Consider the following 276,040-nt stretch of genomic DNA (forward strand, 5'->3'; position numbering starts at 1 on the left):
TTGACAATTACAGGCCTCTCTAATCTTTTCAAGTAGGAGAACTTGCACAATTGGTGGTTGACGAAATACTTATTTGCCCCACTGTACATTTAATCAGTACAGCAGGCAAACTCTTAGCAAGCTCTTCATACTAAAACAGTTGTCTCTGCCCTTGCCTGTTGTTACAGGCACAACTCCTCTTGCTGCGTCTGGCTCAGCAGCCCTGTCTCCTGACCCCCTTTATGAGCCAGCCTCATCTTTACTCCCAGCTGAAGGAGGTGAGGAATTAATTTTAACACTGCCACACCACACATAAAATATCAGTGGTTAAGAGTAGACCCCATATCTACACAACTGTGAGAGAATATGTAGTATATTAAGAATAATGTATCATAGAATATATAGAATAATATTGAAGATATTGTTATGTGTGTCATTGTATGTACACTGCAGAGCCAGGACCATCTTCAGTTTTGTCAGGGAGGAGTGTCGAGAGCCAAAAAGACAGTGCTACTGGCACTGTCTCCACAGATGACAGACTTTAATGATTTGATTAGTGACTTTGCTAGCAAGACGGCTCGGCGCTGGGCTCTTGGTGAGTAAGGCTGGGCAAGGGACCATGGATCATGCAGTGACAGCTGTTAAATGTATGGCTACATTAGATCAATACACTTGCTACAAGTATGTATACAAGGTCAAAAAATCTGCTGCTCGCTTTGTTATATCATTCTAAGAATTATTTTATTTTAATTTGGGTTAATGAATACTGTAGTATAGTTAAGTTAAAACAAACAAACAAAATTCTAAGTCATTATCTGGGCCTTTGCCTAGACAAAAGTCAGCTAGTGTTGTTCTTCAACTTTATCGTTCTTCTTAAACATCTTATGCTCCGTGTTTTTTCGGCGCGCCGTCCTGAATTTTCACACGACGATGGCTTTTTTTCAAAAGGACCCGCAATTTTTTTTAGTTCGTCCGTAAACGGCAATTAAAAAAAAAAAATCCAAAATATATCTAGCCCTACAATTTTTGACCAAATAAATAATTTGGGCATCAAAAATTCCGAGACGGTAAGGGGCATAAAAGTTGTATACAGAATTTTGAAAAAATTTATGGTTCCCCGGAAATTTGCCAAAAACTTTTCATTTTTAATAGGAAATTTCCCATTCACTTCCTGTGGAATTTCCAATGGAGTTGAAATTGTATTGATGCAATTGACAGCCATGTATGTCGAATCTATTGATGCTACTGCACTTGGATTCCATTGACGCCTATGTAACTCAGTGCCACTGACGACCATGGACGTCCAAATTTTTTCCCATTCATTTTCAATGGGGGAAAAAAAACAGTGTCCCCAAATCAACAGGAAATGAGCAGATATCAATAGGACGTGTCCCCCAAACTTTCCCGATTCCATTGACGCTTATTAAGGGTGCTGCCATTGACGGCCATGAATGTCCAAATTTCCCATTCATTTCTAATGGTATTTGCTTTGTTTAATGCCATTGACGGCTATGTTTGTCCATTCTATTGATGCCAGTGTACTTGGATTTCATTGGCGCCTATGTAAATCGATGCCATTGATGGCCATGGACGTCCAAATTTTCCCCCTTTCATTTTCAATGGCAAAAAAAATGTCCTCAAATCAACAGGAAATGACCAGATATCAATGGGACCTGTCCCCCAAACGTCCCCAATTCCATCGATGCTATAATAATAATGCATTTTATAAATAAAATGCATTATTTTATAAATAAAATGCATTATTATTATTATTATTATTATTATGGAGGGTGCTGCCACTGACGGCCATGGACGTCCAAATGTCTGCATCATTTCTAATGGGATTTAATTTGTTTAATGCCATTGATTGGCATGTTTGTCCATTCTATTGATAGCCCTGGGCGGGGATAAGATCTGTATAGCCACACAGCAAAGACCCAGAGTAATTTCTCCAGAAATAGCTGTTTCTAGTTCAATATGGTATTTGCTTTGATAATTTTTCTCGTAAAAATATATTTAGATTGTAAAAGATGGCCTTCACTACATTTTTTATAGATGATATCAGTCTATTCATTATTGCTCTATACGCTGTGTGTTTACATAGGGCGGAAAACACTCAGGTGACTTGAATTTCCGCTCGAAGACTCCCAATTTGGCCAAATTTCAAAATTGTCCAATATGCATGAGTGATACATCATTGGAAAGCTTGAAATCTCAATTTTCTGGGGGAAGAAATTTTTTGAACAGGAAGGCACTTTTGAAAAAAAAACATTTTTTTAAACAGCAAAACCCTATCTGGAGGTGAGAGCACGCGAGAGCAGAAGTACAGACGCCATGACTTTAACGAGATATTATTGCGTACTTACCTTGCTTCGATCCAAAAACTTCATGTAGCATGTATCACTGAGTGTCAAGACACAGCTGTGAATGGCCACAGCTGGATTTTTTCGGGATTTTATGGGTGAAACATGGTAACATAATAAGGGTTGTGATGCAGAAATCGCAGACATCAAGGAGTGGTCGAGATTTTCTTTTTCATATATTTACCCTTTTAAACGTTTTTTTCTTTTTCAATTTTTCTTTGTTTGGATGGATTATTTATCATCTAACATATCGGAGAAAATGTGACAGTAACAAAAAAAATTACAATTAAGCGATAGTTAAGAGGTAGATATCCGTGACTTTTTTACAGACACCATTTTTTTCATTGTGACGTCATTTGTTTAAAAGTTTAAACTATGCGAGTGAATAATTTTTTTAAGTTTTTTTTTTTTTTTTTAAATGAAATATTAGACATCAATTAATGATTCTAAGCTAAAAATGACAGACGTTTTAAATAGGGCTGTCAAAATTATCGCGTTAACGCGCGGTAATTAATTTTTTTAATTAATCACGTTAAAATATTTGACGCAATTAACGCACATGTCCCGCTCAGACAGTATTCTGCCTTTTGGTAAGTTTTACAGCAAGCTTTTTTGTGCTAACAGCGAACTCTTGTGGTTGCTTTGCGACATGGTTTATTGCTTTCTTGCCAGTTCAATATGGCTGCACGACGTCTCGGGCTGACGCCTACGTTGTAATCTTGTGCTTATATGATCCTTGGACAAGATTTGTCCGTAAGTATGGTTGTTGTAAAGAATGTACATATTATGTTAGTAAGCGAAATGTTATATTTTCTGTATGAGACGCTTTTTGTTTATGTTTAGTGAACCTGTATAGCGTGCTAAGCTAACGTTGTTGCTAATGCAATGCTTGTGTACTTTTTTTTTTGTAGTTTCACTACGGTCTACGGTTTGAGGCCATTTTATTAATAAATCAGATGAAAAGGAAGAAGTCTGATTATTAAGGCGTCGTTCACTAGCTGTCTAGCTTTGGAAAAAGTAGATGCTTCGGAGTGAGGACAGCATAGACAGATTTAAATGACAGTAGAGTGAAATGCCCACTACAGTCCTTATGTACCGTATGTTATCTTTCCATTCCAACAAATTATTTTACAGAATATATATATAATTTACAGAAAAATATGGCATATTCTATAGATGGTTTGAATTGCGATTAATTGCGATTAATTACGATTAATTAATTTTTAAGCTGTAATTAACTCGATTAAAAATTTTAATCGTTTGACAGCCCTAGTTTTAAATAAGATATATAGTTATCTTCGTTTTATGGGTGGGTTGAAACAAAAGCGGTTGCGTGACGTCTGTAAACGGGGGTTTCCAGGGTAAAACAGACAAATTAAAAATAGTTCCGGGGCTTAAAGGGGAAATGTGAACTAAGGTTGACCAACCATGTTTTTGAATAATATCAATGGCTGAACAATTATAAGCATATTTTCATTATTTTTTTTAACGTAACCCTTCCAGATTCTTTGTTTAACCCATAGCAACGCCCTTGACAACGAAAATGCTTTTCTTCGGCAATCTTCGGAAATCTTCAGAAATTACGTCACACCGGGAAGTGCGAGGGAAGTCCGCCATAGAACGGTATTGTTTGTTGCATTGTTTCTCGGTAAGATGCCACGGCGGTGTGGCGATGTTTTGTTCTCACTCAAACGAAAAGTTGTATGAGTGGCCAAAGGATAGCAGGGCACGTAAATGGACATCTTTCGTTCGCACGAAGCGAATGAATTTCACGCCATTATCGAGTAGTCTTCTCTGCTGCAAACACTTCGAAGATACCTGCTTCCTTAACCGGTCTGCTTATGATCAAGTATTTGCCAAAAAGTAAGTGTGATTTTTGGATAGATGACGGATGACTTTGTCAAAGCAGAGCTGCCAACTGTTGTGGAATGTACAGTAGAAGCTAGCGACGTTAGCCGAAAGCCAACTCGTGGCTATAGTCGTGGCATAGTTGTTGTTGTGTTCGCTAGCGTTACGTCCCAAGGACGGCTCGCGAAGGGCGTAACATAAAACGAGCCACACAATTTCACAAGTGGCACAAATTTATTTACACAACAATCAAACTCGCAATGAATATGTACAAAATGTGGATGAAGCGCGGCTTCAGGGTAAGCCCAGGCCAAAACAACAAACAAAAGGAATCTACACTTGAACCCCACCCGCTAACTAAACCCTGATCATGAAAAAGAAGAAAGAAAAGACTGCCACTAACCTAGCTTCCTACGCAAAACAAAACAGGAGAAAACGGGTTGAACAGAAATGGCGACTTACACCTATTGCTTCAGTGCTCTTATTTACAGTGGTGAACAAAAACGATCCAATAACGAATAAACACAAAAGACCTCACCGTAAAAGCGGGAGTGTATCAGACTTCCACCTTCATGCTTCAAGCATTGCATTGCATTTGTAGCGGCGTTTCTTTCACGGTGATCGCTTGATAGCCTTCTAGTTTATGTTTCGCGAGAGCCGCTGACAGGTGATAGCGAGCGTGTTGGCATTGAGTCAATCTCGCAGCGAATCAGAGAGCGGCTGAAGTCACGCAGTGAATCATGGGAAATGTAGTCTCGGGACAACACTGAAGTGGTGCTTTGTAATCCGTTCGCTTGTGTGAAAAAATTACATTTCCTCACGCCATTAGACGCCACTTATTGCCGAAAGCCCCAGCTACTGTTAGCTCCATGTGTTAATAAAGAAACAAAGTTGTAAGCACGTTGTGTGTTCGATACCTTTGTCAACAAAATGCTCATAACAAGACACTATGCAAGATCCGTTTAAGAGACGCTGGGACTGGAAGTAGTAGTAGCTGGTAGTACGAGGTGAGGCGGAGATGAGCGAGAAGCAAAACTTCGCGGTCGAATGTGGCGGCAGTCCGCTATTATTTTGTTTTCTTATTGTTGCCACAATAAAGTGGAGAAAGCCATCAACGACTCATCCCCCCCCCCCCCCCCCAATGTTTTTATATTATTATTTTAGATGCATGAGCGCTGCCGGATCTGCCAAAATGAACATGCAGTCTGATTATTATTTTTTTAAACAATGTCATCAGATAGACAAAAACATAAAATGATGTGCAAATGCCTGCATCTTCAAATCATGAAAATAATAACAGCCTATATCTTACCAGTCTTATAATCTCGATGGGTCTTGTCTCCATTCCATGTCAGGTAGTCTGGGCACATTGTTTGCGTCCTGATTAGCGTTCCTCCAACTCTTCAAAAACTTGGGTCTCCTCACTTGCGCTTGATCTATCACTTATATCGCTGTTTGAAGCATTGTTTGAAGGGCTTTGTAGGGCGGCCGTATGGAGCACTCCCATCGCTGTTCTCGGTGTGACGTATCACTTCCGGGTTCGTCCCCTTTCAGGCTCGAACTTCGGAAACGCGATTATTTTGTCAAATATACAACATATAAATTATTTTTTCATGCTTTATTTGTTGGACAATGTTTAATTACTTTAATTGTGACCCTATTTGGCATGTTATGAAATTACTTCACATTACAGCTTTAATACGCCATGAATCTGCTATTGCAGCATATAGACATATTGTTCTATCAAACACAACAGTTCTTTTGGCTTAAAATACAGCAGTTTCTTTTAAAGAGGAGTGCAAGAGCTGAAACTGCTTTTTCAGTCTTGTCTGTGTTTTCCGCCATAAATATGGTTTCATCTCAAATTAATGCAGAAAATGCACAAATTAGTGTGTAAAGATTCACCAGAACGCAGGAAATTACTTAGTTGATACTCTAAATGTGTGTGTGTCCCCCCCGGCATTGGTGGTGGGGCCCAAAGTGATATCTTTTCATGGGGCCCAAAATCCCTGCATGCAGCGCCCCTGTGACGGTAGAGACGAGAGAAAGGGAGACATCTTCCATCCTATTGGCTGCGGCAACTTGTTGAAGCTTCTTTAAAAAAAAAGAAAAAAAAAAAAAAAAAAAAAAAAAAAAAAAAAAGAGGCTCCCAAGAACCTATCGTTGGTCCCGACTTGCCCCCATTAGCAGAGTGCTAACGTCGTCCTTCCTTGACACCGTGTCTGACACATGACGCAGTCCACGTGGGCCCACGCAGAATTCCGAGCCAACTTTCCACGCCCTTGAACGTTGCCGCATGCATCCTGCTTTCTTCAACACGCTGGACCTCTCAAAGTGGCTGCCACCTTTTGTTCGGCGGGGTCCCAATTGCTTCTCAGATCCGCGTTTAGTGCGTTTTTCTTGATTTTTTTTTTTAAGTAGCCGACAATGACGGCGTTACCGGGAACCGTACCGCGGATGATGCGCCCGGCCTCCGGACAAAACTACCCGAGAACTGGCTTCCCTCTGGAAGGTATTTGAACGCAACATTATTTATTCACAAAATCGTCAATGCTTTGGATATTGTTAAAATTTATGTAATGCATCAAGATATTTTAAAGAATCATTAAAAAGTGTCCATTTATTTCATAATTGTATTTTATTTTTGTGGAATTGTGGGGCGCAGAACAGCGCTGCATTATGACCTTATTTTCGTTTTAGTGCAAAAAACTGGCAATTATGAACAAACAAATGAGGGGAAATTAGTAGTTGAATAAAAATGACACTTAAGGGGTAAATTTTGTGGTTTTATCGCCATTTTATTTCGTCTTTTTAAAAAAACATGCTTTGACGAGAACGCAGCAAATAATCAGTTTTAAATGCCGACTTAACAGTTTGGTATATATATTATTTTAGATACTTATTTTAACGTTTAGTTAACGGCGGAATGAAATAAAAGGTTTAATGCATGCATTGTGAAGATAACAACAATGCAAAAAAACTCCAAATATTGTTCGATGTATACCAATAAAAAAAATGTTTCGTGCCTTTTTAACATTTTTATGCTTTTTTTTTTTTAATAAGACGTTGCCAATTTGATAATGCATGGGCTCTTCTTATTAAACCAATTGATTTATGACACAAAATAAAAATGCAATTTTACAAAAAATGTTCCCAACCGTTTATAGGGCACTCATTGAAAACCATTGACGGTGCTAGACGTCCAATCCATTTAGACTGGGAGATTCTAGCATGGAACAATAGCAGTCCAAATAGGCAATGGTACTGAAACATGAGTATTCACAACCAGTTCTCTCATTTTAACTGAATTTAAAATCTATCGATGGCAAGCAATGATTTAAATTCTATGAAAATAAAATCGACTTTAAAGTGTGAGTGAGGCCTTAAAGAGTGTATTGCTGTTTTTATTCATTTTAAGTGTATTTTGTTTTTAATTAGTCTGTAATTGTATTTATTCATTTTAAAAGATGCATACAAATATGATTCATAATAACAAAAAATATTAATTATAATCGAGACCTGGCAACGCTTGTATCAAATGTTAATATTGTGGCCTACATGACCCAAAATGTGATGAACGCCAAGCCTTTATGGGGTTAATTTGTTTTTAATGACCAAAAAACAGTCCCTTGCCCTATAAGGGTTAAAGCATCCGAACGAAAGTCCAAGAAAATCATTGTTTTAATGCATAATTTAAGTGTTTAAAGATGAATACATTTTCAAATCGGGCCTATATGGGCAGCTATTAACGCAATTTGCAAATAATAATCTTTAAAAATTTGGAGGAAGAAAATAATCCCGTGCACGCAACTGACCTTGACATTTTCCAATGAATGAAAACGATCGATTTGCACCATCCGTGTCCGTGGCCCACAGTGTCTACACCTTTAGGCCAAGGCCGGGTCAACCAACTGGGGGGTGTCTTTATTAACGGCCGACCCCTGCCCAACCACATTCGCCACAAGATCGTGGAGATGGCCCACCACGGCATCCGACCGTGCGTCATTTCTCGCCAGTTGCGGGTCTCCCACGGCTGCGTGTCCAAAATCCTGTGCCGTTATCAGGAGACGGGTTCCATCCGGCCCGGGGCCATCGGAGGCAGCAAGCCTAGGGTGAGTGACTGAGCCTGGCCGAGAAGAAAAAAAATCGGCTGCGATTTAATCCCATCGCTCCTAGTGACGTGTCCGTGCGTCCGGCCCGATGCAGCAGGTGGCGACGCCCGACGTGGAGAAGAGGATCGAGCAGTACAAGAGCGACAGTCCGGGAATATTCAGCTGGGAGATTCGAGATAAACTGCTCAAAGAAGGCGTATGCGACAGGAGCAGCGTCCCTTCAGGTGAGACACTCCCTGGTAAGACGCTTCCGCTATTTCTTATCATTTTCATTACGAGCTCATTCACTGCCATTGACGACGATAGACGTCCAATCCGGATCGGACGTCTGTCGTCGTCTTTAGTAGTGAATGAGATGTTATAACTGGACAATTTTGTTTCATTTTCTCTTACATGATTTTCTTTGAACGGATTCTGCATTAATTTTCGTTTTAATGCAAGGCATTTTTTGAGATTCTTTTCATACAAATTCCTCATATATTTTCACCCAGTGCCATGTTTAACTTTTCAGTCATTTGCATAGTTATATTCATTTTTATGAATTGTTGTCAACATTTGCTTGTAGTTGACTAATTTCACATTTTCACATATATAGGCAGATTATGGTTGGTCTCCTGTTTCTGCAGTTGTCTAAGACATTATTTTAGGGTTATTTTGGGCTATTTTTAAGTGCAGTTTTAAACCTACTTTTTAAAAATATCGCTTTGCAACAATTTTGCATTGAACAGAAATGTAAATATTTAATTTCCCAAAACAAAACAAATGAAAAGGAGTTTATAGAAAAATAACAAAGGTCAGATTTGCAGTCACCACCCAAAATTACATGTCAACACGTGTTTACAATACATCAATGCAACAAATTTGTTGACAGTGTCAGCCCTTAAATACCTGCAACAAGAAGCAATTATCAGAGAGTCCCAAAATTTGAAAAATAAGGTCCTAATGAAACCTTTTTATCAAATTTGTAAAAAGAAATGTCAAATGAATATGTGTAATAAACGCTCTAATATCTATAACCCTTGCTAAATCCAGTTTTTTTCTCACGGAACCTCGAGATGCATGTGTTGACTTGCATCCATCATTTTTTTCCCCAAAAAGAAATGTCAAAATTCTGAATTAGTCTCAAAATCATGAAATTTTAGGTGTACTAAATGAGATACATACGGCAATAAAAGGGTTAGCATTATTTATAATTTTTTTTTTTTTTTTACCATGACTTCATCTCTTTCATTTATTTATATATATAAAATGTTGTTAATACAACACTGCCATCAGGTAAAGTTGTCAACACTGTTTATAATGAATGTACTTTATGCTAATAACATTATATATATCTGTCCTGTTTTTATTATGATAAAGGGAAAAATATATTTAGCTGGTGGGATTTTTTTATGTTTTACATACACGCGCGCACTTCCATAGCTCAACCCCCCCCCCCCCCCACACACACACACACACACACAAACACACCCATCAATGCAACTGCACCCCGACACACCCCCACACACACTTATGTTGGCCTATAATGAGAGTTAAAATATAGGAATGCACGTAATAACATCTGATTTATAGTTGTGTTGGAAATGATTCAACCCTAACTGCAGTATAGTGTTGATGCATTACATTTATTTTCAATCTTATTCATAATCAGATCAAATTGGGATAGGTTAAATTCACAATTGCATTTATTTATCATAAAGTCCTTATTTGATCTATTCATGAATGAGATAAAAAAAAATGTCAGACTTAAATGTCTCATCACCATATGGCAGTGGGGCTTGATTTTCAACACAACTGCATAATCATGCTGTAATCAATGCTGAAATATTAAAAATATTGATATGCAAGTGAATCTGTAATCTTTCCGAATTTGAGGTATTATTACACAATGAGAACAATATGAAGAAAAAAATCTGTTGGGTTCAATTTTTATGCTGATTAAAACTAAAATGGCATGCTGAAAAATTGCTTTAAAAATTAAAAAAAATTTTTTTTATAAGCATTTTAATTTTTTTCTCTACATTTTACCAATTCCCTATGTTGTTACTATGAACACAGAATTATAATTACAGTTGCCATATCGTGTTAAAAAACACATTAATGTTCATTTAACATTGCAGTCTTGCCCTTTCTCTACATCTCTGCATTTAAAAAAAAAAACAACAACAAAAAAAGCCTATATTTTAAGTCCAGAATTTTTGTAGAAAACAGGGTCCTCCAGTTCAAAAAGCTGACGTCATAGGGAAACATTGAGATCAGTTTTTGATATTACACCCAAAAATTAGCTGAAAAGAATAGAGGTCAGACTTAACACAGCATAATTATCCACCATTTAATCATTAAAAAACGTACGACAGTGCTGCTCTATTACAACTACAACTACCATAAGAATCATAAATATCCCTATTAATTACAAATGACGATTTGCTTCTGCAGTGAGTTCCATCAGTCGAATCCTAAGAGCTCGCTTTGGCAAAAAGGACGACGAGGATGACGACGACGATGAAGAATGCTTTAAAAAAGATGACGAGGAGGACAAGAAAACCAAGCACAGCATCGATGGCATCTTAAGAGACAAAGGTAGGCCGCGGGGATTTCCTTACAAATTAGGCCCAAGTGGTGCTCGCTTTGTCGCTCGGTTCCCCCAGAGGACCCCTCTTTATTTCTGATGTGTTATTGATGAAGAGTCAGCCCCACTGGGAGCAGCCGTCGTTGTCAATTTGACATGGTCTTGAAAAAATAGACAGTAAAGTCATAATAATTCAAGCAAAACACATTGGAGCAAACAAAACAAGGGCAATGATGTGTTTTTATTGTATTTAACATCAAAACAGATAAAGTATCTCATTGTACCTTTAGGTGTTATGATGCAACGATAGAATTTTTTGGTTTCTGATACTGATTCCCACACGGCTGTGTGGTGTTGGCCAATGCCGATACTGTACTCAAACCACTTAAAAACAAAAATAAATAAATACTTTACAGCATACTCACTTGACTTAGATGTAACTACTATCATCGCTTGGTAAGACACTGCTTTACTCATTGTCTACCATTGACGGTGCTAAATGCTAAAAGAATGAATCATAGGTGGAGTTTGACTTTTGTGGCAGGGCAGGGGGCAAAAATGTTGATGACCCCGAAACGCAGTGTCAGCAATAATATTAATTTAGTTACAAGATATATGCTCGGATAGTAGCTTAGCCCATGCTCGTACATACAAAGGCATCCCAGCTGCGTGGGTGTGCGTGCGTGTGTGAGCGCACGTTTTTGTGTTTTACCTAGTGGGGAAGTAGACGCCGCATCCTTTTTGACTGAATATTCCAGCCAGCAACATTGATAATAATACGTTGAAAATGAGCGTTTTTTTTTTTTTTTTGTTCCCATCAAACTTTTGGTGGTGCTCATTAGTGTGTGCCATCTTAGGCACCTCACGATTCAATTCGATTACGATTCCGGGTGCTACGATTCGATTCTTGAACGATGATCACGGTATTGACGATCATCACGGTTATCACGATTATCACCGTTATCGATGCATCGTACATTACTAATTAATAAAGTAGACAAACAAAATGTTGTCCGTTATTTATTTAAAATATCCTAATGATTCAACAGGAATGATGGAAATATGCCCATCCAACAAAAAGCTGCCCTTAAGCTGCTTTTTAAAATTTATTTATTTTTACAAGACAGTGCAAAAACACTAACCATTTTAAAGGGAGTACTTATTTCTCTCAACAATACAATAAAATTTACACAGGTGGAATGAATTCCACATTTTCTGGAAACAAAGTGTCTCTAGAAATAAGACTTCTTTTAACCAATATACTTTGTTTTCACAGATTTCTGTACTATTTTGCATGTTTGTAGTGTTATCGCTGTACTTAATCATGGTTTTACAAGTTCTGCATATGAAATACACGTTAGCGAATTCGCTAATTATCTTAGCGCTCGGTGCTAACTATTAGCACCTCAAAAAACAACAACAATAAAGGCTAAACAGTACAAGAGGGTTTGTGTGCTCACCTCTTATAGACACAGACGGGTCATAGCAACACACTCTGGACATTTTTCAATTGACATGATTTGAAACTACAGTTGGACATCTGAAAGACGAGGAGCAACGAACCATCTCTCTTCCACTCTTGCTCTAAAAAATAACGGGCACAGAAGCGCAACTGCCTGTCTCATACACAAATTTATTTGCCAGTCTTTTGAAAAGGAGTAAATCTCTCGTTCAGTAACCGGCAACGTTGTGCGTGCGTCCGTTAAAGGCGTCCGGGCGGCAGACGTGTCTTGAATTTCATTCTGTTACGAGCGGCTGTCATAAAGTTATGAGGGAAAAATCATCGTTTTTTAACCTTTATGAATCGTAATCGAATCTTCACTTGTCGAATCGCGATGCATGTAATAATTGATTTTATGGAACTCCCTTAGTGCTCATAGTGTTTCTTGGTCTTCATCTTCAATCCTTGGTTCTTGCTCACTAGTTGTTGTCGCTTTTGAAAGCTTAGGTTTGAAAAAATTGCATATATCAATCTTGCTTTTTTCTGTCCTCTGGTGTTTTTTTGGGGGGGCTAAGCATAGCTAATGAACGTCTCTAAGGTGCTAGTCACATGATCTGTTTGAAAAATAATTTTGACTCATTATGAAAAACTATTTTTTTTGTTCATTTCATTCATTGATGTTGTTTTATTGTTTTACAACTTTGATAGACAACATTTTACCTGCAAAGTCTTAATTTTAAATTCATATCTTGGAAAGTCAATTACATGCAATGACATTTTCTGTCACCAGGGGAGGCTATGATTCCCCCCGGGCCCCCCTTGATCTCATCGTATGCTGATACTATGTTAAAAAAAAAAAAAAAAACTTTACTGCATACTCATTTGACTGTAAAGTAGCTACTATCATGGCTTGGCAAGACACTGCTTTACTCATTGTCTACCATTGATGGTGCTAAACGCATGAATCAGTTGACGGTAAACGGGGCGCGGGGCCGCTTAGCAGGGGGCCTATTTTCAAAAACTTAAAATTCAAATATTTTGAAAACCAAAGCTGCTAGCAACCTTAAAGCAAAACAGGCACCTCTCTTAGACATATACTGTATGTCTCCATGAGCAGCGGCATAAAAAAAAATTCATAGTTGTTCCCTAGTAAAATCTCGATTAATTATTTTTTTGTATAAGTATAACAATACTTAAAATGGCTATAAAATTCTTAGATTTTACGAGAGATGCACAAAAATCACCAAATGCGGATATAATCATCTATATTTTCAGGATCAACAGCAATATTTGAATTATTACATAGGTTTTTGCCCGAAATAGTGACTTATTTTTTTTATTTAGTGCAATTTTGACATACGTTTTCAACAGTTAATAAATCACACAATTTTCACATCAGAAACTTACAGTAATACTTGAGGATAGCATTCAGAATCATCTCAAAAGTAAAATTAGCATTTTTCTATATACAATCACTTATCTAGGTTGGATTCCGATGTCACTATTGCCTCAGCACGTCTTGCCGGCTATTTGCCCCGCGTCGTTTTTAGAGTAAAATGTTACATAAAATAAAACATGTAAAAGCCGATTTTTTTTTTTTTTTGTATGGATGCAGAAAAGTCTAAATTACTAGTTTTTGCCCCCCCCCCAAAAAAACGGGCTGTTGGCCGAAAATTTCCTGATTATTTGAATGTAAAGTTACGCTATTGTGTATGGATACAAAATCCATCATGGCGACCATCACAAAACAAAGAGCTTTTTAAGTTGAAAATTCTTGTAATTAAATGCATAAATCCCGGAATTTCTATAGATATGAACGTAAAACAGTCTAGATTCTTGGTTGAAAGCAAAAAAAAAATCCCGGAATTTCTATAGATATGAACGTAAAACAGTCTAGATTCTTGGTTGAAAGCAAAAAAAAAAAAAAAAACGGGCAGTAAGTAAATTATTTATTTAAATAAGTATTTCTAGCTAAAGTTAAGCTAATTTTTTCCATTCATTTCATTTTTTTCACAACTTTTCAAAGTGCATGCATGGTGCTATTATACTGTATATAATAATTACCTTGACTCCTCGGCCAAGTCACTCTTGAGACACTTTTGCCTGCTTGTATGCTATAAAACTTTCGTCCTTTTTCCACCTAAATCCGGCATTAGAACGCAGCGTGTTGGAGTTTATTACAGTGAAAGCCTCCACGATGCTCGGCCTGACCCGGCCCCCTATGAGAAGCTGTGGTGCAATGTCTATAGGAGCTGTCCCGTCAACTGATAGTGAAGTCTATGCATTTGCTGCCGTACTTCCACTTCAAATGGATTGGACGTCTACTAGTGATAAACTCATTGGTGGGACGGTGTACCTCATTGGCTGCCATTTGAAGTGTGAGGGCCAGCAGTGAATGAACATACAGTGTGCATAGCTGTCAGCCATTTTGGGTAGGGGGACCAACTTTGGAACTTGATCTGGAAAAGTACATATTGCACAAAATTGGCATGTTATTATATGGCAGAAAACACTTAGGTGACTTGAAGTTCCGTTCTGAGACCCCCAATTTGTCCAAATTTCAAAATTGTCCGATTTGCACGTGTGATACATCACTGGAAAGCTTAAATTATCGATTTTCTGGGGGAAGAAAAATTTTGAACAGGAGGGCATTTAAAAAAAAAAAAAAAAATTTTTTTTTAAACAGCAAAACTCTAACTGGAGGTGAGAGCACGCAAGAGCAGAATTAAAGACGCCACGATTTTGACGAGATACTATCGCGTGCTTACCTTGTTTCGATCCAAAAACTCCATTTAGCATGTATCATCGAGTGTCAAGACACAGATGTGAATGGCCCCAGCTGGATTTTTTCGGGATTTTATGGGTGAAACATGGTAATATAACATGGGTCGCGATGCAGAAATCGCAGACATCAAGGAGTAATCGTGATTTTCATTTTCATATATTTACTCTTTTAAACATTTTTTTCAATTTTTCTTTGTATGGATCGATTATTTTTCATCTAAAATATTGGAGAAACTGCGGCAGTAACGAAAAAAATACAATTAAGTGATAGTTATGAGGTAGATATCCGTGACTTTTTTACAGACGCCAATTTTTTCATTGTGAGGTAATTTGTTTAAAACTTTAAAATATAAGAGTAAATAATTTTTTAAAGTCTTTTTTAAAAATGTTTTTTAAACGAAATATTAGACATCAATTAATGATTCTAAGCTAAAAATGACAGACATTTTGAATAATAAATATAATTACTTACAGTACTTTCTTTTTATGGCTGGATTGAAACAAAAGTGGTTGCGCGACATCTGTAAACGGGGGTTTTCAGGGTAAAACGGACAAATTAAAACTAGTTTGGGGACTTAATGCGCCATGAATCTGCTATGGCAGCATATCGATATATTGTTCTATCAAATTCAACAGTTATTTTGGCTTAAAATACAGCAGTTAATTTTATAGAGGGGTGCGAGAGCAGACACTGCTTTTTCAGCCTTGTCTGTGTTTTCCGCCATACATATCATAATATCGATACCGATACCAACACTAATTTTCATGTGTGCTTTTTCTACCCGATTTTGAATAGTTTTACGTAAAAATAAACGAAATGAGCTCAGAGTAATCTTCAGTCCTCATTTCAAGTCACAAAAGATGCTGAGAAGATGAACCCGGTGTGCGTGTCTGTCATCTTCTAATCATCGTAAGATTTATAGGACTACAGATGCTAATGAAAGTGTTGTCCGCTGAATAGGCATCTGTGTTGGAGAGGGATGTAATAGCTCATAGGCATAGTCAGAAATATATTTATCCCCTATCAGCCCTCACTCTTACACTTCCAGGCACATGTGCTCCCTTGCAGGGCTCCAAAGCAGATTAAATAGAGCTTTTATTTCTTTTCACTTTCATCTTTTTGGGCAGCTCACTTCATGGTGACAAGCCCGCGGCGAAAAATTCATGAGGGTTTAAGGTTTCCTTCCGTGCATTTTCAAATATTAATTCCATTTATTTCACTCATGGTTTATTCCCGTGGGAGGAGAGTGCATTTTAATGGCGGCATGCTGTTTACATATAAGAAGATGCAATCCAAACTAAGATGATGTGATTTATAATAATTAGAAATACTAATTGTGAGTGACACTGCAATCAAATATTCAAGTTAAAACAATTAAATAATTGTTCAGTTTTTAACCTTCTGGATTGAAATGAGCAAACCACGAATGAAACACTCTTATTCTGTGGTTTTCAAACTGTCAAACCAAGTACTTTTTGAAAAAAAAAAAAAAAAAAAATATATATATATATATATATATATATATATATATATATATATATATTAAGGTTGTTGCGATCATGTTTTTTTGCTCCCGATCCGATCCCGATCGTTTTAGTTTGAGTATCTGCAGATCCCGATATTTCCTGATCCGATTGCTTTTTTTTTTTTTTTTGCTCCCGATTCAATTCCAATCATTCCCGATAATTTTTCCCGATCATATACATTTTGGCAATGCATTAATAAAAAAATGAATAAAACTCGGACGAATATATACGTTCAACATACAGCACAAAAGTACTGTATTTGTTTATTATGACAATAAGTCCTCAAGATGGCATTTACATTATTAACATTCTTTCTGTGAGAGGGATCCACGGATAGAAAAACTTGTGACTTTGTATATTGTGACTAAATATTGCCATCTAGTGTATTTGTTGAGCTTTTAGTAAATGATACTGTAGCCATCCCAAATGCATGATGGGAAGTGGAACCATGGGAAGTGGAACATGACTGTGCGTCGTGCTACCAATTGCTATATCTTCTCTGCGTTGGGAAATAACATTAGGTGTTAAGACAAAGATCAAATGCCACCTTGCTTTTCCACATTGTTTCCCATGATATTTTTAATCATAGAAAGAGGGATTATAAGGCTTTAGCCAATTAAAAAAAGGCTCCAAAGGCTGCCAAAATTCACTCTACTCATTTTACGCTGCCTTTTATCTCTATATAGGTAAAACGGCACCATTACAGATTGAGCGCGACAATGCGTGAGTGGGTCGTGCAACGCATGCATTAATTGCGTGATCGGACCCGATCGATCGGCATCGATCGGCATCGATCGGCATCGATCGGGACATCTCTAATAATAATAATCACTGACAATGATAAAACTGTACTATGAAAAGCTTAAATTTTAATTTTAAAAAATCATTTTTTGGGAATTGAGATAGTGGTTTTGTTTTATATTATTTTAGGCCATGGTAAATTTTGAACATTAACACCGCTGGTAAATATTAAAAAGTTATATTGTGGTTAAATAAATGTATGAAAGCAAACAGATAAATTAAGGACGTACTTTTAAGTTAAATACAATTGAAGCATAACTAATAAAAGAACTTCAGCGAATTAAAAAATAGTTTGATTCAGGGATTTTTTTTTTGCGTGTGTTGACTGACACCCCTTTTATATCTTGAAGGGGTCTGTATCACTTTCACTGGCACTAATTAACTTTGAAGAGGGTCGTTCATTATAAAGCTGGAAGTCGCGCGAATGCTGCAAAGATGGCAGAGCAACAAAACAGACAAAAAGTTTGGTCTAAGGAGGAAAAAAAGAAAGGCTAACAGGATATACAGAATAAACATTGGCCCAGCTTTAACTCGTTGGCAGGATTTACACAGCGACAGCCAATGATGCACTTTGACACCAACAACCTCCTCAGCCAGGAAGACAACATACCCGCCCACTCCAAGCAATGGCATTTTTCTTCGCTCCAAAGGCACAAAAATGGAAACATTAACAATTAAAGATATTATGAAAACAATAAATTAGGGCTGTCAAACGATTAACATTTAAATCACAATTCAAACTATCTCTAAAATATGCCAGATTTTTCTGTAAATTATTGTTGGAATGGAAAGATAAGACAAGACGGATATATACTGTACATTCAACATACTGTACATAAGTACTGTATTTGTTTATTATAACAATAAATCCACAAGATGGCATTAACATTATTAACAGTCTTTCTGTGAAAGGGATCCACGGATAGAGAGACTTGTAATTCTTAAAAGATAAGTGTGAGTACAAGTTACAGTAATTTTATATTCAAACCCCTCTGTATGTTATAGTTTTAATAAAATTTGTAAAATTTTCAGTCAAAAAATAAACTAATAGCTCGCCATTGTGGAAGATAGTGATTGAAATACACAACAAGGTGTCAAGGGCAAGTTTTAAATTAATTAGAGATCTAGCCAAGTTTTTCTAGCGCGTTTTGCCCCTCGACTGACGCCGTAGTGTCCGGGTTCATTGTACCTTACGTTCATTTGAGTGTTGACTTTACAACGTACGAGACCTCTGATAGTGTGTATATTGTGACTAAATATTGCCATCTAGTGTATTTGTTGAGCTAAACGAAAAGTTTGAATAGAGTTTGACCAAAGTCTGTATTAAGTATTATTTTGCATAGCTATTTTGATTGGAAATGTCAGTTCTCTTTGCATTGAGCGCTTTTCTTTTTGTGAACATTAATATTTTTGAGCGATAGGAATATTATTTTTGTTGTGCTTTCAGTAAATGATACTGTAGCGACTTAACTCTTCCGCTCAAATGCATGATGGGAAGCTGGGCAACCATGACTGCCAGTGGCGGCTGCAAATGGTATATCTTCTCTGCGTTATGTTCAATACAGGGTGTTAAGAAAAAGATTATCTTCTGTCATTCTTCCCCACGTCGCTCACTATAGTTATAATTGTTGTGGTACAGATGCCAAAGCTTATGACAATAAATAGCGCGGCCCCAATGAATGCTTGTGTCCACTCCACTTGCTTGTCTCTGCCTCTTAGCTCTCAATATACATAAAACGTCGCCATTGTAGTCTGTTTGCGGCAATGCATGAGTGAGTCGATCCGCACATGTGTTAAATGCGTTAAATATTTTAATGTTATTAATGTTTTAATGTTATTAAAGCCCCGCAATCGAATTCTTCCGCTTTGGAGCCCGGAATCAAAGGTTTGCATCTTTGCCTTCCATTTTAGCTGACAGCATTTAAAGGCGATGCCATTCCGCAACAAAATCATTGCGTCTTGGTGTCGCAAAGTCGCCATATAAACTCCCCCTAAGCAACATGTTTGCTAACCGTCATATGCTATTGTTTATCCACAACTGGATTCATTACCATATTACTTTAGAAATGTTGTTTAATACTTCTGCAGTTGACCAGTAGATTGATTGTTGATTCATTGATGATTTTTCGAAACTGTTCGGGTGTGCGCTAGTCCTCATGGAAAACGCAGCACTTTTCCTTATGGGAAACGCAGTCTTCCTTAAGGCAAAACACTACCGCTTTTGTCCACCAGCGTCGCTAAAATCGACTAAAACTGAAAAGTTACCTAGTGTTGCTTTAAGTACTAATGCTATTTTTTTTCAGAATCGTTTTTAAAATGTTTTTTTTTTTCAGAAAAGTGATTACATTTATTGTTCTATGTCTCATTTTACTTGCACACAGTATGATTAAATGTCAATTATTACAAACTTGACTGGTTTTTACCAGTAGTAGTTGTAGGTGTTTTTAGCGCCTCATGCAGTATAATTTGTGTATTGTCTTGTTAATCAAAACAAACACTGAACAAAGATGGCAACGACACTTGGCTCTTGAGGATTATATGGGGCCCCTTCTTGGCCCTTGTTTCAGAAAAATCCTAGAACCGCCACTGCCCATTCACAACAGTCGAGACAGTGATCTTTCCAGTTTGCTATCTTGATTATTTCTATGTTCTTTACATACTTCTAGCCAAACCTTACTTTGTCTTTTTGGTGAAGAAGAATAGTAATTGACGTTACGATTCTGTTTTACCCATAATTGTGAATCGCTTAAACACCGTTACATTACCACAACTCATGGAATGTCACGTATTTTAAGTGTTGAAGCTTGTTGAAGCCGATTGAATTCTTTCCTATTCTTGCTTGATGCATTATTTTAGTGTTTCTTGAAGTTTTCACTATTCTTGAATCCATGCCTCTGTTGTCGTATTTTTGGTTCTTAATATGCAACCCATTTTCAAAAATGAAATATATGTTGCTTGCATGGGAGAATTTTTTAAAATACTTTTCAGCATTATTGATGCCTTCAAAGATGTGCAAATTATGACCTGATGAACTGATGACCTGGTAAAAAATGCTTGTCTTTTTTAAATGCTTCATTGAGTGAGTCCACTAAAATCCACTCAAGCTCCTCATTTACACCCAGTGAGTTGCCACAGCAACTGTTTAACAGGTTAAACGATGATTGACGCATGCGGCACTTTGAAGCTTCGGGTTCCAGGCATCTGTGGCAAGATCAAACATTAAACGTCTGTCAATTATTGTTAACTTTAATAAGCAACTCCAGAGCACTTCATGAGCAACAAAGAGCAGGGAGAGGGAGGGAAGGAGAGTGAGAGTACGTGATTGGTTCGGGACAACTCATCTGTATTTTTTTTAATTGAAAAAAAAAAATCCGCGATGGACTGAGAGCACGAAGTTTAAAGCGGGAAGTAGCGAGGGATCACTGTATATTATTATCCCTAAAATTTTGAATGAGGACTCCTTATACCAGACCACACTTTGTTTATGCCATTTTCTCTCAATTTTTAACTACAATGGCCTGGGAGACCTGTTTCTTTCTTTACAATCACGTTATGATCTAGTAAATATAACACAAATACAAAGTAGGGCTGAACGATATTGGAAAAAACTCACATCGCAATTTTTTTTTGGGGGGGGGGGGGGGGTTGCAATATATTGCGATATTAAAACTCCAAGAATTTTCACCTATTTGGGAAGACTTTGGTTAACCCACTATGACCACATTGTATTCATTATAGATGTCCCGATCCGATCACATGATCGAAAATTGGACTGATCGTGCCATTTTTAATACGATCGGAATTGGGTGAAAAGGATCGAGTTTTTAATTAAGATATACCGTATTGGCCCGAATATAAGACGGTGATTATAAGACGACACCCTCTTTTTCAAGACTCAAGTTTGAAAAAAGACTTTTTGAGCACCAAATTAATTTTTAGACAGAAAATAATTACAGCACATCAATGATTATAACAATATATTTGAGAGAAAAAGCATGTTATTTTGCCTCATTCAAATCTTAATGTCAGAACATTTAAATATGTTAAGTAAAGTGCAATCACATTCGTAAATGAATGGCTTCTGGTTTTTGAAATGTTAATAAACCAATCTATTGTGGTAAAACAACAAAATTGCAATAACTGCATTAACCATCAAAGTGAAGTCTAACTGTAACTGTCTTGAAACAAATTTGAATAAGGAAAAAAATTGCAATAAAAAAATGCAAACTGGTTAAACTTGAGAGTAACTGAGATCTGTCTTGACAGAACATCGCTTAAATGATATCTGGCACCCAAGGCCGGCCCAGCCTATACGCAGACTATGTAGCTGCTTAGGGCCCCTGACCACTAGGGGGCCCCCAATCTGGCAACCTCATTTTATACGTTGTTAATAGAGCATCATGAATAATATGGCGCGCATTGCCGTTTATCTATGCAAACATCCATTTTCTTGTCATTACAATCTGGCAACCTGGGGAGTGACGTTGAAACTGCTTCACGATGATTGGTGCTCAAACTTGCTTGGAAAATAGATGGTAAATGGTGTTACACTTATATAGCGCTTTTCCACCTTTCTAGGCACTCAAAGCGCTTTACACTATCTCACCATCCACCTACTGGTGACGCAGCACCAGGAGCAATGTGGGGTTCAGTGTCTTGCTCAAGGACACTTAGACGTGTTCATCAGGGCGGAGAATCGAACCCACAACCTCTGGGTTGGGGGACAATTACTCTACCACTGAGCCACGCCACCCCAGAGATGCCCGAATATGTTGAAGAGAATTTATCCTTCTGGAGCAGAGAAACGAAAAATCGGATTAATATACAAAATATGGACGTATGGGTTGGATTGCATGTATGGGTTTCACAGTACACTGTGACGAAATGTTGGGCCAAAAATATGGGCCCCTTGGCATTATTTTGCTTAGGGCCCCCAAATGGCCTGGGCCGGCCCTGCTGGCACCATCTAGCGTCGCGAATGGGTATAACGTTTAGACCGCGAATATAAGACGACCCCCACTTTTTCAGTTTATTTCAATGCAAAAAACACCGTCTTATGGTCGGGCCAATACTTATTTATGTTTTTCTGCTTCATGCTCATACAGCCTCTAACGTTCCTTCCTGAAAAGCAGCACGAACAAACTGTTTTCCTGGGTCACCAGTGCAGCTGGCTTTTGCTAACAATGATTGACAGGTTTGTAGCTTTGATCTGGCCAGAGACACCTCGGTAGCTGTATAATCAAAGGCACACATGTGGGGAATCATCATTAAGCTTGGTACACAGTCAGAAGTGTGTTGTGGCCACTCCTCAGTTGTGTAAGTGAGAGGCTATTCTCAGCAGCGTGAGCGTCAGAGCAAAAAAACCTGCCGATACACATAACAGATTGAGACTTCCAATGCTGTATTGGCACATTCTCAAAATCAGGTGACTCGGACTCGGGTGAAAAAATATGCTATCGGGACATCCCTAGTATTCACATAATAAAGTTTAATCCAGGCTAAGGGGGTTTATCAGTGAATGATGAAGATTATATGTATATAAAATTGATCCAGGAAGTCATGTCTCTGCATAATTGCTGCTTTTATGAAGAAAAACAAAAGTTAACCTTACAAAAAAAAAAAAAAAAAAAACAATTGCACATCCTGCGATGGGACTATTGCGCATGCATACATTGCTATGGCGAAGTTCAAACGATATATTGTGCAGGCCTAGTACAAAGTGTTATACAAATTGTTTTTCCGTGAGAACAACAGAGATCACAGTTTTTCTGTCAAAGCGTGTTGGTTTCTGAGCAAGGGTCAATCGCCCGGTGTGCGGGCGTTAAATTCATTGAAGACTCTAAAGTATCCATTGTGGCGGCCGTCTGCAGTGACAGTCTAGAGGCCGTTGTACTGCAGCTATTGATAGCACGTTTCCCCGGGCATCTGCGCTTCCTCCACTCCATATGCACTCTCTCTCAGCTATTCTTCTGGTTTGGAATTGTGGGGGAACCCAAATGTTGGCTGGAGATAACACAATTGTCACAGGCTCGATCCTGGGCTGTGCGTCAGAGTATTGAACTAGGATTAACCTCCCCTTTCCCCCCTTGCTGTCTCACACCAAAGAAATAGGGACATTTAAATAAACACACGCGCACGCATGCATGTGCGCGCTTGAAGCTTTTTGCTTCACTATTCAAAAGTATATCAGAAATATCCAGCAGAGCGTTCCATTTGGACATGTTGAAATCTTACAATGACGCTAAAAAAAATTTAAGGGGAATTTTGATTATATCTCATTTTTGTTGAACTAGTTCCATTTAAAAGGCCTATCTGAAAGGACCTGTCCTTCAACATCATACACTTAATGTTTTCGAAATTTATCAATGCTTTTTCTTTTACTGTCAGAAGTGAGACTATTGAAATGTACTGTAAGCAGGGGTGAAAGTGGGCCAGAACGGTCAGGAACGCAGTTCCGGTATAAGATTCAGGGCAAGAACGCAGAGCCGGAATGCTGTTCCTGTAAACGCTGCTTTGATTCCGAGAATATAACAGCAACTGTCAAAAACAAACAAAAAAAAAGCTAAGATGCCACACATGCATTCCATCTCCAAGAAGAAAACAATCTACCAACATCAGATTTACATACACAGGTGTTAACAACAAGCGCAATGAAGTGCTTGTGTAGCGTAATCCGTTTCCACCAATATTTATTATTTATTGTATTCCACGGACGGCATGGAGGTTTCCCCAGCTGCTGCAGTTATCCGAGTCGGAAAATGATGAGTCACGTCAATGTGCGAATGCACGCAGCAAAGCAAAACGCCTGGACTCGTTTATCCGTTCAATTGGCTGACATACTGACATGTGATCAGCAGAGATAGTTAGCTCTTATTGGTTCAGGTTGTTGAATTGATGCGATAAAAAAAGGGCAATGCAACATAAAATGGATCAAATCTTTAAGAGCAACGAAAGAGTTGAGGAGGCTTATTTATCATAATTAGTTTTATTTGCTCTGATTGGGAAGTTCAGAACACCTTAGCTGTCAATGTGCACTTTAGACATATTTGTTCATTTATGTTAGGCTACTTATTCATTTCCTTATAATTTAAAAAAGTCAATGTTTGTGCGATCTTCAAAATACATTCCGTTGCACTCTGCATGATATAAGTCATTTGTACTTATTTTTCTGAATGTATGTTACTTATATCTTTATTATTAAAAAAAAAAAAAAGGAAATGTTTACATCACTTTACATTACTTCAATTTTAATGTACATCCTATGTTCTTAAGTAGTTAAAATTGAGATTTGGCAATTTGTGTGTGAGGAAATGAGGGAAAATAAAAATTTGGAGATGGAGGTTGGGGTTATTGCTGTTTTTGTTTGCTTTTATTTAGCAAATCATTGAAAAAAATACAATTTTGAACGAAAATCAGTTTTTGTATGTGTTGCAGAAGTAACTGTGCTAAAATAGTTTTCTTTGCATTTCAGTAGTTTAAGAGGTTTGATGCGACCCCCCCCCCCCCCCCCCCCCAAAAAAATGAAATAAATAAAATTTTTGACTCTGTGGTGACCTTCACGTTGGGGAGTTCCAGCAAGAAATTCTAGCCACTTTCACCCCTGACTGTAAGTATAGGACAGGAGGTGATATGTAAGTGTCGATTTGTAGTTGTTGCAGTCACATTTGTTTAGTTTATAGTGGTTGAAAGTAAATGAAATTCATGCTACAAGAGGCTAGCATTTATGATCAGGGCAGACATAAATGCTTGTTGTTTTATCACACACACTCCTACAGTCTATGTGCTTTTCTGTGTTCCTTCTTCTCCAATGAAAGGTCTCGTTTATGTTGAATTTTATACAGTGCCTTGCAAAAGTATTCGGCCCCCTTGAATCTTGCAACCTTTCGTCACATTTCAGGCTTCAAACATAAAGATATGAAATTTATTTTTTTTGTCAAGAATCAACAACAAGTGGGACACAATCGTGAAGTGGAACAACTTTTATTGGATAATTTAAACTTTTTTAACAAATAAAAAACTGAAAAGTGGGGCGTGCAATATTATTCGGCCCCTTTACTTTCAGTGCAGCAAACTCACTCCAGAAGTTCAGTGAGGATCTCCGAATGATCCAATGTTGTCCTAAATGACCGATGATGATAAATAGAATCCACCTGTGTGTAATCAAGTCTCCGTATAAATGCACCTGCTCTGTGATAGTCTCAGGGTTCTGTTTAAAGTGCAGAGAGCATTATCAAAACCAAGGAACACACCAGGCAGGTCCGAGATACTGTTGTGGAGAAGTTTAAAGCCGGATTTGGATACAAAAAGATTTCCCAAGCTTTAAACATCTCAAGGAGCACTGTGCAAGCCATCATATTGAAATGGAAGGAGCATCAGTCCACTGCAAATCTACCAAGACCCGGCCGTCCTTCCAAACTTTCTTCTCAAACAAGGAGAAAACTGATCAGAGATGCAGCCAAGAGGCCCATGATCGCTCTGGATGAACTGCAGAGATCTACAGCTGAGGTGGGAGAGTCTGTCCATAGGACAACAATCAGTCGTACACTGCACAAATCTGGCCTTTATGGAAGAGTGGCAAGAAGAAAGCCATTTCTCAAAGATATCCATAAAAAGTCTCGTTTAAAGTTTGCCACAAGCCACCTGGGAGACACACCAAACATGTGGAAGAAGGTGCTCTGGTCAGATGAAACCAAAATTGAACTTTTTGGCCACAATGCAAAACGATATGTTTGGCGTAAAAGCAACACAGCTCATTACCCTGAACACACCATCCCCACTGTCAAACATGGTGGTGGCAGCATCATGGTTTGGGCCTACTTTTTTTTCAGCAGGGACAGGGAAGATGGTTAAAATTGACGGGAAGATGGATGCAGCCAAATACAGGAACATTCTGGAAGAAAACCTGTTGGTATCTGCACAAGACCTGAGACTGGGACGGAGATTTATCTTCCAACAGGACAATGATCCAAAACATAACATAAAGCCAAATCTACAATGGAATGGTTGAAAAATAAACGTATCCAGGTGTTAGAATGGCCAAGAATCCAATCGAGAATCTGTGGAAAGAGCTGAAGACTGCTGTTCACAAACACTCTCCATCCAACCTCACTGAGCTCGAGCTGTTTTGCATGGAAGAATGGGCAAGAATGTCAGTCTCTCCATGTGCAAAACTGATAGAAACATACCCCAAGCGACTTGCAGCTGTAATTGGAGCAAAAGGTGGCGCTACAAAGTATTCACGCAAGGGGGCCGAATAATATTGCACGCCCCACTTTTCAGTTTTTTATTTGTTAAAAAAGTTTAAATTATCCAATAAATTTTGTTCCACTTCACGATTATGTCCCACTTGTTGTTGATTCTTGACAAAAAATGAAAATTTTATATCTTTATGTTTGAAGCCTGAAATGTGGCGAAAGGTTGCAAGGTTCAAGGGGGCCGAATACTTTTGCAAGGCACTGTATGTATGACTGAAGCTTCATTTCAGTGAATTAAGAGTGACAATATATTGCTACATCGTTATACTATGTATCTCAATAGGTTATCGATATATTCCCGTAATGAATCATTTTAAATAGGTTTCACTCTATAACAGTGGTTCTTTACCTTACTAAAGGTACCGAACCCTACAAGTTTTATAAGTGCATTTATAGAGCTCTTTGGAATTTTCATAATAAAGCCTTTTTTTAAACAAATTCAAAACCTAGCGGGCACTTCCGCCTTCGTTGAAGGCGGAAGTGCCCGCTGAAACATGTCAGGTAAATAAAACTACCTACTATTGCCTGGGATAAAAGAAAGGGTTTGACGAATATATAAGTGTAGGCAAAATGAACTCTATACAACTAATTAAATTCCTGTTCGAATTTCTTCGATTTCAAACGTACTACAAATAATGTTGCCTTTTGCTGTTGATTTTCATGTTGGAAAATGAAATGAAACTCATTTCACATTGTTCCTATTTTTGTTTTTTCTAGGGCTGTCAAACGATTAAAATTTTTAACCTAGTTAATCACAGCTTAAAAATTAATCGTAATTAATCGCAATTCAAAACATCGATAAAATATGCCATATTTTTCTGTATATTATTATTGGAATGGAAAGATAAGACACAAGTACATAAGTACTGTATTTGTTTATTATAACAATAAATCAAGATGGCATTAACATTAACATTCTGTTAAAGCGATCCATTGATAGAAAGACTTGTAGTTCTTAAAAGATAAATGTTAGTACAAGTTATCGAAATTTTATATTAAAACCCCTCTTAATGTTTTTGTTTTAATAAAATTTGTAAAATTTTCAATCAAAAAATAAACTAGTAGCTCACCATTGTTGATGTCAATAATTACACAATGCTCATTGTGCTTAAACTCATAAATTCAGTCACACCAAAGCGCCAGCAGAGGGAGACAAAAAACACAAGTAACAAGTGGGCATGAATTTGTGCTGTCATTTTAATCTGTTTGAGCGGGGCATGTGCGTTAATTGAGTCAAATATCTTATTAATTAATCAAAAAAATTAATTACTGCCCGTTAACGTGATAATTTTGACAGCCCGAGTTTTTTCATGTCTACATTCTCATTTTATTGTTGCATCCTTTCATCGCATCCTATTTTCATGGCGTAAAATGACGCAAAAGTTTTTTGTTTTTTTTAATTATTGAAGGAATCTGACCTTTTACCCAGATTGCCGGAATCACGCCAGCCGAACCGCTGGAACCGTGCTAGGGCAATTCCAACGACCCGGGCCGGCGGATACCCGACAACCCGGCCAAAAGGCCAAACTCCCTGCGCGTTCACCTTAGTCTTAACCCCTTGTACTGACTCCATTTTAAAAGCTAGTAAAAGGCTTCGAAACACAAGTTGACAATTTATTCAATTTATTCAGCAAACAAACAGCACAGAGAGACCCGGGCGAGGAGGCAACTGGATTCAGGGTCACCATATCACAAGTCAGCAAAAGATTCCCGAGAAAAATGACAACGATTACTTAAACATTCAGTCTTTTAAAGGCTTTGATGAGGACGGCTGTGGTCCGGTGGTCGGGAAGAAGCGTGTGTTTGGGCGTTGTTTAGGATTATTGTCTGTTGGACAGGAGAATTCGGGCGTTACTGTTGTCAGGGCAACGAGAGTTAAGGATTTTGCCATCCTCAGCGCCACGTGAGTGCTGAGTATTCACTTCCTGGTCGCGGGTGCAGATGTTCCTTGTGGCAAGACAAGATGTCCCATCATTTGTTCTGGACTGTCCAGAAGAGTTGGTTGCGGGATTTGGTGGTGCAGACGTGGGCTTGTAGATGTCTTACCTATCACCTGCTTCTCAGCGTCAATCTTGTTCAGTCAGCTGCATTCAGCTGGTCATAAGGCGTCCTGTATCTGTTGTGCCCTTATCTGCCCGTTGTCTTGGCGCTGCAAATTCTAATCATTTCAAGTCCAACTGCTAATAATAGGAAATATATTCTGCTTTTTTTTTTTAACTATTATATAAATGCTATTTTATATTGGGTTTGTTAGATTAATACAAACAGTGAAACAGTAAATATGAGAAAATATATTAATCCCTTCATTATCTACGCAGTTCACAATTTCTGTAGGTCTGTTATACTTCTTCATACCAAGTGGCAGTCAACCTTCCACTGAGCAAACAGATTTCTCCCCCCATTAGATAGAGGGCTAGCATTTGAAAGAAATGGAATAAAGCCTGTAAATTGAGGGCAAACCTGGTCCAAAATGCAACTTTGCTTAGATTTAGTCAGAGTACAAAATAGGGCTCTGCATTTTTTAACCTTCACCGAACCTCTGAGTCTTGCTTACCAAACTCCTAGGGTTCGATCGAACCCCAGTTTAGAACCACTGCTCTATAATAAAGGAATCAAGTGGTTGCTACTGGAAAATTTCCATGACAAAGTGTCTGTGTTAACTCATACATGTCCATCGACAGTGATAGATAAGCTGGCATGGAGTGATCATGTTTCACTGCTCGATCGTTCGATCACTGCCAGCACCCAGTCAAATTGGATTGGACGTCCATCACTGTTAATGGCAGCAAATGACATAAGAAAGACACTTATTTGTTTACAGGATAAACTTTACTGGCGGCTATTAAATTGGTATGACTTTTTGGTACCTCTCAACTGACAAAAAAGGGACCCATTCATATTCTCATGTTTGAATTATTATGTAATGAATGGAACACTATTTGGCAACCCTCAAAGGGATGACATGATATGATTAAAGCTGGGCCAATTAACTATTTAACTCAAAATTAACCCACTGATAGTTAATTATTTCAATTAATATTTAACGGATATTTAGCTACCAATAAAGACATTAAGCCTTTTGTCTGCTTCTTCTGAGTCTGAACAGATTCAATTGTGTAGAGTGTACCATAACACACAGCAGATGTGAATGGCCACAGCCAGATTTTGGGGGGATTTTATGGGTGAAACATGGTAATATAACAAGTGTGGCGATGCAGAATTCGCAGACATCAAGGAATGGTCGAGATGTTCTTTTCATATATTTACCCTTTTATACTTGTTTTTCTTTTCAATTTTTCTTTGTTTGGATTGAATGTCATCTAAAATATTGGGGGAAATGCGACGGTAATGAAAAAAATACAAGTAAGTGATAGTTATGAGGTAGATATCCGTAACTTATTTACAGACGCCATTTTTTTAAATAGTGACGTAATTTGTTTAAAAGTTTAAAATATGCAAGTGAATTATATTTTAAAGTCGTTTTTTTTCTTTTTAACAAATTTTTAGACATTAATTAATGATTCTAAGCTAAAAATGACAGACATTTTGAATAATAAATATAATTTCTTACCCTCTTTTTATGGCTGGGTTGAAACAAAAGCGGTCTGTAAACGGGGGTCTCCAGGTTAAAACAGACAAATTAAAAATAGTTTGTTGGCTTAATGCGTTATGGATCTGCTATGGCAGCATATAGACATATTGTTCTATCAAACACACGCTTTTTCAGCCTTGTCTGTGTTTTCCGCCCTATTTATTCTTAATTTAAAAAAATAAAAAATACCCTGAACCTTTCAGGCAAAATGGATTGGATGACTATCACAGTCAACGGCAATGAAACACAATCATTCTCTGCCAGCTCTCCTAATTTCTTAGGGACATTTCACAATAATATAACTGTTAATAATAAGATCCTTTCAGAATTGCGTGCGAAACATCCGAATTGACTATAAAAAGCTGAGCCACTTGTTGAAGACCTTTCATTGTTGTCTTCATTTGTCCTTATCTGGGATGTCTTTTAGTAAAACAAATATTTACAATCGGGAGCTGCAACGCTTGAGGAAAAAGGGGGCGTTCAGGCGAATCCACCCTGTTCACAAGCCATCCCGTAATCCTCCTTTCATTTGGCCGACAAATGCCATGAATCTTGTCCGGCGACCCGATGGGAGGCTGATCGGGCAACAAAAGGGCCGGCGAACAAAGAGTGAACAGGCAAAGTGGACTTGAGGGGTGTCACCGGCTTTGGGGATCCCATTAACAGCCTTGCAGCACAATGGCAATGAGAGAAAATCACACAACAATATAGCAAAGTGAATGAAAAGTTCACTCTTTATTAATTGAACCCTGGATAATTCTTCCATCCAAGAGCTCAAATCGTACATCTTCCCATATTTGTCCTCCTACAGGACATTGTTTTACATCTTTTGTAATATTCGCTCTTCGCTGCCAGTAAAACACCATGTTGGCTTTTAATAGCGAACACTTCAAAGAGGTGACTTGGCTTGAACGTGAGCTTCAAATACAGCAGGGGAGGAATCCACTTTCATCCAATGAAATTACCTTTAGTGAGCCCGCTAGACAACATTCGGGGACTTTTCTGTTCCGTCTCGTCTACTCTTTTGCCATCGCTGCGGGATAGGAGATGGAGAATAGACTTTCTGGCAAAAAAAAAATGATTTCAGTCTTTTCACCACTAAATTTATTTCCCATTTCTACATCATGTCATGAATTGCTAATGTAAAATATAGTAGCTTTGTTGTTTTACATACTTTATTTATTTTAGTGCCATTGATGCTGACAGAAGTCCAATTCACTTTGGTTAGGTTCATACCGCAGGTCTTAATGTACAATTCAGATTTTTTGCCATATGTGTTTTTTGGCATGCCCGTTCAGACTGACTTTGTCCATTGAGTCAGTGATGCGCTGAGCAAACTGACCCTCATGCGCAGGAGAATCAAAACGAATGCTGGCTCAACGTCATTCTAGAGCAGGGGTCCCCAACCGCCGGGCCGCGGATCGCTACCGGTCCGTGGCGCATTTGCTACCGGGCCGCACAGACATAATAATTTTTCAACGACTGCATTCTGGCCAAATTAACTTTGGCGTGTGCCCTAGAAAACCCAGCAGAGGCCGACTTGGCCTTTCCTCCGTGACTCATGTGATAGTTTGTGTCAGTTCAAGTCAAGCTACATTTATTTAATTACTTTTATTCATGAAGTTTGACACTTTTTACACATTTTTTAATTCACTTCTCCTACACTCCACACATAACGACAGAAAGAATGGCCCGAATGTGTACATTGTTTTAAAGAAGAAGAAAAAACGTTTTAAAACTGCAATTTGAGTGTAAAGCAGGAATTGTGTCTATAGTTTAGAAGGACTGAATCAGGGGCATGGAGTATGGATTGTGGTCATTGTGTCTGAAGTTAATACAGTTGTGGTCAAAAGTTTACATACACTTGTGAAGAACATAATGTCATGGCTCTCTTGAGTTTCCAGTTATTTCTACAACTCTGATTTTTCTCCGATAGTGTGATTGGAAAAGATACTTCTTTGTCACAAAAAACATTCATGAAGTTTGGTTCTTTTATGACTTTATTATGGGTTAACAGAAAAAGTGACCAAATCTGCTGGGTCAAAAATATACATACAGCAACAAGAATTAGCAATTTCTTGTGAGTGATTATTGACTTGAACAATCATTGACGTGAACAAGTCAGGAAAGTCACTTGGAGCTATTTCAAAGCAGCTGCAGGTCCCAAGAGCAACAGTGCAAACAATTGTTTGTAAGTATAAAGTGCATGGCACTGTTTTGTCACTGCCACGATCAGGAAGAAAACGCAAGCTATCACCTGCTGCTGAGAGAAAATTGGTCAGGAGGGTGAAGATTCAACCGAGAATCACCAAAAAGCAGATCTGCCAAGAATTAGAAGCTGCTGGAACACAGGTGTCAGTGTCCACAGTCAAGCGTGTTTTGCATCTCCATGGACTGAGAGGCTGCCATGCAAGAAGGAAGCCCTTGCTCCAAAAGCGGCACCTTAAGGCTCGACTGAAGTTTGCTGCTGATCACATGGACAAAGATAAGACCTTCTGGAGGAAAGTTCTGTGGTCAGACGAAACAAAAATCGAGCTGTTTGGCCACAATGCCCAGCAATATGTTTGGAGGAGAAAAGGTGAGGCCTTTAACCCGAAGTACACCATGCCTACCGTCAAGCACGGTGGTGGTAGTATTATGCTGTGGGGCTGTTTTGCTGCCAATGGAACTGGTGCTTTACAGAGAGTAAATGGGATAATGAAGAAGGAGGATTACCTTAAAATTCTTCAAGATAACCTAACGTCATCAGCCCGAAAATTGGGTCTTGGGCGCAGTTGGGTGTTCCAACAGAACAATGACCCCAAACATACATCAAAAGTGGTAATGGAATGGCTAAATCAGGCTAGAATTAAGGTTTTTGAATGACCTTCCCAAAGTCCTGACTTAAACCCCATTGAGAACTTGTGGACAATGCTGAAGAAACAAGTCCATGTCAGAAAGCCATCAAATTTAACTGAACTGCACCAATTCTGTCAAGAGGAGTGGTCAAAGATTCAACCAGAAGCTTGCCAGAAGCTTGTGGATGGCTACCAAAAGCACCTAATTGAAGCGAAAATGGCCAAGGGACATGTTACCAAATATTAGCGCTGCTGTATGTATATTTTTGACAGCAGATTTGATCACTTTTTTCTGTTCACCCATAATAAAGTCATAAAAGAACCAAACTTCATGAATGTTTTTTTGTGACAAAGAAGTATCTGTTCCAATCACTCTATCAGAGAAAAATCAGAGTTGTAGAAATAACTGGAAACTCAAGAGAGCCATGACATTATGTTCTTCACAAGTGTATGTAAACTTTTGACCACAACTGTATATGTCTAGTGGTTGCATTTCCATATGAACGGCTGTTGTCTGTCCAACAACGACTTGCCAATTCAAAAGCACTTGGGTCATTTTTACCACCTCTGGGTTTTCCGGGGAAGAGGCCATATTCCTTTCTTTAGTTCGTTGCTGTTGAATCGGGTTGCGGGTCTTACCAAATGCGCTACTGCCCTCCAGTGGCCAGTTTTATTGCTTTAAAATTGATTTTCAGCTTTGTGCATTGAGCTCAGTTGAATCAGAACCCAGAGATGTCGCTTATGAAAAAAAAAAAAACTAAAAGACGTATAAACACGTCTTTGGGACAATGAAATAATTAAAAATAGAACGTATTTATACATTTTTGGGAGCAGACGAGTTAACTTACGTTTGCCATGTTAGCTGCACAAAACAACTGCACGCAGCTCTCTTACTTAACGACTTCGCCGTGTCGTTAAGCATTAATTTGCACAATTTTCGAGTTGCACATGTATGTTTGTGATGTAAATAGTTTTTTTAGCACCGTTGGATAACATTGAGAGTCCAACTGAATATAAAAGAGGGCTTTTTTTCACCGCCACAAAAGCTTTGGGCGCAAAATTTTATAAGGGTGAAAATTTTAACAGAACACCGGTCCGTGAAAAAAGACCCAAATCACACTGGTCCGTGGTGCAAAAAGGGTGGGGACCCCTGTTCTAGAGAGATTATATTTTGATTTCCAAAAAGAGGACACAAATAACAGGCATAAATAATCCCCGTTTAGTCTTATATTCAAAGTTTGTATGGATTGATAGCATGCATGATAGCATGACGCACACACATACGGACAGTTTGCCTGACTCTCCGCCGTGTAAGCAATCTTGAAATATTGCTCAGAGAGAATACCGAGCAATCTCAGGTTTATACCCCCTCCCCTACATTTAAAAAATTTTTTTATGACAGTTGTCAAGCCCGCCTCTCCCCTATAAAACGCGTTCAAGCTAGGCGCTGACGCTAATGCATATGGTAAATGGTAAGGGTGTAACGGTAGACAAAAATCTTGTTTCGGTACGTACCTCGGTTTTGAGGTCACGGTTCGGTTCATTTTCGGTACAGTAAGAAAACAAAATGCAAAATATAAATGTGCTAGTTGCTTATTACAGACCTTTCAACAATAGGAACATTAGCCTATAAAAAGCTAGAATTCTGCTCAAAAAGTAGCGGGTATTTAAAAATAATCCAACAACAATTTGCCTTTCAGACCCCGCGTATTGGTCAGCCTTCTTTCTGAAAGAAAGAAGAAAAAAGAAGTCCTGTGCTATAGAGAAAAACAATCCCAATGACAAAGATTTTAACACGTATTTTACAAATGAAATGCCTCAATGAATATTTTTTTTTTCTTATGAAGGGTTTCAAAAGCTTTATTGGTGGATTTTCTCAAGTTAAAGCGCCACACAAAAATTAATAAATTTAATTGTGTAAGCAAGATCTGTGTATTATTCTTATTATTTAATTAAAGTTGTTTTAGCTCATTTCAATTTATCTTATTTAAATGGGCTATTATTTATTTTATTATGTGTTTATATTTTACAAATGTGATGTAGTATTCATTTATATTGTATATTTTATGTTGTATAACTTTAGTACCTATGTGAATATTAGTTCCTACTTGTTTTGTTGTGGTAGGAGGGTTTTGTATTGAACACATGTCACATGGCCGTGTTGGTTATTATTATTGCAGAGAAGACAGCAGTAAATCAACAAAGACAAGTCAACTGTACCCCGATCTACCACTCAAGAGATCTGATGGACTCAAAAAGTGGGTTACGATTGCATATTAGTTTGAAAATCGACCGGATCAACCGTATTTTTACTAAGCTTGAGAACGATAAACCGATACAACCGGATATCCGGTTTTACAGGTGAGAGATACAGATGTATCGATAGTAAAGTTACCATTCGACAACATTAAGCCATTAAATATTCAATGAACCGATAGTAGAAATAGAATTCGGCTATCGCGAGCACAAGAATCGGCTTCTAATGCCTAGTTCAATGCATTGCTTAATATGATAATAATTTAGCTTTTACTTCACATGCTGCGCTTGTGTCATTCACCACACAGCGCACTTAGATCGAGACCGCACGCATGATGTCATATGGACAAGCACTACTCACAGTCGTGTTGAGCCGCTTCTGGGACGCCTCTAACACGTGGCCGCACTGCGATTGGTGTGCATTGGCTGTTTGACTTTAACGCCCGCGTTTCACTGCGTTCTCGCGGCGGCCACCTTGTCACGCCGTTGACGTTTCTGGGTTATACTGTCCTACCGTGTTGGTCCTCATTATAGTAGAGAAGACGGAGTAAATATAACCTACGCAAAGAAACTGTAACCCAATCGACTCACAGCCTCGAAAAGTAAGGGTTACATTACGCCAGAAACTCGCCCGGTACGCCTCCGTTCCGAACCGAGCACCACGTACCGAAACGGTTTAATACAAATACACATACCGTAACACCCTTAGTAAATGGTGTTATACTTGCACTTCCACCTTTCAAGGTGCTCAAAGCGCTTTACACTACATCACCATCTACCTACTGGTGACGCAGCAATGTGGGGTTCAGTATCTTGTTCAAGGATACTTAGGTGAGTTCATCAGGGCAGAGAATCGAACCCACAACCTCTGGGTTGGGGGACAACTACTCTACCACTGCGCCCGTGGCGCCCTGCCTCTCTCGCTCTTTTGCTGACGTAATTGCTGCATGAATTCCGATTTGGGGGACTTGACAGTTCAGACCGCAGCCACATTCTGGGAAAATGTGGCTCAGATTGGATTTTAACCACAAACGAAAGTGACCTAGATCGGATTTGAAATGGTCCACTTATGTGTGACTTTTCCCATTCAAACTGTCAAGTTAATGCGTCACTCGAGTCGGAAAAACACGAAAAAATTGGATTCATGCATCAAGTCCTGCGGTATGAACCTAGCCTTTAACTAATAGACGCTCTTAGGGATCCTTCGCTGCCAGCCCTCTCATTTAAAGTGGGTTGGAAATCTGGAAATTTACCGAAATTTTCGGACTATTCCTCCTCTTTCATTTTGAATCCTGCGGTTTATTTGTTGATTTATTTGGATTAATAGGTAACACTTTATTTGACAGGGCCCTCCTAAGACTGTCATAAGACCATCATAATTACGACATGACACTATCATGGGTGTTAGTGAATGCTTATTACAGATGTAATTAAGTGTCATATAGCAAATTATGTCATTAACTCCATTTATGTCCAGCTTGGATCTTTTACATACATTTAAAAGTGAGATAATTTGCCTGATTATTTTTTGTTTTGCTTGTAGATTTTAAAAAAATGTATGACATATAAAATTCCGTCCAATTGTGGAACGACGGATGTATTGCACTGCACATATGAAGGACAGGTGTGGACGGGACAAACATTTTGTCCATCTCAACTTTTCTTTTTTGTGTGCGCTTCAGCTATCGGGGAGGGGGTGCGGACTTGATTCAAGAAAAGGAAACAATGTGAAGCAAATACTCGAGGCACGCAGGCTGACAGTTTATAAAGTGGCAAGCATTGTGGCCCGAAGGCAGATGCATGAATACCTCTGAAAAGACTCCCTCACATTGACACGATTGAAGTAGACAACAGCAAAACGCTGAAAGGAAAGCTTAGACCGTGTGCTGCCAAGCTGATCAGCATTTCTAATGCTCCCACTTGGAATTAATGTACATCTGCAGTGGGAGGGCTTGCTGTGTCCACTCGCTACTCTTTGTATTGTTTGCCTGGTAGTACAAGTACACAACGTGCAATAACTATTTTAATCAACATGCAATGAGTCCTTTAGGAAACTGTATGTGTTATAAAATCATGTTAATAATAGCAGCAACAACAATCATAATAACAATAGTAGGAATTCATCTTTTTGACTGCCACTCACGGCAAAAGATGTCCAATTTTTTTGGGGACTGGGAGGTCTAGCAGCGATTGAATACCCAATGCTAGCCCTCCCGGTCAAAATAGATTGGATGTCTATTGCCTTTAAATGGTGTTACAGTGAATTACCCCCCCCAAAAAAAATTAACTATCAGAGGACATACTCTGAATATGGCAAGCAAGAGGTGCCAAACTCAAGTCAAGGGGCCAGACCAGACCAGACCTACCACGTCATTTTGTGTGGCCTGCAAAAGTAAAACATGTGCATCGACTATGTTTCTTATTGAATTCGTTTTTTAAATTTAATGTTAAATGTAATTACCGTAATTCCCCAAATATAACGCACACTCCCCCCCCCCCCCCCCCCCCAAAATGCACTTGTAAAATCATGGGTGCACGTTATATACAGGTACAGGCATGGAGACTCATCATGATTCATGGTCCAATGCCAGCATGGACCAGCACAATATTACATGATCCGAACGACAGTGATATAATAATCAACTTTCATGTTGGAAATAATTGTTTTCATGATGATATTTTTCACATCTAATAAAATTAAAATGCTTTTGTTGTACTTTTCATATATATTTTTTTACCTTGTTATCGCAACATGCTGGCTTATTGACACGGCCATGTTGTCTTGAAGAGACCGTATATGGCGATTCATATAAATTGTTACCAATTTCCAGTTTTGCTAAGTTGTGGTGCTTTCAACTCTGGACCGTGGTCGGGACTGGGCCGGCGATTTACGTGCTTGTTCGTCGTCGGTTCGTCCGGTGCTTCCTTCAGGAAGGTGGTGAGGTGTGTAAAAACACTTAGGGTTGTTGGATGGCTTGGCTGGATACTTTAATTAACTCATTCACTCCCAGCCATTTTCAACGGACCAAGCCCTTTGTTCCCAGCCGTTTTACTGGATTTTGACTGATTTTGCAAGGCCCACCGAAAATTCTGTTCTATTGCTATATAAACATGGAACCCACCAAAAGAAAGATTAGACTCTTCTTTCAGCAGAAAAAAAGTAAGTTCATATCTTTTGGGGGATGGTGTGGCTCAGTGGTGGAGCAGTTGTCCCCCAACCCAGAGGTTGTGGGTTCGATTCTCCACGCTGATGAACTCGCCTAAGTATCCTTGAGCAAGATACTGAACCCCACATTGCTCCTGGTGCTGTGTCACCAGTAGGTAGATGGCAATGTAATGTAAAGCACTTTGAGTACCTTGAGAGGTAGAAAACCGCTATACAAGTATAGCACCATTTCCCATTTCCCCATTCTTTAGAAGTCAGCATTAGAAAATAGCTTAGTTTGAGCATTTTTCCTTCATTTCTGATGAAAAACCGGAGAAATTGAGCTTTTTGTGAACCCATACATTTCAAACATAACTTTGACTTTAACACAGCTATTTTTTGCTTTAGTTACATCCCAGACATCTGAATAATGTTTTCCTTTGACAAAAAAATAGAAACAACAAGACAAATAGAGCTTTTGATAGCAAAGTAACAATTTATTTAGACATAACTAACTGAAAGATGACCTTGTGTTGGCCGCGACAGCGGGTTAAACTTTTCCCTCATCGCCGCCTGTTTCAAAAAGATTTTTTTTGAGTCTCTGCGGGCTCTGCTCGCGAGCAGCACGGTCGTCCGGCGCCTGGAATCCCGGGCGTTTTACCGGTTGTTCTGCTCGGTTGTCCGCCGCCTGTCATCCATTCGGTCGTCTTCCGCCCTCTCCCCGGCTTGCGGCTTGGCCGTTGGTTGCCGTTGAATAGGGTTGAGGGTCTTACCAAATGCGTTACTGCCCTCCAGTGGCCAATTTTATTGCTTTGAAATGGGTTTTGAGCTTTGTGCATTCTAGCTGAGATACATGGGAACCTATAGATGCCGATTGTGAAAAAAAAAAAAAAAAAACGCAAAAGACATATAAATACGTTTTTGGGACACTGAAGCAATTAAAAATAGAAAATGAGTTAACAAAAAAATTGAACCATTAACACCGTGCTCTCCGCACAACTCTCTGCAACACCTGCTCTCTCTCGCCCCCTTCGCTCGCCCGCTTCTTCCACGCTAAATTGGCAATGCCGGTCATATTCAAACGAGACAGCGGCCCCTTGGGGATGCCGGTAACAAAATGTTGACTGCTTACTTTCTGAAAATTATTATACTGTGAGCAATTTTACCACAGAAAACGGTGCTAAAATTAGGGTGCGCTTTATAAACGAGTAAAAGAATTTTCCCAAGATTTTACAGGTAAATTTCGGGTGCGCGTTATACACGGGTGATATATTTGGGGAATTACGGTTAAAAAAAATTCCCTTTTCAAAAAAAATGTTTTTTAAAATAATTAAATATATACATTATGCATTCAAACAAATATTTTCAAATGAGAGAAATGAAAAAATATTTTAATGTTGTTTAATTTTTTTTGTGCTTTATGATGAAAAAACTCCAAAACAGAAAAAAAATATATTAAGTTTTTTATTTGAATCCTTTTTGTTTCCAATTGAAAATAAATAAATAACATTAAAAAGAAAACTTAGTAAAATAAAAAAGATAACATTAATAAATAAATAAAGAATTTTCAGTTTTTGATTTTTATATAAAAAAGAGGAAAAAAAGAAACAAAATAGAGATGATGAACTGCCCCATTTAAATGGAAAAATTAATAATTGAATATATATGCTACTAAGACAAAAAGAAGATTTGGACAAGTACGAGGTCAACAATCTCTCTCACCTTTTAATGTTAATTGCCGTCCATTGTTGTTTTAAAAATTACTTCTGCTATCTACCTCAAGACATGCTCTGTGAATACTATACACATACCTGGGTGGCAGTGAAGGAGTTAAAAGTAAAAAACATTTACACGGAAACTTTCGACGTTTATTGCAGGGGTATCCAACTCCAATCCTCGAGAGCCCCTATCCGGCTTGTTTTCCATGTATCCCTCCTCCAACACACCTGACTCAAATAATCAGGATCGTTATCAAGCTCCTGCAGAGCTTGCTGATGAGCTGATCATTTAATTCAGGTGCGTTGGATACCCCTGCCGGTGAAAATTCTTGTGAATTAATGCTTAAATCCCCGAATTCTTTATATATATGGACGTAAAACGGTCTCGATTCTTGGTTAAAAGCAAAAAAACGTGCAGTTGGCATTTATTTTACGTAAATATGTCGAAGTACAATGCTAGTCTGTTAGTGAATGTAGCTCGCGGCCGCCTTATGTAAACAGAGCATTGCCGGGGAAAATTCTTGTGAATAAATGCTTAAATCCCCGAATTCTATGTAGATATGGACATTAAAGGGTCTCGATTCTTGGTTACGAGCAAAAAAAAAAAACGTGCAGTTGGCATTTATTTTACGTAAATATGTTGAAGTATAATGCTAGTCTGTTAGTGAATGTAGCTAGCGGCTGCCTCTGTCTAAATACATATACCAGTATATTACCAAAGACTTCATAATGTATTGACGGGACATGGGGCACAGGGCCGATAAAGAGGTGGCCTGCAATTTTGGCGAGGCCGTCAAAGCTGACCGAGTGGAATCACAGACAAAGAGCTTCTCCGGTGAAAAACCTGACTCAAATAATCAGGATCGTTATCAAGCTCCTGCAGAGCTTGCTGATGAGCTGATCATTTAATTCAGGTGCGTTGGATACCCCTGCCGGTGAAAATTCTTGTGAATAAATGCTTTAATCCCCGAATTCTTTATAGATATGGACATAGTCTCAATTCTTGGTTGAAAGCAAAAACAAAAAACAAAAAAAAAGTGCAATTAGCATTTATTTTACGTAAATATTGCGAACTATGATACCAATGCAGTAGCGGCTAATTTCTCCCATTGATTTTTTTTTCACTGGTTTCAAAATGCACACATGGTACGAAAAAATATAATAATTACCTTGAATCCTCGAACTAATCACTCCTGAGACAATCCTTCCTGTTTCTATGTGGAACAGCTTTCGTACTTTTTCAACAGAAATCCGTGGATAGATCACTGCGTGCCTGTTTGGAAATAGCTCCTCTTGATGTGGGTGGCCCCCTACTTGAATGTCAGATGCAGTGCCTGACCCGCCAATACCATTATAAGGTCTATGATACAGTGTATCACTAAAGTGAGTACACCCCTCGCATTTGTGCAGATATTTAAGTTTTCTTTTCATGGGACAACACTGACAAAATGACACAATGAAAAGTAGTCTGTGTGCAGCTTATATGATAGTTAATTTATTTCCCCCTCAAAATAACTCAAAATATAGCCATTAATATCTAAACCCTTGGCAACAAAAGTGAGTACACCCTTGAGTGGCCACCACTATTATCCAGAACTGCCTTTACTCTCCTGGGCATGGAGCTGACCAGAGCTTCACAGGTTGCCACTGGAACCTCCATGACAACGTTGCGGAGCTGCCAGATATTTGAGACTACGCACCTCCACCATCCGCTTGAGGATCCCCCAAAGATGTTCTATTGGGTTCAAGTCTGGAGACATGCTTGGCCAGTCCATCACCTTTACCTTCAGCCTCCTCAGTAAAGCAGTGGTCATCTTGGAGGTGTGTTTGGGGTCATTGTCACGCTGGAACACTGCCCTACGGCCCAGTCTCTGTAGGGAGGGGATCATGCTCTGCTGCAGTATTTCACAGTACATGTTGGAGTTCAAGTTTCCCTCAATGGAATGTAATTCTCCAATACCTGCAGCACTCATGCAGCCTCAGACCATGACATCCCCACCACCATGCCTGACTGTAGGCATGACACACTTGTCTTTGTACTCCTCACATGGTCGCCGACACATATGCTTGAGACCATCAGAACCAAACAAATTAATCTTCGTCTCATCAGACCGTAGGACATGGTTCCAGTAATCCATGTGCTTTGTTGACATGTCTTCAGCAAACTATTTCCGGGCTGTCTTGTGTACCGTCTTCAGAAGAGGCTTCCTCCTGGGGTGACAGCCACGCACACCAATTTAATGTAGAGTGCGGCGTATGGTCTGAGCACTAACAGGCTGACCCCCCACCTCTTCAATCTCTGCAGCAATGCTGAAAGCACTCCTGCAATGATCTTTCAGAGAAAGCATTTGGACGTGACACTCAGCACGTGCGCTCAGCTTCTTTGGACGACCAACCCGAGGCCTGTTTGTACTGGACCCTGCTCTTTTAAAGCACTGGACGATCTTACCCACTGTGCTGCATCTCAGTTTCAGGGTGTTGGCAATCTTCCTGTAGCCTTGGCCATCTTCATTTAGCGCAACAAAACGTCTTTTAAGATCCTCAGAGAGTTATTTGCCATGTGGTGCCATGTTGGAACTTTCAGTGACCAGTATGAGAAAGTGTGAGAGCTGCACTACAAATTTGAACACACCTGCTCCCTATGCACACCTGGACCTAGTAACACTAACGAGTCACATGACATTTTGGAGGGAAAATGACAAGCAGTACTCAATTTGGACATTTAGGGATGTACGTAGTTTCTAAGGGGGTGTACTCACTTTTGTTGCCAGGGGTTTAGATATTAATGGCTGTATTTTGAGTTATTTTGAGGGGAAAATAAATTAACTCTATTATATAAGCTGTATACAGACTACTTTTCATTGTGTCAAAGTGTCATTTTGTCAGTGTTGTCCCATGAAAACATAAATAAATTATCTGCAGAAATGCGAGGGGTGTACTACTTTTGTGATACAATGTATAAGTGAAAAAACTTAGTCAGGGTATAACAAGAGTAAATAAAAATGGAGCCTTCCTTCAGGTAAAACACGACTGCCTTTGTCCAGAAGCACAGGTAAACGCAACAAAAAAATGAAAACTTTTTACCTTGACTATGATTAATGTCTGAAAAAAAAAAAATGTCTGCATAGGCTGAAAACAAAAATATTTTTTAATAAATAATGTAGAAAATAAATAAATACATTTCAAATAAATGCAACTCATCAGCCAATCAAACATGCGTTTTAGGGAAAAAAAATGGACCGGCACATTCAGCAGGGTGAGAAGGAGTACATGTAAGTCTGCACATAATCAAAATAATTCACTTAATAATGGTAGGGTCAATTCTATCCTTACAACATATGGGAAGACAATCTAAATTATATATAAAACTGAACTCATTATATCATGCAAATAAGGTTGCTTAAAAGTTGGTGGGGACAATTTGAGCATCCTGAAAAGTTGCTAGTGTTATATTCCTACTGTCCCGATGCAAACCTACTCCCTTGGTCTACTACTAACTACCACAGCACATTAATACTATAAACATACCTGGGTGGCAGTGAATGAGTTAATAGTCAATTATTTTTGCACAGTATATTTTTGCACAGTATCTTTCAACGTCTATCTTAGATTTCATAACTATCAGAGCACATATTCTATGAGTACTATAAACATACCTGGTATATGGAATAATATGAAAATAATGTGATTTTAAGATTTTTAAGCTGATCAAAACTAAAATTTGCATGCCGATTCCAAAAAGCAGTCACTTCTTTCGAGCACGTGCTCCCCCCCAAATTTACTGTATTGTTAAAACATGGCTGTTTCATGAACATTGAAGTCGTGCCTGTTTCGTTATTTTTATTTTATGTGAAAATTTGAACATTTTATAAAACACGCAAGTACTGTAAGTACTAAGGGTGTAACGGTACATGTTTTTGTATTGAACCGTTTCGGTACGTGGGGCTCGGTTCGGAACGGAGGCGTACCGAATGAGTTTCTGATGTAATGTAACCCTTACTTTTCGAGGCTGTGAATCGATCGGGTTACAGTTTCTTTGAGTAGATTATATTTACTCTGTCTTCTCTACTATAATGAGGACCAACACGGTAGGACAGTAAGAAACGTCAACGGTGCGACAACGTGGCTGCCGCGAGAACGCAGTGAAACGCGGGCGTTAAAGTCAATCAGCCAATGCACACCAGGCGTAGTGCGGCCACGTGTTAGACGCGTTCCAGAAGCGGCTCAACACGACGCACGCGAAAAGAACGGCAGAGTTTATTATTTGACGCGAGACGCGACCCTCCTGCGTCAATACTACTACCGGTAGCTAGGATCAGCAAACCGGAAGTCACTCATGTAAAAATACGGTGGATACGGTCGATTTTCAAACTAATATGCAATCGTAACCCACTTTTTGAGTCCATCAGATCTCTTGAGTGCTAGATCGGGGCACAGTTGACTTATCTTTGTTGATTTACTGCTGTCTTCTCTGCTATAATAATAACCAACACGGCCTCGTGTTCAATACAAAACCCTCCTACCACAACAAAACAAGTAGGAACTAATATTCACATAGGAACTAAAGTTATACAACATAAAATATACAATATAAATGATTACTACATCACATTTGTAAAATATAAACACATAATAAAATAAATAATAGCCCATTTAAATAAAATATATTGAAATAAGCTAAAACAACTGTAGTTAAATAATAATAATAATACACAGATCCTGCTTACACAATTAATTTTTTTTTTATTTCTGTGTGGCGCTTTAACTTGAGAAAATCCACCAATAAAGCTTTTGAAAACCGTTCATAAGAAAAAAAAATATTCATTGAGGCATTTCATTTGTAAAATACATGTTAAAATCTTTGTCATTGGGATGTTCTCTTTAGCACAGGACTTTTTTTTTCTTCTTTCTTTCAGAAAGAAAGCTGACCAATACGCGGGGTCTGAAAGGCAAATTGTTGTTGGATTATTATCTTTAAATACCCGCTACTTTTTGAGCAGAATTCTAGCGTTGCAAGGCTAATGTTCCTATATTTGAAAGCACAAAAGTGTGTAATATACAGCCAGCACATTTATATTTTGCAATTTGTTTTCTTACTGTACCGAAAATGAACCGAACCGTGACCTCAAAACCGAGGTACGTACCGAACCGAGATTTTTGTGTAACGTTACACCCCTAGTAATTACACTAGTGTTTTTATTAAGCTTTTTTATTTTTATTTTTAAAGCAAATGGGGAACCGATACTTCGAAAACCTGACGTGATAGAGAAAAACTGAGATCTCTTTTCGATTCTGCACCCAAAAATTGGTTAAAATCAACTGTCAGGCCTAACGAAACAAACAAATTCCCCAGTGTAATCACTTTAGGATTTGAAAAACAAAACATAACAGAAAAACAGAAACATGTCCAATATTCCATCTGGCCTTGAATCATTTTTTACATTTTGCAAAGAGGCCAGTGGGCTAGCAATCAATTTCCATGCAATACATCAGTAAGCGCGCCCCAAAGCGTTTTAGCCAGCAGGCACATATCATTGAATTCTCCATTCCCGATCTCTCACAATGAACCGATTTCATTTCTCTTAAAAACCTTCCGCTATTGCTTTTTTAAGCCCGCGGCTGTGTCAAGCATATCTTCAGAGGGCCTCTTCTTATCATATTTGCTCACAGCTGTAATACATATCACTGTTTATTAATAGTCTGCAATTTTTTTCCTTTTTTTTTTGTTTACGGCTATTTTTTTTATCTACTAAATAAAGACGTGAGCATGCCAGAGTCCAAGGAGGAAAGGAGATCAAGACTTTGCATTTACTAGCAGTTTGCTAAGACATAATGCCCACAACAAGCCAGCATCTTTGTGTGGGCCGGATTTAGTTCAATGCCACTTAAACATAATATACAGTATATCCTCAGTGCACACATCTTTTAAGGAAAGTCATGTGTTGTTTGAGCGAGGCCACAAAAGTTGGTATTTTCAAAATATTTTTCCGCCCTACCAAAGTTCCTAAATCTTTTGGCACGTATTAACTCATCACCGTAAATCTGCGCGGTAGTGCTTACGATAGAGTTTTGCTTCACGTGTCGGGTCTAAATAGAGGCGCGTTTATACAAAGGCAGGAACAATGGTGAAGTGAAACAATGAAAGCAACGCGGCACAGGTTTTGTTGATGGAGAGACTTTTAGTGCCAAGTAGAAAGGATGCTTTGTGTGAATAAATTACGACACTTTGGCCTCAATTGAAAGCTTGCAAGTTTGTGAGTCAAATATTGATAATGCCGAGTAGACAAAATCAAAAGAAGAGGAAGTTGCTTCACCTGATTAACCCATTCGGGGACGGTGGTCACTACAGTGGACGGCTATTCGAAAATTATCGTTAGCTTAACTCAATCACAAAGTATGTGTTGTGATTAGGGCTGTCAAATGATTAAAAATTTTAATCGAATTAATCACAGCTTAAAAATTAATTAATCGTAATTAATCGCGGTTCAAACCATCTCTAAAATATGCCATATTTTTCTGTAAATTATTGTTGGAATGGAAAGATAAGACAAGACCGATATATACATTCAGCATACTGTACATAAGTACTGTATTTGTTTATTACAACAATAAATCCACAAGATGGCATTAACATTATTAACATTCTTTCTGTGAAACGGATCCACTGACAGAAAGACTTGTAATTCTTACAGGATAAATGTGAGTTTGTATATTGTGACTAAATATTGCCATCTGGTGTATGTGTTGAGTTTTCAGTAAATGATACTGTAGCGACTTAACTGTTCTGCCCAAATGCATGATGGGAAGTGGTGCAACCATGACTGTGTGTGGTGGCCGCAAATAGTATATCTTCTCTGCGTTGGGAGCAACGCAGAGTGTGAAGAAAAAGAAACTCCTGTCAGTCATCCCCACCTCACTTCCTACAATAGTTGTAGTTGTTGTGGAAGAGATGTCAAAGCTTTTATCAATTAAAAGCACGCCCCAATGAATGCTTGTATCTACTCTATTCACTTGACGCTGCCTTTTAGATCTGTATATACACAAAATAGAGCCTTTGTAGTCTATTTGCAGCAATGCGTCAGTGGGTCGTTCCACGCATGCGTTAATTGCAGGGTTGTTCAGATCATGTTTTTTTGCTCCCGATCCGATCCTGATCGTTTTAGTTTGAGTATCTGCCGATCCCGATATTTCCCGATCCGATTCCTTTTTTTTTTTGCTCCCGATTCAATTCCAATCATTCCCGATCATTTTTCCTGATCATATACATTTTGGCAATGCATTAAGAAAAAAATGAATAAAACTCGGACGAATATATACATTCAACATACAGTACATAAGTACTGTATTTGTTTATTATGACAATAAATCCTTAAGATGGCATTTAACATTATTAACATTCTTTCTGTGAGAGGGATCCACGGATAGAAAGACTTGTGACTTTATATATTGTGACTAAATATTGCCATCTAGTGTATTTGTTGAGCTTTCAGTAAATGATACTGTAGCCATGCCCAAATGCATGATGGGAAGTGGAACCATGACTGTGCGTAGTGCTACCAATTGATATATCTTTTCTGCTTTGGGAAATAACATAAGGTGCTTCCCCACATTGCTTCCCATGATATTTCTAATCGTAAGGAGAGGAATTGTAAGGCCTTAGCCATTTTAAAAAAAGGCTCCAAAGGCTGCCAAAATTCACTCTACTCATTTTACGCTGCCTTTCATCTGTCTATATAGGTAAAACGGCGCCATTACAGATTGAGCGCGACAATGCGTGAGTGGGTCGTGCAGCGCATGCATTAATTGCGTTAAATATTTTAACGTGATACATTTTTTAAAAAATTAATTACCGCCATTATCAGGATAAATTTGATAACCCTAGCTAAAGCCTAAACTAAAGACTCTGGATGAGTGTAACATATTATGTCTGCAACGTTAAATACAATTAGAAAAAGATTTAGTTAAAAAAAATATATATATTAAAAAAAGGCATGGCTGATATTTTTTTGCCGATTCCGATACTTTGAAAATGACGTGATCGGACCCGATCGATCGGGATGCCGGTCGATCGGGTCCGATCACGTCATCTCTAGTTAATTGCGTTAATTGCGTTAAATATTTTAACTGTAACAACAAGTATTTGATACACTCACAATGGGAAAACCCATTATTTATATATATATATATATATATATATATTAGGGCTGTCAAAATTATCGCGTTAACGGGCGTTAATTAATTTTTAAAATTAATCACGTTAAAATATTTGACGCAATTAACGCACTAGGCCCGCTCAGACAGATTTAAATGTCAGTACAGTGAAAGGCCAACTTGTTAATTGTGTTTTATGGAGTTTTTCCGCCCTCTGCTGGCGCTTGGGTGTGACTTGCATATGTTATGTGGCGTAATGTCGCTCTCTGCTGGCGATTCAGTGCAGCTGATTATTTGGGTTTCGGCGCGCTTTTCTGAGGTGATTATATGTCGACGCGAACTCACACTAATAGACAGTGCTATAGACCCTACCCACGTGACTTCACAACTCCGCTCTCCTGAATGGTACCGCCCAATTGTCCGTCAAAACATAGTGTTAACCTGTTACGGCTACGTACATTCCTCCTATTTACGGCGTGTTTTTCTGCTCCTTAACATTAATAATCAAAATGGTGAAGGCGTGTGTGGCTGTTGGTTGCACTAACAGAGAAGATGGAAGGAGAGACTTGAAGTTTTACCGTATTCCGAGGGATCCAAAGAGGAGAGCGAAATGGACGGCTGCAATTCGACGTGAAAACTGGGCACCAAAAAAATCACCACAGACTATGTAGTAGTCATTTTATATCCGGTAAGATGCATTTAAGATATACTTAGAGGGTTTTGGGCTGACAAATAACCACAATTAAGATCATTGCTAGGCTAATCGCCGACAACATACACATATGTATGTAGTGAGAGTGCTATCGCTAAACCATATAAACATTAAAAGCCTTAACTCCATTGACAAACGACATGAAATACATTAGACTTGACAGTGGATGTTAGCAATAACAAAAGATTTTGAATTGAAAATTTCGTAACTCACCTTTCCAAGCACAAGGTACATTCCTGCCGAATTTTCGTGGACGAGGACCTGTTTCACCCAACCAGCAACGAAGTATTTATAAGCCTCCAAGCTCTTGAAGTTTTTCAAATTTTCGTGAGAATAGGCTGATTTTGTGTGGACAAGATAATATCAGCGTAGCAGATGTCAGGCAGACAGGGCGAAGACAGTGGGTCGAAAAACATTGATTTGGGCATCAAATATGGATCTGGCGACTGTATAGAACGAAGCTTTTCCACATAACGCCTTTTATGCAACACATCCAGTGAGTTTACGGCATCAGAAAGCACCGGGTCTTCCATGAAATGCATTTTAAATTCCTCGATCAATTGAAACCAATGCTAATACAGAGACAAAATGACGGACAAGTGGGCGGAACCATACAGCGAGCACGTGGTTTTGTGACGTCGGTGGGTAGGGTCTATTCAGACCAGCTAACGTCCGCATCCAGTATTCAGTGGCAGTTCTCATAGCCCCATCACACTGTTTGTGTCTAATACATGCATCACTTGTGAGTTATATTCCTCCTTTGTTTATATTCATGAGCATTAGATAGTTATTGATGATGTGTATTTGAATTTGTTCACATATATGTGAAATGCAGTTACATTGTTAGATGCTTGTGAGTTAATTGGCTAGTGCTACTGCTCAAATGGACACGTGTGTGTACATTTTATGTTATTTTGTGATTTATGCAAGTTATTGACACATTGCCTTGTTATTTTCAGTTTTACAAAAATACAAGAAACGTGCTCCTGTCAAAAAGAGATGACTTCAGTAAAGCCCATGCAACTTTGCCACACCGTCTGATTTCTTTTTGGAACTTATGTTCGCTATCTGTCAATTTGTGTACTCACACACATTGAGGACAGAATAGGGCTACTAGTTTATTTTTTGATTGAAAATTTTACAAATTTTATTAAAACAAAAACATTAAGAGGCGTTTTAATATAACATTTCTATAACTTGTACTAATATTCATCTTTTAAGAACTATAAGTCTTTCTATCCATGGGTCACTTTAACAGAATATTAATAATGTTAATGCCATCTTGTTGATTTATTGTTATAATAAACAAATACAGTCCTTATGTACCGTATGTTGAATGTATATATCCACCTTGTCTTATCTTTCCATTCCAACAATAATTTACAGAAAAATATGGCATATTTTATAGATGGTTTGAATTGCGATTAATTGCGATTAATTACGATTAATTAATTTTTAAGCTGTAATTAACTCGATTAAAAATTTTAATCGTTTGACAGCCCTAATATATATATATATATATATATATATATATATATATATATATATATATACACAGTGGGGAGAACAAGTATTTGATACACTGCCAATGGGTTTTCCCATTGTGAGTGTATCAAATACTTGTTCTCCCCACTGTATATATATATATATATATATATATTTATTTATTTATTTACACAGTATGTTGTTGCCCATTGCAAATGTTTGTGGGCAATGGCAATGCTACTAATACAATTGAATGTCAAATAACAGGGCCCCCAAAATATTGTCCCGTTGGCCGCAATTGGCCTCTGGGTCCGCATGTTTGAGACCCCTGTTGGATATGAATTGAATGAAAAATAGTTAAGAACAAAAAGAATCATATTTTGTGCATTAAACTCTTAAACAACAATAACAATCACACAGTATGAATCTTTTTAACCAGCCGATCTCAATTGCATTTACGTCAACTCCATTTCGATTTCATGTAATTCATTGTTATCACCTGACCCTATTCTTAAAACATGCCCTCTAGCACCATTAAATCTGTAGTCAAGAGTTTGCCGAGGTCCTGGCGAGTGTTTGCTTGAGGCCTTTGTGGCCGACAACCCCCTGAGGTGTGTCTTCTATTAATACTGAAAGCTTGGGGGACACTCCTGGCTCTCTTTTTAAGTGCAGCCGTGGCACCTGACGCCCAAGAGGCGTCCAAAGAGGCTCCAAAACCGTGACAGCTACTTCATTATATCCCCATCTATTCACTAGCCCATGACCCAGTCTTGTCGTGGATCTTCAAATAGAACCCCAAAGGGTTAAAAGGAGGCTGAATTGCCATTACATCTCCCGCTATTTCAATCGTTGATGTATGTTTCATCATATGAGACCAAATTTTTATTGCACTATTTTCTTTTAAAGGGTTTTTGCTATTCATGCAACAAAGAGTGAATCTGAAGTAACGCTAAAAAATGCAATTTATGGAGAAATTGCATGGCAATGCTTTCATACTGGTGGGTAAACTCCTATAGAGCACTTCCTGTTTATTTTTGAGCGTTTACAGGTCACTTCCTTTTGATTTTCGGCAATTCTGGATTACTCCTTGATGATTTTGGAACATTACTGGGTTATTTTCTATTAATTTTATGTCACTTCCTGTTGATTTTGGGGCAGCTCTCGATCATTTTATGTTTATTTTGGGTTGTTTTTTTATTATTTTGAAACAATGTTGGTTCACTTCATTTTAATTCTTAATTACTTTCCGACTTTAATGTTAGGGCAATTTTGGGTTACTTTCCATTGATTTTAAGGCGTTTCTGGGACACGTACCTTTAATTTCAGAGCATTTAAATGGTTGCTTCCGGTCGATCTCAAGTTATATTTGAGTCGCTGTTAATTTTAGGTCACTTCCTGTTGATTTTGGAGAATTCTGGGCCGCTTCATTTTGATTTTGGGCTACTTCAGGTCACCTCTTGTTCATTTTGTGTCACTTACTATTTACTTCGGGGCTCTTCCAGGTCACTTTTTGTTCATTTGTGTCACTTACTATCAATTTTGGGGCACTTCCAGGTCACTTCTTGTTTATTTTGGATACAAATAACAATATAGAGGTTGGCTGGAAGTTGGTTGTTGCCCAGTTGTCACATAACAATGTCATTTTTAATGTCATTTTAGAGAGCAGTTCTCTTAAAATATGAGCTTTAGGTGTTTCACATACAATTTTATTCTCGAAATGTTATGATAGGCTCGCAAATGAGGTAATTCAAGGGACTTGTGTACTGCTTCAAAATTGAGATTGAATATCAGAACTTTTTGATGGGTAAAAAATGGCAGCTTTCAAGGCCACAGAATCAAGCATACATACATTTGCATAGCAAAAGTAGGATTTATGTGTGAATACGGGGAGACACTCATTCACATTTGTTACGTTTCCAAAGGCAACAAACCCTTAGGTGGAGTCTCATATGTGTGGAAACTGACAAACAACAACACATAATCACAGACAAAAATTGAAAAAAGGATGGAAAACACAAAGACGCCAAAGGTAACAAACGATAGCGTCCACTGGACATAATATACAATAATTCTTGACACCCATAGCAATAAAAATGAGCAATCATAAAACTCAAAATGTGCTCTAAATATCTTAAAACATGTAAACACTTGCACAGTTGAAGGTTTTCCAACCTAAGAGCCGTATCTGATACTTCTCCTGCCCTTGCAAAGATAATAACGTTCAGTTTTCAATGTGAGGCATTAATCAATCATAAAAACAAAATTTTCTACTTATACCTACATGCTGAATTGTCGATCAACTGAATCAAATTCAGTGAAAATGAAAGAAGAAAAACAATTGCTTTGTTAAATTTTGAAGTTTTTTTGCAAGACAGCATCTTTTAGCTCTTTCCAAATAAGGAAAGATTAGCAGAAAAGCTGTTGCCACAGAGGAACAGAGCACTCTGTCCCATTCATTCTGCATCTCAATTACATAACTCTAAATTAATTTGACGATGTTAACTCTAACAGCAAAATTAAATTATTGTTATCATCATTTGCTAATCAGAGTATGCCATTTTAGAAAAACAATGAATAAGGGCTTTGGCTGGAATTTGCAGTTCTTCATAAATTACATTTTCTTCTTTTTTCTCCACTGCAAGTTGAGTCTATGCACACAATAGCAGGGATTTGAATAAAAATGAACGCTGTAATAATCATATTCTCAGTGTGCTTGTTCATACCATTGTTATTCTAGTGCAGCATATTTCACAACATGTGTGTGAAAGTGCATAGCGCTTCCTAATAAGACCTATCATAGGTTGAGCTCGTCGATCGGCTCTGAGCGTCATTCTCACGATAATCTCCGCTTCTTATTATAATTTGAAAAGAGTACCCCCACTCCCTTCTCCTACCCTTATCCACTAGGACTAGGGTGTCAAACTTTATGCTTTGTACTCTAGATGACAATAGAGAATGTAATAGCGAGTGGTACCAAAAGGATGATCTTGATGTTGACACAATTGCTGCCTGAACACTTCAATGTGCATCATGGAAAACTTGCATGAGGAAAACTATGGTGCGCTATTAATGATTGATGATCATATTCTCAGGGAAAAAAATGTGCAATTGCTGCCTGAACACTTCAATGTGCATCATGGAAAACTTGCATGAGGAAAACTATGGTGCGCTATTAATGATTGATGATCATATTCTCAGGGAAAAAAATGTGCAGACCTCACTAATATTACACTTTCATCTCATGTATGGGGCTGCAAAATAGTTTCCTGGCCTAAATTGGTCCGTGGTCTGCAGCTTTGAGACCCATGCCTTAAATTTACAGTAGAGACAAATAAGTACAGTGGGGCAAAGAAGTATTTAGTCAACCACTAATTGTGCAAGTTCTCCCACTTGAAAATATTAGAGAGGCCTGTAATTGTCAACATGGGTAAACCTCAACCACGAGAGACAGAATGTGGAAAAAAAAAAAACTGAAAATCACATTGTTTGATTTTTAAAGAATTTATTTGCAAATCATCATGGAAAATAAGTATTTGGTCAATACCAAAAGTTCATCTCGGTACTTTTTAATGTACCCTTTGCTGGCAATAACGGAGGCCAAACGTTTTCTGTAACTCTTCACAAGCTTTTCACACACTGTTGCTGGCATTTTGGCCCATTCCTCCATGCAGATCTCCTCTAGAGCAGTGATGTTTTGGGGCTGTCGTTGGGCAACAAGGACTTTCAACTCCCTCCACAGATTTTCTATGGGGTTGAGATCTGGAGACTGGCTAGGCCACTCCAGGACCTTGAAATGCGTCTTACGAAGCCACTCCTTTGTTGCCCTGTGTTTTTGGGATCATTGTCATGCTGAAAGACCCAGCCACGTCTTATCTTCAATGCCCTTGCTGATGGAGGGAGATTTTCTCCCAAAATCTCTCGATACATGGCCCCATTCATTCTTTCCTTTACACAGATCAGTTGTCCTGGTCCCTTTGCAGAAAAACAGCCCCAAAGCATGATGTTTCCACCCCCATGCTTCACAGTGGGTATGGTGTTCTTCGGATGCAATTCAGTATTGTTTCTCCTCCAAACACGCGGATCTGTGTTTCTACCAAAAAGTTCTATTTTGGTTTCATCTGACCATAATACGTTCTCCCAGTCCTCTTCTGGATCATCCAAATGCTCTGTAGTGAACTGCAGATGGGCCTGGACGTGTACTTTCTTCAGCAGGGGGACACGTCTGGCAGTGCAGGATTTGAGTCCCTGGCGGCGCATTGTGTTACTGATAGTAGCCTTTGTTACTCTGGTCCCAGCTCTCTGTAGGTCATTCACTAGGTCCCCCAGTGTGGTTCTGGGATTTTTGCTCATCGTTCTTGTTATCAGTTTGACGCCACGGGGTGAGATCTTGCTTGGAGCCCCAGATCGAGGGAGAGTCCCACAGTTGATTTCTTTACACCAAGCGTTTTATCTATTGCAGATTCAGTCTTCCCAGCCTGGTGCAGGTCTACAATTTTGTCTCTGGTGTCCTTCAACAGCTCTTTGGTCTTGGCCATAGTGGAGTTTGGAGTGTGACTGACTGAGATTTTGGACAGGTGTCTTTTATACCGATAATGAGTTAAAACAGGTGCCATTAATACAGGTAACGAGTGGAGCCTCGTTAGACCTCGTTAGAAGAAGTTAGACCTCTTTGACAGCAAGAAATCTTGCTTGTTTGTAGGTGACCAAATACTTATTTTCCACTCTAATTTGGAAATACCGGTAAATTCTTTAAAAATCAAACAATGTGATTTTCTGTTTTTTTCCCCCCATTCTGTCTCTCATGGTTGAGGTTTACCCATGTTACAATTACAGGCCTCGCTAATCTTTTCAAGTAGGAGAACTTGCACAATTGGTGGTCGACTAAATACTTATTTGCCCCACTGTATTTGAACACCCTGCTATTTTGCAAGTTCTACCACTTAGAAATCATGGAGGAGTCTGAAATTTTCATCGTAGGTGCATATCCACTGTGAGAGAGATAATCTAAAAAGAAAGATTTTTTAACAATTTTATTTGTGTGATACAGCTGCAAATAAGTATTTGAACACCTGTCTATCAGCTAGAATTCTGACCCTTAAAGACCTGTTAGTCCTTCTATTAAAAGTCCACCTCCACTCCATGTATTATCCAGAATCAGATGCACTTGTTTGAGGTCGAGAGCAGCATCAAGACACCTGGTTACCCCACACAATCAGTAAGACTCAAACGTCTAACATGGTCAAGACCAAAGAGTTGTCAAAAAACACGAGAGACAAAATTGTTGGCTGGAAAGGGCTACAGAGCAATTGCCCAACATGTTGGTGAAAAAAGGTCCAATGATGGAGCAATCATTAGAAAATGGAAGAAGCAAAACATGACGGTCAATCTCAATCGGAGTGGGGCCCCAGGTAAAATATTACCTCATGGGGTCTCAATGATACAAAGAAAGGTGAGGAATCAGCGCAGAACTACACGACAGGAGTTGGTCAATGACCTGAAAAGCGCTGGGACAACCATTTGCAAGGTCACTGTTGGTAATACACTAAGACGTCATGGTTTGAAATCATGCGTGACATTGTAGGTTCCCCTGCTTAAACTAGCACATGTCAAGGCCTGTATTAAGTTTGCCTGTGACCATTTGGATGATGCAGAGGAGTAATGGGAGCAGGTTTTGTGGTCAGATGAGAGTAAAATAGAACTTTTTGGTCGTATTTTCACTAACCCTGCTTGAAGGAAGAAGAATGATGAGTACTATCTCAAGAACACCATCCCTACTGTGAAGCATGTTGGTGGTCATCATGCTTTGGGGGTTTTTTCTACGAATGCGACAGGACGAGTGCACTGCATTAAACAGAGAAAGACTGGGGCCCTGTATTGTGAGATTTTGGGGAACAACCTCCTTCCTTCAGTCAGAGCATTGAAGATGACAATGACCCGAAGCACACAGCCAGGAAAACCAAGGCGTGACATGCTCCATAAGAAGCATAACAAGGTTCTAGCATGGCCTAGCCGGTCTCCAGACCTAAACCCAATAGTAAACCTTTAGAAGCGCAAACTCTGTGTTTCTCAGCAACAGCCCAGAAACCTGACTGATGGGTGGGCCAAGATCCCTCCTGCACTGTGTGCAAACCTGTTAAAACATTACAGGAAACGTTTGACTTCTGTAATTGCAAACAAAGTACCAAATATTAACATTCATTTTCTCAGGTGTTCAAATACTTATTTGCAGCTGTATCACACAAATAAATTGTTAAAAAAAAATCATACACTGTGATTTCTGGAGTTTTCTTTTTTTATTATCTCTCTCACAGAGGACATGCACCTACGATGAACATTTTAGACCCCTCCATGATTTCTAAGCGGGAGAACTTGCAAAATAGCAAGGGTGTTCAAATACTTATTTTCTTCACTGTGATCACCGAACACCCAGGGTTCAATCAAAGAAAGGTTCAAAACTACTGTTCTACTCATTATTTTTTTTAATTTTGTGAGGGATAATGAACAAATGGGGGCCTCTGGATGAGCCTTGAGGAACATCAGATGAGACGTGGGATGGCTGTGAAGTAAATGTATTAAATTGGATGAAATTAGCACACCCGGTGATGGCGATGTAAAGCAGTGTTGTGGTTTCTGTGGGATTCCATTAAGTAATTCATATAAAATACATTTAAAAATTGATGTGCAGCACATATAAAGACTCAAAGCCGAACCATGAACTCATATTCTCACTTCCTCACTCAGTTTCAGAATGTAATTCACAAATGAGGCACAAAGTGATCAGGATTATGGCTTTTCTGAACAGGCGCTCGTATGGATGTAGTGTCAGATGTGGAGTCAGAGCCAGATCTCCCCCTCAAGAGGAAGCAGCGTAGGAGTCGCACCACGTTTACAGCCGAGCAGCTGGAAGAATTGGAGAAGGCTTTTGAAAGAACACACTATCCTGACATTTACACGAGAGAGGAGTTGGCCCAGATGACCAAATTGACTGAGGCACGAGTGCAGGTAAAACACAGTGTGTCTGTCTCATAAGCTCAACGACATTGGTTCAAATCTATGCTAGGTAACACTGTTAATGTACTGTTATTGCATTTCATATTACAGGTGTGGTTTAGCAATCGCAGGGCCAGATGGCGAAAACAAGCAGGAGCCAATCAGCTAACAGCTTTCAACCATTTGTTGCCTAGCGGATTTCCCCCTACAGGGATGCCAACACTCCCAACATACCAACTGACGGACTCCAGCTACCCAAGCAATATTTTGTCACAAGGTAGAGCAGAAAATCTTATAATGGCTAGGAAATTGGACTGAATACTGACGTCATGATCTAGTAGTGTGTGGTGCAAACAAAAATGACTCTCATCCCACATCAGGCATACTGTATCTGAGAAATTTAACCTTTTCCAACATAGAACACGTACATTAACCGAAGTTTGCAAATTTATAGATAGTTGTAATTGAACATGAAAGTTGTTGTTGGGTTAGTATCCTGTTTTGTTAAGACTACACTAGTGATTGTGACTAGTGGAAAAACTCGCTGTAAAATATCACATTTCATTGTGGTAAGATATTCTATAATACAGTGATCCCTCGCTACTTCGCGCTTCAAACTTCCTGCCCTCAGTCCATCGCAGATTTTTTTTCAATGAAAAAAAAAAAAAAATACAGATGAGCTCTCCCGATCCAATCACGTAGTCCTCCTCTCACCCCTGCTGCTTTCCTTGGTCTGGCAGTGCACTGGAGTTGCTTATTAAAGCTAATGATGACTGACAGACGTTAAGGTTTGATCTTGCCAGACGCTTAGAAGTAAAAATTTCAAAGCGCTGCATGCGTCAGTCATCGTTTAGCTTGTTAAACAGTTGCTGTAGCAACTCATTCTGTGTAAGTGAGCAGCTTAAGCGGATTTGAGTGGACTCACTCAATGAAGCATTTAATAAAGACAAGCATTTTCTACTTTATTCTTGATTAAAAATAATTCGGTGGGACAGTGACATGTTTAAATCTTAACATAATTATTACATTTGAAGTGCTTAAAAACCATTTATTAAAATGCATATACATAAAAGCTTATTTTCTAAATTATATTTTGAAAAAACAAGAGAAAAAAACATGTCTTATATGTATGTCTTTCCAGTGCCAAATCTGAATAAATACATTGAAAAAAATTTGGGGGTGGGGGGGTCGCGCTACTTCGCCGTTTTTCACTTATCACGGCGGGTTCTGGTCCCCATTAACCGTGAAAAATGAGGGATCACTATATCACCATTTACAGCACAGATGTCAAACTCAAGCACCGGGGGCCAGATCCGACATACCAAATCAATTTGTACGGCCTGCGAAAGCAAGACATGTGCATCAAATTCATGTGTCTTGTTAAAATGCCCAAAATGGTTGTCACTTTTTAAAATGTTGATAAGTCGAAAACATTTTTTGTTACCGATCCCAATTCAAAATACATTATGTAATTTTTGTAGCAATTATTTTATACTGCCTTTTGATTTAATGTACATGCATCATTCAGTTTTTTGTGCATATTTGAGCTGTTGTCATTCTATTCAGATGGTGGCGGTACAGTTCACCGGCCCCAACCGCTACCTCCGTCCACTATGCACCAGAGTACTCTGTCCAGTAATGACAGCAGTTCCACCTACGGTCTAGCTGCAAATCGCCACAGCTTTTCTGGCTACTCTGACACCTTTATGACATCTGCACCGAGCAGCCACGTCAACCCGGTCAACACTGGGCTTCCGCCACAGGTATATCTTTCATTTCTCTTAACTTTTTTTTTTGTTTTTTTTTTTGTGGGAACTATTTGGGACGGGACATTTTTTTTTTTTTTTTAACCAAAAGCCCCACCCACTTCCAATGACACATATAACATGACTGTAACATAGATTAAATAGGTGCTTGGGGGTTGGTGGCTATGTCACTTTCCAATACATGAATTTAAAATTAAGACTTTGCCGGTAAAATGTTGTCTATATAAGCTGTAAAGCAATAAAACAAACAACAGAAATGAATGAAATGAACAAAAATAAATATTTTTGTAATGGGTCAAAAATTTATTTTGGAACAGATCATGTGACTAGCACCTTCGAGACGGTCATTTGCTTTGCTTAGCCAAAACTACCTGAGGACAGAAGAAACAAGATGTATACATGTAGTTTTTTTCTAACTTAAGCTTTGAAAAGTGACAACAACTACTGGTGAGCGGAGTTTCAATTTGTCCACTAAAGACGCTAATGGTACAACAGAGCCACAACAGGGGTACTATATTGAAGGTTGTGAGGGACTGGAAAACCTTGGCATTAATTGGATACCTTCGCGGAATGCAAAAATCGGCGTCTACTTCTGCACAGAAAAATGTGCGCGCTCACACATGTACGCACACCCACTCACGCATAAATGGGATGCCTGTATTTACGAGCATGGGCTACTAATCGAGCATATATCTTGTAAGTTAATTTCATTGCTGACACCGCGTTTCGCGGTCATCAAAATGTTTTGCCCCAGCCTCCACAAATGTCAAACTCCGCCTCTGCTTAAAATCAACGGGAAGTGATCTGAGTTGCCTGAAAATCAAAAGGAAGTGACCCAAAATTAACAGGAAGTAGCCCGGAAAATCTAAAAAAAAAAAAAAAAAAAAAAAAAAAGATCAACCGAATTGACTTGGGAATGCCTCAAAATCTACAGGAAATGACCTGATATCAACTTGTTCTAAATGAAAAATTCTCAAAATTAACAGGAAGTGACCCGAAATCATCAGCAAGTGACCCGGATTTGCCCCCAAATCATAATCATTGACTGCCATTCCCATGCAATTTTTACAGAAACGGCAATTTCAAGTGTTCTTATAATTAGTGCCGCAACTAACGATTATTTCATCATTGATTAATTGGACAAATAATTAAACGATTAATCGAATAAATGTCACTTTTTTTCAATTACCTTCACAATTAAAATTGAAGTTGTTTTAGGCATGTTGTAAGTAACTATGAAGACAAAATGGGTGACTATTTCCTTCAAATATAATAATTTATTTAAAGCCTCCTGGCCTAACTGCAGTCTCAAGGGCGTAGGTTTGCATAAGGACGGTAGGGGCATAACACTACCAACTTTTCAGGATGCTAAAATTGTCCCCACCAACTTTTAAGCAACCTTATTTGCATTTTATAATGAGTTCAGTTAAATAGGTATTCAGATTGCCTTCCCATATGTTGTAAGGATACAACTGACCCTACCATTATTAAGTGAATGATTTTCATGATGTTCAGACTTATATTTACCCCCTTTTTCACTTGCTGAATGTGCTAGTCCATCCCCCCCCCTCAAACTCACGTTTGATGGGCTGATGACTTGACCCCCCCACCCCCACACACGCACTGACCTGAAGAAAATACAACATATCGCCAACATGCCGCCTCATCCGCCCCCTTCAAAGAGGACTGATATTTGAAGTTTTTTTTTCAGCCAGCAGCAGCCACTTTAAGCAATATAAAAACATGTCAATGTTATGGAACACACCACTAATTCTGAAACGCGCCGCCCCCACCTCTCTGACCGGGCTGGAACGCGAACACAAGCCACGCTGCACGACGTGCTCCATGTCAACAGTGTAGGGACACTAACCACTGCGCCATAAAGGCTCGAGCCAACGGCACTGCTGTCAGCGTCCCTACTTGAAGGCATCGGAGGGAAGGTTTTCCACTCACCGCCTCACACACGCGGACCTGCGTGTACCCGTCACACTCACCCCCCCGAAAACCTTGACTGCCGATCCGGGTCACGGCACCAGTGTAACCCCTTTTTCTTTGTCTGCTGCGATTTGGAGCGTCGAACTCTTGGACTCTGCGTTGTGTTTAATATAGTTCCAGGAGACGTGGATGGTTTCGACTTTTTATTGTCTGCATAACACACGCACACGATGCGAGCTGGTCACTCTCACAGGCCTCGCCACAACATGCTTTGCTGATGACAAATTACAACTGGCCTGAACAAATAATAAACAATAATTGTAACTGCACAACACATGTACACAATGCAAGCTGGTCACTCTCACAGGCCTCGCCACAACATGGTAACATGCTTTACCCCCTTCTACCAAATTTTCATTTTTGTTTTGTTTTTGCGGTCTTAAAGCAACACTTGGTAACTTTTCAGTTTTGGTCGATTATAGCGACACTGGTGGACAAAAGCGGTAGTTTTTTGAAGACTGTGTGGCCCATGAGGACTAGCGCATGAGAGCACAGTGTCTTCCTATGAGGGGCGTATAGGAAAATAATTGAGAAGCACTGGTATAACTCATTACAGATTGATTTTGCAATGATCAGTTAGCCTATCAATTAATTAATTTATTTACTTATTTAATCTTTATTTTATCAGGTAGTCTCATTGAGATTGAGATTAATATCTGTTTTACAAGAGAGGTCTGAGTTAGGTTCATATAATATCATATTATACGTAATCAGGTTCATATTCGTGAAAAATGTAGCCCAGACTCCTGTATACCCATCTGTTTGGTCTTGTTAAGGTCCCGTCCCCAGCAAAAAGTGTACATGCTGTTATGTTGTCCCTACCAATGTTGAGCCCAAACATACACCCTTGTGCAGTCTATAACTGTACTGTTTTAAGTACATAAAAAGTCCTGTTAATTCAAATTAAATAAAGTACTGCTGATTGACATTTTTTTTCTTGTGGTGCAAAGTGCTGATGTAAAATGGCTCAGTGGTAGAGTAGTCGTCCCCCAACCCATAGGTTGTGGGTTCAATTCTCTGCCCTGATGAACTCGCCTAAGTATCCTTGAGCAAGATACTGAACCCCACATTGCTCCTGGTGCTGCGTCACCAGTAGGTAGTAGCGATGTCGTGTAAAGTGCTTTGAGCACCTTGAAAGGTGGAAAAGCACTATATAAGTATAACACCATTTACCACTGATTAGCATAATCGCTAACTAGCTTAGTGCTCCGTGATAAGTAGTAACGTCTCATCAACAAGGAATACAAACAATATAATTAGCTTGATTTACTCACATCTGACCGTGGCACACTGGATTTAACAACACAGAAGGCAATCTAACCCTCACATTACACAAAAACAAGGACCCAAACGGGACTGCTCATACACTGTAGCTGCCGGCAAAAATCGATTTAAGCGATTAGTTGTTGCAGCCTTACTTGTAATGTTTTTGCTCAACAGCATTTCAGTGATGTTTGGTGGTCACTATGCTATCAGGGTCTGTCTGCTGACAAAACCTTGACGCAGTCAGAAATCAGCCCAACAATACTGTAGTAATTACATCAACCATCCGCTTATTAGATGTGCAGTTTTTATCTGCGTTTTTTTTTTTTTACGTTTTCACTTGACAAGACAGGCGAGGTGAGGATTTCTGACAAAAAGGGATTTGCTGTTGTTGCGGGAGAGTTGAGGATAACAGAGGTGTCTCTACAGCATGTGTTTAATCGTTTTGTAAGGGCTTAATAGCACAAAAAGAACAGCGCATGTATATCAAGAGACGCGGCTCCCTTCATTTAGTCAAATCTCTATCCCTAAAGAACACAGCTTTGGTTTACACATGGGATTACCATACAGAGGGGGTGCATTATATACTGTATATTGTTATGGTTATTGGTTTACTTGCAAATAGATTTGACTCCTTGCATTAGACTTAGCTATTAGGTTTTTCAGACAATAAAATACAATTTATGCTTTAGAAGGCTTCTCTTCACTAGGAAATAATGCATAAAATTTATTAAAATTTACTGATTCATTGGCAATTATCGACAAAATGTTGAGATATTAAACAGTTATTTAACTCAGGGTTTCATAAGCTTTGGGTCAGCATACAAAATTACTCAAAGGCTGATTTTTTTTCATCATTAGAAATGTTCATGCCATGTTTTTTTTTCTTAAACTTTTTTGTTGTTATAAGCATTTAATTTTAAGAATGTCGGAAAGAACAGGGTTTGTTGTCCCATGGGCTGGTTGTCACTAGGGTTGTTCTGATCATGTTTTTTTTGCTCCCGATCCGATCCCGATCGTTTTAGTTTGAGTATCTGCCGATCCCGATATTTCCTGATCCGATTGCTTTTTTTTTTTTTGCTCCCGATTCAATTCCAATCATTCCTGATAATTTTTCCCGATCATATACATTTTGGCAATGCATTAAGAAAAAAGTGAATAAAACTCGGACGAATATATACCTTCAACATACAGTACATAAGTACTGTATTTGTTTATTATGACGATAAATCCTCAAGATGGCATTTACATTATTAACATTCTTTGAGAGGGATCCACGGATAGAAAGACTTGTGACTTTGTATATTGTGACTAAATATTGCCATCTAGTGTATTTGTTGAGCCTTCAGTAAATAATACTGCAGCCATGCCCCAATGCATGATGGGAAGTGGAACCATAATGGGAAGTGGAACCATGACTGTGCTTCGTGCTACCAATGGATATATCGTCTCTGCTTTGGGAAGGAACTCAAGGTGTTAAGACAAAGATCAATTGCCACCTTGCTTCCCCACGTTGCTTCCCATGATATTTCTAATCATAGGGACAGGGATTGCAAGGCTTTAGCCAATTGAAGAAAGGCTCCAAAGGCTGTCAAAATTCACTCTACTCATTTTGCGCTACCTTTTATCGCTCTATATAGGTAAATCGGCATCATTACAGATTGAGCGCGACAATGAGTGAGACGGTCATCCAGCGCATAAATTAATTGCGTTAAGTATTTAAACGTGACACATTTTTTAATAAGTTAATTGCCGCCGGTATCGGGATATTTTTGATAACCCTACCTTAAGCCTAAACTAAAGACTCTGAATGCGTGTAACATATTATGTCTGTAACGTTAAATACAATTAGAAAACGATTTAATAAAAAAAAAATATATATATTAGGGCCGTCAAACGATTAAAATTTTTAATCGAGTTAATTACAGCTTAAAAATTAATTAATCGTAATTAATCGCAATTGATCGCAATTCAAACCATCTCTAAAATATGCCATATTTTTATGTAAATTATTGTTGGAATGGAAAGATAAGACACACGACGGATATATACATACAACATACTATACATCAGTACTGTATTTGTTTATTGTAACAATAAATCCACAAATGGCATTAACATTCTTTCTGTTAAAGTGATCCACGGATAGAAAGACTTGTAGTTCTTAAACGATAAATGTTATAGTTACAAGTTATAGTAATTTTATATTAAAACCCCTCTTCATGTTTTCGTTTTAATAAAATTTGTAAAATTTTCAATCGAAAGTAGAGTTAATATAATAATAATAAGAATAAAAATAACAATAATAAAAATAGAGTGAAAAGTTTTACGTGTATTTTGCATAGCTAAATTGATATGGAATGCCAGTTTATTCAGCATTGTTGTTTAACTGTGTCAGAATAGGGCCTCATTACTATAGACTGAAGTGCTTTTCTTTTTGAGAACTTTTTTTTTTTTTTTTTTTTGAGAGATAGGAATATTATTCTTGTTGTGCTTTCACTAAACGATACCTATGTTTGTTGTGAAGGAGAAGCTTATGCCAATAAACGGCGCGCCTGTGTCCACTCGTCTTTACTGTATAACATATACAGTGGGGAGAACAAGTATTTGATACACTGCCAAAACCCATTGGCAGTGTATCAAATACTTGTTCTCCCCACTGTATCTGTACATATCTTACCCAAAATAAAACAAGAGACACATAATTGCCACTAAAAGAAAGAAAACTTACCGAAATATGTGTGGAGCACAAATAGCAATTTGCATTGCATTGTGAATACAGCATAAACGTCTCACAACTACTAATTCTCCCACGTTTAGAAGACATAAAATGAGTATGGAACGGCGCTGCCCCCAAGCGGCCGGTGGCATTCACTTCACTCTTAATGTCCATAAACGGCCTCATTGTAATGTTTGAGGCAATATGCCAGCGGGTGCGTTAATTGCGTCAAATATTTTAACGTGATTAATTTAAAAAATTAATTAACGCCCGTTAACGCGATAATTTTGACAGCCCTAATATATATTAAAAAAAGGTATGGCCGATATTTTTTTGCCGATTCCGATACTTTGAAAATGACGTGATCGGACATCTCTAGTTGTCACACTTGCTATAACTCGACCACAAGAGGGCGTTGTCGGTATTTAAAATGATCATAAAAAAAGAAAAAAAATTACGCTGTTTTTACTGTGAAGTCACACATCACTTTGCGATGAGAGGCAATTACATTTTTTCGGTTCATTTTCTACATTTTAAGGTCTTCATTATCCTTTTCACTATTTTTTTTTATTTTAATTTTTAAATGTATTTATTTATTTACAGATTATAGATGCATAGTTTGAAGGTGTTACCATTAAAAAGTACGAGGACAAAGCTACAATTTTTATTCACATTCTGTAGGTATCAAGTTAAATTAGCTGTTAGCTTAGCTTTTAGTCAAAGGAAAGAGTTGGTTTTTTTTTTTTTTTTTTTTTTAAACCTGTTCAGATTTTTTAGTTACAATGGTTACAATGTGTTCTCGTCAATGTGCCACACAATTACATTTCATTCAGTAGTCATTTTCGAGAAAAATCCCCATTTAAAGCCACACTAGGTTTAGTATCCACAACAAAAGGCCCTTCGGAATCCGACGCTCTCTTTCTTGCCCTCCTCACGCCTGCCGGTCAGCGGGGAATAAACACTCTTGATGTTATACCGTATTGGCCCGAATATAAGACCGTGTTTTTTGCATTGAAATAAGACTGAAAAAGTGGGGGCCATCGTATATTCGCGGTCTAGACGTTATACCCATTCATGACGCTAGATGGCGCCAGATATCATTTAAGTGATGTTCTGTCATGACAGATCTCAGCTACTCTCAAGTTTAACCAGTTTGCATTATTTTATTGCAACGTTTTTCCTTATTCAGATTTGTTTCAAGACTACAGTTACAGTTAGACTTCACTTTGATGGTTAATGCAGTTATTGCAATTTTGTTGTTTTATCACAATATATTGCTTTATTTAATTTAAAAAACCAGAAGCCATTCATTTACGAATGTGATTGCACTTTAGTTTACATATTTAAATGTTCATATTTGAATGAGGCAAAATAACATGCTTTTTCTCTCAAATATATGGTGATAATCATTTGTTTCGGATGTACTGTAATTATTTTCTGTATAAAAATTAATTTGGTGTTCAAAAAGAGTCTTGAAAAAGAGGGGATCGTCTTATAATCAGGGCCGTCTTATATTCGGGCCAATACGGTATATAATGAAGAAACAAAAATGTATTAACTTTAAACGTTATATCAACAAAACAAAGAAAATAGAGAGGTCGAAAATTGTTTCGGCTCTCGGCTTCCTGCCTGAGCGCATCTGTTCCACACAGCTCCTCCTGCACACATAGTTCTTCGCCAAAATGTGACGTCACAAGCCTGTTCCCCTGAAATCAAATAAACAAATCACCATGAACATGAATAATTAACTAAACATTATTTAGGCTCCTACACTAGTTTTTTTTTTCCAGTTTTCGAGTTGATTTTAGCGGCGCAGGTGGACAAAAGCGGTTTTACCTTAAAGAGTATGTCATGCCCTGGGAAAATCTTAATATTCCATCATTTATCTATAAACGCATGCCTTTTGTATTCATATCATGCCACTTCGTGTAATTACACACAAGAAAATGAGAGAAATTTGGCTTGATTGTTAAGCTAAAACGACCGGCGCCCGAGATCTGGCAGATTGTGTGTGTGACGTCATTTCAAGTGAAGAGAGTGCCCCGGCCACCAGGGGGGCAGCGCCTGTCTGCATCAATATAATTCCTTCTAGTGAGGGGAGAATTAGCGGTGTTTTGAGCTGTTTATGCTGTTGCATTGTGTTCGTCCTGCACATATTCCAGGTTCCCTCATGAAGAAACACCCCTCGTTGTCGATAAAAGAGAATTCAGAATTGACAGTGAGGGGTGTTTCTTCAACAAGAAAAAAGGCTCAGTGCTTTAATACTGAATGGCGGCGATGATGGCAGACAATTTCGTTTCTAGTTTCAGCGACGAATCCGACGTAGAAGGACGTAACGAATGTTCATCTAATGGTGACGAGGAGAGTTACGAAGCTTTAATTGGTGTTTTAGGTTACCAATTTCAGCCCAAACGAACGCCAATGCAGCGTAATGAAACGGTCATTGAGGGGAGCAATGACACTGATGAAACATCGGCAGCAGATCGTGTGGGAAACAACGAATGATATTTTTTGCATTTCTTTTTGTGAAGCTGATACACCGTGACCGCAAAATAATGTATAGAATAACTATCATTTATTGCGCTATCATAGTTTTTCGCTCTGCCAACAGACACAAATATGAATGGGATCAGAGGATTTGTTCTATATATTTTACGAGCGATAATTTATACATGTGTCCAGTCCAGTATCCAATGCGTGATATTTTTTTTATTATAAAAGAGTACTCACTCTGGCCATTTCGAGCTTGGCTGCTCCCCTCCTTTGCTTAGCCTTAGCCTCCTTTGCCAGTCATCGTCCTCTTTCTTGATATCTCGGGACATTTTGGTGGCTGGTGTATGGTGGGCACCGCATCTGCTTTGAGCAGCAATCTTGCAGCAAAACCCGATTTCACTTGTCCATAGTTCGAGAAGCTTTCAGGTGGAAAATAACAGAAAACCGTGCCAGAGGCTGGGTCTAGAAAATTAGCCCTCTTTGCACGGACGAACTTTACCCATTGTCTGCGTAGTCCAGCTATTTTTTTTCGCGTTCGGGAACTCATGGATACTATATTCCGATAAATAGCTATTTGTACACCACATAGCACAGCAGTTTTGAACCATTTTAGTGATGTTTTGGTCAAACAAACCCGAACGCTACTCTCTCGTCGATAAAAAACAATGGCACCTGGCTCCGCCTCGACTGTCAATCACTTGTTGTGACGTCCCCGCCCCATTCGGCTGTTTCCGTAACACTTTCGGAATTGTTCGTCATTTTCGATCTATTTTCGATAATTGTTCATTAATGTGATAGATTTTTTTGTTAACGTTATCAATATTTGTTATCTTGGCACATAACGGTTGTATTGATGTCTCACACACCCTTTGCCGTTACATACCCTTTAAGGAAGACCGCGTTTCCCACGAGGACCAACGCACAGTATCGTAAAATCCTAATCTCCTGGTCGCCTGCAGATGGATTATACAACATTTCTGTTTCCAGCGGCTATGTGAAGGATAAATAGTGATGAGATGATGAATCCAGTTGTGGCTAAAGAATAGCATATGATGATGTTGACAATAAGAACTGGATGCACAACACATTGTCTTGGCTAAAAGTTAAAGACAGATTTACGGCCTCATTGCTTACTTTTACTAGAAATATTGTTACGACTAAAATTCCAAAGGTACTTTTCCCAAAATTATATCGAAGTTCTGATGAACATCAACATGAAACCCGTCATGCCATGGGGGGTAGATTCATTTTACCTCATGTCATAACAAACCATGGAAAAAGTTCATTCATGTATAGAGCGATGTTGGGCTGGAACACTTTGCCAATTGAAATTATTTCTGCAAACAGTAAAAACCAGTTTAAGTTCCTTCTGAAGAGACATTTTATTAGTAATGAATTCTGAATCGAAATAACTAACCGCCATGAGCCAGATAATTTCAATGAACGTCAGGAATCCAACACAAAACGCCTGCTATCCGTCGCACTTGGTACTGTGTACTCAAGAAAACATTGAAAGCGAAAGTAAACTCAACCGCATCACTCCTCTCAGTGTCACGTCAGTCACGCTGTGCGTTCAGGTACAGATAAAAACATCTGCCACATTAGAACCCGATTCGTTGCATTATTACAGGAATTATTATTCCGATTTTTATTTATAATTGATGTGTTTTGCTATGTGTAATTGCCATTTGTAATTGTACTAGCAGTATTTATGAAGGATTTAGTGTAGGTTTTTGGACTGTGGAACGAATTAATGGAATTATAATGTATTCTTATGGGAAAATCCTGCTCGACATACGACCATTTCGACTTACAAACAAGGTCCTGGAACGAATTAACTTCGTATGTAGAGGTACCACTGTAGTAACTATGAAGGAACTACAGTATTCACAATTCAAACTAGAAACTATTTTCTCCACTACAAGGCAGGGCACTCACGCTCTTTGGACGAATAATGCTTTCTGTTTTTGGTTTTTTTCGTCTCTCTTGGCGGAATTCAATGACCCCCCCCCTTGGCTTAATGTGGTTATGTAATAGGTTTTTGCACAATATCATTATGACAACAGTTCATATAGATAAGTTTGTGCTGAGAAAAAATCCTATTGTTTAAAAAAAAAAAAAAGAATCAAACAAAAATAAGCAGTTACTCACAATGTTATTACTTGAGTATATGGCTGCAGCTATCGAATATTTTAGTTATCGATTAATCGATGGACTAGTTAGTTCGAATAATCCAGTAATGTGATTAGGAACATGAAAAATTAAAATACCTGAGCTGAGTCTCAAAAGGTATTGTTTTTTAAACGATGATCTATGTACAACAAAAGAACAATTGTCTAACTTACATAGAAAAAGTCCACTAGCTTAAATACTATAAAAGGCTAAAGTTTGAAAAAGTTTTTTTTTAAATTTTTATAATGCTCTTAACCAATGGTTCGGACACATATTCCCACAAAAAAACAGCTAAATATACCTATTAACTAAATTCCGAATGCATTAAAAAACATTAGCTCAAACAAAAACTTAGCTTACCATGGTCTTAACAGGGAGCAGTTGGATTCAGCCATGTGAAAAGAGGCAGACCAGAGGGCAGTGTATTCACCCTAATCCATAAAACAAAATGCAAAGACTTTCAAAATAAACCATTACAATGTCGCTTTAATTAAATGAATACTCGAAGCAACAAAATTTAATTCGAATATTTTTTTCTAATCGAATACTCGAGTTAATCGATTAATTGTTGCAGCACACTACTTGAGTATTCCTTTCACTGGATACTTTTTTACTTGTACTTGAGTACATTTTTGGATGACTACTTTTACGCTTACTTAAATAACATTATTTTTAAAGAGCATACGACAGGAGAAAAAAAGTCTTAAATGGCATTATTATGTGAATTAGAATCATATTTTGAGACGATTCAACTATATACAACAATTTAGCAAAGCACAGATGACGAGAAATTAGTCTTTTAATCTGCCGGTTAGCCACGCCTACCATTATAGGGCTTTAGCGTCTCCAACAGGTGGATGACGTCAGCGGGAGACTGGGATCATCGGTTTTACTATTCAGCCCATTGAGGGGGAATTATTCAGAACGAGGAAAACGCGACGAAGAGAGCCGCAAAATGTCATCGTTTCAGTCTCTCTACTCCAATATTTTTAAAAGATATTCTTTTTATCCAAGTATTTTCCCCAATTGCTAAATAAATGGCATGGTCATGACAAATAACAGTCTTGTGCTAAATGGAATATGAAATAATAAAAATGCATTTATTCAGGATGACATGGCAAAATTACTCCATAATGGTCAAAACTGTCGACTTCACCTTTACTGTCGCACCTCCCGAACGATATTTTATGACACCTAAATCGGACATATGTCATTTCCCTTCCCCCGGCCTCGGAGAATGTAACCAAACCAAAAGGCGTGACAGCTAGCCGACATGCTAACCCAAACCGAGTGATGTTTCAAAGTCTTCGAAGCAGAAAATCACACATAACTAGCCTGGATTATTTAACATGACAACTGGGTTGTCGATTGTCTTTGCGGATCGGCAAACCGCCCGGCGGAGAGCAATTTACAGTTCGTTCCCCGGAGGAGGGTGGCTGCAGTTGTTGTGCAGCTAACGTGCTGCTAATGTGCATGAGGAGAGCTTTTTACATGCCTATCAATGATCACACGTAAGTAGTCCTTTATTTAAAGAAAGTTTGTAGTGTTTACTTTGTAATAGCTGTATTAATATTTGACATAATACTAAACAAGATGTTTACGCACTTCCTCGCAAGTCCAATGGTCCCACAGTAGTCGGGCTTGTTTTGGCCAATATCCACGGTGAATGGGAACCTTTTGACACTCCAAAAAGGCGCATAACCCTCTCCCTCATACGGAATGATTTTTCTGCAGCCGTTTGGCTAGCGTGATGTGAAAAATAAATGTATTAATCTGCAAAATCAGCTGAATCCTTCGTCATCATACACAACAGTACCCTGTATGGTGAAGAGGACGCCTTCTCCCGTACACGTCACAGCGCCCTCCTCCTCAATGCAAGACCGAAGCCGGAAGTCACTCATTTTCATGGCGCGGGATTCAAAAAACTAAATAAATATAGCGATCGCTTCCACACACATCCAAGCGGTCCATATCATTCAGGAGCATAAAATACCGCGTGTATTATGAAATAAACATGCTTTTTCATGTCACATGCACTTTAAATAACGCTACTTTTACTTGAGTACCGTAAATTTTTTGCCTACTCTAACCACCTCTGAAAGTGACAACCAACCCGATATTGTGTGACACCCATCCCCCCGTGCCACAAAGTGTTTAGGATGTCTTTGATTGAGAATAAATCACACACACACAAAAATTGAAAAGCTAAAAATCCGAGCCAGGATATTAAGATTCCTTGTAATGAATGAATGATAATTCCAAGATGTGAAAGAGTTGTGACAACGAAACCTGTTCTTCCCTACCTGTAATCTTAAAATCATAAATTCCATGTTGTTCACATCTTGGGCATACTTGGAAGCTTAGTCCCTATGAATGAAGGCTTCAACATGCAAGTTTCATGTAGGGGGAATCAATAACACTCTTTCATTTGCATTCCCTGACTATTCATCTGTCAGTCGAGTTGAAGCAGCTCTTCATCCAACCACGCGTTCTTAAGCGTTTCAAGATAGTGTCACAGCACTGATTCCTTTTCAGAAACGTACAAAAGCTATGGACATCCTGCACACCTGACATGCAATAAACACAATTTGAAACACCCTCTTTGAATTTAAAGTATATATCACACTCCATTTGAGCCTCCTCTTCATAAATGTTGCGGAGACAGCTGCCAAATTGAAGCATAGCTGAGAAAAAAGATCCTCTGCGAGTAAACATTTCTTAAACCTTTACTATATTAGGATTGCTTTCCTTTCACAAAAAGACCGTATGATTGGAATCTACTGTTTTCAAACCGGGTCACCGAAGGTGACATGATCATTTCCTACACTGGCCTAAAAACGTCAATGCATTACACAAGGGGAAAAAAACTAGGGAAGAGCTCATTTTCTCTCTCGAGTTTGTTGTGAGAAAAAGATTTAGTAGCCTGCACTGGAATGGTGGAGAGAGAGGGAGAGAAAGAGTGAGAGAGAGAGGCTAGGTTTGAGTGTTGAGGGATCAGAGCTGCTTTGGTTCTGTGGTTGTGTCTCTTTGATCCATATCCCCAGGCCTGCCTGCCTCACTAGCTCAGGCCTCTGCTCATGTTTCCAGACAACTGTCGGCCTGAGATAAGGTGGGCTGGGGGGATGCGGGGGTGCCTCTTCGCCTCTTCACACATATTACCCCCGCCCCCAGCGTTCTCTTTCGCTCACACATATTTACAGCGTGGATGTAAAAAATGGCCAAACCTGCTGTCATTTAATAGGTTTTCATCATATAAAAAAGAAAGAAAGCACCATTTCAAATGTTTGCTAGCATAGAAAATACAAACAAATTTAACAGATGAGACAAACACAATGTTATATGGGGTGTAGAACTTTGAGATGAAACTCGTTAACTCATTTGCTCCGAAAAACGTATAAAAACGTTCTATTTTTAATTGCTTCAGTGTCCCAAAAACGTATTTATTAAGGATGTCCCGATCGATCGGGATGCTGATCACGTCATTTTCAAAGTATCGGAATTGGCAAAAAAATATCGGACATGCCGTTTAAAAAAATAAAATAAAAAAATCCATATATATATATATATATATGTATATATATTTTTTTAATTAAATCGTTTTCTAATTGTATTTAACATTACAGACAAAATGTCTTACACTTATCCAGAGTCTTTAGTTTTGGCTTAAAGTAGGGCTATCAAATTTATCGTGTTAACGACGGTAATTAATTTTTAAAAAAATTAATCATGTTAAAATATGTAATGCAATTAACGCATGCGCTGCACGACCCACTCACGCTTTGTCGTGTTCAATCTATGATGGGGCCGATTTACCTATATATAGAGCTGAAAGGCAGCATAAAATGAGCAGAGTGAATTTTAGCAGTCTTTGGAGCCTTTTTCTAATTGGCTAAAGCCTTAAAATCCCTCTCTCAACAATTAGAAATATCTTGGGAAAGCAATGTGGGGACGAAAGGTAGTAGTTGATCTTTTTCTTTACACCCTATGTTATTTCCCAACGCAGAGAAGATATATCAATTGGTGCCACTACGCACAGTAATGGGTGCACTTCCCATCATGCATTTGGGCAGAAGTTAAATGGCTACAGTATCATTTACTGAAAGCTCAACAAATACACTAGATGGCAATATTTAGTCACAATATACAAATTCACATTTATCCTTTAAGAATTATAAGTCTTTCTATCTGTGAATCCTTCTCACAGAAAGAATGTTAATAATGTAAATGCCATCTTGAGGATTTATTGTCATAATAAACAAATACAGTACATATGTACTGTATGTTTAATGTATATATTCGTCCGAGTTTTATTCATTTTTTTCTTAATGCATTGCCAAAATGTATATGATCGGGAAAAATGATCAGGAATGATTGGAAATGAATCTGGAGCAAAAAAAAAGAAATCGGATGGGGAAATATCGGGATGGGCAGATACTCAAACTAAAACGATCGGGATCGGATCGGGAGCAAAAAAACATGATCGGAACAACCCTAGTTCCGATGTATCTAAGATACAATGCACAAAGCTCAAAATCCATTTTAAAGCAATAAAACTGGCCACTGGAGGTCAGTAGCGCATTTGGGAAGAACTCATCTCGGGCCGAGAAAGGAAGTGAAGGAAAATAGTCAGGAAACAGAAGTGGGAGGGATCTTATGAAGACATGTGAGAATTTGAGAAAAATGTGGAGAACGATCGGGAAAAAAAAGGCAAACGAGTGTTTTGAAAAGAAAACGAAACCATCGTCAAAGAAGGATTCTAAAAAATATCTTGATGAAACAGACAGTGACGTCCACAACAGCGTCAGGTTCCACACGCGTTCTGCGGAGCTCACGTTGCGTTACTCATTAGCCCGAGGTTGAAACCAACTATGAAGATGATGAAAAAAGTAAGACCGATCTTGATCCGGAGTCATCAGATTACTGGGAGCCACCTCATTCAACCGGGAGCAGCCGAGAGCCTTCCCCGTTGCTATGTGCACAAATAGTTCGACAGTTCAATAGTTTAGTTACGTGTAAAAAAATTGTTACTTTACGACCAAAATCTCTATTTGTCTTGTTGTTTGTTATTTTGTGGAACGAAAACATTATTCAGATGTTTGGGATGTCACATAAGCGAAAAAGTTATGTTTGAAATGTAACTTTCACAAAAAGCTCAATTTCTCAGTTTTTTCATCAGAAGCTCAAACTAAGCTATTTTCTAATGCTGATTTTTAAAGAACGGAAAAAGATATGAACTAACTTTTTTTCTGCTGAAAGAAGAGAGTCTAATCTTTCTTTTGGTGGGTTCCATGTTTATATAGCAATAAAACAGAATTTTCTGTGGGCCTTGCAAAATCAGTCAAAATCCAGTAAAACGGCCGAGAGCGAAGGGCCTTGCTCTGGTGAAAATGGCTGGGAGTGAATGAGTTAAAGAATGATGACAGATAGTAACAAAAAATTGAACTCTGGAAACAGCTGTATTCACCACATTTTTGAATGCAGAATTAAATCTGATCCCTGTTTTTTTCTGTCATGTCGGTTTTTGAATTACAGTATTAGTATGATTAAAAACTATGGAAAAACACTGTTCTTAACTGGTGCTGCACTCATTGTAGTGTCGATATTGGGATCAGCGAGTTCTAAGAAGTAACGCGGCAATTCTGCGCAATATGTACTCTTCACGATCTATTTTCCAGCTGCAGGTGCCCCATGCAAGATGACCAGCAGCAATGGCAGCTACTGAGTAAAGAACAGATGGTTTGACATTGATCAAGTAATCTTTTAAAAATCGTTTGACAAATAAGCTAGTTATCATTTAATTTTAATGTCAATGCATCAACAACGTCGCCCCCACTAACATGGTTGCCCTGAGGCCATGTTGGTAGGGGCAATGAAATGTCTTTTGATGCTTCTGCTGTGAATTGAAATGAGTTTATCACTCGAAGATATCCAGTCCACTGAAAGTGGGAGGGTGGAAGTGTATGAACGTTTGTTCATTCCTTGCCCACCCTCCCACTTTAAATGGAATGTATTAGGGGTGTGACAAAATATCGAAATGGTGATATCGTGATACTTTGTTTCCCAAAAGGTTATCGATATGCTCCTGCCAAGAATCGAGATATCGTTTTAAAAAGGTGTCAATGTCTTATTTTTTTTTTTTTTAAAAAGGAACCAACAAGTTGCTACCAAAATCTTCCATCATAATAGTTTCTCAGTTAACTCTAAGGCTGCATTGACGGTGCTCGACGCCCCATTCCATTTAGACTGGGAACGTTCATTCTAGAGCTGAAACGAGTACTCGAGCAACTCGAGTAACTAGAGTTTAAAAACTGATCCGAGTAATTTTATTCACCTCGAGTAATCGTTTGTTTTGACAGCTCTAAGCATCACGTTTTGCTCGGACAACTTTTAATGCGGGACAACGCGCTGTCACGTGCGGAGTGGAAGAAGGAAAAAAAAACAAACTTACTGCAGCCGACAGCCGCCACAAACGACGCCGACGTTGCTAAATACTAGCCCGCACGATGCTACGTTGGTAACAGATACCGTCTGATGCGTCTCATAGAGATCACATGTATGTTGAAGTAGATGCGAAATGACAGACTCGGCCGCGTCTGGGTAGCGTTAGCAAACAGCCGCCATCTTAAAGCAGTAGAGCGCTAAACGCTAATAAAGAGCGCTAAACGCTAATAAATAAGATTAACGTTACTGTCGCTACTAGCTCACGTAACGTTAGCCCTGCGGAGAGCTAGGTTTCAATTAATTATGACCACTGTCGATGCGTGGCTAACGTGTCTTACATACAGGCTTTAACATAACATAGCATTGTGGAGTGATGAGGGTGTAAAATAAAAACATAATCATGCTAACTATCAATTTTAGCTCAGTAGTCATTGCTGGATAAAACACCAAGTAGCACTGGTCTCTAATGTGCTCCAATACAGCCTGTATCATACATTTATTTTGAACACTGCAAAAACTCAAAATCCTATCAGGACTTACAGTTTAGACTAACTTAAAACTTAACTAGAACTTAAAAATGGCTTGACACAAAGAGAAATTCAATTGAAACACGTGGGAAAAAATCCTAACTTTTAAGTGATGTGTGTTATCAAGCGTAACGGCATTTTTAGGTAATATATATATATATATATATATATATTTAATAAGATCTAAAAGTTTTTTGAGTGAAAGCAGTGACTTAGTCTTTTTTTAAAAATTCTAGTTACATCTGAGATGCAATAGTTGGCTGTTTTCAACAATATACATCGAAAATAAAGACATTGATTGACTGAAAATGGTTCAAGATTAGATGAAATGTCTTGTTTTCTCATGTATATTTATAATTGCTCTTCACCTAAAAATATTTGTTTTGTCCGATTACTCGATTAATCGATAGAATTTTCAGTCGATTACTCGATTACTAAAATATTCGATAGCTGCAGCCCTAGTTCATTCATTCGAAACCAGACCATTCACAGTCATTCCGTCCAATTTTCAGGGCATTTACAGGTCACTTGCTGTTCATTTTAGGGCATTTACGGGTCATTTCCTGTTGAGTTTGAGTCACTGCCTATTTGTTTGGGTATTTTTTGGGTCACTTCCTGTTTATTTCGAGTTACAGAACAGGAAGTGACCCATAAAATACCCCAAAATCAACAGGAAGTAACTGAAAATCAACAGGTAAATGACCTTAAATGGCCTAAAATTACCTCATTGCCTGGCGTTGGCTGCCACTGACGGTCATAGACGTTCAATCCGTTTGAAGTGGGAGGGATGGCAGCGAATGAACGAATGTTCATTCGCTGCCACCCTCCCAGTTCAAAAGGATTGGACGTCTACTAGTGATAAACTCATTCCAATTCACAGCAGAGCTTGTTTTTCTGTTTATTAGTTGTTTGTAGAATATCCTTGAATGATTTCCTGAGCAATGTATCGATATTCGTTGTATCGCCATATCGTCAGATCATCGTTGTCGTGAGCTTTGTATCACAAATCGTATCGTATCGTGTGGTACCAATAGGTTACCACTCCCAGATTGCATGTCTAGCGCCGTCAATGGCAACCACTGATTTAAACAGTGTCTGACAAAGCTATTATAGCAATTACAATACTTTACATTCACGTGAGTAGGCCTATACACTAATTTAGTATTAAATGGAACAAAAATTGTATATTTTTTCAAAAAACATGGTATCGGCATCGGACGATACTACAGAGTTAGGTATCAGAATCGGTATTGGGAACCCAAAAAAATGATATAGTTGCAACAATATGCTAAAGTCATGTTAAGTTTTATTTTTTTTCAGGGCTGTCAAAAGATTAAAAATTTTAATCGAGTTAATTACAGCTTCAAAATTAATTAATCGTAATTAATCGCAATTGAAACCATCTATAAAATATGCCATATTTTTTTGGAAATTATTGTTGGAATGGAAAGATAACACACAAGACGGATATATACATTCAACATACGGTACATAAGTACTGTATTTGTGTATTATAACAATAAATCAACAAGAAGGCATTAACATTATTAACATTCTCTTAAAGCGATCCATGGATAGAAAGACTTGTAGTTCTTAAAAGATAAATGTTAGTACAAGTTATAAAAATTTTATATTAAAACCCCTCTTAATGTTTTCGTTTTCTTAAAATTTGTAAAATTTTCAATCAAAAAATAATCTAGTAGCTCGCCATTGTTGATGTCAATAATTACACCATCCTCACTCATGGTACTAACTAAAGATGTCATCTTTAACATCTTTAGTTAGTACCATGATCCGATCACGTCATTTTCAAAGTATCAGAATCGGCAAAAAAATATCGGACATGCATTTTTTAAATATATATATTTTTTAATTAAATCGTTTTCTAATTGTATTAACGTTACAGACAAAATGTCTTACACTCATCCAGAGTCTTTAGTTTTGGCTTAAAGTAGGGTTATCAAATGTATCGCGTTAACGGCGTTAATTAATCTTTTTAAATTAATCACATTAAAGTATTTAACGCAATCAATGCATGTGCTGCATGACCCACTCACGCAATGTCGCATTCAATCTATAATGGCGCCGTTTTACCTATATATAGAGCTAAAAGGCAGCGTAAAATGAGTAGAGTGAATTTTGGCAGCCTTTAGAGCCTTTTTTTTTAATTGGCTAAAGCCTTACAATCCCTCTCTCAACAATTTGAAATATCGTAGGCAGCAATGTGGGGAAGAAAGGTAGTAGTTGATCTTTTTCTTAACACCCTATTTCATTTCCCAACACAGAGAAGATATATCAATTGGTGCCACTTTGCACAGTCATGGTTGCACTTCCCATCATGCATTTGGGCAGAACAGTTAAATGGCTACAGTATCATTTACTGAAAGCACAACAAATACACTAGATGGCAATATTTAGTCACAATATACAAAGTCACAAGTCTTTCTATCCGTGGATCACTCTCACAGAAAGAATGTTAATAATGTAAATGCCATATTGAGGATTTATTGTCATAATAAACAAATACAGTACTTATGTACTGTATGTTAAATGTATATAATCGTCCGAGTTTTATTCGTTTTTTTTCTTAATGCATTGCCAAAATGTATATGCTCGGGAAAAATTATCTGGAATGATTGGTATTGAATCAGGAGCAAAAAAAAAAAAGCAATTGGATCGGGAAATATCGGGATCGGCAGATACTCAAACTAAAACGATCGGGATTGGATCGGGAGCAAAAAAACATGATCGGAACAACCCTAGTACTAAGCCATAAAATCAGTTGGACCCAAGCGCCAGTGGAGGGCACCAAACACTAAAAAACAAGTAACAAGTGGACATTACACTGTACTGTCATTTTAATCTGTTTGAGCGGGGCATGTGCGTTAATTGTGTCAAATATTTTAAAGTGATTAATTAAAAACATTAATTACCGCCCGTTAATGCGATAATTTTGACAGCCCTAATTTTTTTGTCTCAGGGCTTGTACATTACATTGATAAATGGAGGACTTATTGTTGCCTAAGGATTCCGACTTAGCTAGTCAAGGGTATTCGCACTCTTCGGTTATGCTTTTAATGACTCTGGGCTAATACATGTTTTGGTGAGTCGGGCGGTCAGAGTTCATTTTGAACTTATCACAAAGCATGTGGCTAGTTGTGTGTATGTACTCACAACATTGTTAATAGGTAAAATTTGGAGGAAAAAAACTTGATGAATGTTTCTTTTATATTTCATTGTATGTCAATATTATAGTAAAGCATTTGAAAAAAAAAAAAAAAAAACATTTTTCAAAAAACGATGAGGTAGTGAAAAACTGAGATCTGTTTTAGATTCCAGAACCAAAGATTAGAAACATCTCAGAATCAAAACAACACCTAATTGTTTCCTAGTGAAATTGATATCACCAGTTCTGTCCAAAAAGGAACACTAAACTCAAAATTCACCATCTCAACATGTTGAAATATCAAATAAATCCATTAAAATAGACTTTTAACTCTTTCAGTGCCATTGATGATGACAGACATCCAATAGTTTGGCTCTTTTCATCCTTCTGCTTTGAATTTAAACTAGTTTTTCATAAGAAGACGTCCAATCCATTTGAACTGGGACGGTCAGCAGCAAATGAACATTAGTTTATTACACAAGATGGCCTCACATTCTGTCACACAATGGCATTTTTGCAAGGTCAACCCTCTACTGCTTAGCCATACGTCATACACAGAAAATAAACTTCTCCTCTTTAAAGAGTAGACTAAATAATTTTTTAAAAAAGTGCATACATAGTTTACAGTCATAAACAATTTAGGGCTACATTTCATCTTTTGCTCAGAGAGCACAGAAAATAGTAAATAAACAAACACAATCTTCCTTCCTATGCGTCCCACATTTTACAGCATGCGCTGGAAAGCTGAATGTCAATATTAGTCTCAGCTGCTATTAAAATTTGTGGCATAAGTACTTTGAATGGGCACACTGTCAAGTGGCAGACTCCAGTGTCAACCAATCAAAAAGGATGAGGGCATATATTTAGATATTCAGACTATCATACTGGAAGGTTGTGAGATGTTGACTGAAAAACACATGCTGCTTCACTTAAGATAAAAGCTTAGCTGCCACAAAGTAAAATAATCAGAACTACTTTAAACATGGGGAAAAAAAACACTTAAGAATTCAAGGAGGGCGCTCACCCCTCAGCAACAAAGCAACTGACTTTAAAACTGGCAATGAGTTTAAGTAACTGATCCAAAACTATGCAAAGGCATACAGTATGTATTTGTGGCAATGCATTTAATTTAGTCAAATTTTATCCCACATCTAAAATTTGTGTTTCCCTCCTGCATATAAACATTTTCAGCATGCCACATGGACAATAAAATAAATTAATAAATTTCCAATGGCAAAAACATAATTTTAAAAAAATTATTTGTACAGTATATGTAAATATGTATTATTTTTATTTACACACCAAATCAAGATGTACAGTTTTTTGCCAAAAATGATGTGTTCCACAAAAAAAACAAAAAACAAAAAAAAAAGAAACGTCCCAATAAATTTCCATTGGGGCAGTTACTCCTTTTGATATGCAGTTCGGAAGTGTTTTGTTAGCTGCTTTTTTTTTGGGGGGGGGGGGGGGGGGGGGGGGGTTGGGGGGGAATTCCACCAAAAAGTCACATGTTGGACCTGTTGGAGTACAGTAATTTGACTCCATGGTCAAAATTTTTGGATCCTCCCACACACACATAAAACAAAAAAAAATCCCCATTCACTCCCATTCAAATAGAACAACACACAAACACCTTTAGGCCCCATTGACATTGACACTAAATCAATACCTATCAGACCAACACAAAAAAAAGTCCATTACCAATGATTATTTTTTTACTCAAAACTTCCCATTCATTTCCAATGGCACATTCAAATACAAGACTCACATCTATTCTTAACCTGGGTTCGACTGAACCCTAGGGGGTTCGGTGAGTAATTCTACAGGGTTTAGTGAAAGTTAAGACCAGTGTTGTTAATAACGGCGTTAGAGTATAATGGCGTTACTAACAGCATTATTTTTTTTCAGTAGTGAGTTATCTAATTCATTATTTTTCTCATCTTGGCAACGCCATTACCGTTAACTGAGGATGTAAAAGTGTGCGTTACCATGGGTTACTACGTTGGTTGAATGACGCGAGAAAAGTCAGAGCGGGAGTGGGGGGGAGGGAAGGGAGTTGTGATGCCGTTGCAAACGCGATGCTAGGCGGCTCCAATAATACGTACCTGACTGTAGCAGGTAGCCTGAAAACTACGCACACGTAATGCTACGGTAGATATTACATGTAAATAAAACTAGATGCGAAATGACAGACACGGCGGCGTTAGCACATGTATAGAGAACTAGATGCAAAATGATAGACTCGCCGGCGTTAGTAATCAGCCGCCATCTTAAAGCAGTAGACTTCTCAGGAACGCTCTGTTGTAGAGAACCTTTCTCGCGAACCTAAATTTTTTTTTTTATCGAAAATACTCCTAAATCGGCAAACTCTTGACATGAATCTATGTTTAAATGAAGAAACAGTTTTAAAACTTTCACATATCAAAAGTAGACTGAAGGGAGCTAATGCAATAACGGGAGAAATTTTAACTTTAACGGTTGATTCACAACATTAAATGACTTCCAAACATAGTGAAGGTTACTATGTTTTGATTGTTTTTTGTTTTTTTCTTTGGAATGAAGAAAAAAAAACACCAGTTACTTTGCCAAGTAACTAATTACTCTTATATTCAGGTGTCTGAATTAGTAACTCAATTACTTTTTGGGAGAAGTAATTTGTAACTGTAATTAATTACATTTTTAAAGTAAGATTAACAACATTGGTTAAGACACACAGGGCCCTATTTTCATACTCTGACTAAAGGCCAAGTGTCATTTTAGACCAGGTTTTGGACTAGGTTGCCTCCAATTTACACGCTTAATTCCATTTCTTTCCACTCCTAGCCCTGTATCTAATGGAAGGAGAAACTGGTTTGCTCAGTGGAAGGTTGACTCACACTTGATATGAGGAAGTATGACAGACCTACAGGCAGCGTGCATTGCAGAGATAATTTTTTTTTTTTTTTAAATTGCGTCACCACATTTTACGCCATGAAAAAAGTATATGATACTAGGATGCGACCATAAAATGAGAATGTAGACATGATGAACAACCACAATGGGAGTATAGTAAACTCCCATGTGATACATTAAAGGTGTTCAGACCAGAAGGACACTCAGATTCCTATTCTCAGTGTCTAAGCAGCTGAACAGGATAGGTAAGTAAAATAAATAAATAAAAATAAATAAAAGAATGTAGACAAAAATTTCATTTTCCAACGTGAAAATGAACTGCAAAACACCAAATTTATTTGTAGTAAATTTGAACAAATTTCAACGGGAATTTTATTGTGCTAGGTTGGCTATATCTGTTTAGAATTTGGAAAAAAAAAGCTTCATTATTAAATTTCGAAGGGTTTGGTGAATACACATGTGAAACTCGTAGGATTTGGTACTTTCAGCAAGGTTAAAAACCACTTTCTATGCCTATTCACATTCAACATACAGTATTATGACAAAAATGGCCACTTTTACATATTTGACCAAATGGTCCATGTTTTTGACCAAAAATTCTCGATCAGTGTGAAAGGATTCTCACGCAGTTTCCCCAGAAAATGCTTCTTCTTGTTGTTTCTTAGTTTTATTGTGCTTGAAGTGTGTGAAAGTTGGCCAAAATGATTATTTTTGTGCATTAAGGTCTTATTCAGGCTCACATGAAGCTCTTCTGCTGTCTTTTTGCAGGTGATGAGCATCCTGAGCAACCCGAGCGGCGTTTCCTCCCAACCCCAACACGACTTTTCTGTGTCGCCGCTTCACAGCATGTTGGAAGCCCCTCCAGCTAACTCCGCGTCAGGCCCTGGCAGTCAACGTTCAGCGGAGGCCTCCATCAAGACGGCGGACAGCCTTCCATCTTCCCAGTCCTATTGTCCCCCAACGTACAGCACCACTAACTACAGTGTGGACCCGGCCGTGGCCGCCGTGGGCTACCAGTACACTCAGTACGGCCAGAGTAAGTATCCTATCTTAACGTGATATTTGTCATTTACTTCTCACTGTAAAGTGTGTTTACTGACAAGATTTCAAAAAGCATTAAAATCCCTGTAGCACGGTTGTGGTGATTGTTGGTCAAATACAGAGATGAGCTACGAGAACATCTTGTTGGTTAAGCTTCTTATATAGTCTGCGCTCTCTATGTGTTTATCTAATTTAGTCATCATCTGCTTGAAGTGTGATGTGTGACTGTACGAGCTTCTGATGAAAAACAAACCTGAAAAGTATCTGAAAGTGTAACCGTATACAGAACAAACTACATTGAAATTTGTTTACCAAAACATCGCTAAATGTCATTGGCTCCAGATCAAACTACACAATTGTAATGATTAATAATGATTCATCCAAAAGTACCATTTTAAAGGAGTTGGTTGATTTTCAGAGATAAACCAAACAATGCTGTCACCAAATAATTCTTTAATTTCACTGAGGGACATTGAAGAGGCTGCAGAAACAGCTCACACTGACATCTAGTGGACAAATTAGGAATCAGGCAAGAGAAAAAAATCCATTGCAGAAGTGACAAGACCGTGTCAAATTGTCAACGCGCTACTTTTGTCCGATTGACAGCTTAAAGGTGCTATTAAATAGTACAAGTGACTTTCTAATAATAATAGCTGACCATATCCTTTACACAAATCCATCACAAAAAAAAAAAAAAGGGACAGAAAGGATTAATAATGAAAGTAGATCCTGATCAATATATATATATATATATATATTTATATTAGGGCTGTCAAACAATTAAAATTTTTAATCGAGTTAATCACAGCTTAAAAATTAATTAATCGTAATTAATCGCAATTCAAACCATCTATAAAATATGCCATATTTTTCTGTAAATCATTGTTGGAATGGAAAGATAAGACACAAGACGGATATATACATTCAACATACTGTACATAAGTACTGTATTTGTTTATTATAACAATACATCAACAAGATGGCATTAACATTATTAACATTGTGTTAAAGTGATCCATGGATAGAAAGACTTGTAGTTCTTAAAAGATAAATGTTAGTACAAGTTGTAGAAATTTTATATTAAAACCCCTCTTAATGTTTTCGTTTTAATAAAATTTGTAAAATTTTTTATCAAAAAATAAACTAGTAGCTCACCATTGTTGATGTCAATAATTACACAATGCTCATGGTGCTGAAACCCATAAAATCAGTCGCACCCAAGCGCCAGCAGAGGGCGACAAAACACCCAAAAACACAAGTAACAAGTGGACATGACACTCTGCTGTCATTTTAATCTGTTTGAGTGGGGCATGTGCGTTAAATGCGGCAAATATTTTAACGTGATTAATTAAAAAAATTAATTACCGCCCGTTAATGCGATAATTTTGACAGTATTAATATATGTATATACACTCACCGGCCACTTTATTAGGTACACCTGTCCAACTGCTCGTTAACACTTAATTTCTAATCAGCCAATCACATGGCGGCAACTCAGTGCATTTAGGCGTGTAGACATGGTTTAAGACAATCTCCTGCAGTTCAAACCGGGTATCAGTATGGGGAAGAAAGGTGATTTGAGTGACTTTGAACGTGGCATGGTTGTTGGTGCCAGAAGGGTTGGTCTGAGTATTTCAGAAACTGCTGATCTACTGGGATTTTTACACACAACCATCTCCAGGGTTTACAAAGAATGGTCCGAAAAAGAAAAAATATCCAGTGAGCGGCAGTTCTGTGGGTGGAAATGCCTTGTTGATGCCAGAGGTCAGAGGAGAATGGCCAGACTGGTTCGAGCTGATAGAAAGGCAACAGTGACTCCAATAACCACCCGTTACAACCAAGGTAGGCAGAAGAGCATCTCTGAACGCACAGCTCATCAAACTTTAAGGCAGATGGGCTACAGCAGCACAAGACCACGCCGGGTGCCACTCCTTTCAGCTAAGAACAGGAAAATGAGGCTACATTTTGCACAAGCTCATCGAAATTGGACAGTAGAAGATTGGAAAAACATTGCCTGGTCTGATGAGTCTTGATTTCTGTTGCGACATTCGGATGGTAGGGTCAGAATTTGGCGTCAACAACGTGAAAGCATGGATCCATCCTGCCTTGTATCAACGGTTCAGGCTGGTGGTGGTGGTGTAATGGTGTGGGGAATATTTTCTTGGCACTCTCTGGGCCCCTTGGTACCAATTGAGCATCGTTGGAACGCCACAGCCTACCTGAGTATTGTTGCTGACCATGTCCATCCCTTTATGATCACAATGTACCCAACTTCTGATGGCTGCTTTCAGCAGGATAATGCTCATCTCAGATTGGTTTCTTGAACCTGACAATGAGTTCACTATACTCAAATGGCCGCCACAGTCACCACATCTCAATCCAATAGAGCATCTTTGGGATGTGGTGGAACGGGAGATTCGCATCATGGATGTGCAGCCGACAAATCTGCACCAACTGTGGGATGCCATCATGTCAATATGGACCAAACTCTCTGAGGAATGCTTCCAGCACCTTGTTGAATCTATGCCACGAAGAATTGAGGCAGTTCTGAAGGCAAAAGGGGGTCCGGTGAGTGTATATCACAATAAAAGATCTGCTAGCAAGCCACTAGTGAACGTAGGACGTCACACTTGGAATTGCTGAATCCCTGATGCCTTATTTTGGATGGAATAGCTATGAAATGGTAAAAGACAGTGAGATGTGACTGCCAAATTTGTTTTCCATACATAAAATTACGTTAGTGCAGTCATTTTCATTTTTTGACATGGACACAATTTCTTCGGACCTTTATTTTAATTCTGCCCCATTCAATGAGGTTCCTTTCCATAGCACCAAAATCCTGAACTAATCTGAAACCCTAGCTCTAGTTTAAAACCCGAATTTGAATTCCTCACCCTAGTTTGAAACTAAGCCTAGATTACAACCAAAATCTGAACGATAAACTGGGCTTTACGGTTTATACCCAAATTTGGAACCCTAACTCTAGTTTTAAACCATGATTTGAAACCCTTTAGAACCTTAGTTTGAAAACTTGATAATAATAAAACTTAATAAACCCTAACCCAGGTTTTAACCCTACTTTGGAACTAGGGTTGCCAACTCCCTGAAAAAAAAAAGGACACCTCATTGATAGAGCCAGCTGGCCCGATAATATAATTATAATTTTACTCAAAACTGAATTAATTAGGTACATACTGTATATATACGTGTGTGTATATATACATACAGTTCCAGGTGGGTGTAATTAATTGCAAATATTGTTCTGTTTTCCTGCTGAGTGGGTATTATCACCAAGTTGGTGTTGTCCTTGTGATGCTACAATATGCCAATGTTCATTCAAAATAGTTGTAAACCTTTATTTATTTATTTTTGGAGTAAAACTTCTTACTGATGACAACATTTTGAGGAAACGTCGAGTGAAACTACAGGAAATTAGTCTTGAGTTTTTGTCAACAAAAACAACACGATGACACATTTTGAAATGACTAAAATATGATTAAGACTAGTAAGTGTTATCGTCCAAAAGACTGAGACGAAGACGAAAATTAAAAGGGCTGCCAGAAACAACACTGGCACCGTACAAGTATTCAGTCGTTTTACAAATAGAACACTACTGTATTTCTATTGTCATGATAATACGGGACAAAGCACATTGCTTGTAAACTTAATACAGGACGCGTACTTTTGTTACTGAATACGGAACGATTCCATTTTTCAAGGGACTGTTGGCAACCCTATTTGGAATCCAAACCCTAGATTTAAACCCTTACCTTATTTTGAAACCTTACTTTCCACCCTGAAGCATAGTTCTAAAAGCTAATTTGGAACCCATACTCTAGTTTCAAACCCTAATTCCAAACCCCTACCCTAGTTTAAAACCTAAATTAAAAATCTAACTAGTTTGAGACCCCACTCCGCAACCAATTGGAACTTAGGATCAGATTCACTCACAGGCAGGGGTTAATTTATGCCAGATCCTGCCAGAACAAGATCCGGCACCTCTTGATTTTGGCCTCCCTGTGTTCCAGGACTTCATTGGGCAGATCTGGCACATCTCGTGTATAGAAAATAACAGTCATATAAAAACGTTTTTTAAATGTATTGTAATTGCTTTATTGTGTCAACAATAAGAAAACAATAAACAAAATAACAGCGGACTGCCGGCACATTCGACCACTAACTTTTGCTTCTCGCCCGTCTCCCCCTTGCTTCCTACTACCTCACAGCTCTCCAGTCCCAGCATCTCTTAAAGGGACCGTGCATAGTTACGGACATTACAGTATAAAATAAAATAATAATATGCATAAATTCATTGACAGAACTAATGCCAAGAATCCCAAGAAAAGCTCGACCAACAAATTACGCCCATGACATAAAAATTTGGGGCTGGGGTAACTCGCAAAAGAATGCGTTTGTGATATTTATTGTAATCTCTGATTTTTGTTTTGTTTTACAAGTTGGAATGTACGTTACTGTAAGTGCCACATGTGGTTATGTGGGCGATTTCCCATGCTGTGCAGAGTATAGCCTAAATATCTGTAATTCTTTTCATAACATTTACACAATGGATATTATCTGAAATTGAGGCTTGTATGTCCTACAGCAAGGCAAGTGGGCATTTGCATGTTGTTTTCAGCACCATTTTGCGTATGTTCCGGGACCTTTGCCTGTCTTGTCATCCCTGCGCTGTCATATGTACTTTGTGTTCCGGCACCTTATGATTTACAAATGAAGCACTGCTCACAGGGACACAATATTTGTTGCGTAAAGTATGACAGCTGATTTTCAACAAATATTTGGGACGGAATCTGAAACTGATCTCCGCTTTTCACTATCATGCTAAATTTTTTTTAAATTATGGGAACGTTGCGTTCTTTAAATATATGAAAAGTACAGAATGCTGTTGATTCCTTCTTCAATCACAAAGTTTTGCTCTGTATTTACGCTGTTTTTAAAGCCACACCATATTGTGGTAAGCTTATCGCAATGTTTTCCAGGTTGCCCAGGTTTTGTTTGAGGCCTTCTTGCTTCAAAACTAACTTTACTTCAGGCATTTCACTCTTGCTCTAATTCAAAGAGCACCTGACAGATTAAAGAAGACACTATACTGTCAAAATAGCGGCTGTGGGTGCGCGCGCGCCTGTTTGCGAGGCTTCACGTCGGACACGCGGGAGTCTCAGTATGACTGCTCGGCAGGGGTTTAAGGTGTAAATCTGTCTGACGGGGAAAGGAAAGCTTCACGCGGAAGGCCTCGCTAAACCTGCGAGGTTCCCAAAGTGCTCCTGGATGACAGACTTGCCCACCCATAGATGCTCTTCTTCCCCCAAGTGTGACACTTTCCCTTTTTTGTGTACTCTACGCACAGAAGCATCCTAACGGACACGCGCTCCTTATCCGCACACAAACACACCGCGTCGTGTCACGATGCTGTCAACACTGCTCTCCTTCTCGTCATTTTTTAAAAAGAGGAGCCATCAGCATCTCGACAGGGGAGGAGCCACACGGGAGAAATGTGGCGAGAATTAGTGCCAGCTTTCCCAAACCCTCCGCTGTCTGTTGTGACCTCTTTGCTGCTTTTTGTCTGTTTATTTGACATGCCGTCTGGCGGTGAATGCTCATATTTCGGTGCCATTGACGGCGGTAGATGTCCAATCCTTTCTGAGTGGGAGGAGGCGAATGAATGTTGGATGTCTAGCGCTGGCAGCTAGTGAGTTAACTGTGGCAGTCATTCACTGACTTATTATCAGCATATTACCAGTTACCACTTAAAACAATTAAATTTAAAGGAACAGATGGACAATGTTCCTTATGTTGTTACTGCTTAAATTTTTTTCATTGGCTGCCATTGAAGGTGATAGATGTCCAAACCATAATGACATGGAGGGTTGACAGTGATAATTCGATCATGTTTGCAAAAATTTAATTTTGATTCATCACAGAGATAATCATCGGCTTTCATTGAGGAGTACAATAAGAAGGATTTTTAATTTAAAGGGTTCCACGAATAGAAAAACTTGTAGTTCTTAAAAGATAAATGTTATTATGAGTTAAAATAATTTGACATCATCAAATTCCCTCAATCTTTTCGTTTTTATACAATTTGTTTTGTCATTGTTGTTGACGTCGCAGGGCACTACCGTGCTTCCACAGTATGACTCTGGCGACATAAACATGTCATGTTTCAATTTGAACCCGAGAGGAACATTAATGAGCATGACAGTACTGTCGATATTTCACAAAACGAGATGCAAAAGCAAACTGAACATGAAAGACGGGATGAGACGAGATGAGAGTGGGGGGGGGGTGTTCTGCCAAAATGTGCTACACCGGCGAAACGTTTACAAGAGGCGAATTTGTAGCCTGGTACTCCAGACTCACTGCTGTTCCAGCTATTGAGTCTGGCCACCATTAAGCAGATTAAATTTCCAGTGCGGAGCAAGCCACAGCAAACAGACAGCGGAGTGGACCAATCAGCGACGGGCAGGACGAGGGACTTGCGCGCGGAAGTAAACATACGAGGAGAGCGGAGTTTATTCAACATGGCTAGTGCGAGACAGACTGTTGTCAATGACTTGTGTCGATGTGTTTTTGGTAATTTAAAACCGATTTTACCGTGGATTGGAACATATTCTCGGCTCTCCTGTTCGCCATCTGTGTTGTTGTGGAGACGACTTCCGACGCGGAAGAGTGACGTTGCTCGTCAAGAACACGTCACACAAATAAACGAATCTGATTTGTCGATTGATTTTGTACTTGCTCGAGAGGCCGTTAATGGGCTGGGTCCCAGACTATTCTCTCAGTGTTTGAAAAACACTGGGAGAACAGTCTGGCCGTGCAAGGCAGGTGAATTTGACCTCTGAAGTACTACCCTGCGCTTTCAGCTTGTATTGTTCAGATGCATACAGACAGAACCCACTAAAGATGCCTGAAGAAAATACTTTAACGTAGTAATATCAAATAATGGCGGTTTATATATGCTACGTAACTAATGTGGTCAACAGATCAACAATCTGCTTTAAAGCTACCACAAGAAAACACATTGCTTAAAAGTATGAGAGGGAAACACATGAAAAAAAGTATTTTGAGGCAATGAATAGGTAATACAAGACTCAATAAAAACACAAATAGTAAGTACTCGCCGCTTTTAACAGATGAGCGCATGTGTTGGACATCTTGTGGCGTAGATGGAATTGCAGTAAATCGGTTGTATTCTTCGAGTGACAGTGACAATCTACGTCATCACCCCAAGCACCATAAAACATGGCGCCCTCCGTAGGTCAAAACATGTACTTAATATTATAGATTTTTAAATCAATGGCAATATTTTATGTGTTTCTAATAACATATTTTAGTAAAGAGAAAAATCGTGGCTTATTAGAGCCTACAAGTCTCAAAGTCCAAGGTTCCCTTTAAGAAACAAGAAAAATAATATTAACTAGGCCTGCAAGCAGGACTGAACGGGCCCTCGCGATCTAGCGCAACTCGGACGTCACGCAACTCGGACTGTGTGCAGGTCAGGGCGGTGGCAGATCCTCCTCTCTAATCATCTCATTAGAACCTAACATGCTCGAAAGTCGCCTATTTACATTCCCACACCCAAGAGATAAAAACCCCTATTGGAGAGAGTACTACAAAAAAGGAGCCACTACTGAGCTGTGCAGCCAAGCCCTTATTCAAAACTAAAATTAATCTTCTAACTGGGCCAATTCGACCAAGTGTGCCAACTATTGTGGCTCTATAAGCTGCCTGAGTCTCTGAAAAAAAATATTTCCTTTAAATGGCGAACAAAGGGTCGTCACGGCAACAGACAGAGACACGTGGACATGGGCCGTAAATAAGTATTTTAATAGGTCTTGAAACTACAATGACCAACCTGAAAAGAACTGGACATGTATTGGAAAAACGAGTGACTTTCTATTGCCACTAGTTGGCGCTGTAGGGTTGATGCAAATGACCCCTACAAGGCCCTTCAGGGTATGACTCTCAACAAGCACGGGAAGTTTGGCGCAGATATGTTGTATATCTGCCGAGTTATGACTGTTCAAAGTTTTTGGAGAGAAAAATTGTTGACAGTCATTTTCACTTTCCTGTTTGGACCCCTCCGCTTCAACGAAACTTCAATATTTTTCATCAGGCACCTGAACACAGGTCTTAAGGCTTCCCTTTTGCAGGTTTGAGGTAGATTGATTTTTTCCCTTTAGAGGAGGAGTGTGTCCCGTAAAAAAGGGCATTTCCTGTTCCCACTAGGAGGCGCCAGGCACAAATGGTAAATTTTCAATCCAGTCCTGCTCAGGCTAGTATACCTCACACACATGCCAGATTTAAAATAGATTGAACGTTGTATGAGGGAGTTATCAGTCATTTTCCGAATTCGGTGTTTTGGCGAAAAAATGGCCGACTTTGGCACCCCGCCCAGGTCAGGCCCGTGAATGAAAACACACCATTTTTATAACTTAAGATTTCATATGCCTCATGAACAGGCTCGCCAATTTTGAGAATGATCAAACTAATTCCCTAGGTGCCAAGGTGTAAAATGTGCACACTGTAAATCGATAAAAATTTCACATTCAATCCAAAATACCCGATTTCCTGTAGGATTTGGAATGTGTGTGCAAGAGACTTTTTGGAGCAGTTTTGCACAAAGTTTTGACTCTCCAAATTTCATCACTCTATGTTAGAAAAACCTAAATGGAGAGGCCTTTTTGAAAATTTCAAGGGGGCGCCACTGAGCCATTTTGTTAAATTTTTTCGTAACGTTGCAAGATTATCGAACGTTATCCAAAGCCGCATGTATGTGCAAATTTTGGTGAGTTTTTATGCATATTCAAGCCTCCAAATGTAAACTCTTACTGTGAACCCATGAAAATTTCACATTCGATCCAAAATACCCAATTTCCTGTTGGATTTGGAATATGGGTGCAAGAGACTTTTTGGAGCAGTTTTGCATAAGGTATCTACTCCCCAAATTTCCTTGCTCTATGTTGAAAAAACCCAATAGGAAAGGCCTTTTTTAAAACTTCTTTCTTTCGCCACTAGTTGGCACTGTAGAGTTGATGCAAATGACCCCTACAAGAACCTTCAGGGTATGACTCTCAACAAACACGGAAAGTTTGGCGCAGATATGTTGCATATCTGCCGAGTTATGACTGTTCAAAATTTTTGGCGAGACAAATTGTTGACGGTCATTTTCACTTCCAGTTTGGACCTCTCCGCTTCAACGAAACCTCAATATTTTTTATCAGGGACCTGAACACATGTCTTGAGGCTCCCCTGAAACAGGTTTGAGGTCAATAGTTTTTTTTCCCTTGGAGGAGGAGCCTGTCTCGTAAAGAAGGCCATTTCCTGTTCCCACTAGGGGGCGCCAGGCCTAATGGGTAATATTTCAATGCAGTCGTGTTCAGGCTGGGATATCTCATATACATGCTAGAAATGAAAAAGATTGAACGTTGTATCACGGAGTTTTTAATCATTTTCTGAATTTGGTATTTTGCCCAAAAATGGCCGACTTTGGGACCACGCCCAGGCCCGACCCTTGAGTGAAAACACACCATTTTGAAAACTTAAGATCTCATATGTCTCCTGAATACTCTGACCAATTTTGAAGACGATCCAACTATTTTCTTCAGCGACAAGGTCTCAAATGTAAATCGATAAAATTTCACATTTGATCCAAAATTTCCGACTTCCTGTTGGATTTGGAATATGGGTGCAAGAGACTTTTTGGAGCAGTTTTGCACAATGTATCGACTCGCCAAATTTCATCGTTCTACGTTGAAAAAACCTAATAGGAAAGGCCTTTTTGAAAATTTCAAGGGGGCGCCACTGAGCGATTTTGTTAAATTTTTTTGTAGATTATCAAAATTTACGCAAAGTTGCATGTATGTGCAAATTTTGGTGAGTTTTCGTGCATGTTCAGGCCTCCAAATGTAAACCCCAACTGTGAACCGATAAAAATTTCACATTTGATCCAAAATATCCGATTTCCTGTTGGATTTGGAATATGGGTGCAAGAGGCTTTTTTGAACAGTTAGGCATAAGGTATCTACTCCCCAAATTTCATTGCTCTACGTTGAAAACCTGAGAGGAGAGGCCTTTTTGAAAATTTTAAGGGTAAAGGGGGCGCCACTGAGCCATTTTTTGACATTTTTTCAAAACGACACAAGATTATCGAAATTTACGCGAAGCGGCACGTATGTGCAAATTTTGGTGACTTTTCGTGCATGTTCAGGCCTCCAAATTGGCCATTTTCATTTGCCCTGAAAAAAGAATAATAATAATAATAATAACTAGGCCTGCAAGCAGGACTAAACGGGCCCTCGCAATCTACCGCAACTCGGACGTCACGCAACTCGGACTGTGTGCAGGTCAGGCTGGTGGCAGATCCTCCTCTCTAATTATCTCATTAGAACCTAACATGCTCGAAAGTCGCCTATTTACATTCCCACACCCAAGAGATAAAAACCCCTATTGGAGAGAGTACTACAAAAAAGGAGCCACTACTGAGCTGTGCAGCCAAGCCCTTATTCAAAACCCAAAATTAATCTTCTAACTCGGCCAATTCGACCAAGTGTGCCAAATACTGTGGCTCTATAAGCTGCCTGAGTCTCTGAAAAAAAATATTTCCTTTAAATGGCGAACAAAGGGTCGTCACGGCAACAGACAGAGACACGTGGACATGGGCCGTAAATAAGTATTTTAATAGGTCTTGAAACTACAATGACCAACCTGAAAAGAACTGAACATGTATTGGAAAAACGAGTGACTTTCTATTGCCACTAGTTGGCGCTGTAGGTTTGATGCAAATGACCCCTACAAGGCCCTTCAGGGTATGACTCTCAACAAGCACGGGAAGTTTGCCGCAGATATGTTGTATATCTGCCGAGTTATGACTGTTCAAAATTTTTGGAGAGAAAAATTATTGACAGTCATTTTCACTTTCCTGTTTGGACCCCTCCGCTTCAACGAAACTTCAATATTTTTCATCAGGCACCTGAAGACAGGTCTTAAGGCTTCCCTTATGCAGGTTTGAGGTCGATTAATTTTTTCCCTTGGAGGAGGAGTGTGTCACCGTAAAAAAGGGCATTTCCTGTTCCCACTAGGAGGCGCCAGGCACAAATGGTAAATTTTCAATCCAGTCGTGCTCAGGCTGGTATACCTCACACACATGGCAGATTTAAAATAGATTGAACGTTGTATGAGGGAGTTATCAGTCATTTTCCGAATTCGGTGTTTTGGCGAAAAAATGGCCGACTTTGGCACCCCGCCCAGGTCAGGCCCGTGAATGAAAACACACCATTTTGATAACTTAAGATTTCATATGCCTCATGAACAGTCTCGCCAATTTTGAGAATGATCAAACTAATTCCCTAGGTGCCAAGGTGTAAAATGTGCACACTGTAAATCGATAAAAAATTCACATTCAATCCAAAATACCCGATTTCCTGTTGGGTTTGGAATACGCATGCAAGAGACTTTTTGGAGCAGTTTTGTACAAGGTATTGACTCTCCGAATTTCATCCATCTACGTTGAAAAAACCTAAATTGAGAGGCCTTTTTGAAAATTTCAAGGGGGCGCCACTGAGCCATTTTGTTACATTTTTTCGTAACGTTGCAAGATTATTGAACGTTATGCAAAGCCGCATGTATGTCGAAATTTTTGTGAGTTTTCGTGCATGTTCAAGCCTCCAAATGTAAACTCCTACTGTTAACCGATAAAAATTTCACATTTGATCCAAAATACCCGATTTCCTGTTGGATTTGGAAAATGGGTGCAAGAGACTTTTTGGAGCAGTTTTGCACAAGGTATCAACTCCCCAAATTTCCTCACTCTATGTTGGAAAAACCCAATAGGAAAGGCCTTTTTTAAAACTTCTTTCTGTCGCCACTAGTTGGCACTGTAGAGTTGATGCAAATGACCCCTACACGAACCTTCAGGGTATGACTCTCAACAAACACGGGAAGTTTGGCGCAGATATGTTGTATATCTGCCGAGTTATGACTGTTCAAAGTTTTTGGCGAGACAAATTGTTGACGGTCATTTTCACTTCCAGTTTGTACCTCTCCGCTTCTACAAAACCTCAATATTTTTCATTAGGCACCTGAACACATGTCTTGAGGCTCCCCTGAAACAGGTTTGAGGTCAATAGATTTTTTTCCCTTGGAGGAGGAGCCTGTCTCGTAAAGAAGGCCATTTCCTGTTCCCACTAGGGGGCGCCAAGCCTAATGGGTAAAATTTAAATGCAGTCGTGTTCAGGCTGGGATATCTCATATACTTGCTAGAAATGAAAAAGATTGAACGTTGTATCACGGAGTTTTTAATCATTTTCTGAATTTGGTGTTTTGCCCAAAAATGGCCAACTTTGGGACTACGCCCAGGCCAGACCCTTGGATGAAAACTCACCATTTTGAAAACTTAAGATCTCATATGTCTCCTGTATAGTCTGACCAATTTTGAAGACGATCCAACTATTTTCTTCAGCGACAAGGTCTCAAATGTAAATCGATAAAATTTCGCATTTGATCCAAAATTTCCGACTTCCTGTTGGATTTGGAATATAGGTGCAAGAGACTTTTTGGAGCAGTTTTACGCAATGTATCGACTCACCAAATTTCATCATTCTACGTTGAAAAAACCTAATAGGAAAGGCCTTTTTGAAAATTTCAAGGGGGCGCCACTGAGCGATTTTGTTAAATTTTTTTGTAGATTATCAAAATTTACGCAAAGTTGCATGTATGTGCAAATTTTGGTGAGTTTTCGTGCATGTTCAGGCCTCCAAACGTAAACTCCAACTGTGAACCGAAAAAATTTCACATTTGATCCAAAATATCCGATTTCCTGTCGGATTTGGAATATGGGTGCAAGAGGCTTTTTTGAACAGTTAGGCATAAGGTATCTACTCCCCAAATTTCATCGCTCTACGTTGAAAACCTGAGAGGAGAGGCCTTTTTGAAAATTTTAAGGGTCAAGGGGGCGCCACTGAGCCATTTTTTGAAATTTTTTCAAAACGACGCAAGATTATCAAATTTTACGCGAATCTGCACGTATGTGCAAATTTTGGTGACTTTTCGTGCATGTTCAGGCCTCCAAATTGGCCATTTTCATTTGCCATGAAGAAAGAAGAATAATAATAATAATAATAATAATAATAATCCTTTGCATTACAATAGGGCCTTCGCACGCCTAGTGCTCGGGCCCTAATAATAATAATAATAATAATAATAATAATAATAATAATAATAATAATAATCCTTTGCAAAACAATAGGGCCTTCGCACGTCTAGTGCTCGGGCCCTAATTAGGGCTGCAGCTATCGATTATTTTAGTAGTCGATTAATCGATAAACTAGTTAGTTCGAATAATCGAGTAATCGGATAAGGAACATAAAAAATTAAAATACCTGAGCTAAGCCTCAAATGGTACAAATAAATAAATAAATAAATGAGGATCTATGTACAACAAAAGAACAATTAGCTGACTTACATAGCAAAAGTTAGTTAGCTTAAATGCTATAAAATGCAAACTTTTTTTTTTTTTTTTTACATTGCTCCTAACAAATGGTTCAAACACATATTCCCACAATAAAAAGGCTAAATATACCTATAAACCAAATCACGAATGCATTAAAAAAACATTAGCTCAAATGAAAACTTAGCTTATGTTGGTCTTAACAGGGAGCAGCTGGATTCAGCCACGTGAAATGAGGCACACTAGAGGGCAGTGTATCCACCTAAATCAATAGAACTAAATACAAACACTTTTAAAACAAACCATTACAACGCCACTTTAACTAAACGAATACTCGAAGCAGCAAAAATCAATTTGAATCTTTTTTTGTAATCAAATACTCGGGTTAACCGATTATTCGTTGCAGCACTAATATTAATCAATTAATTATTAGAATTTCAATACAAAATGTTTTAACAAAGTAATACAACTTTCAAGAAAAAGTTGTCAATCAATTTGCTAATCAATTAGCTGTCGATCAATCGATAAATAATGTCAGTCCTTACTGCGGCCCTAACTGATTATTTCTTATGTATTTTCTTTTTTTGTTTGAATTTATTGGAATTTTTTTTTTTTAAAGTACAAACAAGGAAGGAAAATTTGCTTTAAATAAAATTATTAATATACTGTATATTATTTCTTTTATATTTTTGTCTGTTTTTTTTATATACATTTTTAATAGAAAACATCTTTTTGTATGTGTGTATGTATGTATAAATATTTCGTTTCATTTAGTCAAAAAAAAATTTTTTTGAATAAAAAGCAAAAATGGAAAAACAAAATAATTAAAAAAAATAATTGCCAGTCCTGCCCTGTGACTATTCAAAATGGATTTTACGTCTATCACCATTAATGAGCGGACTGTAATTCCAGGTTCCATGTTTAATAGCTTGTGTTTTCTTTTCTAGCTGCTATGAATTGTCTGGCCAAGAACGTTGGCCTGTCCAGCCAGCGCAGGGTGAAGCTCTCCGACCACTCAGGTGTTTTGGGACTGCTGCAGGTGGAGACTGGTCAGGCATACTAGTCAGTCCTAATGTAACCTCATCAGCACCTACATCTGTGTGCGGTCAAAAGGTTTGCGACTCTTCTCGTCCAGGGTCTTTTTTTTAAATTTAAAAAAAAAAATTTTTTTTTATAAGGGGCCATTTTCACTTAAGTTGGACAAATACTCATTGAACTTTTTTTGTGTGTGTATTATCAATTGTCATCTCTAATTAATTCAAGTGTACAGGCTCCGAAATTCTTTTTTTTTTTTTTTTTAATTTAATTTACTTTTGGTAAGAGGTTGTATGGTATATTGCTATGCCCTCAGTGTATTTCAAATTCAGTCTATACACTACCGTAGTTTTCGGACTTTAAGCCGCTACTTTTTTCCCTCTTTTTGAATCCTGCGTTTTATGGTCCAGTAGGCTTATTTGTTGATTTCTTGGATTATTAGGTAACACTTTATTTAACAGGGGTGTCATAAGACTGCCATAAGACCATCATAGTTATGACATGACACTATCGTGGGCATGAATGAATGCATATGACAGATGCCTTTAGGTGTCATCTGCCAAATTATGTCATTAACTCCATTTATGTTAATCTCAGATCTTTTACATCTATTCAAAAGTAAGATAATTTGCCAGATGACACAAAATAATATCTTTAATAAGCATTTATTAATGCTCATGACAGTGTCATGTCATAATTATGACAGTCTTATGATAGTCTTATGGCACCACAGTCAAATAAAGTGTTACCAAATACAGTGGGGCAAATAAGTATTTAGTCAACCACTAATTGTGCAAGTTCTCCCACTTGCAAATATTAGAGAGGCCTGTAATTGTCAACATGGGTAAACCTCAACCATGAGAGACACAATGTGAACCCCCCCCCCCAGAAAATCATATTGTTTGATTTTTAAAGAATTTATTTGCAAATCATGGTGGAAAATAAGTATTTGGTCAATACCAAAAGTTCATCTCAATACTTTGTTATGTTCCCTTTGTTGGCAATGACGGTGGCCAAACGTTTTCTGTAACTCTTTACAAGCTTTTCACACACTGTTGCTGGTATTTTGGCCCATTCCTCCATGCAGATCTCCTCTAGAGCAGTGATGTTTTGGGGCTGTCGTTGGGCAACACGGACTTTCAACTCCCTCCACAGATTTTCTATGGGGTTGAGATCTGGAGACTAACTAGGCCACTCCAGGACCTTGAAATGCTTCTTTCGAAGCCACTCCTTTGTTGCCCTGGCTGTGTGTTTGGGATCATTGTCATGCTGAAAGACCCAGCCACATCTCATCTTCAATGTCCTTGCTGATGGAAGGAGATTTTCACTCAAAATCTCTCGATACATGGCCCCATTCATTCTTTCCTTTACACAGATCAGTCGTCCTGGTCCCTTTGCAGAAAAACAGCTCCAAAGCATGATGTTTCCACACCCATGCTTCACAGTGGGTATGGTATTCTTCGGATGCAATTCATTATTCTTTCTCCTCCAAATACGAGGACCTATGTTTCTACCAAAAAGTTCTATTTTGGTTTCATCTGACCATAACACATCCTCCCAGTCCTCTTCTGGATCATCCAAATGCTCTCTAGCGAACCGCAGACGGGCCTGGACGTGTACTGGCTTCAGCAGGGGGACACGTCTGACTGCAGGATTTGAGTCCCTGGCGGCGCATTGTTTTACTGATAGTCGCCTTTGTTACTGTGGTCCCAGCTCTCTGTAGGTCATTCACTAGGTCCCCCCGTGTGGTTCTGGGATTTTTGCTCACCGTTCTTGTTATCATTTTGACGCCACGGGGTGAGATCTTGCATGGAGCCCCAGATCGAGGGAGATTATCAGTGGTCTTGTATTTGCCTGGCACGGCCAGACTGTTCTCCCTGTATTTTTCAAACACTGAGAGAAAAGTCTGGGAACCTGCCCATTAACGGCCTCTCGAGCAGGTACAAAATCAATCGACAAATCAGATTCGTTTATTTGCGTGACGTGTTCTTAACGAGCAACGTCACTCTTGCGCGTCGGAAGTCGTCTTCACAACAAAGGTGAACAGGAGAGCCAAGAATATGTTCCAATCCACGGTAAAATCAGTTTTAAATTACCAAAAACACATCGACACGAGTCATTGACAACAGTCTGTCTCGCGCTAGCCATGTTGAATAAACTCCGCTCTCCTCGTATGTTTACTTCCGTCGTTTTACTAACGTCACGTCTGCCCGTCGCTGATTGGTCCACTCTGCTGTCTGTTTGGTGTGGCTTGCTCCGCCCTGGAAATTGTATCCGCTGAATGGTGGCCAGACTCAATAGCTAGAACAGCGGTGAGTCTGGTGTACCAGGCAAGTCTTGTATGTCTTCCATTTTCTAATAATTGCTCCCACAGTTGATTTCTTTACACCAAGCGTTTTACCTATTGCAGATTCAGTCTTCCCAGCCTGGTCTACAATTTTGTCTCTGGTGTCCTTCGACAGCTCTTTGGTCTTGGCCATTGTGGAGTTTGGATTGTGACTGACTGAGGTTTTGGACAGGTGTCTTTTATACCGATAATGGGTTAAAACAGGTGCCATTAATACAGGTAACGAGTGGAGCCTCGTTAGACCTCATTAGAAGAAGTTAGACCTCTTTGACAGCAAGAAATCTTGCTTGTTTGTAGGTGACCAAATACTTATTTTCCACTCTAATTTGGAAATAAATTCTTTAAAATCAAACAACGGGATTTTCTGTCCCCCCCCCCCACACACATTCTGTCTCTCATGGGTGAGGTTTACCCATGTTGACAATTACAGGCCTCTCTTATCTTTTCAAGTAGGAGAACTTGCACAGTTGGTGGTTGACTAAATACTTATTTTCCCCACTGTACCGTAAATAGCAATTAATGAAACAACTGGAACAGTAACTGAAGAAATAATTAGGTCAGAACATTAATTTTGACTGTTAATTACATCTGGAGTGCTGCAATGAATGCTAGGAGGCATGTTGGACAACAACAACAGTGTTGACAGGACGTGGCAGCAGAGGTTGACTGTCTCCCTCGCCGTCAATAGCAGCATATTAACTTGTATTGAGAGTCAATCCCTCAAGGGAGCAGTGATGGTCAAATTAAGCTTCTTGAAGCAAAGATGGTGGTTCATTTGGTCTTATGATGCCGCTGTCAAATAAAGTGTTGCCGGTTAATATCTTTTGGTGTAAATATCCCACAATACAATAACGACAGCTGTGGCTTATACTCCAGTGCGGCTTATCTGTGAACAAATGCTGTTTTGTGTCAAATTTGGTGGCTTGCGGCTTATAGTCATGTGCGCCTTATAGTCCGAAAATTACAGTAAATAATATACGTAGAAACAATTCCAAACTAATTGTCATGATTTTATTGTCATGGATAAACGTATTTTAATCATGTGTTGTTTTTAAAGTTATGTTAGCGATTATACTAGCAAAGCTAGGCTGAGGGCTAACGATACCACAAAATGTTCCCTCTGTTAGTGTCTATTCTGTTACGTCCAAATGGCACCCTATAAAAAAAAACAAAAGACCCTCCAACTGAATGGTGAGGGGTCTCAAAAATATTTGACCGTGGGTGTACAGTGCAACCACCTTCTGTTATCCTGCTTTGTCAAGAGCTACAGAATTATTTGTAATTTTATTTGTAATTATTTGTTTTGATATTTAGGTCGAATTTGAAAATGGAATTGTCAATTAACTGGAAATGTAAACAGTAATCGCAATGGTAGGAGTATAAAAAAATCGGGACAAATTATTTTTTTCTCCTTTTTTCTCTTTTCCATTTTCTTTTTTTTATTTTGAATAATGTTTCGGTACATCAATTTTGGTATAATGTTCTGTCAGACGAATTATTGTAAAAAAAAATATGTATATCTTTGTAATATATTGTCATGTTATTCAGAAATGTCAGGTTTCAAGAATTTTTTAAAGATGTGTTTTTATGTGACATTCATCTGCCAGAAATAAGACGCTACAGATTGGCCATATTGGATGTTGCTATACTCTCGCTAAATTGCAAAGAAAAAGTTTGTATCATTATTATTATTGATTGTCTGAAGTATGTCCTTTTTTGTAATTCATCCACAAATTTTATGTCTTTGTGAATCAAACGAACATCGATTGCCTTCTATATGATCACCTTTGACTATTTAATAAAAACATCATTTGATTAAATGTGTTCATCATAAATTTGTTTAATTTCATTAAGCCTTTCAGGGACAGTGGTCACTACAGTGGATCGCTATTAGAAAGTTGACACCTTTAAACTCTAGAGAAACTATTTTTGGTCATCAAAAAAATCTTTTAATTATGAATCAATATTGTACTTGTTTATAATTATGAATACATTTGTAAAGTTAATACAATGTTAATAAAAAGTATATTAATACAACTAAAATGAATAAAAACACTCTAGATTTATTATTGGACATCAAGCGCCGTCGATGGCAGCCAATGAGTTAAATGAGTGAGGAGGGAAAAAATTGTGTATGAAAGGGTTAAGTATGGACAAGTGTTCGTTTAATGAAAGTGGCACGTAATGGTTTGTTTTGAAAGTGTTTGCATTTAGTTTTATTGATTTGGATGGATACACTGCCCTCAAGTGGCAACGGTGAATATGACATAAGTAAGTTCACATGGCTAAATCCAGCAGCTCCCTGTTAAGGAGCAACATAAGCTAAATTTTTATTTGAGCAATGTTTTTTTTTTAATACATTCGTAATTTATTTTTTGGTGTATTTAGGTGTACAGTGCCCTCCATAATTATCGGCACTCCTGAAAAAGATGTGTTTTTTAGCTTTTAATAATTTTTTTTAAAAAATTCAAATAATATGGGACCTTAATGGGAAAAAAAGAAAAAAAATCCAACCTTCAATACAAGTGCATTCATTCAGTGGGAAAAAAATCCCACATAAAGAAAAATGATTTGACATAAAATAATGTGTGTCACAATTATAAGCACCCCTGGTGTTAATACTTTGTACAACCCCCTTTTTCCAACAAAACAGCACCTAATCTTCTCCTATAATGTTTCACAAGCTTGATTTTGTGTCTGGTGAACCATTTCTGTGTAGATTTGGCCATATGTTTAGGGTCATTGTCTTGCTGAAAGACCCAGTGACGACCCATCTTCAGCTTTCGGGCAGAGGGCAACATATTTTGATTTAAAACATCCTGGTATTTCAAAGCATTCATGATGCCATGCACCCTAACAAGGTTCCCAGGGCCTTTGGAAGCGAAACAGCCCTCACACAAAAATACACATGGAACCAGGCTTCAACTGGGACCGTGTGCTTTGGTCAGATGAGACCAAGATTGAGCTTTTTGGCAACAAACACTCTAAGTGGGTCTGGCGTGCTATGAAAGATGCGCATGCCCGAAAGCACCTCATACCCACTGTGAAGTATGGGGGTGGGTCAGTGATGCTGTGGGGCTGTTTCGCGTCCAAAGGCCCTGGGAACCTTGTAGGGGTGCATGGCATCATGAATGCTTTGAAATACCAGGACATTTTAAATCAAAATCTGTTGCCCTCTGCCCAAAAGCTGAAGATGGGTCGTCACTGGGTCTTTCAGCATGACAATGACCCTTAACATATGACCAAGTCTACACAGAAATGGTTCACCAGAGACAAAATCAAGCCCCTCCCATGGCCATCTCAGTCCCCCAGACCTTGTTTTGTTTGCAAAAGGGGGTTGTACAAAGTATTAACACCAGGGGTGCTAATAATTTTGACACACATTATTTGATGTCAAATAATTTTTTCTTTATGTGGGATTTTTTTCCCCACTGAATGAATGCACTTGTATTGAAGGTTGGATTTTTCTCTTTTTTTCCATTAAGGTCCCATATTATTATATTATATAAAAAATATATATATTAGAAGCTAAAAAACATCTTTTTCAGGGGTGCCAATAATTATGGAGGGCACTGTATTGTGTCGGAATATGTGTTTGAACAATTTGTTAAGAGCACTGTTTAAAAAAAAAAACAAAAAAAACATTTTATAGCATTTAAGTGGACTTTTGCCATATAAGCGAGACAATTGTTCTTTTGTTGTACTTAGATCCTTATTATTATTATTTTTTTAAAACCGTTTGAGGCTCAGCTCAGGTATTTAGATTTTTTTATGTTCCTTATCCGATTACTCGATTATTCAAACTAATTAGTTCATCGATGAATCGACTACTAAAATAATCGAGAACTGCAGCCCTAAACACGATAAATGATACTGCATATAACTGAAGCCATTTTGGGAAGTTAAGTAATACCGATGCACATGCTTAGATAAACTTGAGCACAGGTGCAAGTGATAAGGGGAATTATTGACATTACCAGAAAGGGCGGCAAATAAGTAGGAGCAAGATACTGTACTTGCATTTAATTGGCTAAAATAGTGTGATCATTCATAAAATGTCTGCCGATTTCTGGAAATGCTGGCTATTATTTAGGTTTTTCTCATTAAAATGTTGTCTACAAAAGTTGTAAAGCAATAAAACAATCAAAATGAATGAAATGAACAAGAATTCAACAAAGTATTTGATAGTGGGCCAAAATTATTTTTCGAACAGATCATGTGACTAGCAACTTAGAAACGGTCCTTTGCTTTGCCAAAACTATTTGAGGAGGCAGGATGGATATTTAGAATTTATTTAAACCTAAGCTTTCAAAAGCTTCAATAACAACTGAGGTTGAACTGAGGATTGAACATGAACAGTGTCAAGATGTACAGGTTGGACAAAATAATGGAAACACCTAACATTTTGGCATCATAATCATTGAACATGTGTAATTGTTAAAGAATGGCATGAGGAACATTCTAATGAAGTTGAGCATCTCGTATGGCCGGCACAATCCCCAGATCTCAACATTATTGAGCATTTATAGTCAGTTTTAGGGATTCAATAAGGAGAATTGAGGATGTATTTGCTGCAAAAGGCGGACCTACACGATATTAGTTTTTCTTCCATTTTGTTTCCATTATTTTGTCCAACCCCTGTACATTGTAAGTAAATTTTTTTTTGCTGACACTGCATTTCCCCTTTATTCGTAAGATGGTCAAGATGATGATTGGTGCTTTTATTTATCCGCAATTTAGCAAAATCATAGAAATGATAATGAACTGCAGCAGTTTAAATTAGAGGTGGTAACCTCTTGGTAACTCACGATGCGATATGATTTGCGATACAAAGCTCATGATAACGATGATCTCAGAATATGGCAATATGATTATAAATACATTGGTCAGGAAATCATTGTACAAAACACCTAATAAACAGAAAAACAAGCTATCTTCATCTTTCTGCTGTAAGTTTATCCCGAGTAAACGCCCAATCCATTTGAACTGGGAGGGTGCCAGCGAATTAACCCTTCCCAGTTCAAACGGGTCGCTCCCACTTTTATGGCCCTCAGTGGCAGCCTATGCCAGGCAACGACGTAATTTTGGGCCATTTCAGGTCATTACCTGTTGATTTTCAGCCACTTCCTATTTATTTTTGGGGCATTTATGGGTCAGTTCCAGTTGATTTTGGGTTACAAAACAGGAAGTGACTTGTAAATGCCCTAAAATGAACAGGGTCATAATTTTGGGGTATTTTAAAGGTCATTTGCTGTTGATTTTGGGTTAGAATACAGAACATGACCTGTAAATGCTCTAAAATTGAATTGCCTTGTGTTGAATTGTGCTATATAAATAAATTTGCCTAAAATAAACAGAAAGTGACCTGACAATGCCTGAAAATCAGAAAGACTGACTGGGAATGCTCTGGTTTTGGACAAAAGAATGTTATTTCACCCGTTTTATGGGTCACTTGCTGTTGATTTTGGGTTACTTAACAGGAAGTGACCTGAGAATGAATAGGCAGTGACTCAAACTCGAGGGGAAGTGACCTATAAATGCTCGAAAATGAACAGAAGCTGAAGAGTAACTGTGAATGCTCTGGTTTCGAATGAACGAGCGTTCATTCGCCCTTCCCGGTCTAAATGGATTGGTCGTTGAGCGCCGTCAATGGCAGCCATAGAGTTAACCGAGACACTATTATGGTAGAAGATTTAGGTAGCAACTTGTTGGTTCCTTTTTTAAAACACTGATACCTTTTTAAAATAATATCTCGATTCTTGGCATGAGCATATCGATAACCTTTTGGGATGCAAAGTATCACGATATATCACCATTTCAATATTTTGTCACACCCCTCGTTTAAGTATGAAGGCTGATTATTAGGCTTTTGCCGTAGAGCCACTCACTGTATCAACAAGTTAGTCAGCAACGGTCTTGTCCAATCTATTCTTTTTCTTGCAAATGCATGAATTATGTCAGACATCGTCCTCTCCTGTAAATAAGTCTTTAGTGAGCATATTTGACCCATCCAGTGTACAGGAAAATGTTGCTATCACTCAAAAAGAAGGCAAAAGTTACACTAACGCTGAAATGTGCATCCATTGACTTTGCTTCCAACTTGAAACATTATTGGCTCCTTTTAGTCCCGTAAGTTTGATAGAAAGGAAAATGACAATAAAATATTTGTGAAAGATCTTCTTTCCAATTCTAATGACTACGTTTTTTTTCTTCTCAAAATCCAACGATTTTATTGGCAACCATGTTCACTTCCACCATATATTTTTCTCATGACAAATAATATTTAAAACAATTTTATGATTTTGTGTTAACAATATGAACCATCAATGGAACATCCAACTTCAGTTGAACTTAAATACAAAATAATCAGTCCTATTAGTACAAAATGATTTAAGGCCCTGTCTACATGGAAACTGAGTTATCTATTAAAAAAAAATTGTAAATCATTGACTGAAACGTTGTAACGCTGTAAACCAGGGGTGTCAAACCGGTCCTCAAAGTGCCTGAAGTGGGTGCACATTTCATTCCAACCAAACGAGATGAATACCTTTTCACCAATCTGGTGTCTTACATGTGTAATCAATTGATTGCAGTCAGATGCTGCTTGTTTTAGCAGAAACCTCAATGGATGAACAATCTGTGCTCGATCGGTATGAACAAAAACCAGGACCCACTGCGGCCCTTTATGGAATCGGTGAGACACACACTGTGCAAAAACACACATTTCATTTTTGGTCTCTCTGAAGTCAAGTCAGACCAAACCTCTCCTGCTTCAGGTCTGTCAGGATAATGAAAATTTGAATTTCCTATGATTTTTATGATATTTTCTTTGAAGACCAGAAGTTTACATAGGCAAAAAGTACAATGTCTTTAAAGAACCTAGGAAAGTACACATTATGAGGTAGGTCATGGCTTTGGAAGCTCCTGACTTCAAAGTTTCGTTGTGCAGTGACAATTCTTTTATGACATTCAAATCAGAGCTCTGAGACAAGACATGTAAAAACTTATCCGTGCATTCATTTTTAGTAGATTGAATTACTGCAATGGCGTATTTTTCGTATTATTTGGCCCCGACAAATAAGGAAACGACCATATTACACCGGCCATGACCAGGGGCGGACTGGGACTAAAAAGCAGCCCTGGACTTTGACTCAGCCCAGCCCACAAGAATCGCTATACGAAAGGAAACACAGAACCCCTAGGGGGGTCCGGGAGCATGTCCCCCCGGGGAGAATTTTTATTTTATTTTATTTTTTTAACATTTTATTGTAAAATGCATCAATTTCGTGCACTTTGAGAGAAAAATTAAGAAAATGTGTCTATACTGTGACTGTCTGACTTGGGGCGCTCAAAGTACTGCAAGTCTGAACTGGAGTTGGATTCATTTTCTGTACTAGCTCTATGATCAACCTGAATAAACAAATTAAAGAATTTATTTTTCAAAGCAAGTTTTATATATCCAATTGATTATAATATATCTCTATATATAAAATGACTTCATTGTTTATGCCATAATTCAGTGGTCTCCAAACTATTCCACATAGGGCTGCGGCGGGCGCAGGATTTCATTCTAACAAAACAAGACAACACCTCTGCACCGATCTGGTGTCTTACAAGTGTAATCAGTTGATTGCAGTCAGGTGCTGCTTGTTTTAGCAGAAACTTCATTGGTTAAACTGTCGGTACTCGATCGGTTGAAACAAAAACCAGGCCCCACAGCGGCCCTTGAGGACCGGTTTGGAGACCCCTGCCATACAAATAATAAATTTCAATGAAAATACAATAAACATTTCAAGACAAATCCTGTATACATAACCTTCATTGGAAAGTATTAACCAGAAAACAAAACGATATATAAATTATTAAAAATATACTGTATATCATATCAGTTTAACTACCTAAACTTTAAAGTAAAACCATTCATTTTATTAATATTTTGTTATATTTCTTCTGAATTAATATTGCTATGCTGCGTGTGCATACATTGTTTTACGGCTAAAATATTTTTTCTTAGGAGTGGGATAGTAGGACTAGCCTACTGTAACTTGACACGATTGCAAACGGGTACATCGACTAGCTGGCACTAACCCTTTAATTGTCATTTATTTCATTTAAAATGTAGCTACCTGGTGGATAACAATTTCCAGTATACCGAGCAAGTAACCCTCTTCATCCCAATTTACTTGCCCTGCGCTTGTCTGGGGAACTTCCACCAGCTTACCCCCCTCTTCTTTTCTCTCTCCCTGCACCGGCTGCACGTCAGAGCAGCTGCCGCTCCCTCTCACCATCGCCGGGAGCTGGGCTGTTGTTATCCGACGTGGCCGTTGCAGCCAGACTGCTGCTTGCGAAAATATTTGTCAACTTATGACATTTTAATGCTTCACTCTCCAGTTTAATTTTTTTCTCCCTAACCTTCTCCGCGCCATCCTGCTCTTTTCTGTTTTTTGCCACCACCATCCATATTGTGCATTAACGCTCGTCGCTATTTTGCTTCCACAAGGAAGGAACCAATGAAGGCTACTCTGTGCTTTCTTCGTTCCTAGTCTATCAGATTGGCAGTGAACAGCCAGGCGCATTGCTGCCACCTGTCGGATTGGATGTGAACTGTAGATAATCAGAGGATAGAGGGGATAAAAACAGTGAAGTATAATGAATGGCGGCCGCCGGCCGTCCAGGGCACCGGCCGTTCTGTGATCCCCCAGAACCCACAGATTACCAGTCCGCCCCTGGCCATGACATTTTTACACTGGCTTCTGTAAATCAAAGGACAAATCTTGCTGTTGGTCTACAAAACACTCAAATGGCCTTGGACCAAAATAATGTACATGCTTGATGGGTTTGACCCTACAAAGCATCTGGACCCCTAGGGTTGTCTGCAACTGGTTTCCTGTGTTTTCCAAGAACAAGAATCAAGCAGGGTGAGGCTGCATTCAATTATTATGCTCCTCAACTCTGGAACAAATTCCGTGAAGGCCATGTAAGCTCAACAGTTAGCTCCTTTATATTAGGGCTAAAAACACTATGTTTACGAAAGCATATTCATAAGTGCCCCTATCATTCAGATTACAAGCTATATGACCTTTGCTATTTACCCATTTATTGTTTATATTTCTATGTATCGTTTTATTTCTGTTTCTATTTCTTCAATTGTGTCTTGCTGATTTGTATGCGCCTAAAACACATTGAACTACCTTGTGTCAAATTGTGCTATTCCAATAAATTAGCCTTGCCTGTGATGGCCACCCCAAGACATTGACATTGTTATCCTGAAGCCATTTTTGCAGTATGTTTAGGGTCATTGTCCATTTGAGGGACCCATGTAATGTTCTTTCTTAATGACGCAGTCTATTTTATGAAGAACTTCAGTTCCTGCTATAATAAATAAAGCCCCACAAGAAGCAGCCACCTCCATGCTTCAAAGTGCGTATGGTGTCCTCAGGTCTACGAGCTTCCCCCTTTTTCCTCTAGATGTAACGGTCACTATGGCCAAACAGCTCCACTTTAATCAGATCACATATATCCGGAAGATCTTTGTTTAGGTTCCTTTTTGCAAACTTTTTTTTGGTATGTTTCTTTAGGTGTCATGACTTCATTCCTGGAGTGGTCTTTCAGTCCATGTCGGTGCAAAACTAGGGTTGATTCGCACAGTACGGACCATCTCTAGGATACATTTCCTTTCTCAGCAGCGTGATGGCTGGATATTCCCATGATGTTTATACTTGCGTACACTTGCGTGAACAAATGAACCTTCAAGCATCTTGAAATTGCACCCAAGAATAAGCTCCACAATTTGCTCTCTGATCCCCTGGCCGATTTCCTTGTTTAAAGAAAGTACTTTTTGTGGATGTGAACCTTTGACTTCGGAGAAAATAATAAAAAAATCTCCAAGAAATTCTAATATTGTGGCATATCACAAAATTAAATAATTTTGGTAATCATGACTGACCTGAAACAGGAGAGGTTTAGTATGATATGACTTCAGGACAGGAAGACAAAAATGTTTTTGCACAGTATATGTAAAATTCCTTGTTTTAACTGTATATGGCGGAAAACACAGACAAGACTGAAAAAGCAGTTTCTGCTCTTGCACCCCTCTTTAAAATAAACTGCAGTATTTGAAGCCAAAAGACCTGTTGTGTTTGATAGAACAATATGTCTATATGCTGCCATAGTAAATTCAAGGTGCATTAAGCCCCCGAACTATTTTTAATTTGTTCGTTTTACCCTGGAAACCCCCGTTTACAGGTGTCGTGCAACCGCTTTTGTTTCAACCCAGCCATAAAAAACTCAGTTATTTATTATTCAAAATGTCTGTCATTTTTAGCATAGAAACGTTAGTTGATGTCTAATATTTCGTTTAAAAAAAAAAAACGACTTTAAAAAATTATTCACTCGCTTATTTTTAACTTTTAAACAAATTACATCACAATGAAAAAAATGGTGTCTGTAAAAAGGTCACCTCATAACTATCGCTTAATTGTATTTTTTTGGTTGCTGTCGCATTTTCCCCGTTATTTGAGATGATAAATAATCAATCCAAACAAAGAAAAATTGGGGGAAAATAACGTTTAAAAGGCTAAATATATCAAAAAGAACATCTCGACCACTCCTTGATGTCTGCGATTTCTGCATCGCGACCCTTGTTACATGACAATGTTTCACCCATAAAATCCCCCAAAAATCCGGCTTTGACCATTCACATCTGTGTCTTGACACTCGATGTTAAATGCTACATGTAGTTTTTGGATCGAAACAAGTATGCGATAATATCTCGTTAAAATCATGGCGTGTTTAATTCTGCTCTCACGTGCTCTCACCTCCAGTTAGGGTTTTGCTGTTTAAAAAATTTTTTTTTTTTTAAAAACATGCCCTCCTGTTCAAAATTTTTATTCCCCCAGAAAATTGAGATTTTAAGCTTTCCAACGATACACATGCATATAGGACAGTTTTTGGTTTGACCAAATTGGGGGTCTCAGAGCGGAACTTCAAGTCACCTGAGTGTTTTCCGCCATATACAGAGTTGGAAGTGTAACTGTGACGCAATGACAGGTAGCATCATAACGTGACAGAAAGGTAGCGTGTTTCGTTGTGCATATTTCACGCACAATAGCACCGCTAATCCACCTTCTTGATGAATTTAAAAAAAAAAAAAAAACACCCCGCTGTAACAGTAATACACTGACTGCCAGCAACTCCTACAATGCAACTGTTTGACGTCATTATGCTACTGGTCAATAGGGGAGAAGCAAAATATTTAACATCAAATTGCATCTATGATGTTATCAAACTGCAACTCAGAGCGCATATGTGCTATATTACACCGTTTATAAATTATATCATTCAATCATCAATAAAAACTTCCTCCTTGTAGATGGAAAGTATATGTTATGAAATTTTTGCAGATGCATTAAAACCTGTTTCCATGTAGACGGGTACGACAGTTGGAACACAGAGAAAAAAATAAAATAAAATAAAATGCGACGCTACTAATGTCGGTGCTTTACAGATGGTCCAAATGGGTTAATACAACCAATCTGACCTGAAAAAAATAAATTATCTGCATTAAAAAAAAAAAAAAAAGAAGTCGAGACATTCCTCACTATTCTTGACACCTTTTGAGGACTTGTGTTTTCTTTTATCAAAATCATAAATGAAACAGAATGCATTTTAAACAGATTCATATTCAAATGAATGTAAAACTGTATGCTTTACCTACTTTTCTCTGGCAAAGTCCCCAATCCCTTTGCATGCTATACGTTGGGGGGAGGGGGGGGAGGGGGCTACCAACTATCCTCTGACCCTTGTGCTGAAAGAACAAGTGGGATCGCTGGAATTCCAGAGACACGCACACACACACACAATCCGGACACAGGTATGACATGTGCATCGTCCTCATCTCTGTCTGTTCCCCATGGGGAGGCACAGTTGTATTCCTTCTGTACGTGTGAGCTAAAATCTAAGACACGCAGTCTTTGATACCTCCGGGAGGATCTCCGCTCGTCACCAAATTACAAAGAAGTCTACGACGGCCTGCTTGGTAATCCTCCTCATCGACATTGACCAGTAGTTTTATAGCCTCGTGTCCAACTGCTTGTTTAAGAGAATCTGTGATGAAAACGCCTTTGAGGGCTTCTAACAACGAGCCATTGATGTAGTCTCTCCAGAAAGCATCCAGGTAGGTGAGCTCGGAGAACTTGATGTCACAGATGATGGAACCCAAGTCTCGGGATTTGAGGATGGTGTTGGCCTGGTTGAAGCGTTCAAACTGTCGTTCCACCACTTCTTGCTTGTTGGAAAAGATGTTGCCCTGAAGGGCCGAGTCGTGCTGGCAATACTCGGCACGGACGCGCAGGCGGATATCTGAGGAAGTACAGCACGAGCATGGTCAATATTTTGCTGAGAAGGGATGAGTTCAAATGTATTTTTAGACATTAAACATTAAAAAAAAAAAAAAAGCAACAGCGTGATGGCGAAAGGTCAAAGTGTGAGTGTGGCCATACCGCAGGTTTGCTTCTCTCTGAAGTCGGCTGAAGAATGGTTTCGCTTAAACATGCCGTTTGGTACAGAAGGAGCCGATTTCATTCGGGACGGGCCAACGTACGGTCCTGTTGGGACACGGCACAGAGGTGACTGAGAATCCTACGCAACTGCACTTCATGTGAAAGACAGTTGCTTAAAGTATTTAGGTATGCAAATGGAAAGCTGTGATGATAATGAAGAAACTAATTTTTAAAGAAAAGAAAAAAATTACACAGTTTACAAGCGCTGTTTTGTGACATCAGTTTAGTTGTATCCACGCACATACTGATACTCGAGCACAGGTGCATTTGATTAACGACAAAGGGTGTTCACGTACAGCCTCTCACCTCTCCCTCCTGCTGCTTTTCTTGATTACCAAGCTGCTGCTTGTTTAAGTTAACGATGAGTGACAGCTCTGAAGCTTTGATCTTGCCAGAGAAGCTTGGGAGCGCCTACGTTGAAAGGCGCTGAATGGATAAGCTCGTTGAGTTGTTAAACACTGGCGGTAGTGTGCTGTGGCGACTCATTAAACACTGGCGGTAGTGTGCTGTGGCGACTCATTGTGTGTGTGTAAATGAGCAGCATGAGCAGATTTGAGTGGACTTACTTAATAAAGCATTCAATAAAGACAAGCATTTTAATGCATTATTGTTTAAAAATAATTCGGTGGGACAGTAACATGTTCAACATCGAGTGCTGGTTAGGCCTGTCGCGATAACACATTTTAGTGTGCGATAATTTGTTTCATAAATTATTGCGATATGCGATATTATTGCACCCCCCAATTAAAAAAAAAATACAATAACACTGTGAGAATACAGTAATATTAATAGATCATGTACACCCATTTAAACGCAATGAATGTTTACTCTTAAATTCAAAAATACTTTTTAGGAAATCACAACTAAAAACAATAGACCAAGCCTCTTTTAATTAAAAGACAACAATATTAAAACTGCACAGAAACATAGAAGAAATAAAATGATTTTTTTAAAGAAAAATAAAATTCCACTTAATAATTTAAGCATCTAGGCAAATGAAAATGTTTCCCCACATAGCTTCCGCTATGGTGTTCCATGTGTAATTCAGTGGTACCTCTACATACGGAGTTAATTCGTTCCAGGAGCTTGTTTGTAAGTCGAAATGGTCGTATGTCGAGTAGGATTTTCCCATATGAATACATTATAATTCCAATTATTCGTTCCACAGCCCAAAAACCCACACTACATCCTAAATAAATACTGCTGTTACTATTGCAAATAGCAATTACAAAGAGCAAAACAAATAAAATATGAATAAAAATCAGATAACAATAATATAATAATAGCAATAATAACAATAATACACTACAGCACCTGTAATAATGTAACGAATCAGGTTCTAATGTGGCGGACTTTTTTTGCTGTACCTGAACGCACCGCGGGCTGACGGTGAGCGGGAGAGCACTATTTTACTTTCTGTTTCGATCCTGGCGTCAACAGCAGTGGATACCCGGCGAGTTGATGGAATAAATGATTTGAAACCTGACGAAGCTGGCGATTTCTTAGGCGATGTTACCACAATAAGAACTGTCAACTTAACTTATAAAGACTGGCGAACGAAGGGGGACCGCCGGCCGAGATCGGCATTCTACGACCCAGTTCATGGATGCACACACCATGCTTATATTTTGCTATCATTCACATCTTCATTTCAATGGTAAGCGTCACCTTTTCTTTTTTTTCTCCACCTGCACTAAACTTAAACTGCACTAAACTAAAAACAGAACTAAAATGCATTTTGCGTAGTTAGTAACAAGGAAGCCGAATTTTAACAGCACGTCAGCTGCACGCGCGCACGCAGGTGCACGCGAGGTGATAAATTGCAGCGGAAAAATTATCGCCTTCATTTTTATTTACCGTGCGATAAATGGAATTATTGCATATTGCGACAGGCTTAGTGCTGGTTACCACTTAACTGCGAAAAACAAGGTATCACTGTACTTGCATTTGACTGGCTAAAATAAAAAGTCTGCCCACAGGTTGGGTGGGCATTTCCTGGCTTTTAATTGTGTTTTTTCTCCCTTATTTACATCAGAAAAAATGAAATTTTGTGGGGGGGTTTTTTCCTTTTTTTTTTTTCGATTTATTGAACAAGATTTGCATGTGAAAAAGGTGTAGTCTGTTCCTTTAAATAGGGTTGTCAAAAGTATTGAAGTATCAATACTAAAATGTTTTATCTGGATATATTTTATTGCAGAAGTATTAATAGTCAGGAATTTGCACAACTGCAGGACAACAACACAGACAACAATACATTTACACTAACTTTTGTCAGTACTATTTTTTACAATGATCAAGACAGAGTTTGCAGCCACTGACCTGTCATTCTGTGAGGTGCACTGTCCCTGCTCTTTATGCCTCCCCTGGGGGAAATGTAGCGCACGGACGTCTCTTCCAGGTACTTGTCAACAGGATCTGGACACACTGATGAACACGACAAGACAAACGCTGAGATACAACTACCACCACCACCATCAAATACCACTGATCTTTACAAAAATTACAAAAAAAAGTCAATGTTTAGGTAATTCTGGAATTGAAAGACACCTTAATACCGATACAGTGTATCACAAAAGTGAGTACACCCTTTGCATTTCTGCAAATATTTAAGTATATCTTTTCATGGGACAACACTGACAAAATGACACTTTGACACAATGAAAAGTAGTCTGTGTGCAGCTTATATAATAGAGTTAATTTATTTTCCCCTCAAAATAACTCAAAATATAGCCATTAATATCTAAACAAACCCCTGGCAACAAAAGTGAGTACTACATACATCCCTAAATGTTGAGTACTGCTTATCATTTTCCCTCCAAAATGTCATGTGACTCGTTACAGGAGTGCTGTCAGCATTGCTGCAGAGATTGAAGAGCTGGGGGGGTCATCCGTTTAGTGCTCAGACGATACGCCACACTCTACATCAAATTGGTGTGCATGGCTGTCACCCCAGGAGGAAGCCTCTTCTGAAGACAGTACACAAGAAAGCCTGCAAACAGTTTGCTGAAGATATGTCAATAAAGCACATGGATTACTGTAACCATATCCTATGGTGTGATGAGACGGGCGGGCTTTCTTGTGTCCCGTCTTCAGAAAAGGCTTCCTCCTGGGGTGACAGCCATGCACACCAATTTGATGTAGAGTGCGGCGTATGGTCTGAACACTAACAGGCTGACCCCCCTCCTATTTAATCTCTGCAGCAATGCTGACAGCACTCCTGCAACGAGTCACATGACATTTTGGAGGAAAAATGACAAGCAGTACTCAATTTGGATATTTAGGGATGTATGTAGTTTCTAAGGGGTGTACTCACTTGTTGCCAGGGGTTAGATATTAATGGCTATATTTTGAGTTATTTTGAGGGGAAAATAAATTAACTCTATTATATAAGCTGCACACAGACGACTTTTGTGTCAAAATGTCATTTTGTCAGTGTTGTCCCACGAAAAGACTTAAATATCTGCAGAAATGCAAGGGGTGTACTCACTTTTGTGATACACTGTATTTCAAATCCTTGAAATTATCCATATACAAATACTGAAAATAGGCAGTTTCTGATATGGATGTCCAATCACATCCTCATCAAAAGGATCATAATTGGGTGAAAACATTGTGATTTTACGATGAATTAATTTTTAAAAAATTCCTTTTTAAGGGCTACAAAGCAACAAAATAATCAATGTGTACAAGGTTGTGTCAAAAGAAACCAAAAAATGTAAATTTTGTACTATGCAACATCCAGAATGTTACGCTAGCTGTCGTTGGAAGTTAACATTAAGCTAGCACCATGCAAGAGTGATATGTCTAGAAATATTGTACCGTAGGATGAGATTTTACTTTCTCTGTAATATATTACCGAGGTATTTGATCGGTACTCAATATCGGCAAGTTCTCAAATTCAGGTAATTCGGACTCCAACTCGGTTGTAAAAATGATCAAGACAACCCTAGCGGTGTGACAATATATCGAGATGGTGATATGGCGCAACACTTTGTGTTCTGATACCCATCCATCCATCTTCCGAGTCGCTTATTCTTATAAGGGTTTTGGGCGTGCTGCATACTATCCCAGCTAACTATGGGCAGTAGGTGGGGTACACCCCTGTATCGGTTTGTCTTCAAATAGGTTATCAATATGTTTCCGCCAAGAATCGATATATCGTTTTAAAAAGATTTCACTGTTTTAAAAAACAACCAATGGCGGTGCTACCAAAATTTTCCACTAAACCAAAATTTTCTACTACAATAGTGTCTATATTAACTCCCTGGCTGGCACTGACGGCGCAAATAAAACTCATTAAGTCACCCGAGTTCAATTGAATTGGACATCTATCGTTGTCGATGGCAGGCGACAATAATTTGTTTACAAGTATGATACAATAATAGTGTCAATCTATTTATTTACAGAAATGTTGCACCAAAATATTGTAAGTCTGTGAGAAAGGCTACCTTTTAACAGACTGCTGCGACAGTGAAGAAAATTATATTTTTCCATTTAGAAACAGCTTGTTTTTCTCTTTGATATTGTATATCTTAGATTGATTTCCTGATCCATGTATCAATAATTGTTGTATCGCTATATTTTGAGATTTTTGTTATCATGAGGATCCCACCGCTAGACAATCCTAGTTTCTGCGTCAATATAGAAAGAATAATACGTTATAAATGCCAATTTTCTCTTGTCCCGTGCCCACAATGACCAAATTGAATCTGAAATACATTCTAGAGTATTATGTGTTTCATTGCTGTTTTGTAACTGTAGGAACATTTGTTTATGCACGTATTTCAAACATTATTATTTGTGTAACCATTGTCCAACCTTTTAGGACCAATGAATCACGATACGCTGGACATGACGTGTCTGGAAAATTTTAGTAGGTTTTTCCTGTTGGCCAACAGCAAGAGCAAGCTAAACAGCTAGCTTATATCCTTTTTTCCCCCATAGAAAAAGTGCAGATTTACCTGCAAATTGCAACCCTGTTACTATGATTATGCCAAATATTGTAAATATCATGTAATAAAATTGCACCATTTATCTGTAAGTATTTAATGGTTTATTACCTATTATTGATGAGTATGTAGCAGAAAATCAGAAAAGTGAAGCCTTATTTTTCAAGAATTTTGAATCTGAATCGGATCCGATTCGGTCAGAGTATGTAATTGGCTGCCAATGACACTTGTTTTATTTTTTTTCAAACACACTCAGTAAATATACTGAACACAAGAAAGATGAACATTTTTTTTTTTTTAATATAAGACTACGTACCAGCCTGCCGTTTTTTAAGTGTGACGTAAGGCAAAAGGTCATGACGAGTGATGATCCTCAGAAGCTGGAGCACATGTTGAAAGTTGGTCTCATCGCATCGACCCTGTCGCTCCAACGCCAGCAAGAAATCCCTTCCGCTCCTGATGCCGCCACGTTCATACTCGTCGATCACGTCGACGAACAAAAACGACAGTACTCGAACGTCCCGATGAGTGAGCTGGGCTCCCACGATATCGAACATGCGGTGGAGTGAATTCAACCCGTGCGACTTATCCACCGCCTCTTCGGGCCAGGGCTCCAAGCACCTTGATCCTTTGGATATGCTGGAGTTGACTAAACAGGGCGAAACGGCACCGGTGCTTGACGAACTGGCGCATCCGGGCCGGCGGGGGAGAGCTCTGCTCTCCAGACGCCGGGTGGTGCTGGTGCTCGCATTTGAGTCAAGATGGGCCTGAATGTGAGGCTGGGCTTGTTGAGCTGAGTCGTTGTGGGCAACCTGGTGATGTACAGCCCCGCCGTGGAGTTGAGGCTGTGATGTCATCTCAGGGACCGATAGCACTAGGTCAACAACCGCAAATCTTGATGTCGTCCTCTCTGGCTAATGAACTAGAAAAAAAGGAACACATCAATTTTTTAAATAGGATTATTCAAAATACATAACAATTAGGGCTGGGTGATCTGGTCCCCTCCACCTCAAAAAAAAAAAAAAAAAAAAAAAATTATCGTCTGATCTAGATTCTTTTTATGATTTTTTTAAAAACTAAGTTTTGTGTGTGTGTTTTTTTTTAGTTCAAGTTTTTATATAATGGCATCTACAATTATATATTACAGGGTTTGCCCCAGAAAACTTGCACAGCTTCACGTAAAGCACTGGGAGAAACCCTGCATTAGCACTAAGCTAGCTGGTGCTCAATAAATGAAATGCATTTTAGTGAACAATATATCACATTTTCTAAAATATGTTTAGCTTTACAGTTCACGACAGTTCATAAAATGGCATATATAATAGGGCTTTTACGATACAACTGGTGCTGCAACGACTAATCGATTAACTCGACTATTAGATTAGAAAAAATATTTGAATTAAATTTTGCTGCTTCGAGTATTCGTTTAATTAAAGTGGCATTATAACGGTTTATTTTGAAAGTGTTTGCATTTAGTTTTATTGATTTGGCTGGATACACTGCCTCCCAGTCTGCCTCATTTCAAATGGCTGAATCCAGGTGCTCCCTGTTAAGACTAACATAAGTTAAGTTTTTGTTTGAGCTAATCTTTCTTTTGAATGCATTTGTAATTTAGTTTATAGGTATATTTAGCCTATTTGTGTGGGAATATATGTCTGAACCATTTGTTAAGAGCATTGTTAAAAAGTTAGCATTTTATAGCATTTGAACTAGCGGACTTTTGCTGTGTAAGTTAGCCAATTGTTCTTTTGTTGTACATGGATCCTCCTTTATTTATTTTTTATACAGTTTGAGGCTCAGCTCAGGTAATTTAATTTTTCATGTTCCTTATCCGATTACTTGATTATTCGAACTAATGGTTCATCGATTAATCGACTACTAAAATAATCGATAGCTGCAGCCCTAGATACAACGACTTGGATCCATATATTAAATCGTATCAAATCAAGGGAAGGCCCTCGAATCGAGTCATGGCAGACTTTGTAATATTGGCAAATATTGTATCATTGTCCAAAGAATCAAAATTGGATCATCAAGAAATTGGTGATTTATACACTTAATATCTAAAAGATGACATTGATGTTGAAAAGATGAAGTTGAATGACGCATTTCGATCGACTTGATTAAATTTTTGTTTCGCCAGTCAACGAATCAATCCATGTCAATGTATTGTTACACCTCAGGAAGACTGGCAGTGAGTGATCCTGTTTCAGTCATCGTGCCGTTGACAGAGATAGACGTCCAACCCATTTTGACTGGGATGCCTCCCAGTTAAATGGCAGCTCCGTGTTTCATACTTATAGAGCAAATTGTTTCACACAGGTTGCACTAGCCATTAAAAAGATCACACTTTTACTATTACATCCTTGGTTTAATGTAAAATGGCAACTATCCTGTGAACTGGCTTGAAAGCTAGCTCAAACTCACGCTTTGGCAAAGTGGCAGTGGATCATATGGACTTGGACAAACACACCAAACATAATGCATGTGACCTTTACAGTGAGTAGGAAAAGCATTAGAAGCCAAGACACTAACCAAATGCAACTTGGTTCTCAACCTTTATGTGGTCGCGCGACATTGTTACCAATCGAACTGCAATAGTTGTTAAGTCAGCAATGATTAAACAACTTGACGTGCATTTTTTAACCTGGCACACAATAAAAACGTACAGATTTGTCATCCTCGTGACCTGCGTCTGCTTGTTGCTGCGGACGTATGCTAACATGAAAGCGCCGTAGAAGCCAACATGAAATATAACAACTCAACTCACATTCATTTCAAGTCAAAGTTAAAACCGGAATTTGTTGTGTTTGACTGTGTAACAACACATTGTCCTCGTTAGCGAGACGATTGGAGCTATAATGCCTTAAATACATGGCGAAAGCTAATGCTAAACTAGCTTGACGCGTCATCTGGCGAGGCTTCTTCCTTGTCAAATACATTCGTTTTGTTTTCTAGATGATAATAACTCATGTATGCGTTTTAAAACTCTTACTTTGTGGTAGAACGGTGCCTATTAGCCAGTAATAAGACTCGGTTTGCTCTTTTTGGGCCCTTAAACACATACCACTTGGACTTTATGATAAAATGAAAGTACTTCCTGTTTACAGTAGTGTTCATTTCCTCCCAAGCCGCATTCTCTCTCTATCGCTTTTTTTTTTTTAATAACCAAACTTTATTGAAATTCAGCAAACATTGATAAAATAATGATAATAAAATAATAATAATAATGTAAAGAAAACAACGTGTCAGATAATTACAGGTACAAACAACATATAAACGCTCACGTACGATAAATAAAAACATTCAAAAGAAAAAAAAATGTTACCTTGGTTCTGGTTTCGGCTTTTGAAACATTTATTTATGTTCTATTAGTGTGTTGTTACATTTCGTTTATTTAAAACCAATGTTCTTTGCATTGTTTCTCTTTTCTAGGTTAGACGAAGAGAATTGCTGCCATCTACTGGACATAGAGGTGGCCATATCCACAACACCGACAAGGAGGACGCTTTGTGGCTTTTAGTGCGGAAAGAAAAATAGCAACATCATACTCAAGGGTATTTCCCACAACAATACAATTTTCTACATCATAGCAATATTACCATAATGCAGTAATTCTAAAAATTCGTTGTTGTTTACGAAACAGTTTATCGATGACATATCGTGATGTGGACCTATGTCAGGGACTCTCCTTCTTTAGGAAAAACAACATCTCATATCTGCTGAAAACACTTCAAGCACTGTCAAAATATCAAAAAATTTAAATGGTTGTATAAAGATATGGTCTGGTCACAACATTTACTGACAAATTGTGTAGCTTTTCCTGTAGAATTGGTGTGTATATAATGAAAATTATTATTAACGAGCCAAGTATGAATTCGTTGGTAAAGCTGGTTGCCTCTTGGTTCAGTTGTTTTTGTTTGTTTTCTTGTTTTTTTCCCCTTTTTCTCTTACCTCATTGTGTGAAGTTAAAGTCGAACAACAGGAGTGTCCCACAAAATAAGAATGCTGGACGATGAGATCAGGGTTGGGATTAAATAAATTTTTCTTCTTCTTACTCCCTTTCGGGCACAAATCATTATTCTGAGTTATACTGTATTTCTGTTTCCTTGGCGCATGCTCAAAATAAAAAAGCTTCATTCAAACCTTTTATCACTGCTCCATCAAGAGCTTACAGGCGTGGTTATGGAACTGAACGGAAGCAGACAGGGCTGCTCTCCAGAGTGTAATCAACACAGCTCATAAAATTTTTAGCCTCCATGGAATTTAGAATATATTGAAGGCTGGTTAGCTACTTCTTGTTCAAAAAAAGTGAGAAGGCTGTTGCAAAAGTCCACAAATGCATGGATAATGTTTGAGGTTGTGCAGGATGCCAGATAAGGCATTTAAATGAAGGATTGTCTGGTATAAATCAGGGTGCGCCACCCTAATTGAACTTGGCTTGAGAGTTTAACTCCTTGGTTGCCATTGACAGCAAGGGCGTAGGTTTGCATATGGACTGTAGGGACATAACACGAACAACTTTTCAGGATGCTCAAATTGTCCCCACCAACTTTTAAGCAGACTTATTTCATTATATAATGGGTTCAGTTATATAGGTAATTTAGAATGTATTCCCATATGTTGTAAGGATAGAATTGACCCTCTCATTATTAAGTGAATTATTTTCATTACGTTAAAACTTACATATACCCATTTTCCCTTACTGAATGCGCTGGTCCATTTTTTTCCCCTTCAAACACATGTTTCTTTGGCTGATGACTTCACCCGCCCCCGAAACACATACACGCTCGCACTTGAACAGCACCTATGTCGACAACATGCCGCCTCCTCCGCCCCCTTCAAAGAGGAGGGAAAATAGAAGTTTTTTTTCAGCCAGCAGCAGCCACTGTACGTCAATTCAAAACAAGCCAATGTTGTGGAGGTGGGAAACACACCTCTATTTTGCTATTGAAAGTCTGACCTGCATCAGAGTTAGCATCACATTAAACAGTGTAAACTTGCTAACCTGCAAAACTAGGAGTGGGAAGCTGCTTAGAGAGAAGTGTCCTTCTGTTTGTGTTTTCTACTGTTAACGTTAATCAAACTAAGAAGTGTTGCTAACTCTGCTGGAAACTATAGAACCAGAATAAGGTGAGCAAGAATCTGTTTAGAGAGAGAGGAGTGTTGGATAAACTCATATGTTGCTCACACAACACAACATACACACAACATAATCATAATTAACTAAGTACATAACAAAAAAAAAATTGGGGGGATGCCGCAAGCTACCCACACTAGCGTTGCGATCGACTGGTCGATCGTGATCGACGTAATAAGCACCCCTGATTTAGCCTATCAATTAGTTAGGATAATATTCATGACAAATGTAGCACTGACCCCCGTTCACCCATTCTGTTTGGTCTTATTTATGTCCCATCCCGAGCAAAAAGTGTACATGCAGGATATGATGTTACATCGTCCCTACCAATATTGAGACCAAACCTACGCCCTTAAATGACGGTGATAGATGTCCAATTTGCTTCAACTTTGGGGCCTGGCAGTGTAAGACCATGTTTCAGTGCCATTGACGGGGATACAGGTCCAATGCCCATGTGGCTCAGACCATGCTAGAAAACTGCACAGAAGGCCTGTCTACTGTCTACTGGTCTACTGTCAACTTGAAATAGGACTATACAGGATATAGAAACTGTAACTGACCCTAATTTACTGTTAAATTTGCTGTATCTGCTGCATTTTTTTCTTTATTTTTTTGCCCCAAGACAAGTACAGTAGACAAAAGACCGCCCTCAACCACACGTCACACCGTTACAATCCCACTGTTAGACGACCACTATTTCCAGTCAAGGACATGGCACACTAAAAATAACTCTCTATCTGTGGCTGTCTTTTTATGAAGGTGTCTGAATAAAGGCCTACATGAAGCAGAAATTATTTGATTGGACTGTTATTGCTATAATTTGTTTTATAAAATATTTTCTGTTCATTTATAATATCATAATTTGAATCTCCATCTAAGTTTCGCCCTGAGCAAGCTAGCACTTAATGGACCCAATCGCTCCCTCGGCAATTGAAACAATGCCCACTGCTCAACTATGCTACTCATGATGTTCTCCAGTGAGTTAGCTTAACTAAATACCTATTATGATAATGCACAAAGCTGCTGTGGCTTGCGAAAAAGCCATTTTCCTCAGTTTTCTAGCTTATGATCATCAAGCTTTTCTAGTGTAGTTCCCTCCTGTTGTCTTGTCTCTGGAGGGTGGCTTCAGATTTCTTTTGCAATTACCTTTTCAAAATAGTGCCCCTGTCATGAAGTTGGAATCTTAGCCTCCCCTTGTTTTAAAGATACAACGATACAATATATTTTTCTCCCTGGGACATTGCAGGCATAGCATATCAACATGACAATGACCTGAGTGAACATTACTGAATCCACCCAGTGCTTAAATGTTCTACTTTTGATAGGTGGCTTCTTTTGTTGACTATTTTTAGGACTCTTTTACTCTCTGTTTCTGTCAATCAGCCCCTCCCCCATCACTTCAATTTTGTGGGATGGGTCATAAGCTTTTTTTAATACAGTAGTCCCCCGGCACGGTGAAGGCTGAACCAGTCCCGCATTTTGTCGGAGCCGCTCAAGGACCAGCAGCGATGGATGACGTCTATAAAGCAGCAGTAAGTTCAAACAAGTCAAGGTTTGTTTATTTTGCCTGATAATGTTTCACACCAAGATCTGATCAAAAGCAATGCATGCATTAAATTCTAATAATCTGTTAGGGAAAATGCTATGCGAGACATGTATGTGTATACAGCTGAGGAGCCATTGTGACCGTTAGGCCTCTTCAATGTCAAGTCACACAATTGACTCATAGCACATAAGAAGTGCATGTGTTTCTGGATTAGAATTGAGTGAAATTCTGCAGTTATAAATAATCATACATATATAGAAGTTTGATTCTGGATCAGGGGTCTCAAACTCAATTTATCAGGGGGCAACTTGAGATTTTGAGCGTGATTATTGGCCAGATCAAAATTTCCACAACAAAAAGTATCAAATCTTTTTCAAAAGTACAAGTCATCCAATCTTCCAAATCACTGGCTAGTTCCGTCCGGTCTGCCACATCATTTTGTGTGGCCCGCCAAAGTAAATCATCTGCATCGACTTCATGCTTCTCACTAAAATAAAATTTCAATTAACATTGAAAAATGAGATGAAGAATGATAAAAAAAAAAAAAAAAAAAAAGAGGATATATATTGGTTTTTCTCCTTTTTTTAATTTTTAAAAATAAACATGAAAAATATAACAAGAAATAATATTTACAGTTATCTCCCATTTTTTTAAATAAAGAAAAAAAAAAAAAAAGGGAGGTTTACTGCCCCCCTCCTCATTTTTAAATGAACCCTTTATAAGTCATGTGTCTATTTTTTGTAAAACTTATTAAAAAAAAACAACTTAACTTGATGAATCATTATAATGATATTTTTAATGCATATTTTCATATACGTTTTCTATGAATAAGTTATAGATTAATAAAATGTTACCGTAATTTTCGGACTATAAACCACTACCTTCTTCCCTCATTTTGAATCCTGCGGCTCAGTCCGGGTTATTTGTTGATTTATTTGGGTTAATAGGTAACACTTGACAGCGCATCATAAGACTGCCATAAGACAGTCATAATTATGACATGACACTATCATAGGCATTAATGAATGCTTATGACAGATGTCATTAAGTGTCATCAGCAAATTATGTCACTAACTCCGTTCATGTCCGGCTCGGATCTTTTACATCCATTCAAAAGTGAGATCATTTGCCAATGACACTAAATGACATCTTTTATAAGCATTCATTAATGCTCATGGAAGTGTCATGTCATAAGTATGATGGTCTTATGACAGTCTTGTGGCGCCACTGTCAAATAAAATGTTACCAAATACCATAAAGAGCAATTAATGAAACAACTGGAATAGTAACTATATCATAAATAGTTATTAATGAAACAACTGGAATAGTAACTGAAGAAATAATTAGCACAGAACATGAATCTGTAACGATGCAATGCATGCTAGGAGGCATGTTGGACAACAACAGTGTTGAAAGCAGGTGGCAGCAGAGGTTGACTGTCTCTCCCAAGGGAGCAGTGATGGCCGAATGAAGCTTCTTGAAGCAATGGTGGTGGTTCATTTGGTCTTATGATGCCGCTGTCAAATAAAGTATTGCCGGTTAATATCTTTTGGTGTAAATATCCCATAATACAGTGAGGACAGCTGCGGCCTATACTCCGGTGCAGCTTATCTATGAACAAATGTTGTTCCCGTGTCAAATTTGGTGGGTGGCGGCTTATAGTCAGGTGCTCCTAATAGTCCGAAAATTACAGTAATTAAAACTAAATTAACACATTTAAAAATGAATAAAAACAGAAATACACTCTGGGTATGTACCCTAAAATACCTACTGTATGAATTTGATTGTTTTTGTTTAACTTTATGGTGTTTTACTCATCTAAATGGTCATGTTGCGATTGGTGACGATCATTCGCTGCCAGCCTCTCCCAGGCAAAATGGATTAGATGTCTAGCACTGTCAATGACAACCAGTGAGTTAAATGAATGCCATATAAAGATTGAAATTTAAAGAAACTATTAAATAAGCGGATTATGGACATTTTTTAAGTCCCTAAATGATTCTACTTTGGCTAACAAATTCACTTTGGCTAAAAGACTGAAAACTGACACTAGCCTATGCTAGCTTGTTCTTTATTCACGCTTTCAGTGGCGTTGACGATGACTCACGTCCAATCATTTGTCTTTTTTCATCCCTCTGTTGTTAATTTAGTTAATAGTTTGTCACTAGTTGATGTCCAAGATAGAAATAAATGGTCGGAAAATACTGTTCTGGGGGCTACAAATGGCCCCTGGGCCGCATGTTTATGACCCTGTTCAAGCTACCTAATTATACATAAGTGGAACTCCATTGAGTTTGTATTCTTGACAAAACTAGACATTAGAGTAGCACAACAGCGTATTTTTGGGGTTACCACATTAGGAACATTTCAATGTTCCTTCATATTGTGTACAATTATTTAAAAGGCAACCGGGTCAACCCCAGTATAACAATAGTAAAAGTCCAAACAGCCGGACATAAAAGGAACAGCTGATGGTGCTCACACCCCTGAGCATGCAGTCATACATACGCTTGGACATAACTTCATGACAGTTCAATAAGTACACGCTTTCCAACAACCAGAATAGTAGGTGAAGACAGTTACATGATACAGTACATCATTCATAACGCTTTGTCAAGAACAGACAAGCATGTACATTTGATGCCTATCCTGTCCTTTCTCTAGGTTGAGAACTTGACAGAAGAGCAAAAAAATGGTAAGCAAACTCATGCCTCATTTAGACTTGTAACAGAAAGAGACAAAAAATGAATGATTGCTTTGTAAATTGAAAATCTGTCGTACGTTACCCACAGAGTTCAAGGCTGCCTTTGACATCTTCATCCAAGATGCAGAGGATGGCTGCATCAGCACAAAGGAATTGGGGAAGGTGATGAGAATGCTGGGGCAAAATCCCACACCTGAAGAACTGCAGGAGATGATTGACGAGGTGGATGAAGATGGTATGTCAGCGCTAGAAGGCGTAAACAGCAGGGGTGAAAGTGGGCCAGAACGGTCAGGAATGCAGTTCCGGTATAAGATTCAGGGCCGGAATGCTGTTCCGGTACACGGGGCTTTGATTCCAAAAATATGACAGCAACTGTCAAAATGCATGTAAAAAAAAAAAAAAAAAATACTAACCTGCCACACATGCATTTCGGCTCAAAGAAGAAAACAATCTACCAAAATCAGATTTACATACACAAGTGTTAACAACAAGCATAATAAAGTGCTTGTGTAGTGTAATCCATTTCCACCAATATTTATCATTGATTTTATTCCACGGACGGCATGGAGGTTTCCCTAGCTGCTGCAGTTACCTGAGTCTGACGATGATGAGTCACGTCAGTGTGCAAATGCACGCAGCAAAGCAAAACGCCTGGACTCATTTATCTGTTCAATTGGCTGACATACTTACATGTGATCAGCAGAGATGGTTAGCTCTGATAGGTCCAAATGTGCATGTTTTCTGGAACAGAAAAAAAAGCTTGTTGAATTGATGCAACAAAAAAGGGCAATGCAACAAAATATGGATAAAATCTTTAAGCGCAATGAAAGAGTTGAGGAGGCTTATTTATCATATTAGGTTTATTTGCTCTGATGGGGAGGTTCAGAACATCTTAGCTGTCAATGTGCACTTTGGACTTCTATTTGTTCATTTATGTTTGGCTACCTTTTCATTTCCTTATGATTTAAAAAAGTCAATGATTGCGCGATCTTCAAAATATATTCCATTTCACTCTGCATAAGATACAGTATAAGTGTATATATGTCATTTGTACGTATTTTTCTGAATGTATGTTACTGATATATTTATTATTTAAAAAAAAAAAAAAAAGGAAATGTTTGGATTAACTTCAGTTTTTATATATATATATCGTATCCTTAAGTAGTTAAAATTCAGATTTGGCATTTAGTATGTGTGGTAATGAGGGAAAATAAAAATTAGGAGATGGAGGTTGGGGTTATTGCTGTTTTTTTTAACTTTTATTCTGCAAATAATTAAAAAAAATAAAATTTTGAATGAAAAATAAATAAAATTTCTGGCTCCGTGGCGACCTTCACGTCGAGGAGTTGCGGCATGAAATTCTAGCCACTTTCACCCCTGGTAAACAGTAAACTGTAGACCAGGCATGTCAAACTCATCGTTGTGGAATCGATAACACTGTCTAATAATCCCCCAAACCCCCATTTTCTGTTCCATGACTAAAAAAAGAAAAAGAAATCTGATTCTATGCAAATTTTGAAATCTGCTGTCAGTTCTTTACTGTATGCTTCAATTTTTATGCAAACAGAGTTTTTTATATTCTCATATTAGTGGTGTTTTATATAGATTCTTCATTTATTTTCACCCAAATACTAGTTTAACTGTTTAGTCCTTTCAGTACTCATTCCATAGTTAAACTACATACGTTCTTCTGACTTTGTTCCTCCTGTTGGTCTCCTGAGTCTGCAGTTGTCTAAAACAATGCATAGCAGGTATTATTTTGCCATCTATTTAACCACTTTGTTAAATCACTTTGCAATCATTTTGCATTACAAAAAATATATACAGTGGGGCGAATAAGTATTTAGTCAACCACTAATTGTGCAAGTTCTCTCACTTGAAAATATTACCGAGGCCTGTAATTGTCAACATGGGTAAACGTCAACCATGAGAGACAGAATGTGGGAAAAAAAAACAGAAAACCACATTGTTTGACTTTTAAAGAATTTATCTGCAAATCATGGTGGAAAATAAGTATTTGGTCTATACCAAAAGTTCATCTCAATACTTTGTTATGTACCTTTTGTTGGCAATAACGGAGGCCAAATGTTTTCTGTAACTCGTCACAAGCTTTTCGCACACTGTTGCTGGTATTTTGTCCCATTCCTCCATGCAGATCTCCTCTAAAGCAGTGATGATTTGGGGCTGTTGTTGGGCAACGCGGACTTTCAACTCCCTCCTCACCCCGTGGCGTCAAAATGATAACAAGAACGGAGAGCAAAAGTCCCAGAACCACACGGGGGGACCTAGTGAATGACCTACAGAGAGCTGGGACCACAGTAACAAAGGCTACTATCAGTAACCCAATGCGACGCCAGGGCCTCAAATCCTGCACTGCCAGACGTGTCCCCCTGCTGAAGAATGTACACTTCCAGGCCCATCTGCGGTTCGCTAGAGAGCATTTGGATGATCCAGAAGAGGACTAGGAGAATGTGTTATGGTCAGATGAAACCAAAGTAGAACTTTTTGGTAGAAACACAGGTTCTCTTGTTTGGAGGGAAAAAAATACTAAATTGCACCATACCCACTGTGAAGCATGGGGGTGGAAACATCATGGTTTGGGGCTGTTTTTCTCAAAGGGACCAGGACGACTGATCTGTGTAAAGGAAAGAATGAATGAGGCCATGTATCGAGAGATTTTGAGTGAAAATCTCCTTCCATCAGCAAGGGCATTGAAGATGAGACGTGGCTGGGTCTGTCAGCATGACAATGATCCCAAACACACAGCCCCAAAATATCACTGCTCCAGAGGAGATCTGCATGGAGGAATGGGCCAAAATACCAGCAACAGTGTGTGAAAAGCTTGTGAAGAGTTACAGAAAACGTTTGGCCTCTGTTATTGCCAACAAAGGGTACATAACAAAGAATTGAGATGAACTTTTGGTATTGACCAAATACTTATTTTCCACAATAATTTGCAAATAAATTATTTACAAATCAAACAATGTGATTTTCTGAGTTTTTTTCCACATTCTGTCTCTCATGGTTGAGGTTTACCCATGTTGACCATTACAGGCCTCTCTAATATTTTCAAGTGGAAGAACTTGCAGTGGTTGACTAAATACTTATTTGCCCCACTGTATAATAAAAATCTTGATTTGCAGAAAATTTAGAAAGATTAGATTTGGATTCAGTAGTCCAAAATTATGTAATAAGCGTTTGCATCAATACAACATATTTTTTGTTGTTCAGTGTTATCAAATGAGTTGTTGACTGTTTTGATAACTGATTAATCTTTTATAGGTATTATTGAAGTAAAAATTTATATTATTAATAATAATAATACTGTACTGTTTTTGGGGCCTCTTAAGAGCATTTATTTTATTAAGAAGTTTTTCTTTTTGTTTTTTTTAATACATTTATTTCCCCCTTCTTTTTAACTGATTGGCTGATATAGACTATGATAGACACCAAATCCATTTTAACTGGGAAGGCTGGCAATGAATGCTTCCCAGTTGAAATTGATTGGACGTCTATTAGTGACAAACACAATTAAATTCAAGTCCAAAGTATGAAAATCGCTACATGATTGGATGCTTATTGTTTTCAATGGCACTGAAAGAATTTATAGTATAAATATTGACAGATATAAAGACAATGTAAATGTTCCTTGAAAAAAAAAATCCACTTTGTTTTTTAATTAAAAAAAGGGAGAAAACATTATACATTCTCTTTTAGACATATATTTTTAAAATACATTTTTTTTTTTTTTTTTGTGTGTGCATTTTTTCAATTAAAAAAAAAAGAGGAGAAATAGCCAATATTCTCGTCCATTCAATGACTGTGAGTTGTAAATAGAAAAAGGTTTATTTAAAATGTTTTATTTTTACTATGGCGAGGACACACAAAAATGTTTTTGAGTTTGGTCTGTTCTAGAGATGCTAAATGTATTGTTTTTTTTTTTAAAACTGGTGGACGGGCATAGTAATTTAAAAAACAATTATGCTAAAAATGATAGTTGAAAAGCAGTTTGGTTTTTGCTTAATTCATTCAGTGCCAGTGACGATAGACATCCAATTATGTGGCGTCCAGTCATCTTTCTACTGTGAAATTAAATGAGTTCACATCTAGTAGATCTGTTTTATTGATTTCTTTTTCTGTTGACAGGCAGCGGCACAGTTGACTTTGACGAGTTCTTGGTTATGATGGTTCGCTGTATGAAGGAGGAGAGCAAAGGAAAATCAGAAGAGGAGCTGGCTGAACTTTTCCGCATGTTTGACAAGTATGCTTTTAATTGTAAAGCTGACTCAACACTATAACCCTTGATTAAACATTTTGTCTTTTTATGTTTTCCTGAGGAATGGGGATGGCTACATAGATCTAGAGGAGCTCAAATCAATGCTAGAGTCCACCGGAGAATCCATCACTGAAGATGACATCGAGGAGCTGATGAAAGATGGAGATAAAAACAATGACGGCAGAATTGATTACGATGGTACAGTATTCATTTTTATAGTAGGGATGCTTTGCAAAGCACCACATATAATATTCTTCATTTTGTCCTGTCCACTCTAACATTTACGGCAAGGGCGTAGGTTTGCATAGGGACGGTAGGGACAAAACACTACCAACTTTTCAGAATGCTGAAATTGTCCCCACCAACTTTTAAGCAACTATGACTTCAGTTACAGTATATACTGTAGGTACTTTAGATTGTCTTGCCATATGTTTTAAATGTTGTAATTGACCCCACCATTATTAAGTGAATTATTTTCATTATTTTTAGATTTACATGTACCGCTTTTCACTTGCTGAATGTGCCGGTCCATTTTTACCCTCCTAAACACACAATTGATTGGCTGATGACTTGATCACTCACCCCCACTCACACACACACAAACATTAGATATTAGTGATATCAGAAGGCTTTTTTCAGCTGTACAAATTGCAAAAAGACGTCAATTCTGTAGAAGTAGGGAACATACCACTAATTTTGCTACTGAAAGTCCCACCTGCTTCAGAGTTAGCATAACATTAAACTGTGTGAACTTGGTAAGCTGCAAAACTCGAGTAGGTAGCTGCATAGAGAGAAGTGTCCTCCTTTATGTGTTTTCTACTGTCAACATGATTAAATTCTGAGTAATGCAGTGAACCTAGTTTTACCCCCTTTTCCCCAATTTTACGTTTGATTATAATTATGTGGTCTTAAAGCAGCCTGCAGGACTTTCATTTTTTTTAGTTCGGCTGTGCTTGTGGACAAAACTAGTAGTTTTACCTGAAGGACCGCTCCATTTTTATTTCATTTTTTGTTATTCCCTGACAAAGAACTTTTTTCAATTATATTCAGACAATGTTGAGTGGTCTTAAGACAATTTTTTTTTTTTTTTTTGCATTCCTCGGTATTTAAGAGATGATTAACAAGCTTGTATTTATTGTATATGTAAATATAATTTACTATGTTCAAATAATGCAAATTGAATTTGCTCATAAAATCCGGACATTTTTTATGGAAGCTTTCAAAATGTTTTAGTATTTTTTTTTAAAACAAAGGTTTGAATTAAACGGTGTTAGCTGAACCAATACACATAAAAGTATAATCAATAAAGATTTATTTTGCATTGATCATTAAGATGTCCTGTTCCCAGGAAAAAGTGTACATGCAGGTTATGCCATATCGTCCCTACCAATGTAAAGACCAAACCTACGTCCTTGGTACGCGGTTATGGCAAAAAATGCGTACTCAAGTAAGAGTAGCATTATTTCGAAAAAGTACTGTATAAATCAAGTCCAAGTAAAAGTAGTATTCCCCAAAAATTTACTCAACTACAAATAAAAGTGTATTTGGATAGAGAAAAGCATAAAATTACGTGAATATTCTACAGCCTCTAATTAATAAACAATGAACACTTACAAAAATACATTTTAAACACTTTACGCAGCAGCAAATTCAAATTTGTCGTAATTTCAAGTTGTTTTGGCAGCGCAGAAGACACCGCTTTATGTAGCTGTTCTTTCGTGCGCGTGGGAACGAAAAATGATTTGCATATGAAGCCACGCCTGTTCATAATTTCAGAGTCAACATTGGAGACAGTTGCCGCTGCCATTTTCCAGATGCATTTTAATCCTTAAGGTCCTTAGCCTTTTTTGGCTGTTTTTTGGCCATTTTTTTTTTTTTTTTTTTAAATATACGTTTTATTTTCTCGATATACCACGTAAAAAATATCTAACATGGCTATCCTGCTTGGTATATTTTTTTTCTAGCACAACATCATATACGTATATGAACTATTATTATTACACTATAACTTATCACATCACCATATTAGGCCAAAAAATACACCAAAATCATCAAATTCCAACTGTAAAAAATATACGAAAATAAATACATCAGCAATCATGTCCCAAGAGGATGAGCGCCCTCTAGTGTGCACTTGTAAACATATTTTCTACCGTCAAAACGATCACATATTTTATTTTCCCGGTTTTCTGTGGTCTATCGGTGCTTAGTAAAAACTGAAAGTTTGAAATCCGCACTTTTGAGTAATGGGTAATGTTCTATGTGAAATTGTTTATCTTTTTAACGCGCTTTCAAAATGCCTTGGGATTGATAACATCGCTGTGATCATTGGACTCCCAATTTACTCGAGATTTGCAAGCTTGTGTGTCGACTGTATCATGGAGTCATATGATCAATGTTGCTACGTCTTGTTGGTGATACTGGCAAAGCTACTGTGGACATCTATGGCACTCACACAAAAAAACAAATTAATTAAATTCAATGTTCAATAAACAGGAAAAAAGTAACAACTCTACAGTAGCCCAAAGTAGCGGAGTAAGGGTAGTGTTCATCTTCTTCTATCCAAGTAAGAGTATCAAGTATAGCATGGTAAAATTACCCTTAGAAGTACATATTTTTTCAGAAAAGGTACCAAAGGAAATGTAATGGAGTAAATGTAATGTGTTACTACGCACCTCTGGGAAGGACTGGTTGAATGAATGAATGCTCATGTTTCAGTGCCATTGACGCATAACTGTCAACCCGAGGCCGTTGGCAAGCTTACGAATAGTGACGTACAGTGGGGCAAATAAGTATTTAGTCAACCACCAATTGTGCAAGTTCTCCTACTTGAAAAGATTAGAGAGGCCTGTAATTGTCAACATGGGTAAACCTCAACCACGAGAGACAGAATGTGTGTGTGTGTGTGGGGGGGGGGGGGGGGGGGGGGGACAGAAAATCACATTGTTTTATTTTTTAAAGAATTTATTTGCAAATCATGGTGGAAAATAAGTATTTGGTCAATACCAAAAGTTCTTCTCAATACTTTGTTATGTACCCTTTGCTGGCAATAACGGAGTCCAAACGTTTTTTGTAACTCTTCACAAGCTTTTCACACACTGTTGCTGGTATTTTGGCCCATTCCTCCATGCAGATCTCCTCTAGAGCAGTGATGTTTTAGGGCTGTCGTTGGGCAACACCGACTTTCAACTCCCTCCACAGATTTTCTATGGGGTTGCGATCTGGAGACTGGCTAGGCCACTCCAGGACCTTGAAATGCCTCTTACAAAGCCACTCCTTTGTTGCCCTGGCTCTGTGTTAAGGATCATTGTCATGCTGAAAGACCCAGCCACGTCTCATCTTCAATGCCCTTGCTGATGGAAGGAGATTTTCAGTCAAAATCTCTCGATACATGGCCCCATTCATTATTTCCTTTACACAGATCAGTTGTCCTGGTCCCTTTGCAGGAAAACAGCCGCAAAGAATGATGTTTCCACCCCCATGCTTCACAGTGGGTATGGTGCAATTCAGTATTCTTTTCCCTCCAAACACGAGTACCTGTGTTTCTACCAAAAAGTTCTATTTTGGTTTCATCTGACCATAACACATTCTCTCAGTCCTCTTCTGGATCATCCAAGTGCTCTCAAGCGAACCGCAGACGGGCCTGGACGTTTACTTTCTTCAGCAGGGGGACACGTCTGGCAGTGCAGGATTTGAGTCCCTGGTGGCGCATTGTGTTACTGATAGTAGCCTTTGTTACTGTGGTCCCAGCTCTCTGTAGGTCATTCACTAGGTCTCCCCGTGTGGTTCTGGGAATTTTGGTCACCGTTCTTGTTATCATTTTGACACCACGGGGTGAGGAGGGAGTTTAAAGTCCGTGTTGCCCAACGACAGCCCCGAAACATCACTGAGATCTGCATTGAGGAATGGGCCAAAATACCAGCAAGTGTGTGAAAATCTTATGAAGAGTTACAGAAAATGTATAGCCTCCGTTATTGCCCACAAAGGGTACATAACACAGTATTGAGGTGAACTTTTAGTATTGACCAAATACTTATTTTCCACCATGATTTGCAAATAAATTCTTTAAAAATCAAACAATGTGATTTTCTGGGGGGGGGTTCACATTGTGTCTCTCATGGTTGAGGTTTACCCATGTTGACAATTACAGGCCTCTCTAAGATTTTCAAGTGGGAGAACTTGCACCATTAGTGGTTGACTAAATACTTATTTGCCCCACTGTATGCCCTTACAAATTGGTGACTAATCTTACAACGTTGTATATCGCGTGCAATATGAAACAAAAATTACAAATTACTTTTCCCAAAAAGCAATTGAGTTAGTAACTCAGTTACCTGAATGTAAGAGTAATTAGTTACTTGGCAAAGTAACTGGTGTTAGCTTTCATGTTTTTTTTTTTTTTTTTCATTTAAAAAAAACAAAAACAAAACAAAAAAAAAAACATTAACCTTTGCTATGTTTGGAAGTCATTTAATGTTTCATTATAAATTTTTGTTTTTGTTTTGTTCATTTCGTTCAATTTTGTTGCAGTTTTATTGCGTTACAACTTTTAAATACAGTATATATAGGAAAGTCAATTTCATGCAATGACACTTTTTGGCCACCATGGGGGGCCTGGCCCCCCTTAAAATCCGCTTCTGGGCCCTGTGTGTAACTGGCGGCGGCCATCTTGGGTAGAGTGACCAGCGTTTAGAAACTAGTTCTCAAAAAGTACATATTGCACAGCACCGGCGCGTTATGTATTCCTTGTCATTTTAATGCTGTATTGGTGCAACACTAAAGGAACTAACCGTTTCAACACACCAGACCTTCAGGTAAATTATTCCACAAATGAGAAGCATAATAACTGAATGCCACCTCGCCCTGCTTTGTTGTTGACTAGGCGAAAAAAAGTTGGCCGCCCTTCTTTGCAGAGTTAACAACTATCTAAAGGAAACCATAACTACGATCCGGCCCACAACAAATATGAGTTTGACACCCGTCTTGTATTACCAGTGTGAATTAACCTATTGTTTCATGTGTTCTCTTCAACAGAATTCCTGGAATTCATGAAAGGTGTTGAATAAAGGATTCCAATGAAGGCCACACAATGCATGTTACTTTTCTTTCGCCAGATGGATCAAGTCCTTCAGACAGGCTTATTCACTGTGTTCACTGTGTGCTTGAAGCAACATGCATCTTCAGCATGCTTTCAAAGTTTTCTGCTATTAACTTAAGTGCCAAGGTTGTTTTACAAAACCGGATTTTAAATAAAAACATTTTCAGAACTACACCTGAAGTGCACATTTATGTTCTCAAAATGTAGCTATAAAAAAAAAAAAAAAAAAAAAAAAAAAGATTTTGTAGCTTAAATTCTTCAGGGGAGGTGACAGAAAAGATGAGAGTCAAAGTCACAATAAAACGTCACAGAATATATGTGGGAGTTCGGAAATATGCACATTTTCCCCTCAAAAACGTGTAACCATTTACTGGAGAGAGTTTTTTTTTCTTTCCTCGTTTTAATTATGAAGCAACACTTTATTCTGTGGATTAATTTTTTTTTCAGAGGCAAAGCAAATTTACTTACATAGCTGGTTTCACAGAGAGAAATAACAGGATAAAAAGCTGTTACTCAAGAATGTTTACTCACGAGCCAAATAATGTACCACAACAGAAGGTTGCTTCTAAAATCACCTGTATATCGCCAGAACACTGTTTCCTGTTCTCATTGTTCTTTAACGCCTACGGCAAATTGAAACAGGAAATTAAAGACACATTTAAAAATTGCAGTGAGAAGGTTGAAAAGCATCAAAACAAGTTTTAATAGTAACTTGTCTGCAAGTGAAGAAACCATCACGCATCTTCTTGAAGGACCACAGGTAATGTTTAACTCAAAATTCTTTTAATTTACATTTTTCTGTTTGGGAAATCAAATGCAACTGAATTCAATAAAGGTGAATGATCTTTTTTTACCAGTAGAAATTAGAAAATTCTATCTCTGTAGAAACTGCTTTTCATGCTGATCGTGACTTGTTGGTCATAAACATCTCAGTCAAAAAATATCAACAGTAACGTGACTCTTTTTATAGTAATAAGCTGAAATGTTACGTATAAGAATAGGCAAAGATGTGAACCTTGCATTTTAATGTGTCAGCGGAATTCAATTGGACGTTATTGGTAAAAAAAAAACAAAAAACGACTGGATGAATGGATTTTTTTGTGTGTAGTTTTAAGAGTCATTGGAAGTCAATGAGTATTTATTTTGGAGCAAGAAGCGTAATGGTGTCTATCAGTATTTTTTAGGGGGAAGTTGCCATTTAATTTGAATGGAAGCAAAAGGGGAGATTTTTGTGGGCCCAATAATGTTGATCATGGTGTCAAATGCTTTTAGTTTAGTTGAAATCTTCTGATTTACTTTCAAGAGGACTAGGCAAAACTGTTTTAAGTTGGAAAGTTTGAAATTTGTCTCAAAACCTCTCAGCTGAAAATCAGTAGGAGTAAAAGGACAAAGATACATGTTTTTGTGGGTGCTGAAATTGGGTTATTAGAAATAAATTGGGTTGATGCTTTTGTCCAATTTTAGTGCAACAGTAAATTCCCAGGGATGTAAATATCCAAATTGTGTTAATATGGATTCTGTGGACGATACTGTACAATATTTGCTGATATTACAAAATCTGCCATGATTTTGATTCAATTCTATTGATGCATTGGCCTTCGACCGTTTTAATATACAGTATGATTAAAAAAGAATGAGCTTATTCCATGATTTAATTAAATACCGCTGCCAGACGCATGATGCATCGGTTTGGCAGCGTCACGTGACAATTATAGAAAACTAGGAAATCCGATCTTTCAAACACCCACTCACTCATTCTGATTAATAAATTTCCTTACAAAATATTTGCTCGTGAAATAGGGTCATTCTTTTTTAATCACCCTGTGTTATGTTCACATTAAAAAAAGATCCATTTCATTTAAAGCAATTAAGAGGAAAACATTTTGATGTTTTTGACAATTTTGTTGCCGAAATATTTCAGATATTTTAATGAAAAGCATTCTCCTTAACAAAATAGTCTATATAAAAAGCTCTGTTAAGATTAATCAACTATTTTTAACACACAAAAAAAATGTTTTTGAGCAAACTTGATTAGTTAAAGCGTCCCCGTGATGATAAGACGTGTACAGTGGTGCCTTAAGACCCGAGTGACTAATCTTGAGTTTTTCGCTCCTTTAGCAACTCATTATCCAGTCAGCAATGAGTAACCAGACAGCACCAGAGTGTCTCATCCCTCCAGCAGAGTACCAGCTCTACTTGTTCCCAGTTGTCTACATATTTGCTCTGGTCTTCGGCCTCCCGGGAAACCTTGCTGCCATCTACGTGTTCATTTTCAGAGTCACCCCGCGCACCGCCTTCAGTATTTACATCAGCAGCCTGGCCCTGGCAGATGTTGTCATCCTGTGTACGCTTCCCTTCCGGATCCATTACCACCTCAATGGAAACAACTGGGTGTTTGGCGATGTCACCTGCCAAATCACAGGGATCCTCTTCCACGCCAACATCTACACTAGCATTTGCTTCATGACGTGCATCTGCTTGGACCGCTACATGGCCACGGTGCATCCACACACCTACTTGAAGCTGAGGAGGCCTCGGTACGCTCTGTTCACCAGTATCGTCCTATGGGTTGTCGCAGGAGTAGCTGTTGTGGTCTTTATCCTCATGGGACCTTTAGAGACTAACGGAGACAAATCAGGGAGCCACAGCTGCTTTGAGAACTTTGCCGCCCATGAGTGGAGCTCCCGTCTGTTCCCTTACAGCCTCCTGGTAATTTTCTGCTCCCTTCTGCCTTCCGCAACCATCTTGGTTCTCTACTCAATAGCCGCCAGGCGCATTTCCAGGATCCATACAAAGATGGCCCAGCGAGCCGTGAGGGTCATATACATCACTCTAGCCATCACACTGATTTGCTTCCTGCCCAACCATGTGGTTTACCTGCTGCACCTGCTTCGCCGCATGAAAGTCATCCAGAGTTGCCCGCTAGCAAACGCAATCTACAACGCAAGGAGGGGCACCATGGCCCTCGTCATCCTCAACACATGCCTGGACCCTTTGCTCTACTACGTCACCACCAGCCACTGCGCTTGCAAACCACCGAGGTCTTGGTTTAGACTTCGGAGGCGTCGAGTTATTTACACCATCACGGTGTGATAAGACGATGGATATTGTACTAGAACCCTAACTTGATCTTGATGCTTCCATCTTTGTGGTAACAGCAAAGCAAGGTCCATAAAAGGCACGCTTGGATGAACCGATGCAAACAGGTTTCACCAGTCCACTCCTAACTCATCGTGAATGTTTATTCTCAAATCTTACACGTTTTGCTACTGTGACGTTTATACATATTCCAAATCGTGTATGTACAATTGCCTTCGACAGTAGTCTATGTGCCTCATAATGATAGGTCTCATTTGTAATGCACTTTTAATTGCCAGTAAAAAGTGCTACAGAGTAACAAAACAAAGATGCAAAATTAAAGAGTTGCAGGTTAACTCATTCACTGCCAGCTCAGGCACATACAGTATATAGTATTCAGAGTATGTGTATTGGTTAGTTGTAAAACATTGTAGTAAAAACACCACTTAATGGCAACAGACGTCCTATGCATCCTCCTAGGCAGCATGGAGTGAATGTCTATCGCCATCAAACGGCAGCCAAAGAGTTAATTACCTGTATTTACTGCAAATCTACTATTGCATCATGCCAGAGCAGGGCTTAGCTCTAATGATGTCGCTGGTGGCACTTTGTTTTCTTACCAAGAATTATGAAATGATGTACATAAATAATCTAGGCCTGATGTGGCATTATTGTTCATGGTTTGTCTCTTGTTTGAGCCCACCACTTCTTTCATTTAAAAAAAAGACATGATCGTATCTAGTCATTAACTCAAAGGCCAGATGGGAGGCCTTTTTTCAGTAGGGTTGAAAGGAAGCTCCCCAGATCTTCATCCTGGTGGAATAAAAATTAGAATTTAACAGCAAAGCTTTAAAAGATTATTGAAGATTTGAATCGGTGACTAAATATACCGGCGACACAAAAAGGCACAAATTGATATACTTTCTTGGACCTGCCCTGCACACTATGCCCTTTTATCCAGTCAAAACAAAAGTTGTCTTTGAATGATTTTTTTGAAGCTTATGCGCAGGTGTTTGCACTGTTTGGTAGAAGGCATTGCCCTCCACATTCACAAAGATCAGCCTTAGAGCTTCTCAGTATAACCTCCACGTCAAGAGGAATTACCACTAAAATCACTAAGAATGTATTTTATAGACCTACAAGTAGGGGTGTAAGTGTACACAAAAATCTCGGTTCGGTACGTACCTCAGTTTTGAGGTCACGGTTCGGTTCATTTTCGGTACAGTAAGAAAACAAAATGCAAAATATAAATGTGCTAGTTTTTTATTACATACTTTTGTGCTTTCAACAATAAGAACATTAGCCAATACAAAACTAGAATTCTGCTCAAAAAGTAGCTGGTATTTAAAGATAATCCAACAACAATTTGCCTTTCAGACCCCGCGTATTGGTCAGCTTTCTTTGTGAAAGAAAGAAGAAAAAGGAAGTCCTGTGCTAAAGAGAAAAGCAATCCCAATGACAAAGATTTTAACATGTATTTTTCAAATGAAATGCCTCAATGAAACATTTTTTTTTTCTTATGAACGGTTTTCAAAACATTTATTGGTAGATTTTCTCAAGTTAAAGCGTCACACAGAAATTAATAAATTTAATTGTGTAAGCAGGATGTGTGCATTATTCTTATTATTTAATTAAAGTTGTTTTAGCTCATTTCAATTTATTTTATTTAAATGGGCTATTATTTATTATGTGTTTATATTTTACAAATGTGATGTAGTAATTATTTATATTGTATATTTTATGTTGTATAACTTTAGTTCCTATGTGAATATTAGTTCCTACTTGTTTTGTTGTGGTAGGAGGGTTTTGTATTGAACAAGGGGCCGTGTTGGTTATTATTATAACAGATAAGGCAGCAGTAAATCAACAAAGACAAGTCAACTGTTCCCCGATCTACCACTCAAGAGATCTGATGGACTCAAAAAGTAAGTTACGATTGCATATTAGTTTGAAAATCGACCAGATCCACCATATTTTTACACGAGTGACTTCCGGCCCGATCCTAGCTACCGGTAGTAGTATTGACGCAGGAGGGCCGCGTCTCGCGTCAAATAATAAACTCTGCCGTTCTTTTCGCGTGCGTCGCGTTGAGCCGCTTCTGGGACGCATCTAACACGCAGCCGCACTGCGACTGGTGTGCATTGGCTGAATGATTCTAACGGCCGCGTTTCACTGCGTTCTCGCAGCGGCCACGTTGTCGCGCCGTTGACGTTTCTGGGTTATAGCCACCGTGTTGGTCCTCATTATATTAGAGAAGACGGAGTAAATATAATCTACACCAAGAAACTGTAACCCGATCGACTCACAGCCTCGAAAAGTAAGCGTTATATTACATCAGAAACTTCTTCGGTATGCGTCCGTTCCGAACCGAGCACCACGAACCGAAACGGTTCAATACTATTACATCTACCGTTACACCCTTACCTACAAGGTCTATGTAGGAGGAGGAAAAAAACTAGACAAAAGATGAGGCTTAACGTGAACCAGGGAGAGGACTTGAAAACCAATTTACTTGCAAAAATATTGCATTTCTACTGCCTGGCCTCAAGCATGAGATGCAAAACAGTTTGAAGAAGACACAGACAAAATTTGAGAAAGATTAGAAGCTCAAATGTAAATTAAAGCAAAGAGAATATATTTCTTTTCAACACACTTTCCACTGAATTGGCACATCAGTCTTAAAGGAAGAGTCATCCTTTATCCCCATTATTCTGTAATGCACTGTCTTGCAACCTTACGGTAGTTGAAAGTTTACCTGGTAACTCCAAGAGAGCAGGATGACCTTTGTATTGGCTTCTTCTGGTGAGGATGACACTTTGATAACGATGGACTCCACCATAACCGTCCCGTCGGGAAGATGCTGAATGGTGTATCCCTTTAAGACGCTGCAGTGAGAAAACAGATTAACATTAATTAAAGGGAGACGGTAATACTTGTACACACATGCGCTAAAGGTCTATTCGAGAGAGTGCTATTACTCTGTGGATTTTGCTTGCCTGCACATTTTTTTTTAGCAATTCAATTTAAGGCCATTTCTTTCTGTGCCTATCGCTTATAAGAAATCTGCTTCTTTCAATGTATGGGGACCAATGGGTTCCCATGGTGATGGGAACATCCGGTGGTGGGAACAGTTGATCCTATTTTAGTGACTTTGAGGCCATTTCTTTTCTTTTTTCTGACACAGAACATAAAGCGCTAAAAGCAACTTGCAGTTAGTGTCCACCAATACCATTTTTTGATTCAAGATACCAATACCGACACGTGGTTGTTTGGTATACCGATAAAATGTTAAAAAATTTTCCCCTTTTTATACTAAATTACTGCATATCCACTTGAATGTATAGTAATTTGTATCATTGCTTCGTCGGACACTGCAGAACTCGTCTGTGACGGCGCGAAGTGAGAGGGTTGCACATGAACATTCTTTCAGTCGCTTCCATCCACCCACTTCAAATGAATTGGATGCCTACTAGTGATAAACTAATTGGTGGAAACGTGCATCTTCAATTCAATTCAGTTCAATTCCATTTATTCACACACACACACACACACATTCATATTTACAGTGGGGCAAATAAGTATTTAGTCAACCACCAATAGTGCAAGTTCTCCTACTTGAAAAGATTAGAGAGGCCTGTAATTGTCAACATGGGTAAACCTCAACCATGAGAGACAGAATTTGGAAAAAAAAAACAGAAAATCACATTGTTTGATTTTTAAAGAATTTATTCCCAAATTAGAGTGGAAAATAAGTATTTGGTCACCTACAAACAAGCAAGATTTCTGGCTGTCATAGAAGTCTAACTTATTCTAACGAGGTCTAACGAGGCTCCACTCGTTACCTGTACTATTGGCACCTGTTTTAACTCATTATCGGTATTGAAGACACCTGTCCACAACCTCAGTCAGTCACACTCCAAACTCCACTATGGCCAAGACCAAAGAGCTGTCGAAATATACCAGAGACAAAATTGTAGACCTGCACCAGGCTGGGAAGACTGAATCTGCAATAGGTAAAACGCTTGGTGTAAAGAAATCAACTTTGGGAGCAATTATTAGAAAATGGAAGACATACAAGACCACTGATAATCTCCTTCGATCTGGGGCTTCATGCAAGATCTCACCCCGTGGTGTCAAAATGATAACAAGAACGGTGAGCAAAAATCCCAGAACCACACGGGGGGACCAAGTGAATGACCTACAGAGAGCTGGGACCACAGTAACAAAGGCTCCTATCAGTAACACAATGCACCGCCAGGGACTCAAATCCTGCACTGCCAGACGTGTTCCCCTGCTGAAGAAAGTACACGTCCAGGCCAGTCTGCGGTTCGCTAGAGAGCATTTGGATGATCCAGAAGAGGACTGGGAGAATGTGTTATGGTCAGATGAATCCAAAATAGAACTTTTTGGTGGAAACACAGGTTCTCGTGTTTGGAGAAGAAAGAATACTGAATTGCATCCGAAGAACACCATAACCACTGTGAAGCATGGGGGTGGAAACATCATGCTTTGGGGCTGTTTTTCTGCAAAGGGACCAGGACGACTGATCTGTGTAAAGGAAAGAATGAATGGGGCCATGTATCGAAGATTTTGAGTGAAAATCTCCTTCCATCAGCAAGGACATTGAAGATGAGACGTGCCTGGGTCTTTCAGCATGACAATGATCCCAAACACACAGCCAGGGCAACGTAAGAAGCATTTCAAGCTCCTGGAGTGGCCTAGCCAGTCTCCAGATCTCAACCCCATAGAAAAACTGTGGAGGGAATTGAAAATCCGTGTTGCCCAACGACAGCCCCATAACATCACTGCTCTAGAGGAGATCTGCACTTTCGGTATTGACCAAATACTTATTTTCCACCATGATTTGCAAATAAATTCTTTCAAAATCAAAACAATGTGATTTTCTGTTTTTTTTTTCCCACATTCTGTCTCTCATGGTTGAGGTTTACCCATGTTGACCATTACAGGCCTCTCTAATATTTTCAAGTGGGAGAAGTTGCACAATTAGTGGTTGACCACCGCTGGACTGGCCATCGGGCATACCGGGCATTTGCCCGGTGGGCCGATGGCGATTTTGGGCCGGTCCTGAATTTTTTTTTTTTTTTTTTTTTTTAACCTAACGGCATTAATCACATTGGTACACAAAACTGGTAGATCGGCCCATCAGTCAAGATTGTTTATGGGCTGGACCAATTACAAACGAGGGCCGATGCCCCCTCCCTCTTGATCAGAGGTATCAGATATACATTAATCAGACATACAGAGAGAGGAGATAAACAAAATGGATAACTACAAGAAAAGGAAAGGAGGCGCGGAAAAAATTAGAGATAGAAAGAGACAAGCCCTTCATGCGGACGCCGCTAAATGTTGCCGGTGGCGGAGCTTCCTCTTCAGCTACAGCAGCAACCGCAGGTTACGATGGCGGGGGTGGCCGTCAGGTGGATGAGGGGAAGGGGAGGCAGGAGGAGAGACCCGCGGCCGCCAGCAGTCCGAGTGGAGGGGAATCTGAACTTCAGGTAAGAAGTGTTGAACTGCAGTCTATCTGGTTCAGATATGAATTAAGCGTGGGTGTAGTTTATTTTCATTGCGCTCGCTAACTCTTAACACCGCCAGTAGTTATAATTAGGCCGTTAAGCAATTTAGTGCATGCAAACTGACATGATGGGGTTTCTCTAATGCTGGACGGTTTCTATGATGCTATTCTAGTTGTAATTATGTTAGTGCTTAAGTAAATTTATTTTATTAATTAGTTAGTTAAGTATTATCTCTATTTGTTAGGTAGTTAAAAACTTTATAAGGTCGAGCGGACGCGCCGGCGCGTCCGAGCACATAACTTTTTTTTTTTTTTTTGTAAGACAACACAGGCAAGATCTAGCCTGGTAGTTTCCATTCAAACTTCTGTCAAAAGTGCGAAATCTCAACTATATGACAGTTTATGAGTGGTCTCAATTGGCCAAGTTAAACCATATTTATGATAAGTCGATCACTCCATGCAGACTTTTGGATTCCTCTAAGTACTGTATAGAATACGTGATTCAACTGAGTAAAAATACCAGCACTGTGATCATCAGAGCAAGTCCATCAGGTGACATTCTTTTTCACCTCTGTCTCCTTTCACTTTGAAGGTTCCCATGTTTGAGGAAGCATTTGGTGTTGCTGTGCAAAGTGTTGCTGCAGTGGAGGTTCAAGGTTACTGTTTATTGATATGGTAAGTACATTAGTCTGTGAAAATATCACTTAATTACTTCTGCTAAGTTGGTTTGTTTGTGTACGGTATAATTCAAAAAGTTATGGACGGATCTTAATGAAATTTTCAGGAAATGTCCACTCTGGGACAAGGAAGAGATGATTCAATTTAGATTTAGAGGTGATCCGGATCACTGTCTTGATCCAGGATTTCTTTGAAGGATTCTTTATCATTGCAGGATAGGGCGATTTTCAGCATATGTGTATGCAACTCCAAGAAAATTGCCCAGATTGCTTGTAAAAAAAAAAAAAAAAAAAAAAAAAAAACAGGACATGGCCATGGTAGTTGCTATGAAATGACACATTATGATTTGAATTCTGCCAATATTCTGGGTACTGTGATCCAGTACATGAGAAAAATAGGGGCTTATCACATTTTTTTGACACAGTGAAGTAACAGATGAGGGTACAGACATACAAACAGGTCTGTGCTCTCTGAGTGTTTTTATAGTTACAGTCTGTAATTTACACATTTTAATATTCATCTCAACTCTGTGTCCTATTTTTCAGGATCCCATCATACTTTGTTCATTGTTTGTTCAGGATTTTGCCCTAAGTAAGTACTATATGGAGGATATGATGCAACTATTTTCCCAGATTTTTCTAGAAACCAGTACTGTGATCATACAAGTCCATAAAGTGTTATTCTTTATCACTTATCTTCCTCTGTCTCCTTTCACTTTTTAAAGGTCTCCGTGTTTGAGGGCCTATTCTGTGGATATATTTATTTGCACTTTTATTGATGCAGTAAATAAATAGTCTATGAAAAAAATCACAAAATCTGTCATTTATTCATTTTAATATATTCATCAATGATCATGTCTCACCTCTATTCCGTATTAATCCCTGTCCTAATTTCAGGATCCCATCATACGTTGTACATTGTTCAGGAGGTTAACTAGACCATGCAGCCTTTTGATATCCGCTAAGTACTGCATAGAATATTGGGACTGGAAGGATGGTGTATGTTTAAGTCTATGTTAAAGTATATATACACCAACAAGACAGTGTGAAAGCATTGTCACAACAAAGTTTGTTTTCATTCATAGGCTTAATTGTCTTTCCATCAATACCTGGTGGGCCGGTCTCGGCTCAAAATGCCCGGGCCGATTTTTTGTCCCAGTCCAGCCCTGTGGTTGACTAAATACTTATTTGCCCCACTGTACAAAGTGTACATCATACCATCGTGCTGAGCCAAGATTATGTGTGTCAACTTGGCCAAAGAACACATTTTATTATTATTTTTTTATATCACTGGCTGCCACTGACAGCGCTAAATGGCCGATCCATTTGAAGTGTGATAGGTGGCAGCGAATGAATGTATGCTAGTTTTTTCGCTGCCACCCCCTAACTTAAAGTGGATTGGACATCTACTAGTAACAAACTTATTTAAATTCAGTGGCAGGAAATTCAACTCTGGTAAACAATTTTATTTTTATAAGGCAAGGCAAGGCAAGGCAAGGCAAATTTATTTATATAGCACAAAACAAAAACTAAAATTAAAAATCTGATTTAACAGTTTTATGAAGTACGTTAAGTGTGGTTGATCATAACATGTCCACTCTGTTAAAGACATATATTAGGGCTGTCAAACGATTAAAATTTTTTAATAGTATACAGTATGTTCTGCGTTGTGTTCAATTAGGCTTGTTAAGAAAAAGAACGTCTCCTGCTCCGCCCAAATACATGGTGGGAAGTTGGGCAACCATGACTGTCAGTGGTGGCTGAAAAGTGTATACAGTATGTTTTGTGTTGTGTTCAATTAGGCGTGTTAAGAAAAAGAACGTCTCCTGCTCCGCCCAAATACATGATGGGAAGTTGGGCAACCATGACTGTCAGTGGTGGCTGCAAATGGTATACAGAATGTTCTGCGCTGTGTTCAAACAGGCGTGTTGAGAAAAAGATTGTCTCTTGCTCCGCCCAAATGCATGATGGGAAGTTGGGCAACCATGACTGTTAGTAGTGGCTGCCAAAGCTTAAACCAATAAAAGGCGCATTTCTCTGCCTTTTTGCTGTCGATGTGCTAAAACGGCGTCATCGTAAACTATTTGAGGCAACGCATGAACGGGTCATTCCGTGCATGCGTTAATTTCGTCAAATGTTTTAACGAGATTAATTTAAAATATTAATTACCGCCCGTTAACGTGATAAATTTGACAGCGCTAATATATATCAAAGAATTTAATTGAATTAAGACATTTCAAAAGGTTTATTTGTAAAATGATAGATTGCTCATCAATGATCCAAAGTAATGCTAGCTATCAAAACTAGGCTGAGGGCTAACTTTAGCACAAAATGTCCCCTCTGTTAGTGTCCACACTTTTACCTCCACCTTATAAAAAAATGACCCACATATTGCACGGCATCAGCACGTTTTTTCGGACTCACTGATACCGAGCTCACCTTTTGAGGTGGGTGTATATTCTTCGAAGTGTATCAGGGTCGCTATGCGGGTCGTGGAGCTGCACTCGACACGTGAATCGCAGCTGATGCTCGTTAAGTCCGAGCTCCTTCAAAGCTTGTTCAGAGGAGACCAGCTTCAAACTCTATGCGGTGCATAACACAATTTTTTTTGTTATTCACGCCACTGAATCTGAATTTTTTTAGGGAGAAAAATTGCGTTAAACTGAGACACAACATTAAAAAATGTTGTTTTTATATGTTCTGTCTTTAAACTTACATTATCTTTTATGATGAGGGTTCCATGCATGATGCGTGGTTTTTTAGGATCAGGTAAAGGTCCTGAAACAACACAATGTTAGTTCATGTTAGTTAGCTCATTAGCGAACTAATGAGTGCCGTGTAATTGAAAATTCAAATGGCGATCCTGTTTTTTTTTTGTTTTTGTTTTTTTTTTTGTCAGCGTTGAGAACATTTTACCTCCAAGTGCCATTTCCCTCTTGAGAAGGTTGAGTGACATATCAATAGGAACTTTAGGATTTGTGGTCACTGTGGTGGTCTCGCCATTAGCTGGCATGTAACAATCGATACCTGTCACGGGACAACAGACCATGCAATGTCACTCGTTAATCCTGAAGGCGCCCAAAAAAACAAGTACATTGGTATACTCACTGAACTCTTGCTCAATCTTGCCCTTGAGAAACTCCATCTTGGCCGCCTCGCCGTGCACTAGCAGCATGTTACGAGGCTCGGCCATTCGGATGAGCTGCATGATGCCCTTGGCATCGGCATGGGCGCTAAAGGACATGTACTCCACCTGCAACTTCACGTCCAACTACAAAGTATCACAGTGAGATTTCAAATCAATTTCTGGTCAAAATCACAACACTTTTTATAGTTTTTGTACCACTTTTGTAGTGGTATTTTACTGTGCTGCAGAGGTGCGCAATATGCCGATTGTGAGTGTCATATTGTGTAATGTAATGTCGTGTCATTTGTGTAATTGTGTAGGATTTTTTTAATTCATTTTTTTTTTTGAAAGGTAGGTAGTCTGTCCAACCTTCCTTGATATTAAAAGTGTTGTTTAGCTAGTGGAGGAACCGATATCAGGGCTCCTTTAGCAAATGGCTTTTTATGACACTCACTACTGTGACGGAATAAGGTGAAGCAAGGTAATGGCCATAAATATTCTAAATTATATAATTGTAATGAGCGATAAGTGTTCAAAGTGCTAAAATACTGTATATTTTGTGTATAGTTAGACTGGATTTGTATTCAATACACAGGGCTATACTGTCTATTGGTTGTTTGAAAAGTAGCTTGCATAGGAAAAATGTGGGCACCACTTCTATGTTGGATTACTTTGTCCAACTATTCTTTGCTTTGCAACACTGTAGTCTATCATCCAGTAATGCTTCCTGTTTTGACTCCCCCACAGACTTCATTTTCACTTGTGATGCATCTACTTTGCAGTTGGTTTGAGTTGTGGTGAAGACGCACATTGTGATACACGGAGGTATCACAAGTCGTAGTAAAGGAAATCTAACACAATCTTAACATGCAGTCTGGCAACTTCATCAACCCGTTTACTAAAATTTCACTAAATATCCACATTCATTTCCAGTGGCTGCATGCATTTCCAGTGGCTGCAATCAGAAAAACCTCTAACTTCAAATTGTTTAGTATGCTTCTCTTTAAATTTTTGGTATATATATATATATATATATATATGTTTTTTTTTTTTTTGGGGGGGGGGGGGGGGTATATTTTTTGTTGTTGTTTTTACCAAAAAGATATGGTTCCACCAAAACTTTCCCAAAACATCCCCATTCATTTTTAATGGCCCCGTTAATTTACAACAGCACATTCAGGTATACTGATTTTTAGCTTGCCCCCCAAAACAATCTCTGTAGGTGGAACCCATATAAAAATCTTTTTGCTGTCTTTTTTTCCCATTTTATTTTTTTTCCATCCAAAAACGTCTCATTAAATCCCACTGAGATTTACAAAGGCTCCACACACACACACACACACACACACACACACACACACACACACACACACACACACACACACAAATTGGAGGCTGACTGTTTTTCAAACTGTTGTACTGGACAAAGTTTGTGGGGAAAATTACACCTAAAAAAAAACTAAATCCCGCATTGGACACTTTAGCGTAATGATGCCATAATCAATATCATTGGACTCACAAAAAAATCTCCTAAGTGATTTTTTTTTTTAAATTAATCCAACCCAAGATACAAGGCTCACATTTTGCAAATTCACATCATACACATTAGAGCTGATACGAATACTCGAGCAACTTGAGTTTAAAAACTGACCCGAGTAATTTTATTCACCTCGAGGAATCGTTTAATTTTTCCAGCTCTAAGCATCACGTTTTGCCCGACTACTTTTAATGCGAGACAACGCGCTGACGTCATGTGCGTAGAGGACGAAGCAATAAATACCTGACTGCAGCCGACAGCCGCTAAAAACTACACCTGCATGACGGTGGTAGCAGGTAGTGCCTGATGCTACGGTGGTAGCAGATAGCGGCTGATGCGTCTCATAGATATCATTTATATACAACAAGATGCGAAATGACAGAGTCGGCGGCGTTAGTAACAGCCGCAATTTAATCTGAGAAAACAGCGCTGTAGAGTGATGAGGGTGTAAAATAAAAACTTAATAATGCTAACTGTCAATTTTAGCTTAGAACTCTTTGCTGGGTAAAACCCCAAGTACCACTGGTCCCTAATGTGATCCAATACAGCAGGTATCATAAATTTATATTGAAAACAGAAAAAACTAAAAATCCTATTAGGATTTACAGTTTGGACTAACTTAAAACTTAACTAGAACCTAAAAATAGCTTGACACAAATGGAAATTCAATTGAACCAGGCGGGAAAAACACCTAACTTTTAAGTGATGTGTGTTATCAAGCGTCATGACATTTTTAGGTAAGAAATATACATATATTTTTATAAGAACTAGAAGTTTTTTGAGTGAAAGCAGTGAATTAGTCTTATTTTTTTTTCTAGTCACATCTGAGATGCAATTGTTGGCTGTTTTCAACAATGTACATTGAAAATAAAGATATTGATTGACTGATAAATGGTTCAATATTAGATGAAATGTCTTGTTTTCTCATGTATATTTCTAATTGCTCTTTTCCTAAGAAAAAAAAATGTTTTATCCGATTACTCGATTAATCGATAGAATTTTAAGTCGATTACTCGATTACTAAAATATTCGATAGCTGCAGCCCTAATACACATTACAGCATATTACTACAAAAACATTTTTTTTTGACCAGAGTCAATGTTTTCACCAAAAAGTCACAATCAGCATGCAAGCATTCCCATACCATTTCTCAAGGAATTGCATTTTCTAGTTTTATATAAATCAAAATCAGGTTGAAAGCATCCTTACCATCGCTCTGCCTTCCATCTCCAGTTTCTTATGTCCATTCAGGATCTTGTGTCCAATGGTTCCTTGTACGCAGTAACCTGGCATGATGACCTGCATGGGTCGTAAGTCATCCTCGTACATCAACTGGTCACTTTCTCGTTTCCTTTTTCAAACCCAAACTTACCATATTCTTCTCATTGCCAGCCCATTTCTTGAAAATCTGAAGCGACTGTCCGGCGTGCAGCATTCCTGGGGTTGCAAACACCACCTGTTGAGAATCCATTTTCCATTTTACCATGCAGACACCACATGAATGTGCTATAAAAAACGACATTCACCATGGGTCCTGGGTTGTCAGCATACGAGCGGTCAAAAGCTTTGATGTGCTTGAATTCAAACATGTTCCTCTGTACGAATGTTTTCCTTATCTTCTGGTTGGTCCACGTGATAAAAAGCTTGTAATAATGATTGGCTTTCTCTGTTAGCCCAGTGGAAAAGTAGATTGGAGCCTTGAGGTTCATTCTTTCCCTGTTAGAGAAGTCTTATCATCATACATTTTCATGACTACTGTTTTCCCATTTTTTGCCTCTTTAGCAGTTTACCAAAATGTTTCCAAGAGGATGCAGAGTTCTTGGGCTCTTCCGAGGGCAAACACTGGAATAAGAACCTAAACAAAATAATAATGGATTTGTAGAATGTTTTGAAAAATGACAGAAAAAAAGACAATTCTATTAGTTTAAGCAATACTTTTCCTCCTCGTTCTATGGATTCGTGCACTTTCTTTAGGAAGTCTCTCTCCCTGCACCTCTTGGAGTCACGGATGGTTGTCGCGTATGTCGACTCTGAGATGAGGATGTCTGGACGGCACTTGTCGATCCAAGCGGCGCTGACAACACACAATACAACAAAGTGAGCATCAACACTTTGCAGGTAGTCTAATTCTTGTCAGTAGAACCTAAAATTGTTTTTTTCATTACTCTAAAATACAGAAATTTAGAAATTGCTTATGAGGTTATTTACCAAAAACAAAAGGTAACTTACCCTAAATGTCTGTCTGGTGTCATGTTATAGTCACCCTAAATGAGACAAGACAGTAGCAGTTGATGTTACATTGTATGGTTGTAATTTAAATTTGTGACTGTGTGCAAGTCCTAAGTGTTTTTCTTATGCTTTTTTTTTTTTTTTTTTTTTTTAAACCACTGCACAAACTCTTGAAACAAGTTTAAATGTGCAGCTCTGCTATCCTGCTCATTTCTTCATGGTTGCAAATGAGTCATGATAAACCATTATTCCAAAACACTTATGTCCTTTCAGAATTAAATTTACAACATTTCTCTCAAACTAAATAGCTCCCAGAAGACTTTTTTTTAACAAACTGAAAATCCAAATACTGTACTAGTCCAACTACCCCTGGCCCTGCGATCAGCCCCACCCACTCGACCAAAGCATTATGGTCACACACAAATAATCTTTAAAGCCCTTAAAATTCTCAAAATTTTCACAAAAGCGTGATAGCAAAGACCTCCGATTGTATTTACTTCTATAAATATACTCCGACACGTGACAATGTGAGAATTGCGTTTCCGTGTTGCATCATGGAAACATTCCGTTCACCTATAAGCTGCATTTGATCTTGCAATGTGAATGGCTGTACACAAAATAACCAGAATTAAGAAAAAATCCAAATTGGGCATCACGTCCTGCGGTGTGAACGTAGCCTTTTTAGATTTGAAATGAACAATTTGTGGTAGGATGATTGTATATCCCCTGCAAAATACATTATGCTTAGTTTTTCTTGGCAGACCATCAGATTTCTGTGAATTTTAATAAATTCAGGCCATTTCTTTCTGTATCAATTGCTTGTACAAAAGATAGTTTTTCTATCAAACAACAGCTTCTATAAACTGGGGGGGGGGGGGGGGGGGGGGGGCACTAGGTTCCTTAAACAAAGGTGACGCCTGAAAGCAGAAACAAATTATTTGTCTCTGATTTATATCATACATTTTTAGCAATTTTGAGGCTTTTTTTCCAACCAATTGCCTAAAAAAATAAAAAGCTTTGCACTTCTTTTGGCCAAGATGTACCTTCCCACCAAGTTTAACAATCGTGAGATTATTAGTCAAATAAAGCCGGAGATACAGATTCTGGTGAATTGTACTTTGAGATATTGCCTTTACAAACCATGAAAATACAAATTTACAAGTAATGTGGCCACCCGCGTCGTTTGGAGAGCTTTAAACCACTCAACAACGCAAAGACATACCTCTACATAGAAGACTCTGTAACATCTTATGCTAAGAATCTGGGCTAATTATATTTTTTTCCTGACCAACAAATATCTCACAATGAATGAATTGGAAGGGTTCAGTCAACATCAATCTAAACTTGCATTATTATCAAACATTCACACTCACAGTGTAGACCACTGATTCTGAGCCCACTTTGATGTGCACCATGGCAGCACCTAGAACATGGCCTGCATAGTAAGCCTTTATCTCCAGCTCGTCATCCACCTAAATGCAAACCTCAATTAGAACAAACCAAAGATGACTGACAGATTACGTCACAGGGTTTAAAAGGACCTTACCTGAACAGTCTGGTGCAGGTTTAAGGGGATGACTTTCTTCATGCAGTCCTTGATCATCTGTGAGGTGAAGAAGTTGGTCTCCCCCTTCTTGTCCACAGTGATCTTCCGGAAATCTTCCAGTAGGATAGGGCAGATGGCCTTTGTCGGATGTGTCATGTAGATGGGTCCATCATATCCCACCATCTCGCTCATGTAAGGCAGAGCGCCGCAGTGGTCCAAGTGGAAATGGCTGAGAAGTGTAGAGACTTCTTGTTATAGACAATCTACATGTCAGGAAGATGTTGGAGTGCTTTCAACCAACCTGATGATCACGCAATCTAAAAAGTCTGTCAGACGCCCATTTTGAATAATATAGGAGAAGTCCGGGAAGCGTCTCTGGAATTACAATGTAAGAATATTGTGTACATGCGGAATCATAAAATCGGGTTCTTCCTAGGCATGTGCCGGTATGAGATTCTTATGGTATGATAACCTTAAGCCAAAATATCACGGTTTCATGGTATCACGGTATTGCAATTACAGCTCTAAAATGTGTTACTTTGACCCATCTGGGTTGGAAAAAAAAATCAATTGAACAGGATTTTTATTTTTCAAAACATATTAGCAAATTGGAACATAAGTACAATGTTAAGTTAAAATATACAGTATACTAAAAAAAAAATCTAGATAAAATTAAAATAAAATGCAGTCCTTTATGTGAACCTAAACCCAAAGCCACAACTAAACATTATTACCATCAGAACAAAAATAATTGAATTATTTTCCATAAAAAACGTGTGTATGACTCGTATCATGTTTACTTTATACACACACTCTTTTTACACATACAGTTGCCAGAGGGAAAAAAACACCATGTTTTATCATCGCTAGACACACTAAACACACTGGAGTAAATTCTCGTAGCTGGTGGGAAACGTTCATGACAGTGTTTACCTTTAATTTTGTATAAATACGAAATCATGTTGGAGGTATTCCCTCCTTGGCAGCCACCCTCCGCAAACATGTTTTACATGTCGGTTATCCCTCCTCCTCTAAGCTGCGGCCATCTGTAACTTTTCTCTAGCCAAAGTATTCCCATACCAGCGATTTCGTTTTCTTCAATGGGGAAAAAAGTTCAGCACTTTCACCTCCTGCAGCCATCGTGTAACACAGCTGACTCACTGACACTGAGCAACAACCGGTTAGGGATGATTTCTCCATGCATTTTTAGGACATAAAAAAATAGTTAATAGTGCTTTGTAATCTGTTCGCTTGTGTGAAAAAACTACATTTCCTCACGCCATTAGACGCCAATTCCTGCCGAGAGCTGTGCCGAGCTGTGTTCTAACTTTTCCATAAGAACTGCTCCATGTGTTAATAAAGAGACAAGGTTGTCAGCGCGTCGTGTGTTCGATACATTTGTAAACAAAAAGCTCATAACAAGACACTATGCACAATCCGTTTAAGAGACGCAGGAGTGGGAGGCGAGGAGGAGATCGGCGAAAAGCAAAACTTCGCGGTCGAATGTGGCAGCAGTCCACTATTATTTTGTTTTCTTATTGTTGCCACAATAAAGTGGAGAAAGCCATCGAAGACTCATCTCCTTCTTTCCCCCCAACGTTTTTATATTATTATTTTATATGCACGAGAGCTGCCGGATCTGCCAAAATGAACATGAAGTCTGATTATTATTTTTTTTAACAATGTCATCAGATAGACAAAAACATAACATTATGTGCAAATGCCTGCATCTTCAAATCATAAAAATAATAACAGCCTATATCTTACCCATGTTGTAATCTCGATGGGTCTTGTATCCATTCCATGTCAGGTAGTCTAGGTACATTGTTTGCATTCTGATTAGCGTCTGGCTAATACATGTTAGATCCAACATAAAATCCCAAGCTCCTCTTCTTCCTCCAACTCTTCAAAAACTTGGATCTCCTCCCTTGCGCTCGGTCTATCGCTTATATCGCTGTTTGAATCATTGTTTGAAGGGCTTTTTTTCGGCGGCCGTATGTATGGAGCTGCCAACGCTGTTCCCGGTGTGACGTATCACTTCCGGGTTCGTCCCCTTTCAGGCCCGAACTTCGGAAACGCGATTATTTTGTCAAATATACAACATATAAATTATTTTTTCATGCTTTATTTGGTGGACAATGTTTAATTACTTTACTTGTGACCCTATTTGGCATGTGAAGAAATTAGTTCACACTACAGCTTTAAAACCAGTATTTGGCACATGTCTAGTTCTTACAAGCAAAATAAGGCAACTCACATCATCATTGTATCCCATGTGCATGCCACAGTCTAGCATGATGTTTTTGCCTCCGATTGAGACGATGATGCAGCTGCGTCCAACATCCTGGCCAGCACCTTGCAGAAATGAAAGACAAAAAAAAATATATATATATATATCACAACAGAATGGAACTTCAGTCGTTAGCATCTCTGCTAAAAACTTGGGAACATTTTTGCACCAAACCTTTCACATATATCAGACTACAACTACAGACAACACTCATCCCAAATTAGTCAAATCTACATTAAATTCCTCCGGTAATTAAGGGTTTAGAAACACGTGCCCTATCAGTGTATGGACTGTTGACAAGTACATTTACTGATGCTAGCTAGCAAGTGAACTCACCTAGAGGTGTTACTTTTATTTCGGGCATATTATCGCCGTTTTTTTCCGGCTGAGATATAAAAGCAACACGGATAATTTCTAATTATTAACACTCAATAATTTATTGTTAATTACTTAAACTCTTCCGAACGTGTGCATTTGTGTATTTCTCGGCTGAGAGTCAAGTAAATTATCAATGACACCGCTGCGAGGTTCCGGACTCCAATTTCAAAATAAGGCATTATCATTATTATCTCACTTTAGCGAGTCATGTTTAAATATTGAGAGATTGAAAATTGTGGCAAATAATTAAGAATACGCAGGCAATATCTGTTCATGAATTACACGTTATGCCTAGTTCCTTATATATTTCGTTCTACTTTAATTTGACCCTACGTTGGCTAGTAACGCGTTTATTTTGTAAGAATGTTCTTGTTCCGGTATTATCTGGCGTGAGTCTGCGCATTACAAGTACGACCCGGAAACGAGCTTCAAATTGGTTTTGCACTCAGGTAATGTATAATTTGATTGAGGCTCATGTTAATTAACACATATCTACTACTCAAGAATTTTCAAGTTATGTATATTTAACAAAAGAAAGTCTTTCCGTAGCGTCAGTAACGATGATAAATAGGTGACCGGTAGATTATACTAATTGTGCGGTTGCTGCCAATACACTGAGACGACATCATTATGTTCGGCATACCTTTTGTGACATTTTTTGTTTGGTGGTTTGTTATTATTCTAATGGGAAATGTGTGTTTTAGCTTGATAAACGTTGGAAAACACCAGACAAGACTGTGCCTATTCACCATGGCTGATTGTGTGACATCAGAGGATGCCAAATTCTGTTTTGAGGAAGTTCTTAGCACATTCAAGGTGTGTCTGTCTAAAGACAAAGAGGTAATTCTGGAAAACTACGTCTCTGGCTGGCGTGGTCTTATAAAGTAAGTATAACCTTAGTGATCAGGGCTGTCAACTAATCTTTAACATGGGTCACAATATAGTTTTGGTTTCCTTTTTTATTATTTGGCAGATGGTCATGAATCATTATAAGGGATTTTTTTTATTTTTTTTATTTTTTTTTTAGAAATCTGTCAATTCGATGGTCCAAGTAATTTTTTGGGGCCTCATAATTGCAAATATTCTCATATTTATTTTTAGTTTTTACTTTTACTGATTTAAAAAAAAGTGATGTCATTCTTTTAATTGGAAAAAAAAAATCAATAGAAAAAGTAAAAAAATAATCGTTTAATTCTTATAAAATGTTCATTACCCCCCCCCCCCAATTTACAGTTCTTATTGAAAAGCACATCGTTCTTTCTACACTTAATACAAAGAAATTTGACAATTTTCTGTTGCTTTTCCTTTTTGCTTACAAATGCAAAACACTTAACAAAAACAGAGGAACAGGGAACCTATTACACCGTCATAGTTATTAAACGATTGGAAATTCATTGTGTATGGGCACATATTAATCAAAATCATTCTAACATATTCTGTCCATTTTGTCCACATCAAGTAAAACGTGCAGTTGTAGTTTTAATGCACATTAGATCCTCTCAATTCAGTCATCTGTTGTTGGTCATTCAGGCTTGAGCCACTTTCTTGTCAGTGCTTTTTTTGCTTGCCGCCAATAGAATGTGGATGAGTTTCTTTTCCTTACGACTAATTTGAAGCACATTTATTTGACACGAGTACATAGTGGCAAAGGATATGGGAATGTCAAAATTAAAAACGGTAAAGTTTTTTTTATACACACTCATTTTATTAATTTGAGGACTTTAAAAAGAAAAATTACAGAAAATATTTTCTGATTTCTGTTGTCCTCGATGTTTTGTTGAGTTCTACAGAAATCTTGAGGTAAAACATGAAATACATGATTTAATTTAACAGGCCACACAAAATCATGTGGCGAGCCTTATTTTGCCCCCGGGCTGCGAGTTAAACACTAATGTTCTTGATCGATACACTTTAATACAATTAACCAGTGTTTGTCAACCATTTCTAAGTCAGTGCACGTTTATACATTGGAAAAAAATCTCGCGGCACGCCACAAACCAAAAATGTTCTAAAATTACTTTTTGTACAGTGAATTAAATGATCATATCTGAGTATTTATACTTACTCCGTGTGAAACTTGAGCCTGTTTAGATGAACACAAAGCCGATATCCTGGCAGGAATCTTCTTCAACAGCTCTCAGTCTGCTTTTAATTTTTATAGCCGTTAGGCTTGAAAAGTTCAAAATTATCGGACTGGGACTTTAGCAATGTCTTAAACCGCATCAGGGCCGAGCATCTTACTGACAATGGCTTTGCAGCCAGGTGGTATTAATGTCTCTGCCACAGTGTGGGACTTTTTGGATTCAGCAACAAGGTAACTTGCTCTGAGGGCTTTCTCCTTTACCTTTGTAGTTCTTCTCCAAAAAGTTGCCTGTTTCTCTGTTTTCACGAAAGAGAACAAAACAGTTCATTGACTTTTTTTGAAGCGACGGGTGTTTCGTTTGGATATGACATTTAAGCTTGCTTGGCACCATGGCGCTGTGTCGCGTTCAGGAACTGCTTGGATTTCTAGCCACCAGCCACCTTACTGTCCTCGACAATGTGTTGGAATAAAACACGGGGAGGATCGACGGTTGTCACATATGGATAAAATGGAAAGGACTTTTTTGTGTACAGTATATTGACAGTTGATGAGTCTAATCAAAAGATGTACAGTAGACGTACTGGACTCCACATTTTCATGGACAGCAAAGTGGCTGATGGCTAGAAATCCGAGCAGTTCTTGAACGCGACATGAGCAATACATCGCTCATCTGCACACGACCGAGACCTTTCTGCCTACTCCTTAATACCTATTGCAACTCCGCTCAAAGACGTGTTAAAAAAAAACAATATTGAATAATTTGATAGTCTTGATCCAACATTGGTTCTTGTTATTGGTATAAGCTACTGTATCTTTTCGTTTTTGCGATGTAGTAAATTTAGTAAATGTGCGTTCATTTTCCAGGTTTTTGAACAGTCTGGGGTCTGTCTTCAGCTTCATTTCCAAGGACGCTACCAACAAGATCCAGATCCTGGTGAATTTGCTCAGAAGTGATTCACTTTCTAACTACACTACTGTGCAGTCTATGGTCCGATATGAGCTGGACAATGGCCTTGTGGACATCGGCAAGCGAGGCAGCCACCCAGAATCGGGCACTCGGACACTTCTGAGGCTGCACCGAGCCCTCAGGTGGCTCGAACTCTTCCTGGAACGGCTGAGGACCAGCGCTGATGACAGCAAGACGTCCATCATGTGCGCCGAGGCGTACAACGAGTCTCTCACCCAATACCACCCCTGGGTGGTGCGCAAGGCCGCGGGCTTGGCCTTCTGTGTGCTCCCAGGTCGGCCCGCGTTCTTTGAGGTGATGAACGTGGGTCCCCCGGAGAAAGTAGTGGCTGTCCTTGGTGAAGCTTTGCCTCTAATTTCGGAAGTCTACCAGATCACAGAGGAACTTTATGCTCAGAACAACTTGCTTGAACTGCCATAGAAACATGTCAATTTGACAACTGACTGCTATTTGAGACTGTGCAATGTCTAGAACACAAAATAATAGCTGCTGCCATCATCTTAAACGGAAGGAACTAATGTGAAGCAATTTGCTAAAAGCTGTGCATGTTCATTATTGGAAAAAGGTTTCACATTAGTCATATGAACGTGAGATTGTAAAATGTGTGTTGTGCAACTGTTTTTTTTTTAACACTATGCTGGTCTTGCAAGAAAGTGGATTCCAAAAATTGTCTGACATACATTCATACATATGGATTGCAGTGACGCTCAGTGAATGTTGGACCATTGATATTAGTATAGTGTATTTCTGTATTGTCTAGTAAATGTATAAAAGCAAGTTTGATAAAGTATGTAAGGTCTTGCATTGATGTAATGATACAAATTGTTAAAATCATAGTGAAGGGCATGAATTCTTGTTAGATTTCTTAAAATTGTAGAATTTTAAATCATTCTAAATAAAGAACTTTGTCTCTGATAAAGTCCATTAACACAATGTATAATAGTATACCCGCAAATTACTAAAATGTGAGGACAGAAAACATTCGAAAAATGTTTTTCTTCCTTGGCACCAGTGGGGCGCCGTAGATACTGCGGTCAGATCGCCGGGCAAAGTTTGAACGAGGACAAAGGTGCAATTTTACGACATCATCAGCAGAGGGTGTGAGAAACGGGTGTTGTCATGACAACCAAGATGCCATAGCAACAACAGCGACGCCAGAATTGAAGAGCGTCCTGTCGAAAGGATAAGGCAAGGTTAAATGCAATTGGTCATTTCAACATGGAAGATTGTGATAACACTTTTTATTGACTCAAACAGCATTCCAAAGTGAGCGGAATGGATTTAACCATGAGGCCAAAGTGTAAAGGTGAGGCAAGTCGTGATTTGTGTGGACAGTACCGTGGCCGGAGGGCGACGATGTCTGGCGGGGCCAGCGCAGAGCTCCAGCCGGTCACCCTGTGCGGCAACCAGAAAGCGGTAGATTTTCCTGACTTCAACAAGTACAAAGTCCTCCCTGCCATCGCAAAGGGACGTTCAGGGAATGTGAAACCTCTGTTTTCAAAGGAGGGCGTGCCAATGACTTGCGCGTCTGGCGGCACTTTGCTACTGGCGATCCGGGCGCCGTGCGGCGGCAGGTTTGAACGGCACTTTGACAGAGCGGACTCTCTACGGACAGTGAAGGATTGCGCCGAGGCTAGGTTCGGAACCTGGTACGGGAGCGGGGTTGCCATAACAACCATGGATTTGCCACGCAGGAGCTTTACAGACTTGAATTTTACTCTGGCTCAATGTTGCATCCAGGACAGATCAGTTCTTTGCATCACTGCAAGCGTAAACTAATTTACATACACCAAGTCTATTTTAATGACCCTTCAATAGTTTGAAGTATTGTTGCCTTTTTGAGGAGGTATCATAGAGATCAAATGTTTGCAACATTTGCCTAATGTTAACATGTCATTTTAGCTCACTCATAAACATAGCTCAAGAACCTGCATTAAAAAAAAAAAAAAAACACTCATAGTACAAGCAGCCTAAAGCAAGGTTTCCACTCCAGAAAACTTCCTAAGGCTGTGTTAGACACCCTCCGTGTGAAAATAAAAATATTTTGACAAAAAATGTTCAATTATGACTATTGCATATATTTTATAAGCCATTTAACATTACTTAAAATGAGTTTCACAAAAGGACAGTCTTAAAATACAGTGGTATCTTGACTAGGGCTGTCAAAATTATCGCGTTAACGGGCATCAATTATTTTTTAAAATTAATCACGTTAAAATATTTGACACAATCAACGCTGATGCCCCGCTCAGACAGATTTAAATGATGGTACAGTGAAACGCTCACTTGTTGTGTTTTATGGAGTTTTGCCGCCCTCTGCTGGCGCTTGGGTGCAACTGATTTGATAGGTTTCAGCACCCATGAGCATTGTGTAAGTAATTACTGACGTCAACATTGGCGGGCTACTAGTTTATTTTGTGATTGAAAATTTTACAAATTTTATTAAAACGAAAACATTAAGAGGGGTTTTAATATAAAATTTCTATAACTTGTACTAACATTTTTCTTTTAAGAACTACAGGTCTTTCTATCCATGGATCGCTTTAACAGAATGTTAATAATGTTAATGGCATCTTGTTGATTTATTGTTATAATAAACAAATACAGTCCTTATGTACCGTATGTTGAATTTATATATCCATCTTGTGTCTTCTCTTTCCATTCTAACAATAATTTACAGAAAAATATGGCATATTTTATAGATGGTTTGAATTGCGATTAATTTTTAAGCTGTAATTAACTCGATTAAAAATTTTAATTGTTTGACAGCCCTAATCTCGACATAAGAATTCATTCCAGGAACTGTATTCATTTGTATGTTGAAATGGTTCTATGTCGAGTCGGATTTCCCCATGACAATACATTATAATTAGATTTGTTCCACAGCCCAAAAACCTATGATAAATCCTCAATACCGCAGGTAGGTTTCTCACAACAAAATCCGACGTGCTGCCATCTTGCAGGAAAACAATGTCATTGCCACACCTTCATAGTCGTATTTCAAGCATCTCATTATATGTTGACCGATGAAGAGTCAAATAAATGTTGTATGCCGAGAAAAAAAAAAAACGCATGGTGATGCGTTCGTATGTCGAGGTGCCACTGTATAGTTTTAACAAACTAAAAATTTTCTGTGCAATAGCAGAGCTGGGACAGGCTTGTTCACTTATTATGACCATAGATTGTCATCATTGCGCCATCAACCAGATTACCAGAGAATGTTATACTTTTTGTAGCAATGTTATAGCCTAGCAGGAGTGACAGAGAAGCCTGGCGGCCCATCAGGCTTATAAAGCACTAGGGGAACCCTAAGTGCAGAGTATCTTTATACTGTTGACACATTGCTATTGTATATAGAAAATACTGTAAATTATATAAAAAAATAAATAAATTAGGCCGAAGTGAACCAAAATTAAAAGGACAATTTGGAAACAAATGCAATATTAAAATGCATAAATATTTTTTCCCCCACTGATGATTGTTTTTTATCAAACAGCTTCTAAAATCCCACCTGCATGATCTCAAAATTTGAATGTTCTGCAAATGTCACCATCTTTAGACCAAGTCGCTTCAGCGAAAAAATAGGGGGAAACCCCCCCCCCCCCCCCCCCCCCCAAAAAAAACAAGCTGCGCCATGAACATAATACATTTACGTACTATTAAAACGGAGAACAATGGACTAAATTGACTCATTGTCCGGAAAATTTGGTAAATATTAAAATTTACTTCTGGTGTTGCACAAAATGGTCTCTCAATCAAATACAAACTATGGACCAACATTTAATGGTTTTAACTCAAAGTGCCTTTATGTCCCCCTCTCAAGAATTCTATTCACGCACTTTAATAAAAAATTGAGTGGAAGGAAAAAGTGCAACAAAACAACGCACTTCAGCAGTGCTAAAGGGCTCATCAAGGAATGATTTCCTAGGCCAGCCCAACAGTAAACAGACGAATAAATGCCAGTGCTATTACACATCTAATGCATATTCCATCCAATTTGCTGGATGAATGAATCTAGGACGTGTTATGTTCATTAACTTTTTCCTGAGACTGTTACTCATCATTCACAAAATACGTTTAAACACAGTTAAGGCAGAAAGAACCAGACTACATATTAATGGGAACTGTATATTGGATATATTATCAAAACATTTATCAACCTTCTAGAATATTTTCAAGATCCATGCAAACGTTCAAACAACAACAAGAAAAATGAAAACACTGCAAACAAAGAACAACAAACTTAGGCATGCTTATTTAAACAGCAGAGAATTTTGCTTCTAGGAAAAACTCAAAAGTGCATACTACACGTTAAACCTGTGTGTTTTTTTCAGTTTTGTATACATATATCACATATTTAATTGAGATGTTTCTCAAGTTCGTCGCCATTTTCCGCATCCAATTTTGGGATCTTCCTCTCTAGGGATATCAAGAATGACAAAACAAAATATAAATATTCTGGTGTTCACATTCATTAAACTGAGCGGGGGAAGAAAAAAATACCGAAGTGCATCTCAATTTGTCGGATGACATCCATTCCGTACTCGCTGTCCACCATGTTGATGGCGAACCCTCGCTTCCCAAAACGTCCCGTTCGGCCAATCCGGTGAAGGTACGTCTCGTGATCGGCATTGCCGTCCATGTCCACGGGGAGGTCAAAGTTGACCACCAGAGAAACCTGTACCACATCAATGCCTTCGCACCAAAGACGAAAAAAAAAGTCCTAATTTTTGTATTATTTTTTAATCTTCACAATTTAGCACTGTACTCGTTTCTTACCCCTTGAACAAACATTTGTTGTGACAAGAACTTTCTCCTTGCCATCTCGAAAGCGTTCAATGACACTGGCTCGCTGCATCACAGTTAATTCACCACTCAGCAATGCTACGCTGTGACCTTTCTTGGTCAGGTTAACAGCCAGCCAAGTCGCAATCTTTCGAGTCTACATATTAGAGGAGTTCCAAAAAATCGATTATTACATGCATCGCGATTTGACACGTGACGATTCAATTACGATTCATAAAGGCTCAAAAACGATGATTTTCCCTCATAACTTTATGACAGTCGCTCGTAGCGGAACCAAATTCAAGACACGTCTGCCGCCCGGACACCTTTAACGTACGTACGCACGTTATAATGGATGCTGCCTGTAACTGAGTGAGAGATTCACTCTTTTTCAAAAGACTGGAAAATTAATTTGTGTATGAGACAGGCAGAAACAGAAGCGCGCTGTGTTGCGCTTCTGGTCCTGCCTGTCTCACGCACGTTGTTTTTTAGAGCAAGAGGGGAGAGAGATAGTTTGTTGCTCCTCGTCTTTCAGATGTCCAGCTGTAGTTTGAAGTCATGTCAATTGAAAAATGTCCTGACTGTGTTGCTAAGACGCGTGTGCATCTACAAGAGGTGAGTACACGAACCCTCTTGTACGGTTTAGCCTTTATTGTTGTTGTTTTTGAGGTGTTAATAGTTAGCGCCGAGCACTAAGCTAATTAGCTAATTCGATAATGTGCATTTCATACACAGAACGTGTAAAACCATGATTGAGTACAGCGGTAACACTACAAACATGCGAAATAGTCCAGAAATCTGTGAAAACGAAGTATATTGGTTAAAAGAAGGCTTATTTCTTTGTTTCCAGAAAATGTGGAATTCATTCCGCCTGTGTAAATTTTATTGTATTGTTGAGTGAAATAAGTACTCCCTTTAAAATGGGTAATCTTTTTGCACTTTCTTGGGAAAAAAAAAAAAAAAAAAAAATGTTTCCATCCTGTTGAATCATCAGGATATTTTAAATTTATTAAATTCTAAATTTTATTTATTAGTAATGGAGGATGCATCGATAATCGTGATAATCTTGATAACCGTAATCATCGTCAATACCGTGATCATCGTTCAAGAATCGAATCGTAATCGAATCGAATCGTGGGGTGCCTAAGATGGCACACCCCTACTACATATGTAAAAATATACAGTATATTTAAAAAAAAAATCATTTGTCATGCTGCTACAAAGTAAAATAAAACAAAAAAAAAAAAAAAACATGATCGTGCTTAAATACACAACATTTGTTTGTGGTGAACCTGTTTTTACTTACATGGCAAAAGATCATGGCCTGTGCCACAGTCATACTCCCATAAAGGTCGCACAGAAAGGCGAACTTATCCTCCTTGCTCCTGCAGAAGACGTAAAACTGCTTGATGGTGTCCAGAGTCTCCTCCTCTCGGCGCAGGCGGATGACGTTGGCCTCGGGAACAATCAACTCTGCAAACTTCCACACCGCCTCCTCAAAGGTCGCAGAGAGGAAGAGCATCTGACAGTCTTTTGACAGCTGCCTGTATTAGTATTAGCAGACAGTAAAAAGATTATTTCAAAATTTGGGAGCCTATGTCCCATGGTCATATACTGTTGAGGCGCAGCATCTATTCAAGCAATGCTATTCTGGAACTTGCGAATGTTGTTTGTGCAACTCTAAAAATAAACATATATTCCTTTTGAGCTGTAAGTGTGATAACAGTACAAATAATGTATTTAACAACTCAGAATGTGTATGGCCCCTCGGAGGAATCTTCATTTTTTATGCCATTGTTTTTTTTTTTTTTTTTTTTGCTTTGAGTGAAACTCATTTAACTACAGGGACTGAAAGTAACTGAAAAGGGTTTTTACCATCTTAGCATTTACCTTATTTTTTGGACTAAGTCGTTTTTTTTCCCTCTCATAGTTTGCATGGGGATACGACTTATACGTAAAATGATTAGTGATGGGCAAACAAAACTGAAGCTCCGAAGTTCCTGTGACTCTCATGAACCTCCATGTTTCGAATAAAGAGTCGATGCTTGTTTCAAACGACAGCTGTCGTGTGACTGATAAATTCTGAAACTTCATTTGTCCCGAAAATGCTTCATATGTCATCAATCACGTGACCGCTCGATGATGATAATGATAGCTACATCCACTTAGAGTCAATACTATACACAAATTATGACATTTCTCATGTGCTGGTATTGCGGTAACTTATTTTTTCCCACTCTTAGATAAAAGATCCAATCCTATTGTGAACAAATGGCTTTTGTGAGACAACAAATTTTTAAGATTTACAAAAAGAGACAGAAGTCACTTAATGATACATTGTGTACAAGCACAACTTCTATTTACAAACGTGCATCATGTAGAGTTTTTATTGCATATGTTCTGGTTTGAACAATGTTTAGTGCGATTGCTTCGGTGACGTTATGAAGTGGCAACTGTAATTTCATCCTACCATAACATGTTGCAGTTTCTTCTTGCAGTGAAGCCCCTAAGCTTCTGCACAATTATCATAAGCCTTGTATCGCAAATCGTGTCGGCTATTGTGAGGTAGGGCAGGGCAATATAAAAAATATCGATATATTTTTAAATGTAATATTGAGTTAGTCAATAATGATACAGTTCAAATATGCACCTAACAGTGGTGTAATTTCAAATAAGGTACTCATGCTGTTATATATTTGTGTTTTCATTTTATTATTTGAGCAAATCTGCGTTTTTCATCAAGCAGGTGAAGAAAACTTGATTTTGGCTATTGATATTTACCTATTGTATATTGATATTAAGGGTAAATATACAGTGGGGAGAACCAGTATTTGATACACTGCCGATTTTGCTGGTTTTCCCACTTGCAAGCCATGTAGAGGTCTGTAATTTTATCATAAGCTCTCTTCAACTGTGAGGGACGGAATCTAATACAAAAATCCAGAAAATCACATTGTATAATTTTTAAATAATAAATGTGTATTTAACTGCATGAAATAAGTATTTGATACATTACCAACTAGTAAATATTTCGGCTCTTAGTTCTTTTTTAAGAACCCCTCCTGTTCTCCACTCATTACCGGAAGTAACTGCACCTGTTTGAACTTGTTACCTGTATAATAGACACCTGTTCACATGCTCAAACAAACAAACAAACAAACAAACAAACAAACAAACAAACAAACAAACAAACTCCAACCTCTCCACAATGGCCATGACCAAAGAGCTGTGTAAGGACATCAGGGATAAAAGAATAGACCTGCACAAGGCTGCGATGGGCTTCAGGAAAATAAGCAAGCAGCTTGGTGAGAAGGTAACAACTGTTGGAGCGATTATTAGAAAATGGAAGAAGTTCAAGTTGACGGTCAATCTGCCTCATTCTGGGGCTCCATGCAAGATCTCACCTCGTGGGGCATCACTGATCATGAGGAAAGTGAGGGATCAGCCCAGAACTACACGGCAGGACCTGGTCAATGACCTGAAGAGAGCTGGAACCACAGTCTCGAAGAAAACCATCGGAAACACATTACGCCGTCATGGATGAAAATCCTACACCGCATGCAAGGTCCCGCTGCTGAAGCCAGTGCATGTCCAGACACGTCTGAAGTTTGCCACTGACCATCCGGATGATCCAGAGGAGCAATGGGAGAAGGTCATGTGGTCGGATGAGACCAAAATTGAACTTTTTGGTCTAAACTCGGCTCGTCGTGTTTGGAGGAAAAAGAAGGATGAGTACAACCCCAAGAACACCATCCCAACTGTGAAACATGGAGGAGGAAACATTTTTTGGTGCTGCTTCTCTGCCAAGGGTACAGGACGACTGCACTGTTTTGAGGGGAGGATGGATGGGGTTATGTATCGCCAGATCTTGGCTGACAACCTCCTTCCTTCAGTGACAGCCCTGAAGATGGGTCGTGGCTGGGTCTTCCAGCATGACAACGACCCAAAGCACACAGCCAAGGCAACTAAAGAGTGGCTCCGTAAGAAGCATCTTAAGGTCCTGGAGTGGCCTAGCCAGTCACCAGATCTGAACCCGATAGAAAATCTATGGAGGGAGCTGAAAGGCAGCAGCCCCGAAACCTGAAGGCTCTGGAGAAGATCTGCATGGAGGAGTGGGCCAAAATCCCTGCTGCAGTGTGTGCAAACCTTGTCAAGGACTACAGGAAACGTTTGGTATCTGTAATAGCAAACACAGGTTTCTGTACCAAATATTAAGTTCGATTTTTGTGATTATTTAGACTTATTTCATGCAATTAAATGCAAATTTATTATTTAAAAATCATGTGATTTTCTGTTTTTTTGTATTAGATTCCGTCCCTCACAGTTGAAGAGAACTTATGATACAAATTAGACCTCTACATGCTTTGCAAGTGGGAAAACCAGCAAAATTGGCAGTGTATCAAATACTTGTTCTCCCCACTCTATCACCCAGCACTCAGAGGTTCCCTGACCGCTAGACTCCAATAACATTGGCTACTAGAGCTGGGAATCTTTGGGCACCTAACGATTCGATTACGATTATGATTCAGAGGCTCCGATTCGATTATAAAACGATTATTGATGCACCCCACTCCTTTTTTTTTTTTTTTTTTTTTTTAAATTTGTTTTGTACATTAGTTCCAAAATTGTTCAAAAATCCTCTCAGGCTAAACCAAACTACTATTTCAGTATCAAGTTAACATATAGCAGTAAACAAATATTCAAAAATAACAGTAAATAAAAAACTCCAGTCCCCATTCTATATCCGCAGCTTTAAACTACTTTCAATTAATTTAATGTTGTGAATCAACCGTTAAAGTTGTTAAAATTGCTCCTGTTATTCCATAATTTCTCTTTTGTCTACTTTCAACATGTGAAAGTTTTAAAACTATTTTAAAGATAGATTCAAGTCAATATTTTACCGATTTAGGAGTATTTTAGACAAAAAGTTAATTAGGTTCGCTTGGAAGGTTCGCAACAACAGCCTTGCAGGGAAGTGTACTGCTTTAAGATGGCGGCCGTTACTGACGCCCGCATCTAGTTTTTTGTAGATGTGCTGGTAACGATACCGAAGCTATAATGCATCTAGTCCTATATAAATGATATCTAGCATAACATAATGTGGCTTGTAGCAGCTTTTCGGCAGCAGTCAGGTATGTTTTTGTTTTTTTTTGTTTTTTTATCTCGTGGCATGAGTTGAGCATTGGCGTTACCCGAGGGGCCGGGTAATGAGAAGCATGATGTTTAGCTACTCTCGCTCTGTCCCTAATTGCGTACTGAAGACCGCGCGGCGCGCTGAGTGTGTCGTACTTCTGCTTTACTTGGCATATTTCAATAATCGGAATTTGGATGTTTGTGAATCGTTCTCGAATCTTCCACGGCCGAATCGCGAATAATCTAAGAATCGGAAATTTTGCACACCTCTATTGGCTACATTTACATGGACACTTTTATTTGGATTAAAAATGATCTAAATAAAAATGCTTCATATAAACACCCTATTAGGAATTTTCTAACCAGATCCCGTTCATTCAAAGATTTTATTCTGAACGAGAAGGGTGGTTTATGTCGACTGATAATCCGATTGGCGAGCATGAAAACTTTATTCCAAAATTTCAGATCAAACCGTCTTTACCCCACGTCTGTGACATCAGTATCTGCCTTTCTGTTATTCCCAGAACCAATAGAATCAGAGCAAGCAGAGGACAGGGTAGGCGTATTTTTTGCTAAACTAAACTGCTCTGTTTCCGAGACAAACACATTGTTGAAGGTATTTAAAGATCTAGGGCTGTCCCAAACGACTAATTTTCTCCCGATTAGTCAGCCGACTATTTTTACGATTAGTCGACTAATCTAATAATTAAAAAAAAAAAAAAAATTTTTAAACTAATTTAGCAATGAAATTTTTGTTGACGCTTATCAATTCACACAAAACATATTGGAACACTCAAATTATTTATTAAAGTACAAATAAACACGTAAATAAAAATAATAAATCACAAATAAACAATGAGTTCAAATGCTGATAGAATTAACTAGTGTAGCATCCCGATTGAAAAGATGGTCTCTTAAACTGATGGTTTACAACTTTTATTCCATCCTTGATGTAAACACACCGTAAGAACTACGGTGCACACAAATAAAGCAACACAATTAGAAATTAACAAAAACTTTTCACCTTTTTCCTTTTAAACCTTATTTATATATCAATGAATTGCCTATATGAATTGCCTTTGCCTTAATTTATTACCTTATCATTGACAATCTCTCCCTTGAGTACAATCACTGTATATACTGTATATATTTATGACCTTTTAACCTTATATTTTTCTATACCATAAAATAAACCATAACATGAAATAAACCTTTCAATTAGCATTAAGAACAATACTAATAGCACTTACAGGCCCATTGTCAATGAAACATTATTATTTAGTAAGGCGACAGCACCCTCTGGTGTACAAAAAATGAAAAAAAAAAAAAAATTACAAACTGGGTGAATGCGCTTGAGGTGTTTATTCACGGCCGACGTGCAGCCAAGCTTGGCATTGAAGAGAAAGGACAGAAGAGTGTACTCTCCTTTGTTTCTTTGAAATAAGGCAATGTTTTGGACACTCTGGTGCGCATTTTTTGGCTTTGTGCCGCTTTCCCCGCTTGCAAACAGAGCATCCGACATTCTAACTTTCCACGCATATATTTTTTTAACCCTTCATTTATCCGACATTCTAACTTTCCACGCATATATTTTTTTAACCCTTCATTAACCGTCGACGGGATGTTGTGCTCGTCGACGGATTTACGTCATCGATGACGTCGACTATGTCGACTAGTCGGGACAGCTCTATAAAGATCCTAAAATTGGCGAGAGACTTTGTGCTAGAAAAAAAATATACGAAATGACGCTAACGTTTAATGTTGAAATGGACAGAAAGATGCTTTGCTGACACGGAAGTAGCCATTTGCCGATTACCGGTTTCAAGGTTTACCATGGTATGAAAACGTCACAGTTTTAAATACCACAAAAAAATTCCATCATACAGTCGTACAGTATTATCCATTTTTTATGTCCGAAAAAAAAAGTCTAGTATGGGAGTTTTTCGGCTACGGAAAAGAAACCAACGGCCGCAGCTTAGAGGAGGAAGGACAGCCGACGTGCAGGCAATACCTCCAACATGATTTCACATTTACGTGACCATCATCCGTCACTTTACACAAAATTTAAGTAAAAACTGTCATGAATGTTTCCCACCAGGTACGAGAGCTCACACCAGCGTGTTTTGTGTGTCTAGCGATGGTAAAACAAATACTATAACGTAAGGTTGCTAGCATTCCAAGACGTCTAACTAGTTTACTCTCTTTTAGCGTGCTTTTGTAAAGTCTTACGCCATAGTAAACATCTGTTCAAAATAAAATTTTAATAATACAGCCTGTGGTGTTTTTTGTCAATTTTGTGTTGAGAGATGATTGGTGGGTGTGTCTAAAGTGTAAATAATGATTCGAGTCATACACATCTCTTGCCCTCACCATTAGTAGTAGTGGTACATTAACCCAGAAAAGGTGAATATACTCACATTCCTGCATCATAACTTGGACTGAGAGAGAAATATGTAGAAAATGAGCAAATCTCTAAAAATGTTGAGATGGAGCTTTAAAGTCAATGAAGTGCCTGCGATATATTATTTTACTTAGAAATGTTTTTACTTTATGGAAAAATATTTTTGTATTAATGTTTAGCAACTTGAGCTGTAGCATTAGTCTATAAGTTCTATTTATTTCAATTTTATTTAAAATGTTATTTTTTAAATTTTATTTTATTTTATTCATGTTGATGTTCCAATTTGCAAATATGTTGTGAAAAAAAAATTCCTGTCCAATGGGAAAAAAATGTAACACATTCATTTCAAAATAACACATTTTAGAGCTATAATTGCAACACCGTGATACTGTGAAACTGCGGTATTTTTGCTTAAAGTTATCATAAAGTCAAAATCTCATACCGGCACATGCCTACACGGCAGTCAGTAGGGCTTCTACCATTTCTGGTGTATTTGGTCGTACTACCTTCAAAACTGTGAGAAAGATGAATCTTGCCACATCCTTACCTTGGTTTACCATATTTGTAATCACAAGTACTTCATGTAATTTTGTTGCCATGGCAAAAATAGACGTGGACTTAGCTTTCATGTCAAAGTAATTTGTTCCAACCAAAGGTCTGATACATTAACATACAAGTCCTAATCGGATCAATATTATTTAGAAATAAAGTGAAAACAAGTGCAACCAATCATAATTTTAATCTGAAAAACTGATCAAATTAAAGAAAATTGTCCATGTAAATTTAGCCATTGTTGATTCATAACTATGTTAAATGCAACCAATACGTAACAAGTTTGCTTTAAGCAAAATAATCTCCAGTCGTCCAACTTCTATTTGAACTGAAATCTTACGAATGTGTCACAGTATGATTGTTCAATCTTTGTCTCATCTGACCAGAATGAAGATGGAGGGCACTGTGCTTACCTTTAAAGCAGACATTTTATGTAACCTTTTACAGATCTGTAAATTAACAACCCTTTCTGGCTGCCGTATGCATTAAAAAAATGGTTGTCGGACAACTAATGATCCACTTATCCATCTATTTACGTGTCCGTGATTGTCCTGACCTGTGAATGCGGATGCTCTGGTCACGATGGCCTTGAGTGGAAATCATTACGTCAGCCTCATCCAGCACAAACATGGTGATCTTTTTGGGATCAATCATCTTAAACTTGGTGCACCAATCCAGGATGGTGCCAGGTGTTCCAACCACAATCTGCTCTTGCAACTGCTTCCCTCGCTCCACTGAGCAAAAACCAAGTGACAAGGCAAAATTGTTTATTTCAGTCAGGTGGCAGAAAGAATGTTAATTATCTTACTTTTGTTGCCTCTAATGGCGTATGCTAGTTTGACTTCAGGGCAATGTTTGCCCATCTGCTCCATCACTTGTCCAATCTGCAGGGCAAGTTCGTATGTTGGCGCGATACAAAGAGCCTAGTTTTAAAAAAAACAACAAAAACACCACAGTCAATAAATTAAAATATCAGCAGCAGGTCACATGGCTTACCTGAGTCCACTTATTGGCAGAGTTCACATGGCTGAGCATGGCCAGAGAAAAGGCAGCAGTTTTGCCTGTGCCTGACTGTGACTGGGCAATTAAATTCTGAGGTCTGGAATCAAAGAAAAAGTTCAAGTGATATTTTATTAGTTAGATTAGGTTTGACCGATTTTCAGCACCCTATACGATTCATTGAAAAATATTACTAGTAAAACAACAAAAATATCTTATTGTTTGTGGGATGACAGTGAACCCCTGTATATTTGTGGTGGTTAGACCATCACACATTTTCTTTCTCCTCCTATATTCACTGAAAGTACATCTACTAGGATGTCCCGATTAGATTATGTTGCCGACTCAACCTAACTCTCTGTCATGATAAGAACTGTACAAAATGAAAATAATGTCTGGGTGACAACTAACCTAACTAACCTGTAAACAAAACCAAGTGTATCCAAAACAAAGGAGAGTAAAAAAAATACGAAAAGAACTCAAAGCTAATGCAAACAGAACTCAACCAGACATCACAAGGACAGATAATCATTATGCTCTGTAAGTGTACAGTCAGTTTTAATAGTAGTATTGTGACATTCTGTAAAGACATGGAACTGGTCAGTTGGTCACTGAGTGGCCTGGACAAGATCTCTACAATGCGATCAGAAACTGGACAATGCGCCTGCCCGGGAAACACTTTCAAGTCTGGATATATGGTGGGAAGCAGGGGAAAATGGCGGCCGCTGTGTCTGACCACACTCGAAGTTGAAGACATCGAGGATGTGTATCTTTTTGTTGCGCAGCTGGCTACAATTCTTCTGCAGGAGCTTGGGGTCCACTTGATTCGTCGAATCATCATGAAAGTGTTAGAAAGCCAAAAGAAATGAATGGAATTGGCCACTACTGCGGCCAGCGCTATCGCTGGAGTGCACACCAGCCTCACATATTACAGGTGAAGAATGACCTACCGGCATCCAACACTGCCACAACCAGAATGGTAATGAAAATTACTACGGAGCTGTGAAACCTGGAGATCAATGTTTGTCAGAATGCAGCAAGGAATGAAAACCACAACGAGGATTTAATCAAAGAAATGGGGTGGCGGACACAGCCTGCCATCGGTCCTGAGCTATTCCCTATTTTCTGGATCGAATCAACTGAATGAACTAACCTCTGAATTTAACCTCTGGATTTAATCAACATAATGAGCATATCACCGCGATTGACAAGGACTGTTGGGAAAATGAACAATAAAGGGGAGGGGAAAACAAAACAAAACCTTGTAATCACTACACAATCTGAAATGTCAAAAATTGTTATTCGATCATTTCTGCGTCCTATGGTATACTTGGGGCGGGATTCAATAAGCTTCGGCTTCTCCCGTCTGCCCTTTTATTTTTTTGGGGTTGATTTAAATGTAAACACATATGATTATTGAGTATGTTTGTTTGGAATTGTCATGCCTGAAGGGAAAATAAATAAAGAAGATTAAGTGATCAGAAATTGGGTCAGATCACGACATCTTCAGAGGAACATCATTGGGTAATTTAAAAAAAAAAAAATATCAAGTTTAAAATGTATATAATATTTTTTCTATTTAAATAATAACTCATAAACTGCAATTGATGGCGATGGATGTCCAATCCACTTTGACTGGGAGGTCTCGCAGTGACCGCGACCAGCGCCTCAGTCAAATTGAATTGGACATCTATCGCTGTCAATAGCAGTGCGACAAGATCACTGCCTGCTACCCTTTCCCAGTCGAATGGGATTAGATGTATATTACTTTAACTATATAATTCTATAACCTAACAAAATAATCCAGATGTATAAGGCTATTGCAGAAATATATATATTAGGGCTGTCAAAATTATCGCGTTAACGGGCGGAAATTAATTTTTTAAATTAATCACGTTAAAATATTTGACGCAATTAACGCACATGCCCCGCTCAAACAGATTAAAATGTCAGTGTCATGTCCATTTGTTACTTGTGTTTTTTGGTGTTTTTTCGCCCTCTGCTGGCTGCTTGGCGCTTTTATGGGGTTAAGCACCATCCATGAGCATTGTGTAATTATTGACATCAACAATGGCGAGCTACTAGTTTATTTTTTGTTTGAAAATTTTACAATTTTTTTTAAAACGAAAACATTAAGAGGGGTTTTAATATAGAATTTCTATAACTTGTACTAACATTTATCTTTTAAGAACTACAAGTCTTTCTATCCATGGATCGCTTTAACAGAATGTTAATAATGTTAATGCCATGTTGTTGATTTGTTATAATAAACAAATACAGTACTTATGTACAGTATGTTGAATGTATATATGCGCCTTGTGTCTTATCTTTCCATTCCAACAATAATTTACAGAAAAATATGGCATATTTTATAGATGGTTTGAATTGAATTGAGATTAATTAATTTTTAAGAGGTGATTAACTCGATTAAAAATTTTTAATTATTTGACAGCCCTAAAATATATACAATAAGCCTGTCACGATATGCAGTAAGTCAATTTATCGCACGGTAAATAAAAATGAGCGTGGTAACTTTCCCGGCTGCAATTTATGGCCGCTTGCGTGCATACATTTGTGTGCGTGTTTGAGTGTGCGTGTTGATTGCAGGATTTACTGTAGTGATGCAACGATTAATCGATTAACTCGAGTATTTGATTAGAAGAAAAATATTTGAATTTTGCTGCTTTGAATATTCCTTTAATTAAAAGTGGCGTTGCAATGGTTTGTTTTGAAAGTGTTTGCATTTCATTTTATTAATTTCGGTGGATACACTGCCCTCTACTCTGCCTCATTTCATATGGCTGAATGCAGCTGCTCCCTGTTAAAACCAACATAAGCCATTTTTTTGTTTGAGCTGATGTTTTTTTTTATGCATTCGTAATTTTATTTAAAGGTATATTTTGCTGTTTTTTGAGGGAATATGTGTTTGAACTATTAAGAGCATTGTAAAAAAAAAAAAACGTTGGCATTTTACAGCATTTAAGCTAGCGGACATTTGTTTTGTAAGTTAGCCAACTGTTTTTTTGTTGTACATATATCTTTTTTTTTTTTTTTTTTTTTTTTTTAAATACCGTTGGTCCGAGGTCAGGTATTTTAATGTTTTATGTTCCTTATCCGATTACTCGATTATTCGAACTAACTAGTTCATCGATAAATCGGCTACTAACATAATGGATAGCTGCAGCCCCAGTTCACTGTATATCAAAACAGGCTAATAAATTTCGCCTTGTTATCAATAGTTTCCCTTTGAAACAGAAAAAAAATGTTAGACACAATAAACAACAATTTAATTTTGGTCTTAAACATTTTAACAAAATTGAGAAGCTACTGCAGCTTGGTAGCCAATACCAAGAAAGTGCAATCACAGTAATAGGATTTCATGCACAATTTTGAGCTGAAATAATAACTTTGATCTTGGTAAGAAATAAATGGCAGAGAGAAAAAAAAAAAACACTCATCCCATTTTTGTTAAGTGAAGCGAACTTTCTACCGTAAAAGATTGACTCACGGCTGTGCCAGCATCATTGGAAGAGCTTTCTCCTGAATCATAGAAGGCCTGTTAAAGCCCATGCCATAGACACCCATCAACAGCTCCGGTTTCCTATTCATGCAAGGAGGGGAGGGGGGGATGAGAGCAAACATTAGTCTCAATGGGAAAGTAGTGGGAGTAGTGTGCGAAATGATAACATCACTGGCACAGACATCGCTGTACATTTGGGACTACTGCTGCACTGGTTCCACATTTGCCAATTTTCAAGAACCTATTCTTTGTTATTCACAGAAAAACTCACCTTTTTGCTGATTTTATGCTCAGGCCAAAATCTAACAATACTCCTTTGAAAACATCTTGCTGTCAAGTACCGTACTGGCCTGAATATAAGACGGCCTTGATTATAAGACGACCCACTCTTTTTCAAGACTCAAGTTTGAAAAAAGACTTTTTGAACACCAAATTATTTTTTATACAGAAAATAATTACAGTACATCCGAAACAAATGATTATAACAATATATTTGAGAGAAAAAGCATGTTATTTTGCCTCTTTTAAATCTTAATATCTGAACATTTAAATATGTAAACTAAAGTGCAATCACATTCGTAAATGAATGGCTTCTGGTTTTTGAAATGTAAATAAATCAATCTATTGTGATAAAACAACTAAAATTGCAATAACTGCATTAACCATCAAAGTGAAGTCTAACTGTAACTGTAGTCTTTAAACAAATCCGAATAAGGAAAAACATTGCAATTAAATAATGCAAACTGGTTAAACTGAAAAGAGTAGCTGAGATCCGTCATGAGAGAACATCGCTTCAATGATATCTGGCACCATGTAGCGTCGTTAATGGGGAGAGTAGCTGAGATCTGTCATGACAGAACATCTCTTCAATGATATCTGGCGCCATCTAGCGTCATGAATAAGTATAATGTCTAGACCGCGAATTAATGATGACCCCCTCATTTTCAGTGTTATTTCAATGCAAAAAACACCATCTTATATTCGGGCCAATACGGTAACTTATGGTACTGTATGAGACTAACGTAGTGCTTTGCCAACATCTTTGTGTCAGGGCTCGGACCCTAAAAAAATATTTTTTTCTAGGAAAAACAAGTGAAAATAGTCAAGAAATGCAATTAACAGGATTCCTACGGATTTCAACAGGTTTTAAGACCACTTAGAACAACATTTAATGGCATTTGTAGGGACAATTTCACATCCTTGCAAAAAAGGTCGGGAAATGCCTAGAGACTAGAGATCGACATATATGGGTTTTTCAGGACCGATACAGATTATTAGTAGTTAGAAGGGCCAAAAACAGATATTTGAAGCAGATATTCATTTGCAGTAAAAGTGTAAAAATTGGCGTGGAAAAAAAAAAAAAAAAAAAAAAAAAAAAAAAAAAAATCATAATGCAAGCAGTGAACTTGATTGATGTTTAATGAATCACACAAATAGAAAATAATAGTGAATATTAGGGGTGGTGTGGTTCAGAGGTAGTCGTTCCCAAACCTAGAGGTTCTGAATTCGATTCTCTGCCCTGATGACCGCGTCTAAGTCCCGAGTAGGTAAATGAGGATATAGTGTGAAGCGCTTTTAAGGCCTTAAAAAGGTATGGAGGCACAAAACGTGTAATAAGTGTAACTCCATTTACCATTACCACTTAACCAGAGGTCAGGGTGAATGCTCGTGCAGGAGAGAGGTGCAGCTGCATCTGAGCCAAAATAACCCAGTTTTAAATGGATTTTTTCATATCGGCCGGTCAGATTTTAAAAAATCCATCAATTTTCCAAAATATCGGCGCCGATAATCGGCCTATCTGTAATACAGACACAATGTTTATTTTTACTCCCTTTACTGCCCAAATGCCTTAGTAGCATTGGCCTGTATGGCAACGGAGCCCTCTCCCTACCAATCTCAAGCATGGTGGAGGAGTACAAATGTGCCAAAACAAGGCTGGAGATGACCCTCACAGAATCCCGAGATCCATTCGTCAGAGGTGCTGCTCCAACCCTAGCAACGGGGAGGAAATGGAAGCCATCTGCAGCAGTCGCATTTGCAAAGACCGCCCTGAGACACCGGGATATAGTGGGGCACGTCCAACATGGCAGAGGGGGCCTTGGATTGGAAGCAACAACACCCACGTGGCAAAAGGCTACTCCAACCGAACGGCGGCACATGGTAGAGGGTGTATTGTGTTAAGTGGCCGAAACACCTGATGAAGCTGGGGTACACAACTGATGATGTGTCGAGCTGGTGGCACCGCTCGATCAGTGACTAAGTCCACCCCACCCAAGAGGACCTCAACTGCTGTGCTGATTAATTTACTTTGGGATCTATAACAACTAGTCCTATTAAGAAGCCTGGACATTTCTCAAAACACAATTTCACACAATACAGTTGCAATTAAAATTTGAAAGAATTTAAGATATACTGTAACAAAATTCAATGACTTTTTAGACATCCCAAGATTAATAAAATATACATATCAAATTGCTTAGACGTGTTACAATTGGGAGTGGGAACCTATTGGTACCTCACGATACGATACGATTTGCAATACAAACCTCACGATAACAATGTCACGATATGGCGATACTACGATTAGCGATACATTGGTCAGGAAATCATTCTGGGATATTCTACAAACAACTAATAAACAGAAAACAAGCTTCTGCTGTGAATTGGAATGTGTTTATCACTAATAGACGTCCAATCCTTTTGAAGTGGGAGGGATGGCAGCGAATGAACGAATTGAACGTCTATGGGCGTCAGTGGCAGCCAATGCCAGGCAATGAGGTAATTTTGGGCCATTTAAGGTCATTTCCCTGTGTATTTTCAGTTACTGTCTGTTGATTTTGGGGTATTTTATGGATCACTTCCTGTTTAGAGTTCGAGAACAAGAAGTAACCTGAAAATCACTCAAATGAATAGGCAGTGACTCAAACTCAACAGAAAATGACCTGTAAATGCCCTAAAATGAACAGCAAGTGACCTGTAAATGTCCTTAAAATCGGACAGAATGACTGTGAATGCTCTGGTTTCGAAAGAACGAACGTTCCCAATCTAAATGGATTGGGTGTCGAACACCGTCAATGCAGCCTTAGGGGCAGTTTACATGGCGACTCTGCGACACGAAGACGCAATGACTATGTTGCGGAGTATGCCTCGCGTGCATATGGTGTCGTCGAAGACAGAAGGGGAAGACGAAAAATTCTGAATCCTGCCTCCCAAGTGGAAGAATTCGATTGCGGGGGCCATCTCCGCATGCATATCAAAGGCTCCCGCGGCGCGACACCGCGCCGATAACGTCAGCACTCGTACACGTCACATTGGGCGTGCGCAGCGGTGCTACTAAACATTAAAAACAGCAAATATGGCAGAATGTCGGCTTTAATTTAGTTTGAAATATTTTTAAATTAAATATGTTGAATGTTTCCATTTTTGCGCCTTTTTGAACAAAAGAAAAATGCCATCGCTTCCAGTGGGCGGGCATATTTTTTTCCGGGCTGCGGAACTTTGGTGGAGTAAAAAGTGCATCATTCGCTGTCGCCTTGTAAATCTGCACTGCACCCTAGGGCCTGGCATGAATACTACATCGTTTTCATGCGGAATTGCAACATTGTTCGAATGGAGACGGGCCCATACAAATGCAACATGAAATTTTTCGTCTTCTCGGAGAGTCACCATGTAAACGGCCCCTTAGAATTAACCGAGACACTATTATGGTGGAAGATTTTGGTAGCAACTTGTTGGTTCATTTTTATTTTTTTTAAGACACTAACACCTTTTTAAAACAATATCTCGATTCTTGTGGCAGGAGCAAATCGATAACCTTTTGGGATACAAGGTATCACGATATAGCACCATTTCGATATTTTGTCACATCCTTGGTTACAATTAGGAGTGGGAACCTCTTGGTACCTCCCTATATGATACGGTTTGCGATACAAAGCTCACGATAACGATCTGACGATTCGGCGATATGACGATTATTGATACATTGGTCAGGAAATCATTTAAGGATATTCTAAAACAACTAATAAACAGAAAAATGTGAATTGGAATGAGTTTATCACTGGTAGACGTCCAATCCATTTGAACTGGGAGGGCTGCCATCCCTCCCACTTCAAACAGATTGAACATCTATGGCTGTCAGTAGCAGCCGATGCCAGGCAATGAGGTCATTTTGAGCCATTTAAGGTCATTTACCTGTTGGTTTTCAGTTACTTCCTGTTGGTTTTGGGGTATTTTATGGGTCACTTCCTGTTCATTTTGTTTTACAGACCTGGGAATCACCCAAATGAATAGGCAGCGACTCAAACTCAACAGGAAATGACCTGGAAATGCCCTAAAATGAACAGCAAGTGACCTATAAATGCCCTGAAAATCTGACAGAATGACTGTGAATTCTCTGGTTTCGAATGAACGAACGTTCCCAGTCTAAGTGGATTGGGTGTCGAGCACCGTCAAGGTAGGCTTAGAGTTAACCGAGACACTACTATGGTGGAAGATTTTGGTAGCAATTTGCTGGTACTTTTTTTTTTTAAGCCATTGACACCTTTTTATAATGATATTTCGATTCTTGCAGGAGCATATCGATAACCTTTTGTGATACAAAGTATCACGATATATCGCCATTTCGATATTTTGTCACACCCCTAGTTACAATGGTCTGCAAAATTTTGGAAAATATCTGCTTCAGAGATTAAAATAAAAAGAAAAATGCCAAACCATCCATGATGTGGAGCCATGGATTTGAAAATAAAAATATTTTTTAATATCCTGAAAAGTACTGATTTTGCCCAACAATACCAATATTCTTGTTTTAAAAATGGTTTGGTTTTCTTCCTTTAAAAAAAAAAAAAAAAATGTCAAATGTACCATGACTAATTTAGGGGTTCACCTTACAAATAGCTGTTGTTAATTGATTCCTTTTCTGGAATTGGGGTTTTTCAGGCCTTTAGGTGTACTTGTGCACTTTGTGCAATGGCATATGCAGACTCACAGGCGCAACTCCTCGAAGGTCTTGACAGAGAAAAGCGGGGATGTGGGGTCCCGCTGTAACACCTCCACTTCATTTCTGCTCCTCACTAGAGCGCGGCGGATCATTTTATTGAGCAGGGATACTTCAGCTGGGTCCACTTTGTCACCTTCCATCTTTCCATGGCGGTCACGTTTGCCCATCTCGAAATTTCCTGTACAACCGCCATATATAAAATAAGCCATTATCTGATGAATAAAGGAGTGAAAACCTGGGATATATTTACGCTACCGTTTACATCTCTGGTCATTAACCGTGGGCGATTCGCAAGACTCATACTTTTTGTGGGCTCAATCTGTTGAGAAAAACACGACGTTAGTTTTGATATCGAAAGCACGAGGCAAACTTTTAGCTAGCGCACATTTAGGCCCCTAAATGCAGGATAGTTAGCGACCTATTTAAAAAAAAATCACCTGCACGCGCGCAGTGTTGGCCTCCTGAATGTCTGCCTCGTGGGCCCACGAGTCCGTGAACATTTCTCGAGAATTTTGGATGCTATAAGCTTCTGACTTTCAGTAAAAGTTTGGCGTGGCCTTATGTCCGGTGTGGTGAGGTGAGGTGACAAATAATTTGTACCGACGAGAAACGACCGCAACCTGGCAGACTGCACAATTTGTGATGGTGATGCCTTCACAGACATCCGGGAAATTGGGTTGAACACATGTCTCTTCCAGGAGGTGAGGGGTTGGGTTGAGTGATTTTGATTGACTTGATTGAGTTTATATTAAGTTTCCCTCCAGTAATTAAAATCATGAATAAAACATTTACTACATTTACATAAAAAAATAATTTTGAACACATTTTTTATACATGCTAAATTTAGCAGTGCATCTCAGGGGTCGCAAACTCAATTTATTATGGGAGAGTCTGGGCTGCGTCAAGGATTCAGCAAAAAGGAACTAATGTTGCTATTTCACTTTTGGCTAATTCATCAACAGGAAATGAGCAGATATCAATAGGACGTGTCCCCCAAATGTCCCCGAATCCATTGACACTTATGGAGGGTGCTGCCATTGACGTCCATGGACGCCCTAACTTCCCATTCATTTCCAATGGAATTTAATCATGTTTTTTCATTCTATTGATGCTAATGTACTTCGATTCCATTGACGCCTATGTAAGTTGATACCATTGACGTCCATGGACGTCCAAAAATTTTCCCATTCATTTTCAAAGGCAAAAAAAAATAATTTCCCGAGATCAACAGGAAATGACCAGATATCTATACGACGTGTCCCACAAATGTCTCCGATTCCACTGACGCTTATGGAGGGTGCTGCCATTGACATCCATGGACGTCCAAATTTTTTCCCATACGTTTTCAATGACAAAAAAAAAAAAAAAAAAGTCCCCAGATCAACAGAAAGTGACCTGATATTTCCCCGAAATGTCCCCAAGCCAACCTGGGCGGGGTTAAGATCTGTATCACCACAGAGCAAAGACCCAGAGTAATTTCTCCAGAAATTGCAGTTTCTCGTTTGTTGTAAGAGATTTAAAGACATAAGAAAACATAGAATTCATGGGACAAAATATGTATCCGCAGGCCACACATTTGAAAATGTATTTATTTATTATTAATAAAAACAAATTGCAATTTGTTTGTATTACTTCTTTTACTCTTAAATTATTTTAAAAATGTTATTTATTAATGGTTCGACAAAACATTTTATTTTGAATTTCATGAATTTTTTTATTGTTTATAATTTTTTTTATTGTTTATAATTCTTTTTTTTTCGGCCGAAATGAGTTTCCTCCGCAGGGTGTCCGGGCTCTCCCTTAGAGATCGGGTGAGAAGCTCGGTCATCCGGGAGGGGCTTGGTGTCGAGCCGCTACTCCTCCGCGTTGAGAGGAGCCAGTTGAGGTGGCTCGGGCATCTGGTTCGGATGCCTCCTGGACGCCTCCCTGGAGAGGTGTTCCGGGCATGTCCCACCGGCGGGAGACCCCGGGGTCGACCCAGGACACGCTGGAGAGACTATGTCGCTCGGCTGGCCTGGGAACGTCTTGGAATCCCGCCGGAGGAGCTGGCTGAAGTGGCTGGGGAGAGGGAAGTTTGGGCTTCCCTGCTGAAGCTGCTGCCCCCGCGACCCGACCCCGGAATAAGCGGAAGATAATGGATGGATGGATGGATAATTCTTTTTTGAAGATGTATTTATGTACTTATTTATTCATTCATTTACACTGCTGGCTGAAAGTATTGGCAACCTGCAATTCTGTCATCTAATGCTCAATTTCTCCTAGAAAATGATTGCAATTACAAATTCTTTAGTAGTAATATCTTCATTTATTTTGCTTGCAACAAAAAAAACGAGAATGGGAAAAAAATTAAATCATCACCATTTTATACAAAACTCTGGGCCGGACAAAAGTATTGGCACCCTTTGAAAAATCATGTGATGCTTATCTAATTTGTGTAATTAACAGCACCTGTTACTTACCTGTGGCACATAACAGGTGGTGGCAATAACTAAATCAAACTGGCAGCCAGTTAAAATGGATTAAAGTTGACCCAACCTCTGCTCTGTGTCCTTGTGTGTACCACATTGAGCATGGAGAAAACAAAGAAGACCAAAGAACTGTCTGAGGACTTGAGAAGCAAAATTGTGAGGAAGCATGGGCAATCTCAAGGCTACAACTCCATCTCCAAAGACCTGGATTTTCCTGTGTCTACCGTGCGCAGTGTAATCAAAAAGTGTAAAGCCCGTGGCACTGTGGCTAACCTCCCTAGATGCGAACGCAAAAAAAAAAAAAAAAAAAACGACGAGAGATTTCAACGAAAGATTTTGCAGATGGTGGATAAAGAACCTCTACTAACATCTAAACAAGTTCCAGCTGTCCTGCAGTCCGAGGATACAACAGTGTCAACCCGTAATATCTGTCGGCGTCTGAATGAAAAGGGACTCTATTGTAGGATACCCAGGAAGACCCCACTTCTGACCCAGAGACATACAAAAACCAGGCTGGAGTTGGCCAAAACTTACCTGAGAAAGCCAAAAACGTTTTGGAAAAATGTTCTCTGGTCAGATGAGACAAATGTAGAGCTTTTTGGGAAAAGGCATCTACATAGAGTTTACAGGAAAAAACGAGGCCTTCAAAGAAAACAACACGGTCCCCACAGTAAAACATAGTTGACGTTCCCTGATATTTTGGGGTTGCTTTGCTGCCTCTGGCACTGGACTGCTTGACCGTGTGCATGGCATTATGAAGTTTGAAGACTACCAACAAATTTTGCAGCATAATGGAGGGCCCTGTGTGAGAAAGCTGGGTCTTCCTCAGAGGTCATGGGTCTTCCAGCAGGACAATGACCCAAAACACACTTCAAAAAGCACTAGAAAATGGTTTGAGAAAAAGCACTGGACACTTCTAAAGTGGCTAGCAATGAGTCCAGACCTGAATCCCATAGAACACCTGTGGAGACATCTGAAAATGGCAGTTTAGAGAAGGCACCTTTCAAATCTCAGAGACCTGGATCAGTTGGCCAATGAAGAATGGTCTAAAATTCCAGCAGAGCATTGTAAGAAACTCGTTGATGGATACCAGAAGCGGTTGTTTGCAGTTATTTTGTCTAAAGGTTGTGCTACCAAGTATTAGGCTGAGGGTGCCAATACAGTGTATCACAAAAGTGAGTACACCCCTCGCATTTCTGCAGATAATTAAGTATATATTTTCATTAGACAACACTGACAAAATGACACTTTGACACAATGAAAAGTAGTCTGTGTGCAGCTTATATATACTGTAATAGAGTTCATTTATTTTCCCCTCAAAATAACTCAAAATATAGCCATTTATATCTAAACCCCTGGCAACAAAAGTGAGTACACCGCATGGAAACTACATATATCCCTAAATGTCCAAATTGAGTACTGCTTGTCGTTATCACTCCAAAATGTCATGTGACTCGTTACAGGAGTGCTGTCAGCATTGCTGCAGAGATTTAAAGAGGTGGTGGTGGTGGTGGTGGTGGTGGGGTAATTCCCACCACCATGCTTGACGTAGGCATGACCAGTGTTGTTAATAACGGCGTTACAATATAACGGCGTTACTAACGGCGTTATTTTTTTCAGTAATGAGTAATCTAATTAATTACTTTTCTCATCTTGGCAACGCCGTTACCGTTACTGAGGCGGGAAAGGCGTGCGTTACTATGCGTTACTAAGTTGGTTGAATAAAAAAAAGTCAGAGAAACGGACTCACGGGGACGAGAGCAGAGCAGGAGTGGGGAAGACGCCGTTGCAACCGCGATGCTAGGTGGCTCCAATAATACCTGACTGCAGCCATAGCCGACAAACTACACCCACATGACACGGTAGATATCATATTATAGAACTAGATGCAAATGACAGACACTGCTGCATTGCCAACATGTTTTAAGGACTACATGCGTTTGTAAACAGCCGCCATCTTAAAGCAGTAGACCTCTCAGGAAGGCCCTGATGTAGAGATCCTTCCTAGCGAACCTAAGTAATTTTTTTTTAATCTAAAATGCTCCTAAATCGGCAAAATCTTAACTTAAATCTATCTTTAAATGATGAAACAGTTTTAAAACTTACACATGTTTGAAGTAGACAGAAGGGAACTAATGCAATAACGGGAGAAATTTTAACAACTTTAACGATTGATTCACAACTTTAAATGACTTCCACACATAGCAAAGGTTACTAGCTAGTTATCGCAATACCCTTTTGTCTAGTTAAGTTGAGGGTAAAGAATTGGGCTAGGGCCAATTGTACCCCAAACCGTTTAAGCTTCACATTGTGTGACCTGTTTTTTTTTTTTTTTTTTTTTATATCACTAGTTACTTTGCCAAGTAACTAATTACTCTTACATTCAGGTAACTGAGTTACTAACGCAATTACTTTTTGGGAGAAGTAATTTATAACTGTAATTAATTACTTTTTTAAAGTAAAATTAACAACACTGCATGGCACTAAATGCGTTAGTAGACAGCCGCCATCTTAAAGCAGTAGACTTTTTAGGACGGCTCTGTTGTAGAGAACCTTCCTAGCGAACCTAAGTAACTTTTTATCTAAAATACTTCTAAATCGGCAAAATCTTGACTTGAATCTATCTTTAAATGATGAAACAGTTTTAAAACTTTCATATGTCGAAAGTAGAGAGAAGGGAACAAATGCAATAATGGGAGCAATTTTAACAACTTTTAACAGTTGATTCAGGGTAAAGGGTAAATTAGGGTAAAGAATTGGGCTCGGGCCAATTGTACCAAAAACCTTCACAAAAACCTTCACATAGTGTGGCCATTTTTTATTTTTTATTTTTTTTATTTTTTTTGAGGGAAAAAAAAAAAAAGTAATTATCACCAATTACTTTGCCAAGTAACTAATTACTCTTACATTCAGGTAATTGAGTTACTAACGCAATTACTTTTTGGGAGAAGTAATTTGTAACTATAATTAATTACTTTTTTTCAGTAAGATTAACAACACTGGGCATGACACACTTATCTTTGAACTCCTCACCTGGTCGCCACCACCCACACTTGAGACCATCGGAACCAAACAAATTGATCTTCGTCTCATCAGACCATAGGAGATGGTTCCAGTAATCCATGTGCTTTGTTGACATGTCTCCAGCAAACTGTTTGCGGGCTTTCTTGTGTACCGTCTTCAGAAGAGGCTTCCTTCTGGGGTGACAGCCATGCACACCAATTTGATGTAGAGTACGGCGTATGGTCTGAGCACTAACAGGCTGACCCCCCCACCTCTTCAATCTCATCAGCAATGCTGACAGCACTCCTGTAACAAGTCACATGACATTTTGGAGGGAAAATGACAAGCAGTACTCAATTTGGACATTTAGGCAGGTACGTAGTTCCCATGCGGTGTACTCACCTTTGTTGGTTTAAATTTGTGATTTAAAATTTTTTCCTTCTCTTTTATGTTTTTTCATTGCAAGCAAAATATATGAAGATATTACTACCAAAGCATTTGTAATTGTAATCATTTTCTAGGAGAAATTGAGCATTATCTGACAGAGTTGCAGGGGTGCCAATACTTTTGGCCAGCAGTGTAAAATTATAAATATAATACTGGCCATGACAAAACATGCTTGGATCCCACTAAAACAAAACTTTGATGTCAAATCGGGTGCCTGAATATAAGGCGGCCCTGAAATGCCCCCCTTGTAAGTTTGAGACCTCTGCTGTGTCTAGACTCAGTGACATATCTGTCTCTAATTCTACACTATCATTTGCACAAGTGACGAGGCTGTACACTGCTGCACACAGTAATTGCTGGAATATAGGGCTCCAGCTCACCTGTGACCCAAACAAGCATAAAAAAAATGGACAGTTGAATGTTTGTCAGACGTGCAGAAGAGGGAAAGAGAAAGCAAATGTGTGCGGGTTTTTTGTGTGTGTGTGTTTTTTTTTAATTTTTTGGTAAGATGTGTGGCGGTGTGAGGGAGGAGGGGAGCGGATTCTTATTGGCCGCAGGTTAATTCAGTTTGGGGGTGGATGCACACACACGCGCAGACTCAGACATACAGCAACTAGCAAATGAGTTTATAAACACACTCATTGCCATGGTAGCCTTGCAAGAAAACAGATGGATAAAACGACGTGATAACAAAACACAGAGGTGGCCAGACACCCACAGATCATTTGAAACACTAAAATCTTCCCTAGAGAGTACGAAAGGAAGTGCGATTGGATGCAAAGCCTTACCCAGTTTCCTTCGGGGTCTCCATCTACAATTCAGCATACTATAATTCAGTGGAATGTTTCTGTCTCTTTGTTTTCTGGCTTCATTCACAAACTATGAATCGTACGTCGTCAAACCTGAAAGTAGGGTACATCTTAGCTAGAGGAAAAATGAGTTTCCCTAATAAAATAAAATAAAATAAAATAAAATAAAATAAAATAAAATAAAAGATTGATGAAGACATTACTTCAAAATAGGTAAAAAAAAAAGTCAATGTTTTCAAATCTTTGTTTTCTATGTTGACCACCAGATGTCACCATTACCATGGAAACCAACCGGTCCCCATTTTGGGGGGAAAAAAACAACAACAACAACAACAACAACAACAACAACAACAAAAACAGAAAGAAATGACCTCAAATTAATCAAAGACAGTTAAAAAAGTAATGGCTTACCAAATATCAACATGGTGACTAATGTAATTTTCAGACTTTAAGGCGCACCTGATTATAAGCCGCACCTCAAAAAATATGGCACGAAAACAACATTTCTTGATAGATAAGCCCCACCGAACTATAAGCTGCGCTTACCAAATTTGACAAGAAAACTATTTGTTGATGAATAAGTCGCACTGGATGAAAAGCCACAGTGATAGTCACACCTAACGACTAGTGTTGTCCTGATATTATAATATTTTTAACTTGATTTCCATACTTAAAAAAATACAAAATTCCATTTTTGATACTACATAAATCTGAAAAAAAAAAAAGTTTTTTAGGAACTTCTTCAGTGCCATATGATGATGATAAACGTCTAGTCTTGTGGCTCATGAAAGATTAAAAATATTTAAAAGAGTTTATGACTAAGAGACATCCAATTCATTTGAAGTAAGAGGGTTGCAAGCGAATGAACATTCATTCAACATTCAAAGCGCAGTCAATGAATTAACAAGGAAAATGGAAAAATATCCTCCATTACTATCAAGAGTCGTGCAGAATAAAATTTACCCCATTACAACAAAATTCTCTTAACCTGTGGTGGCGCAAAAACCAATAGATAACTGAGTAGTCAAATATTGTATCCCGATACAACAATTCAGTATTAATACCACTCAATACTTTTAACAACCCTACTAATGACATACACCTTATAGGCCTGCAAAATCCACATATAATACGCACTGGACTATAAGCCGCAGGGTTCAAAGCGGAGGGAAAAAGTAGTGGTTTATAGTCCGAAAATTACGATACATATGCGGAATGACTTGCTGGGCATAAGTGACACTCCAGCCACCAATTGTGTCAGTGCTGTTCGGATCCACTCTTTAGGCATGATGTGTAATTCACAGGTAAGTGGGCTGTTAATATTATTGGTGAATGGCCATAATGCTGCGGCTGAGGGGCAGCACCTTGCGCACAGCTGGGGGTAGGTGCGCTTAAAAGTAAAGATAACACTTAGTATGAATGACCGTCATGTAAAACATAGTGGCTGAAAGTTTTTTAGTCAGCAAGTAGTACATTTCTTCAATCTTTAACCTTCTTTTCCTTCTGGCATTTCCCTTCAGGGTGTAGGAAATAATTTTTAGACACAAAAAAATGACACTTTTTATTAGCAGAGCCATGTAATAACATCAGTTACACCCTTGCAAATACACACTGATAGACCGAGCACAGGTGTATGTGATAATGGGTATTAATGACATCATGAGTTTGATCTGTAATACTTATATTTGATTGGCTAAAATAATACCAGTATTGATCAAATGTCCGTCCCCAAGTTGGAAATACACTTCCTGGAAATACTTGCTTTTGTTTACATTTTTTTCCCAATTTTTTCCCAAACATTGAAAAATAATATTCATTACTTTTTTAAGAAAAATTATTAACAGGATTCTTTCTGCTGGAATGCACGTAATAAAGGTGTTGTCTATTTTATATTTAGGAGTTGCTGGCAGCATTACTATTACAAGTGATCTCTCGCTACTTCGTGTTTCAAAACTTTGCGCCCTCAGTCCATTGCGGATTTTTTTTTCAATTAAAAAAAAAAAATACAGATGAACTGTCCCGAGCCGATCGCATAGTCTCACTCTAGCTCCCTCCCTCCCACTGCCTGCTCTTTGTTTGGCAGGCACGTTATTGGTTATTGGAGTTGCTTATTATTATTAAGTTAACGATGTAGACAGATGTTTGTGTTGACCTTGCCAGTCACGGACCTCAAAAGCGCCGCATGCGTCACTCATCGTTTAATTTATTAAACAGTTGCTGTGGCAACTCATTGTGTTTAAGTGATTAGCTTGAGAGGATTTGAGTAGATTCACGATGAAGCACTTAACAAAGCCAAGCATTTTTCTAATACTTTATTCTTAATTCGGTGGCACAGTAACAAATGTTTAAAACGTATCATAATTATTAAATTTGCAGTGCTTAAAAATATTTCATTAAAAAACAAAACAAAAACAAAAAAAAATCACAACAAAAATAAACAGTCCCCGACAAAAGTCTTGTCGCTTATTGATTTTGTAGATCTCTCAGGGTGCAGACAATTAAAAAACCGTGTGGCATTTGCCAAGGCCCACAGCCTGTCAAAAGGATGTACGGTGGGAAAAGTGGCAAAAGGTGGATTTTTCACATAAATTTTCCAATGAATTACACCACATTCGCCGCAAATATTGCAGGAGACCTACTGGAGCCCGCATGGATCCGAGATTCGCTCAGAAAACAGTGAACTTTTGTGGTGGCAAAATCATGGTCTGGGGTTGCATTCAGTATGGGGGTGTGCAAGAGATCTGCAGGGTGGAAGGCAACATAAATAGTCTGAAATATTAACAAATCTTTGCTGCCTCTTACATTCCTAACCATAAAAAAGGACACATTCTGCAGCAGGATGGTGCTCCATCGCATACTTCAATCTCTACCTCAAAGTTCTTCAAGGCAAAGAACATCAATATCCTCCAGGACTGGCCAGCCCAGTCACCAGACATGAACATCATTAAGCATGTTTGGGGTAGGATGAAAGAGGAAGCATGGAAGACGAAACCCAAGAATATTGATCAACTCTGGGAGGCATGCAAGACTGCTCTCTTTGATGTTCCTGATGACGTCATCAAAGATTTATGAATCCTTGCCGAACCACATGGATGCAGTCCTTCAAGCCCATGGAAGTCATACAAAATATTAAATTTTGATCTCACAGCACCACTACTTAATTCACTTATGTTATGTAGCATATTTTTGTATGTGAAGTACATTTTTTGTTCAATTTTCACGCTACATTCTATAGGCGACAAAACTTTTGTCTTGCCAAAATTGGACCTTTATGTCTTCATTGAACGATGAATCTTTTTTCAGTGAAACAAATATATTTTTGTACATTCAACATCATTTGCGCGATAAGACTTTTGTCAGGGACTGTATATATACGTACATACATATATATGTATATATATATGTATATATATATATACACATACATACATACATATATATGTATATATATATACATACATATATATGTATATATATATACGTATATATATATATACACATACATACATATTTATACATACACATACATATACAGTGGTACCTCTACATACGATCGCTTCGACACATGAACTTTTCGACATCCGACGTAAAATTTGACTCGCCATTTGTTTCTACATCCGACGACATGCTCGAAATACGACGACAATGGCAGCAACGCAGACGAATGCACGGCGGATTTTCTTGTGTGACAAATCAACACTGGTTTCAGAAAAGGTTGGTACAGGTGGTGAAACAAGGAAAAAGTTGATGCTTACCTTCTAAATGAAGATGCAAATGACAGAAAAATATGAGCGTAGGGTGGGCATCCGTGAAATGGCTCAACAATACATCTCCACGGTCCTCCTCCGACCATCGTTCGCCAGTCTTTATAAGTTAAGCTGACAATTCTTATTGTGGTAACATCTCCAGAGAAATCGCCAACTTCGCCACGTTTTTATCATTTATTTCACAACTTATTCAAAACAAAAACACCTTCTGTCTGCCGCAATTGACGGTGTTCTCAAGAAAACATTCAAAGTGAAAGTGAAACTCAAGCTCACCGGTCTGTCTCTGGCACGTCAGCCCCGCGGTGCGTTCAGTGTCAGCAAAAAACGTCCGCCACATTAGAACCCGATTCGTTACATTAATACAGGAATTATTATTATTATTATTATTATTCCGATTTTGATTTATAATTTATTTGTTTTGCTATGTGTAATTGCCATTTGTAATAGTACCAGCAGTATTTTTTAAGGATTTAGTGAAGGTTTTTGGGCTGTGGAACGAATTAATGGAATTATAATGTATTCCTATGGGAAAATCCTGCTCGACATACGACCATTTCGACTTACAAACAAGGTCCTGGAACGGATTAACTTCGTATGTAGAGGTACCACTGTATATATATATATATATACTGTGTATATGTATATATATATATATATATATACAGTGGGGGAGAACAAGTATTTGATACACTGTCAATGGGTTTTCCCATTGGCAGTGTATCAAATACTTATATATATATATATATATATATATGTATACACTGTCAATGGGTTTTCCCATTGCCAGTGTATCAAATACTTGTTCTCCCCACTGTGTATATATATGTGTATGTATGTATGTATGTACATATATATATATATATATATATATATATATATATATATGTATGTATGTATATAGACCCTACCCACGTGACGTCACAACTCCGCTCTCCTGAATGGTACCGCCCAATTGTCCGTCAAAACATAGTGTTAACCTGTTACGGCTACGTACATTCCTCCTATTTACGGCGTGTTTTTCTGCTCCTTAACATTAATAATCAAAATGGTGAAGGCGTGTGTGGCTGTTGGTTGCACTAACAGAGAAGATGAAAGGAGAGACTTGAGGTTTTACCGTATTCCGAGGGATCCAAAGAGGAGAGCGAAATGGACGGCTGCAATTCGACGTGAAAACTGGGCACCAAAAAATCACCACAGACTATGTAGTAGTCATTTTATATCCGGTAAGATGCATTTAAGATATACTTAGAGGGTTTTGGGCTGACAAATAACCACAATTAAGATCATTGCTAGGCTAATCGCCGACAACATACACATATGTATGTAGTGAGAGTGCTATCACTAAACCATATAAACATTAAAAGCCTTAACTCCATTGACAAACGACATAAAATACATTAGACTTGACAGTGGATGTTAGCAATAACAAAAGATTTTGAATTGAAAATTTCGTAACTCACCTTTCCAAGCACAAGATAGATTCCTGCCGAATTTTCGTGGACGAGGACCTGTTTCACCCAACCAGCAACGAAGTATTTATAAGCCTCCAAGCTCTTGAAGTTTTTCAAATTTTCGTGAGAATAGGCTGATTTTGTGTGGACAAGATAATTGTAAATATCAGCGTAGCAGATGTCAGGCAGACAGGGCGAAGACAGTGGGTCGAAAAACATCGATTTGGGCATCAAATATGGATCTGGCGACTGTATAGAACGAAGCTTTTCCACATAACGCCTTTTATGCAACACAACCAGTGAGTTTACGGCATCAGAAAGCACCGGGTCTTCCATGAAATGCATTTTAAATTCCTCGATCAATTGAAACCAATGCTAATACAGAGACAAAATGACGGACAAGTGGGCGGAACCATACAGCGAGCACGTGGTTTTGTGACGTCGGTGGGTAGGGTCTATATATATGTACAGTGCCTTGCAAAAGTATTCGGCCCCCTTGAACCTTGCAACCTTTCGCCACATTTCAGGCTTCAAACATAAAGATATAAACTTTTAATTTTTTGTCAAGAATCAACAACAAGTGGGACACAATCGTGAAGTGGAACAAAATTTATTGGATAATTTAAACTTTTTTAACAAATAAAAAACTGAAAAGGTGGGCGTGCAATATTATTCGGCCCCCTTGCGTTAATACTTTGTAGCGCCACCTTTTGCTCCAATTACAGCTGCAAGTCGCTTGGGGTATGTTTCTATCAGTTTTGCACATCGAGAGACTGACATTCGTGCCCATTCTTCCTTGCAAAACAGCTCGAGCTCAGTGAAGTTGGATGGAGAGTGTTTGTGAACAGCAGTCTTCAGCTCTTTCCACAGATTCTCGATTGGATTCAGGTCTGGACTTTGACTTGACCATTCTAACACCTGGATATGTTTATTTTTGAACCATTCCATTGTAGATTTGGCTTTATGTTTTGGATCGTTGTCCTATTGGAAGATAAATCTCCATCCCAGTCTCAGGTCTTGTGCAGATACCAACAGGTTTTCTTCCAGAATGTTCCTGTATTTGGCTGCATCCATCTTCCCGTCAATTTTAACCATCTTCCCTGTCCCTGCAGGCCCAAACCATGAAGCTGCCACCACCATGTTTGACAGTGGGGATGGTGTGTTCAGGGTGATGAGCTGTGTTGCTTTTACGCCAAACATATCGTTTTGCATTGTGGCCAAAAAGTTCAATTTTGGTTTCATCTGACCAGAGCACCTTCTTCCACATGTTTGGTGTGTCTCCCAGGTGGCTTGTAGCAAACTTTAAACGAGACTTTTTATGGATATCTTTGAGAAATGGCTTTCTTCTTGCCACTCTTCCATAAAGGCCAGATTTGTGCAGTGTACGACTGATTGTTGTCCTATGGACAGACTCTCCCACCTCAGCTGTAGATCTCTGCAGTTCATCCAGAGTGATCATGGGCCTCTTGGCTGCATCTCTGATCAGTTTTCTCCTTGTTTGAGAAGAAAGTTTGGAAGGACGGCCGGGTCTTGGTAGATTTGCAGTGGTCTGATGCTCCTTCCATTTCAATATGATGGCTTGCACAGTGCTCCTTGAGATGTTTAAAGCTTGGGAAATCTTTTTGTATCCAAATCCGGCTTTAAACTTCTCCACAACAGTATCTCGGACCTGCCTGGTGTGTTCCTTGGTTTTCATAATGCTCTCTGCACTTTAAACAGAACCCTGAGACTATCACAGAGCAGGTGCATTTATACGGAGACTTGATTACACACAGGTGGATTCTATTTATCATCATCGGTCATTTAGGACAACATTGGATCATTCAGAGATCCTCACTGAACTTCTGGAGTGAGTTTGCTGCACTGAAAGTAAAGGGGCCGAATAATATTGCACGCCCCACTTTTCAGTTTTTTATTTGTTAAAAAAGTTTAAATTATCCAATAAATGTTGTTCCACTTCACGATTGTGTCCCACTTGTTGTTGATTCTTGACAAAAAAATTAAATTTCATATCTTTATGTTTGAAGCCTGAAATGTGGCGAAAGGTTGCAAGATTCAAGGGGGCCGAATAATTTTGCAAGGCACTGTATATACTGTATATATACACCGGATTTTTGGACTATAAGTTGCATTTTTTTTCATAGTTTGGCAGGGTGGGTCTTATATTATGGAGTGACTTATGTGTGAAATTATTAACACATTATTATATCATTGTTGCTTGTTAGCATGTTCTGTATGCTATAGTTATCTGAATAACTCTTAATAGCTATGTTACATTAACATACCAGGGAGTTTCTCAATTCGTTGTTTATGCGTCATATAATATTAGCATACCGTACACCAGGGCTGGACTGGGACAAAAAATCGGCCCGGGCATTTTGAGCCGAGACCGGCCCACCAGGTATTGATGGAAAGACAATTAAGCCTATAAATGAAAACCAACTTTCTTGTGACAATGCTTTCACACTGTCTTGTTGGTGTATATATACTTAAACATAAACTTAAACATACACCATCCTTCCTGTCCCAATATTCTATACAGTAGTTAGCGGATATCAAAAGGCTGCATGGTCTAGTTAACCTCCTGAACAATGTACAACGTATGATGGGATCCTGAAATTAGGACAGGGATTAATACGGAATAGAGGTGAGACATGATCATTGATGAATATATTAAAATGAATAAATGACAGATTTAGTGATTTTTTCATAGACTATTTATTTACTGCATCAATAAAAGTGCAAATAAATATATCCACAGAATAGGCCCTCAAACACAGAGACCTTTAAAAAGTGAAAGGAGACAGAGGAAGATAAGTGATAAAGAATAACACTTTATGGACTGGTATGATCACAGTACTGGTTTCTAGAAAAATCTGGGAAAGTAGTTGCATTATATACTCCATATAGTACTTACTTAGGGCAAACTCCTGAACAAACAATGAACAAAGTATGGAGTGATCGACTTATCATAAGTTTGAATGGAAACTACCAGGCTAGATCTTGCCTGTGTTGTCTTGCCAAAAAAAAGTTATGTGCTCGGACGCGCCGGCGCGTCCGCTCGACCTTATAAAGTTTTTAACTACCTAACAAATAGAGATAATACTTAACTAACTAAATTAATAAAATAAAGTTACTTAAGCACTAACATAATTACAACTAGAATAGCATCATAGAAACCGTCCAGCATTAGAGAAACCCCATCATGTTAGTTTGCATGCACAGCTAGCTAAATTGCTTAACGGCCTAATTATAACTACTGGCGGTGTTAAGAGTTAGCGAGCGCAATGAAAATAAACTACACCCACGCTTAATTCATATCTGAACCAGATAGACTGCAGTTCAACACTTCTTACATGAAGTTCAGATTCCCCTCCACTCGGACCGCCGGCGGCCGCGGGTCTCTCCTCCTGCTTCCCCTTCCCCTCATCCACCTGACGGCCAACCCCGCCATCGTAACCTGCGGTTGCTGCTGTCGCTGAAGAGGAAGCTCCGCCACCGGCAAACATCTGTGTTATTTTAACACATTTAGCGGCATCCGCATGAAGGGCTTGTCTCTTTCTATCTCTAATTTTTTCCGCGCCTCCTTTCCTTTTCTTGTAGTTATCCATTTTGTTTATCTCCTCTCTCTGTATGTCTGATTAATGTATATCTGATACCTCTGATCAAGAGGGAGGGGGCATCGGCCCTCGTTTGTAATTGGTCCAGCACATAACCAATCTTGACTGATGGGCCGATCTACCAGTTTTGTGTACCAATGTGATTAATGCCCTTAGGAAAAAAAAAAAAAAAAAAAATTCAGGACCGGCCCAAAATCGCCATCGGCCCACCGGGCAAATGCCCGGTATGCCCGATGGCCAGTCCAGCGGTGCCGTACACTTATTCAGCCCATTGTTCTCTATTGTATTTTTTATTTTAAATTGCCTTTCAAGATGACATGTTGGGTTGGGTTGGGGGTTATACTTATATAGCGCTTTTCCACCTTTCAAGGCGCTCAAAGCGCTTTACACTATCTCGCCATCCACCTACTGGTGACGCAGCACCAGGTATGTTCTTGGTGCTGGATTCTATCAAATAAAAATTTCTCCCAAAATGCGACTTATACTCCGGTGCGACTTATATATGTTTTTTTCTTTTTCCTTGTGCATTTTTTGGCAGGTGCGACTTTTTTTCAGGTGCGCCTTATAGTCCCAAAAATACGGTATATACATTTTTTTTTTTTTTTAATTATACTTTGGGAATAAAAGTGAAAAAACATGTCTTATATGTATCTGTTTCCAATGCTAAATATTAATAAATACATTGAACACAATGGGTGCACTACTTCGAGGTTTTTCACTTATTGTGGCAGGTTCTGGTCACCATTAACCGCGAAAAAACGAGAGATCACTGTATTAGAGCTCTGCCCATCCTCTTAACATTTCTGTTCGACCCTCTCCTCACCCAACCATTACACCCACAAACTGGGCCTTCTCGAGACACGGGTGCAACCCTCCCCCCTCCCCCCCAAGCACCGCCCCTGCTGCTATACATATTGCCATACAGTATATTGGGAAATGCATGTCAACATTTTTTCCCCACTTTTACAGATCAATGAAAAATGGAAAACAATGCTTGTTTAATTAACTAGCTCGACAATATTCATTGCATGCTACTGGAAACAATTTTAAAGAATTATAGCTATTGCCATCTAACTAGACCCACATATATATATTTTAAACTTATTAATAATAGTGTGAAAATCAGTTCGAAAAATCACAGGAATATGATGATTGTATTGCGTCTGGCACACCCAATTCAATGAGGTGTTTAGTATCCATTGTCTATGGTTGTCGCTCCCTTCAAATGAGAATTACTCTTGACCTGTTATGCCACGTGTTAAGATGACGCCTGTGAGGAAAATCTGACCGAGAAAATGAAAGAATATTTATAAAGTAGCTCTCGAAAGTTTATTTATGCAATATATTGGAAACTGAACATCGTATTCTGATATGCGTATTCTCTCTCTTCATATCACAATTAGGGGTGGGACTTTAACACATTATTCGTCATTAATTTATTACAAAAGATTTAACTAGTTTAAAAAGAATTAACCTTTGTCAGTGCACAATAGTAAACTGAGTAAACTGATGCACATATTAGCTAAACTAACGGCTAATGGAAATCGAAAGCGAAAAATCTGATTGAACAAGCATAAAAAAACATCGTGGTTTGTACAACTATATATATAATGTGCTAGTATTTACATAATTCACCCCCATAATTTTTTGCTAAGGTTGCTTGAAGTTTTAGGCCTCTCAAATAACTTTTTATATTCCTGGTTCTTCTATAAGAAGTAAGATGTGCACTATGCTATAAAAATGGGCTGTTGCTGGGGAAAAAAAAAAGAGTCCTAAACGGGCACTTTGACTTCAATTCTTCTAGGTTTTTTTCCCCCCGAAAAATGTTTTCCTACTGTTTTGAATTGAAATTCAATTAATTGCATTTTCCCACTATTTAAGAACACTATTTGATTCATTTACTAAAATTCTTTCTATTAAATTTTTTTTTTTTTCGGACAAATATTGCTATACCATGAAAATATGATTTATCAAGGTTAATTAATTAAAGTCTCTAATTAATTCAATACAATTTTTTAATCGGATCACATCCCTCATCACAATTTTATTTAAAAATTTTTTCCAAACCTGTCCTGTTCAGCTGTTTGACATGGAGAATGGAAGTCTAAGTGCCCGGATGGTCTGAACAGCTCTAATGTTTCACATTGAGAGTCTGACATACTCCCATTGTGATCATTCAACATACCTCGTTTATTACGACAAAGCAGCGAACAGGAAGTGGTTATGGGGGAACAGAAGAAAAGAAACACAAGAGAAGAAAGAAAAGAAACACAAACTACAACAAGAAATACATTGAACGTCTAGACCACTGGATTTTGTTCCAGCCGATACAACACAGAGAGTTTAACCAATGAACGTCCTGCTGAAACAAGCAGCACCTGACAAAGTTTAACTGATTACACATGTAAAAGATCTAATGGGTGAAAAGGTGTCCTCTTCATTGGTTGGAAAGCAAACCTGCACCCACTTGGCCTTTTGTGGAATCGGTTTGACACCTGTGGTCTAGACTAACTACTAATATGTTGGTGCTATCGTCTGCTAGATGTATTTCCGGTTGATACCATGTGGGGGTCCTGTTGACCAGGGAAAGAGGGGGACGGGGGTGGGAAGTCTATAAGATAAGTGATTGAAAGGGGTAGAGTGTACATAAATCAGCTCTGTGATCTAGAACCCAGTGAATCCCTTGTGAGTGTAAGCCCATTGGCGACCAACCCTACGCCGCCCCATCGCCAATCCTAGCACCGGGACCCCCCACCCGAGCACGCGCTATCACATCCAGCTGCACACGAGCGACAGCCACGCAGACGAGCGGAGACGCCACGCTGGCGCCAACCCAGGGCCACGGCTCCCACCCAGCCAGCCGGGGAGGGAGGGTGTGCGGGGTGTTGGTGTTCAGCACAGCCCATCCCTAATTAATCGAGTCACATCCCTAATCACAATTTTTCAATATACCGGTAATATTGCCCAGACTGCATATATATTAACATTGCTATTATCCACTATGATATTTTGGCCATCTTTCCTTTACAACTCATTGGCTGCTATTGACGGCAATAGATGTCCAAACCATTTTGACTGGGACAGGCTGGCATCAAATCCTTTCCCAGTCAAACTGGATTGGACATTTATCGCCGTCAATGGCTGCCAATGAGTTAAATGCCATCGATATACGGTATGTAAGACTATCTCATCCACAAAAAAAAAAAAAAAAAAAAGGAAATAATTCACCCCAGCCCAGTCAGTTTGAGTACGGTATATTAGTGAATCGTGGATGAATGAATGGATTGCTTCGCAGGTTCGTTCCTTCCTCTCTCTCTCATGTGTCTCTGACTCTCATCAGCACTCAGAGGGAGGAGGAGAGCATCAGCGAAGCGCTTTTTAACCACATGTTGCTGTGCTCTAGGTGGAGTGCTGCTGCAGCCTTCCTTTCTCTTGCCAAGTGGCTCACTTCTGTCACCACCTGTAGCAAGCAGCTGTCCTCTTTATCACCGCAGAGCTGAGACAGAGCGGTCGTACAGGCAGGAAGCTATCTTTGATCATTAGTGGACTTGTGAATCATCGAGCTCGTCGGTGTGGGCTCACTTGACACAGATGAAAGGTAAGACTACGATGATCTTGTGTGGTTTTGAATCAATGAATATGTTCAGTCTGTCTCTCTCTCTTTGTGTAAAAATAAGATAGAAAAGGTCAGAGAGATGATTAAGGCCAGTCAGTCATGCATATTTATACTGCAGCCGTCATCCAGATCTCTTTCAACAGGTAGTTACCACAGCAGCGCTCCACTGCTTTGACACTAATGAGTTCAGAGCGCTGTGACGATCCTTACAAAACCTTGAGAGTTGGGGGAGGACGGGTGAGTCATATGAGAAAGTGGGGTATGGGGATGGACACCGACAACACCAATGACCAGAAAGTGAAAAAACTGCAACAACCCAGTCTGGGCTAATATATATATGGCGGCAAACACAGACAAGACTGAAGAAGACCTTGAAAGAAACTGCTGTTTTTAAGCCAAAACAACTGTTGTGTTTGATAGAACAATATGTCTATATGCTGCCATAGCAGATTCATCGCGCATTAAGCCCCTGAACTATTTTTAATTTGTCCGTTTACCCTGGAAGCCCCCGTTTACAGAGGTCGCGCAACTGCTTTTGTTTCAACCCAGCCATAAAAAGAAGTTAATTAATTATATTTATTATCCAAAATGTCTGTCATTTTTAGGTTAGAATCATTAATTGATGTCTAATATTTCGTTGAAAAAAAAACGACTTAAAAAAATTATTCACTCGCATATTTATATATATATCGCACTTTTAAAACAAAATACGTTACAATGAAAAAAATGTCACGGATATCTAACTATCGCTTAATTGTATTTTTTTTTTTGTTACTGTTGCATTTTCTCCAATATGTTAGATGATAAATAATGAATCCAAACAAAGAAAATTTGAAAAAAAAAAAAAAACGTTAATGGGTAAATATATGAAAATGAAAATCTCAACCAGTCCTTGATGTCTGCGATTTCTGCATCGCGACCCTTGGTATATTACCATGTTTCACCCATAAAATCCCCCCAAAATCCAGCTGTGGCCATTCACAGCTGTGTCTTGACACTCAGTGATACATGCTACATGGAGTTTTTGGACCGGAACAAGGTATGTACGCGATAATATCTCGTTAAAGTCATGCCGTCTGTAATTCTGCTCTCACGTGCTCTCACCTCCAGATAGGGTTTTGCTCTTTAAAAATTAAAAAAAAAAAAAAGAAGAAAAAAAATGCCCTCCTGTTCACAATTTTTCTTCCCCCAGAAAATTGGGATTTTAAGCTTTCCAATGATGACTCACACATGCATAGGGATGGGAATTGATACGATTTTTACGATTACGATTCCATTATCGATATTGCTTAACGATTCGATTATCTATCAATTCTCTTATCGATTCTAATTTCGGGAAAAAGAAGAACAAACAAACAAAAGAGGCCCAAAGCCTCAATGTGGCAACTGTGGCAATAAGTGGCAAATGCACAAGAATGTGTAACATTTTACTGAAACATTTTTCTAATAGAAATAAAAAAATATTGGTATATTTTGGCATATAGGTCGTTGTTCTGCCTTTGGAAATGTCCCCAAACTTTTTCCTGTGAGGGCCAAATAACTTTTCCCTTCTCTGATGAGAGGCCGGGGTCAGTTTGTAACAGAAAAAGTGTGACGATTGCAGGAGTGCATAAATGTAAAAAAATTATTGTTTTTCAGAAAGCCACAATCAAATAACCCTCTGTGGATTCTTCACGGAACAAAAGTAAATAAAATAAAAATAATAATATAATATAATAATACTAAATAAAAATACCACTATTAATTAAATAGATAATAACCAAATAACCCTCTCTGAGTTATTCACTGAAAAAGGCCAGGAAATAAATAACACTACTGAGGGAGAAAAAAAACAAAAAAAATTCAAAATGCTCTCTGGAATTGTTCAGGGGGCTGGACCAAATATGGAGCCGCGGGCCGTAGTTTGGGGACCCCTGTTTTTATTTACCAGTATATTGAAATGCATGCCTTTTAGTTTTTATGGTGCTTTGACGCTCAAGTGGTGGCGCCCTTGCGCTTCCTCACGCGAAGAAGAGCGCGCTCACGTGAAGAAGAGCGCGCCTACACGCGAAGAAGAAGAAATGCCGCATCCAAGTGAGTGAGCGAGTTAGTGAGAAAGGGAAACACTGCCACGAGTCTACGTTCTTTGTTAATGTTTGTAAAATATCTACAGAGCCAACGCCTGTATGTATCATCTTCTGTGTTGTTGTTATGTGTTTCCACTCGCAATCGGACACTTAAATCCAGTTGTGTAGTGGTTTAAACGATGTGCTAATGCTAGCGAACGCATGCTAACTGTTTGTTATTACTGTGTTAGCAGTTAATCATCGCTGATTTACGTTGATGCAAACCTGTTTGTTATTGGGGACGAAATTGATTTGTTTCATTTCTATTTTCAGTTTCAAGTGATGGTTGAATAAAGTCAGCAAATTATACCAACGTCTTCTGCATCGTCATTTGGGAGTTTAGCTAGCTGTATAGCCAGGACTGAGCCTTAGCGTCTCAGTGAGGACAGTGCAGTCTATTCCCTCCCGATGCAGTTATTTCCATCTTGCAATGACTGCAAGTCGCTTTGTTGTCATTTTTCCTCGTGAAGTGAAGACACACTTTCGAGCGTTCGAACCTACATGCTGTCATTGTTATGTTTACGGCGGCAATGCTCGTGCTAAACTATCGTAACCTTTCATTTTCACCCTTTTTCCTGGTGAAGTGTAGCCAAACTTTGGAGCGAGTGGTTCTTGGCGCCATGCTAGTTTGATGCGTCTGGACAACAAGACACGTCACGACGCAATATGCGTCTTTACGGATCGTTAAAGGGATCGTTAAGGCTTTTTCATTGTGATGTCGAGGCCTCGAAACACTCGGAACCGGTTCTGAATTGGAATCGGATTTCGATTCCCGTCCCTACACATGCATATAGGACAATTTTGAAATTTGGCCAAATTGGGGGTCTCAGAGCAGAACTTCAAGTCACCTGAGTGTTTTCCGCCATATACATATATATATTTAAACAGAAAAAGTCACTGGAAGTAATATATTAGCAGTGGGTATTTTATTGATTGTTGTTTCTTCCATAGACAATACATGCATATTCTAAAAAGATCAGATAACATAGTTGAAAAAAGAAATATGTTTGTGCCTTTGAAAGAGATCATGCAAAATCTTGATTGACATTGGTTAGAGAGGTATTTGTTATACAATGATCCACACAGACAGAAGGAAAGGTCGCCATTGTTATTGAAAAATAACACAATCGCTTACTGTAGGGAGTTACCGCTGCTGTAATAGATGGCATTCCTCATTTTAATATTAACTGTGCCATCTACTTTAATGAATAAATGTGGAACCTCTAATTGACACTGGATTTTCTCCCTAAACACCAGAGAGTCAACTGGTTGTTTGTAATTAGGGGAGGACGGGGTTCATTGTCCAACAGGTTGGTTGTCACACTTGCTATTATTCAATCACCAGAGAGCGGTGTTGTGAAATGTCAATATTGAAATGATTCTAACTGTCCGTAGACAAAAGTAAATTGCTTTACATACATCTCTTTGAAGTAAGAGGCGATTACATTTTTCGGCTCGATCTAAAAAATTTACTTTAATACATTAATCTTTTTGTGGGTTTTACACATAGGTTTTTAGTTATGAAAGAGTTACCACGATTTACATTCTCTAGCTTGCCAGTTGAATGCTCGCTGTTAGCTTAGCTTTTAGAGGGGGAAAAAAACCGAGTTGGTGTTGTAATTTCAATTTTGTTGGAGTGGTTGTCACATCATCAACATATTAGAGGATTCAAAGGATCTTTTCGTCAGGTTGTGTTAAGGCAACGTTGTAAACATGCCCCCCGTAAACCTGTTAGGAATGTGATAATATATTCTTGTTAATTCATTAAATAATTTTCTTTCTTTTTTTTTTTAAATAAATCTCAGTTAATGTAAAAAGTGACAACCAACCAACACAATGGCCATTGTTTTCACAATTAGTGTGTCTCAGATTAACAAAAAAAAAAAAAAAAAATCACAGTAAAAATAAATAAATAAATAAAAAATGAATATTTTGAAACATGTCAAATCCAAGCCAAAATATGAAGCTTCCCTGTACAGTCCCTGAAAAACGTTTTGTCGCTTATCCATTTTGTATAAACAGTTGCTAACAACCTGACTTGGTTTCAGAACTGGCTCATATGAAAGCTAAGACCCCAAATGATGTTGAATGTACAAATAATATATTTGTTTCACTGAAAAAAGATTGATCATATAATGAAGACATAAAGGTCAAATTTTGGCAAGACAAAAGTTTTGTCGCCTACAGAAAGTAGTGTGAAAATTGAACAAAAAATGTACTTCAAATACAAAAATATGTTACATAACATAAGCGAATTAAGTAGTGGTGCTGTGAGATCCAAATGTAATATTTTGCATGACTTCCATGGGCTTCGGCAAGGATTTAAGTTTGATTTATCTCTCAGGGTGAAGACAATTATAAAATCGTGTGGCATTTACCAAGGCCGACAGCCTGTCAAAAGGATGGACGCTGGAAAAGTGGCAAAAAGTAGATTTTCAGATAAATCTTCCATTGAATGAGACCACAGTCGCCACAAATATTGCAGGAGACTTACTGGAGCCCTCATGGATCCGAGATTCACTCAGAAAACAGTGAAGTTTGGTGGTTACATCAGTACCAAAATCATTGTCTGGGTTTATATCCAGTATGGGGGTGTGTAAGGGATCTGCAGGGTGGAAGGCAACATAAATAGTCTGAAACATCAACAAATCTTAGCTGCCTCTTACATTCCTAACCATAAAAAGGGACAAATTCTGCAGCAGGATGGTGCTCCATCGCATACTTCAATCTCTACCTCAAACTTCCTCAAGGCAAAGAAGATCAAGATCCTCCAGGACTGGCCAGCCCAGTCACCAGACATGAGCAGGATGAAAGAGGAAGCATGGAAGACGAAACCCAAGAATGTTGATGAACTCTGGGAGGCATGCAAGACTGCTTTCTTTGATGTTCCTGATGACTTCATCAATAAATTGTATGAATCCCCACCGAAGCCCATGGAAGTCATACAAAATATTAAATTTGGATCTCACAGCACCACTACCTAATTCGCTTATGTTATGTAACATATTTTTGTATTTAAAGTACATTGTTTTGTTTAATTTTCACACTACTTTCTGTAGGCGACAAAACTTTTGTCTTGCCAAAATTTGACCTTTATGTCTTCAATAAATGATAAATCTTTTTTTAGTGAAACAAATATATTTTTGTACATTCAGCATCATTTGGGAGGGTCTAAGCTTTCATATGAGCCATTTCTGAAACCAATTGAATAATTAAGTCAGGTTATTAGCAATTGTTTCTACAAAACAGATAAGCGACAAGACTTTTGTCAGGGACTGCAGTAAATGAATGATTATTCTTACATCTGCTTATTACAGAATGTGACAAACAACCCTGTTCCCCCCTACCCTATTCATAAGCTATTAAGTGATTTCTCACAGATGCGGCTATTGTGGATGAGCTGTGTTGAGTATACTTTAATATGAATACGTTAAAACCACACTTGCTCGCAAAGAAGACATGGCATAAGTTCAACTGAAATTTAAAGTGACATTTTGAGTGTTGATGTATGCCACAATAACAAGCTGCTAAATATTTCAGTTGTACTCTGTGAAGAATTGGTGGTAGTGAGGGGTAAAAATGAGTTGGACTGAAACGTGTTTAGAGTGCATTTATTTCAGAATATGACGCCTTAATGGACTATGGAACAATAAGCAGTACATTATTCATTTCGATACTGGCACTGGGGAACACAATTTTAGTTGTTTTATGTCTGCAGCTGTTGTTAACAAATTTTTGGGAGCGGAATTGAAGTTTTCTAAGTTTAGTAAAAATATTTACCTTTAGGATCCTCTTTATTCTTAGAAAAAGAAAAAAAAAGAAAGAAAACAAAACACTGTACTTGACAAATTCACATATTAACGTACAGTTAAATATGAAAGAAGACTTCAATGTTTCTTTACACTTTTTCTCAATTGCTTTGGTACCTTTCAGATCAGAATTAAAATTCTCAAAAGTACTTGTTCAATCCTCACAACATGTCGTACAAGTAGCAAAACAACATGGATTACCTGCAAAAGCCAGTTTTATGTGCAAAATACTTCGTCTATTGCTAAAAATTAAATTTCTGTGTCACTGAACATGTCAGTGCTATCAGAAAATCAAGTCCCTGTTTCATTGTGTGCAGACAAGACGGTCAAATTGCTTAGTCATGCTCTCGATTGAACAGTTACACTGGTGGAAGGCCTTGATGCAGAAGATGGTGTATGTACAGTGGGGCAAATAAGTATTTAGTCAACCACTAATTGTGCAAGTTCTTCCACTTGAAAATATTAGAGAAGCATGCAATTGTCAACATGGGTAAACCTCAACCAGGAGAGACAGAATGTGGGAAAAAAAACAAAACAGAAAATCACATTGTTTGATTTTTAAAGAATTTATTTGCAAATCATGGTGGAAAATAAGTATTTGGTCAATACCAAAAGTTCATCTCAATACTTTGTTATGTACCCTTTGTTGGCAATAACGGAGGCCAAATGTTTTCTGTAACTCTTCACAAACTTTTCACACAGTGTTGCTGGTATTTTGGCCCATTCCTCCTTGCAGATCTCCTCTAGAGCAGTGATGTTTTAGGGCTGTCGTTGGGCAACGCGGACTTTCAACTCCCTCCACAGATTTTCTATGGGGTTGAGATCTGGAGACTGGCTAGGCCACTCCAGGACCTTCAAATGCTTCTCACGAAGCCACTCTTTTGTTGCCCTGGCTGTGTGTTTGGGATCATTGTTATGCTGAAAGACCCAGCCACGTCTCATCTTCAATGCCCTTGCTGATGGAAGGAGATTTTCACTCAAAACCTCTCGATACATGGCCCCATTCATTCTTTCCTTTACACAGATCAGTCGTCCAGGTCCCTTTGCAGAAAAGAGCCCCAAAGCATGATGTTTCCTCCCCCATGCTTCACAGTGGGTATGGTGTTCTTCGGATGCAATTCAGTATTCTTTCTCCTCCAAACACGAGACCCTGTGTTTCTACAAAAAAGTTCTATTTTGGTTTCATCTGACCATAACACATTCTCCCAGTCCTCTTCAAGATCACCCAAATGCTCTTTAGCGAACTGCAGACGAGCCTGGACGTGTACAGGCTTCAAAAGGGGGACACGTCTGGCAGTACAGCATTTGAGTCCCTGGCGGTGCATTGTGATACTGATAGTAGCCTTTGTTACTGTGGTCCCAGCTCTCTGTAAGTCATTCACTAGGTCCCCCCGTGTGGTTCTGGGATTTTTGCTCGCCATTCTTGTTATCATTTGGACGCCACGAGGTGAAATCTTGCATGGAGTCCCAGATCAAGGGAGATTATCAGTGGTCTTGTATGTCTTCCATTTTCTAATAATTGCTCCCACAGTTGATTTCTTTACACCAAGCGTTTTACCTATTGCAGATTCAGTCTTCACAGCCTGGCGCAGGTCTACAATTTTGTCTCTGGTGTCTTTCGACAGCTCTTTGGTCTTGGCCATAGTGGAGTTTGGAGTGTGACTGACTGAGCTTGTGGACAGGTGTCTTTTATACCGATAATGAGTTAGAACAGGTGCCATTAATACAGGTAACGAGTGGAGCCTCGTTAGACCTCGTTAGAAGAAATCTTTCTTGTTTGTAGATGACCAAATACTAATTTTCCACTCTAATTTGGAAATAAATTCTTTAAAAATCAAACAATGTGATTTTCTGTTTTTTTGTTTTTTTCCACGTTCTGTCTCTCATAGTTTAACCATGTTGACAATTACAGGCCTTTCTAATCTTTTCAAGTAGGAGAACTTGCACAATTGGTGGTTGACTAAATACTTATTTGGCCCACTGTAAGTTTGGATAATAATTGCAAGTTACACCTTTGTGTGTGGGAGATTCATTGCAAGAGACTGGACAAGATTCCGTTTACACTTTTACTGTTTTTACAATGTCTTGACAGACCATGCCATTGCAATACAGAAAGCAAAAGACAGCACTGAATATCACAAAGAAATACAACATAAAACCAAAATTAGAAATGTGAACATCAGACAATCAGCACAACTAAACTTTAAATGTTGTCGGGATTATTCACCCATTCTTTCAACACATCTTGATGTTCCTCTCTGTTTGACCACAAATTTTCATCCACGTCACAACGGATCTCCTTTCTTGCTATACAGGGTGGAGAGAATCTTCTTGAATGCCTTACCCAGCCTCTGCAGGCATCTGCTGTGATGTCACTGCATGCTGCATTCATGGCATCCAGGAAAGTCATCTGATTGTGAGGCTGGCGATCATATACTTGCCATGTCCATGTGGAGAAAAATTATTCTGTTGGATTGAGGAATGGGAAGTATGGAGGGAGGAACTCCATTACCATTTTGTTGTGGGTTGCAAACCATTCCCTGATTATGTTGGCGTGGTGGAAACACACATTGTCCCAAACTATTATATATTTTGGCAGGTTAAATACGTTAGTTACGTAAAATAAGTAACGAAAATGCTTCAAAATAAGTTCTTAAGTAAGTAATTCTGGCAACATGTTCATCTATTTTGAATGTAAAGGCTTATGCAATTAAATAATGAGTAGACGTTGTGGTTGGTTAGACCATTCAATAGATACCCATGATAATCCATTTTGAACATCATGGCAGATGCAACTTATAATGTAGGAAACAGCAGGGAATTGTAAAAAAAACAATTTGCATGGGCGCACCAAAACATCTGCAACTTACTCAAATGAATGAGACACTGCTTTTTTGATGTGCACTAATGATGCGATGTTGTGAGGATTGAACAAGTAGTTTTGAGAATTGCAAGTCTGATCTGAGAAACGAACCAAAGCAATTGAGAAAAACTAACACATTTTACAAATGAATTGGGCATATAGTGTGCATATAGTGACAACAAGTAGGTGAGCCAAAAAAAATAAAAAAGATGTGGTAGAGAAAACAGATCAGTTTTGGATTCAGGACCCAAAAATTAATTAAAGACAGAAGAAGGAACAACGAAAGTGTTTAAAAAAAAAAATTTTTTTTAAACCAAATTGCTGCCTGATATAATTGTAATAAGTGTAGTGGTGCATTCGCCTGACTTTGGCACAGATGACATTGGATGATTTCGCACCCAGTGGTGGTGTGATTATGGCTGTAAATGGTTATCTTTCTCTGTGTACTCTACAACTGACTGGCGACCAATTTAAGGTGGCAGTCCACCTTTTGCCCGAGGTCAGCTTGGATAGGATCCAGCACCCTGGACCCTGATGAGAAGAATTGGTGTTAAAAATGGATGAATGGATATAACTGTAATCCAGCCAGCTGGCTGTCCACCTAGCCCTCCTTTTATATCATTGATACTCACAGTGATACCTGCGGCTAGCTAAGTTAGAGGCTTCAATTCATAGATGTCTGCATGGTGGATGAGTGGTTTGCACGTCCGCCTCACAGTTTAGAGATCTGGCGTTATTTTTAGCAAATGGCCCCATGTAAAATAGCCGACAAGGGATGACGCTCGTGCCCATTGGAAAACAACAAAAATCAGATATCTATTATTATGTATAGTCCCTGACAAAGGTCTTGTCGCTTAACCATTTTGTAGAAACAATTGCTAATAACCTGACTTTTAATTAATCAATTGGTTTCAGAAATGGCTCATATGAAAGCTATGACCCTCCCAAATGATGTTGAATGTACAAAAATATGTTTGTTTCACTGAAAATAGATTTATCATTTAATGAAAATGTAAAGGTCAAATTTTGGCAAGACAAAAGTTTTGTCGCCTACAGAAAGTACTGTGAAAATTGAACAAAAAATGTACTTCAAATTCAATTAAATTCAATTCAATTTTATTTGTATAGCCCTGGATCACAACAAGGTTGTCTCAAAGGGCTTTGCAGAGGCAATATGATACACAATCAGAAACAGCAAATGAAGCAACAAAGATGAATAAATATATTTCAAGTCCTGGGTATCCCCCATCCTTAGACCCTCCATGTCGGCAAGGAAAAACTCCAAAAACTCCTTTGGGAGAAAAAGAGAAACCTTGGGGAGTACCACAGTCAAGAGAGATCCACCCCCAGGATGGATAGACAGGAAGCCCCAGGACCGCTAATGGGAATTAGCAGGCGAAATTACAGTCCGTAAAGATGCAGTGGAGTAAAGGAACAAGAAGAGGTCCATCTAGCCAGATGAGACGGGGGTAGCAATGAGGACATCCATCCAGCCAGGGGTCCTGACAGTCAGGAGGCTGCAGCTGAAAAATAGCCTTTCCCCAGAGGGGAGGGGGGGACTAGTGATTAAGAAACTAGACAACTAGATATTAACATTGGGAAATAGAAATAAAGTAAGACAAGTGGTAGGTAGAGTGAGAAAAATGAGATAGAACTCAGTGGCTGTACTTCCCCCAGCATTATAGCTTCTAGTGCAGCTAAGACTAAACTGTGAGTCTACTCAGACTTCAACTAGCCTGACCATAAGCTTTGTCGAATAGGAACGTTTTTAATCTAATCTGAAATTTGCAGACTGTCTCGGCTTCTTTAATATTAGCTGGAAGCTGATTCCATAAAACAGGGACTTGGTGGCTAAAGGCTCTAGCTCCAACAGTACTTTTAGAAACCCTGGGAACTACCAGTAGACCTGCAATCTGAGAGCGGAGTGTTCTGTTGGAGCGGTATGAAACCAGAGCATCGGTGAGATGAGATGGCCCCAACCCATTAATGGTCTTAAATTTAAGAAGGAGGATTTTAAATTTAATTCTAAACTTGACTGGAAGGCAATGAAGGGCCTGGAGCACAGGGGTGATGTGCTCTCTTCTATTGGTTCCTGTTAAAAATCTTGCTGCTGCATTTTGGACTAGCTGAAGACCTTTTGGAGAACTTTTAGGACAAGCTGCAAGTAGGGAGTTAAGGTAATCCAATCTCTATGTAACGAACGAGTGAATTAATTAAAATTTTTTTAAAAAAAATACAAAAATACAAAAATATGTTACATAACATAAGCGAATTAAGTAGTGGTGCTGTGAGATCCAAATTGACTATTTTTTATGACTTCCATGGGCTTCGGCAAGGATTCATACAATTTATTGATGAAGTCTCCAGCAATGATTCATACAATTTATTGATGAAGTCATCAGGAACATCAAAGAAAGCAGTCTTGCATGCCTTCCAGAGTTCATCATACTTTCTTGGGTTTCGTCTTCCATGCTTCCTCTTTCATCTTAACCCAGACATGCTCAATGATGTTTATGTCTGGTGACTGGGCTGGCCAGTCCTGAAGGATCTTGATCTTCTTTGCCTTGAGGAACTTTGAGGTAGAGATTGAAGTATGCAATGGAGCACCATCCTGCTGCAGAATTTGTCCCTTTTTATGGTTAGGAATGTAACATGCAGCTAGAATTTGTTGATATATTACCCTGCAGATCTCTCAGGGAGCAGACAATTAAAATACCGTGTGGCATTTGCCAATGCCCACAGCCTGTCAAAAGAATGGACGCTGGAAAGAAGCAAAATGTGGATTTTTCAGATGAATGTCCCATTGAATTACACCACAGTCGCCGGAAATATTGCAGGAGACCTACTGGAGACTGCATAGATCCGTGATTCACTCAGAAAACAGTGAAGTTTGGTGGTGGCAAAATCATGGTCTGGGGTTACATCCAGTATGGGGGTGTGCGAGAGATCTGAAGGGTGGAAGGCAACATAAATAGTCTGAAAGTATCAACAAATCTTGCTGCCTCTTACATTCCTAACCATAAAAAGGGACAAATTCTGCAGCTCCATCGCATACTTCAATCTTCACCTCAAAGTTCCTCAAGGCAAAGAAGATCAAGATCCTCCAGGACTGGCCAGCCCAGTCACCAGACATGAACATCATTGAGCATGAGCATGGAAGACGAAACCCAAGAATGTTGATGAACTCTGGCAGGCATGCAAGATTGCTTTCTTTGATGTTCCTGATGACTTCATCAATAAATTGTATGAATCCTTGCCAAACCGCATGGATGCGGTCCTTCAAGCCCATGGAAGTCATACAAAATATTACATTTGGATCTCACAGCACCACTACTTAATTCGCTTATGTTATGTAACATATTTTTGTATTTGAAGTACATTTTTTGCTCAATTTTCACACTACTTTTTGTAGGCGACAAAACTTTTGTCTTGCCGAAATTTGACCTTTGTGTCTTCATTAAATGATAAATCTCTTTTTCAGTGAAACAAATATCATTTGGGAGGGTCTTAGCTTTCATATGAGCCATTACTGAAACCAATTGAATAATTAAAAGTCAGGTTATTAGCAATTGTTTCTAAAAAATGGATAAGCGACAAGACTTGTCAGGGACTGTATATACAGTTGGGAGAACAAGTATTTGATACACTGCTGATTTTGCTGGTTTTCCCATTTGGAAAGCTTGTAGAGGTCTTTAATTTGTATCATAAGTTCTCTTCAGCTGTGAGGGACGGAATCTAATACAAAAAACCAGAAAATCACATTGTATGATTTTTAAATAATACATTTAATTGCATGAAATAAGTATTTGATACATCACAAAAATCGAACTTAATGTTTGGTACAGAAACCTTTGTTTGCTATTACAGATACCAAACGTTTCCTGTAGTCCTTGACAAGGTTTGCACACACTGCAGCAGGGATTTTGGCCCACTCCTCCATGCAGATCTTCTCCAGAGCCTTCAGGTTTCGGGGCTGCTGCCGGGCAACACGGACTTTCAGCTCCCTCCATAGATTTTCTATCGGGTTCAGATCTGGTGACTGGCTAGGCCACTCCAGGACCTTAAGATGCTTCTTACGGAGCCACTCTTTAGTTGCCTTGGCTGTGTGCTTTGGGTCGTTGTCATGCTGGAAGACCCAGCCACGACCCATCTTCAGGGCTCTCACTGAAGGAAGGAGGTTGTCAGCCAAGATCTGGCGATACATAGCCCCATCCATCCTCCCCTCAATACGGCGCAGTCGTCCTGTACCCTTGGCAGAGAAGCAGCCCCAAAAAATGATGTTTCCTCCTCCATGTTTCACGGTTGGAATGGTGTTCTTGGGGTTGTACTCATCCTTCTTTTTCCTCCAAACACGACGAGCCGAGTTTAGACCAAAAAGTTCATTTTGATCTCATCCGACCACATGACCTTGTCCCATTGCTCCTCTGGATCATCCAGATGGTCAGTGGCAAACTTCAGACGTGTCTGGACATGCACTGGCTTCAGCAGCGGGACCTTGCGTGCGCTGTAGGATCTTAATCCATGACGGCGTAATGTGTTTCCGATGGTTTTCTTCAAGACTGTGGTTCCAGCTCTCTTCAAGTCATTGACCAGGTCCTGCCGTGTAGTTCTGGGCTGATCCCTCACCTTCCTCATGATCAGTGATGCCCCACAAGGTGAGATCTTGCATGGAGCCCCAGAACGAGGCAGATTGACCGTCAACTTGCACTTCTTCAATTTTCTAACAATCGCTCCAACAGTTGTTACCTTCTCACCAAGCTGCTTGCTTATTTTCCTGTAGCCCATCCCAGCCTTGTGCAGGTCTATTATTTTATCCCTGATGTCCTTACACAGCTCTTTGGTCTTGGCCATTGTGGAGAGGTTGGAGTTTGTTTGAGCATGTGAACATGTGTCTTTTATACAGGTAACAAGTTCAAACAGGTGCAGTTACTTCCGGTAATGAGTGGAGAACAGGAGGGGTTCTTAAAAAAGAACGAAGAGCCGAAATATTTACTAGTTGGTAATGTATCAAATACTTATTTCATGCAGTTAAATACAAATTTATTATTTAAAAATTATACAATGTGATTTTCTGGATTTTTGTATTAGATTCCGTCCCTCACAGTTGAAGAGAACTTATGATACAAATTACAGACCTCTACATGGCTTGCAAGTGGGAAAACCAGCAAAATCGGCAATGTATCAAATACTTGTTCTCCCCACCGTATAAATATATGCTTTAATTAATATTACCTGCATGTAATTGAAATGTGCAACGAACCTGTGGAAAATCCATGAAAAGACAGTAGACTAATGTGTTATATTTGAAAAAAATATTTCACATCATTACTTTGAAATTTGTTTCTATGAACCGTAGCTTTCATTGCATAAGAAAACACCTTTCACGGATACCTCATTGACCACTGCCACAAGTGTTTTTGAATCCAGTTGTTGTCTGCACCAACGTCTTCCGTTGTCACTTTAAAGATAAGAAGCTGCAGGCTGACCGGAAGTCAGCCTGCAGGCTAGCAAGCTGAGCTGTCTCTATGGTAATGGCTTTCGTCATAAGTTTCCATCAAGCACCGTGATGGAGCATTGCTAGTGAGCACGCCCCAGATTGCAGGTGCAGGGTGCAACGTGAGCAATGAAGCGCCATGCACACGAGTCATGTGGGATTTTATTGATTCATTTACATAATTGGGACTGCTGCCTTTCACACACACATAATTTCCCCCTTCCCTCACATAATATTCTCTCCCTTTGCATCTGTGTTGTGTTTCTAGGTTACCACATTTAATGCATTTTTATTTGAGGGGGGTGGGTTGCTTTACCCACCAGTCTTTGGTAAATCAATCCACATAATGCCATAAAGGCTCAGACACTAAAATGACTTAAACTGTTCAAACAGTGAAATTAAATAACCTGAATTTGTCCGTTTTGTACTTTTTTTTAAATGGATGAAAACGTTCCTCCGAAGTGCTACAAAATTCCACGTAATACATAACAGTTTGCTAGACATCATCAAGTGACAAATTACCACCCATGCTTTGATTTTCTTTATGTCACATCTGACAGGTAGCTGTGATTGCAAATAGGTAAAATGTTATTAGAATTTCAGAAGTAGTAGCAAAACTGTAGCGAAAAAGCAGAACAGACCATTTTCAGTTCTTAATGTTCTGTACAATATGGCCATAAAGCATCAAAACTTTTTTTTTTTAACCAGAACATTTTACTAAATAACCTAATGGGAGAATCTTTCTCCAAATTTTTTAAACTCCTGTTTGCTGATTATTGTTTCCTACTAGATGGAGTAAAGCTGCCTAACTAGGTAGTTAATGAAAATAAATCAAATGACGAAAAATAAAATTGAAAAATCATTTTTGCTGAAATAACAGAAAAAAAACCCCTGACATAAACCGTATTGTGTTCTCAAAACTAACTAAAACATATAAAAATTAGGGTTTGGAATCTCTGGCATGAAGCCGATTCGATATGTATCTAGATACACAGGTTACAATTCGATTAAAAAACGATACATTTTTAAGGCCGAGCGATTCGATACGATTCAATACAGTTTAAGAACGATACGGTTCGATACAGAGTGAAAACGATACGATAGTAAACATTTGTTGTGTGTGTTCGTACATTATTTTAAAAATATAAAAAAGACCACATTTCGGTAACACTTTATAATAACTATCTGTTTTACTAGTTAATAGATCATTAGTAAACTATTGAGAAATGATTTATTGTTGATTTGCGAAGTATTTGTCAACGTTTGTTAAGCATTTACACGGTGTTCATAACCTGAAACACAGTTTGTGTAGAAACTAGGGCTGTCAAAATTATCGCTTTAACGGGCGGTAATTAATTTTTTAAATTAATCACGTTAAAATATTTGACGCAATTAACGCACATGTCCCGCTCAGACAGTATTCCGCCTTTTGGTAAGTTTTACAGCAAGGCTTTTTGTGCTGTCTAAAAGCGAACTCTTGTGGTCGCTTTGCGACATGGTTTATTGTTTTCTTGCCAGTTCAATATGGCTGCACGACGTCTCGGGCTGACGCCTACATTGTAATGTTGTGCTTATATCATCCTCGGACAAGTATGGTCGTTGTAAAGAATGTACATATTATGTTAGTAAGCGAAATGTTATATTTTTTGTATGAGACGCTTTTTGTTTATGTTTAGTGAACCTGTATAGCGTGCTAAGCTAACGTTGTTGCTAATGCAATGCTTGTGTACTTTTTTTTGTAGTTTTACGACGGTCTAAAGAGGACAATGGTTCGAGGCCATTTTATTGATAAATCAGATGAAAAAGGAAGAAGTCTGATTACTAAGGCGTCGTTCACTAGCTGTCTAGCTTTGGAAAAAGTAGACGCTTCGGAGTGAGGACAGCATAGACAGATTTAAATGACAGTATAGTGAAATGCCCACTACAGTCCTTATGTACCGTATGTTGAATGTATATATCCATCCTGTGTCTTATCTTTCTATTCCAACAATTTATTTTACAGAATATATATATAATTTACAGAAAAATATGGCATATTTTATAGATGGTTTGAATTGCGATTAATTGCGATTAATTACGATTAATTAATTTTTAAGCTGTAATTAACTCGATTAAAAATTTTAATCGTTTGACAGCCCTAGTAGAAACGTTTCAAGTTTTTGTGTGTAACGTTTGGCATTTCTATCTTTTCGGGTTAAGAAATGCCGTTCACTTCAAAAGAAAAGGCATTTTGATAAGGCATTTTGCAGGCAGCGCTCATGTTGCACATTTATGAAAATCTGCCATAGAACGTACAAATATTTGTACTTTTCTTTGTGTATTTAACCAATAAAACTTATGACCTTCAGTATGAAATGTATATAGTTTTATTAAGATCCATCAACTAGCATGGGCATTTAGAATGGGGGTCAACCATATTGGAACACCATGTAAATGCTTAACAAACTGCTACCAAATACTTCACAAATCAACAATAAATCATTTATCAACAGTTGACTAATTATCTATTAACTAGTAAAACGGATAGTTATTATAAAGTGTTACCCACATTTCTAATAGCAAAATTAAACAACAAAATTTCATACCAATGTTATGTTTTATTTTTTTATGAAAAAAAAATAAGGCTTACTATATGACCGTCATTTTGTTGGATGGGATTGATAATAAAACTCCAGTGACAGACAACAATAAAGTGCAGAAATTCAATTACTGTATTTCCTGGTGTTTTGAACAAAAGAGGTAAGTTATTTAAGTGCAAACTTTCAACGTAAACATCTTACAAACAAACAAACAAAAAAATATTTATATGCAGCAGCTCTAGAAAAAAAGAATTAAACCTGCTAATGTTATCATAAATAAATAAATTATGCTTTACCACTGGTATAATTGGGGGAATAAAAACATGGCATTTTAGACAGACAGGTCAATAATCATTACTTTAACCTTATACACAGCAAAGTCACTCACTTATGCCTGTGCTTCCACATTTTTTATTACTCATCACTGTCCATATCTTTTTTGAAGGGCAGATTTTTCTTGAGGAAGATCAACTAATCCACATGTTCATGTTAAAGTAGACTGCGTTTCGTGGAAGCAAAATCTCCAGAGGGTCGTGCTGCCCTTTTCACCATTGTAGTGGGTTATTTTTCAGAGTTAAAAACTCACAATCTCTGTACCCCTCAACACATCACACTTGCTCTGTCCCATGCGAACAGATCTGGCTGCCTTCATCACTTCAAAGTCCGACTTTTGTTTTCCTGGGTGCGTTGAAAATCAATCGCTGCACGTCGCTGGCGTCGGTGCTCATACTGTCCATTGTTTTAGCATGTTGCTTCGTTGCCACTACTAGTTTCGTTTTGGGCTGTGAAGAAAACACTACGGAGCGTGCGTTACAGTGGTCTTGTTAGCTCTCGTGTTGTTACGACACGCCCGTGGCGATCGGGTAATGACAGCGACTAGTAGCGGTTCTGCCGAAATGCATGGGAAGTTGAGGCAACAACGACTGTGAGTGGTGCTTGTCCATATTATATGCGTGCGGTGTCAATCTAAGTGCGCTGTGTGGTGAATGGCACAAGCGCAGCATGTGAAGTAAAAGCTAAATTATTATCATATTAAGCAATGCATTGAACTAAGCATTAGAAGCCAATTCTTGTGCTCCAGATAGCTGAATTCTATCTCTACTATCGGTTCATTGAATATTTCATGGCTAATTACTGTCGAATGGTAAGTTTACTATCGATACAGCTGTATCGCTCACCTGTAAAACCGGAAATCCGGTCGTATCGGTTTATCGTTCTCAAGCTTCATAAAAATCAATACAAATCCCTGTTTTTTGTTCAATATTTTCTGTTTATCATTCAAACATCAAAATTCAAAATGACTGAATGCAAAATAAGTTATGTTCAGAGATGTGACTGAAAATTTGGCGCTGATAACTATCGGCCCCTACAAGTGCATTATCGGTTTTTGGTTTTGAAGACCGAAAGTTTACCACAAAATAGTGTAAAGAACCGTAGTCCTCTTTTTGATGATGGAATCAAAGCAGGCAACACGCTGGCTGACGATGTCTGGCTAAAACTACTGGCTCACAGGCAACAAGTCTGTGATTTTTTAAGTTTTTTTGGGAAATATCAAAGAAATATATAAATGATTAAATGAAGCAAAATAAAATAAATTTTCTTCACCGCCGCTACGTGCTCTTTCTGAAGTTGCTTTACGTTGATGTGCCGCGTCACATCGAGCTCAGTGGTATAGGAGTCGTTTCCCAACCCAGAGATTGTGAGTTCAAATCTCTGTCCTAATAAATTCATCTACGTATCCTTGAGCAAGACACTGAACCCTATGTTGATGCGTCACCAGCAGGTAGATGAGGGTATAGTGTCAAAGTGCTTTGAGTGCCTGAAAGGTGCTGTAGAAGTATAACTCAATTTTTTAATTAATAGATTTTCTCTTCTCAAATATTGCTCTAATCTGGTTTTCTCAAATCAATCTCCTTTGTCTCAATGATGTCTTTGCTCATTTTGACTCACCACTTGCTCCTAAGGGTACCCTTCGTAGCACAATCTCAGAAACAAGCAGAGAATGAGATAAATTTGAGATGATCAAATTTGTCTCACGTGACGAGATTAAGCAACAGATGAGTAGCAAATTTTTGCTATGGGTGGCAAGGACTTACATGGCTGTACTTGAATTAGATGTGATCTCTTGAGCTCCTGAATTTGAAGATATGGTTGAATGGTTTTGGATAAAAACTATTGCATAAGTATTGTTTTGAAAATAGTTTTATGCCCCCCAAAAATCCCATTGGAAAAGAAATGGGTCCAATAAAATACACCAGACTAATTTTGGTGGAAAATGGCATTTTTGCCATAAACATTACGGGTGAGGTCAATAGGAAGCCTGCGTCGAGGGAATTTTTTGAACGCGCTGGTTTCAATAGGTCAAATAGTATTGGCTGGGCGGCGCGCCAAAAGAATAATAATTCTCATTACAATAAAGTTGTGGAATATTATCGATGATAGTGTTTACATGTAATGCAAACCTACCATCAACTATAATTGCTAGACTAGAGAAAGGAATATTATCCATCAAGGGTGGACAAACGAACCGGTCCTCAAGGGCCGTAGTGTGTCCTGGTCTTTGATCTAACTACTTTCTGTTCTAACCTATGCAGATGACACACAACTGTACATTTCTGTGTCCCCACATGATTAAGTCCCTTAGTCTCCCTGAGTAAATGCATCCATCAAATCAATGAATGGATGTGCCAGAAATTTCTCCAGTTAAATGTGGAGAAGACGGAAGTGATCATTTTTGGGCCAAAAAAGGAAAGGTCAAAGATAAGCAGGCACCTTAGCACAATGTCACTTACAGCTACAAATCAAGTCAGAAACCTTGGCGTATTTATTGACTCAGACCTAAAATTTGATAGCCATCTCAAGTCCGTCACTAAATCTGCTTATTACCACCTAAAAAATATAGCCAGAATTAAGGGGCTTCTGACTCAACAAGACATGAGAAAACTTATGCACCCATTCATTTTCAGCAGATTGGACTATTGCAACGGTATATTTACGGGTCTTGATAAAAAAAATTAGTCAGGAAGCTGCAGCTAGTACAGAATGCTGCAGGAAGTCCTCACAAATACAGGGAAGCTGGACCACATTACACCGGTTTTGAAATCGCTACACTGGCTTCCAGTGAGTCAAAGGATACACTATAAAATACTACTGCCCGTCCACAAAACACTTAATGGCCTTGGACCAAAATACATGCTTGATTTGTTAGATTCCTATGAGACATCTAGACCCCTAAGGTCGTCTGGAACCAGTCTCCTGCATGTTCCAAGAACAAGAACCAAGCAGGGTGAGGCAGCATTTAGTTACAGTATTATGCGCCTCACCTCTGGAACAAGTTACCTGATCGTCTGAAGTATGCTCCTTTAAATCAGCTAAAAACGCTTTTGTTTAGCACTGCATATCCATAACTGTCTATCAATCTCAATCTACTTGCTTTCTATTCTTCCTGTGCTTATCTCCATTGCTGATTTCAAATATTATTAGAAGAGATGTCCCGATCGATCGGGATGCCGATCGATCGGGTCCGATCACGTCATTTTCAAAGTATCGGGATCGGCAAAAAAATATCGGACATGCCTTTTTTAAATATATATATATTTTAATTAAATCGTTTTCTAATTGTATTTAACGTTACAGATATAATATGTTACACTCATCCAGAGTCTTTAGTTTAGGCTTAAGGTAGGGTTATCAAATTTATCCCTTTAACAGCGGTAATTAATTAAAAAAAAAAAAAAATTCACGTTAAAATATTTAACGCAATTTAACGCATGCGCTGAACGACCCACTCACGCATTGTCGCGTTCAATCTGTAATGGCGCCGTTTTACCTATATAAAGAGCTAAAAGGCAGCGTAAAATGAGTAGAGTGAAATTTGGCAGCCTTTGGAGCCTTTTTTTAATTGGCTAAAGCCTTACAATCCCTCTCCCTACGATTTGAAATATCGTGGGAAGCAATGTGGGGTAGAAAAGTAGTAATTGATCTTTTCTTAACACCCTATGTTATTTCCCAATGCAGAGAAGATATATCAATTGGTACCACTACGCACAGTCATGGTTGCACTTCCCATCATGCATTTGGGCAGAACAGTTAAATGGCTACAGTATCATTTACTGAAACCTCAAAATATACACTACATGGCAATATTTAGCCACAATATATAAAGTCACATTTATCCTTTAAGAATTACAAGTCTTTCTATCCGTGGATCCCTCTCACAGAAAGAATGTTAATAATGTAAATGCCATCTTGAGGATTTATTGTCATAATAAACAAATACTGTACTTATGTACTGTATGTTGAATGTATATATTTGTCCGAGTTTTATTCATTTTTTTCTTAATGCATTGCCAAAATGTATATGATCGGGAAAAATTATCGGGAATGATCGGAATTGAATCGGAGCACAAAAAAAAGCAATCGGATCGGGAAATATCGGGATCGGCAGATACTCAAACTAAAACGATCGGGAGCAAAAAAAACATGATCGGAACAACCCTAATCATTAGTAGTAGTAGTTTTTGTTTTATTTATTTTTATTCTATTTGTGATTAAATGCGATTTTTATCTTTAATTTTATTTCAAATTTTATTGTTTTGGTTTTTACGTTGTATTGATTTAAATGTGATTTTTATGATCTTCATGTGATGTAAAGCACTTTGAATTGCCTTGTGTTGAATTGTGCTATATAAATAAATTTGCCTTGCCTAACTGATCCAGCACAGACAGTTTAACCAATGATGTTTCTGCTGAAACAAGTACCTGACTGCGATCAACTGATTGCGCTTGCAAGACACCAGATTGGTGAAAAAGTTTCCTCTTGATGGGTTGGAACGTAAACCCGCACCCACTGCGGCTCTTTGTAAAAAAATTTACCCACCCCTGTTATAGATGGTAGCGTTTGCATGTGATGCAAAGCTGACATCCACTAGAAAATGCAATTTGTGGAGAAATTGCAATGGTAGCTTTGCGGTGGTGTGTAAAATGAAGACACTTCCTATTGATTTAGGGCAGGGTTGTCCAAACTTTTTGCAAAGGCGGCCAGAATCGGCGTGGTAAAAATGTGGGGGGCCGACCTTGGCTGACATCCTTTACCTAGAACAATATATTTAAGCAAAATTTAGCAAGCCATTCATTGTGTCACATTTGCTTTATTCTTTTTTTTAATGAATAATTTCAACAATCTCGCAACCAGCCTTTGCGGCGTTCTCTTTCATCTCTCGGGCTCTTGCGAAATACTGCTGCTGTGAAATTAAATTAGCTTCAAATTGCTTCAATTTCTCGCTGCGTATCTTCCCTGTAATCTTGTCGTACATGTCAGCGTGTCTTGTTCGGTAATATCGCCTCACATTGAAATCTTTAAAAACAGTGACTGTCTCTTTGCAAATGAGGCAAGACACAGTTGTTGCGTATTTTACTGAAGAAATAGTCCAATTTCCACCAATCCTTGAAGCGTTGGCCGTCACAGTCAACTTTTTTTTTGTTGATTGTCGCCATTTTAGAAAAATTGGAAGTAGAGGGTCACACGGAGTAATGTTGCTTAGCCCTTAAATACCTGCAACATGAAGCAATTATCAGAGAATCCCAAAGTTTGAAAAATATAAGGTCCTAATGAAATCTATTTATCAAATTTGTGAAAAGTCAAAATGAATGTGTAATAAGCGCTCTAATATCCATAACCCATGCTAAATCATGTTTTTTTTTTTCTCATAGAACCTTCAGATGCATGTGTTGACTTGCATCCGTCATTTTTTTTTCCCAAAAAGAAATGTCAAAATTCTAAATTAGTCTGAAAATCATGAAATTTTAGGTGTATCAAATGTGATACATTTGGCAATAAAGGATTAAAGTGCTGCTGCTTTTTAATGGGTAAATGAGGAGCAGCATTTAGTGTGTAAGCAGCCTCATATGCTGGTAGCAGTACTGCTGACCAATTTATTAAGTCTGTGTGCTGGCCAGACGTTATTGATTTTATGACAGAGGCTGGGGGCCGGATGAAATTTGACCACAGGCCGCATTTGGACATGTCTGGCTTAAATGGATTGGACATCGAGTTTTGTTGACGAGTTATAGCTCTTTGGCACTGTACCATTTGCAGATCCCAGCCTGCTGTTAAGCATAAAGCTTCACCAACGCTCGTACCCGCATGGTAGAAAATGCTTCAAGTTCCCATTTGATAGAAAGTCAGAAGTGGGCGGAGCCAAGCCATGAGACGCTTCTCCTTAACAGTCCCCTTTATTGAACAAAATACAAAACAACAAATATAAGCACATTTCCGACGATTTGGTAGTGGCGGCGGCTGTCGGGCTCAGATTGCATTGGGCCCGCGGATCCTTTGGGCCAATTGGAGGTCACGGGGAAACAAGGTGACCCGCTTGGCGTGGATGGCGCACAAGTTGGCGTCTCCGAACAGCATCACCAAGAAGGCCTCGGCCGCCTGCGAGAAGAGGGCTGTCATCAGCGTGACCTCGACGCGAGCGTGCTAGCTGCCCGAGCACCACTCACCTCCTGGAGCGCCATCAGGGCGAAGACCTGCCACCTGAGCTCACTTCTGTTGATAGTTTGGCACACCTCACGTACCTGCGGGTGGGGAGGTATCTTAATTTTAGGGGTGTGACAAAATATCGAAATGGTGATATATCGTGAAACCGTATTGGCCTGAATATAAGACGGCACTGATTATAAGACGCCCCCCTCTTTTTCAACACTCAAGTTTGGACTAAAAAATAAAAAAAAAAAAGACTTTTTGAACACCAAATTAATTTTTATACAGAAAATAATTACAGTACATCCGAAACAAATGATTACAACGATATATTTGAGAGAAAAAGCAATTTATTTTGCCTCATTCAAATCTTAATATCTGAACATTTAACTATGTAAACTAAAATGCAATCACATTCGTAAATGAATGGCTTCTGGTTTTGGAAATGTAAATAAACCAATCTATTGGGATAGAACAACAAAATTGCAATAACTGCATTAGAGCTGAAACGAATACTCGAGCAACTCGAGTTTAAAAACTGATCCGAATAAACTTATTCACCTCGAGGAATCGTTTAATTTTGCCAGCTCTAAGCATCACGTTTTGCCCGGACTACTTTTAACGTGGGACAACGCGCTGATGTCACGTGCATAGAGGAAGAAGCAATAGAGAAAAAACAAAAAAAAAACAAAAACAAAACCTTACTGCAGCCGACAGCCGCTACAAACTACGTCGACGTTGCACAGCCGCCATCTTTAAGCAGTAGACTTCTCAGGGCTAGGTTTCTATTGATTATGACCACTGTCGATGCGTGGCTAACGTGTCTTACATACAGGCTTTATTTAATCTGTAAAAACACTGCGCTGTAGAGTGATGAGGGTGTAAAATTAAAACATAATAAAGCTAACTGTCAGTTTTAGCTCAGTAGTCATTGCTGAATAAAACACCAAGTAGCTCTGGTCCCTAATGTGCTCCAATACAGCAGGTATTATACATTTATTTTGAACACTGCAAAAACTCAAAATCCTATCAGTACTTACAATTTAGAGTAACTTAAAACTTAACTAGAACTTAAAAATAGCTTGACACAAATGGAAATTCAATTGAAACACGTGGAAGAAACACATAGCTTTCAAGTGATGTGTTATCAAGCGTAATTACATTTTTAGGTAAGAAATATGTTTAAAAAAAAAAAAAAAAGAAGATCTAGAAGTTTTTTTTGAGTGAAAGCAGTGAATTTTTTTTCCTAGTCACATCCGAGATGCAATTGTTGGCTGTTTTCAACAATGTACATCGGAAATAAAGACATTGATTGACTGAAAATGGTTCAATATTGGATTAAATGTATTTTTTTCTCATGTATATTTATAATTGCTCTTTACCCCCACCCAAAAAAATGTTTTATGCGATTACTCAATTGATAGAATTTTCAGTCGATTGCTCGATTACTAAAATATTCGATAACTGCAGCCCTAAACTGCATTAACCATCAAAGTGAAGTCTAACTGTAACTGTAGTCTTGAAACAAATCTGAATAAGGAAAAACATTGTAATAAAATAAAATAATGCAAACTGGTTAAACTAAAAGGAGAACATCGTTGCAATGATATCTGGCGCCATCTAGCGTCGTGAATGGGGAGAGTAGCTGAGATCTCTCATGACAGAACATCGCTTCAATGATATCTGGCGCCATCTAGCGTCGTGAATAGGTATCATGTCTAGACCGCGAATATAAGACGACCCCCTCTGTTTCAGTGTTATTTCAATGCAAAAAACACCGTCTTACATTCGGGCCAATACGGTACTTTGTATCCCAAAAGGTTATTGATATGCTCCTGTCAAGAATCTAAGAAACCATCAAGTTACTACCAAAATCTTCCACCATAATAGTATCTCAGTTAACTCTAAGGCTGCCATTGACGGTGCTCAACGCCCAGAGCATTCACAGTCATTCGGTCCGATTTTCGAGGCATTAACAGGTCACTTGTTGTTCATTTTAGGGCATTTACAGGTAATTTCCTGTTGAGTTTGAGTCACTGCCTATTCATTTGGGTGATTCCCAGGTCACTTCCTGTTCTGTAACTCAAAAATAAACAGGAAGTGACCCATAAAATACCCCAAAATCAACAGGTAAATGCCCTTAAATGGCCCAAAATGACCTCATTGCCTGGCATTGGCTGCCACTGCCGGCCATAGACGTTCAATCCGTTTGAAATGGGAGGGATGGCAGCGAATGAACGAATGTTCATTCGCTGCCATCCTCCCAGTTCAAATGGATTGGACGTCTACTTGTGATAAACTCATTCAAATTCACAGCAGAAACTTGTTTTTCTGTTTATTAGTTGTTTGTAGAAAATCCTAGAATGATTTCCTGACCAATGTATCGATAATCATTGTATCGCCATTAGTGCTGCAACGATTAATCGATCAACTCGAGTATTCGATTAGAAAAAAAATATTCGAATGAAATTTTGTTGCTTCGAGTATTCGTTTAATTAAAGTGGCGTTGTAATGGTTTATTTTGAAAGTTTGCATTTCGTTTTATTGATTAGGGTGGATAAACTACCCACTGGTCTGCCTCATTTGACATGGCTGAATCCAACTGCTCCCTGTTCAGACCAACGTAAGCTAAGTTTTTGTTTGAGCTCATGTTTTTTAATGCATTCGTAATTTAGTTTATTTTATCGCATTTAAGCTAGTGGACTTTTGCTATGTAAGTTAGCCAATTGTTCTTTTGTTGTACATAGATCCTTATTTATTATTTTTTATATACCGTTTGTGGCTCAGCTCAGTTAATTTTTCATGTTTGTTATCCGATTACTCGATTATTCGAACTAATTAGTTCATCGATTAATCGACTACTAAAATAATTGATAGCTGCAGCCCTAATCGCCATATCGTCAGACCATCGTTATCGTGAGCTTTGTATCGCAAATCGTATCGTATCATGAGGTACTAAGAGGATCCCACTCCTACTTAATTTATGGCCGCCATCGGGCGAGTGAGGCCTCACCAGGCGAGAGAAGGGCGCCTTTCGCAAGAGGAGCTCGGTGCTCTTCTGATACTTGCGGATCTCCATCAAAGCCTTAGTCCCAGGGCGAAAGCGCCGAACCCTGGGCGAGCGTCCTGAAAACACAAAAAAGCTCTGATGACTGACGGCACGATGGCCAGCCACCTGGCGGTGCGGTGGGCTGACCTGGTCTACGTGAGGAGGGACCCGGGCGAGGGGAGCGCCCAGGTGCGGAGGGGCCCGGCTGGGGCGACGCCGGCTCCTGGGGTCGGCGACGCGGATTGGCGCCTTTTCTCCGGCTGGATGAGGTGTCGTGGTGCATGGATCAACTATAGTGGATTCTGAATGTTTTAAGCCACATCTCAGTCAATTTATATTAAATCAGATGTTCAATACATTTCTTTATGACAGGAATTTCATGTACTTCAGGACATTTGACACTACCACTTGACCTTTGACATCATTTTGGCACAGTCCTTGTACTAACCAACATGATCAGGGCAACTTCATACTTCACTTACGAGATGAAAACAGCAGAACAGATAACAATCAATTCTGCTCATCATTTTTCATCATCACTTTGAAAAGTCCCCATGATTGAAATCATCAAGTGAGCTAAACAAACCGCAGTGGTTCCGCTTTAAGCAGCGGTGGCATTGGCAAATTCAAAGCAAAATACCTTGGCCAAGCAACTTACTGTGCCAAAGTATGCAACAGAGGGCAAGCGGGGTTGGAATCAACAAACGGTGAGGTGTCCGTGGCCGCAAATGCCTACCTTGAACTTAAACGAGCTTGGTCGGAGAAGGTAAACAGAATCAACCGGGGTATCGACTACGGATACCTTTAGACGTCGCAGGATGCAAAGAGCAAACCTAATATCTCAGCCTTTGTCGTTGCTTGTGTATTTGACGACGACTTGGCAAACTAGCACAAGCAGCCAACTTGCCAGTCCGAAAGTGACCAGTAAAATAAAGTTTGGTGGCCAACTAAGTGCGGACATATAAAAGCAACACTGTGCTATTCAAACGTCGCCTTCTTGAGCTTCCGACCAATCAGCGTGCGGCGCCGGCGAGGATGGGCGGGACTTTACCTAGTAGCGGAAGTGACATCATGCTCCAACGTCAACGGGAAAATACTTTTAAGCATTTTCAAATTTCAAAAAGTAAATCCGAACTTTAAGACTTTTTTGTTTGAATTTGAATCATATTTCACATCACTTAATATGTTACAAAATAATAAATGCAAGTTTACTATAGAAGCTCATGCAAAATTGTTTAATACTTATTTTCCTCTTGAGTTTTTTATTTTATTTTATTTATTATACATATTTTTTGTATGTCTTATGATGTAAATATGTTGAGATTGTTGTATTCTATGTGAACTAGTTGTTTGTATTATTTATTATTTGTATGTTTTGTCGTGTTCAATTAAAAATAAATTAAAAAAAAAAAAAAAAAAAAAAAAAAAAAAGCATTTTCGACAACAAATGTACATTTTGTTTGACTGAACCTGAAAGCGTGACTCATTTGTTTTATGGTTGCCCCATTAGTGTAAAGTTTTGGACGGATCTTCAGAAATATATTTTATGTCAAACTAAACAAAACATTGACTTGACAGGAAAAGCGATCATTACTGTATTCGAATCCAAAGATAAAAAAAATATTTACTATATTAAATCTTTATATATTGCTAGGGAAATTTCATATTTATAAATCTGAATTTCAAAAGGTAAATCTGAACTTTAAGATTTTTTTGGTTGAATTTGAATCATATTTCACATCACTTAATATGATACAAAATAATAAATGCAAGTCTACTATAGAAGCTCATGCAAAATTGTTTAGTACTTAATTTCCTCTTGAGGTATTATTTTTATTTATTTACTATTTTTTTGTATGTCTTATGATGTAAATATGTTGAGATGGTTATATTGTATGTGAACTGGTTGTTTTGTATTATTTGTTATTTGTATGTTTTGTTGTGTTCAATTAAAAAAAAAAAAAATACTTTTAAGCATTTTCATCATTCTTTTAGTAATAATCAGGGGTGAAAGTGGCTAGAATTTCTTGCCGGAATTCCCCGACGTGAAGGTCGCCACGGAGCCAGAAATTTTATTTATTTTTATCTTTCTTTAAAAAAAATAAAATAAAAAAATAAAAAAATTGGGGTGGGTGGGTAAAACCTCTTAAACTACTGAAATGCAAAGAAAACTGTTTTTGCACAGTTATTTGTATAACACTTACAAAAACTGATTTTCATTCAAAATTGTATTTTTTCAATGATCTGCAAAATAAAAGTTAACAAAAACAGCAATAACCCAAACCATCTCCAATTTTTATTTTCCTTCATTTCCCCACATACTAAATGCCAAATCTCAATTTTAACTACCGGTACTTAAGAACATAGGATGTATATTAAAATTGAAGCTAATGTAAACATTTACTTTATTTTTATTTATTTATTTATTTATTTATTTATTTATTTATTTTAAATAATAAATATATAAGTAACATACATTCAGAAAAATATGTTCAAATGACTTATATTATGCAGAGTGAAATGGAATATATTTTGAAGATCACGCAAACATTGACTTTTTTAAAATCATAAGCCTAACATAAATGAAGACATATTCGTCCAAAGTGCACATTGACAGCTAAGAATTTGGGGTGGCGTGGCTCAGTGGTAGAGTAGTCGTCCCCCAACCCAGAGGTTGTGGGTTCGATTCTTCGCCCTGATGAACTCGCCTAAGTATCCTTGAGCAAGATACTGAACCCCATGTTGCTCCTGGTGCTGCGTCACCAGTAGGTGAATGGCGCGATAGTGTAAAGCGCCTTGAAAGGTGGAAAAGTGCTATATAAGTGTAACACCATTTACCATTTAAGATGTTCTGAACCTCCCCATCAGAGCAAATACAACTAAATATGATAAATAAGCCTCCTCAACTTTTTTGTTGCTCTTAAAGATTTAATCCATTTTATGTTGCATTGCCCTTTTTTTTGTCGCATCAATTCAACAACCTTTTTTTCCCTTGCTGTTCCAGAAAACATGCACGTTTGAACCAATCAGCGCTAACTATCTTTGCTGATCACATGTCAGTCAATTCGACGGATAAATGAGTCCAGGCGTTTTGCTTTGCTGCGTGCTTCGCACACTGATGTGACGCATCATCGTCAAACTCAGATAACTGCAGTGTTGTTAATCTTACTGAAAAAAAGTAATTAATTATAGTTACAAATTACTTCTCCCAAAAAGTAATTGCGTTAGTAACTCAATTACCTGAATGTAAGAGTAATTAGTTACTTGGCAAAGTAATTGGTGATAATTACTTTTTTTTTTTTCCTCAAAAAAAAAAAACAACAACAAAAAAACAAAAAAAACCAATGGCCACACTATGTGAAGTTTTTTGTGAAGGTTTTTGGTACAATTGGCCCGAGCCCAATTCTTTACCCTAATTTACCCTTTACCCTGAATCAACTGTTAAAAGTTGTTAAACTTGCTCCCATTATTGCATTAGTTCCCTTCTCTCTACTTTCGACATATGACAGTTTTAAAACTGTTTCATCATTTAAAGATAGATTCAAGTCAAGATTTTGCCGATTTAGAAGTATTTTAGATAAAAAGTTACTTAGGTTCGCTAGGAAGGTTCTCTACAAAAGAGCTGTCCTAAAAAGTCTACTGCTTTAAGATGGCGGCTGTCTACTAACTAATTTAGTGCCATGTCTGTCATTTTGCATCTAGTTATATCTATGTACAGCACATGTGATATCTACCATGTCTACCATATCTACCATAACATGCGGGCGTAGTTTGTAGGCTATCGGCTACAACATGTATTATTGGAGCTACCTAGCATCGCGTTTGCTCAGCGTCACAACTTTCTTGCCTCCTCCCTACTCCTGCTTTGCTTTATCGTTACCAACAGTAACGCATAGTAACGCATGCCTTTCCATCCTCAGTAACGGTAACGGCGTTGCCAAGATGAGAAAAGTAATTAATTAGATTACCCACTACTGAAAAAAATAACACCGTTAGTAACGCCGTTATATTGTAACGCCGTTCTTAACAACACTGGATAACTGCAGCAGCTGCGGAAACCTCCATGCCGTCCGTGGAATAAAATAAATAATAAATATTGGTGGAATGGGATTACGCTACACAAACACTTTATTATGCTTGTTGTTAACACTTGTGTATGTAAATCTGATGTTGGTAGATTGTTTTCTTCTTGGGGATGAAATGCATGTGTGGCAGCTTAGCTTTTTTTTTTTTTACATAGCGTTTTGACAGTTGCTGTCATATTTTCGGAATCAAAGCACCGTGTACCGGAACAGCAATCTGGCCCTGAATCTTATACCGGAACTGCGTTCTGGCCCCGAATCTTATACCGGAACTGCGTTCCTGACCGTTCTGGCCCACTTTCACCCCTGGTAATAAGGAGAGACAAAATTTATTGTTCACAAATGTAAATAAAGCGGTCGTCACCGACAGTCAACTACAGAGCTTCGTAAATGGGGGAAAGTGGCTAAAATGTAACCCTAACCAACCTCCATCTCCTTTTATTATTTCCCCCTCATTTCCTCACATTTAATGCAAAACCTCAATTTTAAGGTTAACTTTACAACATAACTTAAAAACATAGGAGGTACAATTAAATTGAAGATAATGTAAACACTGATTTAAAAAAAATAAAAATAAATAAAGATTTATCTAAGTTTTAAGACTACAGTTACAGTTAGACTTCACTTTGATGGTTAATCCAGTTATTGCAATTTTGTTGTTTTATCACAATAGATTGGTTTATTTACATTTCAAAAACCAGAAGCCATTCATTTAGGAATGTGATTGCACTTTAGTTTACATATTTAAATGTTCAGATATTAACATTTGAATGAGGCAAAATAACATGCTTTTTCTCTCAAATATATTGTTATAATCATTTGTTTCAGCTGTACTGTAATTATTTTCTGTATGAAAATAAATTTGGTGTTCACAAAGTCTTTTTTCAAACTTGAGTCTTGAAAAAGAGGGGGTCACTTATAATCAGGGCCGTCTTATATCCGGGCAAATACGGTATTTTATGGTCACGTTTTGGTACCTTTGGAAGCAAAAGAAAAAAACACGTGGACGCCATTGCTTGAAGTGGGCGGGTATGTTGTCATCCGGGCTGAGGAAGTTGTGGTCAAGGAAGGGCACCAATGGCTGTCGCCTTGTAAGTGCACAGCCCCCTAGCGCCTTGCATGAATACTGCATCGTTTTCACACGGAATTGCGATATCGTTCGAATGGAGATGGAAGCAAGACGGAACAATGTAAATGCAAACATGAAATGTGTCGTATTCTCGGAGCGTTACCATGTAAATGGCCCCTGAGAGTCTTAGGGTGCATTCAAAAAAATCAGCAAAAGCTCTAATGAATAAGGTATACTCGTTTCAGAATCTGACTCCAATATATGTCACGTTTTACAATCCAGTGGGCGTTTACTTTAACCAAAAAAAGGTAAAAAAGGAACATCTTGGGGTTGTCTGGGACTTCCCCTAATTTTACAAGTGAAGTGAACAAGTGAACATATAAAGTGAAGTGAACAAGTGAACATATAAACATACTATGAATGACAAAAGCCGATGGCGTCGCTCGCCTGCCTGTCGGTACGACCCCACGTAGAAGATGTCCTCACGATGGTCGATGGTGTCCAGGAAGTCGCTGGAGGTCACCTCGGGCCCCAGGACCATTTCTAGCTGACTAAATGGCGGGACCAAAGAGGGATTAGCCAACGGCGAGTGGTAGAATATGCCGCCGGCCGGTGTCCCTGCCTTTCAATGGAGCAATGCGTCTCCATCAGAACGTATCTGGACATACAGTATTGGCCTTCCTCAGCTGCACCCACACAAAATTAAAAAAAAGGTTCACACAGAGCTAATGTCATGTTGTTTCATAGTTAATCATGCAAGAATTGAGTTTTACGAATGATAGTTTACGAATGTTAAAATGTTATAATTAGGGCTGTTAAACGATTCAAATTTTTAATCGGGTTAATCACAGCTTAAAAATTAATTAATCGTGATTAATCGCAATTCAAACTATCTATAAAATATGCCATATTTTTCTGTAAATTATTGTTGGAATGGAAAGACAAGACACAAGACGGATATATACATTCAACATAGTGTACATAAGTTATAGAAATTTTATATCAAAACTAGGGCTGTCAAAATTATCGCTTTAACGGGCGATAATTAATTTTTCAAATTAATCACGTTAAAATATTTGACGCAATTAACGCACATGCCCCGCTCAGACAGATTTAAATGACAGTACAGTGAAATGCCCACGTTATTTGTGTTTTATGGAGTTTTGCCACCCTCTGCTGGCGCTTGGGTGCGACTGATTTTATAGGCTTCAGCACCCATGAGCATTGTGTAAGTAATTATTGACATCAACAATGGCGGGCTACTAGTTTATTTTTTGATTGAAATTTTTACAAATTTTATTAAAACGAAAACATTAAGAGGGGTTTTAATTATTGTTTAATTGTTGATGAACCCATAAAATCAGTCGCACCAAAGCGCCAGCAGAGGGAGACAAAAAACACAAGTAACAAGTGCACATGACACTGCTGTCATTTTAATCTGTTTGAGCGGGGCATGTGTGGTAATTGCGTCAAATATTTTAACGTGATTAATTAAAATAATTAATTAACGCCCGTTAACGCGATAATTTTGACATCCCTAGTTATAATACAATTTTGAACATGAAACTTATTGTTTACTGTCCGTTTCCATGACATACTATGGTAATCAAGTGTCTTGTGAGGTGGACTGATTATTTGGAAAGCTCCACGGTATCTTCTTGTCATCTGAATGACATGTGTAATTTTCTTACATTAACTGTTCCTCTTTGTCGTTTCAATATTCCTAATTGTAGTGCCATGCCTGGACTCATCAACAAGGAAAATCGTAGCGCTCTACCACTCAGTGTCTCCGACATCACTTCCTGTGTCAGAGGGTACACTCAAGCTATGACCGCTTCCATGACATATGAAAATATTGAGGATCATGCCATCGAAGGTGAGATGTGTTTTTAAATTCCCTATGAATAAGCGTCCCGTTCTGATCATTTTCCCTTCTGTATGTTATTGTATTTCATCTCCGGTGGTGTTGCAGGTATCTTCATATACCCGCTGGAGGAAAAAAACATTGTTGTGGGCTTTGAGGCGATGATTTCCAGTCAGATTATCACACTGCAAATCAAGGACAAAGCCAAGATAGATGACCCTCACCACAATTCATGCAACACACCAAATGGAGGCCTGCCTAGCGGCGTTGGTGAGATGACTTGATCTTCTATTTTCAAGCATCTTAAGCTCTTGTACATACAGCTTTTGTACATAGCTCAGAACGAAAAGATCAATGGTTCAAGAATCTTATCAAGTTGGTCTTCCAGGACATATACTTCTGGATGAGGATTTGGAGAGGAAAGTGCTAGTCGTAAACCTGGGGATAATTCCTCCTTTGGAGACGGTTCAAATTCTGGTCAGTACCTCCTGTGAGCTCTCCACTCTACCTAGTGGCGGCATTAGCGTGAGCACGCCACCAGTGTGCACGCCACGTGTACAAAGAAGTATCAACGAGGAGCAGGGATTATCCCCAAACTTCTCCAGGATGTAAGAAACACACAAATATTAAGTTTTATTTGTATGTATTTTAAAGGAGAATTTAACACAGCAATCATCAAGCCTTTTCAGCCATGAATTCAGATTTCAACTCATTCAGTATTTCTTATATTTTAGGAGGGACAAACATCAGTGTGGCTATAGCCCACAAGATCGCGCTCCCACATCTTCTCACTTTTGTTTGTCGGCTTTGCTGGCGGATGAGGTCATCAACTCCATGGACTACGAGTTTAACTTTCAGCTGGAGATACGAGCACCCTACCTCTTAGCAGGTCAGAGGTTTACCAATACTAGCCTGTCTCTGTGTAAAGAAATTGTTCTTTGAGGAGTGTCCATCATAGAAGAAGGTAGAAGATGTTGACGGTGCCAGTTCTTATTCAAGGCCCTTTCATCGTCAGTATGAAGTTTTCTTGAAAAGGCTTCATATTGGCAATTTTTTGTCCTGAAATTAATTAGTTCATTCCAGCCTTGAAGACATTTTCAGTCCCATCTATTAACTTTTACATAGTCAACATACAGAACTTGGAACTTTAGGAACCTCTGTTTTAATGAACATAGGGTTTCAAACAATAACTATTATTCGTGGATCGTGTGTACCGCTACATGCTAACTGTGCTTTTTAGTATGGTAGAAGCAGAAAGTATTGACTCTCGATACACTGTTTTGCAAAAGAATGCATGGGTAGAACAAATTACCGTATTGGCACGAGTACAAGACGGTGTTTTTTGCATTGAAATAAGACTGAAAAAGTGGGATTCGTCTTATATTCGGGGTCTAGACATTATACCCATTCACGAAGCTAGATGGCACCAGATATCATTGAAGCGAATGCTGAACTTGAGGAGTAATGTTCTGTCATGACATATCTCAGCTACTCTCAAGTTTAACCAGTTTGCATTATTTTATTGCAATATTTTTCTTGTTCAGATTTGTTTCAAGACAACAGTTACAGTTAGACCTCACTTTGATGGTTAATGCAGTTTTTGCAATTTTGTTGTTTTATCACAATAGATTGGTTTATTTACATTTCAAAAATCAGAAGCCATTCATTTGCGAATGTGATTGCACTTTAGTTTACATATTTAAATGTTCAGATATTAAGATTTGAATGAGGCAAAATAACATGCTTTTTCTCTCAAATATATTGTTATAATCATTTGTTTCAGATGTACTGTAATTATTTTCTGTTTAAAAATTAATTTGGTGTTCAAAAAGTCTTTTTTCAAACTTGAGTTTTGAAAAAGAGGGGGTCGTCTTATAATCAGGGCCGTCTTATATTCAGGCCAATACGGTATGTCCATTGTTTATGGACATTATTAACGTGTAAATTAGTAACATGTTAGTGACGTGCCAACATTATTATCATTATAACTAGAGATTGACCGATATTTGGTAATTTGACGTATATCGTATCGGCCTTTTTTTTTTTTTCCCATCTGACCGGCCGATATGAAAAAGTCAATTTAAAACTAGGGATAGGGACTAGGAATCACACCATTTTTCAGAGGATCAGAATCGGGTGAAAAGGATCGGGTTTTTAATTATAAAAAATATATATTTGTTTTTATGCTTCATGCTCGTACAGCCTCACTCTCCCTCCTGCTGTTTTTCTTGTTCAACAGTGCACTGCGAGTTTTGCTTGTTAAAGTTAACGATGATTGACAGGAGTTGAAGCTTTGATCTTGTCAGAGAAGATACCTTCAAAGCCGGCGAATGTGTCAATCATCGTTTAGCTTGTTAAACACATTGTGTGTGTGTGCTCAGCAGTGAGCGAGTTTGACTGGACTCACTCAATGAAGCATTTAATAAAGACAAACATTTTTCTACGTTATTCTTATTAAAAATAATTTGCATTATGAAGGTGGCACAGTGGGACAGTAATATGATTAAAACTTTATTTTATTATTAATTTTTTTTTTTTGAACAACACTTTTTTTCCAGAGAGCTATTTATTTAACCTTTTATTCAAGTTTATAAGAGATGTTTCTGAGTCTAGGAAATTCAGGCACTTCTGGAGCTATTGTTTTTTTATTTGTGTGATTCAATAAACAGAATTTAGGCATAACAATGAAGTTCAGTGTTTGCATTATTCAATTTTTTATGCCACTTTTTACATTTTTACTGCAAATAAATATCGGCTCCAAAAATCTGTTATCGTATTGGTCCTGAAAAACTCATATCGATCGATCCCTAATTATAACATTGTTGGCCTTTAATTTTTCTTGACTTATTTTGATGAGTAAGTTTGTAATTTTGCTGTCATTTCAGATAGCTAACAGCCAAGCTCCTGCTCCTAAATAAAACCAACATTGTGAAAGATTTGCCACCCTGTTGCTGTGATAATACCTATTATTGTAAATACAAATCATATAATAACAAATTTACTGATTTTTAAGATGATCTTATTGAACCATTGATCTTTTACACTATTACCTATTATTGACGTGAAGCAGAAAATCAGAAAAGTGAAATTTAATTTGCTAGAATTTTAAAGGACAAATGTACTCCAATTCTGGAATGACCCATACTACACTTCTGAAGTCCTACAAAGCTCTGTAATATGCGACAGCATGAGCATCATTCATAACGCCACAACAGATTTTAACTGCAGAATATGAAGGTTGGATGTTGTACACAAACATATACAAAAGCTTGAGGTAATGAGGTGGAATTAACAACTAGCCTGACTCATGACGTTAAAGTGTGAAGGTTAACAAAAAAAAAAAAAAAAAAAAAAAAAAAATGACATTAAGGCTGATTCCGTGCAGGTGTGGAGAGCCCGTCTCATGCCATCCGAGCCGACGCTGACCCTCTGGCCCGGTCAGCCACCAGCGTCGTCATCACCCTGGCGGACAAGTACACTTACGATTGTCCTGTTCAGATCCTCATCTACCCTAGTGGTGCGTCTACAAGGTCACACTTTAAAATGATTGAGTACTCACTCCAAGCCTCCTCTAGGCTAGTAATGATGTATTAGTGTGCTTTATGTTGCATACATGAAGGCCACAAAAAAGTCCTTGAAATAAATCCATCTAAGGACGCAAGTGTGTGGGTGAAATGCTTCAGGTCTTTGTTGGTGTTGTCTCCCCTGGTGTCGTCTAGTTAAAAAGCATGCGTGGGCCGCATGTCTCCCAGAGACGACAACCTTGTTTGCTGATGCACTGTCATTTCATGGCGGCTTTGTTGGTAAACAAACGAGCGGCAGATGGATTATTGATGGACGGACAGACACAGACAGACAGACGGACGGACGGACAGACAGACAGTCTTTATGGAGTTTCATGAATTTCTAAAAGTAGTTCGGTTGAACCAAAATTCACAGACCTAGAGTATACAGTGGGGCAAATAAGTATTTAGTCAACCACAAATTGTGCAAGTTCTCCCGCTTGAATATATTAAAGAGGCCTGTAACTGTCAACATGGGTAAACCTCAACCACGAGGGACAGAATGTGGGGGAAAAAAACAGAAAATCACATTGTTTGATTTTTAAAGAATTTATTTGTAAATCATGGTGGAAAATACGTATTTGGTCAATACCAAAAGTTCATCTCAATACTTTGTTATGTACCCTTTGTTGGCGATAACAGAGGTCAAACGTTTTCTGTAACTCTTCACAAGCTTTTCACATACTGTTGCTGGTATTTTGGCCCATTCCCCCATGCAGATCTCCTCTAGAGCAGTGATGTTTTGGGGCTGTCGTTCGGCAACACGGACTTTCAACTCCCTTCTCACCTTGTGGCATCAGAATGATAACACGAACGGTGAGCAACAATCCCAGAACCACACACGGGGACCTTGTGAATTACTACAGAGAGCTGGGACCACAGTAACAAAGGCTACTATCAGTAACACAATGCGCCGTCAGGGACTCAAATCCTGCACTGCCAGACGTGTCCCCCTGTTGAAGAAAGTACACGTCCAGGCCTGTCTGCGGTTCACTAGAGAGCATTTGGATGATCCAGAAGAGGACTGGGAGAATGTGTTATGGTCAGATGAAAACAAAATAAAACTTTTGGGTAGAAACACAGGTTCTCATGTTTGGAGGAAAAGGAAATATTGAATTGCACCATACCCACTGTGAAGCATGGGGGTGGAAACATCATGCTTTGGGGCTGTTTTTCTGCAAAGGGACCAGGACGACTGATCTGTGTAAAGGAAAGAATGAATGGGGCCATGTATTTGAGATTTTGAGTGAAAATCTCCTTCCATCAGCAAGGGCATTGAAGAAGAGACGTGGCTGGGTCTTTCAGCATGACAATGATCCCAAACACAAAGCCAGGGCAACAAAGGAGTGGCTTCGTAAGAAGCATTTTAAGGTCCTGGAGTGGCCTAGCCAATCTCTGGATCTCAACCCCATAGAAAATCTGTGGCGGGAGTTGAAAGTCCGTGTTGCCCAACGACAGCCCCAAAACATCACTGCTCTAGAGTAGATCTGCATGGAGGAATGGGCCAAAATACCAGCAACAGTGTGTGAAAAGCTTGTGAAGAGTTACAGAAAACGTTTGGCCTCCGTTATTGCCAACAAAGGGTACATAACAAAGTATTGAGATGAACTTTTGGTGTTGACCAAATACTTATTTTCCACCATGATTTACAAATAAATTCTTTAAAAATCAAACAATGTGATTTTCAGTCCCCCCCCCCCACATTCTGTCTCTCATGGTTGAGGTTTACCCATGTTGACAAATTCAGGCCTCTCTAATATTTTCAAATGGGAGAACTTGTTGACTAAGTACTTATTTGCCCCACTGTATATATTTCAATCTATTTGCTTTCTATTCATCTTTTGCTTTATTTCCATTGCTGATTTCAATTATTGTTATTATGATTATTAGTATTTTTAAAAAAAAAATCGTATTCTAGTCGTGACTAAATGCGATTTTTATGTATCATTTTATTTCCTGTTTCGATTGTCTTTGCTTTTAAGTTCTACTGATTTAATGTGATTTTTATGATCTTCATGTGATGTAAAGCACTTTGAATTGCCTTGTGTTGAATTGTGCTATATAAATAAATGGGCCTTGCCTTTCAAGATAAAGACAAAAATCTGCGTATAATTAACTTTGACAAATTAAATCATAAGGATAACTTCGTCACATGCTCAGGTTTTACCTTTTGCACCCGAACTGCTTTAGCACTTCTGACTTAGCCTGTCCTTATCAATATACTTATTACTGATTATAATATCCTAATATACTTAGCCTGTGGTTTCCTACAGAACCTCACGTGCCTCAAGTGCTCATAGAGAGCGGAGACATGACGCAAGATGAGTATGACGAGTACATCCATGGCCGCAGCGACTTCATCAAGGCCACCAAGAAGGATTCCAGCAATGAGACCAAGGTAAGAGTGTCACGCAGCATCTGAGCAGAGTGCTTGAGCTGATGAGATCCATGTCGCAACAAATGTGGTTTGCCGCACAATAAAAAGTGGTCCGCCTAGTACAAAGATGGTCCAACATACTTTTGCTAAAGCTTTTTGAAATGGTGTGTCAGTGTGCTCTTATGATTGTCAACCACACAATGAATGACTGATCACACACTGCAGAGAAAATGGAAGAAAAAAAAAACAACCTCCTCAGAAAATTAAAGCACAAACCCCTGTCGTCATTTCATGTTAAATGTCTACAGTAGTTCTAAAAACATACAGAATCTTCAGCCATCTTTTCTATTTTAATTGAATAAAAAAACAAAACATAGTTGTCTGAGCATTTCATCCTTCACTATTATTTACAGGATTATGTATTCATTAGTGCCTTCTTCCTGTGCAGCTCAACAATTTATTGACATTTGCCAAATTGGTTAAATGTTGACAACATGCTTTAGTGTGACTTGAATACTACAGTGGGGCAAGTAAGTATTTAGTCAACCACTAATTGTGCAAGTTCTCCCTCTTGAAAATATTAGAGAGACCTGTAATTGTCAACATGGGTAAACCTCAACCATGAGAGACAGAATGTGGACCCCCACCCCCAGAAAATCACAGTTTAATTTTAAAAGAATTCATTTGCAAATCATGGTGGAAAATAAGTATTTGGTCAATACCAAAAGTCCATCTCAATACTTTGTTATGTACCCTCTGTTGGCGATAACGGAGGCCAAACGTTTTCTGTAACTCTTCACAAGCTTTTCACACCCTGTTGCTAGTATTTTGGCCCATTCCTCCATGCAGATCTCCTCTAGAGCAGTGATGTTTTGGGGCTGTCGTAGGGCAACACAGACTTTCAATCCCCCCCCCAGAAAATCACATTGTTTGATTTTTAAAGAATTTATTTGCAAATCATGGTGGAAAATATTTTGCTGTCTGATGTCGTGATGTGTTGTTTTGTTTCTTTTCTCTCTCTCTCTCTCTCTCTCTCTCTCTCTCTCTTTTCCCCTTAATATCATTGTATAATACTTTCCTGCCTTTTATTTACTACGAGCCATGTTTGTCTTTGTTGTAAAGCACTTTGGGGACCTTTTGGGTTTTGTAAACGGCTATATACAGTGCCTTGCAAAAGTATTCGGCCCCCTTGAATCTTGCAACCTTTCGCCACATTTCAGGCTTCAAACATAAAGATATGAAATTTAATTTTTTTGTCAAGAATCAACAACAAGTGGGACACAATCGTGAAGTGGAACAACATTTATTGGATAATTTAAACTTTTTTAACAAATAAAAAACTGAGAAGTGACACTATTATTCGACCCCTTTACTTTCAGTGCAGCAAACTCACTCCAGAAGTTAAGTGAGGATCTCTGAATGATCCAATGTTGTCCTAAATGACCGATGATGATAAATAGAATCCACCTGTGTGTAATCAAGTCTCTGTATAAATGCACCTGCTCTGTGATAGTCTCAGGGTTCTGTTTAAAGTGCAGAGAGCATTATGAAAACCAAGGAACACACCAGGCAGGTCCGAGATACTGTTGTGGAGAAATTTAAAGCCAGATTTGGATACAAAAAGATTTCCCAAGCTTTAAACATCTCAAGGAGCACTGTGCAAGCCATCATATTGAAATGGAAGGAGCATCAGACCACTGCAAATCTACCAAGACCCGGCCGTCCTTCCAAACTTTCTTCTCAAACAAGGTAAACAAATTCACGCTCTGATAATGTCCACACTCTGAAACTGTTAATGATTTCTTTTTTGATGATTTTTTGTTTATGATGATCTGATGATGATGATGACAATGACAATAAATTCATTCAATTCAATTCAAACAAGGAGAAAACTGATCAGAGATGCAGCCAAGAGGCCCATGATCACTCTGGATGAACTGCAGAGATCTACAGCTGAGGTGGGAGAGTCTGTCCATAGGACAACAATCAGTCGTACACTGCACAAATCTGGCCTTTATGGAAGAGTGGCAAGAAGAAAGCCATTTCTCAAAGATATCCATAAAAAGTCTCGTTTAAAGTTTGCCACAAGCCACCTGGGAGACACACCAAACATGTGGAAGAAGGTGCTCTGGCCAGATGAAACCAAAATTGAACTTTTTGGCCACAATGCAAAACGATATGTTTGGCGTAAAAGCAACACAGCTCATCACCCTGAACACACCATCCCCACTGTCAAACATGGTGGTGGCAGCATCATGGTTTGGGCCTGCTTTTCTTCAGCAGGGACAGGGAAGATGGTTAAAATTGACGGGAAGATGGATGCAGCCAAATACAGGAACATTCTGGAAGAAAACCTGTTGGTATCTGCACAAGACCTGAGACTGGGACGGAGATTTATCTTCCAACAGGACAATGATCCAAAACATAAAGCCAAATCTACAATGGAATGGTTCAAAAATAAAGGTATCCAGGTGTTAGAATGGCCAAGTCAAAGTCCAGACCTGAATCCAATCGAGAATCTGTGGAAAGAGCTGAAGACTGCTGTTCACAAACACTCTCCATCCAACCTCACTGAGCTCGAGCTGTTTTGCAAGGAAGAATGGGCAAGAATGTCAGTCTCTCGATGTGCAAAACTGATTGAAACATACCCCAAGCGACTTGCAGCTGTAATTGGAGCAAAAGGTGGCGCTACAAAGTATTAACGCAAGGGGGCCGAATAATATTGCACGCCCCACTTTTCAGTTTTTTATTTGTTAAAAAAGTTTAAATTATCCAATAAATTTTGTTCCACTTCACGATTGTGTCCCACTTGTTGTTGATTCTTGACAAAAAATTAAAATTTTATATCTTTGTTTGAAGCCTGAAATGTGGCGAAAGGTTGCAAGGTTCAAGGGGGCCGAATACTTTTGCAAGGCACTGTAGATACATTTGATTTCATTTTGATTTATTTTTCAGTGTCAAATGGTCAAAAAAACAGAGTGTATTTTTACAGTTTTTTTTTTTAAATTCAGGCAAATTGATGCGATTTAAGTCTTTTCTGTTATAAACAAAACAATGTTAATAATGTTATAATAATAAATAATAATACATATTATTTGAAGTCGCCTGTCTGGCACTCAAGGTCGCCGTACAATCATTTAAAACATTTAAACATATTAAAAATGTTATACTTATTGGAAGTTGATCTATGTTACTTATGTTACTATGTTACTTTTTCTTTAATAGAAAAAGGACACACTGTTCGGCAGAGGTGTACTTATAATAATTTTAATAATTTTATAGACAAATGATACTATTTACAGTGGCGTCTAGAGGTTTTCATTGGCACTGCCCTCACGATCCGATTCGATTACTATTCGGAGGGCCACGATTCCATTCCATTCCATTCCATTCAGAGGGTCACGATTCGATTCTGTTCGATTCGGCAATGCATCTGCCCTAAAGCCTTGGATGCATTAAAATTCTAAAGCAAAGCATATTTTTCGTGAATCATGAGGCAACACAAGCGGTCAGACATTAAACGACTTTTTATTGGCTCTTGTGTCACTCCTGGTTGAAGTCAAATGAAAATACTTTCAGATGTATATATTAAAAAAAAAAACAGATCACAGCATTTAATTGGTGCTTTGAATGAGACCAGGGCTTTCTCTTTTTTTTTTTTTTTTTTTTACACACAGTAGCAGCCTTTCACACAGTGCAACATCTGAACTCCTGTGCAAAATCAGTAATAACAGTCACTGTATTTTAGTCACAACGACCCATCTATAAAAATATTCAAGTAAATATTAGAGAGAAAACGACAAAGAAAATATTGTAGTGCAGCAGCATCTTTATCGCAATGTCAATCCAGGGATCAGTTCAGTTGCAAACAAAACATCAACTAAATTGCAATGTAGAACAAAAGTAAAATGTAGGCCTAGCCCACTATATATGTGCAATCAACTTAGAAATGCAATCAGTAACTACCACATAACAATAAAAAAATAATGAATTAAAATGAAGTGCAGCAGCATTTTAGCAGCCATAACAATCTGTTTCAACATGAGGAAATATCAGTTTTTTTGCAATCGAGAGAGCAGAGAGATAGTAGAGGTTAGATTGGGCCTAAAAAATTCAGCCCAACACGACACGGTCCGCTGGTATTGAAGCCCGACCCGGCCTGAGCCCGATCAATTAACTAGATTTGCAGGCCCAGCCCGAAAAACCCGAATTTTAAAAATATTTTTATTTCTTGGAGTGATGCGGAAAAAAAAAATCGCAGCAACAGCAATTTATTTTCATTTCTTCGAGTTGGCAGAAAAAAAGTAAAGTTTAAAGTTTAATATTAAAAAAAAACATGCAGTTTTGCAGACACACAGAGAACATTCAAAAGGATCACATTTGTGTTGCCTTTGTGTGCATAAAAAGTCTTTCGTAACGAATTCTCAGTTGGCAGAAAAAAAATGCAAGTTTTCATAATGTTTAAATAGTCTACGTATTTTTTATGATCATTATAAAAGCATTTACACAACGAAATAACGCTGGGAAAGTTTAATATAAAAAAACCATGCGGTTTTGCAGACACACAGAGGAGAAGATTCAAAAGGATCACATTTGTGTTGCCTTTGTGTGCATAAATAAAAGTGTCTTTCGTAACGAATCGCAAGCGCCACAGCGGGAGGAGAAGAAGAAAAAGCGGGCGGCGCCACTGCCTTCATGTGCGTGCACAAGCAAATGCACAATACAGAGAGCCTGCTCTCGGTTTTATCCCATTTTAAAAAAATTATTTATTAGTCCGGCGCCGCGGCCCGACCCGACCCGAACGTGAATGCTTGACATTTTGGGCCCAACCCGTTCGGGTTCGGGGACAAGATCTAACCTCTAAGAGATAGGACATAACATAACAATGGCTGAAGTGGAGAAAGAGGGAGCGAGAAAGATTATTGATGCACCAAAGACATTGAAAGCAGACATCTGGAGACATTTTGGCTTCTACGAGGTTGGTGGGAAACTTAACCAGAGTTATGGAGTGTGTAAAAAAATGAAACATGAGAATAATAATGCAAATGGGGAAACCAAATCCGTTGCATCACCGGAATTGCGCAGGCAAGATTTTTGAACGTACTTATATATTTTAAAATGCGCTGAATCGATTCGGCTTGTTGCCTGCATCGAATCGAATCGTCCATGCCCCGTATTGAGATGCATCGATTATTGTTGACACCACTAGTGGCGTCAGAGAGTTGGGGCGGTCGCGAAATGTTTACGTCTTCCTGGGGGTGGTGTAACAGAAAATAATTGAGAAGCACTGCGCTAGGGAAATGCAGTGTATGTGTTAAAATAGAAGAGCCTGGCCAGGGAGCAGCAGGACAGCAACAAGGAATTCCTTTACTACAGTCTTTCCACCATTTGTATGATGTATGTGGTGCATTAAAAGAGGTGCAGGTGAGGAAGGGCAGGCACTTGACCAGATGCCCCCCCCACACACTGTCCGATGTATGATGCATTAAAAACGGGGTGGGGCAGGAACCATACAGCCTTATTTCAGTCCCCCCAAAGACCCTGAATGAAAATGTAAGTGCCCGGAATGTACGTGAAAATTGAATGTCAGCCTTCCCAGTTCAACTGGATTCGATGCCTGTCGCTGCTAATGACAGTGAATGATTTAATACAATGTACGTAAATACACAATTTTCAGTGAAAAAAATCAGTTAGCACAAGTGTCAGCTTCACAATACTTCAGAATTGCTCTTATAACAGCTTTCACCCGTGTGGTCATTAGTCCTTTCACACATCAACGCCACCATCTTAACCATCACAATGCGTTTCCATGGAAACTCACCACATTCGGCCTGGAATATTGCTGTCATGCCACAACAGTCACTTTTGTCTTGTCTCTGTTGCATAGGTGGAAGCCATTCAAAGGCGGCTGCACAAGGACATCCTCCATAACCCTGTTGTCATGCTCAACTTATGTCCCAACTTTAAGCCCGTCAGCTCTGACCTTAGGAAGGTGCACGGAGAGTTCATCTTCCTCATCGACTGTAGCGGAAGCATGAGTGGTGTCAATATCAACCGTACGAAGGTGCTACAAAGAGAATTTTGTCAGAGGTTATTTTTATAATCTTTGCACTCTGTTGAGATCACTCATTTTATGTTTCATGCTCTGTCCTAGGATGCCTTGGTGGTGATTCTAAAGAGTCTAGTACCGGGCTGCCTATTCAACTTAATAAGCTTTGGCTCCACCTTCAAATCTCTTTTCTCAAGCAGTCAGAACTACGAAGAGGTAAAACTGAGAAACTGAATTTATTGCCATTGCACAATATTTAGGAGAAATGAAATGTTAGTAATGATATGAACTGGGTATGAACCTCCTACAGCGATGGCAGTTGACCAGAAAAAAAAACCCACAAAAAAATGTCTATCCTTGATTGAAAACCTCCAGTGTTGAATATGACTTTTTTTTCCCCTAAAGCCATTCACAAAAGAACTTGTGGGTGAATTTCAAGAGGGTTTCAACTGATTTTTAACTGAAGGGCTTTTCTGGTAGAAAGCATCGTTTCATTAATCACAGCAAATGCTAAATTAACAGCCAAAGATCACAGATCAGAGCAATATCAGAGCATCACTTATCTATATTTTATGAAATATTTAAATTGGCAATGATCGAAGAAATAAAAGTATTTGTGGAAATATGTGATTTAAAAAAATGTAGAAATCAGGAGAGCATAGAAGAAAGAAATAAAGTAACTGTCTGTTGCTGATATTGAATGGCCTTTTAGTGGAATACAAAAGTGGAGACTTTAAGTCAAGGCACATTTGTCATCCATTGCAGGATTCCTTAATCTGTCTTTTTGTGGCTTTTACAATATCATCTTAACTTCATATTTCAGATCGGTCATAAAGAGCAGTGGGAAGGTTTTTACGATTATTGAACTGATATAAACGCAGACATTACTCAGACGCTGATGAATGTGTCAGGTGGAAAAGAGACATGACCAAAAAAAAAAAATGCTTTTCTGAAGAGCTGGTCATTAATCATATTTTTCTATTGGTAGTGTCCTTTGCGTTTTTCAATGACCATAACATATTTCACAGTATGTATTTTGGTAAACAGTGATGAATATTTAGCTATAGAATGCAACATGTCTCTTTTTAAATAAACCTTAGCTGGATAAAGAAAGGAATTAATGTGGGGGAAAAAATACAGTTATATTATGTATTATATCTAAAGACCTGATCGATTGATCGGGTCCGATCACGTCATTTTCAAAGTATCGGAATCGGCCAAAAAATATCGAACATGCCTTTTTTAAAAATATACAGTATATATATATATATATATATCTTTTTTAAATTAAATCATTTTCTAATTGTATTTAACGTAACAGACAAAATGTCTTACACTCATCCATAGTCTTTAGTTATGGCTTAAAGTAGGGCTATCATATTTATCGCGTTAACAGCGGCAATTCATTTTTAAAAAATTAATCACGTTAAAATATTTAACGCAATTAACGCATGCGCTGCATGACTCAATCACGCATTGTTGCATTCAATCTATAATGGCGCCGTTTTACCTATATATAGAGCTAAAAGGCAGCATAAATTGAATAGAGTGGATTTTGGCAGTCTTTGGACTTAATAGGCTAAAGCCTTACAATCCCTCTCTCAACAATTAGAAATATCGTGGGAAGCAATGTGGGGAAGAAAGGTAGTAGTTGATCTTTTTCTTAACACCCTATGTTATTTCCCAACGCAAAGAAGATATATCAATTGGTGCCACTACGCACAGTCATGGTTGCACTTCCCATCATGCATTTGGGCAGAACAGTTAAATGGCTACAGTATCATTTACTGAAAGCTCAACAAATACACTATATGGCAATATTTAGTCACAATATACAAAGTCACATTTATCCTTTAAGAATTACAAGTCTTTCTATCCGTGGATCCCTCTCACAAAAAGAATGTTAATAATGTAAATGCCATCTTGAGGATTTATTGTCATTATAAACAAATACAGTACTTATGTACTGTATGTTGAATGTATATATTCGTCCGAGTTTTATTATTTTTTTTCTCAATGCATTGCCAAAATGTATATGATCGGGAACAATTATTGGGAATGATTGGAGTTGAATCGGGTGCAAAAAAAAAAAAGCAATCGGATCGGAAAATATCGGGATCAGCAGATATTCAAACTAAAACGATCGGGATCGGATCGGGAGCAAAAAAACATGATCGGAACAACCCCAATTATATCACATAAAGTATAATAAGATAAGTAAGTAAATGGATAAACCAAACAACCACAGTTGGTTTTGTCCGTCTGAAGCAAGATGTGATGTAGCACCTGAGCTAATCCTACATTTGATTTCCTGTCTATGCTTATAGCCACCATTTGAAGTGGCACTGATTAGATGTGTGTGTGTGTAATGCTAAGTGGCTTCCAGAAGTGCTCACTGAGCCACACTCATTTTTCACATTCTCATTATCATCTTACGCATCCATTAACAACTACCAATAATGAAATAGACCTGGTGTTCTGGTAGAATTTCTTAAAAGATTTGGTTGACACAACATAACTCAGACAAGGTTTCCTGAATTTGTAGTCTACTAACTACCGACAATCATTTTTAGATTAGTTAGCCCATTAATAATAAGAAAAAAAAAATTCTACATATTTATCATATTTATTCCTGTGGTCTGCAAATTTGAAGTAAATTAGTCAAAGGACTTTTGACAGTTTGTCACAACAGTTGCCCTGACATAAGGACTCATATTTTTCTTCTCTTCCAACGCTAACTTTGAATTTCATCAATTACAAATGCGTGCTAACGGTGATACTTGTTCCTTACTATGTTTTTAGAGTTCTAAAAATATCACTCACTGTTCATGTTCTTCTTCATGGGGAGGTCGCTAACTAAAATAGCTACTCCTCCGTCATGCACGGATCACAATGACATTTCGTACGTATATTGTAGGCATGTACACACATTGATCCTCAGAGCTGGATTTCTTTGTCTCATGGCTAATTAATTACGGTAATTATTTGTAAAATTAAAATGGATACTCCTTCATTATTCGTGGACAGGTCAGTATGAAATTTGGTAGGTAAATACTTGGTATGTATACGCATCGATCCTCATAACCCTGTTTCTAATTTTTTGTCTCAGAGATGATTAATTACATTAATTATTGCAGACTTATTGTTTCCTGAATTTGCCACTAGAGGGAGCCAAGTAGTTGTAGCTCATTTTGAACTCTGTTAACTCCAGCAGTGTTTGTTTATCATTGAATCTTAATTTGTATTTACTTTTTGTAGGCATGGCATAGAAAATAGGTACCGTATTGGCCTGAATATAAGACGACCCTGATTATAAGACGACCCCCTCTTTTTCAAGACTCAAGTTTGAAAAAAAGACTTTTTGAACACCAAATTAATTTTTATACAGAAAATAATTACAATACATCTGAAACAAATGATTATAACAATATATTTGAGAGAAAAAGCATGTTATTTTGCCTCATTCAATATCTGAACATTTAAATATATAAACTAAAGTGCAATCACATTCATAAATGAGTGGCTTCTGGTTTTTGAAATGTAAATAAACCAATCTATTGTGATAAAACAACAAAATTGCAATAACTGCATTAACCATCAAAGTGAATTCTAACTGTAACTGTAGTCTTGAAACAAATCTGAATAAGGAAAAACATTGCAATAAAATAATGCAAACTGGTTAAACTTGAGAAGAGCTGAGATCTGTCATGACAGAACATCGCTTCAATGATATCTGGTGCCATCTAGCATCGTGAATGGGGAGAGTAGCTGAGATCTGTCATGACAGAATATCGCTTCAATGATATCTGGCGCCACCTAGCGTCATGAATGGGTATAATGTCTAGACCGCAAATATAAGACGACCCCCTCTTTTTCTGTCTTATTTTAATGCAAAAACACTGTCTTATATTCGGGCCAATACGGTACTTTAATAAAACCCGGGCTTAACATTCTGTCTTTAAATTAAAATTCTGTATGCATTTTTGTCAAACTTTGAAGTTTGTTAAGTCAACATTAATGTTTAGTTCGATGTAGTAATGAGACTCACTTCACAATAAGACTGGGAAACACCATTTTTGTCGAGTTAACTCTGACAGGTATTTTTAACTAATTTTTGAGTGCGATATCCAAGACTGATTGCAGTTTTTTCTCTATCACATCAAATTTTTAAAATCCTTTTCCCTTAAACATGTTCTACACCTGACCCAGACAACATGCGATGCTATATTACGATGTTTTTGGTTATCTGGAGTAATTATATAACAAGTCTGCAATTAATCAATCCTCACCTAATCAATCAGCCTCAGTACAAAAAAATAAAAAATCCATCTCGAAGATCGATGTTTATACGCCCCTAGAATAGGCCTACCAAATTTCATTTGGATCCGTCCACGAGTAATGGAGGAGTAGCCATTTTAGTTAGTGTCTTCATCAAGAAGAACAACAGACTAGGTGACCTTTAAAGCCCTCGCTCCGGGCGATCTACGAGTACACATTTTGAAAATACTGTACTTAACATATGAAGATAAGAAGAACGGCCCAATTCCACATTTTAAGAGATTTGATCCCAACCTTCTGACTGTGATGTAAAATGTTAACCTTGTAGTCACTTAGCTGCCTGTCAGTGTAGATTATCCTCCAGAGATAATATTTTATTGTGAAATGTTTTAATTTCTTCCACATGATGCAGGAAGCACTAGCCCTGGCTTGCGAGTACATTCGGAAGATTCGTGCGGACATGGGGGGTACAAACATCCTGGCACCCCTCAAATGGATTCTGAGGCAGCCAATGTTTCCTGGACACCCCCGTGTTCTCTTTCTGATCACTGACGGGGCGGTGAGCAACACGGGCAAAGTCATCGAACTGGTGCGTAGTCATGCGCGCTACATCAGGTAAGTCCATCACATGCACGTAGCATCTTATGTTTTTGCTTATTTTGTAATTTTTACACAGCACATGCTTACTGTGTATCACAAAAGTGAGTATACCCATCGCATTTCTGCAGATATTTAATTATATCTTTTAATGGGACAACACTGACAAAATGAAACTTTCAATGAAAAGTAGTCTGTGTGCATCTTATATAAGAGTTTATTTATTTTCCCCTCAAGATAACTCAAAATATAGCCATTAATATCAAAACCCCTGGCAACAAAAGTGAATACACCCCTTAGTAAATACGGACATCCCGAAATGTCCAAATTGAGTACTGCTTGTCGTTTTCCCACCAAAATGTCATGTGACTCATTACAGGAGTGCTGTCAGCATTGCTGCAGAGACTGAAGAGGTGGGGGGTCAGCCTGTTAGTGCTCAGACCATACGCCGCACTCTACATCAGATTGGTGTGCATGGCTGTCACCCCAGGAGGAAGCCTCTTCTGAAGACAGTACACAAGAAAGCCTGCCCGTCTCATCAGACCATAGGGTAGGGGTGGGCAAACTATTCCACAAAGAGCCGTTGTGGGTGCGGTTTTTTGCTGCAACCCATCAAGAGGACACCTTTTCACCAATCTGGTGTATTATAAGTGCCATCAGTTTGATTGCAGATTGCAGTCAGGTGCTTCTTGTTTCCATTGAAACATCATTGGTTAAAAGTCATGTTTTTTTGCTCCCGATCCCTATCGTTTTAGTTTGAGTATCTGCCGATCCCGATATTTCCCGATCCGATTTCTTTTTTTTTTGCTCCCGATTCAATTCCAATCATTCCCGATAATTTTTCCCGATCATATACATTTTGGCAATGCATTAAGAAAAAAATGAATAAAACTCGGCCGAATGTATACATTCAACATACAGTACATAAGTACTGTATTTGTTTATTATGACAAAAATCCTCAAGATGGCATTTACATTATTAACATTCTTTCTGTGAGAGGGATCCACGGATAGAAAGACTTGTGACTTTGTATATTGTGACTAAATATTGCCATCTAGTGTATTTGTTGAGCTTTCAGTAAATGATACTGTAGCCATGCCCAAATGCATGATGGGAAGTGGACCCATGACTGTGCGTAGTGCTACCAATTGATATATCTTCTGTGGGTTGGGAAATAACATAAGGTGTTAAGAAAAAGATCAATTGCTACTTTGCTTCCCCACATTGCTTCCCATGATATTTCTAATCGTAGGAAGAGGGATTGTAATGCTTTGGCCAATTAAAAAAGGCTCCAAAGGCTGCCAAAATTCACTCTACTCATTTTACACTGCCTTTTATCTCTCTATATAGTTAAAACGGCGCCATTACAGATTGAGCGCGACAATGCGTGAGTGGGTCGTGCAGTGCATGCATTAATTGCGTTAAATATTTTAACATGATACATTTTTTAAAAAATTAATTACCGCCATTAGCAGGATAAAATTGATAACCCTACCTTAAGCCTAAAGTAAAGACTCTGGATGAGTGTAACATATTATGTCTGTAACGTTAAATACAATTAGAAAACGATTTAATTAAAAAAATATATATATATTTAAAAAAGGCATGGCCGATATTTTTTTGCCAATTCCGATACTTTGAAAATGACGTGATCGGAACCGATGGATCGGGATGCCGATGGATCGGGACATCTCTAGTTAAAAGCTCTCTGCTGGATCAGTTGGAACAAAGACCAGGACCCACTGCAGCCCTCGAGGACTGGTTTGCCCACCCCTGTCATTGGACATGGTTCCAGTAATCCATGTGCTTTGTCGACATGTCTTCAGCAAACTGTTTGCGGGCTTTCTTGTGTACCATCTTCAGATGAGGCTTCCTCATGGGGTGACAGCCACGCACACCAATTTGATGTAGAGTGTGGCGTATGGTCTGAGAACTAATAGGCTGACCCCCCCACCTCTTCAATCTCTGCAGCAATGGTGACAGCACTCCTGTGACGAGTCACATGACATTTTGGAGGGAAAATGACAAGCAGTACTCAATTTGGACATTTAGGCATGTACGCATTTACTAAGGGGTGTACTCACTTTTGTTGCCAGGGGTTTAGATATTAATGGCTATATTTTGAGAGGAAAATATATCAACTCTATTATATAAACTGCACACAGACTTCTTTTCATTGTGTCAAAGTGTCATTTTGTCAGTGTTGTCCCATGAAAAGATATACTTAAATATCTGCAGAAATGCGAGGAGTGTACTCACTTTTGTGATACACTGTACATAGCTCACTAACCCTATAAAGCGGTGGCATTTGAGGGATTGTGTGGTTTAATTGTGATGTTTACTTATTGATGGAGCTTTAATCTCATCAAGTTGTAATCAATGAAAATGTCATTCAAACAATATTCCCACTAATAAGGCAACATTGATCTGCAGGACTATGGGAAAACATCTTGTTTTCTACTCTCCTCCAAGGTTTTAAAATCATTTCCTCGAGTCACTATGGAAATGGAGTACTGTAACTAACCGCCTTTTTCTTGTCGATGTTAATGAACAAAAGCCCCCAACTGGTGATACACACAGTGCTTGCCAGTTCAGAAAACAATCAATCGCTTTTCATTTTGTGACATCCCAGGAGTATTGCCCCACGTTTTTTGTTTATAGCTCAATACAATACCATACAGAACACAGTGTACAGTATATGCTGTACCATATGTTACCTGTCTTGTTCAGCTACCTACCGAGATAGCAAAATATAACTGGAGCAGACATGGGCCAGATCTACTACAAATTTCGGACCAATTTCATAAAACGGATCCGCCCCAGTGTCTTTTTGAACAATGGCCCAAACTCAGTGTGGTGTCTCTTGCCGGATCAGCAACCAGTTTTAGGCCAGAACTGGTCCAAATGGTGTTATACTTATACTTATATAGCGCTTTTCCACCTTTCAAGGCACTCAAAGCGATTTACAATACATCGCCATCTACCTACTGGTGACACAGCACCAGGAGCAATGTGAGGTTCAGTATCTTGCTCAAGGATACTTAGGCGAGTTCATCAGGGCAGAGAATTGAACCCACAACCTATGGGTTGGGGGACGACTACTCTACCACTGAGCCACACCATCCAAAGTAGCAGAAACTACATTATTGTATGGCCTGGATGTCGCACACATGTTACCCAATCTGGGCCAGATTTGTATCAAAACCGTTTTCAGTATTAAATTTGGGGTCCATTTTGTTCAATGTATCATACTGTATTGTGTTGATATTTCAAATAAAATTTTTCTATTACTGTATTGGTCCGAATATAAGACTGCCCTGATTAAAAGACGACCCCCTCTTTTTCAAGACTCAAGTTTGAAAAAGACTCTTTTTGAACACCAATTAATTTTTATACAGAAAATAATTACAGTACATCTGAAGCAAATGATTATAACTAGGGTTGTTCCGATCATGTTTTTTTGCTCCTGATCTGATCCCGATCGTTTTAGTTTGAGTATCTGCCGATCCCGATATTTCCCGATCAGATTACTTTTTTTTTTTTGCTCCCGATTCAATTCCTATCATTCCCGATAATTTTTCCCGATCATATTCATTTTGCCACTGCATTAAGAAAAAAATGAATAAAACTCGGACGAATATATACATTCAACATACAGTACAAAAGTACTGTATTTATTATGACAATAAATCCTCAAGATGGCATTTACATTATTAACATTCTTTCTGTGAGAGGTATCCACGGATAGAAAGACTTGTAATTCTTAAAGGATAAATGTGACTTTGTATATTGTGACTAAATATTGCCATATAGTGTATTTGTTGAGCTTTCAGCTTGCTGAGAGAGGTATTGTAAGGCTTTAGCCACATATAAATGGCTCCAAAGGCTGTCAAAATTCTCTCTACTCATTACACGCTGCCTTTTAGCGCTAGCTATAGGTAAAACGTCGTCTTTTAGATTAAACGCGACAATGCGTGAGTGGGTCATGCAGCGCATGCGTTAATTACTTAACGTGATTAATTAAAACAAAATAATTACCGCCGTTAATGCAATAAATTTGATAGCCCTACTTTAAGCCAAAACTACTCTGGTTGAGTGTAAGACATTTTGTCTGTAACGTTAAATACAATTAGAAAATGATTAAAAAAAAAAAAAAAAAAAAAGATATATTAAAAAAATGCATGTCCGATATTTTTTTGCCGAATCTGATACTTTGAAAATGACGTGATCGGGACATCTTTAATTATAACAATATATTTGAGAGAAAAAGCATGTGATTTTACCTCATTCAAATCTTAATATCTGAACATTTAAATATGTAAACTGAAGTGGAATCACATTCGTAAACGAATGGCTTCTGGTTTTTGAAATGTAAATAAACCAAGCTATTGTGATAAAACAACAAAATTGCAATAACGGCATTAATCGTCAAAGTGAAGTCTAACTAACTAGTCTTGAAACAAATCTGAATAAGGAAAAACATTGCAATAAAATAATGCAAACTGGTAAACTTGAGAGTACCTGAGATCTGTCATGACACAACATCGCTTTAATAATATCTGGCGCCATCTAACGTCGTGAATGGGTATAATATAATATAATATAAGAGGACCCCCACTTTTATATTCGGGCCAATACGGTAAAAGCAATAATAACACTTTTCATACCATTTATTAATGCTGACATATTAATGCAGTATAACAATACATTGTTTTTTTCACAAAATATTTGAATTGGGACAAGTTACTCCATATTAAAGAACATTTTTTAGACCGTAAACATATTGCATTTGTTAAGGTTCTGGGGTAACGGAAGACCCAAGCACAGAGACGGTAGGCAAACTGGCAGTGGTAATGATAGTTTACTGACGCTTACATGAAGTGGCGGATAGTGTATGAAGAATCCGGTGGGAAGTTTGATGATAGAACAGGTGAACGGGCAGGCAGGCGTTCTGGCAGGCAAGCAATACAGGATCTAGGGGAGATTAAAAAAACCAAAGTGAGCTCAGTATCAGGATTGCAAGAGTCTTTGTTATCTTTAAGTCACGTCGGTGAGTTAATGATCTAGCAATGATGTGAGGCCAAGGACCGGTTTAAGTAAGCTGCTGACGATAATCAGCGGCACCTGGTCCCAGGCTCACCCATCTGTGCAATCAAGGAGGTGACACAATTACACAAACACAAGGAGGAGGGTTCAGTTTGAATAATTGTATTCGAACTTTGAAACATTTACAGCAGCATAGAGTAAATGCCTTCTCCCTCCATATGTTGTTATGCAACAAATTTTTAATTACTTAACTTGCAGACATGGCAGATCACTTGAATACACCGGCCATTTTATAAACGCTTGGTTGAATTACTTGTTTAAAAGGCAAGCAGTGACATCAAAACGTCATTATGATATTGAATAAAGCATTTACCTGACAAATTTGCCATCCGCTGATGTGTCGTGACTCCTGCGTGCTCTTCTGTTTAGTTGCCTTCAGGTGACCGCTGACAATGAAGTCAAACGTCAACCGTTAAATTTCAGATTTTGAGCGCATCCGGTCTGCACCGTCCGCCCCGGAACAATGCGTAACCTATCATTTGGACTGTCATAGTGCATAGTGCTATGCGGATCTGGCGAGCTGAAGCCGGATTCGGCACGGTGTCGCCTGCTATCGGGGTAGCTATGAGCAACATTCCAAGCACAGACATATTACTAAGTAGACATAATATGCGGAGGGATATAACTACAAACCGATTTGGGTGTGACATGGCAGGTTGAGTGCGCAAGCAAGAACCCAGTATTAAAAACAATCACAGTGTTTGTGGCTTTGTTTGCTATGCGCATGACTCAAACTAGAAGACCTAGATTCTAGGTCTTTTGACCTTCTAGGTCCTAGAAGGTCAAAAGCAAAAATTTCAAATTCTTACTTTATGGACAGTACAATTTACTTTTAATACAAGAATTTCCATCCATTGGCATATATTGGCAGACCATTCATAGTCACTCTTTCACATTTTACAGTCTTCAATTAACCTAGTATTCAGTGTGGTTAGATATTACTTTTCTCAGGAGAAAAACACATTTTAATGAAAGAATGGGCTTTTTCATAAAAGATGAGCAGAAAAGCAAAGGCATCACCTGAATATCATATCACTGACTCAACTATTCATCAACAATTCTGTCCACAACCACATTGATATGCTATACGGGGATTGTTACAATCTGCAATGCCTTTCATTCTGCAATTCTTTTTGCACAGATGCTTTACGTTTGGCATCGGGCAGAATGCTTGTCGAAGAATGGTACATGAAGTAGCCGCAGTGTCCAGAGGAACAGCAGAGTTCCTGGCTGAAGGCGAGAGACTCCAACCAAAAGTAACTCTTTTTACAACGTAATGTTCAAGACAGCTCATTTGTGATCAAGACTGGATCTCTTACCACTTTGTTATGAAACATTTTTCTACGTTCATACTACAGGTCTTAATGCACGAATCCTATTTTTTCGTGTTTTTCCAACTCAAGTGAGGTATTAACTTGACGGTCTGAACAAGACAGTCTGACAAGTCGCATAGAAATGGAGCATTTCAAATCCGATCTGGGTCACTTTCGTATGTGGTTCAAATCCGATCTGGGCCACATTTTTCCAAACTGTCGCGGCGGTCTGTACTGTCCAGTCTCGGAATTCATGTCGCAATTACATCATCAAAAAGCGAGAGAGACGCTACGGTAGCGGTGTAGCTGTGCGTTATTAGCGCCTAGCTTGCCTTGAACACGGCTTTTTAGGAAGAGTCGGACTTGACAGCAGTCATAAAAAAAAATAAAAATGGGTTGAGGAGAAGCCTGAGAATGATCGGTTTTCTGTCTGCTCCATATTACCAATATTTCAACATTGCTTACACGACCGAGAGTCAGGGAAAACTGCCCGTATGTGTGTGTGACATGCACGGACAGTGCGTGCATGCTATCGATCCATATACTTTGCATATAAACCTAAACTGGGATTATTTATGTCTGTTAATTGTGTCCTCTTTTTAAAAAGCAAAATATGATATCCCTGGAATGACGGAAGGCAGCCAGCATGTGTGGTCATTTGTTTTGATGCTTCTGCTCAGCGCGAATTAGTGCGCATGCGTAATTCTTGAATGGTATCAATGGACAAAGGCAGTCTGAACGGGCACGCCAAAAAACAGATATGACAAAAAATTGGATTCGTGCATTAAGACCTGTAGTATGAACGTAGCCTTTGTCTCACGTAAACCTAGAGGCGTAGCAAGGGTCCCCGGGGGCACCAGGCAACAAGCAACATGGGGCCCTTCGAGCGTGTGCAAGTAAGGGGGGCAGTTGGACTTGGAGCAATAGAAAAAATAGTAGCAACACAAAAATACCACCATCGGATGCGGAGGTATATACCTTTGTGTGAAATCAGTAGTCAGATTGGCCCTACGACCCACCAAATTCAAATTATTCCGTAAAAACCACTGATTGGGGGACTACCTACCGAAATGAGTATTAAATTTGCTAATAAAATGGTTTAGGATGATTTTAGATGCATATATATGTTATATTCAGGGGTGAAAGTGGTTAGAATTTCTTTCCGGAACTCCTTGACCTGAAGGTCGCCACGGAGCCAGAAATTTTATGTTTTTATTTATTTTTTTCATTTTGGGGGAAAGGGAGGGTCAACACTACTGAAATGCAAAGAAAACTGTTTTGGTCAGTTATTTCTATAACGCATACAAAAACTGATCTTCATTCAAAATGTTATTTTTTTCAATGATTTGCAAAATAAAAGTTAACAAAAACAGCAATAACCCCAACCTTGGTCTCCTAATTTTTATTTCCCTCATTTCCTCACATACTTAATGCCAAATTTTAACTACTTAAGAACATAAGATGTATATTAAAATTGAAGTTAATGTAAACATTTTTGTTGTGTTTTTTAATAATAAGGATATAAGTAACATAAATTCAGAAAAGTAAGTACAAATGATATATGAGTGAAATGGAATATATTTTGAAGATCAAGCAAACATTGACTTTTTAAAATCATACGGAAATGAATAAGTAGCCTAACATAAATGAACAAATATAAGTCCAAAGTGCACATTGACAGCTAAGATGTTCTGAACCTCCCCATCAGAGCAAAAAAAGACTAAATATGATAAATAAGCCTCCTTAACTCTTGCCTTGCTCTTAAAGATTTGATCCATTTTCTGTTGCATTGCCCTTTTTTTGTTGCATCAATTCAACAAGCTTTTTTTTTTTTTTTTTGCTGTTTCAGAAAACATGCACATTTGAACCAATCAGAGCGAACTATCTCTAGTGATCACATTTCAGTATGTCAGCCAATTGAACGGATAAATGAGTCCAGGCGTTTTGCTTTGCTGCGTGCATTCGCACATTGACGTGACTCGTCATCATCAGACTCAGATAACTGCAGCAGCTGGGGAAACCTCCATGCTGTCCGTGGAATAAAATAAATAATAATTATTGGTGGAAACGGATTACGCTACACAAGCCCTTTATCATGCTTGTTGTCAACACTTGTGTATGTAAGTCGGATGTTGGTAGATTGTTTTTTTTTGGGAGATAAAATGCTAAAATGTTTTTTTACATAGCGCTTTGACAGTTGCCGTGATATTTTCGGAATCAAAGCACCGTATACTGGAACCGCGTTCCGGCCCTGAATCTTATACCGGAACTGCGTTCCGGCCCTGAATCATATACCGGAACTGTGTTCCTGACCGTTCTGGCCCACTTTCACCCCGATTATATTTTTCTTATATCCGACGAGGAATACGGTAGACCCATTAATAGACTTTTTTGGGATAGTCACCAGTTCTTTAAGTAGTCACACGAATAATGAGGTGGCCTGTGAAAATCAACGTAAAACATCTTGGCAAGGACTTTCCAGAAAGTACTTGGCGAGTCACTATTTAAACAATCATGTGGTATTAATAGCTGATTGGACTTTCTTAAACATGTATAATCTACGTGACATGATCAGTGTTGATTGGGATTGATAACAGAATTGTTAGATAATCTGCCAAATGATTCCATGGTACTGAAACACTCCCTACACTTGTCGCTGCAACAGTGCAGTAAAGCTGCGTGTGCTAAGTCTGTTGGCCCTCTGGGGGCCCCTGCTGGCTGGGGGCCCTAGGCAATTGCCTGGTTTCCCTAATGGGATGCGACGCCTCTGCGTACACCATAAGTAAAAGAAAGGCAGCTATTTTCTAAACCCAACAATTCCCTCCCCCTAACAATGTAATTATCTTCTCAGATGATAAAATCTCTGAAGAAGACCATGTGTCCGGTGCTCAGTGACATTTCCATTGATTGGCTCTTTCCTGAGACCAAGGAAGTCCTGCTTTCACCAGTGGGCAACACTTTTCTGTATCCTGGAGACAGTCTCATCGGATACGCAGTGGTTTGCGACGCCACCCGTTACCATGCTAATCCCAAATCTGTAAGTATGAAGTTTTGTGCCAGAGCACCGTTGAAGTGGTCAGGCTAAAAACGGTAAACATTAAAAGTAAATTTACAGTTATACGTGCTGTACGTTTGTGTTCAAAATTATTCAACCCCCACAGTAGATAAGTGTTTTTGCAAGTTTGGCATTTATTCTTCATCTTGCTCATAATCACATTAAATAATGATATGTCAAATAAACAAATACAACTGAAATAACAATATATATATTTTTAATATTCCAATTTATGGCCTTTCTGTGATTCATTGACAAAATTATTCAACCCCTGAGGTATGTATAACTTTTGTACTTAGTACAACATCCTTTGAAACAATAACATCCTTTAGACGTCAAGCAGAGCTTGACACAAGTTTCTTGCAGTGATTCACAGGTACCTTTGCCCATTCCTCACGGGAAATGGCCTCCAGTTCATGAACATTTGTGGGTTTAGTTGAAACTTTCTTTTATCCCAGGCTGGATAAAAGAAAAATTCCACTAATCTACAGTCCCTGACAAAAGTCTTGTCGCTTATCCATTTTGTAGAAACAATTGCTAATAACCTTACTTTTAATTTTTCAATTGGTTTCAGAAATGGCTCAAATGAAAGCTAAGGCCCACCCAAATGATGTTGAATGTACAAAAATATATTTGTTTCACTGAAAAAACATTTATCATTTAATGAAGATATAAAGGTCAAATTTTGGCAAGACAAAAGTTTTGTCGCCTACAGAAAGGAATGTGAAAATTGAAAAAAAAATGTACTTCAAATACAAAAAATATGTTACATAACATAAGTGAATTAAGTAGTGGTGCTGACAAAACATTTGTCATGGACTGTACAGGGAAGCGTCATATTTGACCTTGGATTTGACATGTTTCAAAATATTCATTTTTCATTTATTTATTTATTTTTACTGTGATTTTTTGTGAATCAGAGACACTCTAATTGTGACAACAATGGCCATTGTGTTGGTTGGTTGTCACTTTTAAATTAACTGAGATTTATTTTTAAAAATATGAAAATTATTGAATGAATTAACAAGAATATATATTATAACAATCCTAACAGGTTTACGGGGGGGGGGGGCATATTTACAACGTTGCTTCAACATAATCTGACGAAAAGATCCATTGAATACTTTAATATGTTGATGATGTGACAACCACCCCAACGACATTTAAATTACAACCCCAACTCTTTTTTTTTTTTTTCTTTCTAAAAGCTAAGCTAACAGCGAGCATTCAACTGGCAAGCTAGAGAATGTGAATCGTGGTCACCCTTTCATAACTAGAAGCCTATGTGTGAAATCCCACAAAAAAAATACCGTAGTGAGGTAACATTTTTTGATCGAGCCAAAAAAATGTACCGTATTGGCCCGAATATAAGACGGCCCTGATTATTAGACGACCCCCTCTTTTTCAAGACTCAAGTTTGAAAAAAGACCTAACCTTCATCAACATTCTTGGGTTTCGTCTTCCATGCTTCCTCTTTCATCCTGTTCATGTCTGGTGACTGGGCTGGCCAGTCCTGGAGGATCTTGATATTCTTTGCCTTGAGGAACTTTGAGGTACAGATTTAAGTGTGCGATGGAGCACCATCCTGCTGCAGAATTTGTCCCTTTTTATGGTTAGGAATGTAAGAGGCACCTAAGATTTGTTGATATTTAAGACTATTTATGTTGCCTTCCACCCTGCAGATCTTTCAGGGTGGAGACAATTGAAAAACCGTGTGGCATTTGTCAAGGCTCACAGCCTGTCAAAAGGATGGACGCTGGAAAAGTGGCAAAAGGTGGATTTTTCAGATTAATCTTCCACTGAATTACACCACAGTCGCCGCAAATATTGCAGGAGACCTACTGGAGCCTGCATGGATCCGAGATTCACTCAGAAAACAGTGAAATTCGGTGGTGGCAAAATCATGGTCTGGGGTTACATCCAGCATGAGGGTGTGCAAGAGATCTGCAGGGTGGAAGGCAACATATTAATATATTAATAATAATATTTAAAAAAAATGTAAAAATACAAGAGAATATTTGGTGACAAGAAGTGTTTTTTTTTGTTGAGGATTTTAAACTAGGGCTGTCAAACGATTAAAATTTTTAATCGAGTTAATTACAGCTTAAAAATTAATTAATCATAATTAATCGCAATTAATCGCAATTCAAACCATCTATAAAATGTGCCATATTTTTCTGTAAATTATATATATATTCTGTAAAATAAATTGTTGGAATGGAGCACAAGACATAAGATAAGACATAAGACACAAGATGGATATATATATATTCAACATACGGTACATAAGGACTGTAATGGGCATTTCACTCTACTGTCATTTAAATCTGTCTATGCTGTCCTCACTCCGAAGCGTCTACTTTTTCCAAAGCTAGACAGCTATTCAATGACGCCTTAATAATCAGACTTCTTCCTTTTTCATCTGATTAATAAAATGGCCTCAAACCATTGTCCTCTTTAGACCGTCGTAAAACTACAAAAAAAAAAGTACACAAGCATTGCATTAGCAACAACGTTGGCTTAGCACGCTATACAGGTTCACTAAACATAAACAAAAAGCATCTCATACAAAAAATATAACATTTCGCTTACTAACATAATATGTACATTCTTTACAACAACCATACTTACGGACAAATCTTGTCCAAGGAACATATAAGCACAACATTACAACATAGGCGTCAGCCCAAGACGTTGTGCAGCCATAGTGAACTGGCAAGAAAACAATAAACCATCTCGCAAAGCGACCACAAGAGTTCGCTGTTAGACAGCACAAAAAGCTTTGCTGTAAAACTTACCAAAAGGCAGAATACTGTCTGAGCAGGACATGTGCATTAATTGCGTCAAATATTTTAACGTGATTAATTTAAAAAATTAATTACCGCGCGTTAACGCGATAATTTTGACAGCCCTATTTTAAACTTTTTTTTAGGTCAGCAAAGTCTTTTAAAAAATAGTTACCTTTGCAATGATAATCGATTACCTGTCAAAAAGTCCTGATCCTGGCGAGTTACTTGGTAAACATAATGACCATCTGCAGAAGACAATAATTATGATTTGGCCAGTCATAAAGATTAGTTAGAGACTCAGGCACTCACCGTTTGTGATGTTGGTATAGTTTGTATAAAATGTTTATAAAATTAAAGCCCCAGAAACTGATTGAATGAACGTTTGAAGATTTAACAGAGCGCGTTTGATTTCTATGGGTACATTTAAAATGACCATGATGTCCTAGTCTATGGAATGTGTTAAAGTTTAGAACTCTTATTATCCTCCATCACCTGTCAAAAATAACGAAGGCTTGACTCGCATTCGTCATGATCAACAGGAGAAAAGACGACGATACAGCATGATGCATTCCATCGGTTCTGGCAGCTCCGTTTTTTATCACTCCCAAGAGGAGGACCTGTTGAAGACCTCTGCTAATGATCAGCCGCCATTCAACGAGTTTCTTCATGACTCCAACCAGGATTCTGTGATGGATTGCTGCTCTGTTGCCATGGAACATGACGATGGTGAGAATCCCAAGAGGCTCACTTCCTGTCTATACGTGTGGTGAATGTTAATTGAGGATTTGGTTTGATATTTATGATTACAGAGTCCATGGGTTTAGCCCATTGTAGAGCAAGTGACTATTTTGTTCATAAAAAAAAAAACAAAAAAAACAAACAAACATAATTTTAATATCATTAACTTATTCACTGCCCATGACAATCATAGACATCAAATTAATTCAGACTAGGAAGGCCTACATTAAGTGATCATGATTCTCTGCCGTTTATGGTGCTCATACGTGTCAACCCGAGGCCCTTGGCAATCTTACAAATAGTGATGTATGCCCTTACAAATTGGTGACTAATCTTACAATGTCGTATATTGCGTGCAATATGAAACAAAAATAAAAACTCAATTTTTAAAATAATATAAATTTATTGGTAAAATTGTAACATATAACCTGGTGCAATCAAAGAACAATTAATATCTTCAGCTACATCATGATTACTAAAATTTAACAGTGACTTTTGTTATAATTGTATGTAGCACTTTTGGCAATCTCTATCATGTCTTTTGATGGCTGCAGTTTATGGCACTTCAACTCGCATTTCAGTTTGACTTGAAGGTAGTTCGTTACTGTGTACATTATAAATTAAAAGTGTCAATTGATAAAATTAACTTACCGATGCAATCTTTGAGTCAGGGAACATTTCTTTTGCTAATTCTGAGAAGTGATCAGCAATAGTTGCGGGCAAATTGTGTTTGGCAACAAATTGGCAGAATAAAATCTCCGCTTTCCTCACTTTTCATTCTGCAGACTTAATCTTTATGACCAGTGTTGCTAATCTTACTTTTAAAAAGTAATTAATTACAGTTACAAATTACTTCTCAAAAACATAGTAACATTTGCTATCTTTGGAAGTCATTTAATGTTGTGAATCAACCGTTAGAGTTGTTAAAATTGCTCCCTTATTTTCATTAGTTCCCTTCTGTCTACTTTCGACATGTGAAAGTTTTAAAACTGTTTCATCATTTAAAGATAGATTCAAGTCAAGATTTTGCCGATTTAGGAGTATTTTAGATAAAAAGTTACTTTGGTTAGCTAGGAAGGTTCACTACAACAGAGACTCTCTGAGAAGTCTACTGCTTTAAAATGGCGGCTGTTTACCAACGCCGCCGAGTCTGTCATTTCGTATGTAGTTCTATATGCATGTGATATCTAGGCGTAGATTGTAGGAAATATTGGAGCCACCTAGCCTAGCATCGCGTTTGCTACAGCATCACAACAAACACTCTTCTCTCTCTGTGTCTTTTCTCGCGTCATTCAACCGACGTAGTAACGCATATAGTAACACACATTGTCTCGTTGCCGAAATGGAGACAAAATCTGAACGGAGAAAAAAAACGTAATGCACGAAAAACGTACGATTTTTGAACGTACTGCGTACACATTTAAAAATCAGTGCTCACTTGTACAAATTACGCCGAAACTGTACAACTTGACAGGTATGGGTGCTAGACGTCCAAATCCAATTTGACTGGGAGGTAGTGAATGGACATAATCCTTGTGCAACCTCCACCTCCCCCTAAATGGTGTCAGCATTTTACTTCATGTGCTTTAATGATGGGACTTTTTTTTTTCTTTCAAGTCTATCATTGCTCCTCCTTGAAAAGGCAAGTGAAAGTTTTTTTTTTTTTTTTAACATCATTCAAATTTAGGCCTCATAAGAAAAAAAAGTTGGGTAACGTTACATTTGGAGGGATTAATTAACCACCAATTTTTCCAAAATAATTTAAAACGTAAGAAGGGTGGGACGGTGGAAGATTGGTTAGCATGTCCGCCTTATAGTTCTAAGGGTTAACCAATTCAGGGTGCACCTGGCCTACTGCCCAAAGTTAGCTGGAATGTGGTGGGATAGTTATATTTTACTAAAATACACAATTAGTTATCAGTGGTTTAATATTATTAATGTAATAAAATTACAATAAAATGAAATGTAAAATAAATCAATTGAAATAATTGAACCAAAGCACTTATTTCAACACAAAATCCGTTCTTCCATTCCACAAGAAGGCTTCAACATTCTATAGTTTATCTTTGCATTTCAACTCAATAAATGACAATATATGCCACAATTGGTACTGCCCAGGGGTTTTGCGCCAATCAATCCGCCTAGAGTGCGTATGTTTTGCCTGAGAATGGTGATCCTCCGTGCGGTTGTGTCCCAAAATAGTGTGCCTCAAGAGTGGCCATAAGAGCGGCGCGAAGCGCCTGGAGGTCCGGAGCTATACAGTGGTACCCTGACATAAAATCGCATCAACATATGATCCTTTCGAAATCCAACGCAAAATCTGACACATCGTTTGTCTCGTCATATGACGACATATGCGGAATAGGACGATTTATGACAACATCGCAATTTTTCCGCAAGACAGGCGCATGGCGGATTTTCTTGCGAGAGAAATCAAAATAGGTCCCAAGAAGGTTTACTGCAGGTGGTGAATAAAGGGAAAAGGTAACGTTTAGCATTAAAAATAAGATGGAAATGATCGAAAAACATGAGAGTGGTGTGCGCGTCAGTGAACTGACTCGACAATACTGCCAGAATATGTCTATGATCTCCACGGTCCTCCTCCTATGTTCTCGCCAGTCTTTATTTTTATTTATTCTTATATTTATTTATTTTCCACAATATTTTTATTGAGCATACACATTTTATAACAACGTGACAACATAAAACAAAAATAAAAAAACAGTCCACAAGTCAAATAATTTCATATATTAGGATAAGTTAAGGTGACAATTATTATCATTGTAACATCGACAAAGAAATGGCCAGCTTCGTTAGGTTTTTAATCATTTATTTCAGAACATGTGCAACGCAACACATAGCCGACGCCAATAACCGTATGAAAAGAGAAAGTAAAAACACTACTGCACCTCTCTCACTCTGTCGTCAGTCACATGGTGCAATCAGCAACAGCATGCAAAACTCAACCGCCACATTATAACTTGATTCCTTACATTATACCGTATTGGCCCGAATATAAGACGGTGTTTTTTGCATTGAAATAAGACTGAAAAAGAGCGGGTCGTCCTATATTTGCGGTCTAGACGTTAGACCCATTCACGGCGCTAGATGGCGCCAGAGATCATTGAAGCAATGTTCTGCCATGACGAATCTCAACTACTCTCAGGTTTAACCAGTTTGCATTATTTTATTGCAATGTTTTTCCTGATTCAGATTTGTTTCAAGACTACAGTTCCAGTTAGACTTCACTTTGATGGTTAATGCAGTTATTGCAATTTTGTTGTTTTATCACAATAGATTGGTTTATTTACATTTCAAAAACCTGAAGCCATTCATTTACGAATGTGATTGCACTTTAGTTTACATATTTAAATGTTCACATATTAAGATTTGAATGAGGCAAAATAACATGCTTTTTCCCTCAAATATATTGTTATAATAATTTGTTTCGGATGTACTGTAATTACTTTCTGTGAAAAAAATTAATTTGGTGTTCAAAAAGTCTTTTTTCAAACTAGAGTCTTGAAAAAGAGGGGGTCGTTTTATAATCAGGGCCGTCTTATATTCGGGCCAATATGGTAATTATTATTACTTTTATTTATATTATTATTCCGATTTTTTTATTTATTTATAATTTATTTATGTTGCTGTGTGTAATTGTGAGTTTAATTGTTCCAGCAGTATTTATTCAGGATTTAGCGTAGGTTTTTGGGCAGTGGAACGAATTAATCAAATTATAATGTATTCTTATGTGAAAATCCCACTTGACATACAACCATTTCGACTTTCAAACCAGGTCCTTGATATAATTAAATTCATCTGTAAAGGTAACACTGTATTTCCATCCAGATGTCTTCAAAAATTACCATAATGGGTCGTGCCAAGCAACCGGCCGGGTTCACGGTCGTCAAACCACCTCAGCGTGTTCCATTTTGGCCTTTAAAACCCTAAACTAAGTTTAACCTGGCATTTAGGGTTTCACTCTGACTCCCTGGGCCAGCTTGGCCGAAAATAGTGTGTTAATGCCAGTGACGAGAGCGGTGCAAACTACAAGGGGTGCGAATGGCTATAATCGTGCGTTAAAATAATTAACAGCGTCAAAGACAATTTGCGTTATCGCCGTTATTCGCTCATTTAATTGACAGCTTTAATTCTAATAAATGCCCTATAATAGGGTTAAAATTAATGACTACTTGTCACCTCTTCAACAGAAAAAAATCTCAAACGAAAATGTCATTTTAAAAGAGCAAGAACATGATTGCAAATGTACTACATATCTTCACTTGTACCTTTTTTCTTTGCCTTTCTGCTTTAATGTCAGGGTTAAATGGTCAGACGTCGGCAAGAAGGCGAGCGTATAGCACCAACCAGATAACTGAGCACGTCTCGGTTAAAAAGTACACCTCCAGTGATCCCAGTTCCGTGATGCCAAAGAATCCTCTTAGACGTGCCAAAGTTGAAGATCTGATTGGCCAAGCGAGCCCTGAGCACGAGACTCAATGGAAGAGGGACTACCAGGTTTGACACTCTTAAAAAATCTATTGACTGTAGAGAAAATAAGACTGCAACTTACTCAGAGTTTTTAGAAAACCTTTAATTGAATGACATGTACAGTAGGGCAACTAAGTATTTAGTCAACCACCAATTGTGCAAGTTCTCCTACTTGAAAAGATTAAAGAGGCCTGTAATTGTCAACATGGGTAAACCTAAACCATGAGAGACAGAATGTGGGGAAAAAAACAGAAAATCACATTGTTTGATTTTTAAAGAATTTATTTCCAATTTAGTGTGGAAAATAAGTATTTGGTCACCTACAAACAAGCAGGATTTCTGGCTGTCAAAAGGTCTAACTTCTTCTAAGGAGGTCTAACGAGGCTCCACTCGTTACCTGTATTAATGGCACCTGTTTTAAATCATTATTGGTATAAAACACACCTGTCCACAATCTCAGTTAGTCACACTCCAAACTCCACGATGGCCAAGACCAAAGAGCCGTCGAAGGACACCAGAGACAAAATTGTAGACCTACACCAGGCTGGGAAGAATGAATCTGCAATAGGTAAAACGCTTGGTGTCAAGAAATCAACTGTGGGAGCAATTATTAGAAAATGGAAGACATACAAGACCACTGATAATCTCCCTTGATCTGGGACTCCATGCAAGATCTCACCCCGTGGCGTCAAAATGATAACAAGAACGGTGAGCAAAAATCCCAGAACCACACAGGGGGACCTAGTGAATGACCTATAGAGAGCTGGGACCACAGTAACAAAGGCTACCATCAGTAACACAATGCGCCGCCAGGGACTCAATTCCTGCACTGCCAGACGTGTCCCCCTGCTGAAGCCAGTACACGTCCAGGCCCGTCTGCGGTTCGCTATAGAGCATTTGGATGATCTAGAAGAGGACTGGGAGAATGTGTTATGGTCAGATGAAACCAAAATAGAACTTTTTGGTAGAAACATAGGTTCTCGTGTTTGGAGGAGAAAGAATACTGAATTGCATCCGAAGGACACCATACCCACTGTGAAGCATGGGGGTGGAAACATGCTTTGGGGCTGTTTTTCTACAAAGGGACCAGGATGACTGATCTGTGTAAAGGAAAGAATGAATGGGGCCATGTATCGAGAGATTTTGGGTGAAAATCTCCTTCCATCAGCAAGGGCATTGAAGATGAGACGTGGCTGGGTCTTTCAGCATGACAATGATCCCAAACACACACACTGGAGTGGCCTAGCCAGTCTCCAGATCTCAACCCCACAGAAAATCTGGAGGGAGTTGAAAGCCCGTGTTGCCCAACGACAGCCCCAAAACATCATTGCTCTAAAGGAGATCTGCATGGAGGATTGGGCCAAAATACCAGCAACAGTGTGTGAAAAGCTTGTGAAGAGGTACAGAAAACGTTTGGCTCCGTTATTGCCAACAAACGTTTGGCTCCGTTATTGCCAACAAAGGGTACATAACAAAGTATTGAGATGAACTTATGGTATTGACCAAATACTTATTTTCCACCATGATTTGCAAATAAATTCTTTAAAAATCAAACAATGTGATTTTCTGTTTTTTTCCCCCACATTCTGTCTCTCATGGTTGATGTTTACTCATGTTGACAATTACACGCCTCTCTAATATTTTCAAGCGGGAGAACTTGCACAATTAGTGGTTGACTAAATACTTATTTGCCCCACTGTACATTGCAGTGAAGCCTAGAAACTTTGGATTTTGGTCATTCATTAGAACAAAACTACTTTTGTATTATTTTTTAGCCTCAGTTGGTCAGTTTGTGTGCAGCGTCTTTAAGAGAGCAGCCATCAGGTGCTCCCTGTTTGCTCCAGCATCACCCGCAAGGGGAGGTAGAAACGGAAATGCCGACGTCAGCCCCAGTATGTAACACTGCTGGAGAGGATGGTTCGAGATCATCTACAGAGAGTCCATCTTTAGGAAGTGTGGGAGATACAGGTGAGACACTTGGGCAAAATCCACAGACCTAATGATACGCATTCATCAATATCTAACTGGAACACACCTCATTTCCTTTCATTTGGTGTCTGTCAGTTTTGGTGAAATGATCAAAATGGAAAAATAGTTCACAAAGTTCATAACAATATGGCTAAATCAAAAGTGCAAATACCGTATTTGTTCCAGTTTTAAACCCTTCAAGGCCTGCTACATGAAGCAAGTCAGAGAATCTCAAAATTATAAAATTAAGGTCTTAATGGAACCTTAAAAAAAAAAAAAAAAAAAAAAAAGTTTAAAAAAAAGAATCAAATAAAATATGTATAATAAATGCTTTTATATTGATGCTGATATTGATGTTACTTTTAAAGTAACTTTGATAATGAAGTAATCAGTAAAGTAACTACAATACTTTTTTGAAGTGTAATCAGTAATCAGTAATTAAATTACTTTTTACAGTAATCTGAGACAACACTGGTCATTTATGACAGGCATGGAGTTCAATGAGCCATGTCGAGGGTTAAAAGTCAAACAACAATTGAGGAATAAATGGCTCCAATTATTTGGGGGAAATTTCTATGCATTTATGAAGAATCATGTTGTTTACTATGTTGTTCACCCACATCCTCTACTGTTTTTAGTTGATATTGTAAAATGAGCTGCTCATATACCTCTTATAAAAGGTAAAATTTCCCTTATCACACCTCACACTACACAGGTCCTTCTAAAAAAATTAGCATATTGTGATAAATATCATTGTTTTCTGTAATGCACTGATAAACATTAGACTTTCATATATTTTAGATTCATTACACACAAGTGAAGTAGTTCAAGCCTTTTATTGTTTTAATATTGATGATTTTGGCAAAAAAGTCATGAAAAAACAAAAATCCCTATCTAAAAAAATTAGCATATTTCATCCGACCAATACAAAAAGTGTTTTTTTAATAAAAAAAAGTCAACCTTCAATTAATTATATCAGCTTTGCACTCAATGCTTGGTCGGGAATCCTTTTACAGAAATGACTGCCTCCATGCGGCGTGGCATGGAGGCAACTGCGGCACTGCTGAGGTGTTATGGAGGCCCAGGATGCTTCGTTAGCAGCCTTGGGCTCATCCACAGTGTTGGGTCTGGTGTCTCTCAACTTCCTCTCCACAATATCCCACAGATTCTCTATGGGGTTCAGGTCAGGAGAGTTGGCAGGCCAATTGAGCACAGTAATGCCATGGTCCGTAAACCATTTATCAGTGGTTTTGCCATTGTAAGCAGGTGCCAGGTCGTGCTCAAAAATGAAATCTTCATCTCCATAAAGCTTTTCAGCAGATGGAAACATGAAGTGCTCCAAAATCTCCTGATAGCTAGCTGCATTGACCCTGCCCTTGATAAAACACAGTAGACCAAAACCAGCAGCTGACATGGCACCCCAGACCATTACTGACTGTGGGTACTTGACACTGGACGTCAGGCATTTTGGCATTTCCTTCTCCCCAGTCTTCCTCCAAACTATAATAATAATAATAATAATGCATTTTATTTGTAACGCACTTTACATTTGAAAAACAAATCTCAAAGTGCACATTGGCAAAAAAAGAAAATAATAAATAAAATGCTAAAGACTAAGAATAAAACAGTAAAAGCAAAACAGACACAAGCACAGATAAAATCAGATACCAATCAGATAAAAGTAATACAGTCAAATAAAATTAGCTAGAATAAGCTTTTTTAAAAAGGTGAGTTTTTAGTCCTTTTTTAAATGCATCCACCGTCTGCGGGGCTCTGAGATGGTCTGGGAGGGCGTTCCACAGACGGGGAGCAGCGGCTGTAAAGGCCCTGTCGCCCATAGTCTTGAGCCGAGTCCTGGGCGGGAGTAGACGGTGCTGTTGGCCTGACCGGGTTCTGTCTGAAGTATGTGATGTGAGGAGTTCGATGAGGTAGGTGGGGGCTACACCGTGTAGACAGTGATGGGTGTGAAGGAGGATTTTGAATTCAATACGGAGGTGAACAGGGAGCCAGTGTAGGGTGCGGAGGATGGGGGTGATGTGCTCATGTTTACGCACCCTCATCAGGACCCTGGCAGTGCTGTTTTGGACATACTGAAGTCTCTGTAGGCTCTTGCCAGGGATCCCGATGAGGAGTGCATTGCAATAGTCCAACCTGGAGGAGATAAAGGCATGTACGAGTCTCTCTGCAGCAGGACGGGAGAGAGATGGCCGGAGTTTGGCAATATTGCGGAGGTGAAAGAAGGAGGTTTTGCAAATGTAATTGATGTGATTGTTAAAGCTAAGATGGGGGTCAAACCTGACTCCCAAATTAGTCACAGAAGGGGAGAGGGAAGATTTGTGGCCGAAAAAGGAGACTGAGGAAATGGGGGCGGAACGGAGCTGGTGAGGGGTACCAATGTGAATGGCTTCTGTTTTGGAACTGTTCAGCTGCAGGAAGTTTTCACTCATCCAAGCCTTTATCTCCTCCAGGCAGGAGTCAAGTTGAGAAACAGAGGAGGAGGGGGTGGAGGACGGAGTGACCTTGAAATATAGTTGTGTGTCGTCAGCATAGCAATGGAATTGTATTCCATGCCTGCTGACGACACGACCGAGGGGTAGTATGTAAATGGTGAAGAGGGTTGGACCGAGCACAGAGCCCTGGGGGACTCCGCAGACAACAGTGTTAGGGCGGGATTTAGCATCCCCCAGGGCTACAAACTCGGTCCTTCCCGTGAGGTATGATTTAAACCACTGTAGGGCAGTGCCAGAGATACCTATATCGTGTTGGAGGCGGTGAAGGAGGATGTGATGATCAACAGTATCAAATGCAGCAGAGAGGTCGAGAAGGATAAGGAAGGAAGTAGAACCGGAGTCAGAGGTCATCAGAAGGTCATTGGTGACTCTGATGAGCGCTGTCTCGGTGCTGTGGGATGGACGAAAACCAGATTGGAATTTTTCATATAAACGGTTTGATTTCAGGTGGTTATGGAGTTGGATGGATACAGTTTTTTCAAGAATTCTGGAAATGAAGGGGAGATTGGAGATGGGTCTATAATTCGACAGAGGATCGGGATCAAGAGTGGGTTTTTTGAGGAGGGGCTTGATGATACCTGTTTTGAGGGTGGCCGTAACATGCCCGGTTTGAAGGGAAAGATTGATAATTTTTGTTATTAAGTGGCTAATGGAGTGGCAAAACTATGGCACCTTGATTTCCGAATGACATACAAAATTTGCTTTCATCTGAAAAAAGTACTTTGGACCACTGAGTAACAGTCCAGTGCTGCTTCTCTGTAGCCTAGGACAGGCGCTTCTGCTGCTGTTTCAGGTTCAAAAGTGGGTTGACCTGGGGAATGCGGCACCTGTAGCCCATTTCCAGCTCTGGATGTTTCTACTCCAGACTCAGTTCAGTGTTTCTGCAGGTCCCCCAAGGTCTGGAATCGGCCCTTCTCCACAATCTTTCTCAGGATGCGGTCACCTCTTCTGGTTGTGCAGCGTTTCCTGCCACACTTTTTCCTTCCCACAGAGGTGCCTTGATACAGCACTCTGGGAACAGCCTATTCGCTCAGAAATTTCTTTCTGTGTCTTAGCCTCTTTCTTGAGTGTGTCAATGATGGCCTTCTGGACAGCAGTCAGGTCGGCAGTCTTGCCCATGATTGCGGGTTTTGAGTAATGAACCAGGCTGGGAGTTTTTAAAAGCCTCCGGAATCTTTCGCAGGGGTTTTGAGTAGGGCGGTAAAAATTATCGCGTTAACGGGCAGTAATTAATTTTTAATCAGGTTAAAAAATTTGACGCAATTAACTCACATGCCCGCTCAAACAGATTAAAATGACAGCAGTGTCATGTCTTCTTGTTACTTGTGTTTTGTCGCCCTCTGCTGGCGCTTGGGTTTCAGCATAACGAGCATTGTGTAATTATTGACATCAACAATGGCGAGCTACTAGTTTATTTTTTGATTGAAAATTTTATTAAAACGAAAACATTAAAAGAGGGGTTTTAATACAAAATTTCTATAACTTGTACTAACATTTATCTTTTAAGAGCTACAAGTCTTTCTAGCCATGGATCGCTTTAACAGAATGTTAATATTAATGCCCTCTTGCTGATTTATTATAATAAACAAATATCGTACTTATGTACAGTATGTTGAATGTACTGTATATACAG

The 276,040-nt window shown here is 38.5% G+C and overlaps 9 protein-coding genes and 1 long non-coding RNA gene across 13 annotated transcripts in view; 6 read left to right on the forward strand and 4 right to left on the reverse strand.

The window, feature by feature from the left end:
* Positions 1-6,389: 6,389 nt before the first annotated feature.
* Positions 6,390-98,658, forward strand: LOC130930711 (paired box protein Pax-7-like). Of its 2 annotated transcripts, none has more exons than XM_057858756.1 (9): positions 6,390-6,702; positions 8,067-8,302; positions 8,397-8,526; positions 10,739-10,882; positions 57,377-57,576; positions 57,676-57,841; positions 59,131-59,327; positions 83,767-84,034; positions 98,452-98,658. In XM_057858756.1, exons 1-9 carry the CDS (start codon positions 6,618-6,620, stop codon positions 98,565-98,567), a joined length of 1,542 nt encoding a protein of 513 aa, XP_057714739.1. In that variant the 5' UTR covers positions 6,390-6,617; the 3' UTR covers positions 98,568-98,658. The 2 variants fall into 2 exon arrangements, with proteins under 2 accessions (XP_057714739.1, XP_057714747.1); XM_057858764.1 differs by having other exon boundaries at positions 8,082-8,302.
* Positions 98,659-104,935: 6,277 nt separating this feature from the next.
* dedd (death effector domain containing) lies at positions 104,936-121,516 on the reverse strand. The gene is made up of 5 exons (XM_057830149.1): positions 121,391-121,516; positions 118,712-119,317; positions 115,766-115,870; positions 113,387-113,491; positions 104,936-113,246 (listed from the first exon to the last, which is right to left on the reverse strand). The coding sequence occupies exons 2-5, from the start codon at positions 119,250-119,252 to the stop codon at positions 112,843-112,845; spliced, it is 1,155 nt and encodes a 384-aa protein (XP_057686132.1). The 5' UTR covers positions 119,253-119,317; positions 121,391-121,516; the 3' UTR covers positions 104,936-112,842.
* Positions 121,517-124,962: 3,446 nt separating this feature from the next.
* On the forward strand, positions 124,963-137,320 carry LOC130911969 (troponin C, slow skeletal and cardiac muscles-like). Its single transcript, XM_057829671.1, has 6 exons — positions 124,963-125,067; positions 127,746-127,776; positions 127,874-128,020; positions 131,932-132,046; positions 132,123-132,259; positions 137,096-137,320. Exons 1-6 carry the CDS (start codon positions 125,044-125,046, stop codon positions 137,125-137,127), a joined length of 486 nt encoding a protein of 161 aa, XP_057685654.1. The 5' UTR covers positions 124,963-125,043; the 3' UTR covers positions 137,128-137,320.
* Positions 137,321-137,413: 93 nt separating this feature from the next.
* Positions 137,414-157,676, reverse strand: ints11 (integrator complex subunit 11). Its single transcript, XM_057829667.1, has 17 exons — positions 157,513-157,676; positions 157,144-157,241; positions 155,188-155,261; positions 154,887-155,115; positions 154,714-154,812; positions 153,341-153,375; positions 153,047-153,185; positions 152,902-152,966; positions 152,638-152,827; positions 152,484-152,567; positions 152,321-152,410; positions 149,556-149,718; positions 149,364-149,474; positions 149,164-149,225; positions 148,887-149,029; positions 142,993-143,122; positions 137,414-141,050 (listed from the first exon to the last, which is right to left on the reverse strand). Exons 1-17 carry the CDS (start codon positions 157,538-157,540, stop codon positions 140,988-140,990), a joined length of 1,803 nt encoding a protein of 600 aa, XP_057685650.1. The 5' UTR covers positions 157,541-157,676; the 3' UTR covers positions 137,414-140,987.
* Positions 137,629-141,732, forward strand: LOC130911967 (P2Y purinoceptor 1). The gene is made up of 2 exons (XM_057829668.1): positions 137,629-137,919; positions 139,278-141,732. Exon 2 carries the CDS (start codon positions 139,299-139,301, stop codon positions 140,250-140,252), a length of 954 nt encoding a protein of 317 aa, XP_057685651.1. The 5' UTR covers positions 137,629-137,919; positions 139,278-139,298; the 3' UTR covers positions 140,253-141,732.
* Positions 146,127-147,200, forward strand: LOC130911971 (uncharacterized). Its single transcript, XR_009062509.1, has 3 exons — positions 146,127-146,445; positions 146,994-147,039; positions 147,173-147,200. It is a non-coding gene; the product is annotated as an uncharacterized LOC130911971 (long non-coding RNA).
* A 277-nt stretch (positions 157,677-157,953) lies between the features above and the next one.
* On the forward strand, positions 157,954-161,478 carry cptp (ceramide-1-phosphate transfer protein). 2 transcript variants are annotated; one of them, XM_057829670.1, is made up of 3 exons: positions 157,954-158,003; positions 158,259-158,438; positions 160,502-161,478. In XM_057829670.1, exons 2-3 carry the CDS (start codon positions 158,305-158,307, stop codon positions 161,022-161,024), a joined length of 657 nt encoding a protein of 218 aa, XP_057685653.1. In that variant the 5' UTR covers positions 157,954-158,003; positions 158,259-158,304; the 3' UTR covers positions 161,025-161,478. The 2 variants fall into 2 exon arrangements, with proteins under 2 accessions (XP_057685653.1, XP_057685652.1); XM_057829669.1 differs by lacking the exon at positions 157,954-158,003 and having other exon boundaries at positions 158,011-158,438.
* A 2,939-nt stretch (positions 161,479-164,417) lies between these two features.
* On the reverse strand, positions 164,418-183,653 carry ddx19a (DEAD-box helicase 19a). The gene is made up of 11 exons (XM_057826998.1): positions 183,431-183,653; positions 183,249-183,312; positions 182,982-183,171; positions 177,983-178,075; positions 174,472-174,574; positions 174,284-174,398; positions 174,032-174,209; positions 166,696-166,933; positions 165,384-165,546; positions 165,108-165,299; positions 164,418-165,023 (listed from the first exon to the last, which is right to left on the reverse strand). The coding sequence occupies exons 1-11, from the start codon at positions 183,491-183,493 to the stop codon at positions 164,962-164,964; spliced, it is 1,461 nt and encodes a 486-aa protein (XP_057682981.1). The 5' UTR covers positions 183,494-183,653; the 3' UTR covers positions 164,418-164,961.
* An 18,446-nt stretch (positions 183,654-202,099) lies between these two features.
* vwa5b1 (von Willebrand factor A domain containing 5B1) overlaps positions 202,100-276,040 on the forward strand; it is an 88,964-nt gene continuing 15,023 nt past the window's right edge. The window contains exons 1-15 of the mRNA XM_057820224.1: positions 202,100-202,156; positions 235,442-235,584; positions 235,681-235,842; positions 235,961-236,180; positions 236,307-236,461; positions 238,958-239,089; positions 241,409-241,533; positions 247,400-247,576; positions 247,667-247,777; positions 252,252-252,454; positions 258,685-258,799; positions 261,708-261,893; positions 265,240-265,426; positions 269,760-269,956; positions 271,705-271,897. Coding sequence (XP_057676207.1) covers positions 235,446-235,584; positions 235,681-235,842; positions 235,961-236,180; positions 236,307-236,461; positions 238,958-239,089; positions 241,409-241,533; positions 247,400-247,576; positions 247,667-247,777; positions 252,252-252,454; positions 258,685-258,799; positions 261,708-261,893; positions 265,240-265,426; positions 269,760-269,956; positions 271,705-271,897 — 2,302 coding nt within the window. The 5' untranslated portion in view covers positions 202,100-202,156; positions 235,442-235,445. The remainder of the gene's footprint in view (positions 202,157-235,441; positions 235,585-235,680; positions 235,843-235,960; positions 236,181-236,306; positions 236,462-238,957; positions 239,090-241,408; positions 241,534-247,399; positions 247,577-247,666; positions 247,778-252,251; positions 252,455-258,684; positions 258,800-261,707; positions 261,894-265,239; positions 265,427-269,759; positions 269,957-271,704; positions 271,898-276,040) is intronic.
* LOC130906202 (uncharacterized) lies at positions 225,251-229,553 on the reverse strand. 2 transcript variants are annotated; one of them, XM_057820257.1, is made up of 5 exons: positions 229,294-229,553; positions 228,705-228,847; positions 228,522-228,634; positions 225,529-225,603; positions 225,251-225,460 (listed from the first exon to the last, which is right to left on the reverse strand). In XM_057820257.1, the coding sequence occupies exons 2-5, from the start codon at positions 228,838-228,840 to the stop codon at positions 225,332-225,334; spliced, it is 453 nt and encodes a 150-aa protein (XP_057676240.1). In that variant the 5' UTR covers positions 228,841-228,847; positions 229,294-229,553; the 3' UTR covers positions 225,251-225,331. The 2 variants fall into 2 exon arrangements, with proteins under 2 accessions (XP_057676240.1, XP_057676231.1); XM_057820248.1 differs by having other exon boundaries at positions 228,705-228,859.

The sequence above is a fragment of the Corythoichthys intestinalis genome, chromosome 2, assembly GCF_030265065.1.
Source record: "Corythoichthys intestinalis isolate RoL2023-P3 chromosome 2, ASM3026506v1, whole genome shotgun sequence".
Lineage (NCBI taxonomy): Eukaryota > Metazoa > Chordata > Actinopteri > Syngnathiformes > Syngnathidae > Corythoichthys > Corythoichthys intestinalis.

What these genes read in the sequence shown, in the direction of transcription:
- LOC130930711 (XM_057858756.1), top strand. Translation starts at nt 6,618, where the DNA reads ATGACGGCGTTACCGGGAACCGTACCGCGGATGATGCGCCCGGCCTCC. An exon ending in AACTGGCTTCCCTCTGGAAG is followed by an intron (nt 6,703 to 8,066) that starts GTATTTGAACGC and finishes CGTGGCCCACAG; the next exon opens with TGTCTACACCTTTAGGCCAA. An exon ending in CAGGAGCAGCGTCCCTTCAG is followed by an intron (nt 8,527 to 10,738) that starts GTGAGACACTCC and finishes TTGCTTCTGCAG; the next exon opens with TGAGTTCCATCAGTCGAATC.
- dedd (XM_057830149.1), bottom strand. Translation starts at nt 119,252, where the DNA reads ATGACATCACAGCCTCAACTCCACGGCGGGGCTGTACATCACCAGGTT. An exon ending in ACTTAAAAAACGGCAGGCTG is followed by an intron (nt 115,871 to 118,711) that starts GTACGTAGTCTT and finishes CGTGTTCATCAG; the next exon opens with TGTGTCCAGATCCTGTTGAC. An exon ending in TGCACCTCACAGAATGACAG is followed by an intron (nt 113,492 to 115,765) that starts GTCAGTGGCTGC and finishes GTGTCCCAACAG; the next exon opens with GACCGTACGTTGGCCCGTCC.
- LOC130911969 (XM_057829671.1), top strand. Translation starts at nt 125,044, where the DNA reads ATGGATGACGTCTATAAAGCAGCA. An exon ending in TGACGAGGTGGATGAAGATG is followed by an intron (nt 128,021 to 131,931) that starts GTATGTCAGCGC and finishes TTCTGTTGACAG; the next exon opens with GCAGCGGCACAGTTGACTTT. An exon ending in CGGCAGAATTGATTACGATG is followed by an intron (nt 132,260 to 137,095) that starts GTACAGTATTCA and finishes TCTCTTCAACAG; the next exon opens with AATTCCTGGAATTCATGAAA.
- LOC130911967 (XM_057829668.1), top strand. Translation starts at nt 139,299, where the DNA reads ATGAGTAACCAGACAGCACCAGAGTGTCTCATCCCTCCAGCAGAGTAC.
- ints11 (XM_057829667.1), bottom strand. Translation starts at nt 157,540, where the DNA reads ATGCCCGAAATAAAAGTAACACCTCTAG. An exon ending in GAGGGAAATGGCACTTGGAG is followed by an intron (nt 149,226 to 149,363) that starts GTAAAATGTTCT and finishes GTGTTGTTTCAG; the next exon opens with GACCTTTACCTGATCCTAAA. An exon ending in ATATACACCCACCTCAAAAG is followed by an intron (nt 143,123 to 148,886) that starts GTGAGCTCGGTA and finishes TTCTCACTGCAG; the next exon opens with CGTCTTAAAGGGATACACCA.
- cptp (XM_057829669.1), top strand. Translation starts at nt 158,185, where the DNA reads ATGTTCGGCATACCTTTTGTGACATTTTTTGTTTGGTGGTTTGTTATT. An exon ending in GGCTGGCGTGGTCTTATAAA is followed by an intron (nt 158,439 to 160,501) that starts GTAAGTATAACC and finishes TTCATTTTCCAG; the next exon opens with GTTTTTGAACAGTCTGGGGT.
- ddx19a (XM_057826998.1), bottom strand. Translation starts at nt 183,493, where the DNA reads ATGTTCACGGACTCGTGGGCCCACGAGGCAGACATTCAGGAGGCCAAC. An exon ending in CAGAGCATCCGCATTCACAG is followed by an intron (nt 166,934 to 174,031) that starts GTCAGGACAATC and finishes ATACTAATACAG; the next exon opens with GCAGCTGTCAAAAGACTGTC. An exon ending in AGGCCATGATCTTTTGCCAT is followed by an intron (nt 165,547 to 166,695) that starts GTAAGTAAAAAC and finishes TCTAATATGTAG; the next exon opens with ACTCGAAAGATTGCGACTTG.
- LOC130906202 (XM_057820257.1), bottom strand. Translation starts at nt 228,840, where the DNA reads ATGCACCACGACACCTCATCCAGCCGGAGAAAAGGCGCCAATCCGCGT. An exon ending in AGGCGCCCTTCTCTCGCCTG is followed by an intron (nt 225,604 to 228,521) that starts GTGAGGCCTCAC and finishes CCCCACCCGCAG; the next exon opens with GTACGTGAGGTGTGCCAAAC. An exon ending in CCCTGATGGCGCTCCAGGAG is followed by an intron (nt 225,461 to 225,528) that starts GTGAGTGGTGCT and finishes CTCTTCTCGCAG; the next exon opens with GCGGCCGAGGCCTTCTTGGT.